At 46.6% G+C, this 255848-nt stretch overlaps 3 protein-coding genes across 6 annotated transcripts; 2 read left to right on the top strand and 1 right to left on the bottom strand.

The window, feature by feature from the left end:
- Positions 1 to 12639: 12639 nt before the first annotated feature.
- TAX1BP3 (Tax1 binding protein 3) lies at positions 12640 to 42686 on the top strand. The gene is made up of 4 exons (XM_063955829.1): positions 12640 to 12778; positions 23881 to 24000; positions 31836 to 31913; positions 36669 to 42686. Exons 1-4 carry the CDS (start codon positions 12740 to 12742, stop codon positions 36804 to 36806), a joined length of 375 nt encoding a protein of 124 aa, XP_063811899.1. The 5' UTR covers positions 12640 to 12739; the 3' UTR covers positions 36807 to 42686.
- A 3297-nt stretch (positions 42687 to 45983) lies between these two features.
- CTNS (cystinosin, lysosomal cystine transporter) lies at positions 45984 to 94232 on the bottom strand. 2 transcript variants are annotated; one of them, XM_063955827.1, is made up of 11 exons: positions 94085 to 94232; positions 82690 to 82780; positions 82485 to 82596; positions 81629 to 81713; positions 79923 to 80026; positions 78903 to 79034; positions 77902 to 78001; positions 77702 to 77821; positions 75809 to 75979; positions 64376 to 64493; positions 45984 to 46152 (listed from the first exon to the last, which is right to left on the bottom strand). In XM_063955827.1, exons 2-11 carry the CDS (start codon positions 82760 to 82762, stop codon positions 46019 to 46021), a joined length of 1149 nt encoding a protein of 382 aa, XP_063811897.1. In that variant the 5' UTR covers positions 82763 to 82780; positions 94085 to 94232; the 3' UTR covers positions 45984 to 46018. The 2 variants fall into 2 exon arrangements, with proteins under 2 accessions (XP_063811897.1, XP_063811898.1); XM_063955828.1 differs by lacking the exon at positions 94085 to 94232 and adding an exon at positions 93818 to 94035.
- On the top strand, positions 93819 to 191285 carry SHPK (sedoheptulokinase). Of its 3 annotated transcripts, none has more exons than XM_063955826.1 (7): positions 93819 to 93901; positions 112771 to 112912; positions 114914 to 115097; positions 129288 to 129440; positions 131542 to 131717; positions 157609 to 157809; positions 190575 to 191285. In XM_063955826.1, exons 2-7 carry the CDS (start codon positions 112879 to 112881, stop codon positions 190964 to 190966), a joined length of 1140 nt encoding a protein of 379 aa, XP_063811896.1. In that variant the 5' UTR covers positions 93819 to 93901; positions 112771 to 112878; the 3' UTR covers positions 190967 to 191285. The 3 variants fall into 3 exon arrangements, with proteins under 3 accessions (XP_063811896.1, XP_063811893.1, XP_063811895.1); XM_063955823.1 differs by lacking the exon at positions 93819 to 93901 and adding an exon at positions 94351 to 94606; XM_063955825.1 differs by lacking the exon at positions 93819 to 93901 and adding an exon at positions 94613 to 94787.
- Positions 191286 to 255848: the final 64563 nt, after the last annotated feature.

The following is a 255848-nucleotide window of genomic DNA, read 5'->3' as shown; positions in this document are numbered from 1 at the left end:
CAGCGAGTACAGGAGCTTCCCAACTGCCCCCCACTGCGGCCCGCGGGTGGGATAGTGGGACAGACCCGAAAAAATGGGACTGTCCCGCTAAAATCGGGACAGTTGGGAGGTATGGGGGTGTGTAAGGGGGTATGCCGTACAGACAGACGGGCACCGGCTCACTGTGTACTAGACCCCCCACATCAGCATACTCAGCAGGGGCTCTCTGGCGCAGAGGAGCGTCACTTTCTGGCACACTCCATCAGTTTTGTGGGGCCACCTGCTGCTGTGCAGGTTCCGTACTGCCTCTTATCTCCAGCCCCGGCAACCCCAACGCTAGCTGCAGCGCTGCCACCCGCAGTGAGGTGCGCCCAGCTCCTTCACACACTTTAGCCGGCGGGCAGCGCTGCAGAAGTCCGCGCTGCTTGCAGCCTCCGACCCCCTCCTCCCTCCAGCCACAGCGTCTCCTGGGGGCTAACCAGTCACTCCCAGTCTCCCCTTACCACAGTGCCCGGCAGCCGCGAGGTCCGCGGTGTGTGACTGAGGAGTGAGGGGGAGGGATGCGGACGGGCAGAGGAAGCAGGACTCCAGCCTGAGAGCGTCAGCCATGCCAAGTCTCCACCAGCAGCAGATCCCAACAGGTTGGAGTGAAACAGCAGCAGTGACTCCGGTAAGACACATCTGTCTGTCACCACTGTTCTGTCCCTAATACCAATCTCTCCCGTGCCCTGTGTTCTGTCATGTCCCTGTCACCCCTGGCCTTGCCCTGTCACCCCTGGCCCTGCCCTGTCACCCTTATCCTGGCCCTTTCACCCTTATCCTGGCCCTGTCACCCCTATCCTGGCCCTGTCACCCCTATCCTGGCCCTGTCAACCAAATCCTGGTCCTGCCGCCCCTATTCTGGCCCTGTCACCCCTATCCTGTCCCTGTCATTTCTGTCCTGGCCCCGTCACCCCTATCCTGTCCCTGTCATTTCTGTCCTGGCCCCGTCACCCCCGTCCTTGCCCTGTCACCCCTGTCCTGGCCCCGCCACCCCTGTTCTGACCCTGTCACCCTTGTCCTGGCCCTGTTACTGCATACCCTCCAACTACCTTTTTGGCAGGTACAGTACCCGCAGCGCCTCCAGACCCCTCCCCAATGCACCACACCTCCGCACCTTCCCCTCCACCACATGCGACACTCCACCCCTCCCCCACACGCTGTGCCTCCAGACCCCCTACACCACCAGTGCCTCCCACTCCTCCACCACCCACAGCACCTCCAGACCCCCTCCACCATCCACCCCCTATATATGTCTCCCCCCACACCTACCCCCCTCCACCCACAGCATCTGCAGACACCCTCCTCCATTCGCGGTTCCCCCCTCACCCACCCACGGCACCTCCGCACCTGCCCCTCCACCACCTGCAGCGCCTCCGGACCCCCTTCCCCGTCTGCCGCACCACCCGCACCTGCCTCTCCCCCACCGCGGTGCCTCCGGACCCCCTACCCCACCCACGGCACCCCCGCCCCTTCCCATCCCACAGCACCTCCGGAACTCTTCACCCATCCGCAACATCCCTGCACCTGCCCCTCCCCAGTGGCACCCCTGCCCCTCCCCCACCTGCAGTGCCTCCGGACCCCTCCCCCATCTACAGCCCCCACTCTTCTGTCTCTCCCCCACCCGCAGCACGTCCCAACCCTTCCCCATCCGCCCCCCCCCCCGCATCTGCCCCCCCTCCACCTGCAGCATCTACAGACACCCTTCCCCATCCGCAATCCCCCCCGCACCCGCTCATTCTGTACATCGTGCCCTGCAGGTGCTGTTCACGCCGTCGCAAGGGGCTGTGCCTCCTTCACCATCGCACGCCCTTTCATTGTGCAATATTTAACCACTAACAAAGGAATGCAGGTAATACTCCATATAATACAAATATTGAACCCCATATAGGCATGCAAGGGTTAAAGGGGCGTAGCCCCTTGCGACGGTGTGAAGAGCGCCCGTAGGGCGCGATGAAGCACCTAGTACAGAGTAACAGTGCAAGAATGCTGGGAACAGTAGTAGTTGTGGTAGCAGTATATCACAGGACTTTGGAGTTATGTGGCATTGTAACACAGTGACAAAATAGCACCACAAATATGTAGTAGTAGCCTTGGTGGCCTTCTTGGTACAGGGAACAAAGCCTCCCTGGATGAGCAACATAGAGTCTATGCAGTAGCCCTTTACATCTTCACATATACATCTATTTAATATAGCTGAAATAGACACATTTCCACTGAGTATTTTCCATGTGTGTGCGCGCATCTATAATATATATTTATACAATAAATTGCAACAAATAAAATATATAAATATATCTTGTACATTAAATGGAACTAATGATTTGGTCTTCTAATACATACAATTTAAACAGGGTTGGACTGGTCCACAGGGAAAACCACCTACCTGGGTCCCACTTCATCCTCTAGGGATCAGGTTCCAGACTGTGCACTTGAATTACACATTATATATATATATATATATATATATATCTATATATATTCTTTTGCTCCAGCACTCCTCGCTTCCTTATTCAAGGTAGCCCGGTGCCATCCACATCGATTGGAACATATATCTTGGTTGCATCGGCGGCATTCTAGTCAATCTTTACAAAGGGCGATGGAACGTGTTCTTTTAATGCCTACAATTCCAGAACCAAAAAAGAGCAATAATAGTCAGCAAGACACTGTAGTCTGGGTTAATGACTTTAGTACTTCTAGTAAAGGAATTTTTACTGAAGCAAAAAGATTTTGGTCCATGGTACAAAATGACCCTAAGTTACCCTCTTTGGTTGATAAAAAATGAATGCCTTGCTATCGCAGAGGTAGAAATATCAGAGACACTTTAGTGGTGACAGATATTGCTAAATTAAAAACCCAACAGACACACTTTTTGACCATAAAACCAGGAGTATATAAGTGCCTGGGATGTACCACATGTACATATCTAGAAGTGGGTAACTTTTTTCTACATCCATTTACACATAGAAACATATTGATAAAACATGTTCTCACGTGCTCGAGTAAATACATAGTGTACTATAGGGGTCATTCCGAGTTGTTCGCTCGTTGCCGATATTCGCAATGGAGCGATTAAGGCAAAAATGCGCATGCGCATGGTTCGCAGTGCGCATGCGGTTAGTATTTTAACACAAAACTTAGATTTACTCATGCCCGAACGAAGATTTTTCTTCGTTGAAGTGATCGTAGTGTGATTGACAGGAAGTGGGTGTTTCTGGGTGGAAACTGTCCGTTTTCTGGGAGTGTGCGGAAAAACGCAGGCGTGCCAGGGAAAAACGCGGGAGTGGCTGGGCGAACGCTGGACGTGTGTGTGACGTCAAACCAGGAACGAAACTGACTGAACTGATCGCTATTTGTGAGTAAGTCTCGAGCTACTCAGAAACTGCTAAGAAATTTATTTTCGCTATTCTGCGAATCTGTCGTTCCCAATTCTGCTAAGCTAAGATACACTCCCAGGGGGCGGCGGCTTAGCGTGTGCAATGCTGCTAAAAGCAGCTAGAGAGCGAACTCTGAATCACCCCCTATATTCGGTGTCCATGTGATAAACTATACATAGGCAAATCAATACGCACGTTTAAAGAGAGAATGGCACAGCATAGAAGTGTCATTCAACAGTGCCTTATGGGAAAAGTAATAGATCAGCCTGTTGCCCAACATTTTAAGAAAGCTGGTCATAGTTTAGCACAATTAAGATATAAAATAATAGACCACGTTCCGGAGAGTAGCAGGGGAGGAGATCGCGATCGGTTTCTATTACAAAAAAACAACTAAATGGATTTATATGCTAAACACATTACAACAGAATGGGTTAAATGAGTACCTTTTGTTCGGGTGCTTTTAATAAGGTTATTCATATGTATGATCATATCATATTGTGTTGATGTGACTTTATATTTTTTTTTTCTATGGATATTGTTTGCTAAAGATACAGCTCTGCAACATTGTTTCAGATGGTGATACTGTGAATGTAGCCAAGTTCTACTTCCGACTGTTTCCATGTTGATGTTTATACACTTGTTCTTTGGATTGACGCTGATGTTAATGTGATGGACGTTGTCTGCTACTGATGACGTCAGCGTTGGTTGAAATTGGCGCGCTCTAGCACCAATCCACTGGGTGTTTGAATACTACTTAAGGTAGGATTGAGGTGTACTGTTTTATTCCTGATGACTGTTTTCTTAATAAAACCGAAACGTAGAAACTATGGACTAGTTTGTTACATAATTTATGCCTCAGAGTGCCGCCGATGCAACCAAGTTTTATATTTATATCTCCATACAGTGGTGGCCAAAATTGTGGAAACTTTTTGAAATTTGAATGTTTGTCAACTTCGAATGCTTATAAAAACTGTTACACTTCATGCAGTGCAATGGTTCATATTTTAAATGAAAGGAAATGTAATGCTGAATTCAACACAATAGACAGAGGTCAAATATTTGCATTACAAGGGAAGTTATGCAGTGAAAACAACACATAGTCGCCGCCCACTGGGGAGTGTATTTTTGCTTTGCAGGAGTGCGAACGCCTGTGCAACAGTGCGCCTGCAAACACATTTTGTTCAAAACAAGACCAGCCCTGTAGTTACTCTTCATGTGCGTTGATTCTAACGACGGAGGGACGGCTTTTGATGCCACACACCCGCCCAGCCATGCCTGCATTTTTGCAGACACGCCTGCATTTTTCTAAGCACTCCCTGAAAACGGTCAGTTGACACCAAGAAACACCCACTTCATGTCAATCTTCCTGCGTTCGGCCGTGCGACTTGAATGTTCGTTAGACTCTGTGCAAACCCGCGATGCTCATTGTACCCGTATGACGCGCCTGCGCATTGCGGTGCATACGCAGAAATGCCGATGTTTAGCCTGATCAATGCGTTGCGAACGCCATTTAGCGATCAACGCGGAATGACCCCCATAGCCACTTGCATTGACATGCCCACTTAACTGCTTGCATTTCTAACCACTTCCCTGTCACTGCCCAACATGTATTATTCCATCTGTCTCCACTGCAATAGCACTTTGTGCATACATGCTGTGTATTGCATGCACCGTCCTTTTTAGAATTTTATGTGCATGTCCAGTTGTAAAAATAGGATTTGAATTACCTGCCGGTAAATCATTTTCTTGTAGTCCGTAGAGGATGCTGGGGTCCATATTAGTACCATGGGGTATAGACGGGTCCACCAGGAGCCATTGGCACCTTAAGAGTTTAAGAGTGTGGGCTGGCTCCTCCCTCTATGCCCCTCCTACCAGACTCAGTCTAGAAACTGTGCCCGAGGAGACGACATACTTCGAGAGAAGGAATTACACAGATAGTGGCGAGATTCATACCAGCTCACACAAACATGCAAATCCGGCCAACATGCCGGAACAACTCAGCAACAGCTGAAACATAAATAACGCAGAACTTACCTAGGAACCAGGTAACACTGAACCATAAAATCAATGCAGGAAAACGAAGCACTGGGCGGGCGCCCAGCATCCTCTACGGACTACGAGAAAAGGATTTACCGGCAGGTAATTAAAATCCTATTTTCTCTTACGTCCTAGAGCAGGCCTGGCCAACCTGTGGCTCTCCAGCTGTTGTAAAACTACAAGTCCCATCATGCTTTGCCACAGTTTTGCTATTAGGAAAGGCTAAAACTGTGGCAGGGCATGCTGGGATGTGTAGTTTCACAACATCTGGAGAGCCACAGGTTGGCCAGGCCTGTCCTAGAGGATGCTGGTGTCCATATTAGTACCATGGGGATGTACCAAAGCTCCCAGTACGGGAGGGAGAGCACGGAGGCTCCTGCAATACTGCCTTACCAAACTTGAGGTCATCAGAGGCCAGAGTATCGAACTTGGCAAACGTGTTCGAACCAGACCAAGTAGCAGCTCGGCACAGCTGTAAGGCCGAGACACCCCGGGCAGCCGCCAAGGAAGAACCCACTTTACGAGTAGAGTGGACCTTAACCGATTTTGGACACGGCAGTCCTGCCGTAGAATACGCATGCTGGATAGTGAACCTGATCCAGCGCGAAATCGACTGCTTAGAAGCAGGACACCCAGTTTTCTTGGGATCGTAGAGGACAAATAGAGAGTCAGATTTCCTATGACGCGCAGTCCTCTTCACAAAGATCTTCAAAGCCCGTACAACATCCAAGGCCTTCGAAGCAATTGAGGAGTCAGTAGCCACTGGCACCACAATAGGTTGGTTGATATGGAAAGCCGATACAACCTTAGGCAGGAACTGTAGACGAGTCCTAAGTTCCGCCCTGTCTTCATGGAAAATCAGATAAGGACTTTTGCAAGATAAAGCCCCCAATTCCGACACGCGTCGGGCAGAAGCCAAGGCCAACAGAGTGACCGCCTTCCACGTGAGAAACTTGATGTCAGCCTCCAGTAGAGGCTCAAACCATGCTGATTGTAGGAACTGCAACACCACATCTAGATCCCAGGGTGCCGTTGGCGCCACAAAGGGAGGCTGAAAGTGCAGAACCCCTTTCAAAAAGGTCTAAACCTCAGGGAGGACAGCCAATTGTTTTTAAAGAAGATGGACAAAGCAGAGATTTGGACCTTGATGGATCCCAATCTCAGACCCATATCCACTCCTGCCTGCAGGAAAAGGATAAAACATCCAAGTTGAAACTCCACCACAGGAAACTTCCTGACTTCACACCAAGAAACATATTTCTTCCTAATACGGTGGTAATGTTTAGACGTCACCCCCTTCCTAGCCTGAATCAGGGTAGGAATGACCTCACTCGGAATACCTTTCCGAGCTAAGATCTGGCATTCAACCGCCATGCCGTCAAACGTAGCCGCGGTAAGTCTTAATAGGCGAACGGCCCCTGCAAACAGGGGGTGAACATAATTCCATATCTGGAATTAGGACATCCCGGACCATTGCTTGAATCACCAACGCTTTCTCCACCGGGAGAAATACCCTCTGCACTTTCGTGTCGAGGATCATTTCCAGGAAAGACAGCCGCCTTGTCGGTTCCAGATGAGACTTTGGAAGGTTTAGGATCCAACTGTGCCTCCTGAGCAGTTGTGTCGTGAGCACAATGGACCGCAACAACCTCTCCCTGGACGACGCCTTGATCAGGAGATCGTCCAGATATGGAATTATGTTCACCCCCTGTTTGCGGAGGAGAACCATCATCTCCGAAGAGGTAAGGGCCATGGATCTTCCAGCAGAAGATCCAGTAGATCCGCATACCAAGCCCTCCTTGGCCAGTCCGGAGCAATGAGGATTGCCAGAACCTTTGTTCTTCTTACCAGCTGAAGGACATTTGGAATCAGAGGAAGTGGAGGGAACACATACACTGACGTGAACACCCACGGTGTTACCAGTGCGTCCGCCCGCCACTGCCTGCGGGTCCCTCGACCTGGAACAGTACTTCCCCAGCTTCTTGTTGAGGCGGGAGGCCATCATGTCTATGTGAGGAACCCCCCACCAACCGGTTACCTCCTCGAACACCTCCGGATGGAGGCCCCACTCCCCTGGATGGAGATCGTGTCTACCGAGGAAGTCTGCTTCCCAGTTGTCTACTCCCGGAATGAAGATTGCCAACATCGCTACAACATGCCTTTCTGCCCAGAGGAGGTTTCTTGACACCTCTGACATGGCAGCCCTGCTCTTCGTTCCGCCTTGTTGGTTTATGTAGGCCACTGTGGTCACATTGTCCGACTGCACCTGAACAGCCCGATCCTGTAGAAGGTCTGCTGCTTGCAGAAGGGCATTGTACACGGCCCTTAGCTCCAGGATGTTTATTGGGAGAAGAGACTCTTGATTCGACCACCTTCCTTGGAAGGTGTCCCCTAGAGTGACTGCTACCCAACCTCTTAGACTTGCATCTGTGGTTAAAAGGACGCAGTCCTGAATTCCGTAACCTTCGGCATTTCAGAAGGTGAGGAAGTTGTAGCCACCAGAGGAGTGAAATCCTGGCTTTCGGAGACAGGCGTATCCTCTTGTGCATGTGAGAGCCCGACCACTGGTCCAATAGGTCCAGCTGAAAAGGTCGAACATGAAACCTGCCGTACTGCAGAGCCTCGTAGACGGCAACCATCTTCCCCAGAAGGCGTATGCATTGATGAACCGATACCCGGGTAGGCTTCAGGACATCCCGGACCATTGCTTGAATCACCAACGCTTTCTCCACTGGGAGAAATACCCTCTGCACTTTCATGTCGAGGATCATTTCCAGGAAAGACAGCCGCCTTGTCGGTTCCAGATGAGACTTTGGAAGGTTTAGGATCCAACTGTGCCTCCTGAGCAGTTGTGTCATGAGCGCAATGGACCGCAACAACCTCTCCCTGGACGACGCCTTGATCAGGAGATCGTCTAGATATGGAATTATGTTCACCCCCTGTTTGCGGAGGAGAACCATCATCTCCGCCATCACCTTGGTGAAGATCCTCGGTGCTGTGGAGAAGCCAAACGGCAGCGCCTGGAACTGATAGTGATCGTCCATCAGTGCAAACCTGAGATATGCTTTATGCGGCGCCCAAATGGGAATGTGGAGGTAAGCATCCTTGATGTCCAGAGTAACCAGGAACTCCCCCTCCGTCAGTCCTGAGATGACAGCTCTCAGAGACTCCATCTTGAATTTGAACTCCCTGAGATAAGTGTTGAAAGACTTTAAGTTTAGAATAGGCCGTACCGAACCATCCGGTTTTGGTACCACAAAAAGGTTCTAATAAAAACCCTTGTTTCACTGCTGAAGTGGGACCGGAACAATGACCTCTGACACCACCAATTTTCGGATGGCCTCCAGAAGAATTGTCCTGTCTGCCAGCAGGGCTGGCAAGCCTGACTTGAAGAATCGGTGAGGCGGGGGATCTTGAAACTCCAGTCTGTACCCTCTGGACACTATATCCAGTACCCAGGGATCCAGACCCGACGACACCCAGACATGGCTGAACTGCCGGAGTCTTGCCCCCACCTGACCCTCCTCCAGGTCTAGCTGTCCACCGTCATGCGGAGGACTTAGGGGTATCAAAAGCGGGCTTCTGGGTCTGGGAACCTGCGGGAGCAGGCATTTTTCCTTTGGCACGACCACCTCTGAAGAAGGTGTTCGAAGGCTTATTCTTTCTAGGCCTCGCGGGCCGAAAGGACAGTGACGTGGTAGATGAAAAAGGCTTCTTCGTAGCCGGTGCAGATGAGGGGAGAAAAGGAGACTTACCCGCGGTAGCCGTGGCAATCCACGCATCCAGCGCCTCCCCAAAAAGAGCCTGACCCTTGTATGGTAGGCACTCCACACACTTCCTGGATTCCGCGTCCGCAGACCAATTGCGCAGCCAGAGACCCCTGCGAGCCGAGACGGACATGGAGGAGATCCCCGCCGCCATGGAACCCAGGTCTTTCATGGAATCCACCAGGAACCCTGCAGAGTCCTGAATATTACGTAAAAATAAATCAACGTCACCTTTGTCCAGCATAGTCGATTCCTCCTGCAGAGTGACTGACCACCTGGCAATAGCTTTAGCAATCCAAGCACAGGCTATAGTAGGCCGCAATATAGCCCCGGAAGCCGTGTAAATGGATTTCAGCGTAGCATCCACCTTGCGATCTGCCGGGTCCTTTAACGTGGTAGATCCCGGGACCGGTAATACCACCTGTTTGGACAGCCTGGAGACAGAGGCGTCGACTATCGGCGGGGACTCCCATCTCTTTCTATCTTCCTCTGGGAAGGGAAAAGCCACCAAGACTCTCTTAGGAATCTGGAATTTCTTTTCCGGAGTTTCCCATGCCTTTTCAAAGATAGCATTTGATTCTTTGGATGCCCTGAAGGTGAGGGGGGGGGGGCTTCTTATTATCTGTAAAGAAGGCCTCCTCCACCTGTTCCGGAGCTGTGTCCGAAATGTGTAAAACATCCCTAACAGCCTCAGTCGTAAACTGCACCCGCTTGGAAAGGGATGCCGTCCCCCTCAACACATCCCCGTCTCCGTCTGCAGCGTCAGAGTTGGTGTCCGTGTCATCCTGCATAATTGCAAGTGCACGTTTGTGAGAATGCACCGCACGGGACCCCGAGGAGGCAGTATCAGACCATACAACCATAGAGGACTGGAGGACCTGAGTGGCATGAACAGTCCTAGCAACCCTATCGGAAATCTGAGAAATAGTCCCCCTCAGAGAGACTAACCATTCTGGCTCTCTAGCTGGGATCTGTGCTAAAACAGTCCCAATTACATGGGACAATCCTGATTACATGGAATGGAGCAATCCTGATTACATGGAATGGAGTCTTCCTGGGAAGACAAATCCTCTGCAGCATATGAAACAGTGTCCCTAGACATGTTGTCACACCCCACAAACACACAGGGTACTGGGCAGACAATTTCCCTCCAAGAATGGCAGAGACACACAGAGATTGGAGCCAACCCACACACAACGCTGCTAGAGTATAGTACTAATGTGGACCCCAGCATCCTCTAGGACGTAAGAGAAACATGGCTTGTGGAGCGCATATGTGAGAGTAGATGGTGACAGAGAAGCTTTTTGGACACATAGCCAGACCTATTCCCCCAAACTGAATGCCTTCTCTCTTATATGCCCACCCCTTCCATTGTATGGTCCCATGAACGCTGGAACCCTGACCGATGGCATCCCAAGGATAAGAGTTGGGGTCAGGATTAGGGACCAATACGGGTTAGACACCAGAGGGGGGGTGTTAGCTGTAGCCACCACCCTGTGTCCTTAGAACTAGACGCCACCCCAGACGGGTTAGGGTAGGCAGCAGGGGAGGGGTAAATTAATTACCCCACCCCTGTCGACATTCTAGAAGTTAGGATTTCATGGCTGGTCATGTGACCGCCGGCATCCTGTCAAGTCTTTCACACCCCTGCTGACAACCAGCTTTTCTCTTAAAATGCTCCTCAGCTTCTGCCTCACACTCACCTGTCAGATCTCTCTCACATGCTCTCCATCTGTTCCCTGACATGCTTCCTTCACAGTAGCTTATTACCCACGTGTCCACAAGCTCCACCCTCACATGCCCCAAGCTTTGCTCTGATATGTCCCCTCTAGCTTTTCCCAGACATGCTTCCTCCATAGCAGTGTATTACCCATGTGCCCGTCTATGTTCCCAAATGGCCCCAAGGCAGCTCCTCCCTTATATGTATGTGTGCATTCCCCCACCTACTGCCTAATAATATGCCCCCTCCACAGCACATTAGTTCCTGCATCATAATGCCCACTTGTGTTCCCCACATGCCCCCAGCTTCTCCTTCATATGCCAGCTTGCCCTACCTCGGCTTCTCCTCCCCTTCACAGAAGGTTCTTTCCTACATGCCCTTAGCTACTCACTTATATGCAGGTCTGCCTTACCCCAACTTTTCACAGACATACCCTATCAAAAGCAGGTTCTTCCCTACATGCCTACCGTGCACTCCACATGCCCCCAGCTACATGCCTAGCTGTGTACTCCACATCACATGCCCCAGCCCAGCGTTTTCCCCTCCAGCTTCTCGCTGACATGCTCCTCCACAGCAGGTTATTCCCCACATTTTCCCCTACACAGCAGGTTATTCCCCACATTTTCCCCTCCACAGCCAGGGCCGGATCTAGGGAGGGGGGGGCGACCGCCCCCCCCTAACACAGTCATAGCCATGCCCACTTTTGAGCAGGAGAGAGCTCTCCAGAGAGAGCCTGAGACAGAACGATGTGCTGCAGCTTATACCACAGCAGCATAGAGGAGCCAGGAGAGCAAGGGTTACAGAGCATTTGCCCCTCACTTGCTGGTGTGTGGGTACTATGGCTAATAAATACAATTACCCCATATCACAGTCACATGTACATAGAACAATCACAAAGCTCTACCTCAGTCTCACTCAAAAAGTTCAGTCAGAATTGAGAGAGGAGTAGTTAGGATTGCAGATGGGAGGAGTTGGGACTGTAGAGGGAGGAGTCAAGATTAAACAGTAAATCGCCCCCCCCCCTAAAGAAAAGTCTAGATCCGTCCCTGTCCACAGCATGGTATTTGCCCACCTAATAGCGCACATGCCCTCAGGGTTGATTATATTTCGGAGTAGGAGAAGGGACCTAGAACGGTAGAATCAAGTGGGCTAAGGGACCTTTTCCGTCTGGGGGAGGAGCCACGACACAAGGGGGAGGAGCTAGGCCAGAGGAACTATCCCGCTGGCCTAGCTCCTGCCCCTTGTGTCGTAACTCCTCCCCCTTACGGAAAAGGACCCTTAGCCCACTTGATTCTAGCATCTACCATGCCCTCAGCGGCTCCCTGACATACCCTGGCTGCCAGCTCATCAGCTAAGTCAGAGGCCGGAAGCACTAGTATATATACTGCAGTACGAGCTGCCCTTACAGAAGGAACCGGGAACGGTGTGTGTAAAATGAAAAAAGTCACATGACCTGGCGTCGAGTCATAATGACGTCAGGGGGCTACTGTACCACATTCCTACATAGCTGAGTATGGGAAGGATGAACCTGGTGCTATATATTCATGAGCAGTGGATGTGGCCAAGCGGTGATTTGAATAAATAGGAGGAAACTGTTCGGCGTGTGTGTCATTTAGTACCGCATAATTCATAAGCAGGGGGCGTGGCACCGGACACACACAGGCTGTGTGGCCGGTGCCGTGGGAAGTGCCAGCGCGTTATGCAGATATCGGGTGGGTCACTAGATTAATATTCATGAGCTAGGTGTGAGTGTGAGGCCCGGGCTCGCTTTGTCCAGTGCGGGTGGTGGCGGAGACTAGAGTCGGGAAGAAAGCGCAGCGATGTCGTACATCCCGGGACAGCCAGTCACAGCCGTGGTGGTGAGTTATGTGCTGCTTGCTGGCTAAAGTGTGATGGCTGTTATCCATCCTCCCAGTGCTTCATCGTGAGGCTACAGAGATCCTTATACTAACCTGTACCCAGTAACTTGCACTCACTCCTCTACACCACATAACCCAGTATATACGCAGCATTACATCCTCTTCCTTATAGCTAATGCAGTGTGTCCATGCATACATCCCATGTGATATGACTACTGCACCTATGTGTCCTTTTTATTTCCTGCTGACCTGCTCTCCCGGCCCCTCCACCCCACCTCCTTAGTACAAATACAGCACTATTTACATTTGCACTTTTCTGCACACACAACACTTTGCTTCTGATTGCAACCTACAGCACAGAATTATGTGTGCTCCTTTCTGTTGTGTTTCAAGTTCCACTCCCTTTTGATCCCAGGGACATACCTTTACATACCTTTCTAACTGGGGCAATAATCAACTGAATTCCTTTCCAACCCCTACTTCCCAATTACATTACCGCCTGCTTAGATATTTCTTGGAAGTATATCGTTTGTAAAATCAAAAAGCAAGGTGCTCTGCAGAGCTGTGTGTCTAGGTTTCTGCCAGAGGGCATGTAGTTTGCAGAACAGGATGGCATATGCAGGGAAGCAGAGGTTTGCCCTGTAATATGTGAGGAGTTTAGGGCAAGGAGGTGTATCTTGTTAAGAGAGTGCAATACTCTAGTTAAATATCAATTAGGATGTCATGTGTAATAGATAGGTTTGGTGCCTCTTTTCAGATTTTTTCTGCCTCTCTCCCCAAACTTCTGGTTGGTGGAGGCACCTCCTGAGAAGTAGACATGAAGGTGCACTATTGCAAAATCAGAGTGTTTTGTGAGTGGGTTTCTATGGTAGCCCTAATTTCACCATGGCGTTTACAACACCGTATTACATCGTGGTCAGTTCTCATAATGGAATGCGTTTTTCCCAATGGTTGACTGCAATTACTTGTTAAGAAAGAAATGTCATGAAAAAATTTACAGTGAGGCTTTTACCAAATAACCAGGATTGTTGAAATGGGCACATTAGGAATTGGGAAAGATCACCTTTGTACATGGAATTGCCCATACTTTAAGCATTCAAACAATACTACACAATTAAAATAATGTGTATAGTAAACTCTGCAGCATTGCTCTGAATTATAAATTCTGGAGAGAAAAAAATAATTGTGACTGGCAATTTATCAGTGACCTTATTTTGAAAAATGTTATACCAACAGTTTATTTGTGTGACAGGTGCCTTATTTCTGTGTGTATGCAGTCCGCATGCCTACATTCACATTGTAGACAGTCATTACTGTTACCAAAGCGTTGAATTTTACCATGTCGGCATATGACATGCCTACATAGTCAGAATGTCAGCTGTTCAAGTCCTAGGGCTGGATTAGGTGTTGACATTCCAAACTGACAACTTCATGGCAGTGTCGACATGCTCCAAGTTGTCAATGAGACATTGGGGGTAATGCCAAGTTGATCGCAGCAGGATTTTTGATAGCAATTGGGCAAAACCATGTGCACTGCAGGGGAGACAGATATAACATGTGCAGAAAGAGTTAGATTTGGGTGGGTTATTTTATTTCTGTGCAGGGTAAATACTGGCTGCTTTATTTTTACACTGCAAATTAGATTGCAGATTGAACACACCCCACCCAAATCCAACTCTCTCTGCACATGTTATATCTGCCTCCCCTGCAGTGCACATGGTTTTGCCCAATTGCTATCAAAAATCCTGCTGCGATCAACTTGGAATTACCCCCATTATCGGCATGTCCTCTGTTGACATGGAGTACCTGTAGTGTAGATTATGGTTGGAGACACTATGGGGGTTATTCAATTGTTTGAAAAGCCAGTTGGGTGTCTGTTTCCCCCCCCCTATCTAATAGGGAAAAACAGACACCCAACCGACTTTTCAAACAATTGAATATCCCCCTATATATGTTGACAAAGCATATTGAAGCCATTTCTGTGGCTGATGCCAACATACTACACATAATACTGGTAGTAACCTGACTATATTCTGCTCTAGTTATGGGTGACTATTAAGGTGCGGAGAACTTACTGGTTTTTATTTGCACCTCAATATGAGCTGACCTGGCCAATATTTCTGGCTGTGCATTTCTGGAATCTCATTGCCAGTTAACTCCTCCCCAAAAGTGGGAATTTGGTTGGCAAACTTATTTATTACCTGTATACAATTGTGTTACATTGTTACGAGTGATTATCAATTCAGTTGCATTTAGCGTGGCTTACGTGCAGCAATCCTACACATTTTTGTTTTTTTTAAATCGCAAGTGAAGAACCTTTTTATGCATGTATTTGCTAGTTACTATTCTCATATATACTCCTACAAATTCTTACCTCTTAAAATCACACTGGAGGGAAAACATTTCTGACTCTGTGTCGGCATGTTATGTGAAAGTGTAGGAAGTCACAATGAAAACTGAGCTCAGAATAGTATTCTAAAGCCTCTCTGCTCACTACATCAGGTGCAGTGTTCCTGCCGTTGTCATGTACAACATTGTGAAATCTGGAGAATAATCAATTATGAATGGCAGCCTGAAGAAACAAACCAGATAGAAATTGTAAATCTCAAGTTCCTTGTTTTAGCCTACCGCAGTGATTTTTGTTAAAAAGAACACTAAGGATTTCTGTTTGTAAAGTGGTAACCTGCGCTTTAGTTTGTATGCTGCATGGTCAGTTACAGCAGTGTATAGCCTTTGTCATACATGTGATGATTGGGATGCATCTCGCCGTACAGGTCCATATGATGTTCTATTAAGCCATCAGCATCAAAGCGTGCGTTTAATGCTCAAAAGTAACTCTGATGTGCATGATGCCTTGAAGAAATGAGGAGTTGCAGGGACTTTAAGGTTGCTAGGGTAACCTTACTTTTCTCCAGACAATGTAGTTTAGTACTGGAAGACGGATGACTCATCAGTGGGAAATGGTGTGCGAGGGTCTGTGTACCACTCAATGGATGTGCATATAAAACCTTGCAGATGCTGTATGTGATGCAGACTGAGCTGCTGAATTCATAAAACAAATCACTAAATATAACACAAAGCTAGAAGGGCAGGCTGCTGCTGCTACTTTACCCTTTTCTCAGATAGTGGGGTCTTTGTTAGAAGACATTGAAATACTCCAGCTTTATCTGGAGGAAGAATCCCCAGAAGAATATTGAATTTAAGACTTGTTAGAGGATATAACATTCACATTCTTCAGCAGTTGTAAATCCAAAGGAATTTCTTTTGATTTGTTTCTTTGCCTCCTTTCCTTGGGCCACTTTTGTTTTATTGTCATAGAAGCGGAATTACAAGAAACTATGGGGGTGATTCAGATCTAAACATAGATGTGCTAAATTTAGCACATCTACGATCAGTTATTCGGACATGCGGGGTGACGCCCCGCATGTCATTCCCTCTCCCCCTCCACACGGGCGCAAATGCATCACACGGCGGCGATGCTTTTGCACCCGCCGAGTAGCTCCCTGCCTGCGCAGCGGCCCGCCCCTGCAGCGATCCATACACACCTGCTGCGGTCATGCAGCCGCCGCGGACGCCCCTGCAGCGGTCCAGACACACCTCCAGACCGCGCCCCACCAACGGCGTTCTGACATCGTTGGCACGCCCCCTCCCGCCCCGCGAATGCCTCTTCCTGTCAATTAGACAGAGGCGATCGCAGCCCTGAGATGCTTTTAGCATCTCACTGGCCCTCCCGGGGGGTGCGCGTGGACGCTGCAGCGATCCAGTCTGAATTAGGCCCTATGTTTTTTAATTTGAGACTGTGCTTAAGTCATTACAGTATATTTGTGTTGTACATGGACTATTGAATAGGCATGGTAGAGCTGCGTGATCACCCCTGCAGACTAGTGTGTGTCATCTAGTTGCAATTTTTTAAATGTATTTTAAAACTTGAAGGAATCCCTTACAGTAAACAACACGCAGCATATGACGGATGTCGGATGCGGTCAATATACTGGCTGTCGGGATTCCCAACGGATGAGCTAGTTTTGTGTTATGAAGCAAGGAAAAATAAAGTACCTCCGCTAAACCGCAGTGGACTGGTCTCATTTTATAAATACAGTTGCATTCACAATTATGTCAGTACTCCTTTGTTGGGGGGATAACGCTGACCGAAAAACATTTTCATTAATAAAGTGAATAATCCATTGTTGTGTTGAGGAGCCACTGCTTGTGTACATATTATCATTATACATTGCTATAGTCAGTATATCCCAGTACAAAATCCAGTTGTTCCCCACCAGTGTAAATACGTATAAGCCTTCCTTGCTGACACTGGGAATATGGTGAACCCATACAAAGAAATACAGAGTAGCACACAAGATAACTGCTCCTAAATGGAAAGTTGTGATAGGAGAGGTGTGTTTGACACTCCTATCACTTCTGCATTCCTGCTAGTCAGAGCCAGTTCCTGACTGAATCATACCAGACTTTGACAAGGAGTGCATGCATGGGCCATGACATGTTCTAACTTTTGTAATTCCGTTACCACCTTCTCCATAACCCAGCTGTCAAGTACGGTATCTCAGCTTGTAAATACAGGATGTGTCTTGCCTGGTAAGGAGAGGGTACTCCCATCTGTGACACTTATTGCTTGATCGCACCAAAGCGGACATTCCACAATTTTGTGATTACTTGGCTTGTGGCAGCTTTGGTCCAGTGGAGCGTATACATGGTCTTTATTTGACTTAGATCATAACACAACAGTTCCTATTTTATCAAGTGGTTGCTGCTGCATGGCTTATTCACATGCCCAACAGTTGTTGTACTCTGCCAGCCATGACACTGGCTTCTTTTCTTGTTTGGAACAAAATGTAACGTTGCTAATATATCAAACCAATTTGCACTCTGCCCTTTCCCACATAAACCTTTTTTCCAAATGGCCCTCTTGCACTCTGGTACCTGAGGGGTCATGGTTCGCTATTATACTGTATAGGGGTATGGGAGATTACCATGAGCATGCAATACACGCTAGATTGATGCTGACCACACATTCATAGGCGTGCGCACAGGCACCCCCTAATATCCGGCACCCCCTGCATGCCACGACTGCCATGATCGGCACTAGACACCACCGAGCCCCTCCTGCTGCACTGCCAGTACTGCTCATTGCAGTGTGTCACTGTGCCCTTCCCTTTGCCCGGTGTCACTGTTTATACTTTAATGCAGAGGTTCCCAAACTGTGTGCCGTGGCTCCCTGGGGTGCCTCGGGACACTTCCAGGGGTGCCCTGGGTTGGTGGTCCAGGACCAATTCAAATTATTCATGGTCAATATAATAGGCAAAACCAGTGCAGGTGGCTGCCAGTCATAAAATATGTAGCCAAACAGAAGCAAATCTTGTCCCTCACCACACAACTGACCCTAAGGATGGCATTTAAAAGTGATCTACTTAATGTAATATTTCCTTCTAAATTTCTCAATAAGTAATTTTTAGCCTAGGGGTGCCGTGAAAAAAATTCTGATATTCTAGGGCGCCGTGATTCAAAAAAGTTTGGAAACCACTGCTTTAATGTAATCCCAGCGTCCACACAGGGGAGACTGATGTTAAGCTCCGTCTTGTGATGTGACATGTCATACCCTCCAACTGTACCTTTTTGGCCGGTACAGTACCGTTTTTTTAAGGTCTGTACCGGCCAAAAAGGGCTTTGTACCGATTTTTGACTCACTGCATCTCCATTAAAAGAATAGGAAAGGGGGCGTGGCTACGCCCCCTTTCCTTATTTGTACCGGTTTTTACGTGTACAATGTTGGAGGGTATGACATGTTGATGTCACACCGCGCGGCACCCTCCTTCCTCTTTCACCCACGCTGAACTCCCGCCAGGACACAGCTGCCGCCAGCCACACCAGTGCCCCCGGGCCAGCCCAGCCAGCATTCCTCTAAGGAGGACTTGGAGCCGCCGCCAGAGGGGAGGACACAGCGCGCTGAGCGACCCTGAGATAGTTCAGCACTCAACAGATGGGGTGAGACAGACTCTCTCTGTTAATGTGTACCTGAGACAGCTCACTGAGCCTGCAGCTGCTCCTCCTGCAGTCGAAAGAGAGGGGGCCAGGCCAGCCATGGGGAATAAAATCATGTATGTACTGTAGTATAGATATTAGTTAGTTACCCAACCCCCAAAAAATTAGATCTGTGGGTGCAGTGTGCACTCTTGAGCGGAAAAAAAATAAATAAAAAGAAAAGAAGGGTTACCCTTCTTTTCTTTTTCTTTTTTTTTTTTTTACATATGTTTACTAGCTGAGCCAAGCATTCAGTAGTTTCCTGAGTGCACCTATAGTCTGAAGATGCACTCAGGAAACTACAAAATGCTTGGCTCAGCTAGTATTTATATGTAACCGTTATTTCTTTTACCATGAATGCACCCACAGACTAATTTTTTTTTTAGATTGCATACTTTTCTTTTTTGTAACTTACTGTATTTGGCCAGGCCTATATTGTTTAGCTTGCAATGAGTGCCAATATATGGTGCTAGACACGCCCAATAGGTGTTTTTAGACACGCCCAATAGACAGTGCTAGACACGCCCCTTCAATCGTACACCCCCTAATAAAATGTGCTGTGCACGCCTATGCACACATTTGTCCAGTTCCCTGTCTGACATTATTAGAAGGAAGCTCACTTCACCCCAGCAACAAACAAGGAGCAGAGCTGGGGCACAAAGCTATAAACCTTTGGAACACTAGGGCCCCAACAACCATTGTTTACACTGGTCTCCTACGCAGCTCCACAGGGTTTCATGTAGCTACTAAGAGGAAAGACACTATTTCAGCAACATATACAAACATATACAATACTATGGGCCTAATTCAGCATGGATCGCAAAAGCAAAATCTTTCTCTAATGGGCAAAACCATGTGTACTGCAGGGGGTGGGGCAGATGTAACGTGCAGAGAGAGTTAGATTTGGGTGGGATGTGTTCAAACTGAAATCTAAATTGCAGTGTATAAATAAAGCAGCCAGAATTTACCCTACACACTATAACCCACCCAAACTCTCTCTGCACATGTTGTATCTGCCCCACCTGCAGTGTACATGGTTTTGCCCATTAGAGAAAGATTTTGCCTTTGCGATCCATGCTGAATTAGGCCCTATAAATGGGTATGGGTTTTTGGGTCGACTCAACTTAGGTCGACAGTCATTAGGTCAACCATGAAAGGTCGACGTTCATTGGGTCGACAGGGACAATAGGTCGACATGGTCATTAGGTCATTAGGTTGACATATACTAGGTCGACAGGTCAAAAGGTCGGCATGGGTTTTTGGACTTTTTTTGGTGTCGTTTTCTTCGTAAAGTAACAGGGAACCCTTCGGGCAAGGTTACCATTCCCAATTGTAGTCCACGTGGATCGTCAAGTATGAAAAAGTCCAAAAAATTAGGAAAGAAAAATGTGAAAAACTCATGTCGACTGAGTACATGTTGACCTAATGCATGTCGACCTTCAGTGGTCGACCTAAGCTGTGTCGACCTAATGACCGTATCCCCTATAAATGTCAGTGACTTCTCCGTCCTTCCTTTTTTTTTTGAAGCTGTTGTGTTCAGGTTAGGGGGGGGCGCTCATTTCACCCAGCGGGTGAAGTGAGCGACCCGCTAGATTAGCCTGCATGCAGGCCAATCTAGCGATAGCGATGTACACACGGAGAGATCACTGCTTAAAATCTAAGCAATCTAGTCAGATTGCTTAGATTTTAAGCAGCGATCGCTCCGTGAGTGCCCCCTTACCCCTGCTCAGTTTTCTCTACCCGCAGGCAGAGAAAGCTGTGCAGGGAACCCGCCAGTGTGATCAGCTGTGTGTGTCCAGAGCCAGCCATAGGCATAGGCAAACTAGGCAATTGCCTAGGGCATTTGATATGCCTAGGGGCACCAGCAGCTTCTGCTGATTAAAATGATATGCAGCATGCCTATATTCTGTATGTAGCATTTCATATGCAGATACAGCCACAGTCTCACACAGTATATAGGCATGCTGCATATCGGTTTAATCAGCAGAAGCTGCTTGTGTATCCTAGCCACATAGCAATGCAAATAAGATGCATTTTCATAAAAAAAAGGTGCCCGAGGTTAGCATTGATGTAAGATTTATGAGGACACATCTGTATCCAAGCATAGGCAGAGGTCACAGTGTTAGTGGCAGTGTGAGTGGGTTGGTTGTGCAGTAGTGTTCGGAATATGTGTAAGGAGCATTATGTGTGTCATGTAAAAATGCATTAATAATGTGCAACATATGTGTAAAGGGGCACTATGTGTGGCATTATGTGTATAAGGGCATTAATAATGTGCGGCATATGTGTAAGGGACATTATGTGTAAAAGGGCATTAATAAAGGTTGTCATAATGTGTAAGGCGCATTATGTTTATAAGGACATTAATGTGTCTCATATGTATAAGGGGCATTACTGTGTGGAATTGTGTATAAATGCATTACTAATGTGTGGCATTATGTGTATAAGGTGCTCTACTATGTGGCGTTGCATATAGAAAGGGCACTACTGTGTTGTCTAATGTGAATAAAGAGCAATAGGGTGTGGTGTAATGTGAATAAGGAGTAATTCAGTGTGATGTAATGTGAATAAGGGGCTCTACTGTGAGGAGTAACGTTTATAAGGTAAAGTGATACTGTGGGATGTAATATGAATTATGGACACTATCGCATGATAAAATGTGAATAAAGTTGCAGTACTGTGTGGCGTAATTGGAATTGGGGTTACTATTGTGTGGCCATGCCCCTTGCCAGCAAAAACACACCCCTTTTTTGGCTGTGCGCCAAATGTGCGAACTGTTGCTATTTAAAATATAGGGGGTACAAACACCAAAACAAGACCTGCTATGGGTGAGGGGTGATGGTGCTGGGAAAGAGGTGCAAGGTCAGAGGCGGAATCATGCCTAGGGCATCATATTGGTCAGGGCCGGCTCTGTGTGTGTCTGATGGAGACACAGGCTGATCACTGTGCAAAATTAAATTAAAATAAAAAACAACATAAAAGGAAAAATAATAATAAAAATCATACTTACAGTACCAGACCCATGGAGTGGTGATCAGTGTGTCGGTTACTGCTGCCAGTTATCTGATCCTGCTGCTGCCGCTGTGGCCCCTAGTACAGTAATGGGATACTGTAAAATGGCAGCTCACCCTACAGCACTGGGGGAAGGGTGAGTCACAGCAGGGAGAGGATCCAAAGACCGGCAGCCCTCTCGGAGCACCGATCACAGGTCCTTATGTGCTGGTGGGGTCACAGGAGGGAGGGTGGACACCTGGTGTCGGCGATGGCCGCGCATGTGCAGCACATACTCTGGGTTATTTTTCACGAGAAATAACCCAAACAGGTTAGGGAGTGGCATCACAGGGACAGGGCTTTCTCTCAAGCTCTGTCCCTGCTTGCGATAATTGATACATCCGTGCAATATAATCAATTATCGCATTGCAGTTTGGGCCAATTTTATCACATCACATCTGCATCCTCAGATGCAGATTGTGATAAATCAGCCCCTAACTGTGGTTCACTCACCAGAGACCCAGGCTTTGTGAGTTATGTAAGCCATGCAACGGTTATTTGGCTGGGAGAGAGTACAGCATGCCAAAAGAGTACTATCTATGGGGGAAGTAGGTAGAAGAGAAGGGGAGGAGCATGCTTAGTAGGAGAGGGCCTGAGTTCTGCTGAAAACATCCTCAAGGGCCACCTTGTGACACTAGTACCAAGGGATGACTGCCACCACACTCAGCATGAGTAGGCTAATTTTGGTCAAAAACTCCTAATTAACCAAGTAAACAGACCCCCCCCCCCCCCAAAAATAAATAAATAAATAAAAATTATATTAAAATAAATGTGAATAATTTTGTGCAGTATTGTAATTCTAACTCCACTTTTCAATATTTTTGGCAAAATAAATTATTTCCATTTAAAAAATGACTTCTACTGTGTTGGCAGATGTATCTTATTTTGATACCGCAACAAATTTGTGCTTGGCACAGACCTTAGCTTATCTATTATTGTATTCATGGGCAATCCTTTTATGGGGCTGTGTTTGGTGTAATCACATAAACAATAGAAAATGTAAAAAAATGAATCCTTGTGCATCAATATTTAGTTCAGTGTTGCTCACAGCCTATTTTATCTTTACCATGCCTGATCAGACTCCGTCCCCCCAACCTTAAAATCTTCAAATGCTTACTAAAAAGTTGCTCCACCCTATGCCACTTACTCCGGCCCACCATCACAGTCTACCCTCTGAGCCATACTCTTGCCTTATTTCAGCCGTGTTGTCCTCCAACTAGTATGTAAGCTCTCTCATGAACAGGGCCCTCCTTATTACCCTGTTTCTATTTGGTCTACTTTGTATGTCCAGGGTTTATGTATGTGTTTTTCTCCTCTGTTTTAAAAATCATTGACTATGATTGTCTAATTTTTATGTGGATGTGTTAGTGGGAAATTCAATTGTTTTTATCACGGCTTTAATTTAAGTGCCCCCAGCGGAGCAATTTAGAGTGCTGTGGGCACCTACATTCTACTCGCAACCTCCTGAGCTGGCAAGCAGAAATGTGCAAAAACATCTGGCTTTTGGGCACCCAAATGGCACTTCTTGAGTGGTGCCAATTAATTTAGACGGGTTTAACAGCTTTGCGTGTCTAAACCCAGTGCTTTTGGGCATGACCAGCGCAATAATTAATGGGTGCCCAAAACATTTTAAATGCTGCATCAGGCGCCCATTAATCATTGCCGTACACAAAAAAACTATTGAATTGCCCCCTCTAAGTGGACTGCCTTTCTCTCTGTTTCGCCCTATGCATATCCAAACTCACTCCTGTCACTTTTATTCATGTGAGATAATTCAGTGTATGTAATATCAGTACAATATCTTAGTGGCTTGGCCTGGTTCTTGAACTCTGAAAATATGATTGAGGGCAGGTTATGAAGTGGCAAACGCTTAAGTTTACTCATGGCATGCAATGAGTGACCGCGTAAAACTCTGTCTAAATCTGCTGTTCTGTGTAAAGAACAATTTGAAGTTAGTGTTTTTTAAGTAACTATGCTTACAATATATCTAATCTCAGTGTCTTATCCTTCTATAGCAAAGAGTTGAAATCCATAAACTGTGTCAAGGAGATAGCCTGATCCTTGGATTCAGTATTGGAGGCGGCATTGACCAAGACCCTGCGCAAAATCCTTTCTCAGAGGACAAGACTGATAAGGTGGGGCTTTCAGTTTGAACTTCTAAACCTTTTTTGTGGGAGTGATGGGGGCCAATTCAGGTGCCACCTGTTGGCTGTCTAAAGGAATGGGCGTCTATCGGAGCTATTCAATTGTTTCTCCAATAGACACCCATTAGTAGCCTCAGGAGGTACGAGAACAAATGTGTTAAAGTCCGTAGTTTGGGCGTCCAAACCCGGAGTCTGGACACCCATTCAAGCGCTTTAGATGGGTTTAGCCGCTTTGTGCTGCTAAACCTGGAGCTGTTGGGCATCTTAACTGGTAATGGCCGTCTGATCGTAGCAACCATTAAATAGCCCATTGCTAAAGACGCCCAGCCGGGGCCACAGGAAAAAAATTGAATCATCCCTATGGGGTGGCAGTTTGCTTCTGCAGTGAATTTCTAAAATAAATGGTTACGAGTCTATTCTTTAATAATTACCCATAAAATCTGATTTTCAATTACAATTTTTGTAAACTGGGAAACTCCCTCCAACCAACCACATACCTGCTGTACTTTATGGTGAAATGTCATTTTATAGGATCTAGGTAACCGTTCCTGTGCAGAGTGTTGTTCTTAGAGAGACAATGGTAGCAGGTGTGTTTTTTATGTTTGTTTTTGTCTTGTTTTTTTTTAATACTATTTGTGGTTAAGACTGTAAAATTGGCTTTTCTTTGGCAGGGTCCACAGGTTATCCACATGATAACAATGGGATATGATGAAGTGACAGCGGATTTGCACCAATCAGTCAAAGCTTTTCCGGCCTCCCAGCATGAAACGGGCCCGTCCATATATTCCCGCCTCCTTGCTCAGGCAAATCAGTTTTTTGTTTGGTGCGGCAGGAGACGGACCATGGTCAGGTTTTTAGCAGCCCTAAGCTTTCTTATTTTATTTTTATAATCTTACTATTTTTTTCTTGAGTGATCTTTCTAAACAGCATCTTATACGTACCTTAGAAAGAGTCGCTCCAACAACTCTCCGCCGGGTCGCGACAACGTTTACACAAGAATACAGTGCTGTTTCGGCGGGCGTCTGTGTCGGACATACTAGCAGGTCCAGCAGTCGTTACCAGGCTGTGGCCGGAGCACGGGGAGAGGGTAAGGCATCGGTTCTGCTTAGTAGTGGAATACGGACACAGCCGCACTGTTTTGGGAGGAGACTACCAAACAGTCGCTGATGCGGCTGCCACCACGGGTGCACCAGCGCTAGGCCTTAAGGATTAGAGGCTCCAGGAATAGTATGAGGCCGCGATCCCTAGGGTTGATGTCAGCAGTGGGGAGTCAGACGCTCTCCTGGTCGCCCCTCCCCCCCCCTTCCTGAGTCATGACCAGTTTCCTCCAAGTCTCCCGCCATGAACGGTTTCCCACTTCCGTCTCAGACGCTGTACACGAAGAGGACCCAGTCGCAGCATAGGCGGCTGTGTGACTGGTGCGTCAGTGTTCACTGAGCGTCTGTGTTCACTATAGGTTCATGGAGCGTCAGTTTACACTAGTAGCGTCTGGATCCACTAAGCGTTCGCTAATGTATTGATCGGTCCTGGAAGCGGGGTGAGTCTCCCTGTATCCCACTCTACTGAGTACGGGTAATACAGCACTAAGTCTCTAGCTACCCTTTTGAGTACGAATAGTTAGATAAGTGCCTATTGCATATGAGTCTGTATACATTTACTGTTGTTTCTTTCACAGTTGCGTCTGAGTACATTAGATCTGTTTAAATATGATGCAGTAATATGTTCTCCTATATACTTAAATTGTAGTAGTAGTTGATGATACACTCATATTGCTTATTATACTAATGTATAACATGTGACTGACTGCTAGTTTGATTGTTGACTTTACTGTCAGTTTGTTTATTCCGATCCTCAATGCTGGTGCATGGGTAGGGTTGGATTGTATGTCACATTAAGAAGTTTAAAGTGATTACAGTCACAAATTGTGTAGTACACTGTGGAAGTGTTGATTATTTATCATGTCTAAGAGCGGCAAAGGTGAGGATGGTACATTCACAGCAACACCAACACTCATGTTTGTCTTGCAAAGCTGTGTTATTCTCTCAGGATCTGGTTCAGGATGGTTTGTGTGCAAATTGTTTTAGCTTTCACCAGGGGTTAAAAAATACAAGGCAGATTTAGGTGGAGATGGATCCACCTTGGGCTATATTTGCACAGACTTTATCCAGTATAGCTGAATGGATAATTCCTCCAACTCCTGTACTAGGGATAGGTTACACTATTAACCCTTACATGCAGCTCCCCACCTATGGTGTATCACTTCCAGCAGCAGCGTCTCAAAAGAAACAAGCTGATAAGACGATGGTAAGTAAATCTTCACCCTCACAGGCTACACATGATTCAGATGAGGATTCATCGGAAGATGAAAGCTCAATAAATTCTACTTCGGCATACGAAGAGGAGGAGGAAGGTCTCAGCTTAGTGGATATAGCTGAGTTAATTAAAGCAATGAAAGCCATGCTATCCTTAGAGGACTCGGCAGAGCCTGTGTTAAAAACCAAGGCACCTGTGTTTAAACGTCCCAAAATAGTTACGAAATTATGGAAGAGGCTTGGGCTACTCCCAATAAGAAGTTTAGAATTCCTAAGAAATGGAATTCCAATTATCCTCTTCCAGCTGGGGATTGTTTAAAAAGGGAGGTGGCTCCTAAAGAAGATACGTAGTGTTCACTCTAGGCTGTTTTAGCAGGGCGCCGAGCCCTGCCCGATTTTTATTTATTTATTTTTTTAAAGGGCAAAAACCCGCCCTGCCCTTTCTGCGGCGCCCTACTAAAACAGCCGCCCACTTTCTGCCCTCTCAGCGTGTAAAGATGTCGCGTGCATGCGCGCAGCATCCATTCACGCTGTCGGAGAGCGCTTGGGGGAAGCCCAGCACCTCCGTAGGTGCTGGGCACGCCCCCAACAGTGACGGCGCCGCCCGCGCCCCCGTCTGTGGACTGAACCGCCCACTTGCATTACGTGCAAGTGGCCACGCCCGCACACGTGCGCTTGTGCCCCTCACGGACCCGCGCCCTGCCCGTCCCCTAGAATGAACACTAGATACGCATGTAATTCGATTAGTGCAAAAATCTACATTACCTTTGCCTTCAACATCATTAAATGATGTCACGGATAGGAGAGTGGATGGTTTTCTAAAAACTATTTTTTCCCTGTCTGGGGCAGTCATAAGGCCAGCCATGGCTTCAGCTTGGATGGCAAAGGCAGTGGCTGCCTGGGCTGATGCATTGGAGGGGGATTTTTCAATAGCTTCTAGAGAGCAAAAATCGCATATAGCTCATATAAAACAGGCTGCAATGTTCTTGGAAGAAGCAGCATTGAATATGGGGGGTTCACTACGGCTGGCCGGCGGTCGGGCTCCCGGCGACCAGCATCCCGGCGCCGGGAGCCCGACCGCCGGCTTACCGACAGCTTGGCGAGCGCAAATGAGCCCCTTGCGGGCTCGCTGCGCTCGCCACGCTACGGGCACGGTGGCGCGCTACGCGCGCCACACTATTTTATTCTCCCTCTATGGGGGTCGTGGACCCCCACGAGGGAAAATAATTGTCGGTATTCCGGCTGTCGGGCTCCCGGCGCCGGTATACTGAGCGCCGGGAGCCCGACCGCCGGCAAACAGAAGACCACCCGAATATGGGTACTATTGCCTCCAGGGCATCAGCTTCAACAATAGCTGCTCGCAGAGCAGTTTGGCTACGTACGTGGAAAGCTGATTCAGAATCTAAGAAGTTTTTGGAATCTTTGCCCTTTTCTGGGGATATTCTTTTTGGTAAAGAATTGACAGATATTCGGGAGTCAGAAGCAGACTCCAAGAAGGTCAAGTTTCCTTCCACATACAATTTCATACCTAAAGTTACGGCTTTTCGTCCCTTTCAGTCTCAAGGAAAAGCTAAAGGAAAAAGTGATGGCAAGCAGACCCAATACAACAAGTCTGGTAAGACTAAAAAGCATTGGGCTACCAGAGGACCGGTTGGGAAAACAGATAATAAGCCATCAGCCTGATGGTGCGGGCCTCCATCTGGGGGACCCCAGGGTGGGGGGCTGACTTCTTCAGTTTGCACAGATCTGGCGGCAGTCTACAACAGATGCCTGGGTGCAGGAAGCGGTATCTCTAGGTTATGTTTTTGCCTTCAAGAAGCACCCTCCTTGAAGGTTTTTTTTTTTTTTTTGTACCAGCCCGTCTTGGGTAGAGATGAAGGCCAGGGCTTTGTTAGAGGCAGTTCAGAAATTGCTTCACTCAGGAGTAGTCATTCCAGTTCCTCCTGCACAATGAGGATAGGGTTACTCCAACCTGTGTTTAGTTTAGAAGCCGAATGGGTCATTTCGGCCCATTCTCAATCTCAAAGTACTGAACAAATACATTTGGGTACCTCGGTTTCACATGGAGACGTTATGTTCCATCATTTTGGCCATGGAGTCAGGGGATTATATGGTATCCCTGGATATACAGGATGCTTGCCTACATGTTCCTATAGCACTGTCCCATCAGTGCTATGTCAGGTTCGCTATCCTCCAACAGCATTTTCAGTTCAGGGCCCTACCTTTTGGGTTAGCCACAGCTCCCAGAGTATTTACCAAGATTATGGTGGTGATTGCAGCTAATCTCCACCAGCAGGGGATAAGAATATTTCAATACCTCGACAATCTTTTAATCCTGGCACAGACGCAGGAATTGCTCTTATGTCATCTGCAACAGACAATAACGTGTCTGCAGAACCACGGGTGGCTCATAAATTGGGCAAAATCGTATCTGGTTCCGTCGCAGCGGATGACTCTCTTGGGGTTTGTACTGGATTCAAGTCTTCAGAGAGTAATTTTACCTCTGAACAAGATATCCAAGGTTCAGTCAAGGATTCAGGATACACAGTCAAAAAGGTATCCATTCACGCAGCAATGCGCATGATGGGTTTGATGGTGTCAACATTCGACATGGTGAAGTATGCACAATTCCACTTGAGACCTCTGCAGCATCTGATTCTTGCCAAATGGAATGGGTAGCATCAGACGATAAAAACACAGACTATAGTTCTTACAATAGAAGTAAGAAGGTCATTATCCTTGTGGCTACAGCCATCCCATCTGGACAAGGGGAGACCCTTTTGGGTATCAGATTGGGAAATTCTGACGACAGATGCCAGTCTCCAGGGCTGGGGAGCAGTGTCAGGAAGGTTGTGTTTTCAGGGGCAATGGACCAAGGAAGAAAGTTGCCTGCCAATAAATATATTGGAACTTCGGGCCATATACATGGCACTGATTCAGGCAAAGGACATTCTTAGGGGAAAACCAGTTCAGATCCGCTCGAACAATGCGAAGGCAGTAGCGTACCTCAACCATCAGGGAGGAACTCGCAGACGAAAAGCGATGAAGGAGGTAAGTCGCATACTAAAGTGGGCAGAACTTCATCATCCAGCCTTGTCCGCAGTGTTCATTCCAGGAGTCCTGAACTGGGAAGCGGACTTTCTCAGTCGACACGCCATTCAGGCAAGCGAATGGGCTCTACACCTGGAGGTCTTCCAGAATCTAGTAGACAAGTGGGGGTTGCCAGAGATAGATCTCATGGCATCCCGGCTGAATAACAAAGTGCTTGCATATGGGTCAAGAATAAAGGATCCCAGAGTGATCTTTGTGGATGCCCTTTCGGTGAGATGGGATTTTTATCTGGCTTATGTGTTTCCTCCAATCACCCTATTACCCAGGGTGGTGAGAAAGATAAAGCAAGGAAAAGGTACCGTGATACTAATAGCTCCGGCTTGGCCCAGAAGACATTGGTACACAGATCTGCAGAGGATGTTGATGGATGTTCCACTTCTGCTCCCTCAACATTCAGATCTACTGATGCAGGGTCCTTGTTATCACAGACATCTGGATCGACTGTATTTGACGGCGTGGCTCTTGAAACCACTTTCCTGAAGTCCAGAGAATTCTCACAACAGGTAATTCGAACTATGCTCAGAGCAAGGAAACCTTCCTCAGCTCTCATTTATCACAGAATATGGCAAACCTATATCCGTTGGTGCAGTGAACGGAAAATGGACCCTAAGTCTTTCAGAATTTCCAGGGTTTTAGCATTCCTTCAGGCAGGAATGGATAAAGGTTTGAAGGTGGCTTCCTTGAAAGTGCAAGTGTTGGCATTGACTGTATGGTTCCAAAAGAAAATTGCCAATTTACAGGATGTGCGTTCCTCCTACAGTGCTTTGGGACTTAAGTCTAGTCCTGAAAGCCCTTCAAGTTGCCCAGTTTGAACCACTTAATAAAGTGAATCTTAAATGGTTGACAGCTAAAGTTATCTTTTAACTGGCTATGGCGTCAGCTAGAAGAGTATCATATTTAGGGGCATTATCATGTCATGCCCCATTTCAGATTTTTTTTTATCCAGATAAAGCAGTTCTCAGAACTAGATCTGGGTATCTTCCGAAGGTGGTGTCTAAATTCCACCTTAATGAGAAAATTGTAGTTTCGGCTTTCCAGGTACCGGACCTTTCTGCGGGAGATGCATTGCTGGACGTAGTCCGTGCATTAAGGATCTACGTGAATCGTACCAGTGCCATCAGAAAGACAGATTCTCTCTTCATTATCTACGGATTTCACAAGAGAGGATGGCCTGCTGATAAGCAGACACTGGCAAGATGGCTTCGGATGACAATTTCAGAAGCATATTCTCAGGCTGATCTTCCTGTTTTGGCTAATGTCTCTGCTCACTCTACTCGTAAGGTAGGTCCATCATGGCCAGCACAACGTGGTGCTTCAGCAAAACAGATATGTAAGGCAGCCACATGGTCTCCCATTAACACATTCATTAGACATTATGCCTTGGATACCTTTGCCTCTCATGACGCTGAATTCGGGCGAAGGATTCTCCTGTCCAATCAGGAGCGTCCCCACCACTAAATTTGCTTTGGGAAATCCCATTGTTATCCTGTGGATAACCTGTGGACCCTGCCGGAGAAATATACGTTATGGTAAGAACTTACAGTTGATAATGGTATTTCTCCTAAGTCCACAGGATCCACAGGGATCCTAACCTGACGCACCTGATTTGAGAATCCTTTTACTCACTAACCTCTTCCTTCTTGTATGGAAGGGTGTGCATGTGTGTGCTTATCGCCTGATTAGGGCTATCTATGATGCTCCTGCCTTGAGCTTTGGAATACAACTGATTTGCCTGAGCAAGGAGGTGAGGTTATATGGACGGGCCAGTTGCATGCTGGGAGACCGGAAAAGCTTTGACCGATTGGTGCAAATCCGCTGTCGCTTCATCATATCCCATTGTTATCCTGTGGACTTAGGAGAAATATTTTTATAAACGGTAAGGTCTTCGTTATATATTCAATTGTTTATCATACCAGATGTCCCGACTTAAGTGACGAGGGTGGGGTGGTTATCAATTTTTTTTTATTTTTTATATTGCGCTGATTGTGCCCAGACAGGCCGGGTTAAGCCATGCAAAATGGCTAAACCTGACTGCTGGGCACGACGTGAAAAGTGCTGTTATTGTGCCCAAATGGGTCAATTTTCACACATTTCAGCTTGTTAGCACGAGGTGTTGTGAGCATGAAATATGTGTCCCCAAAACTCATAGCGCCTGAACAGAGCAACAATTTAATTGCTCCACTGGGCGTCATCTAGTGCCAGCCACAGGTAGAATCCATTGAATTCCCCAGTGTGTGCTACCAACTTATGCTAATTTAACATAAAATGCTTAGTTAAATCAAAACTGAAATGTGAACCCTTTGTCTCCCAGGCTATATACACTGAGGCTTTGGGTTGGACAGATGAATCACTTTTAAAATATATTGCTTTGTTTTTCTGTATCCTAACTGCTTGCAATTGCAGGGTATATATGTTACAAGGGTAACGGAGGGAGGACCTGCTGAAGTGGCTGGACTTCAAATGGGAGACAAAATAATGCAGGTAATTAATCACGCTCCTCTCATTTCCCATGTCTGCCTCTTTTCCAGCAATGGCTTTATTAAAGCCTGTCCTAAAGGTACAAGGGAACACTAGCTGCATTGTAGTTTTAATTCTGACCACTTCAACGGAGAGTGCTGTAAAGCTCTTACATGTAGAGAATTTCATCAAAAACATTAGTTACATTTTGATTTTTGTCTGATTAGAGACATTTTCTCCCTTTAACTTATTTCTGGGATCCAGGTTCCTATGCTAACTATAGTCTGCCACATAGTACTCTTATGTGAGAAGATAGGGTCATAATGCCAGGATAATAGCTTTGATCTTTATTTAGTCTGGCAGGGTGAGTGTATGTTTATATGGTGCTGACTTGTGTTTTATTTGTGAAACCTTCAGGACAAAATTACAGTAGTGTGCAGTAAAAGTGCCTATAAAATTGTGATTCCAGTTAGGTCAGTGGTTGCCAAACACGATCCTCAAGGCATCCAAACAGTCCAGGTTTACAGATATCCCTGCTTGTGCACAGATGGTATAATCAAACTGACTGAGGTACTAATGAAGTCACCTGTGCCTAAGCTTGGATATCCTTAAAACCTGGAGTGTTGGGGTGCCTTGAGGGCCACGTTTGGGAACCACTGAGTCAGGTAGTTTCAGATCACACCGAGTATGGTCCTTGTATGAGCGGCACTCCTGACCAACACCTGTTTAGAATCTATTAAGACTGGCAGAAGATTTAGTGAACAGTGACAGAAATCTGGTAGTGATACAGTGACTTTCTGTCTGCTCTAGTTGTTCATAGATTCCAGCCCCCTGCAGCTGTGTTATAAAGTAGCTTTACCTGTCCTGCTCTCTGCTAAAGACAGCAGAAGCTCTTCAGACACATTAGAACACTGTCCCAAATAGGTACTAGGATAAGTAAAAAAGATGAGAGCACATATTACTGTGATATCCCTGCCCCCGTGTGTGCATGACTCCACTAATCTACTCAGTGCATTTTTTTTTACAAAGCAATTTTGCCCAGCTGTCAGCACTCATTTTACAATTGGCATTGTACTGAAGTCAGCTGCATTACGTGCTCGGAAATAAATGTGGATCTTCGCCTGTGTTTAGAGCATCTGTGCTACCGCATTTTCTCAATTCATCCACTAGTGAAAGTACTGGTCATAGCTATTGTCACACATTTATATATCTATACCTGGTGCAAGAGATCCATCAGAGCCATCGCCTGATCTCTGTGTACACACAACACTGAATAACCTGCAGTTCCCTCTAAGCATCCTCTTGGAACACTTAACCTACGTGCTAATGCCCAGTTACACACATTCAGCTACAAGTGGAGGTGTGGGTGAGATGCCCAAGACTCCAAATTACCTCTAATTACATATGCTCAGCTCAGACGTATGCACAATGTGAAAAAAATGCAAGTTTCCATCAGAAAAGGGACTGCTTGCAAGTGTCCTCATACTGTACATCTAGCCTCAACATGCCTCACAGTGAGAGATGCCTGGCACAATTGAACTGAACGGTCCCAAACAGCTTTGCTAGCATTGGGCGGTTATTTTATTTTTTATAATTGCCATAAATGCAACTTAGTCACAACACAATGTGCCTAGGATGCACCAGGAGATTGTGCTCTTTAGGTTGCTATGCAACACTTCCATGTGTGACTGTCTGTATACGGGACACATAAAATATATACTGCACTCTAATATTTCAATGTGTTAGCAGCTCCAGTAATATATAGATATTTTGGGTAGATGATAATAGAGCGCTTATGTTATATGTAGAATGCCGATACCTGTGAAAAATAAAAGGTTAATAAAATGTTTACAGCTCCTTTAATTGAAGTTGTGCTGGAGTTTGTTTTCAGGAGTAACTGCTATGAGGGTTCCGATTCATTATCTGGTTAATATACTATCTGTGAGCTAATGAGTGGCTGTCCCTACTAGCCCTACCTCTTAAACACTTCAGTCACCGTGATGCTGTCCAGCTTGGTTCCCTTCTCGGCTCAGCTTGCGGCAACAGTCAGTGTTGGACGCTGATATCACCTCCGCTTCTTGTACTCCTTATACTCAACAGTACGCTCTATGCAGAGTAACCAGATATTGAATCGGAAACCTCATCGCAGTTACTCCTGAAAACATAAACTCAAACACAACTTCAATTAAAGGAGCTGTAAACATTTTTATTAACCTTTTATTTTTCTCAGGTATGGGAGTTCTACATCTAACATAAGCGCTCTATTATCACCTGTATACGGAGCATAACAGAACCTGTATTGGAAAAAAGCTGCAGCAGATTCAGAGATTCAGTCTCAAATAGATAGTGTCGTATATCAAATTAATCAGCACAGTCTCCTGGTGCATATCAGCCACATTGCTTTACGACCAAGATGCATTTTCGGTAAAAATTACGCCTGGCGCCAGCTGTCTTTTATGTGGCCTGGCAAGCCGAGAGGGGCTGTGCAATATTAAAGATCTAAATTGCGCAGACTTGTTGGATGCAGCCTGTGGTGCAGAAATACAGAGCCTTCACCAAAACCCCAAAATGACCGAAGTGTAGATACAAGACCTGCCACACAATGGCGCCACCAACAATTATTAGGGATTTAATAAAATTTTCTTACACATAAAACGGGTTGTTCCAATTCAGCAGGTGTTTGGAAGTTCTTAGTACTGAAACTCAAGAAAAATCAAACCTAGTGCAATAATGTTTAAAAAGGCACTTTATTGAAGGAGCCGAACTCGCATTTTAAGTGAATCAGGTAGACATATCAAACCGTATAGGTGTAGTAATGATCTCGGACTCCACACAGGTTTTGTTCCCTCCTTTTTAGTATGGTAGCCATACATCAGGACGATTATCAACCGTTTGCTCCCACACTCTAAAAAACGTCCAGAAACGGTCTGTCCAACTAGTTGGGAATATCAAACCTGTTTGATTTTCCCAACTAATCGTTCAGGTGTAGGGGGAACTGAACGATAAGTAGGCTGACACTGACCAGCAGTGTCCACCTACTTCTTCCCCATCACTGCCAGCTGGGCTGCCCCTGTCAGCCCAGGATCCCCAGCAGCGGCAGTACTGTGGAGCGGGAGCCGGTTCAGGGGCAGCCGCGGCAGTGTATTACTGCTGCTGGGCTGCCCCTCTCACCCCGGCAGCGGCGGTAAAGAATTGGGAGGTTCAGGGGCAGCTGCGGCAGTCTATCACTACTGCCTAGCTTCCCCTGTCAACCTGGCATCCGGAGGCAGATAGTCTGATAGGATGTCAGCGGGGAGTGAGAGCTTAGAGCTGCCCCCCCCCCCCCGAGCTACAGGTGCCCCTGACTTACTAACAGGAGACTGGAGCGGGAGCTGCTCCCGGACTGCTGCAGCAGTTCAGTACTTTAAGTCTGCCCATCAGCCAAGCATTATCAGCAGCGGAGCGGGTAGAGGACCGCACCGTTCTGCTGAGGGGTGACGGAGAGTATGGGAGACAGATACGGGATTCCGCTGTAAGGATTGTGTAACCCATATTTTAATGTCCCTGAATTAATTTCCCCATCACCATTATTGTAATTAATACAGTAAATATAAAACCACTTATATACAGAGCACCTACTGTATGTGCCAGATATGCTATACAACAATTACAGTGCTGGTTATGTGCGCAGATTACCCGTCTGCCTATCCCGTCTTCCCCCATCAGACGGGACCTCTACTTGGCGTAATGCGTGTAAGGGGCTCTACTTTTTGTAAATGTGTGTAAGGGGGGCTCTACCTGGTGTGATGTGCGTAAAGGGCTGTAAACGGCGTAAAGAGTGTAAGGGTTGTACCTGGTGTAATGTGACAGAAATGTCAGTAACTGTATCACTTTATGTATGTGCTTATGGTAGTTGCAACTTGCGTATATAAAGAAACAAAAGTATCTATTTGTTACCTTCAACAAAGGTAAATTATTTCAGTAGTAATGCAGTAGTTCAACAGTTCAGTCCTGTTCCCTAGATAACAGGAAACCTGTAAATAGCATAAAAAAGCATATTGAAATATATTTCTAAAAAATGTTTTATTCAAAACATGCAAAGTAGGCACACACTATCCGCCTACTACTGTGACATCATGAGTTGGAGAAAAGTTGGCTGGTTTGATGAAAAAGTTGGCTGGGTTACTGGATGGATGAAAAAGTTGGTTAGGTGTGTGGGGCAGCGTTTTAGTTGGACAGACATGTTGGATGGTTGGTCTGATGTATGGATAGCATAAACTACTAAAACTTGAAGAGAAGTGGAATAATAGTACAAGATTGTATGGATAAGATAGAGCAATTTAATACAATCACACTCACATAGACAATTAAAAAACAGCATATATCACCAATGGGACTAAACCCAGGATCATCATCAGCAGGAAGATGAATTTTCTGCGTCCCGATCAACGAGGTCTGATGTCCGGTGTGATGGTGTCCCTTGTTACACCTGTTTTATGTGTAAGAAAATTTTGATAAATCCCTATTAATTGTTGGTGGAGCCATTCTACAGGTCTTGTATCTACACTTAAGCCGAGAGGGGCCGTTTGGCACAACTGCAACAATGATGCATTAGAACACATCTGTATAACAAATCGTGTCAATGTATTTGAGCATTAATGTGTGTGTGAATGTTACAAAATGCCTTTGGATATTGCTACAACTTGTATTTTAGACTTTGGAACTCTTTAATTCTAGTCAGCAGAATTTACGGTCCAGCAGTGTTCTTATCCTATATTAACTGCCCCATCTTCCCCTCAGGTGAATGGATGGGACATGACTATGGTCACACACGACCAGGCCAGAAAGCGTCTGACCAAGAAGAATGAGGAAGTTGTCCGACTCTTAGTGACCAGGAAATCCTTGCAAGAGGCTGTCAGACATTCAATGAGACAATAGAGATTTGATTACTGTGTCCATCCCTTCATAAAATGTCCGTGCCCTAGTTAATGTACAGGCACATGTGTAAGGCAATACGTGAGTTGGTGACGTTTATGGGAATTCTAGTTCAGCACCAGCTCATTTGTTGATATTTGCCAGTGGCCACGTGATATTTTACCTTTCAGATGTGAGGTAAATAATAAATAGTGTAAATTGTTCCACCATATTATCACCAGAGTTTGATTTTCATAAACTGTCAGATTTGTTAGCATATCTTGAAGTCTTTTTTTTTTTATCACTGATCATCATTGTTCATTCCTTAGGATTAATATTTGAATAATAAGAAATAACACAAATTTCAGCAATTACTGGGAAAGGCTAAAATAGTTTTACACAAAACTGTTCAGAACGTTTTATTTGTATTATATGTAAAGCCACTGAATTTAACATTCTAGTTAATCTGTCGGCTGTATCCATATTCTTATTAAGTAATTAAATGCAGACACAGAATGTGTTACCCCCTCCGTCTCTGTACATAGAATTTAAGGAGCTGCTGCTATCTGGACTGGTGAGCTAGCCATCAATGGCTCCAAGCTACCACCACTCTACGCTTATTTAAGCAAAGCTATATCTTTAATTACGTACATTATGTCACTGTAGGTAATATTTGTTAATGTAAGTGCAAGGTGTTTTTTTTTTTTATTTATCAGTTATCTGAAAGGTGGCCATTAAGAAGCTACACACATGAAAGATTTGAGTAGGATTATTTCCCCATGAAAAAAACCCTACAGTATCTTCTTCATCTTTTACTTTGCCTATGCAACTCTCAACTATCTCACTTTAGAGAGTTGCTCTCGTTTAGTTAACAAGAGCACCTTAGCCTGGTTAGGCCTTTGTAGAAGCTCCTTAAAGGCTACTTAACCCCAAAATTACTCTGGTGTAGCCTAAAAGTAAAATATTACCCAGACATTCCAGCACGGATCTCTTTCATAGGAAAGTTTTTTTACCTCTCCAATCCTGATAGCTGAAGCTCGACCCACATCCGTGTCTTGATGCATCCAAAACTGGTAAAACAGCTGAGACTATACCATCATTGCCCCACCCCTGTGTATGAAGTAACCAATCTACACAGTGCATACCTGCAGTGCAAGTCTGTCAGTCACCTATACAGCAGCTCCCTCCTAACATGGCTGCCTACTTTAAAGGAGTGCCAGTGAGCATGGTGGGCATATTTAGTTACGTATGAACTGTCCAGTTATTTCATGTATCTATGCAGCAGAGTAATACACAGCTTTTCAGGTGTGTCTGTGCATTCAGTGGAAGATTTTCTTCCCCTTTAAGTTCAGTGGCTTTAAGTACTAATATTTTGTATTTTAATTCCTAGTTTTATTACAATTTTAAATGGGACTAAATAATTGTAGAATACATGATATATATAGTCTGAGTTTTCTGGTTTCCACTCTTATTAAAGTAAACTTGTAAAGTTAATAGCACATAGCTGAAGTAAAGTCCTACTCTGTACTACAACTTCTCAGCAAATTATAATTTATTTATACAACTCATCCAGCGTTAAAAGTAACTTTTTCTTTTTCATTATTTAATCTGTATTTTTTGCAACACACGTTAAAATACACATTGTGAAGATGAGACCTATACAGATATGCACAATACAACAGACCATAAGACTAGATTTATGTAACCACTGGCCATCCATTTTGTATTGTGTATGTTGTATCTGGGGACACAACCCAAGCTTTGTCATAAGGACCAATCATTTTAGAAAACTGGTGATTACTAAATGTACTATGGGGAGCTTTCTGTGAAGAAGTGGCCATAGGTTCTGCAAAATATTAACCACTATTCAGTTTGTCTGGCGTTACAAGGACTATCTGGCGTTACAAGGACTATCAGTAATGATGCATGTACCAAAGACCTATACTAATCATATTGTTCCTAATGTGGTTTTGCTAATTACAATTTTTTTTCCTTTCACTAACAAAATATTAAAGGGGGTGTTTGTAACGTTCACTAATATGACAGCATTTCAGGAACTTTGTGTGGCAGACAGTATGTGACCTATAGCTGGGTTAATTGTTGTATAACACACACCAAAGGGCCGGATGTACTAAGCCTTAAAAGTGATACATTTCACAGTGATAAAGTACCAGTCAAGTCATTTTTCAAACGTTTCAAACGCAGCCTGTAACATGGCAGTTAGGAACTGATTGGCTGGTACTTTATCACCGTGAAATGTATCACTTCTCAAGGCTTAGTACATCTCTTTATGTATTCTGAATGGTCAATAATGTTAAGACTTGCTTAATGCCACTATATACAATATTGAAAGTTTAGTTATGATATGGGGACCTTTACATACGTATATATAGGTGGGTACACACTAGGCGATGTGCTCTATGAGTGACGTCGCCTAGTGTGTTCCGGGGTGGTCGGCGGCAGTGCTGGGGAGGTTGGCGGCAGTGTGTACACACCGAGCGATATGCAAATGATATTGCTGAGTGACGTCACACCTTGGCCGGGCCGTGCATGCAGTTATTGGACGACAGTACAAATTGAGCTGCATGCACGGCCGGCAGCAAGGGTTGCCTGTTGGCGGTGGCATACACACTTAACGATAAAGTAAACAACGCCGGTCAGGAAGGGTCAAAATAAACGTTTAATTTATCGCTAAGTGTGTACCCACCTTATGTGTGAGTGTCTCAAAGTGCCTTCTACATTGGATTAATTCTTGAGCCTTAAACACGAAGTGATACATTGTGCTTTCTTTTGTAGTGCCTTCTAGTACAGAGTTAGGTCTGTGTGCTGCAGGTGAGTTGCAGGCAACTGTGCCAGACAGTGGTATTGCCTTTGGGAAACAAATATTCAGAGCTTTACATATATAACCTTAAATGACACAAGTGTAGCTGTTTGTAGCAAGGTTATTACATAAATATATGTAAGTCTACTTGCCACCATAAGACTTGGATGCCAGTTTTTAAAATGCTATTACTTTAATCTGCATGTACGTGTGATGCAGCTGTCTGACCACAGATACTCAAGAAATAAGGCCACCCCGTTATATTGGATGGGAGTATGAGGGCTGCTCAGCGATGATTGATGCTTTTCCAGTATACCAAATATGCACTATCCTCTATTGTTGATACCTGTAGGTCTAAGACATTTGGAATTGTAGTTAAACATTTACAAAGAAGCAACTTGTATCATTTCTATAGCATCCATCCCTTCTGTTTCTTTAGAATGACCGACTCCGTCATTTGTCTGGTATAGGAAACATACATTTTGGAAATTTTGAGAAAATGTTATGTTTTACTTGACTGGTGCATACTGCCATAGGGTGATGGTTTAGGTTAATGCTAATCAACTACACATTAAATGCTTAGCAGGGCAGTAACTATGGGTGTGCGGGCAGTGCTGTCTGACAGAACACAGGGCTTGGAGGGGCATCATTGCTGCCCCATGTCCCTTGCTTCTGGAACAGCACGCAGCAGTCAGTATGGCTGATGCAACACAACCCAGAATGTCCTTTGGGCACTCCAAACAGGCACCCTGCAGTCTGTACAGCTGTCCTCAGAACATTGCTGGCGGCCCCACCTCCTCTGCGCAACGATGTTATGCGCTTAGGAAGCGGGAGTGGCACATGGTGCTCTGGAGCCCTATTACGCTGCTGCTTAGACGTATCTGTACTATCTGAGAATTGCACAGCCTGAAACTGTCATGCATTCTAAAAAGAGTTCTTTGAAGTTGCATGATTAGAGTGTACCCAGTAGCTGCACACTAAGGAGGCAGCCATTGCATGGGCTGAACCAATACTCGTGAGAATATGGCCTGTCAAATTTACTAGAACTTGGTGACCTCATCACTGAGGCATAAGCCACATTTTGCATCATGCTTTAGTGATGTCGCTAGTTCCTAGTGAATTGATAGGTTGCTTTCTCAATAGCTACTGACTGGTTTAGCCAACAAAATGTCTGTATGGACTACCACGCTTCATTCTTACAAAGTTTTTAAATTTTTAGTATCTGTCATGAAAATTTTCTATAGGTTCTGTAAACCAGGTCTTAACGTCTGCCAGACTAAGCATTGACCTGTTGGGTGTTCTATAGTTGGACAGCTGCATCAGTCTGTTTTACCCGTTTGCATACATTTCACTTGTTCTTTTTGTTTTGTCTGTTACTGTCCTGTGGTGTTAAGGTGGTTTAGAAAATGATCTGATGTCAGAGGCAATTCCTGTGAATACTACTCCCTCTAAATGCTAATTTTATACACTAACTCTTTGCTTCATTCCACTAATGCAGTGATGGGGAACCTTTTGGCTCTCCAGCTCTTGCTGAACTACACATCCCAGCATGCCCTGCTAGTTTTGCTATTTGGTCATGCTAAAACTGGGCATGCTGGGATGTGTAGTTCAACAACAGCTGGAGTGCCAAAGGTTCCTCATCACTGCACTAATGCATATAGGGGGTAATTCAAACCTGACCGTAGATGTGCACATCTACGATCAGCTTCCCTGACATGTGGGGGGACGCCCAGCACAGGCTAGGCCGGCCCGCATGTCAGGCCCCCTTCCACCCCCCCCTTCCCCGCAGAAGTACAAAAGCTGTGCGCTGGCTGGGAGATACCCGTCGCTGCTCGGGTCGCAGCGGCTGCGTGTGATGTCACGCAGCCGCCTGCGGCCTGCCCCCCCCCCAACAGTCCGGGCACGCCTGCGTTGCCCGGACCACGCCCCCTAAATGGCGGCCAAACTCCGCCGGCCGGCCCCCTCCCGCCCAGCGTCCGCCTCTGTCTGTCAATCAGCCAGAGGTAATCACTAGACAGCTGTCCGCTGTTTGGCATGCGTCGGCGCATGCGCAGTTCAAACCCGATCAGTGTCTTGCATTCACTGTCGTGATTTGCCCCAGAATGTTGATGGCAATTACTGCTCATAGGGCCTGATCCGTAGATGGTCACTAAAGGCACCTCCACTGTGTCTTTGAACCCAGCGACTGTGCTAAACTATGCAGAAACTGTAGGTAGCATCTAGTTTCAAAAGATGCCCACTGCAAGCTGCTGTGATCATCTGCTGCATCTGAAGATGAAGCATTGGATTCACTGCATGAACATCGGGCGGCCATTGTACGTCTGAGTAATCCTCAGGGTGTTCGGGAAAATCATGCTACCGGGGCCAGTGGATCTGTATCCAAGGACGGAGTCGCTGGCTTTGGCATGCCCATAAAATGGGGCCGGTATTCCTAATAGCAGACTGTAAACTCCAGTATTTATCCAAAACGTTTGATATATTAGATTGAGGGCAGTCTCTTATATAACTTCAAGGGGCCAAATGTGAATTTTGGGGGAACAGTGGGTAATGCGCGTAAGGGGCTTTTATGAAAACTACATTTTATAGTACTGTTTATCAAAATGGAAAAGGGGTGGTGTTACCCAAAGCTGTCAGATTTTGGTTTTATTACTAGACTCTATTCTAAAATGTAACTGTAGCATTTAAGGTTGCTATTAGATTTAAATAATATTACACTACAGTGTAGTTTCATCGGTTCTTTCTTTCTGTATTTCCATGTTTGCCAAATTCCACACTTTGTATATTTCCATAAAACTTATTTGTCCTTTTGTGTCTTCTACTGAATAATCACAACTTCCTGTAGATCTTCTGTCCTCTTTGTTTTGTTTGTAATATGTATAATTACTGTACAGTTTATAAGACCACTTGTGCATTAATGGACATCCATAAAGGAAAGATGTACTATTCAATACACTCAGACAATACTAATTTTGCACTGCTGACCAATCTGTGCCAGACTGACCATGTATTAAGGCATACGTTATTTGTGGTTTTTATACTGTTTGTACACAAAAATGGAATAAAACACAAACTGGATTGTAAAAGTTGTCCTATATTTGTCTGTCTTGTTTTTCATCATGTTTTAATTTTCTTTTCTTTGTCTACTGTGATCATTGTCTGTAACATTTCTCAGTATAAGGCAGAGGTTCCCAAACACGGTCCTCAAGGCACCCCAACAGTCCAGGATTTAGAGCCAGAAAAAGTGGAACGGCTCCCAAGCGCTGCTTTATATGTATACACGAGTAACTTCTCTTAGAATTCCAAAGACAAATCCTCAAAAGAAAGAAAGAAAGAAACATATTCATGCAATGTCAATATGTGTATTATTCATTCGTATAGATGATCCTCAACTGACCTCTGGGCTATGTTTTGTACATTATCCTCTTGTTTAGTCCAGGATTTAGGTTTATCCATGGCTCAGAACATATGGTTAAATCAAGTCACCTGTGGCCAAGCATGGATACATTTAAAACCTGTACCGTTGGGGTGCCTTGAAGACCGTGTTTGGGAACCTCTGGTATAAGGGTTACCAACATTTCCTATATATAGTTTAGGAAATCTATTATGTTCTACATACAGTATGCAGTTCACCAAATGCCCAGTAATGCACTTCTATTAATACTTATATGCAATGCTTTTTTTCTGACAATATGCAGTGGCAGTACTTACTGTATTTGTAGAATGTTTAAGTCTTGAAACCGGAAGTTCCAAGTTGTCAGGTACTTGTTCTTCTATCCATGGGAAGGGAGATCTTTCCTCATCATTTCTTTGACTGCCAGCACTTCTCTCTACTAATCTGTTTGTCAGACTCAAATCATTGGGCCGGATTCAGTTAACTGCAGAAACCGGATTCTGCCGCAGCCTATGGAGGTGCAGCTTGCGTCTAATTGAATCCGATCCGTTGCGTGAAGCTGTGTCTGGCAAGTCCCTGCAGTGCCTCTCGCCATCTTTCATTCCAGTTACATTATGGGGCAGATGTATTAACCTGGAGACAGCATAAGGAAGTGATAAACCAGTGATAAGTGCAAGGTGATAAACGCATCAGCCAATCAGCTCCAATATGTAAATTAACAGCTGATTGGATGGTGCACTTATCACTGGTTTGTCACTTCCTTATGCCGTCTCCAGGCTTAATCGATCTGCCCCTATATACTGTACCTATCCACAGAACCTCCAACAAGGGAAGCGGTTAGTTTTCCGGCAGTCAGGATTCCAACGCCGAAATCCTGACAGCCAAGGGAAACCCGTTGGTTAGAATCCCGACCGGGGCCCGGAATCCACACTCGAGGTGGTCCACGCCACCCCCCCCCCATGGGGGAATAAATTAGTGTTGATCGCCACCAGGGTCCGAAGCGTGGAGAGCCCGCGAGGGGACACGCTGTGCTTGCCGTCAGGATCCCGCCTGTCGGAATTCCGGCGTCTGTCTTATGACAGCCAGGATCCCAACCGTTGGGATCCCATACTGAATCTTTCAACAAGCCCACACTTCCTGACATTTAATACTATAAGCAGGTGCATGTGTGAAGATATCTGTGTACCTTTTTTATTATTACATCTAACATTAATGCCCAATAGTTTTAATTTCAAAATGTCAGGCATACGGGCCAGCAGTAAGTCTCTGCTCATTCACACATAAATAGAATTGTTTGATAATATAAACAAGTTTTGAGTTTGTTTTCACGGCAATTTTTGAGAAGTAAAACTCCAGGGTAAAATAATGCAGACTCCATCCAAACTTGAGCAATGTGCACTTGGGGTTAAAAAAAAAACAACCCAAAAAACATTGTAAGACTACCTTATGGTGCACATTCAACAACCTGTGAGCTGTACCTTTATTAAGCAATGATTTTAAGCATTTAAAATGCAAATTATTTTTTTTAGGAGTTTGCTCTGAATTGGTGGGTTACATAGAAACACAGAAACATAGAAATTGACGGCAGATAAGAACCACTTGGCCCATCTAGTCTGCCCCTTTTCTATCCTTTAGGTAATCTCAACCCTTTTTGAACTTTAATTCTTTGTAAGGATATTCATAGAATTAAGGTTCAAAAAGGGTTGAGATTACCTAAAGGATAAAAAAGGGGCAGACTAGATGGGCCAAGTGGTTCTTCTCTGCCGTCAAATTCTATGTAACCCACCAATTCAGAGCAAACTCCTACTACACTTCCTAACGCTCCCCAAAGTGTCAGGGAGCATTGGGTCTGACTGTCATGACAAATTGTGTGTGTGTGTGTGTGTGTGTGTGTGTGGGACAATGATTACTGAAGAGCAGTGGCAACAAGTATGTATGCAAATCATAGGATTCTTACCAACACTGAAGCTTTATATGATATACAGTACTATCTTTCATGTAGTGTGAGTTCTCAACCTCTCTTAAGAACCACTGATAGGTCATGTTTGTTTGTGGATTTCTGCCTGTGGAAACAGCAAAGATAATTACTGACCCAGCAAAGTAGATTAACTTTCATGTGCACAATTAAAGAAATCCTCAAAGCATGACCTTTTGGTGGTACAAATTCCCATATCCACAATGCTTAGGACCAGAAGTATATTGGATTTTTCCATATCTTGTAATATTTGCATACCATGAGATTTCTATTGGATGGGACCCAAGTCTAAACACAGAATGCATTTATATTCTATATAAACGTAGCCCGGAGTTAATTTTATACAATATTCTTAATAGTTCAATGTACACAAACTTGCATAAAATTATCAGAAAGCAAAGGTGCCAATCCGTACTTGTGGATTAGGGTTGAGGATCCCTGATGTAGAGCACATACTGTAATTCTGAATTTAAACAAGTAAACAGAACTGAAATATTGCTATGATATAAGCTTGTACTTGCCTATATTTCCTACCTCATTGCGGGGTGATACAGAGGTATTGTGGTAGGTGGAATGGGCTTTTTGAGCAGGCTATTATACATAAGATAGATGTGTGGTCATGTGACAAAATAATACAACCAAATACAATATTTCATTAGGCATGTAAATTTATTCAGAATGAGTTTGTTCAAATCACACAAAATAATTTTATTGGTTTAACATGTAATATTGCAAAGTCTTAATGGAGCTAAGCAAAGTTATTTTCAGAAAAAGAAAGTTTTATTTTTGTAACAGTGAATACATTTTTTTCTCTCTCTCTCCCCCAATCCCCAGCAAAAAGTGCATAGTGTTCCACTAACGAACTCAAGTTTCTAGATTCCACACAGCCCATCCAAAAGGCTAATGAGAAACTAAAGTTTCCTTTTGTCTGATACAAAAAAGTTAAGGCACAACAGCGGAGCATCAAAAAAAATCCCCAGTTTATAAAAATAAAATCAAAATTTGATATCTTACTTTAAAAAAAAAAAAAAAAAAAAGTGTGGTCCTCTTTAGTAAACGTTTTCATAGCCCCTTCTTTTCCTGTATAAACAATAGTGCTGTGTTATAAATATAATGTCAAAAATGATCGAGAATAAACCCAAACCAAACTTTGTGGGGTCGCCGAATATTAACTTCCATTCATCTGTGAAAAGAAATAGGATTGTGTCATTATTCCAACCATTCCATGTTATACATGTGACGCTGCAGAAAACCAAATGGTAGATAATAACATTTACTTTAAAGTACAGATCTAGCCATCTTTTTTAAACTGTAATCTCAAAACGGATGTTTTCTCATGTAGAGAAGAGGGGAGGGGCTATGCCAGAGGGTTATCAAGGCACCAATGGTTCAGTTTTTAGGTAAAGCCATGGCTCGTCACAGATAGTTAAATCATAATGACCGAGGTGCTAATGAAGTCACTTGTGGCCAAGCATGGATAAACTTAAAACCTGGATTGTTGGGGTACCTTGAGGACCGCGTTCGAGAACCTCTGGGCTATGCTGTAAAAGAGCATGAAGTGGGCAGAGCTGGTTTAGGGGCCTGTTGTGAAAAGTGGATGAGCTGCTGCATGTGAACATGTTCACTCCCTGCACTATCAGCCCTAATGCCTCCATAAATTTGTGGAAGTATAGAAACTGCATAATTTTATGAGGAAAATTTAAATTGTTTTAATAACTATTTATTTCCAACCATGTGGCCAGCTGTGCATCATCATGATTATGGGCCTATATTTATGTGAAGGACTAGGGTTGTTGTCCAATCAGGGCCTGAGAGAAGGGTGTTACAATGTCTCTGATTGCTACCAGTCACATACTGTAACAATGTATGGTGTTAATTCAACTGCGGGCGATGCCAGAGCAATGTGCTGTTGGAACACCACATCATCCTGAAACTGCATTTTTTTTTTTTTTGTAACCCCACAGGGGTGCATATTAAAATGTGCAATCTCATGGCTACCGTAACTATGGCTATGCACACCCTAGACTGTGGACATAGGGACTGATACTGAGATGGCAGCTAAGAAAAAAAAAAAAAAAGTAAGTATCTTGGTATTAGGAAAAAGCTATGTAGCAATGCAAGGGGTGCAAATACTTTTCTCTAACGTCCTAGTGGATGCTGGGGACTCCGTCAGGACCATGGGGAATAGCGGGCTCCGCAGGAGACAGGGCACATCTAAAAAAGCTTTTAGGTCACATGGTGCGTACTGGCTCCTCCCCCTATGACCCTCCTCCAAGCCTCAGTTAGGTTTTTGTGCCCGTCCGAGAGGGTGCAATCTAGGTGGCTCTCCTAAAGAGCTGTTTAGAAAAGTTTTTTTTTTAGGTTTCATTTCAGTGATTCCTGCTGGCAACAGGATCACTGCATCGAGGGACTTAGGGGAGAGATTTCCAACTCACCTGCGTGCAGGATGGATTGGAATCTTAGGCTACTGGACACTTAGCTCCAGAGGGAGTCGGAACACAGGTCAGCCTGGGGTTCGTCCCGGAGCCGCGCCGCCGATCCCCCTTACAGACGCTGAAGAAGACGGCAGAACGGAGGTCCGGAAAACAGGCGGCAGAAGACTTCACAGTCTTCATGAAGGTAGCGCACAGCACTGCAGCTGTGCGCCATTGTTGTCACACGGCTCACTGACTCGGTCACGGAGGGTGCAGGGCGCTGCTGGGGGCGCCCTGGGCAGCAATATAAGTACCTTATTGGCAAAATAAATACATCACATATAGCCATTAAGGCTATATGTATGTATTTTAACCCAGGCCAGTTCTTAAAAACCGTGAGAAAAAGCCCGCCGAAAAGGGGGCGGAGCTTATTCTCCTCAGCACTCAGCGCCATTTTCCTGCTCAGCTCCGCTGGTGAGGAAGGCTCCCAGGACTCTCCCCTGCACTGCACTACAGAAACAGGGTAACAAAGAGAAGGGGGGCATAAATTGGCCATATATATATATATTAAAAGCGCATATATAGTAAACAACACCTTCTAGGGTTGTTTATATACATTTATAGCGCTTTTTGGTGTGTGCTGGCAAACTCTCCCTCTGTCTCCCCAAAGGGCTAGGGGGTCCTGTCTTCGTTTAGAGCATTCCCTGTGTGGCTGCTGTGTGTCGGTACGTGTGTGTCGACATGTATGAGGACGATGTTGGTGTGGAGGCAGAGCAATTGCCGATGATGGTAATGTCACCCCCTAGGGAGTCGACACCTGAATGGATGGCGTTAGTTATGGAATTACGTGATAATGTCAGCACATTACAAAAGTCAGTTGACGAAATAAGACGCCCGGCAAACCAGTTAGTACCGGTTCAGGCGTCTCAGACACCGTCAGGGGCTGTAAAACGTCCTTTACCTCAGTCTGTCGACACGGGTACCGACACAGATGAATCTAGTGTCGACGGTGAAGAAACAAACGTATTTTCCAATAGGGCCACACGTTATATGATCACGACAATGAAGGAGGCTTTGCAGATCTCTGATGCTGCTGGTACCTCAAAAAGGGGTATTATGTGGGGTGTGAAAAAACTACCTGTATTTTTCCCAGAATCAGAGGAATTGAATGATGTGTGTGATGAAGCGTGGGTTACACCCGATAGAAAATTGATAATTTCAAAGAAGTTATTGGCTTTATACCCTTTCCCACCAGAGGTTAGGGCGCGCTGGGAAACACCCCCTAGGGTGGATAAGGCGCTCACACGTTTATCAAAGCAAGTGGCGTTGCCGTCTCCTGATACGGCCGCCCTCAAGGATCCAGCAGATAGGAGACTGGAAACTACTCTGAAAAGTATATACACACATACTGGTGTTATACTGCGACCGGCAATAGCCTCAGCCTGGATGTGCAGTGCTGGGGTAGTGTGGTTGGATTCTCTGACTGAAAATATTGATACCCTGGATAGGGACAGTATTTTATTGACTCTAGAGCAATTAAAGGATGCTTTTCTTTATATGCGAGATGCTCAGAGGGATGTTTGTACTCTAGCATCAAGAGTAAGCGCGATGTCCATATCTGCCAGAAGAAGTTTATGGACGCGACAGTGGTCAGGTGATGCGGATTCCAAGAGGCATATGGAAGTATTGCCATACAAAGGGGAGGAATTGTTTGGGGTCGGTCTTTCGGACCTGGTGGCCACGGCAACTGCCGGCAAATCCACTTTTTTACCTCAGACCCCCTCCCAACAGAAAAAGACACCGTCTTTTCAGCCGCAGTCCTTTCGCTCCTATAAAAAGCGACCAAAAGGACAGTCTTATCTGCCGCGAGGCAGAGGAAAGGGTAAGAAAGGGCAGCAAGCAGCCCCTGCCCAGGAACAGAAGCCCGCCCCGGCTTCTACAAAGCCATCAGCATGACGCTGGGGCTTTACAAGCAGACTTAGGAACGGTGGGGGGTCGGCTCAAGATTTTCAGCAATCAATGGGCTCACTCACAAGTGGACCCGTGGGTCCTGCAGATAATATCTCAGGGTTACATGCTGGAGTTCGAAAGGTCTCCTCCTCGCCGGTTCCTAAAGTCTGCTTTACCAACGTCTCCCTCAGAAAGGACGTTGGTTCTGGAAGCCATTCACAAGCTGTATTTTCAGCAGGTGATAGTCAAGGTACCCCTCCTACAACAGGGAAAGGGGTATTATTCCACACTATTTGTGGTACCGAAACCGGACGGTTCGGTAAGGCCTATTCTAAATCTGAAATCCTTGAACCTGTACATACAGAAATTCAAGTTCAAGATGGAGTCACTCAGAGCAGTGATAGCGAATCTGGAAGAAGGAGACTTCATGGTGTCCTTAGACATAAAAGATGCTTATCTACATGTCCCGATTTACCCCTCACATCAAGGGTATCTCAGGTTCGTGATACAAGACTGTCATTATCAGTTTCAAACGCTGCCGTTTGGTTTGTCCACGGCACCTCGGGTCTTTACCAAGGTAATGACCGAAATGATGGTTCTTCTACGAAGAAAAGGCGTATTAATTATCCCTTACTTGGACGATCTCCTGATAAGGGCAAGGTCCAGAGAACAGCTGGAAGTCGGAGTAGCACTAACCCAAGTAGTGCTTCAACAACACGGGTGGATTCTGAATCTTCCAAAATCTCAATTGACCCCGACGACACGTCTGCTGTTCCTGGGAATGATTCTGGACACTGTTCAGAAAAAGGTGTTTCTCCCGGAGGAGAAAGCAAGGGAGTTATCCGAACTTGTCAGGAACCTCCTAAAACCAGGAACTGTGTCAGTACATCAATGCACAAGAGTCCTGGGAAAGATGGTGGCTTCGTACGAAGCGATTCCATTTGGCAGATTTCATGCACGGACATTTCAATGGGATCTGCTGGACAAATGGTCCGGATCGCATCTGCACATGCATCAGCGGATAACACTGTCACCGAGAACAAGGTTGTCTCTCCTGTGGTGGTTGCAGACTGCCCATCTGTTAGTGGGCCGCAGATTCGGCATACAGGACTGGGTCCTGGTGACTACGGATGCCAGCCTACGAGGTTGGGGAGCAGTCACAAAGGGAAGAAACTTCCAGGGCGTGTGGTCAAACCTGGAGAAGGCTCTTCACATAAATATACTAGAGCTAAGAGCGATATACAATGCCCTAAGCCAAGCAAGACCTCTGCTTCAGTGTCAGCCGGTGTTGATCCAGTCCGACATCATCACGGCAGTCGCCCACGTAAACCGACAAGGCGGCACGAGAAGCAGGAGTGCAATGGCAGAAGCTGCAAGGATTCTGCGCTGGGCGGAGAATCATGTCATAGCACTGTCAGCAGTGTTCATCCCGGGAGTGGACAACTGGGAAGCAGATTTCCTCAGCAGACACGACCTTCACCCGGGAGAGTGGGGACTTCATCCAGAAGTCTTCCACATGATTGTGAACCGTTGGGAAAAACCAAAGGTGGACATGATGGCGTCTCGCCTCAACAAAAAATTGGACAGATATTGCGCCAGGTCAAGAGACCCTCAGGCAATAGCTGTGGACGCTCTGGTAACACCGTGGGTGTACCAGTCAGTGTATGTGTTCCCTCCTCTGCCTCTCATACCAAAGGTACTGAGAATTATACGGAAAAGAGGAGTAAGAACAATACTAGTGGCTCCGGACTGGCCGAGAAGAACTTGGTATCCGGAACTTCAAGAGATGCTCACGGAGGATCCGTGGCCTCTACCTCTAAGAAGGGATCTGCTTCAGCAGGGACCTTGTATGTTCCAAGACTTACCGCGTCTGCGTTTGACGGCATGGCGGTTGAACGCCGGATTCTAAAAGAAAAGGGCATTCCAGAGGAAGTTATTCCTACCTTGATTAAGGCTAGAAAGGAAGTGACCGTACAACATTATCACCGTATTTGGCGAAAATATGTTGAGTGGTGTGAGGCCAAGAAGGCTCCAACGGAAGAATTTCAATTGGGTCGATTCTTACATTTCCTGCAAGCAGGATTGTCTATGGGCCTCAAATTGGGGTCCATTAAAGTTCAAATTTCGGCCTTATCAATTTTCTTCCAGAAAGAATTGGCGTCAGTGCCTGAAGTACAAACTTTTGTAAAAGGTGTACTACATATACAACCCCCAATAGTGCCTCCAGTGGCACCGTGGGATTTGAATGTGGTTTTAAATTTTCTCAAATCTCATTGGTTTGAGCCTTTAAAATCGGTAGATTTAAAATACCTTACATGGAAGGTAACCATGCTATTGGCCCTGGCTTCAGCCAGGAGAGTTTCAGAGTTGGCGGCTTTATCGTACAAAAGCCCATATCTGATTTTCCATTCGGACAGGGCAGAATTGCGGACACGTCCTCAATTTCTCCCTAAGGTGGTTTCGGCTTTTCACTTGAACCAGCCTATTGTGGTGCCTGCGGCTACTAGCGACTTGGAGGACTCCAAGTTACTGGACGTTGTCAGAGCATTGAAAATATATATTTCAAGGACAGCTGGAGTCAGAAAATCTGACTCGTTGTTTATTTTGTATGCACCCAACAAGATGGGTGCTCCTGCGTCTAAACAGACGATTGCACGTTGGATCTGTAGCACAATCCAACTTGCACATTCTGTGGCAGGCGTGCCACAGCCTAAATCTGTAAAGGCCCATTCCACTAGGAAAGTGGGCGCATCTTGGGCGGCTGCCCGAGGGGTCTCGGCATTACAACTTTGCCGAGCAGCTACGTGGTCAGGGGAGAACACGTTTGTAAAATTTTACAAATTTGATACTCTGGCTAAGGAGGACCTGGAGTTCTCTCATTCGGTGCTGCAGAGTCATCCGCACTCTCCCGCCCGTTTGGGAGCTTTGGTATAATCCCCATGGTCCTGACGGAGTCCCCAGCATCCACTAGGACGTTAGAGAAAATAAGAATTTACTTACCGATAATTCTATTTCTCATAGTCCGTAGTGGATGCTGGGCGCCCATCCCAAGTGCGGATTGTCTGCAATACTTGTACATAGTTATTGTTACAAAAATCGGGTTATTATTGTTGTGAGCCATCTTTTTAGAGGCTACTTCGTTTTGTTATCATACTGTTAACTGGGTTCAGATCACAAGTTGTATGGTGTGATTGGTGTGGCTGGTATGAGTCTTACCCGGGATTCAAGATCCTTCCTTATTGTGTACGCTCGTCCGGGCACAGTACCTAACTGAGGCTTGGAGGAGGGTCATAGGGGGAGGAGCCAGTACGCACCATGTGACCTAAAAGCTTTTTTAGATGTGCCCTGTCTCCTGCGGAGCCCGCTATTCCCCATGGTCCTGACGGAGTCCCCAGCATCCACTACGGACTATGAGAAATAGAATTATCGGTAAGTAAATTCTTATTTTTTTTGTATGCAGGGTAAATACTGGCTGCTTGTGCATGTAGCTCACAACTGATGAACAGCTTTATTGTTACACTGTGATTTATATCAGAGTTTCAAATCTAAATCTCTGCCCATTTTAAATCTGCCCGACCTGCAGTGCAGCATGGTTTTACCCAGGTGCACTTGCTCTTTTTTATGCTTTACTCACACACAGCTCATAATCAGCCCCAGTCAGAAAAATTGACCCTCATAAGTTATTAATAAGTGGAAAACAAAACACATCAATGTGACATGTCTTTGGTGACTTTGCCACACAATTTAAAGTGCCAAGTTATTTTTAAGCAAAGCCAGGTTTGATGGCAAACGTGCAGAAAATCCACCAAATTGGAACCTGTGCCTCTATGTGTCTGCCAAGTGTCATGTGTTACACATTACATACCAGTTTTTTCATCGTAGTGGAACTTTAAACAGTTTTGTTAAATATTAGTTTTGCTGTCATTCATTAAGTCCCTCAATGTCTGTAACAGTCCAGCAAAGCTCTCCTTGCTGCTTCTGTTTGTCCATTTCATGTGAATGGAAAACTAATGAAGAAATATTGACAACACTGTTTGTTTGAAATTAGGGCAACCCACATTGAAAGATACATTGGCCAATCAATTGATCGACCTATATGTGTTTTTTGCCGATCTGCAGGTGTGTCCAAGTAATATGTCTGTGAAAGACGTCTTTCACAGATATATTGCATCTGCTGTGCAACACAGCAGATGGACAATATATCTGCAGATATATTGGTGCATCTTTCTGTATGTATGAACAACCCCCATCTGCATGTATAGCTGCAGATCGACTGCACTGCAGATATATCTGCCACTATGTACCCAGGAGAATCTGCCAGATTGGGAAGAAATCTGGGACCCAGATAATATGATTCATTATTAGTGTTTAAAAGTATACTTCTGTTTATCCCGAGTATTTCTTACCGCTCAACATCTTACAATGTTGGTAATTCAGAATTGATCGCAACAGCAAATTTGTTAGCAGTTGGGCAAAACCATGTGCACTGCAGGTGTGGCAGATATAACGTGCAGAGAGAGTTAGATTTGGGTGTGTTATATTGTTTCTGTGCAGGGTAAATACTAGCTGCTTTATTTTTACACTGCAATTTAGATTTCAGTTTGAACACACCACACCCAAATCTAACTCTCTCTGCACATGTTATATCTGTGAAAGTGCTGATTATTTATCATGTCTAAGAGCGGCAAAAGTGACAAAGGTACACTTACAGTAACCACATAATCCCAAACCTAAGGGTCCAGTTTTTCGGCCTTTTCGGTCGCAAGGAAAAGCGAAGGGAAAAAGTGATCGTAAGCAGCCCCAATACAATAAGTTGGGTAAATCTAAGAAGCATTGGGCTACCAGAGGACCAACTTCCAGACCAGAAGATAATCCATCACCCTGATGGTGCAGGCCTCCTCCTGGGGGACCCCAGGGTAGGGGGCCGGCTTCTTCAGTTTGCACAGATCTGGCAGAAGTCTACAACAGATGCCTGGGTGCAAGAAGCGGTATCTCTAGGTTATGTTTTCCCCTTCAAGAATCATCCTCCTCGAAGGTTCTTCTGCACCAGCCCGTCTTGGTTGGAGGCGAAGGCAAGGGCCTTGCAAGAAGCAGTTCAGAAATTGCTTCAGTCAGGAGTAATAATTCCAGCACCCGCTGCACAACGGGGACAGGGTTTTTACTCCAACCTGTTTTTGGTTCAGAAGCCAAATGGGTCTTTTCGACCCATTCTCAATCTCAAAATGCTAAACAAATACATTTGGGTTCCATGGTTTCACATGGAGACATTACGCTCCATAGTTTTGGCCTTGGAACCAGGGGATTATATGGTATCTCTGGATATTCAGAATGCATACCTACATGTTCCTGTCGAAGTCGAAAATATTACACGCACACCACATGTAAACCCCAAACAGAGTGGCCTCTATTCATGCGTGTTGCCGCCGTGCTTACTTATACGCTACGTACACTGGTTCACGAGCCTTGTATATTGGCGCGTGGTATGAGTATATACGGTAGCATACGCATTCGCACAGAAAAGCCACAAAGACATATTCAATATTCTATTTATATAGTGCAAAATTTACACAGTCTCCACACACTTTTCCAGCAAGTTGTACTCAAAAGATAGAACAACAGAGTTATTCAGCTTTACAGGATGTGAGGGGACAGAGCAAGGTTAGGACTTAGTGTTTGGTATCCAGATGTACAGTATTTTGTGATATACATTCCGGTTGCTATTTGCAGTTGATCGCATGTCTCTGCGTGCAGAAATATAATATTCACTAACTGTTATGATACTGTACTCAGGATATTCGGCGGGAACCCAGTTGCGAACGCCTGCAAGTACACCTGGACCAAGCATCACCCATTCATTCCAACCAACCTATGACCCCTCATGTACTATAAATGACCTGCCCCTTGACCTATGGAAGAAGAGCTTACATTTTCCATTGTATTGTATTTGGACTCATTGTATAAAAGAGAGGCCTCCTGATCCAGGGTTCAGTCCCTATTTCTCTGAGGTCATCTTGCCAAGACTGACTGAGACCTGGATCCGGGAGCGCTCGCGAACAAACATATGTACTATTGGTTGTAGCTCTTCTCTGTAATAATGTTGTATCTTTAATCTGTATCTTGTGAGTAAATACTGTTGATGCGTTGGACCATAACATTTAACTACTGGTGTCGCATTCCATTCTTGTTTGGGATAAGGTGTATCTAGCCACATGTGTGGCTGCATTGTGCGCATAGCTTGCATACATATCTTAGCGGTTATTTGCTTACATTTAAACGGCTGCAGCGGCCCGAGCCACAGTGTGATACGGTATTGCTTTTCCTTGTAAATTAATCAAATTTCACATCCTATAGCAATGTCCCATCAGTGTTATCTCAGGTTCGCTATCCTCCAGCAGCATTTTCAGTTCCAGGCCTTACCCTTTGGGTTAGCCACAGCCCCCAGAGTATTTACCAAGATTATGGTGGTTATGGCAGCTTATCTCCGCAAACGGGATAAGAATTTTTCCATACCTCGACGACCTTTTAATCCTGGCACAATCACAGGAATTGCTCCTGTGCCATCTCCAACAGATAATAACATGTCTGCAGAGGCAAGGGTGGCTCATAAATTGGGCAAAGTCATCTCTGGTTCCGTCACAACGTATGACTCACTTGGGGGCTGTACTGGATTCAAGTCTGCAGAAAGTATTTTTACCTCAGAACAAAATATCCAAGGTACAGTCAAGGACTCAGGAGTTGATACACAGTCAAACAGTATCAATTCACGCAGCAATGCGAGTGATGGGTTTGATGGTGTCAACATTCGACATGGTGTAATATGCACAATGCCACTCGAGGCCTCTGCAGCATCTGATTCTGGCCAGATGGAATGGAGTACATCAGACAATAAAGAAACAGACTATGGTACATTCAGAAAAGGTAAGAAAGTCATTAGCCTGGTGGCTACAGACATCCCATCTAGACAAGGGGAGACCCTTTTGGATATCAACGTAAACAATCCTTGTACACACACAGATAGTCCGGACAGCCAAAGTACTGCCACTCCTAGGTCGTCTGTGAGTGAACAATAATTCAGGCGCACCAGTAATTATAAATCCATAATATTTTTTTATATATATATATATATATATATATATATATATATATATATATATATATATATATATATATAGTAGAAGGTAGAAAGAAGGCAGCGGCACTCCGTCAAAATCAATGGTCAAACGTGTATTAAATCACAAAAACAATGGTCACATAACAGCCAACGTTTCGGGACCCTAAGATCCCTTTGTCAAGGCGTGAACAGTGTTGAAAAAGAAAACCCCTTACCTTTATAACACCCGGTGCAAACCCGCACGTGGAGGAGAGCGGGGCCTGAAGCAGTCAATCGCGGGGACACTTTGTGTTTTCTCAATCACATTTGTTGTCATTGCAGGGCCGGCGCGGGTGTCACGGGAAAGCGCCGCTGGTTGCCACGGCAACCGCGTCATGAACCCGGCACCACGTCACTTCCTGGAGACGCCGGAGGACTTCCGGTGGTCCCCGCGATTGACGGCGTCAGGCCCCGCTCTCCTCCACGTGCGGGTTTGCACCGGGTGTTATAAAGGTAAGGGGTTTTCTTTTTCAACACTGTTCACGCCTTGACAAAGGGATCTTAGGGTCCCGAAACGTTGGCTGTTATGTGACCATTGTTTTTGTGATTTAATACACGTTTGACCATTGATTTTGACGGAGTGCCGCTGCCTTCCTTCTACCGTATCATCTGTTGCGGAGGGCACCCGAACTTATGGCGTTTTAGTGGGAGTGCCGGGCATTTCTGTGCTATATATATATATATCAAAGAATATCCCAAGTAAAAGAAAAAAGTACAGTCACACTGTTTGATATTGAACAGATAGAGAGAAGGGGGTTTAGAAAACAATCAGAATTTTATCCAATGCAGTATAAAAGTGGAATGATAGAGACATTCTACACTTTAACTTTGGATGGTCTGAGAGAGATTTGTGAAAAGAAAAGGAAATATAAAGATAATTTACATAAAAACGAGAGGAAAGCTCTAAAAAACCTTATGAAGGATGATACTACTATTATCATCAAAAATGCAGACAAGGGAGGGGGTGACAGTTGTGCAGAATAAAGAGGATTATGAAAAAGAGGCATATAGGCAGCTTGAAAAAAAAAATTCTATTAAAAATGATAATTTAACCCAACCTCCAGGTTCATCTGTGAATATAGGATATTTCTGGATGAAGCGTTGGATAATGGAGCGGTGTCCAGACAGGAATTTCACTATTTATTTGAAGCACACCCTATAATACCCACTTATTATCATTTGCCCAAAATACACAAGTCCCTCACTTCACCTCCCGGCCGTCCCATTATTTCTGGTATTGGGTCCCTCACCACAAATTTATCATCATTTATAGATTCTTTTTTACAGCCACATGTGGTCTCACTCAGATCATATATTAGAGATTCTATGCACTTTTTGGAATTAGTGTCCACTGTGACATGGCAGAAAAATGATGTTTTCATCACGTGACGTAGAGTCGCTCTATACAAATATTCCGCACAAGGAAGGAGTGGAAGCCGTAGAAAGCTTGCTTCTTTCCGATGATCTGAGTGAGGCCAGACGTAAATTTGTTTTAGATGCTATGACTAACAATTATTTTACTTTTAATGCACAATTTTATTTACAGACACATGGTACTGCCATGGGCACAAAGTTCGCCCCCAGTTTTGCCAATTTATATATGGGCAAAATTTGAGAACACACTTATCTGGCCAAGTGGCGCTGGGGCGGGCTTGGTGATCTATGGCAGATACATAGATGACATGTTTTTTATTTGGGAAGGGAACACAAGTTCAGCAAAGGAATCTAGAATGTCTGAATCAAAATCAATTTGGGTTAAAACTCACTAGCACTATTCACAACACTAGAGTTTCCTTTCTGGACATCGCCCTAGAAGTAAAGAATGGTAGTATAACCACATCCACGTTTAAGAAGGAAGTGGATTGTAATAAGTTCTTACATTATTCAAGCTGCCATTATTTGCCATGGCTTAGAAATATACCAAGGAGCCAGTATATGAGACATAGACGGAACTGCACAGATATTGTGGAATATGATCGACAAGCTTGTGATCTCACCCTTGCACTCCTAGAGCAAGATTACCCTGAGGAAATCTTGAAGGAAGCAAGGGAACATGCTAGAAAGATCGAAAGACACTACTCACCACCAAGAAAACTAGTCCCATCCTCTCCAAGGAAAATACTCAACTTAGATTTGTAACCAAATATAACTCTAGTTCAAGTGAAATTAAGCATTTGTTAAAGAAGAATATGTTAGTTCTGAAGGCAGACAAACTGTTGGCACCTTTATTAGAGGTAGAACCACAGATTGTCTTTAAAAAGGCTAGAAATTTACAAAGTTATCTAACCCCTAGTCACTATGTGAGTTCTTCCCTGGCTACAAAAACTGATAAGACATGGCTTGATGAGTTTCCCTTGAAAAAGGGTTGTTTTAGGTGTGGTCGTCCAAAGTGCATGACATGTAAACATGTAATACATAATAGCACGCATTTTTGTTCTACTACCTATAATACCTAATTTGAGATGAAGGGTCATTAAGTGTAACTTTATTTATTTAATTACCTGTAGATGCGGGGTTCAATATGTGGGACGAACCACAGGAAAACTTAATATCAGGTTCTTAGAACATAGGCGAAACATAATGAAGGGGTTAAGAACACATAGCCTGTCAGCACACATTAAGAACAAGCATGATGGTAGTCTAGATGGTATAGTGTTACAGGGGATTGAACACATACCCATTACAGCTAGGGAAGGTGACAGATACAATAGAATAAGCAAAAGAGAAGCGTTTTGGATCTTTTCGTTGGGGTCTCTCTCTCCCCTGGGTCTTAATGATAATATAGACATGAACAATATATGAACTAAATAATAAGAAAACATATTAGTTCATTTTGCTGTAGTACAATTATCTAGCGGTCCTTTTAGTACTGCTGTCTTTGGGTTAGATAGAGCTCACTGGTTTCTGTATGGTATTGTAAACTGATAGGGTGGGTGATTATGCAGTGAAGAGACATGTGCATTGCATTAGTTAGAATGGGGTTGTTTATACCATAATTGGCGATTGCTAATAGTGGTGTGTATATACATACTTATAATGATGTTGGAGATATATATAGCTAAGAGCATAAGTACTGCTGGAAACTGCTAGGCAGCGGCTCTAACCACTTGGCTATAATAGCCACAAATGACAAGCAATGTCCCACTTCCATTTGTCTCTCATGTTACCCTTTTTTTGCTCTCTCCAAACCTACGTGTTGTCAGCTTTTTTAATGTTTATTATGTATAGCCATTTGATTTTTAAGTTATATTAAAATTATAATATGTGGAGATATTTATAAGGGACATGGTTCCCACAATGTATTGTTATACTGAAAATTACCTTAGATCTAAGATTTGCTATAATGAGTGCTAGCACATGATTGGAGGAGATTGTGTTTAAATATCAGGATGTGATCAACTGGTGTATACCTTCTGATGAAACCGTTCTAATGCCATAACGGAGAAACGTGTTAAGTACATTTCTACATCCTACTTGGGAACACCTGTATGCTTGGGATCGCTGTATCCACTACCCTGCCAGAGCATCTCTAATATCAACTTCGGTGAGGAGTTTTCTAAACAGCACCGACGAGATGAAGTTGAGCGGCGTGCAGCCGTCTAAAGAGAAGAAGTGAGGCTAGGCCTATCAACTCCGGGAAATAAGCGACCCCAGCAGGGGAACATCCAGCGGTGTGCTGCCGCAGCCGGGCACTGCTTTTTTCCGGAGCACAACATCCTTATCTCTGGTGACGGGGAGGTGAGCTATACAACTGCACCGATTCTTTTACTGGCAGGAATACATTTCTAAACTGTGACATAAGAATACAGCACCAGCTGCTGCTGATTATTTTCAAGTTTCTAGATATAAAGTAACACTCCTTCCATTTAAGTGGTCTACTCAATATCCAAAATAACGGTATTGGACATCATCAAATACAGCCACAGTAGTGGAAATATAAAGAGTGGAAACATATATATTTCAGTGGAGCGGGATATTAAGGACTGCCTTAATAGCTACTTTTACTAATAGATTAATACTTTATAAAGTATTGCATTTTGTAGCTCTTTGGGTGTTTCCATGTATGTGAATAATTAACCAACAAATTAAGTTTGTTAAAGTAATAAAATATTTAACTCTTTTTATGTGCAATAAACTGTTTTTATAAAATTTTATGCACTCTTCTGTATATATACACATGTTGACATAAGAGACTATCTGGAGCCATATGAATAATAGATATTACAGGTATCTAGCGCTCTCTCTAAATATACTTTTGGATATCAGACTGGGAGATCCTGACAACAGATGCCAGACTTCAGGGCTGGGGAGCAGTGTCCGGAAAATTATGGTTCCAGGGACATTGGACTACAGAAGAAAGTTGCCTGCCAATAAACCTGTTAGAACTTTGGGCCATATACATGGCACTGATTCAGGCAAAGGACACTCTTCAAGGAAAACCAGTCCAGATCCACTCGGATAATGCAACGGCAGTAGCGTACCTCAACCATATGAGAGGAACCCGCAGCCGAACAGCAATGAAGGAGGTAAGTCACATTCTAAAGTGGGCAGAACTCCATCTCTCAGCCTTGTCCGCAGTATTCGTTCCGGGAGTCCTAAACTGGGAAGCGGACTTTCTCAGTCGACACGCCATTCAGGCAAGCGAATGGGCTCTACACAGGGAGGTCTTTCAGACTCTAGTAGACAAGTGGGGATTGCCAGAGATAGATCTCATGGCGTCCCATTTGAACAACAAAGTGCCCGCATACTGGTCAAGAACAAAAGATCCCAAAGCGATCTTTGTGGACACCTTGTCAGTGAAATGGGACTTTCATCTGGCGTATCTGTTTCCTCCAATCATCCTGTTACCCAGGGTGGTGAGGAAAATAAAGCAAGCAAAGGGTGCCGTGATTCTAAATAGCTCCGGCTTGGCCCATAAGGCATTGGTACACAGAACTGCAGAGAATGTAGATGGATGCTCCACTTCTGCTCCCTCAACGTCCAGATCTACTAATGCAGGGTCCTTGTTATCACAGACATCTGGATCGACTGTCTTTGACAACGTGGCTCTTGAAACCTCTATCCTGAATTCAAGAGGATTCTCACAACAGGTAATTCAAACAATGCTCAGAGCAAGGAAACCCTCCTCAGCTCGTATTTATCACCGAATATGGCAGACCTATATTCATTGGTGCAGTGAAAGAAGTTTGGACCCGAAATCTTTCAGAGTTTGCAGGGTCTTAGCTTTTCTTCAAGCAGGAATGGATAAAGGTGGCTTCCTTGAGAGTACAAGTATCAGCATTGACTGTATGATTCCAAAAGAAAATTGCAAATTTACAGGATGTGCGTACTTTTTTCCACGGAATGCTGCACATTCAACCTCCTTTTGTTCCTCCTGCAGCATCTTGGGACTTAAGTCTAGTTCTGAAAGCTCTTCAAGATGCTCCGTTTGAACCACTTAATAAAGTGGATCTTAAATGGTTGACAGCTAAAGTTCTCTTTCTACTGACTATGGCATCAGCTAGAAGAGAGTCAGATTTAGGAGCGCTGTCATGTCGTTCCCCTTTTCTGATTTTTTATCCAGATAAAGCAGTTCATAGAAATAGGTCTGGGTAGCTTCCTAAGGTAGTGTCGAAATTCCACCTTAATGAAGAAATTGTAGTCCCGGCTTTTCAGGTATCGGGACTTTCTGCGGGAGATGCGTCACTGGACGTGGTCCGGGCATTAAGGATCTACGTGGATCGTACCAGTGCCATCAGAAAGACAGATTCTCTCTTTATTCTCTACGGATTTCACAAGAGAGGATGGCCTGATACTAAACAGACGCTGGCAAGATGGCTTTGAATGACGATTTCAGAAGCATACTCTCAAGCTGATCTCCCTGTGCCGGCTAATGTCTCTGCTCACTCTACTCGTAAGGTAGGTTCTTCATGGGCAGCACAACATGGTGCTTCAGCAGAACAGATATGTAAGGCAGCCACATGGTCTTCCATTAAAACATTCATTAGACATTATGCCTTGGATACTTTTGCCTCTCATGATGCTGAATTCGGACGTAAGGTTCTCCTGTCCCATCAGAAGCGTCCCCACCATTAAATTGCTTTGGGAAATCCCACTGTTATCCTGTGGATAATCTGTGGACCCTGCCGGAGAAATATACTTTATGGTAAGAACTTACCGTTATTAACGGTATTTCTCCTAAGTCCACAGGATCCACAGGGATCCTACCCTGACGCACCTGATTTGAGGATCCTTCTACTCACTAACCTCTTCCTTCTTGTACGGAAGGGTGTGCATGTGTGTTCTTCTCGCCTGATTAGGGCTCTACATGATGCTCCTGCCTAGTGCTTTGGAATACAACTGATTTGCCTGAGCCAGTGGGCGGGGATATATGGACGGGCCCATTGCATCCTGGGAGGCCTGAAAGCTTTTGATCGTTTGATGCCAATCCGCTGTCGCTCCATCATATCCCATTGTTATCCTATGGAACCTGTGGACTTAGGAGAAATACCGTTATCAACGGTAAGTTCTTACCATAACGTATATATCATATTTGGCGGCGGACAATATCCCGACAGCAGCATACTGCTGTCAGAATGCCAGCACTGGTGCAAGCGCGGAGAGTCCCCTTGTGGGCTCGCCACAGGATCTATTCCCACTTTATGGGTGTCGTGGACAACCACAAGTGGGACTAGCCTTGTAGCACCGGGATTCCGGCATCGGTATCCTGAACACCGGGATCCTGACAGCCGGCATTTTAACTTCAACCCCTAAATATAACACATCATGCTTTGCAAGAGATTTTGATAAATACAGTGGAGGCAGCTATAACAAACACAATACATTCTATATACCAGAGAGATCATTAAAGCTCTGGATTACCTATATTTATTCATGAAAACGTGACCCCCAGTTAATTTGCAAGAGATATAGGTCGACACAACTTAGATCGACAGTCATTAGGTCGACCACTGAAGGTCGACATGCATAAGGTTGACAGGGGCAATAGGTCGACATGAGTTTTTCAAAAATGTTTTCATTTTTTGGACTTTTTCATACTTTACGATCCACGTGGACTACAATTGGGAACGGTAACCTGTGCCGAGCGCAGCGGTAGCTGAGCGAGGCACCTTGCCCAAAGCATGAAGCACTAATTGGGGTTCCCGGTAACTTTACGAAGAAAACGACACAAAAAAAGTCCAAAAACCCATGTCGACCTTTTGACCTAGTACATGTCGACCTAATGATCACGTCGACCTATTGCCCCTGTCGACCTAATGCATGTCGACCTTCAGTGGTCGACCTATTGACTGTTGACCTAAGTTGAGCCGACCCAACGACCCATACCCATATAAAGGGTGTGATAGACAGGAAACCCCTTGTACATGGCATTCATTATAAAGTAATGTATGCCCCTGTCAGGAATGTATGTAACAGATCAAAAAAGTCCATCTACAGCACCTGAAAAAAAAAAAAAGATGCCGTCCTGGAAATCTTTATCCACTACTGACGCAGAAACAATTATCCAATACCGTTTTCCAGATTATGCCATGTTCTTATCCATGCAACCATTTGCTGAGCTATATCCATGGTGTTAGACTGAGTTGCTTCTACGTTAATATTGAGTTTTATTATTTTTGCCTGCGGTAGGAAGTACACTTTGTGCTTCCATGATGATATGTTACTTACTTGTCTCATGACCCAATGTGAATATCATCCATCATAGAGCAGTTAATTATGGCACAATCTACCTAGATGTCAGAATCACCTCAAAGAGGGAACTGGTTTTGATGGGAACCAGTCAATGAATATGTTTTACAGTACAATTGTATCCTTCACACCCCATATGTCCTTCTCAGGCTTCTTCAGGGAAATGGAAATGTCGCATCTGATCTGCTATCTCACATACTTACCATTATTATAAGACTGCAAGAACATTTGTATAATACTGAAACTGCCGCCTGTGAAGTCAAGCAGCACGTTTCCAATACTCCATCCCTGTGTGCTTTTCCGATGGAAATTCATGTAGACCTGAAATGCAAAACAGAACATTTGCTCACATCAGCAACCCATATCGTTAATGCCGTAAAATACAGGTGTTATTTCTACAGTTGATTCCAAAAGCACCTTAACCACTTAATTGACTATTTTTCCCCAAAAAAACCGCTCCGAAATTGTCGTTTTTTTTTTGTATGAGTGAATTAGGTGAAGAATATGAATTTAACCCTATCCAAAATGATTTTAGTTAAAAAAAATAAAATAAAATTTTATTTAAAAAAAAGAAATAAAATAATATATCTTTTTCAAACATCGATCGAGAATATCGCGACCATCGGAAACATTGCGACTTTCATTTTGACAGCTGTGACAGCCTCCAGGTATACAGGGGGAGTCTGGGGGTGGCTTGTGGGAATTAATTTACACTTCCCCAGCGGCTGCTTTTGTCTGCAGCTGCTGGAGAGGGGGGGGATCCTGCCGTGCTGACCAATTAGCAGTGATCGGCAGCACGGCAATCAGTCGGGGAGAGTGCAAGGACCTTCCGGTCCCTCTGACAGCAGCAGCAGAGGGAGGTTTCTCTTCCCTGCCGCTGCTAACACACTTTATCTGACTGGTCGCATCCTGTGCAACCAGGTCAGATAAAGCACTTGCAGGCATGGTCGCATCTGATGCGCCCATGCCAAGCAAGTGGTTAATAGCACTCGTCATCACTCAACTTGGAAAACCAAATTCAAATACCGGTATTGAATCTCCTATCAGGGAGAAAAAAAACCTCTCTCCACCAAGGTCACAAATTTTTTAAAGGCAAAATAATAAGATTAATTCTCCTAAATAGAGCTTTGCTAAACAATGTAGTAGTGCAGGGGAAGTTCCAGGTGCAACGTGGGAAAGAATGTGTAAACATGTTGTAGTAGACTTTACAAATGGTGCTCCAGATTAGGGGGAAAAATATCTTGCTCAAGCACCTGTTTATACACGTAAGTGATTCTTTCCGTATCTATCCTCCTCTTGTCCATTTTAAAATCTAATAACATTTTAATTAGAAAATACTAAAAGCTAGCAGATTAGTAAAATCAGTTTGTGTCTGACAACCAAAAAACATTTTAAAGAAAGATTTGTAATCAAAATGTGTGTTCAGTCCCCAATTGTACCATCTTTACATTTACAGGAAATAACGTACAATGCAGCTTCTGCCTTACCTGAAACAAGGTATACACACATTTTGAAATATAAAAGAAATACAGTAACTAAAATGCATCCATTTTGTTCAGAAGAATAAATAGCCCAAAACTGCTGACACCGGAGCCCCAAGCACTCAAAATGCCAGCAGTCAGAAAGCCTACCCACAGGGTTTATTCCCACTCGTGGGTATCCACAACACCCACAGAGTGGGAATAGAATCTGTGGCAAGCGCAGCGAGCCCGCAAGGGGCTTTGTTGCACTCGCTCGCCCCCCCCCCCCCCCCCCCAGCGGCATTCTGTTGACTGGATCCCCATGTCGGTATGCTGCCGGCAGCTGGCAAAGTGTGCCCAAACTAGTCAAGTTACAGTGATGGAATGAATATGGTTTTATAGTGCAGATTAGCAGCTTTAATTTAAGGGTATTCACACCCAAATTGGAGGAAAGGTTTAGGAATTACAGATGTTTATAATGTAGCCCCCTCTTTTCAAGGGACCAAAAGTAATTGACAATTGACTTAAAAGCTGTTTCATGGACAGGTCTGGACTATGCCTTCGTTATTTTTTTTATCAATTAAGCAGGCAAAAGGTCAGGAATTGATTCCAAGGGGTATATGCAATTGCGGTCGAATTCCCGAAATTGTCGAATTTCGGGAATTTTTCGTCAAAAAAAAATAAAAAAATAAATAAAAAAAAAATCGACAATGCAATTCAGTACTTTCCGACAAAAAAAACGGACTTTCAAAATTCGACTTTTTGAAATTCGACTTTTGACAAATTCGACTTTTTTGCAATGATACACATGCTGCAATTCGACCAAAGTCTATTCAATGGAAGTTTGGAAATTCGACAACAGTGCTTTTAGACAGTAAATTCGTCATTTTCAATCCGCCACACTTTGGTGGGTGAAACTAATAAAAAAATTTTAAAACATGTTTTTTTTGCGTTTTTTTTTCTTGGTAATATCATATCTATTTATATTAGAAGGGATTAGGCACTTGGTTTGTCTTTTTTGGAGGCACAAGTATTATTTATATAGTTTTAAAAAATAATATATATTATTATTTTTTTTGGATGGAATGGTAAAATCCCTGAAAAAAATGGCGTGGGGTCCCCCCTCCAAAGCATAACCAGCCTCGGGCTCTTCGAGCTGGTCCTGGTTCTAAAAATGCGGGAAAAAAATTGACAGGGGTTCCCCGTATTTTTAAAACCAGCACTGGGCTCTGCGCCTGGTGCTGGTGCAAAAAATACGGGGGACAAAAAGAGTAGGGGTCCCCCGTATTATTTACACCAGCATCGGGCTCCACTAGCTGGACAGATAATGCCACAGCCGGGGGTCACTTTTATACAGTGCCTTGCGGCCGTGGCATTCAATATCCAACTAGTCACCCCTGGCCGGGGTACCCTGGGGGAGTGGGGACCCCTTCAATCAAGGGGTCCCCCCCCCCAGCCACCCAAGGGCCAGGGGTGAAGCCCTTGGCTGTCCCCCTCATCCAAGGGCTGCGGATGGGAGGCTGATAGCCTTGTGAAAAATGACAGAATATTGTTTTTTCCAGTAGTACTACAAGTCCCAGCAAGCCTCCCCCGCAAGCTGGTACTTGGAGAACCACAAGTACCAGCATGCGGGAGAAAAACGGGCCCGCTGGTACCTGTAGTTCTACTGGAAAAAAAATACCCAAATAAAAACAGGAGACCGACACCGTGAAAGTAAAACTTTATTTCATACGTCGACACACACATACTTACCTATGTTCACACGCCGACATCGGTCCTCTTCTCCAAGTAGAATCCAGGGGTACCTGAAAAGAAAAGATAAATACACTCACCTCATCCATGGTCCAGAGGTAAATCCACGAACTTGTCAAAAAAACAAACCGGACACCCGTACCACACGGACTGAAAGGGGTCCCATGTTGACACATGGGACCCCTTTCCACGAATGCAGAGAGACCCCCCCCCCCCCCGTGACAGCTGTCACTGAAAGGTCTCGTAAGCCAATCAGCGAGCGCAACGTCCTTGCACTCTGCTGATTGGCTCTGTGCGCGTCTGAGCTGACAGCGCATCGCAAAGCCTCTCCATTATATTCAATGGTGGGAATTTTGCGGCTAGCGGTGGGGTCACCCGCCGGTCAGCGGCTGACCGTGGGTAACCCCACCGCTGACGGCAAAGTTCCCACCATTGAAAGTAATGGAGAGGCTTTGCGATGCGCTGTCTGAGGTCACACGCGCACAGCCAATCAGGTGAGCGCCACGGAAGTAGCGCTTCCTGATTGGCTGAAGGGACCTCAGTGACAGGAGTCACGTGGTGTCCCGGCATTCGGGGAAAGGGGTCTGATGTGTAAACATGGACCCCTTTCAGTCCGGCATGGTACGGGTGTTCGTGTTTTTTTTTTTAACAAGTACGTGGATTATCTCCCGGACACTGGATTGAGGTGAGTCTAATTTTTTTCACAGGTACCCCGGATCGTCGGAGACTGTGGCAGTCGGCGTGTCAACATAGGTAAGTATGTGTGTGTCGGCAGTGTGTAATAAAGTTGTACTTGTCAAGGTGTGTGTCTCCTGTTTTTATTTGGGTATTTTTTTCCCAGTAGAACTACAGGTACCAGCGGGCCCGTTTTTCTCCCGCATGCTGGTACTTGTGGTTCTCCAAGTACCAGCTTGCGGGGGAGGCTTGCTGGGACTTGTAGTACTACTGGAAAAAACAATATTCTGTCATTTTACTCAAGGCTATCAGCCTCCCATCCGCAGCCCTTGGATGGGGGGGGACAGCCTCGGGCTTCACCCCTGGCCCTTGGGTGGCTGGGGGGGGGGACCCCTTGATTGAAGGGGTCCCCACTCCCCCAGGGTACCCCGGCCAGGGGTGACTAGTTGGATATTTAATGCCACGGCCGCAGGGCGCTGTATAAAAGTGACCCCCGGCTGTGGCATTATCTGTCCAGCTAGTGGAGCCTGATGCTGGTGTATAAAATACGGGGGACCCCTACTCTTTTTGTCCCCCGTATTTTTTGCACCAGCATCAGGCGCAGAGCCCAGTGCTGGTTTTAAAAATACGGGGGATCCCATGTCAATTTTTGTCCCCGCATTTTTAGAACCAGGACCAGCTCGAAGAGCCCGAGGCTGGTTATGCTTTGGAGGGGGGACCCCACGCCATTTTTTTCCGGGTTTTTCCCCGTTTTTTTAATTTGCGGCAAAATCCGGCAAAAAGTCCGTTTTTCGCCCGCGGGAATGTCGAATCCGTTTTTCATTGAATATGGTGAATTCCGGCAGCCACCTGCCGGAATTCACCTGTCGAATTGTGTCGAATTAAAAAACGGCGATAATTTGCCGCGATTCGCCGTGAATTGCATATACCCCCAAGTGTGGCATTTGCATTTGGAAGCTATTACTGTAAACCCACAACATGCAGTCAAAGGAGCTCTCAATGTAAGTGAAACAGGCCATCCTTAGGCTGCAAAAGCAAAACAAAATCCATCAGAGAGAGATAGCAGAAATCTAAGTTGTGACCAAATTAACAATTAAGTATATTCTGAGAAAAAAAAAAAAATAGAACGCACTGGGGAACTAGGCAACACAAAAATGTCTGGAGATCCACAGAAGACAACAGTGGTGGATGAGCGTGGGATCCTTTCCATAGTAAAGAAAACCCTTCACAACATCCAGCCAAGTGAAGAACACTTATCCAAGTCTACCACAAAGAAAATACTTTTACAAAGGCAAATACACAGCAAGATGCAAACCATTAATAAGCCTCAAAAATAGAAAGGACAGATTAGACTTTGCCCAAAAAAATCTAAAAATGCCAGACCAGTTCTGGAACAGCATTCTTTGGATAGATTAAATCAAGATCAACCTGTACCAGAATGATGGCAAGAAAAAAAGTATGAAGGAGGCTCGGAATGGTTCAAAACATACCACATCATCTATAAAACATTGTGGAGGTAGTGTGATGGCATGTGCATGCATGGCTTCCAATGGCACTGGGTGATGTCACTTTAGCAAACATACTGTCAAAGCAACCCAGGAAGTTTTTTTTTTTTTTAAGGCAAAGAAGTGGAATATTCTGCGATGGCTGAGTCAGTCACCTGATCTCAACCCGATCGAGCATACATTTCACTTGTTGAAGACAAAACTAAAAGACAGAAAGACCCATGAATAAATAAGATTTTACTCACCGGTAAATCTATTTCTCGTAGTCCGTAGTGGATGCTGGGGACTCCGTAAGGACCATGGGGAATAGACGGGCTCCGCAGGAGACTGGGCACTCTAAGAAAGATTTAGTACTACTGGTGTGCACTGGCTCCTCCCTCTATGCCCCTCCTCCAGACCTCAGTTAAGGAAACTGTGCCCGGAAGAGCTGACATTACAAGGAAAGGATTTTGGAACCCAGGGTAAGACTCATACCAGCCACACCAATCACACCGTATAACTTGTGATAAACTTACCCAGTTAACAGTATGAACAAACAACAGAGCATCAACCAATGGATGCCAACATAACATAACCCTTTAATAAGCAATAACTATATACACGTATTGCAGAAAGTCCGCACTTGGGACGGGCGCCCAGCATCCACTACGGACTACGAGAAATAGATTTACCGGTGAGTAAAATCTTATTTTCTCTAACGTCCTAGTGGATGCTGGGGACTCCGTAAGGACCATGGGGATTATACAAAAGCTCCCAAACGGGCGGGAGAGTGCGGATGACTCTGCAGCACCGAATGGGCAAACACAAGGTCCTCCTCAGCCAGGGTATCAAACTTGTAGAATTTTGCAAAGGTGTTTGAACCCGACCAAGTAGCAGCTCGGCAAAGCTGTAATGCTGAGACCTCTCGGGCAGCCGCCCAAGAAGAGCCCACCTTCCTTGTGGAATGGGCTTTCACCGATTTTGGATGCGGCAATCCAGCCGCAGAATGAGCCTGCTGAATCGTGTTACAGATCCAGCGAGCAATAGTTTGCTTTGAAGCAGGAGCACCCAGCTTGTTGGATGCATACAGGATAAACAGCGAGTCAGTCTTCCTGACTCCAGCCGTTCTGGTTACCTAAATCTTCAAAGCCCAGACTACGTCAAACCGCTTGGAATCCTCCAAGTCACAAGTAGCCGCAGGCACCACAATAGGTTGGTTCAAATGAAAAGATGACACCACCATTGGCAGAAATTGCGGACGAGTCCGCAATTCTGCCCTGTCCATATGGAAAACCAGATAGGGGCTTTTACATGACAAAGCCGCCAATTCTGACACACGCCTAGCCGAAGCTAAGGCCAACAGCATGACCACTTTCCACGTGAGATACTTTAGCTCCACAGTCTTAAGTGGCTCAAACCAGTGGGATTTCAGGAAACCCAACACCACGTTAAGATCCCAAGGTGCCACAAAAGGGGGCTGAATATGCAGCACTCCCTTAACAAACGTCTGAACCTCAGGCAGTGAAGCCAGTTCTTTTTGAAAGAAAATGGATAGGGCCGAAATCTGGACCTTTATGGACCCTAATTTTAGGCCCCATAGTCACACCTGACTGTAGGAAGTGCAGGAATCGACCCAGCTGGAATTCCTCTGTAGGGGCCTTCCTGGCCTCACACCAAGCAACATATTTTCGCCATATACGGTGATAATGCTTTGCTGTCACGTCCTTCCTAGCCTTTATCAGCGTAGGAATAACTTCATCCGGAATGCCTTTTTCCGCTAGAATCCGGCGTTCAACCGCCATGCCGTCAAACGCAGCCGCGATAAGTCTTGAAACAGACAGGGCCCTTGTTGCAACAGGTCCTGTCTGAGAGGCAGAGGCCATGGGTCCTCTGTGAGCATTTCTTGCAGTTCCAGGTACCAAGTCCTTCTTGGCCAATCCGGAACAATGAGTATTGTTCTCACTCCTCTTTTTCTTACAATTCTCAGCACCTTTGGTATGAGAGGAAGAGGAGAAAACACATAGACCGACTGGAACACCCACTGTGTTACTAGTGCGTCCACAGCTATCGCCTGAGGGTCCCTTGACCTGGCGCAATACCTTTTTAGCTTTTTATTGAGGCGGGACGCCATCATGTCCACCTGTGGCAGTTCCCATCGATTTGCAATCTGCGTGAAGACTTCCTGATGAAGTCCCCACTCTCCCGGGTAGAGGTCGTGCCTGCTGAGGAAGTCTGCTTTCCAGTTGTCGACTCCCGGAATGAACACTGCTGACAGTGCGCTTACGTGATTCTCCGCCCAGCGAAGAATTCTGGTGGCTTCTACCATCGCCACCCTGCTCCTTGTGCCGCCTTGGCGGTTTACATGAGCCACTGCGGTCTGACTGGATCAGAACCGGTTGGCCGCGAAGCAGGGTCTCCGCTTGACTTAGGGCGTTGTATATGGCCCTTAGTTCCAGGATATTGATGTGAAGGCAAGTCTCCTGCCTTGACCACAGCCCTTGGAAATTTCTTCCCTGTGTGACTGCCCCCCACCCTCGGAGGCTTGCATCCGTGGTCACCAGGACCCAGTCCTGAATGCCGAATCTGCGACCTTCGAGAAGGTGAGCACTCTGCAGTCACCACAGGAGAGACACCCTGGCTCGGGGGGATAGGGTGATTAACCGATGCATCCGAAGATGTGATCCGGACCACTTGTCCAGTAAGTCCCATTGGAAGGTCCTCCTATGGAACCTGCCGAAGGGAATGGCCTCGAATGATGCCACCCTCCTTTCCAGGACTCGAGTGCAGTGATGCACTGACACCTGTTTTGGTTTTAATAGATTCCTGACCAGTGTCACGAGCTTCTGAGCTCTCTCTATCGGGAGATAAACCCTTTTCTGGTCTGTGTCTAGGATCATGCCTAGGAGAAGCAGATGAGCTGTAAGAACCAACTGCGACTTTGGAATATATAGAATCCAGCCGTGTTGCCGTTTCACTCCCAGAGAAAGTGATACGCTGTTCAGCAACTGCTCTCTTGATCTCGCTTTTATGAGGAGATCGTCCAAGTACGTGATAATAGTGACACCTTGCTTCCGCAGGAGCACCATCATTTCCGCCATTACCTTGGTGAATATTCTCAAGGCCGTGGAGAGACCAAACGGCAACGTCTGAAATTGGTAATGACCATCCCGTACCGCAATTCTGAGGTACGCCTGATGAGGTGGATAAATGGGGACATGAAGGTATGCATCCTTTATGTCCCGAGTCACCATAAAATCTCCCCCTTTCAGGCTTGCAATAACAGCTCTTAGCGATTCCATCTTGAACTTGAACCCTTTCAGGTATATGTTCAGGGATTTTAAATTCAATCTGGGTCCGACCGAACCGTCTGGTTTCGGGACTACAACATGGTCGAATAATAACCCCCTCCTTGTTGAAGGAGGGGAACCTTGACCACCACCTGTTGAAGATACAATTTCTGAATTGCAGTTAACACTGTTTCCCTTTCGTGGGGGAAAGCCACCAGGGCCGTCGGTGAGGGGGCGTCTTCTCAAAGTCCAGCTTGTATGCCTGAGACACAATATCTATTGCCCAGGGATCTAACAGGGAGTGAACCCACTTGTGGCTGAACTGATGAAGGCGTGCCCCCACCGGGCCTAGCTCCACCTTGCGGTGGATTTTTGTAGAGGCCGGGGAGGACTTCTGTTCCTGGGAACTAGCTGTGTTGTGCAGCTTCTTTCCTGTGCCCCCGCCTCTGGCAAGAAAGGACGCACCTCGGACTTTCTTGTTTCTTTATTCGAAAGGCTGCATTTGATAATGTCGTGCTTTCCTAGGCTGTGCAGGAATATAAGGCAAAATATCAGAATTACCAGCTATAGCTGTGTAGACCAGGTCCGAGAACCCTTCTCCACACAATCCTCAGCCTTCCACATGCCTCTTAAGTCGGCATCATCTGTCCATTGCATATTCTACAGGACACGTCAAGCAGAAATCGACATAGCTTTGACTCTAGGACCCAGTATACTCATGTCTCTTTGGGCATGTTTTATATATATTTATCTATCACTTAAGACAGCATCTTTAATATATATATATATATATATATATATATCTATATATATCTATATGCATACTAGGGTCTCAATCTCTGCTGATAAGGTACCTGTCCACGCTGCCACAGCGCTATAAACCCATGCCGACACAATCGCCGGTCTGAGTAGTATACTAGAATGTGCACGCTATCTGCAGGATCCCTGAGAATAGCTAGTGCTACCTTCTGTGCAAACAGGACACCCTAGGGGAAGATTCCCAACACATCCTGGCCCTAGCGGGGAAAGGATACTGCCTGAGAATTTTTTGTGGGAAGCTGCAGTCTCTTGTCTGGAGATTCCCGCTCTTTTTCCTCATGAGAGGAGGGAAATTTACCTCAGCTTTCTTCCCCTTAACATGTGTACCCTTGTGTCAGGGACAAATGAGTCATCAGTGATATGCAAATCATCTTTTATTACAATAATCATATATTGAATACCTTTCAGCTATCTTGGCTGTAACTTTGCATTATCGCAGTCGATACTGGAGTCAAACTCCGTGTCGATATCAGTGTTTATTATTTTGGATAGTGAGCATTGCGAGACTCTGAAGGTCTCTGTGACACAGGGACAGACATGGGTAGATTTCCTGTCTGTTCTCTAATCTTTTGTGCAATAAATTCACCTCAGCACTTACACATATCCAAACAGGTGTCGGCGTTGTCGACGGAGACACCCTCTCACACACATATTTGCTCTCTCTCCTCCTTAGGGGAGCCTTTTACCTCAGACATGTCGACACACACATACCGACACACCACACACACAGGGGATGCTCTATTTGAAGACAGTTCCCCCACAAGGCCCTTTGGAGAGACAGAGAGAGAGTATGCCAGCACACACCCCAGCGCTATATGACCCAGGAATCACACAGTAACTTAGTGTTAACCCAGTAGCTGCTGTATATATTGTTTTTACGCCAAATTTATGTGCCCCCCCTCTTTTTTACACCCTCTCTATCGTGCAGGGGAGCTTCCTCTCAGCGGAGCTGTGGAGAGAAAATGGCGCTGGTGAGTGCTGAGGAAGAAGGCCCCCTCAGCGGCGGGCTTCTCCCGCGATTTTGTGTAAAATTAATGGCGGGGGCTCATGCATATAACAGTGTCCAACTGTATATATGCTGCTTTTGCCAGGAGGTACTTAATTGCTGCCCAGGGCGCCCCCCCCTGCGCCCTGCACCCTACAGTGACCGGAGTGTGTGGGTTAGTGTGGGAGCAATGGCGCACAGCTGCAGTGCTGTGCGCTACCTCATGTGAAGACAGGAGTCTTCTGCCGCCGATTTCAATGTCTTCTTGCTTCTGCCGGCTTCTGTCTTCTGGCTCTGCGAGGGGGACGGCGGCGCGGCTCCGGGAACGGACGACCAAGGTTAAGATCCTGTGTTCGAACCCTCTGGAGCTAATGGTGTCCAGTAGCCTAAGAAGCGCAACCTAGCCGCAGTTAGTAGGTTTGCTTCTCTCCCCTCAGTCCCTCGTAGCAGAGAGTCTGTTGCCAGCAGAAGCTCTCTGAAAATAAAAAACCTAACTAAAATACTTTCTTATTAGCAAGCTCAGGAGAGCCCACTAAAAGCACCCAGCTCTGGCCGGGCACAGATTCTAACTGAGGTCTGGAGGAGGGGCATAGAGGGAGGAGCCAGTGCACACCAGTAGTACTAAATCTTTCTTAGAGTGCCCAGTCTCCTGCGGAGCCCGTCTATTCCCCATGGTCCTTACGAAGTCCCCAGCATCCACTAGGACGTTAGAGAAAACAACTAAAAACAGTTGCAGTAAAGACCTAGCAAAGCATAACAAAGAAGGAACCCAACACTTGGTGATGTCCATGGGTTCCAGACTTCAGGTAGTCATTGCTCGGCAAAGTATTATAAACATTTTATTTATGATTATGTTCATTTGTCCAATTACATTTGAGCCCCTGAAAATAAGGGTACTGTGTACAAAAATGGTTACAATTCCTAAACGTTTCATACAATATTTTTGCTCAACTCCTTGAATCAAAGGTGAAAGTCTGCACTCACTTCAGTTGCATTTACATTTACATTGTTTCATTTCAAATCCATTGTGGTGGTGTACAAAGTCAGAATTGTGAAAATTGTGTCAGTGTTCAAATATATATGGACCTAACGAGATGTAATATATATATATATATATATATATATATATATATATATATATATATATATGGTCCCATCTGTTACTGTTTGTTACCTGTGGAAAGTATTTCATTAGGGTAATTGCCAGCTTTATATAGGAAAAGCAGAATAAGAATTGAAGCCAGGTGACTTTTCCTGCCACTGCTACAAACAACATGGAGAACGCAAATAACCAGGCAATGACCAGAAGTCCAACCGCCACCTTAGAAACCGTCTGGGTCCCTCGCTGTGTGAAAATATTAGAACACATTAGAAAAATATACTATGTGTAGTGCCACTTTTTACTAAAAACAAGGATATGACATGACAAAAATCTTAGTTTTAGCTCAGCAACTTACTATAAAAATATTATAAAAATATTACTCTGTATACTGTAAGGCAATTTAGTTATACTGTATATTGTATTTATTAACATTCTTGTTAAACATTTGCTTAGGGTTGAAAAGTATAAAGGGCTACAGATGTGTCCTCATATCTTTGCTCTGTGCGCTACAAGTCGCGTTACACATAACGCGTGAATGCCGTGTGACTGTAGCGCAGAGCGTTTTTTTTGCATTTTTTCGCGCAAAGTAATGTAATAGGATGCACACGCAGCTTCTGCCGATTAAAATGATATGCAGCATGCCTATATTCTGTGTGTGATGTATTTGCAAACAAAATGCTATGCTACAGTGTTTTCCTGGAAATCACTGTTACGTGGCATTTCAGATGCAGATACAGCCGCAATTACACAGAATATAGGCATGCTGCATATCATTTTAATCAGCAGAAGCTGCTTGTTCGTTACATTACTTTGCGTCTAATACGCATTTTCGCGGAAAAAACGCAAAAAAGACGCTGGAAGCTACAGAGTCTTCAAGGGCTGTTTAGCGTGACTTCAGCAAGGATGTAAGAGGACACATCTGTACTTCTTCTTGGTAGTTCTATTTATTGTACAACAATATAGTAACAGAGAATAAATTGTAAGAGAGACTACTAAAATCTAAAAGTGACATTAGGTTATCTGCTATGGAGAGTGATCTAACGGGATGCAGCACAGGTCAAAAAGCACCTGATGCAGTCATATGAGCTGCTGTGACATCACTAAGCTTTCCCTGTGTATGAAACCACAAATCCACATTGTACATTCATGAAAATGAATCAAATAGAAAGCTATCAGTCACTAGCTGCCTGTTTAAATAAGAGAAGCTCATTATTATAAAGTCAACCTGCTGTAGATGGGAAAGAGAGCATGGTGGACCTGACGAATGATGTATTTATATAACGTTTATATATTACCTACAGATTGTGACATTACTTGCTCTTTTATACCTATGTTTGCCCTGCCTTTAAGAATCTCTGTTTCATAAGCAGTTCATCAGGCATGCATACTGCTCTTCAAATGTCCATACAGATATGCGGCGGGATGCCCCAAACCGGCGCCCATGCAGGATGGCGGCCAAACTCTGACTTTTTTTAAAAGGGGCAATCACTTACAAGGCAAAACCATTCCTTGTGATTGTCCCTTTAAAAAACGTCCGAGTCCGGCCGGCTTACCCCCATGGCCGCCGGACTCGGGCGGTATTACATCCCGCCTATGATTTTGACAGTTGTCAATCTAGATGAATATCTGATAGTGCAATGTCACACAGGCAAAGAATGTAGTATGATGATGACCATGACTTCATTATGTCTGAGGTCATTACCGTATTGCACCCACAAGTGGCCAATGGGGTTTTGTAAAACCCAAAGAGAGCAAGCGGAGGTGTTGCTTATAGCAACAATCAGATTCCAGCTATCATTTTAAAGGCTTTACTACATAAATGATGGCTAGAATCTCATTGTTTGCAATGGGCAACAACTCCATATAACCTACTCCCACTGCCCAGGTATGGGTGGCCACTACTTACCAATGAAACTCCATAGTAACAAACAAAGGAGGACACCAAAAGCGGTGGCACTCACTCACCTCATAAATACAGCACTGAATTATTGTGACAAGTGTTAGCGCCACCGCATGGAGGCTAAAAAAGACATCATTGGCATCCACTGGTATCACTCCATTAGGGTAGACCTGAATAAATTGTTCCTATAACAGAAATGAATGCAGATTTGTTATACAGCCTATAATCGTATGTAGGAAATTATAATCCAAAATTGAAAGTTTACCCTAATATAGGGGATCCAGAAAAGTCCAACATTGAAAACACTGTATACTATGAAGCCAGTAAGATTTAATGCCAGGAAGTCAAAACTCAGGCCGACAACACTAAAATAGCAAGAAGAAAGAAGATGTGAATCCAATGTCTTGTAGAACTGCAGCGGATACTTGGAGATAATGCTGAATGGAGGTGGCACTCAGGGTTGACAAAAGACAGGATTGCAATGAAGGAGTATTTTCAGCAGGACATTCAGCATTGCTATTTCCAGAAACACACGGAGGCCAATGGTGAGCAGATAGCTAACAGTGAGTGCCAGAGAACACTTCTTTCTTTTGCTGACATTACACATGTCTAATATGTACATATGAGTAGTGACGGTTCCAGACGTGGGAAGCAGCGCTGTCCAACATTCAAATAGGGGAGCCAAACCATTGTCAGTGATTCACGACCGGCAATGTTTGGCAGCGCTTGAGGGGGGGGGGGGGGGGGGGGGGAGGGGGGGGGAGGGGCAGTTGGTTGGCTCCCCCCCACATCTGGAGCCACCACTGCATATGAGCATTAGGGTTAGGCTGCGGGTTAGGGTATTATAGTACTTTTGACATTCTCACCGGTGACATGCATAATTTTAGAATGTTCAACACGCAGAATATAATGCACCAGACAATCAGCTCCTGTTAATTTACATATGGGAGCTGATTGGCTGGTGTGTTTATCACCTTGCATTTATCACTGGTTTATCACTTCCTTATGCCTTCTACAGGTTAATACATCTGCCCCTGAAAGTGGAGAATGACAACTACATACATTTTCGTTTCGACACGTGTGTCACACACATCATATACAAGATTAGGACCACTTTCCAGAACACTGCAATTACCAGGCACTGCCCTTCTCTGTCCTCCGCATAAGCATATGTTTAATATAATACTGACAGCACATTTTAACAAAGTTCCGGCGTGACTGTGTTTGGCTGCTGTATGTCATCTGTATTGCTCACAAGGGCATCACCTTTTCCTTCGCCAGTTCTCAAACACTTGTGGATAGAAGGACACAGACCAGGCCAAAAAATAAATCCAGCCAATGATCTGCTCTAACACCTCCACAACACGGCTGTGGATCACCAGGAACCGAATTCTTGGCCTAAAATTAGAGGTAAGTTAGCAAGTTAGGATGCAATTAGCAGTAGAGTCACTAGCAGCACTTTGTCACATGGCTTAGCAGCACATATATATAAATCACTCATTAAAATCAACAATGAAATGTATGTCTTGTCCATGCTTTATATCAGCGGATATGGGAACGCAATGTTTCATGTTTATTTATACATTGGGGGGCATATGTAATAGGGTCCCAGTTTGCCGGAGGTATGGGGCACGGGCCGATCTCTGACAATAATTTTTTTTAAAGCAGCAATTATTTACAAGACCTGGTTTTACCTTGTAAGTGATTGCCCCTTTAAAAAAAGTCCGAGATCGGCCGCCCTCCCGCACCTCCGGCAAACTCGCACCCTATTACATATGTCCCTAGATCCCTGCATATCCTGCATTTCTACGTGTATTTCTAGATTTACCTGCTAAATTAGGTTTTTCACTTCTGGGGTATATTTTATGTAAATAATCTTCTTCCTACAGACAAAATACAACAATGGTGTTCCCCTCACCTGTACAATGGTGCAATCCAGTTTTTCAGAGATCACAAATGGCATTGTCTACCAGGCAAGTTATCGGACTCTATTGAATTGGGGGGTAATTTGGAATATTGAAACTAGGCTTATATTTCCTGATTTCACAGTCAGGAATGTCGAGAGGTGCACTGTGCAACAGACATTATTACACCGGTAACATGTTTTAACAACTCTGAAAACATTAGTTACTTACTGATTTATGTATGTTTGTTTCTTGTGTTTACAGTTATCTAATGAAAAGCAGAAGTGAAATAGATGCACGCTCTCTGCAGATAAAAAAGCGTCCACATTGACTACACAAACAAGCAGCACGAATGTGAAAAGCATTCCTGTTGTGGACTAACCCAGTCTTGTGAGAATCATTGCTGTGCAGATAGGCAGTGAGCTGCCCCACATCCTCCGCAGTGACAGTAAACACAGAACTAACAGTTTTGGCTAATAGGACAACCTGGGAGAAAAGAAGAGAGAATTAAATATTACAGAATATGTCAATTTCCTATCAGATCACTTAACCGGAAATGGAAGGGCACATATGGTATCTGAGGGATCTGAGAGAAGTCGCAGCGGTTGTTGGGTTTATTAGGAAGGGATTACAGAAATACAGATGTACACACATTTCTAATACAGCAACGTGACGATTAGGTTATACCCTGGAGATCATGAGATGGGACAAATCTAATCAATATGGATCAATTAACAAACTGGATTAAGTAAACTCAGAACTGCACTTTAATAGACATGTGTAATACTTTAAATATGTCATTCCATTAGATACAACAACAGTATACACCTGCAGTGTTATGATTCTGATACTCAGGTCAGGGGTGATCTTATACGGTAGGATCTGAATACCAGAACGTAATGCTGGGAAAGGGGAATGGAAAGGGAATAGCCCCTGGCACCCTATCTCCGTTGTCTCGCCCGTGCTGTCAGTACACTCTTGCGAGACTATAGTTGCTTGGGCCCATGGCAGCCGCGTTTGAAGGGCGGATTACGTCTGCCCAACTCCGATGCCCCCTCAGGTCTTAATGCGAGACAAAGAGTGAACCGAGACAGGGTGATAACAAGGGGCCCTCTAAATGAACAACAAAGCCAGGGGCTACAAACAAAGCTGAAACTAAAGTATGCGCGGATTTCCGCCAGGGAAAAGAACAACAAAGGAAATGCTGTCCACACGCCGATACAATACTTTTGTGTATCGGCGGTGACTGCATAAGCAGAACCCTCTGCAAAACACCAGTGACAGATATAACCAAGGAATACAGCGGCCTAGGCCGACGGACGCGGCAGAGCCGCTACTCACGGTACCGGTACAAATACTGGCAAACGGACAGGAACCCCCAACGCTGCCGACACAGACTCTCAGAATTGGAGGACAGGCAGAATCCCAAACGACAGACCGGTGGACACCAAGAAGCCAGAAACTCGACCAGGCATAGGCACAGGAATCGACACAGGGACTGACACAGGAATCGACACAGGAAGCAGCTAGACAGACACTGCTAGACTGGAGCTCAGGAACTGGCAGGAACAAGCTCAGAACTCAAGCAGACTGGAAACCTAGAAATATCACCAGCGTCTGTGAATTGCACTCAGCCAGCATATAACAGAGAGGCCTAATTAATAATGTCATGCAGCTGCCCTGTTGCATGACTCCAAACTGACAAGATGCAATTAGCAGCCAGGTGAGGCTGAACACATGGGAACAAGCTGCAATTACACAGACTCACCACCGGCAGCAAACAAGAGTATTCTTAAACAGAGCAACGGGAAATCCTGGCCTGCAAGACAACTTATAAACATAAAATAGGAATGAACCACTACCTGTGGTTCATAACAGTATCCTCTCCTTAAAGGTGAGATCCGAGCACCCCATGACACCCACGGGGAACATAAACAGAAGTATAACATAAAATACATAACCAAAATGCAAAATGGAAATGAGCTACAGCAGTGGCTCATAACATGCAGTGCAACACAACCCATATTTGTCCACACACCCAATGAAGACGTGCTACAACACGCAGGAGCGCAGATATATATTACTTACTTCTTCTGGAAGACGGACAATGGTTTTGTTCTTTGAAGAATAGGTAATATTGAAAGCAAACACAGCAGTGTCATTCAATGGAGCACTAAAGAAATAACAATTATGCAGATGTGTTAATGGATAATGAAATTCCTGGCCACAAGAACTATTAGCAATAATTAGGGGTTCAATAATATATCCACCACTGAAAACAGTGTTTTTTCTTCTCTATATTAAACAGGTGTCCTGCTGGAGAAAAGTGCTATATAACTAAACATAATAATAATAATAATAATAATAATAATAATTTATTTATATAACATCTGCATATTTCATTGCAAGTCACAATTAGAAACACAGTAATACAACAAAACATGGAGATATATTTACAAAAAGCAACTGCTTCATGGTGGGATTGACATTGAAAAATTAAAGCAGCACTAAGCCAGGGTTGTTTTAATATGAGCGCCACTTTAAGTTTTGAGGTCAAACCCACTGAGAAGCACTTTGCAAAAATACCCCAGGGTATTAACAGATAGACTGAGATGGTGCCTTTAGCTACAGATGCGTCCTCTGTTGTTCCTGCGGGAGGCAGCGACGCATCGTGGCAGAGCGCTGCAGCCTCCAACTATTTCTTCTACTCCTCACAACTTTGGGGCCCAGTAACAAGCCTTTGTCTAGATAAGTGGAGGCCGGTCTCCAAGAAACTTTCTGATATGTGATTTGTATTTAGATCACCCATCTACTCCATAATAGACTAAGATGCATATCAATAATGTAAGCCATAATACAGACATCATTACTGAAAATCACTAAAACCCAAGTACTGTAATATAAACATAATTCTGTCAGAAAACAATAAAATAGAACTACTTACTTTACAGTAATGTTTATGTCTTTGGAGCTGCCGTTTACTAGGGTGACTACATCGGGGATAGAGACTCTGAGTGCTGCATCATACCACACAACTGGTGGCAGAGTCTGAGCACCTGCAATTCAAAAGGATTTGATGAGTGGTCAGATTCTGTCTCAAAGACATGCAAACTAGCTATTGGCTGTGATGAAGTTTAAGTTCCACTTACCACCAAACCCTACTAAGGTGAAAAGACAGAAAGTAAATATACTGCATTTCCGTTTCAGTATCGTTTCCATCATTCTTTAACATCCACTGGCCTGAAGATCAATGACAAAGGCAAAGATCAAGGTCTGCTTTTGTGACAGAGAAGACTAAACAGTACAAGAAGGGCTCTAATAACTACTGTAGCATTTTATAATTTCTACCAGTTTCGGTGATAAATGAAGTGCTTCCTTTGAGAGGGAGAGATCTACGTTCCATTGAGCACCCGGATATGGATTTCCTGTAAGCGAACTGACTTTAATGCCGGTAATATTGCATTTTCGTAGTATATGACAGCATATCTATGATATCAGGTAAGTCTGGGATTTCAGATCTCCAAGCAGCGGAGATCGTTGACCATGAAGAAGCAGTACACTTTTTTAGGAATTCTGCGTATAGAGATCGTATACTAAAAATATGAGTGCGACTAAAAGTAAGGACTTTCTTTAAAATAAGAATTTACTTACCGATAATTCTATTTCTCATAGTCTGTAGTGGATGCTGGGAACTCCGTAAGGACCATGGGGAATAGCGGCTCCGCAGGAGACTGGGCACAAAAAGTAAAAGCTTTAGACTAGCTGGTGTGCACTGGCTCCTCCCCCTATGACCCCCCTCCAAGCCTCAGTTAAGATACTGTGCCCGGACGAGCGTACATAATAAGGAAGGATCTTGAATCCCGGGTAAGACTCATACCAGCCACACCAATCACACCGTACAACTCGTGATCTGAACCCAGTTAACAGTATGATAACCGTAGGAGCCTCTGAAAAGATGGCTTCCAACAATAAACAACCCGATTTGTTTGTAACAATAACTATTTACAAGTATTGCAGACAATCCGCACTTGGGATGGGCGCCCAGCATCCACTACGGACTATGAGAAATAGAATTATCGGTAAGTAAATTCTTATTTTCTCTGACGTCCTAGTGGATGCTGGGAACTCCGTAAGGACCATGGGGATTATACCAAAGCTCCCAAACGGGCGGGAGAGTGCGGATGACTCTGCAGCACCGAATGAGAGAACTCCAGGTCCTCCTCAGCCAGGGTATCAAATTTGTAGAATTTAGCAAACGTGTTTGCCCCTGACCAAGTAGCTGCTCGGCAAAGTTGTAAAGCCGAGACCCCTCGGGCAGCCGCCCAAGATGAGCCCACCTTCCTTGTGGAATGGGCTTTAACAGATTTTGGCTGTGGCAGGCCTGCCACAGAATGTGCAAGTTGAATTGTACTACAAATCCAACGAGCAATCGTCTGCTTAGAAGCAGGAGCACCCAGTTTGTTGGGTGCATACAGTATAAACAGCGAGTCAGATTTTCTGACTCCAGCCGTCCTGGAAACATATATTTTCAGGGCCCTGACTACGTCCAGCAACTTGGAGTCCTCCAAGTCCCTAGTAGCCACAGGTACCACAATAGGTTGATTCATGTGAAACGCTGAAACCACCTTAGGGAGAAATTGAGGACGAGTCCTCAATTCCGCCCTATCCGAATGAAATATCAGGTAAGGGCTTTTATAGGATAAAGCCGCCAATTCTGATACGCGCCTGGCTGAAGCCAGGGCCAACAGCATTACCACTTTCCATGTGAGATATTTCAAATCCACTGTGGCAAGTGGTTCAAACCAATGTGATTTTAGGAACCCTAAAACTACATTGAGATCCCAAGGTGCCACTGGGGGCACAAAAGGAGGCTGTATATGCAGTACCCCTTTGACAAACGTCTGAACTTCAGGCAGTGAAGCCAGTTCTTTCTGGAAGAAGATCGACAGGGCCGAAATTTGAACCTTAATGGATCCTAATTTTAGGCCCATAGACAATCCTGCTTGCAGGAAATGTAGGAAACGACCCAGTTGAAATTCCTCCGTAGGGGCCTTCTTGGCCTCACACCACGCAACATATTTTCGCCAAATGCGATGATAATGTTTTGCAGTTACATCCTTCCTGGCCTTGATCAGGGTAGGGATGACTTCATCTGGAAAGCCTTTTTCCTTCAGGATCCGGCGTTTAACCGCCATGCCGTCAAACGCAGCCGCGGTAAGTCTTGGAACAGACAAGGTCCCTGCTGGAGCAGGTCCTTCCTTAGAGGTAGAGGCCACGGGTCCTCCGTGAGCATCTCTTGCAGTTCCGGGTACCAAGTTCTTCTTGGCCAATCCGGAGCCACGAGTATCGTTCTTACTCCTCTCCTTCTTATGATTCTCAGTACTTTTGGTATGAGAGGAAGAGGAGGGAACACATATACCGACTGGAAAACCCACGGAGTTACCAGAGCGTCCACCGCTATTGCCTGAGGGTCCCTTGACCTGGCGCAATATCTAGTCCAGTTTCTTGTTGAGACGGGACGCCATCATGTCCACCTTTGGTTTTTCCCAATGGTTTACAATCACTTGGAAGACTTCTGGATGAAGTCCCCACTCCCCCGGGTGGAGGTCGTGTCTGCTGAGGAAGTCTGCTTCCCAGTTCTGTTTACGTGGGCGACAGCCGTTTATGTGAAGAGACGTTTCCATGCTTGACCACAAGCCCTGGAAATTTCTTCCCTGTGTGACTGCTCCCCAGCCTCTCAGGCTGGCATCCGTGGTTACCAGCATCCAATCCTGAATGCCGAATCTGCGGCCCTCGAGAAGATGAGCCTTCTGTAACCACCACAGGAGAGATACCCTTGTCCTTGGAGATAGGGTTATCCGCTGATGCATCTGAAGATGCGATCCGGACCATTTGTCCAGCAGATCCCACTGAAAAGTTCTTGCATGGAATCTTCCGAATGGAATCGCTTCGTAAGAAGCCACCATTTTTCCCAGGACTCTCGTGCACTGATGCGCTGACACTTGTCCTGGTTTAAGGAGGTTCCTGACTAGCTCCGATAACTCCCTGGCCTTCTCCTCCGGGAGAAACACCTTTTTCTGGACTGTGTCCAGAATCATCCCTAGGAACAGTAGACGTGTTGTTGGAATCAGCTGTGATTTTGGGATATTTAGAATCCACCCGTGCTGACGTAGCACTACCTGAGATAGTGCTACTCCGACCTCTAACTGTTCCCTGGACCTTGCCCTTATCAGGAGATCGTCCAAGTAAGGGATAATTAATACGCCTTTTCTTCGAAGAAGAATCATCATTTCGGCCATTACCTTGGTAAAGACCCGTGGTGCCGTGGACAATCCAAACGGCAGCGTCTGAAACTGATAATGACAGTTTTGTATCACAAACCTGAGGTACCCTTGGTGAGAAGGGTAGATTGGGACATGGAGATAAGCATCCTTGATGTCTAGAGATACCATATAGTCCCCTTCTTCCAGGTTCGCTATCACTGCTCTGAGTGACTCCATCTTGAATTTGAACCTTTTTATGTAAGTGTTCAAAGATTTTAGATTTAAAATTGGTCTCACCGAGCCGTCCGGCTTCGGTACCACAAACAGCGTGGAATAATACCCCTTTCCCTGTTGTAGGAGGGGTACCTTGATTATCACCTGCTGGGAATACAGCTTGTGAATAGCTTCCAATACTGCCTCCCTGTCGGAGGGAGACGTTGGTAGAGCAGACTTCAGGAACCGGCGAGGGGGAAGACGTCTCGAATTCCAATTTGTACCCCTGTGATACTACCTGCAGGATCCAGGGGTCCACTTGCGAGTGAGCCCACTGCGCGCTGAAATTCTTGAGACGGCCCCCCACCGTGCCCGAGTCTGCTTGCAGAGCCCCAGCGTCATGCTGAGGACTTGGCAGAAGCGGGGGAGGGCTTCTGCTCTTGGGAAGAGGCTGCATGGTGCAGTCTTTTTCCCCTTCCTCTGCCCCGTGGCAGGAATGAGCGGCCTTTTTCCCTCTTGCCCTTATAGGGACGAAAGGACTGGGTTTGAAAAGGCGGTGTCTTTTTCTGCTGAGAGGTGACCTGGGGTAAAAAGGTGGATTTTCCAGCCGTTGCCGTGGCCACCAGGTCCGATAGACCGACCCCAAATAACTCCTCCCCTTTATACGGCAATACTTCCATATGTCGTTTGGAATCCGCATCACCTGACCACTGTCGCGTCCATAACGTTCTTCTGGCAGAAATGGACATCGCACTTACTCTAGATGCCAGGGTGCAAATATCCCTCTGTGCATCTCGCATATATAGTAATGCATCCTTTAAATGCTCTATAGTTAATAATATACTGTCCCTATCCAGGGTATCAATATTTTCAGTCAGGGAATCCGACCAAGCCACTCCAGCGCTGCACATCCAGGCTGAGGCGATCGCTGGTCGCAGTATAACACCGGTATGTGTGTATATACCTTTTAAGATATTTTCCAGCCTTCTATCAGCTGGTTCCTTGAGAGCGGCCGTATCAGGAGACGGTAACGCCACTTGTTTTGATAAGCGTGTGAGCGCCTTATCTACCCTAGGGGGTGTTTCCCAACGTGCCCTAACCTCTGGCGGGAAAGGGTATAGTGCCAATAATTTATTAGAAATCAGCAGTTTTTTATCGGGGGAAACCCACGCTTTATCACACACCTCATTTAATTCATCTGACTCAGGAAAAACCACTGGTAGTTTTTTCACACCCCACATAATACCCTTTTTTGTGGTACTTGTAGTGTCAGAAATGTGCAATGCCTCCTTCATTGCCGTGATCATGTAACGTGTGGCCCTACTGGACATTACGTTTGTCTCGTCACTGTCGACACTGGATTCAGTATCCGTGTCAGGGTCTGTGTCGACCATCTGAGGTAACGGGCGTTTTAGCGCCCCTGACGGTGTCTGAGACGCCTGAACAGGCACTAATTGATTTGTCGGCTGTCTCATGTCGTCAACAGTTTTTTGCAAAGTGCTGACATTGTCACGTAATTCTTTAATTACTACCATCCAGTCAGGTGTCGACTCCCTAGGGGGTGACATCACTAACACAGGAAATTGCTCTGCTTCCACATCATTTTCCTCCTCATACATGTCGACACAATCGTACCGACACCCAGCACACACACAGGGAATGCTCTGATAGAGGACAGGACCCCACTAGCCCTTTGGGGAGACAGAGGGAGAGTTTGCCAGCACACACCAGAGCGCTATATATATATATATATATATACAGGGATAACCTTATATAAGTGTTACTCCCTGTTATAGCTGCTGTATTTATATATTAGCTGCCAATAGTGCCCCCCTCTCTGTTTTACCCTGTTTCTGTAGTGCAGGACTGCAGGGGAGAGTCAGGGAGCCGTCCTTCCAGCGGAGCTGTGAAAGAAAATGGCGCTTGTGTGCTGAGGAGAAAGGCTCCGCCCCCTTCACGGCGGCCTTTTCTCCCGCTTTTTTCAGGAAACTGGCAGGGGATAAATGCATCCATATAGCCCAGGAGCTATATGTGATGCATTTTTTTTAGCCATATAAGGTTTTTATATCGTTTTTATTGCGTCTCAGGGCGCTCCCCCCCAGCGCCCTGCACCCTCAGTGACCGGAGTGTGAAGTGTGCTGAGAGCAATGGCGCACAGCTGCAGTGCTGTGCGCTACCTTATTTGAAGACAGGAACGTCTTCTGCCGCCGCTTTCTCCGGACCTCTTCGCTCTTCTGGCTCTGTAAGGGGGCCGGCGGCGCGGCTCCGGGACCCATCCAGGCTGAACCTGTGATCGTCCCTCTGGAGCTAATGTCCAGTAGCCAAGAAGCCCAATCCACTCTGCAGTCAGGTGAGTTCGCTTCTTCTCCCCTTAGTCCCACGATGCAGTGAGCCTGTTGCCAGCAGGACTCACTGAAAATAAAAAACCTATTTAAACTTTTACTTCTAAGCAGCTCAGGAGAGCCACCTAGCTTGCACCCTTCTCGTTCGGGCACAAAAATCTAACTGAGGCTTGGAGGGGGGTCATAGGGGGAGGAGCCAGTGCACACCAGCTAGTCTAAAGCTTTTACTTTTTGTCCCCAGTCTCCTGCGGAGCCGCTATTCCCCATGGTCCTTACGGAGTTCCCAGCATCCACTAGGACGTCAGAGAAAATAGGGTTAGGTTGCATGGGGCCTAGGGGATCGTTCAGAGATACAGGGTAGATGTATTAACATACATGGTCCGGTTGTTAAGTGTAAGGACTCGCTTCACCTCCTGATTGCAGTGAAGCGGGTCCACATAACGCCAGCATGTATTAAAACATGTTTGCTGAAGAGGGAACGTGTTAAAGTACCTGTGTGTCTCCTTGTTTCTGCTCCCACTGATCAGTGCTGCATACTGTCTGTGCATGAACCGGTCAGAAATCCCTGCCACAACCGCGGCGCAGTAAGAAAAAAAAACACAACTACTTTATAGTCCATTTTATGCACACTCCCTCGCTGTCAGAGCCGACAGCCAGGAACAGTGCTGTTTTTAAGTGCTGTCTTTAAGATAGCGTGCACATTGGGTTTAAGAGCAGCAATGGCGCTAGTGACTTCTGAAAGAGTGATCGAGGTAGTAAGGGTATCTGCCTTCTCAGTGGAAATAAATCTGCTGCCAAAAAGCCTGTTTATTCTCCAAATTTATAGGCTTAGGGTCATCTTAACATATGGGTTCACTGAGCAACTGCCCAGGGCCCCACAATTCTAGTGGCCTTTGAGCAGAGGCGGACTTGGCCAGAGCATTTGCTACCTGGGCCAGTGCTTCCGGAGCATCTTGGGAGGCAGTTAGAGAATGCTGCCCGGCTGCTCTGATTGTAAATTACATAGAGTGGCCAATTAGCATTCTCTACCTGCCTCCCAGCCTACAGCCAGAGAGTGAATGGATGTCAGCATACTTAATTGGTGGATGGCTGTAGTTATCCACCAATCAGAGTGCTTACAGACATTGTATTGAAGCATTTGGGGAGACGGTGTAGGACTGCAGGAGGGGTAAGTTATTATTATTTTAATTTATTCATGTAAATGGGTGGGTAGGGGCCCTCACCACCAGCCCAGAGCCTGCATCCTCACCCCCAGCCCAGAGCCTGCATCCTCACCACCAGCCCAGAGCCTGCATCCTCACCACCAGCCCAGAGCATGCATCCTCACCACCACCCCAGAGCCTGCACCCCTCACCACCACCACCCCAGAGCATGCACCCCTCACCACCACCCCAGAGCATGCACCCCTCACCACCACCCCAGAGCCTGCACCCCTCACCACCACCCCAGAGCCTGCACCCCTCACCACCACCACCCCAGAGCCTGCACCCCTCACCACCCCAGAGCCTGCACCCCTCACCACCACCACCCCAGAGCCTGCACCCCTCACCACCACCACCCCAGAGCCTGCACCCCTCACCACCACCACCCCAGAGCCTGCACCCCTCACCACCACCACCCCAGAGCCTGCACCCCTCACCACCACCACCCCAGAGCCTGCACCCCTCACCACCACCACCCCAGAGCCTGCACCCCTCACCACCACCACCCCAGAGCCTGCACCCCTCACCACCACCACCCCAGAGCCTGCACCCCTCACCACCACCCCAGAGCCTGCACCCCTCACCACCACCCCAGAGCCTGCACCCCTCACCTCCACCCCAGAGTCTGCACCCCTCACCACCACCCCAGAGCCTGCACCCCTCACCACCACCGAGCCTGCACCCCTCACCACCACCCAAGCCTGCATCCCCACCACCACCACGAGCCTGCATCCCCACCACCACCCCAGAGCCTGCACCCCTCACCACCCCAGAGTCTGCACTCCTCACCACCACCCCAGAGCCTGCACCCCTCACCACCACCCGAGCCTGCACCCCTCACCACCACCCGAGCCTGCATCCCCACCACCACCACGAGCCTGCATCCCCATCACCACCCCAGAGCCTGCACCCCTCACCACCACCCCAGAGCCTGCACCCCTCACCACCACCCCAGAGTCTGCACCCCTCACCACCACCCCAGAGCCTGCACCCCTCACCACCACCCCAGAGCCTGCACCCCTTACCACCACCCGAGCCTGCACCCCTCACCACCACCCGAGCCTGCATCCCCACCACCACCACGAGCCTGCACCCCTCACCACCACCCCAGAGCCTGCATCCCCACCACCACCCCAGAGCCTGCATCCTCACCACCACCCCAGCGCATGCACCCCTCACCACCACCCCAGAGCCTGCACCCCCACCACCACCCCCAGAGCCTGCACCCCTCACCACCACCCCAGAGCCTGCACCCCTCACCACCACCCCAGAGCCTGCATCCCCACCACCACCCCCAGAGCCTGCACCCCTCACCACCACCCCAGAGCCTGCACCACTCACCACCACCCCAGAGCCTGCACCCCTCACCACCACCCCAGAGCCTGCACACCTCACCACCACCACGAGCCTGCACACCTCACCACCACCCCAGTGCCTGCACCCCTCACCACCACCCCCCAGAGCCTCCATCCCCACAACCACACCAGAGCCTCCATCCTCACCACCACCACAGGGCCAAACTCTTGTCCTAAAAACATATATTGGTTGGCAATTTGAAATGTTGCCACTACTGACATACAGTTAAAGTATTGGAAGCACTGTGTCTGATGGACTAACAACACCTATACAGAAATCACTTCTTAAAATCAGCGAAAAATGGACATAAAAACTAAACTCGCAAAACTAAATACCAATAATAGATCACACTCCTCAAAATGTATTAAGCTGAAAAAAATCTTTTTGTCACATACTTAAGCTGCATCAACTAGACCGCCAAATAATTTATAGGTCAGAAAAAGCCAGCAGACTGTGGTCCCGAGAATTCAGAGGTGAAAAAGACAAACAGAATAATGGGGTGCATACATCTGTGAGTAATTGCTGCAATTCCGTATACTGCCGAAGGCTGATTTGGGGGATCAAAGATATCCAAACATGCCTTGCTGATTCCGACCAAAAAATGGTTTGTATCGGTGAGTCAGGGAATTGTAACATGTTGAATTTCCCAGACAACTCGCCAGTAATTAATGCTGACGATTGGCAGATTGGATGGGCAGACTGGGGAATCAGGGCCGTAGATGTATGGCCCGCATTTGACATATTATAAATCAAGAGGGTTCAACAAATTGCAACACTTTGGCTATAGCTAAAGTGTTTGCTAAATATTATACTGACCCGTACTGTACGTACAATTTAAAGGATAATAATGACAAGCTGCAGTCTTAGGGGAAAGATAATCACACATTCCAATACAAACTATACATTCCTATATGTCACAATAACAATCACTTGCACCCTGGACACAATCATAAATATAGGGAGAAATTAAAAGCATCAGTCCCAGACAGTTATATAAATTATTTCTACACAACTTTAGAAGCAAAACTGATCCCAATCCTCACAATAATGTATACCACTGGCACTGAACGGAAGCGATTTCCAAAAGAAATGTTGGAGGCCCAAATAATCACCCTACTCCAAATGGTAGATGCTAGATCTAAGTGGGCCAAAGGACCTCTGATGTCAGGGGGAGGAGCTAACGCCAACAACTACTACCTTTAGTAATTTGTTGGCAAGTAGAGAGGAGCGAGCCACCAAGCCCGAAGCGTGGTGAGCAAAGCAAGTCCACGAGGGTACATATCGAGGGGAAGCGGTCACCGTACTGCTAGCCGGGATCCCGGACGTCACAATGCCGACATTGGAATCCCGACTAGCCACAGGCTTTAAATCCTGTGGCGAGCGCAGCGAGCCTGCAAGGGGCTTGCCAGTGCTCACCCCACTGCCGGAATACCCGTGGTCAGGATCCCACTGTCGGTATACTGAGAGCCGAGATACCGACCGTCGAGTTTACATACTGATCCCGTTTCGAGTACTATGTTCTGGCCTTGCTCCTCCCCCTGGTGACGTCAGTAGTACTTTACCCAACTTTGTTTTAGCCATAACCATACCCAAACCAGGAAAACACACTGTTTATTATAATAATTACTAGCTTACAGAAATAGCCCCATTATCCGAAATTAAATACATCCCAATCAAGTAAGATTTGCAACAGGATACCAAGTGTAAGATAATACAAATATAGTTAGAAACATAATAGCTTGGATGACTCAAGACTGGGGGAACCTGGATAGAGAGAAAACATTCAACACGTTGCACTGCTGCTACAAGCATGACACACAAACTAGATTTGGCTTTCAAGGCAAAATTCTAATCGCATTATTAACACTGTATAGACTTATATGCCAGAATATTCAGCAATGGCATCATGTCAGACTAATTTAAAACAAGTAGGTGCACCAGACAAGGGATACCCCTTTCCCCTCTAAAATGTATGCTGAGAATAATCAGACACACAGGAAGTTTCAAGGAAATAGACCTAAAAGGAACAGACATATATTGTGTCTCTCCCTACAATGATCTCCTTTTCGTAACCTGGATAGAGACTTCACTATAATCTATTTTACATACAATAACAGATTAATACCGCCGCACTTTTAAAGTATTTGTAGAAGTAGGCTACTTAAAATTAGACACTGGATAACTTAGTTCATCGACAATGTACCCACTGTTGGGATGCGGTCAATTTACCTACAATCAAAATCCCGATGGTCAAAATCCCGACAGCCATTGCCCGATGGTCAAAATCCCGACATTTAAAATGTCGACATGAATTTTCCATGATTTTTTTATTGAAACTGACTTGTTCATACTTTACCATTCCAGTGGACATGGAGGGGGAATATAAAAGAGTGCAGAGAGACACTGTGCCCAAAGCGCGCGAGCCATGCGAGGGGATGCGGTACACTTATACGGTGTCCCAAAAACAATGAAAACCGTGTGTCGACTTTTTGACCTGCAATATTGGAGATTTTCTTGGACCGAGCGCTATGTGTACTAATGAGTAGTGTTCTGTACAAATGTGTAGAAAATGTGGAAAAAATGAATAATAAAATGTCTGTATTTTGGCCTTGTCTGTATTTTGACCTTGTCGGGATTTTGATTGTAGGTATTTCATACTGATCCCCTGCTGTTAGCCCTATTACTAATGCTAACAAAACTCACAACAGAAGATGGTAAAGGGGTAGTCAGTTGTTAGCACAAGCATGTAACACGGTTACATAGTTTTTTAAAATATTCAGCGGCCCAAATAAAGTGGGAAGATTTAAACAAAACAGTCTAAACAGAACAATTAAAATAAATAAACAAATACATATGAGTCACTGCCTAAATTCAGTCTACCTTTGAAATTAAGGCAATTACCTGCAGCTTCCTCCCAGATCATAAAAAGCTACAAATGACAGGAGTGCGTATGAGAGGGAGAAGACTCTCCAATGAAAAGTAAAGGTATTTGTGTTAACGTTTATATAATGGTCCCTTTTTCTTATCCACCAATCTTCAATTATATGCTGCATTTCTTCATATGTCTTTATTTTCTGGTTGATAATAGCCCTGCATTGTCGCTGCTGTCTCCCCCCTACTCCTGAGTCCTGAATAGCCATTAACCTTTCTATTTGTATACACACTGACCTGGAAATGCCGGGCGGCCTGTGTGTCCCCACCACTGTCTCTCCTAGCAGCAGCAGGCGGCTGGCACAGTCACAGGGCAGACACTCCATAGAACGCAGGCAGACACTCCATAGAACTCACGAGTGCCTGATGTGTCAGTGTCCTCGCAAAGCTGCACCCTCTTCAATATTTACTTCCTGGAACAAATTGTCTTTATTACTGGTAGAGGTTTTGGCTTAGGCGCCATTTTTTTGAGGACCAAATTTATTTTGTTGTCAAACACATAGGACTTCATAGCAATGGCTCCTCTGATGGAGACAAGAAGATACAGCCTGGTGAGGTCAGGTGACAGTGTGACAGTGTGACAGTGTGAGAGATTGACTGAAGTTACAGATGGAGGAGGACGAGTGCTCCCTGGTTCTGGGCATTGATGTGGGTACAAGCTCTGTGAAAGCCGTGTTGCTTGAGCCTAGATCAAGGGATGTGGTGCACAGTGAGAACCGTGACACCAAGGCAGGACTAGATGGTGACTTCGGATACCAGGTGAGACACGCCATCGCTCCTTTATTGCACCGAGGCAGGGCGTGCTGGAGCTTGTAGTTCTACAAAATTGGGTGCGCTGCAGACTGCCCTTGTGTGCCCCAGATGTAATAAAGGAGAAAAATGAACACTAAAGTCTTGTCATTCTTATAGAAGGGTTGTCTCTGATCCACCATACTATAATGTGAGTGTTTACAAATTCTTATAGCATGTGCACACTGCTGTAAGTTATACAAGTTTATTATTGTTTCTAAGTACTTTGTACAGATATTGCTTGAAAGTTTATTTTCATCACTTGTCTTTTATCATCCCAGGTGCCTTCCTGATATGGAGCAAAGCAGTACAATGGAGGCAGCACTCCTGTTAGGAGGAAAGGGTGAGATTATCAAAGCTTGGTGAGATATAAAGGGGGCAATTCAGTTAGGAGTGAGTTTGAATTCCCGCCAAAGTTCCAACCAATTGGCTCCTGTCATTTTTCAAACGCAGCCTGTAAAATAGAGTGCAAGACAAAAAAATGACAAAAGCTGATTGGTTAGTACTTTATCTCTCTCCAAGTTTTGATAAATCTACCCCTAAATGTCTACATGCCCCGACGAGGCGAGGCTGAAGTTATCTAACAGCTTCTTATTCGTTTTCCATCTTCTTATCCACTTTTTATTCATGCTCCAGCTTATGTGTAAGTGAAACAATTTTTGTGTATACAATATTAACTTAGTGATCTAACTTGATTTTATTGATTTTGTATAAAATGTTCATAATACAAGAATAGAAAAACAATAGTGACCGGTGCAGCCTATGAGAAAAAAAAACTTTCTTCACAAAAACCTTCAATAAACATAAACCATTAAAAAAATTCTTCAAATGGCACGTTCACATGTATAAAACAACAGGTAAAAAATCCCTACTCTAAATAATTCTTTGTATAATAGGTGAAAGTCCAGTTCCTTTATCAAAGGCTTCTATTTGTATAACAATATTGTCATCAAACAGTAGGCATATCCACAATCACCTTTCCAGAAATGAGGCTCATAGGGCGGTATTCAATTCTTTTCATCCCCTTCCACACCTGTTCTGTTTCTGATGACGGGTGTGGTATCATCATTTCAGCTTGCTACCCCTGGGGTAGCGAGGGCGCTCAACCCTCCACGCAGCTAAACCTGATTACTATGGGTGTGATATACGCGATAACTGGGATCACTGTAGAAAGGAGATTGGGTGTGATATATAATTTGAATTCCGCCCAATATCTCAAAAATAGAAAAGAAGGGAACATAGTATAGTTTTGCCAGGAAAAAAAGAACAGAATTTATTTTGTCATCACACTTATAATGTAAACATTGTTAAAAGCATATAACCACAAATAAATGTGAGCAGGGGTTCACAAGCGCTCTGTCGCCACTCAGTTACCCTCCCAGATGGAATATGGATAGGGGTTCCAGAGGCCTGGGACTCTTTCTCCTCGTCTGGGTAACATGGTTACTTACATCAGTCCTTCCTCAGAAGCATAGTGACTTAATGAACAATACCAGGATTTATATCTACACAGATTAAAAACAGTCCCCAGGTGTGTTCTCTCTAATGCCAATGGTGGAAATGATGCCTGGAGATCGGAACTTTAAACCTTCTATGCGTTTCAAATTGCTTTCCACCACCTGCCGTAACCAGAATTCGATGATAGCCGGAACTGGAAATCCTTTATGCGTTCCATTATACGTTCCATCCTGCTTTCAAAGCCGAAAAAGAACTTTAAATCATTTTTCCAACTGTTTTTGTTAACGCTCTCACTTGATATATTCCAGGTTGTATTTGCAGTCATAAAGACAATAAGTTGTCCATAACAAGACTGCAACAAATAATAATATTTTAAACCTACCGGTAAATCTTTTTCTCCTAGTCCGTAGAGGATGCTGGGGACTCCGTAAGGACCATGGGGATAGACGGGCTCCGCAGGAGGCATGGGCACTAAGAAAGAACTTTAGGTATGGGTGTGCACTGGCTCCTCCCTCTATGCCCCTCCTCCAGACCTCAGTTAGAGAAACTGTGCCCAGAGGAGACGGACAGTACGAGGAAAGGATTTTTGTTAATCAAAGGGCAAGATTCATACCAGCCCACACCATTCACACCGTATAACTTGGGATATACGAACCAGTTAACAGTATGAAGCAACACAGCATCAGTCCGAGACTGATGAAAAACTGTAACATAACCCTTATGTAAGTAAAAATATATACAAGTCTTGCAGAAGTAGTCCGCACTTGGGACGGGCGCCCAGCATCCTCTACGGACTAGGAGAAAAAGATTTACTGGTAGGTTTAAAATCTTATTTTCTCTTACGTCCTAGAGGATGCTGGGGACTCCGTAAGGACCATGGGGATTATACCAAAGCTCCCAAACGGGCGGGAGAGTGCGGATGACTCTGCAGCACCGACTGAGCAAACAGGAGGTCCTCCTCAGCCAGGGTATCAAACTTGTAGAACTTTGCAAATGTGTTTGAACCCGACCAAGTAGCAGCTCGGCACAATTGTAATGCCGAGACCCCTCGGGCAGCCGCCCAAGAAGAGCCCACCTTCCTAGCGGAATGGGCCTTAACTGATTTTGGTAACGGCAATCCAGCCGTTGAATGAGCCTGCTGAATCGTGTTACAGATCCAGCAAGCAATAGTCTGCTTTGAAGCAGGAGCGCCAACCTTGTTGGCTGCATACAAGACAAACCGTGCTTCTGTTTTTCTAACTCTAGCCGTTCTGGCTACGTAAATTTTCAAAGCCCTGACCACATCAAGGGACTCGGAATCCTCCAAGTCACGTGTAGCCACAGGCACCACAATAGGTTGGTTCATATGAAAAGATGAAACCACCTTAGGCAAGAATTGAGGACGGGTCCGCAATTCCGCTCTATCCATATGGAAAACCAGATAGGGGCTTTTATGAGACAAAGCCGCCAATTCCGACACTCGCCTAGCCGAAGCCAAGGCTAACAACATGACCACTTTCCAAGTGAGATATTTTAATTCCACTGTTTTAAGTGGTTCAAACCAGTGCGACTTAAGGAAATTCAACATCACGTTAAGGTCCCAAGGCGCCACCGGAGGTACAAAAGGAGGCTGAATATGCAGCACTCCCTTCACAAAAGTCTGTACTTCTTGGAGAGAAGCTAATTCCTTCTGAAAAAAAATGGATAGGGCCGAAATCTGAACCTTAATGGAGCCTAATTTTAGGCCCAAATTCACTCCAGTTTGTAGGAAGTGAAGGAAACGGCCCAGATGGAATTCTTCCGTAGGAGCATTCCTGGCCTCACACCAAGAAACATACTTCCGCCATATACGGTGATAATGTTTAGCTGTCACATCCTTCCTAGCCTTTATCAGAGTAGGAATGACCTCATCCGGAATGCCCTTTTCTGCTAGGATCCGGTGTTCAACCGCCATGCCGTCAAACGCAGCCGCGGTAAGTCTTGGAACAGACAGGGCCCCTGTTGTAACAGGTTCTGTCTTAGAGGAAGTGGCCACGGATCTTCTGTGAGCATCTCCTGCAGATCCGTATACCAGGCCCTTCGCGGCCAATCTGGAACAATGAGAATTGTCTGTACTCCTCTTTTCCTTATTATTCTCAACACCATAGGGATGAGAGGAAGAGGAGGAAACACATAGACCGACTGGAACACCCACGGTGTTACTAGGGCGTCCACTGCCACCGCCTGAGGGTCTCTTGACCTGGCGCAATACCTCTGTAGTTTTTTGTTTAGGCGGGACGCCATCATGTCTATCTGGGGCAGGCCCCACTGACTTGCAATCTGTGCGAAGACTTCCTGATGAAGTCCCCACTCTCCTGGATGTAGATCGTGTCTGCTGAGGAAGTCTGCTTCCCAGTTGTCCACTACTGGAATGAACACTGCTGACAGTGCGCCCACATGATTTTCCGCCCAGCAAAGAATCCTGGTGGCTTCCGCCATTGCCATTCTGCTCCTTGTGCCGCCTTGGCGGTTTACATGAGCTACTGCGGTGATGTTGTCTGACTGGATCAGAACCGGTAGGTCGCGAAGCAAAGTCTCCGCTTGACGAAGGGCGTTGTATATGGCCCTCAGTTCCAGGACGTTGATGTGAAGACAAGTTTCTTGACTTGACCAAAGACCTTGGAAGCTTCTTCCTTGCGTGACTGCTCCCCAACCTCGGAGGCTCGCGTCCGTGGTCACCAGAACCCAGTCCTGAATGCCAAATCTGCGACCCTCCAGAAGGTGAGCACTCTGCAGCCACCACAGGAGAGATACCCTGGCCCTGGGGGACAGTGTGATCAACCGATGAATCTGTAGATGTGACCCGGACCACTTGTCCAGTAGGTCCCATTGGAAGGTCCTCGCATGGAACCTGTCGAAAGGAATGGCCTCGTAAGATGCCACCATCCTTCCCAGGACTCGAGTGCAGTGATGCACCGACACCTGTTTTGGCTTCAATAGGTCCCTGACCAGAGTCATGAGTTCCTGGGCCTTTTCTATCGGAAGATAAACCCTTTTCTGGTCCGTATCCAGAATCATGCCTAAGAAGGTCAAACGAGTCGTAGGAACTAACTGTGACTTCGGGATATTAAGAATCCAACCGTATTGCTGTAACACCTTCAGTGAAAGTGACACGCTGTTCAACAACTGCTCTCGTGATCTCGCTTTTATCAGGAGATCGTCCAAATATGGAATAATTGTGACACCCTGCTTGCGCAGGAGCACCATTGTTTCCGCCATTACCTTGGTGAAAATCCTCGGGGCCGTGGAAAGCCCAAACGGCAACGTCTGAAATTGGTAATGACAATCCTCTACCGCAAATCTCAGGTACGCCTGATGAGGTGGATATATGGGAACATGAAGGTATGCATTATGCATCCTTTATGTCCAGGGATACCATAAAATCCCCCCCTTCTAGGCTGGCGATGACCTCTCTGAGCGATTCCATCTTGAACTTGAACCTTTTCAAGTATAGGTTCAAGGATTTTAAATTTAAAATGGGTCTGACCGAACCGTCCGGTTTCGGGACTACAAATAGGGTTGAGTAATACCCCCTCCCTTGTTGAAGCAGGGGAACTTTAACTACCACCTGTTGAAGACACAATTTCTGAATTGCATTTAAAACTATCTCCCTCTCTGGGGGAGAAGCTGGTAGGGCCGATTTGAAAAACCGGTGAGGGGGCACCTCTTCGAATTCCAGCTTGTAACCCTGGGAGACCATTTCTATTGCCCAGGGATCCACCTGTGAGTGAACCCAGATGTGGCTGAAAAGTCGAAGACGTGCCCCCACTGGGGCGGACTCCCTCAGCGGAGCCCCAGCCCCCAGTGTCATGCTGTGGATTTTGTAGAGGCCGGGGAGGACTTCTGCTCCTGGGAACTAGCTGTGGTTGGCAGCTTTTTCCCTCTGCCCTTACCTCTGGCAAGAAAGGACGATCCTCGTGCTCTTTTGTTTTTATTTGACCGAAAGGACTGCATTTGATAATGTGGCGCTTTCTTAGGCTGTGAGGGAATATAAGGCAAATAAATTTGATTTACCTGCCGTAGCTCTGGAGACCAGGTCCGAGAGACCGTCCCCAAACAATTCCTCACCCCTGTAAGGTAAAACCTCCATATGCCTCTTTGAGTTGGCATCACCTGTCCATTGCCGGGTCCATAGGACTCGTCTAGCAGAAATGGACATAGCGTTGACTCTAGATCCCAGTAGGCCAATGTGTCTTTGAGCATCCCTCATATATAAGACAGCATCTTTAATATGACCCAGGGTTAACAAAATGGTATCCCTATCCAGGGTATCCAATTCTGCCGGTAAGGTATCCTTCCACGCTGCTACAGCGCTATAACCCCAAGCCGGCGCTATCGCCGGTCTGAGTAAGGTACCAGAGTGCGTGTAAATGGACTTTAATGTAGTCGCCTGCTTGCGATCAGCAGGATCCCTGAGGGTAGCCGTCTCTTGGGATGGTAGTGCTACCTTTTTGGATAAGCGTGTCAACGCTTTGTCTACCCTTGGGGAGGATTACCACCGTATCCTGTCCTTGATCGGGAAAGGATACGCCATAAGAATCCTTTTGGGAATCTGCAGTTTCTTGTCTGGAGATTCCCAAGCCTTTTCAAATAACTCGTTCAGCTCATGAGAAGGGGTAAAGGTTACCTCAGGTTTCTTTTCCTTATACATGTGTGCCCTTGTGTCAGGGACCGGGGGTTCCTCAGGTGTCGGTGTTGCCGACGGAGACACCACATTTATTTGCTCCACCTCCTCACTAGGAAAGCCTTCTACCTCAGACATGCCGACACACGCGTACCGACACACCACACACTCAGGGAATCCTCTTATCTGAAGACAGTTCCCCCACAAGGCCCTTTGGAGAGACAGAGAGAGAGTATGCCAGCACACACCCAGCGCCAATGACCCAGGAAAAAACACAGTATGTTTACCCAGATAGCGCTGTATTCATCTATTTGCGCCAAATTATGTGCCCCCCTTCTTTAAAACCCTTTTTCACCGTGGTAAGCAGGGGAGAGTCCGGGGAGCTTCTTCTCAGCGGTGTGCTGTGGAGAAAATGGCGCTGGTGAGTGCTGAGGAACAAGCTCCGCCCCCTCAGCGGCGGGCTTCGGTCCCGCTGAAATATTCAAAAACTGGTGGGGGATCTCTTTTATATACAGTGCCCAGCCTGTATATATACTTATTGCCAGAGTTGGAGGTCCTTATTGCTGCCCAGGGCGCCCCCCCTGCGCCCTGCACCCTTACAGTGACTGTCGTGTGTGTGCTGTGTGGGAGCAATGGCGCACAGCGCTACAGCTGTGCCTTACCTCAGTGAAGATCTGAAGTTTTCTGCCGCCTTTTGAAGTCTTCTTTCCTTTCATACTCACCCGGCTTCTATCTTCCGGCTCTGCGAGGAGGACGGCGGCGCGGCTCTGGCACGAACGGCGAGGTGAGACCTGCGTTCCGTTCCCTCTGGAGCTAATGGTGTCCAGTAGCCTAAGAAACAGAGCCTGACATTAAAGTAGGTCTGTTTCTCTCCCCTCAGTCCCTCGTTGCAGGGAGTCTGTTGCCAGCAGGCTCCCTGAAAATAAAAAACCTAACAAAATACTTTCTTTTCAGGAAAACTCAGGAGGGCTCCCTGTAATGCACCCAGTCTGGGCACAGTAATAAACTGAGGTCTGGAGGAGGGGCATAGAGGGAGGAGCCAGTGCACACCCATACCTAAAGTTCTTTCTTAGTGCCCATGTCTCCTGCGGAGCCCGTCTATCCCCATGGTCCTTACGAAGTCCCCAGCATCCTCTAGGACGTAAGAGAAATACTAGATGTAGCCCTGCGCTGCAATGAAAAGCTGCTGGTTTAAAGTCAATGGAATTTACCCTTCAAAAATTCCCAAATATGGACTCATGCAAACAAACAAACGATAAAAAACTAGCGCTGCTGATGTTTTATAAATTATTAAAACAGTAGAACTTTCACAATGAAACATCTGATGGGGGAGTTTTAGAAACTAAATGCTTCATCCACAATCTGCACTCGCATCAATATTCAGCCTCGCGTTCCTATTAGGGTATCTTTATGGCTATAGGAAATAGCTGGTGCTCTTTTCAATCACAGTGAAGCATAAGAATGACACTTACATTGATGTTCAGTCTCGAGTGCATTGAATGCTGTGACGACCATCCATCAGCTGCGGGACGTGTGTTGCAGTATTCGTGTGTTTTTATGCTTCATGAATAAATTTGTGTACATTTTTAAGCACTGCCTGTCTCCTGTCTGCAGTGAGTGGAGAAATAAAAAGAAACCTTACAGTGCACTCGAGACTGAACTTCAATGTAAGTGTCATTCTTATGCTTCACTGTGATTGAAAAGAGCACCAGCTATTTCCTATAGCCATAAAGATACCCTTATAGGAACGCGAGGCTGAATATTGATGTGAGTGTATTTCTAAATACCTGGAGCCATTTGAGGGCAGATTGTGGATGAAGCATTTTGTTTATTAAAACTCCCCCATCAGATGTTTCATTGTGAAAGTTCTAATGTTTTAATAATTTATAAAACATCAGCAGCGCTAGTTTTTTATCGTTTATTTGTTTGCATGTGGCCATAACAAGAGTCCATGGCGAAACATCTAAAAATAAAAAAATAGACACAATTAACCCATTTAAAATTATATGTGAAACATTATATTAAAATATATATTTTTTAATATTTTAAGAAGAGGACATAGAAATAATCTTTGGAGGGTAAATGCAGACTGGTCTATTGTATGTGGGGAAGACCAGTAGAAACTTAAAAATATGTTTAGCAGAGCATACTGCACTTAGGGCCTAATTCAGACCTGATCGCTGCTGAGCATTTTCGTACAGCGAGCGATCGGGTCTGTACTGCGCATGCATATGCACCGCAGTGCGCCGGCGCGTCGGACGACTGTACCGTGTATCGATGCATACTGATGGGATGGGCGTAAAAAGTGATAGCACGGGCGATCGCAAGGTGACTGACAGGAAGAGGCCATTTGTGGGTGGCAACTGACCATTTTCAGGGAGAGTCCAGAGAAACGCAGGAGGGACCAGGCGTTTGAAGGGAGTGTTTCTGATGTCAGCTCCGGCCCGATCATCGCACTGGAAGAGTAAGTCCTGGTCTGTGCAGAGAAGTTTGTGCAGCTCTCCTGCACATGCGATCGCACCCCTGCACACCGAAATCCCCCTCCCCCTGTAAGCGGCGACTATCTGATCACAGGGATGCAAAAAACGCACCCTAGCGATCAGGTCTCAATTAGGCCCTTAGAACATTAAGAAGGGCCTTGAAACCCACACTGTCTATTTGCACTCTAAGAATAACCATAGCTGGAATCCTTGTTGTATAAAATCGTTTTGGGGAATTAAAACCATTGATCCAACGTGGAGAAGTAGAGATCTTGAGGTCAGATAATCCAAAGCAGAAATTAGATGGATATTTAAATTAAAGGCGGTGATTCGGACCTGATCGCTGCTGTGTGTTTTTGCACAATGGGTGATCAGGTCATAACTGCGTAGGACAACAAGAACGGGCATCGCCGGTCAGCGATTGGATAGTGCGAAAATTCCATTCGCATGGGCGTTCGCAAGGTAATTGGCAGGAAGAGGCCGTTTCTGGATGGTACATGACCGTTTACTGGGAGTGTTCGGAAAAACGCAGGCGTGTCCAACCGTTTTCAGGGAAGGGTGTCTGACGTCAGCTCTGGCCCGATCAGCCTGTTGTGATCACACTGAAGGAGTAAGTCCTGGGCTGCATAGAGACTGCACAAAGTGGATTTTAGCAGCTCGGCGTACACATAGGATTGCACACTTACACGGCGTATATACACTCCCCCTGGAGGCGGCCACTATCTGAACGCAGGACAGCAAAATCAGCAGCCCAGCGATTAGGTCTGAATCACCCCCAAAAACCTTAGCCCTGGACAGTCTTAATGGGGAATTTAAAAGCAAATGGTTTTTATAATATATTCTAATATCCTTTATAACTTTTTAGCTGCATCTCTATTTTTACATCCATTTTATGCCTATATCTATGACCTCTAGTTGATTTATTATAATGTGTTGCACATATATTTTATATGGGTTAATTGTGTCTATTTTTTATTTTTATATGGTTCTCCATGGACTGTTTTGGACTCTTGTTATGGACAGATTATTGTCTTTAGGACTACAAATACAACCGGGAATATATCAAGTGAGAGACGCATATAAAATCAGTTGGAAAAAGGTTCTTTTTTGGCTTTGGAAACAGGATGGAACGTATCATGGAATGCATAAAGGATTTCCGGTTTTGGCAATTGCTGACATCCGGATCGCGGTAGATGGTGGAATGCATAACGGATTTCCAGTTCCAGTCTCCCACTAATATATAATTTCTGCTTGCAGCATTAGCCGCAAACGGTGGGAATTAGAGAGAACACACCTGGAGACTGTTTTTAATCTGTGTGAGTGTGATGTCAATACAAAACGAAAAAGGAACAAGCCTTTGATAAAGGAACTGGACTTTCACCTATTATACAAAGAATTATTCTTTAGAGTAAGGTCTTTTCTCTAACGTCCTAGTGGATGCTGGGGACTCCGTCAGGACCATGGGGATTAGCGGCTCCGCAGGAGACAGGGCACAAAAATAAAGCTTTAGGATCAGGTGGTGTGCACTGGCTCCTCCCCCTATGACCCTCCTCCAAGCCTCAGTTAGGTTTTTGTGCCCGTCCGAGCAGGGTGCAATCTAGGTGGCTCTCCTAAAGAGCTGCTTAGAAAAAGTTTTTTAGGTTTTTTATTTTCAGTGAGTCCTGCTGGCAACAGGCTCACTGCATCGAGGGACTTAGGGGAGAGAAGTGAACTCACCTGCGTGCAGGATGGATTGGCTTCTTAGGCTACTGGACACCATTAGCTCCAGAGGGAGTCGGAACACAGGTCTCACCCTGGGGTTCGTCCCGGAGCCGCGCCGCCGACCCCCCTTGCAGATGCCGAAGTTGGAAGAGGTCCAGAAGCAGGCGGCAGAAGACTTGTCAGTCTTCCTGAGGTAGCGCACAGCACTGCAGCTGTGCGCCATTGTTGTCAGCACACTTCACACAGCGGTCACGGAGGGTGCAGGGCGTTGGGGGGGCGCCCTGGGCAGCAATGTATAATACCTTTTTTATGGCTAAAAATACATCACATATAGCCCTTGAGGCTATATGGATGTATTTAACCCCTGCCAGATCTCACAGTCTCCGGAGAAGAGCCCGCCGAAATAGGGGGCGGGGCTTATTCTCCTCAGCACACAGCGCCATTTTCCTGCTCAGCTCCGCTGTGAGGAAGGCTCCCAGGACTCTCCCCTGCACTGCACTACAGAAACAGGGTAAAACAGAGAGGGGGGGGCACTTTTTTGGCGATATTACTATATTTAAGCTGCTATAAGGATACAACACTTATATAGGGTGTTCCCATATATATTATAGCGCTTGGGTGTGTGCTGGCAAACTCTCCCTCTGTCTCCCCAAAGGGCTAGTGGGGTCCTGTCTTCAATAGAGCATTCCCTGTGTGTCTGCTGTGTGTCGGTACGTGTGTGTCGACATGTATGAGGACGATGTTGGTGTGGAGGCAGAGCAATTGCCGGTAATGGTGATGTCACCCCCTAGGGAGTCGACACCGGAATGGATGGCTTTGTTTATGGAATTACGTGATAATGTCAGCACATTACAAAAATCAGTTGACGACATGAGACGGCCGTCAAACCAATTGGTACCTGCCCAGGCGTCTCAGACACCGTCAGGGGCTGTAAAACGCCCTTTACCTCAGTCGGTCGACACAGACCCAGACACGGACACTGAATCTAGTGTCGACGGTGAAGAAACAAACGTATTTTCCAGTAGGGCCACACGTTATATGATCACGGCAATGAAGGAGGCTTTGCATATCTCTGATACTACAAGTACCACAAAAAGGGGTATTATGTGGGGGGTGAAAAAACTACCTGTAGTTTTTCCTGAATCAGAGGAATTGAATGATGTATGTGATGAAGCGTGGGTTAACCCAGATAGAAAAGGGCTAATTTCAAAAAAGTTATTGGCATTATACCCTTTCCCGCCAGAGGTTAGGGCGCGCTGGGAAACACCCCCTAAGGTGGATAAGGCGCTCACACGCTTATCAAAACAAGTGGCGTTACCGTCTCCTGATACGGCCGCCCTCAAGGATCCAGCTGATAGGAGGCTGGAAACTACTCTAAAAAGTATATACACACATACTGGTGTTATACTGCGACCAGCCATCGCCTCAGCCTGGATGTGCAGTGCTGGAGTGGTCTGGTCGGATTCCCTGACTGAAAATATTGATACCCTGGATAGGGACAGTATTTTACAGACTTTAGAGCAATTAAAGGATGCTTTTCTTTATATGCGAGATGCTCAGAGGGATATTTGCACTCTGGCATCGAGAGTAAGTGCGATGTCCATATCTGCCAGAAGAAGTTTATGGACACGACAGTGGTCAGGTGATGCGGATTCCAAACGGCATATGGAAGTATTGCCGTATAAAGGGAAGGAATTATTTGGCGTCGGTCTATCGGATTTGGTGGCCACGGCAACTGCCGGGAAATCCACCTTTTTACCTCAGACCCCCTCCCAACAGAAAAAGACACCGTCTTTTCAGCCGCAGTCCTTTCGGTCCTATAAGAACAAGCGGGCAAAAGGACAGTCATATCTGCCCTGAGGCAGAGGAAAGGGTAAGAGAGGGCAGCAAGCAGCTCCTTTCCAGGAACAGAAGCCCTCCGCGGGTTCTGCAAAGCCCTCAGCATGACGCTGGGGCTTTACAAGCGGACTCAGGAACGGTGGGGGGTCGACTCAAGAATTTCAGCGCGCAGTGGGCTTGCTCACAGGTGGACCCCTGGATCCTGCAGGTAGTATCTCAGGGTTACAGGTTGGAATTCGAGAAGTCTCCCCCTCGCCGGTTCCTAAAGTCGGCTTTGCCAACGTCTCCCTCAGACAGGGCGACGGTATTGGAAGCCATTCACAAGCTGTTTTCTCAGCAGGTGATAGTCAAGGTACCCCTCCTACAACAGGGAAAGGGGTATTACTCCACGCTATTTGTGGTACCGAAGCCGGACGGCTCGGTAAGACCTATTCTAAATCTGAAATCTTTGAACCTGTACATACAGAAATTCAAGTTCAAGATGGAATCACTTAGAGCAGTGATAGCGAATCTGGAAGAAGGGGACTTTATGGTGTCCCTGGACATAAAAGATGCTTACCTGCATGTCCCAATTTGCCCTTCACATCAAGGGTACCTCAGGTTCGTGGTGCAAAACTGTCATTATCAGTTTCAGATGCTGCCGTTTGGATTGTCCACGGCACCTCGGGTCTTTACCAAGGTAATGGCCGAAATGATGATTCTTCTGCGAAGAAGAGGCGTATTAATTATCCCTTACTTGGACGATCTCCTGATAAGGGCAAGGTCCAGAGAACAGCTGGAGGACGGAGTAGCACTAACCCAAGTAGTGCTGCAACAACACGGGTGGATTCTGAATTTTCCAAAATCTCAGTTGACCCCGACAACACGTCTGCTGTTCCTGGGAATGATTCTGGACACGGTTCAGAAAAAGGTGTTTCTTCCGGAGGAGAAAGCCAAGGAGTTATCCGAACTTGTCAGGAACCTCCTAAAACCAGGAAAAGTGTCTGTGCATCAATGCACAAGAGTCCTGGGAAAGATGGTGGCTTCTTACGAAGCAATCCCATTCGGCAGATTCCACGCACGAACTTTTCAGTGGGATCTGCTGGACAAATGGTCCGGGTCGCATCTGCAGATGCATCAGCGGATAACCTTATCGCCACGGACAAGGGTGTCTCTTCTGTGGTGGTTGCAGAGTGCTCATCTGTTAGAAGGCCGCAGATTCGGCATACAGGACTGGGTCCTGGTGACCACGGATGCCAGTCTGAGAGGCTGGGGAGCGGTCACACAGGGAAGAAACTTCCAGGGAGTATGGTCAAGCCTGGAGATGTCTCTTCACATAAATATACTGGAGCTAAGAGCGATTTACAATGCTCTAAGCCTGGCAAAACCCCTGCTTCAGGGTCAGCCGGTGTTGATCCAGTCGGACAACATCACGGCAGTCGCCCACGTAAACAGACAGGGCGGCACAAGAAGCAGGAGAGCAATGGCAGAAGCTGCAAGGATTCTTCGCTGGGCGGAAGATCATGTGATAGCACTGTCAGCAGTGTTAATTCCGGGAGTGGACAACTGGGAAGCAGACTTCCTCAGCAGACACGATCTACACCCGGGAGAGTGGGGACTTCATCCAGAAGTCTTCCACATGATTGTGAACCGTTGGGAAAAACCAAAGGTGGATATGATGGCGTCTCGCCTCAACAAAAAACTGGACAGGTATTGCGCCAGGTCAAGAGACCCTCAGGCAATAGCTGTGGACGCTCTGGTAACACCGTGGGTGTTCCAGTCAGTGTATGTGTTTCCTCCTCTGCCTCTCATACCCAAAGTACTGAGAATTATACGGCAAAGGGGAGTAAGAACGATACTCGTGGCTCCGGATTGGCCAAGAAGAACTTGGTACCCGGAACTTCAGGAGATGCTCACGGAAAATCCGTGGCCTCTACCTCTAAGACGGGACCTGATTCAGCAGGGACCGTGTCTATTCCAAGACTTACCGCGGCTGCGTTTGACGGCGTGGCGGTTGAACGCCGAATTCTAAGGGAAAAAGGCATTCCGGAAGAGGTCATTCCTACACTGGTTAAAGCCAGGAAGGAAGTGACTGCACAACATTATCACCGCATTTGGAGAAAATATGTTGCGTGGTGCGAGGCCAGGAAGGCTCCCACGGAGGAATTTCAATTGGGTCGATTCCTACATTTCCTGCAAGCAGGATTGTCTATGGGCCTCAAGTTGGGGTCCATTAAGGTTCAAATTTCGGCCCTGTCGATTTTCTTCCAGAAAGAATTGGCTTCAGTTCCTGAAGTCCAGACTTTTGTAAAAGGAGTACTACATATACAGCCCCCGGTTGTGCCCCCAGTGGCTCCGTGGGACCTTAATGTAGTTTTGGATTTTCTCAAATCCCATTGGTTTGAGCCACTCAAATCGGCGGATTTGAAATATCTTACATGGAAGGTAACCATGCTACTGGCCCTGGCTTCAGCCAGGAGAGTGTCAGAATTGGCGGCTTTATCGTATAAAAGCCCATATCTGACTTTCCATTCGGACAGGGCAGAACTGCGGACGCGTCCTCATTTTCTGCCTAAGGTGGTGTCAGCGTTTCACCTGAACCAGCCTATTGTGGTGCCTGCGGCTACTAGCGATTTGGAGGATTCCAAGTTGCTGGACGTTGTCAGGGCATTGAAAATATATATTTCAAGGACGGCTGGAGTCAGAAAATCTGACTCGCTGTTTATACTGTATGCACCCAACAAGCTGGGTGCTCCTGCTTCTAAGCAGACGATTGCTCGTTGGATTTGTAGCACAATTCAACTTGCACATTCTGTGGCAGGCCTGCCACAGCCTAAATCTGTCAAGGCCCATTCCACAAGGAAGGTGGGCTCATCCTGGGCGGCTGCCCGAGGGGTCTCGGCATTACAACTCTGCCGAGCAGCTACGTGGTCGGGGGAGAACACGTTTGTAAAATTCTACAAATTTGATACCCTGGCTAAAGAGGACCTGGAGTTCTCTCATTCGGTGCTGCAGAGTCATCCGCACTCTCCCGCCCGTTTGGGAGCTTTGGTATAATCCCCATGGTCCTGACGGAGTCCCCAGCATCCACTAGGACGTTAGAGAAAATAAGATTTTACTTACCGATAAATCTATTTCTCGTAGTCCGTAGTAGATGCTGGGCGCCCATCCCAAGTGCGGATTGTCTGCAATACTTGTACATAGTTATTGTTACAAAAAAATCGGGTTGTTCTTGTTGTGAGCCGTCTGTTCAGAGGTTCCTACGTTGTCATACTGTTAACTGGGTTCAGATCACAAGTTGTACGGTGTGATTGGTGTGGCTGGTATGAGTCTTACCCGGGATTCAAAATCCTTCCTTATTGTGTACGCTCGTCCGGGCACAGTATCCTAACTGAGGCTTGGAGGAGGGTCATAGGGGGAGGAGCCAGTGCACACCACCTGATCCTAAAGCTTTATTTTTGTGCCCTGTCTCCTGCGGAGCCGCTAATCCCCATGGTCCTGACGGAGTCCCCAGCATCCACTACGGACTACGAGAAATAGATTTATCGGTAAGTAAAATCTTATTTTTACCTATTGTTTTATACAGGTGATTGCGCCAGGAAATTTTGTTTATGGTTTATGTTCTGAATATGAAACTGGAGCACAAACAAGAAGTGAATAAGAAGGTAGCCGAAAAAGAAACAAACTTCAGCCTTGTCCTGAGGAAAGTATTGTAATAATCCAGAAATGTTGGTAACTGCGGCGTTGTGATGATTATATACTGTTTAACCAGAGTGCCACCTCCATTGTACTGTGTATGTGTGAGTGTTCTTCATGCTTCTCTAGCACCCTGGCATTAATCATTCCATTTTACCTGAATACTATTTTTTGGTACTCATTTATTTACCAGTTTAGTTAATTTTTATCCATAGACTTACAAAAACAAACAAACTGTACAATCAGGTACATGTATATGTCTCTGAGCCAATAATTATTATCCAATGGTCTAATGGGCCCCAGGTTACCTACATTGTACCTTAGGTTGGGCCATCCTCTGTACCAGTATACAAATATAGGGGTATATTCAATTAATCTCGGATCCATTCCGACATGCATTTGTCGGAATGGATCCGACAGGACCTATTCAATGAACGGGTCGGATTTGGCCTTTCTAGACAATCTCAATCCAACTTTAAAAAATGTTGGATTGAGGCGATGAGGGAGCTGAGAGGAGGAGACGGGGGAGAGCAGAGGGGAGATCAGGAACCCAGTGGCTTCAGCAGCATAGTCGGATTATGGAGCACCGCCGCCAGACCTCACGGCAGCGTCCACACAGCTCCAGCAAGCAGGACCTTGCTTGCTGGAGCCGGGTGCACGCTGCCGTGAGCGGCGGTGGTGCCCCATCCTCCTGCTACGCTGCTGCAGCCGGTGGGCTCTCCCCACTGCTCTCCCCCGTCTCCCCACTGCTCTCCCCCGTCTCCCAGCTGCTCTCCCCCGTCTCTCCGCTGCTCTCTCCCGTCTCCTCCTCTCAGATCCCTCATCTACTCAATACAACTTTTTTTAAAGTTGGATTGAGATTGTCGGAAACGGGACCAAAACCTGTCGGATTTGGCCCCATTTCCGGCAGAAGCACGTGGATCGTCAGCTATTCCGCCGATCCACGTGCTTTCCGACGAGTCGGAATTCCCAACTTGTCGGAAAATTCTGAGGTCTATTGAATAGGAGGAAAACTACCGTCTTTCCGACAGATGGCAGCTTTCGACTGCAATTGAATATACCCCATAATAGCTGTTAATTTGGGAATAGAGGAGGCTAACTATTTAAATGTGGCAGGTCTAATGGTACGCAAATAATCATAATACATACATACATACATACATACATACATACAGTAGTTCAGTGGTTCTAGAACCGTGTGCCGTGCTACCCTGGGGTGCCTCAGGTCACTTGTAGTGGTGCCTTGGATTGGTGGTACAGGACCAATTCAAATTATTTATGTTAAATGTAATAGGCAAAACCAGTGCTGGTGGCTGCCAATCATACAATATGTGGGCAAACAGAAGCAAAACTTGTCCCTTAATACACAGTTGAATCTAAGGATGACATATAAACACACTTTACTTCATTGAATATTTCTTTCTAAATTTCTTATTAAGAAACTTTTTTGCCTATGTGTGCCGTGAAAATAATTCTGATGCTCTAGGGTACCGTAATTCAAAAAAGTTTGGGAACTACTGCAGTAGGTTCCTGAAAAACCACAGTGGTGTCCTTTTTATATGGCCCCAGCATATTCTGAGGCACTTTACAATAGGCCTATAAGTGTGCTTTTCCATATAAAGTGTGCCTGGACAGTACCACACTTAGGTCGACCACTGTTGGTCGACATGCATCATGTCGACGTGGTTACTAGGTCGACATATTCTAGGTCGACATGACAAAAGGTTGACATGAGTTTTTTTATATTTTTTTTACTTTTTCATACTTTACGATCCACGTGAACTACAATTGGGAACGGTAACCTGTGCCGAGCACAGCGGTAGCGGAGCGAGGCACCTTGCCATGTGAGGGGACACGGTGCACTAAATGGTGTTCCCGCTTCCTCTACGAAGAAAACGACACCAATTTTAAACAAAAAACTTATGTCAACCTTTTGTCGTGTCGACCTCATGTGTGTCAACATATTTTAGGTGTCGACTTAGTTACTGTCGACCAGTAGTGGTCGACCTAGACACTGTCGACCCTATGAACCACACCCGTACAGTAGAGTATAAACAAATATGCCCTCTTTCCAGGAATTAACATGGAATGACCTCACAAACAAAGAAAAAATATTGTAATCCCCTAATTAGGTGTATAAAACTACTTCTTGATGTTAGTAATTGTCGTTCAACAAACACTATGACCAACTCTAAAGAAAAAAATATTATTAAAGCTTTGTAAGAAAGTGGTATTTATGAAAGAAAACAGCATAAAATGTAATTACAATAACTTAGATCGTTTAATGGTTGAACATCAGACCTAAAATTACTATTTGAGTTTTCTTAATCTGTTTTCAGGGAAAAGAACAAGATGTTGGTAAAGTAATAAGTGCTCTAAATGATTGCTTGACCGCCCTACCCAGAGAGAGACTTAAAAAAGTTACACGGATTGGGTTGTCTGGACAAATGCATGGGATTGTTTACTGGCAAACAAACCAAGGTATAATATCCATGTAATATAGAAGTCAAGGATAGATAGATCTGTATAATGATTCTTTCAGGTCTGTCCCATCTCCAACATGCATGTGCAGTGGGAGCCGAGGTGCGTTTCATCTCTCCAACATAGCCCACTGCGAGGGAGACAAGACAGACCCTACTAGGAGAGAAAGTGGACCCTCAGGGAGGTAAGTAACTATTCATTGGAGGAAGAGTCAGAGACTGTAACAGCAGGCAGAACAGGGTAGAGAAGAAGGCAGAGAAGGAGCAGGTGGTACAGAACTGGGGGCATAACTGAAAGGAGTAATGGACAGTGAAGGGTGGAACAAAGGGGGTCAACCATGGTGACCCAGCCAATGCTGGATCCCTTTACTAGTAGGTAGATAGATATTAAGGGGTGAATTCAATGCATTTTCATGGCAAAAAACGCAAATGGCGAAAGGCGCCGCCTATTCAATTGTCTGCGAACCCCGTTTTGCCATTTTTTACCACAAGTTTCAATTCACCATCTCTGAGCAGTTGATAAACTTGAGGAAGATCCCTACTTTAAGATGACTAATTAGGCACTTATATGGTTTTAGTTATTTTTAATTGGCCAGTAATGACCTGTCATTTTTTAGGTAAAAAGTGCAAAATTATGGATATTGAGGTACAAGGTATGGGACAGGTATATTGGGGTGCTTTATAAGTGTAACAAGTGTTTTTGGACTTGCAGGTGGGATTAATTGTTCTGTTTCCACTTTTTGTTTTAAAGTCCCATAAAATTACCCAAATATATACTTATAGACCCATTTTTATGTTCCATTTTTATGTACCAAAAATTTAATGAGTACTTATTCTGCTGAAAAAATAGCTTTGTATTATTTTTTTGCATTTAAGAAAAAATGCATATATCAGCCATTTGACCCAATTTAAGTACCAGATATGCTGTTATTATAACCAATAATAAACGTCTATACTTTTATCTGATGTTAGTATGGCTTTTTTGGGGGGTACAGGCAAATATACCCATTTTTTACTTATGACTTTCGGCACCAATTTTCGCAAAACAATCCTGTTTTTGCTATTTTTTTTATTATTGAATACGCAAATTGTGGGAGTACGCATATGGTATTTTTTGCGGCCAAAAAGACGCAAATTATGCAAAAACAGCAATCGTGGTAAATTACAGCGATTTTGCTGCTAATTGAATTCGCCCCTAAATCTCTTAAATGATTGTAGATGACGCACTTAAAAGTATGTTCACTCCTTTTTGGGAAACTATCATCATGTACAGCTAGAAGCCAATCTTGCTAAAGGGTTCAAATATGCACGTGGAAAACCATATTGTGATGCAAGGGCGGCAAACACATTTTTTTATTGCATGCAAGGAAAATGCTGTCTGCTTTTGCATGTAGCACTTAAATATTGGGTAGCTTTATTTTAAAACTGGCATTTAGATATGAGCCCGTCTCACATCTCAAATTATGTCCAAATATTTTATCTCCAAACCCCCTACTCCAGGTTTCATCAGTGTGCAAAATATCCTCTTCTACCTGGATTTACTTGTACTGTAGCTCTAAATGAGTTCCGCAGTGTTTATGTCTCTAAAGGACTTTAATTGTGCTTCATTATGCATCATCCAGGGGCACTCCTGCCAAGATGCACATTTTCTGGGTACACTTCAATGTAATATAGTTATTTATACATGAACAAGTGACACGTAATAAAGATTGTCTTGATGTCTATTGATTCATTTAAATCCTGAATTGACTGGACAGTATTATAGGAGGGAAAGTATATACTGTATATTGAAGTGCATGGTACTAAATTGGTGTCTGGTTGTATTTTAATACAGTATATGATTCACCCTTTCTGTCTAAGAAAGTGGAAAATTTAATAGGGTCCAAGTTTGCCAAGGTCCTCTGCAAACTTGGACCCTATTACATTTTCACCCATATCTTTATCTCTGGAATGTTTTTTTTTTTTTCATTGTTTTTTTTTCTTCCTTTTTCCCCCCCATAAGGATGCCATTGGATTAACAGCGGGAACCAGCGTGTCTTTGAGCCCAAAGTAGTCAGTCATCTCATTACCTGGGAAGATGGACGATGTAGCACAGACTTTTTATCCTGCTTACCACAGCCACTCTCCCACCTCAATATCGCATCAGGCTTCGGTTGTGCTACTATATTCTGGCATTTAAAGTACCGGTAAAATATACAGTTATGGTATTGTCCGGGCTTTTGTGCACCTGTAAATGATATTCAGCTGGCCCCTCTGCTTCCTGCTTCCCTCCCCCAGATCGGGCAGCATGGTGGCTTGCAGCTATAGTCTAGCAGCTGGGGAAAGGTAAAAAAGCAGCTCTCCACTTTCTGTATACACCCGATGGCTGCAGAGAGGAGCAGCCATCTGGAAAATGTTGCAATGGTTGCAGTGTTCCATTCATTTGTGGGCAGATGTATCACCCATCGATGTTTAAACAGATGTTTAGTTTTCATTTTTAGTAAAATTGTGTTTGATATGTTTTGAATAAATGTTCTTAACCTAATTCGATCATAAAAAAAATCCGGTCAATTTCTGAACGGTTTTTGGAAAAAATATTAGTCCGTTAAATAGTTAATAACGGAAGATCAGCTAGTGCTACATATAAAGTGATTACTGTAGCCCTCGATGGAACACACATAGTTTTGTTGTATAATTTGGGGCCATGCGCATCAGGAGGATGTAGATTTGAATCGGGTGTATTCAGAGGCGTCGGAACTGGGGGGGGGGGAGCAAGGGGGCAGCTCGCCCTCCCCCCAAACATAGAGAGGCGCCGATCAAGGTACGGGAGGAGCGATGTGCGGTCAGGTGAAAGACCGCACATTACATCCTCCGCTCCATGCAGTGAACATCCCAGGCCTGGTGCGGCCCCTCCCCCATCATTTTCAGGCTTTTTTAAATTGTTATTGCTGCTGCTGCACTCCTATTCATGCAGCAGCAGCATGCCTGCAGTCTGACGAGCTCCGCCTTCCTGAGCTCTGCTCTACGAGGTTCCCGGCCGTCAGCATGAGGGACATCTCTCCCCGCGCGATGGATGCAGACGGCGGGCGGACCTACTGAGCTCGGAGGCGGACAGGTGAGCTGGTCTCTGCGGCTGGCTGTGGACTGTGCGGCTGCGCTGGAGGCTGGGACACCTCTTGTGACCGGGGGGGGAATAAAGGGGACAGGAGGCTGGCCATGCTGCTGGGAGGCATCCCCTGCCCCTGTCATCGTGCAGGGGTGGGGGGGGGGGGGGGAGGCTGTCTGTGCTGCTGGGACACCTCCTGTGACCGGGATCGGGGGGGGGGGGGAAGGGATAAAGGGGAGAGGGGGCTGGCTATGCTGCTGGGAGGCATCCCCTGCCTCTGTCATCGTGCAGTGTGTGTGTGTGTGTGTGGGGGGGGGGGGTTAGGAGGCTGGCTGTGCCCTATCATCCACTATCCACCTGACCGGTCACCCTCACCATGTCACCCGCTATCCCCCCCGTCACGCTCACCATGTCACCCACTATCCACCTGTCACCCTCACTATGTCATTCACTATCCCCCCATCACACTCACCATGTCACCCACTATCCACTCGTCACCCTCACCATGTCACCCGCTATCCACCTGTCACCCTCACCATGTCACCCGCTATCCCCCCCGTCACCCTCACCATGTCACCTGCTATCCCCCGTCACCCTCACCGTGTCGCCCACTATCCACCCGTCACCCTCACCATGTCACCCACTATCCCCCCCCCGTCACCCTCACCATGTCACCCGCTATCCCCCTGTCACCATCACCATGTCACCCGCTATCCCCTCTGTCACTCTCACCATGTCACCCGCTATCCCCCGTCACTCTCACCATGTCACCCGCTATCCCCCGTCACCCTCACCATTTCACCCGCTATCCACCTGTAACCCTCACCATGTCACCCTGTATCCCCGTCACCCTCACCATGTCACCCTGTATCCCCGTCACCCTCACCATGTCACCCGCTATCCCCTTGTCATCCTCACCATGTCACCCGCTATGCCCCTGTCACCCTCACCATGTCACCCGCTGTGCCCCCGTCACGCTCACCATGTCACCCACTATCCACCTGTCACCCTCACCATGTCACCCACTATCCCCCCATCACACTCACCATGTCACCCACTATCCACCCGTCACCCTCACCATGTCACCCGCTATCCACCTGTCACCCTCACCATGTCACCCGCTATCCCCCCTGTCACCATCACCATGTCACCCGCTATGCCCCTGTCACCCTCACCATGTCACCCGCTATGCCCCTGTCACCCGCACCATGTCACCTATCTCCTCTGTTACCCTCACCATGTCACTTGCTATCCCCATGTCACCCTCACTATGTCACCCGCTATCCCCCTGTCACCCTCACCATGTCACTTGCTATCCCCCCTGTCACCCTCACCATGTTATCCTCACCATGTCACCCACTATCCCCCTGTCACCCTCACCATGTCGCCCACTATCCCCGTCACCCTCACCATTTCGCCCACTATCCACCTGACACCCTCACCATGTCACCCACTATCTCCCTGTCACTCTCTCTCCCTGTAACCCACTATATCTTATCACCTAGTATCTCCCTATCTCCCTCACCATGTCACCCACTATTTTTCTGTCACCCAATGTCTTTCTGTCACCCACTATTTCCCTGACACTTTCTGTCTCCCTGTCACACCTCCTTGCTGAGAAGTGCTGCTGTTGCTGCCGGCTGCCAGCGCTTGTCACTGAGACAGGCAGCAGCTGCACCTGCAGCATGAAAAGCAGCTCCCCCCTCTCTGCCTCCTTACTGAGGGAGCCGCACTGTCCTGCCTGTTGCTGCCAGAGCCTGTCTCACTTACCACAGGCAGCGCAGCAGTGGCGCCGGCGGCATACAGAGATGTCCCGCCCAGGAAGACCACACTACCACACTATCTCAGGCAGCTCTGAGTACTCTCCGAGTCCCGAGCTCCGCCTCCCCAGTGGGTTGCTCTAAATCAAAGGGATTGCCGCAGCACACAGACTGAATCCCACGTGCGACAGGCTGCTGCCTTTTCCTAAAGAAGAGAGGAGGCATTACTTACACTCCTAATATATGGTAATTGACAGTCGGGGGGGTGGCTCTCCGTATCTTATAATCTGTATATGAATGTTTAATCCACACTTTGATTTAGAGTATTTTATTTAGAAAGCTATTTTTATCGGCCCCTTCCCTCACTTTCCTTGTAAGTCCACCCTCAGTGCCCCTGCCCTCACCCTCCCTTTAACTCCCCCTCCGCATCCCTGCCCTCACCCTCCCTGTAACTCCCCCTCAGCATCCCTTCCCTCACCCTCCCTGTAACTCCCCCCTCAGCATCCCTGCCCTCACCCTCCCTGTAACTTCCCCCTCAGCATCCCTGCCCTCACCCTCCCTGTAACTCCCTCCTCAGTGTCCCTGCCCTCACCCTCCCTGTAACTCCCCCTCAGCATCCCTGCCCTCACCCTCCCTGTAACTCCCCACTCAGTGTCCCTGCCCTCACCCTCCCTGTAACTCCCCCTCCGCATCCCTGCCCTCACCTTCCCTGTAACTCCCCCCTCAGCATCCCTGCCCTCACCCTCCCTGTAACTCGCCCTCACCTTCCCTGTAACTCCCCCCTCAGTGTCCCTGCCCTCACCCTCCGCATCCCTGCCCTCACCCTCCCTGTAACTCCCCCTCAGCATCCATGCCCTCACCCTCCCTGTAACTCCCCCCTCAGTGTCCCTGCCCTCACCCTCCCTGTAACTCCCCCTCAGCATCCCTGCCCTCACCCTCTCTGTAACTCCCCACTCAGTGTCCCTGCCCTCACCCTCCCTGTAACTCCCCCTCCGCATCCCTGCCCTCCCCCTCCCTGTAACTGCCCCTCAGCATCCCTTCCCTCACCCTCCCTGTAACTCCCCCTCAGCATCCCTGCCCTCCCTGTAACTGCCCCTCAGCATCCCTTCCCTCACCCTCCCTGTAACTCCCCCCTCAGCATCCCTTCCCTCACCCTCCCTGTAACTCCCTGTCAGCATCCCTGCCCTCACCTTCCCTGTAACTCTCCCTCCGCATCCCTGCCCTCACCTTCCCTGTAACTCCCCCCTCAGCATCCCTGCCCTCACCCTCCCTGTAACTCGCCCTCACCTTCCCTGTAACTCCCCCCTCAGTGTCCCTGCCCTCACCCTCCGCATCCCTGCCCTCACCCTCCCTGTAACTCCCCCTCAGCATCCCTGCCCTCACCCTCCCTGTAACTCCCCCCTCTGTGTCCCTGCCCTCACCCTCCCTGTAACTCCCCCTCAGCATCCCTGCCCTCACCCTCCCTGTAACTCCCCACTCAGTGTCCCTGCCCTCACCCTCCCTGTAACTCCCCCTCCGCATCCCTGCCCTCACCTTCCCTGTAACTCCCCCCTCAGCATCCCTGCCCTCACCCTCCCTGTAACTCGCCCTCACCTTCCCTGTAACTCCCCCCTCAGTGTCCCTGCCCTCACCCTCCCTGTAACTCCCCCTCCGCATCCCTGCCTTCACCCTCCCTGTAACTCCCCCTCAGCATCCCTGCCCTCACCCTTCCTGTAACTCCCCCCTCAGTGTCCCTGCCCTCACCCTCCCTGTAACTCCCCCTCAGCATCCCTGTAACTCCCCACTCAGTGTCCCTGCCCTCACCCTCCCTGTAACTCCCCCTCCGCATCCCTGCCCTCACCTTCCCTGTAACTCCCCCCTCAGCATCCCTGCCCTCACCCTCCCTGTAACTCGCCCTCACCTTCCCTGTAACTCCCCCCTCAGTGTCCCTGCCCTCCCCCTCCCTGTAACTGCCCCTCAGCATCCCTTCCCTCACCCTCCCTGTAACTCCCCCCTCAGCATCCCTTCCCTCACCCTCCCTGTAACTCCCCCTCCGCATCCCTGCCCTCACCTTCCCTGTAACTCCCCCCTCAGTGTCCCTGCCCTCACCCTCCGCATCCCTGCCCTCACCCTCCCTGTAACTCCCCCTCAGCATCCCTGCCCTCACCCTCCCTGTAACTCCCCCCTCTGTGTCCCTGCCCTCACCCTCCCTGTAACTCCCCCTCAGCATCCCTGCCCTCACCCTCCCTGTAACTCCCCACTCAGTGTCCCTGCCCTCACCCTCCCTGTAACTCCCCCTCCGCATCCCTGCCCTCACCTTCCCTGTAACTCCCCCCTCAGCATCCCTGCCCTCACCCTCCCTGTAACTCGCCCTCACCTTCCCTGTAACTCCCCCCTCAGTGTCCCTGCCCTCACCCTCCCTGTAACTCCCCCTCCGCATCCCTGCCTTCACCCTCCCTGTAACTCCCCCTCAGCATCCCTGCCCTCACCCTTCCTGTAACTCCCCCCTCAGTGTCCCTGCCCTCACCCTCCCTGTAACTCCCCCTCAGCATCCCTGTAACTCCCCACTCAGTGTCCCTGCCCTCACCCTCCCTGTAACTCCCCCTCCGCATCCCTGCCCTCACCTTCCCTGTAACTCCCCCCTCAGCATCCCTGCCCTCACCCTCCCTGTAACTCGCCCTCACCTTCCCTGTAACTCCCCCCTCAGTGTCCCTGCCCTCCCCCTCCCTGTAACTGCCCCTCAGCATCCCTTCCCTCACCCTCCCTGTAACTCCCCCCTCAGCATCCCTTCCCTCACCCTCCCTGTAACTCCCCCTCCGCATCCCTGCCCTCACCTTCCCTGTAACTCCCCCCTCAGTGTCCCTGCCCTCACCCTCCGCATCCCTGCCCTCACCCTCCCTGTAACTCCCCCTCAGCATCCCTGCCCTCACCCTCCCTGTAACTCCCCCCTCTGTGTCCCTGCCCTCACCCTCCCTGTAACTCCCCCTCAGCATCCCTGCCCTCACCCTCCCTGTAACTCCCCACTCAGTGTCCCTGCCCTCACCCTCCCTGTAACTCCCCCTCCGCATCCCTGCCCTCCCCCTCCCTGTAACTGCCCCTCAGCATCCCTTCCCTCACCCTCCCTGTAACTCCCCCCTCAGCATCCCTTCCCTCACCCTCCCTGTAACTCCCTGTCAGCATCCCTGCCCTCGCCTTCCCTGTAACACCCCCTCAGCATCCCTGCCCTCACCCTCCCTGTAACTCCCCCCTCAGCATCCCTGCCCTCACCTTCCCTGTAACTCCCCCTCAGCATCCCTGCCCTCACCTTCCCTGTAACTCCCCCTCAGCATCCCTGCCCTCACCTTCCCTGTAACTCCCCCTCAGCATCCCTGCCCTCACCTTCCCTGTAACTCCCCCCTCAGCATCCCTGCCCTCACCTTCCCTGTAACTCCCCCCTCAGCATCCCTGCCCTCACCTTCCCTGTAACTCCCCCCTCAGCATCCCTGCCCTCACCCTCCCTGTAACTCCCCCCTCAGCATCCCTGCCCTCACCTTCCCTGTAACTCCCCCCTCAGCATCCCTGCCCTCACCCTCCCTGTAACTCCCCCCTCAGCATCCCTGCCCTCCCCCTCCCTGTAACTCCCCCTCCGCATCCCTGCCCTCCCCCTCCCTGTAACTCCCCCTCAGCATCCCTGCCCTCACCCTCCCTGTAACTCCCCACTCAGTGTCCCTGCCCTCACCCTCCCTGTAACTCCCCCTCCGCATCCCTGCCCTCCCCCTCCCTGTAACTGCCCCTCAGCATCCCTTCCCTCACCCTCCCTGTAACTCCCCCCTCAGCATCCCTGCCCTCACCTTCCCTGTAACACCCCCTCAGCATCCCTGCCCTCACCCTCCCTGTAACTCCCCCCTCAGCATCCCTGCCCTCACCTTCCCTGTAACTCCCCCTCAGCATCCCTGCCCTCACCTTCCCTGTAACTCCCCCTCAGCATCCCTGCCCTCACCTTCCCTGTAACTCCCCCTCAGCATCCCTGCCCTCACCTTCCCTGTAACTCCCCCCTCAGCATCCCTGCCCTCACCTTCCCTGTAACTCCCCCCTCAGCATCCCTGCCCTCACCTTCCCTGTAACTCCCCCCTCAGCATCCCTGCCCTCACCCTCCCTGTAACTCCCCCCTCAGCATCCCTGCCCTCACCTTCCCTGTAACTCCCCCCTCAGCATCCCTGCCCTCACCCTCCCTGTAACTCCCCCCTCAGCATCCCTGCCCTCACCCTCCCTGTAACTCCCACGGCCACTACTATCAGTCACCTTTGACGCCAGCACTGCACTGGTCACCGCTAGTGCTTGACCTACTTTCTCCCTGCTACATGGGGCACGTGGTGGGAAACTAGAGTGGCATGGGAGAGCTGAGCTGCTAATTTTACTGTTCTGTGTTCAAATAGTCGCCACCTCCAGCGGTAGTGTATATTTGCCGTGCAAGTGTGTGATCCTATGTGTACGCTGAGCTGCTAAAATCAACTTTGTGCAGTCTCTGCGCATCCCAGGACTTACTCCTACAGTGCGATCACATCAGGCTGATCAGGGCCGGAGCTGACGTCAGACACCCTCCCTAAAAACGCTTGGGGACACCTGCGATTTTCTGGACACTCCCAGTAAATGGTCAGTTGCCACCCACAAACGGCCTCTTCCTGTCAATCACCTTGCAAACGCCCATGCCAACGGATTTTTCGCATCATTCCCTCGCTGACCAGAGATGCCCTTTGTTGCTGTCCAATGCGCGTGCACAGTTAATACCTGATTGCCCACTGTGCGAAAACATACAGCAGTGATCAGATCTGAATGACCCCCTTAGTGTGGATCTGGCCTTCTCAATGTATTTCAGGTGGATCTGGCCTACAGCGATTCAGCAATTTAGGGGCGCCAAAATGAGATTATATCTTGCCCCCCCCCCCCCCCCCCCAACCTAAAAACGTTCTGTCGCCCCTGGGTGTATTATAGTTGCCACGCTACTATAATACTGATCGTGCAAGTGTGGCTTGCCTAAACCTAGTACATATATGTTGCTTATAACACTAGTATAATATTGACAGTTGTTTGCATTAGTCTTTATTCCCTTGGTCCTAATCAGCTTCACTTTACAAAGGCCCAGCAGTGGAGCAAGCAAGGGGGGTAATTCCAAGTTGATCGCAGCAGGAAATTTTTTAGCAGTTGGGCAAAACCATGTGCACTGCAGGGGAGGCAGATATAACATTTGCAGAGAGAGTTAGATTTGGGTGGGTTATTGTGTTTCTGTGCAGGGTAAATACTGGCTGCTTTATTTTTACACTGCAATTTAGATTGCAGATTGAACTCACCACACCCAAATCTATCTCTCTCTGCAAATGTTATATCTGTCCACCCTGCAGTGCACATGGATTTGGCCAACTGCTAAAAAATTTCCTGCTGCGATCAACTTGGAATTACCCCCAAGGTCTGTACATGTGCTATCTTTGCGCGACTCTATGGAAAGGACTCTGTACAGAATGGGTTTCATTGGAGAGCATTTGAAATGCATTGGAGCTGGCATATGCTTCAGCCTCCCTGTCTGTCATTTTACCAGTGTGACTGGGGATTCAGACTGCCAGCATGGATAGTTAATTGTGCAAGGTATTTGAATGCTGTGTGATATTTACACATACTGTACACTTACTGTCACTTGTTGACCTGTGGCATAAACTGGTAAAGATCCTTTAACTGCTAAAGTCATTACTGTATGTGCACGATACAGGAAGCAACAGGTTTTATTTTCGAGGTTGAGCAACTGTTATGTTGAATATATTTTCAATATAGTATAATTACCATATGTATAAAATAACTTAAAAAAATTTCTCTATCGTCCTAGTGGATGCTGGGGTTCCTGAAAGGACCATGGGGAATAGCGGCTCCGCAGGAGACAGGGCACAAAAAGTAAAGCTTTTCCGATCAGGTGGTGTGCACTGGCTCCTCCCCCTATGACCCTCCTCCAGACTCCAGTTAGATTTTTGTGCCCGGCCGAGAAGGGTGCAATCTAGGTGGCTCTCCTAAAGAGCTGCTTAGAGAAAGTTTAGCTAGGTTTTTTATGTTACAGTGATTCCTGCTGGCAACAGGATCACTGCAGCGAGGGACTGAGGGGAGAAGGAGTCAACTCACCTGCGTGCAGGATGGATTGGCTTCTTGGCTACTGGACATCAAGCTCCAGAGGGACGATCACAGGTACAGCCTGGATGGTCACCGGAGCCGCGCCGCCGGCCCCCTTGCAGATGCTGAAGACAGAAGAGGTCCAGAATCGGCGGCTGAAGACTCCTGCAGTCTTCTAAAGGTAGCGCACAGCACTGCAGCTGTGCGCCATTTTCCTCTCAGCACACTTCACACGGCAGTCACTGAGGGTGCAGGGCGCTGGGAGGGGGGCGCCCTGGGAGGCAAAATGAGTACCTATAAAGGCTAAAAATACCTCACATATAGCCCTAGAGGCTATATGGAGATATTTAACCCCTGCCTGATTTCTCAAAATAGCGGGAGACGAGCCCGCCGGAAAAGGGGCGGGGCCTATCTCCTCAGCACACGGCGCCATTTCCTCTCACAGCTCCGCTGGTCAGGACGGCTCCCAGGTCTCTCCCCTGCACTGCACTACAGAAACAGGGTAAAACAGAGAGGGGGGGCAAATTTATGGCGATATTTTTATATAACAAAGCAGCTATAGGGGAGCACTTATTATAAGGCTATCCCTGATATATATATAGCGCTTTTGGTGTGTGCTGGCAAACTCTCCCTCTGTCTCCCCAAAGGGCTAGTGGGTCCTGTCTTCATTAGGAGCATTCCCTGTGTGTCTGCTGTGTGTCGGTACGTGTGTGTCGACATGTATGAGGACGATATTGGTGTGGAGGCGGAGCAATTGCCAAATATGGGGATGTCACCTCCTAGGGGGTCGACACCAGAATGGATGCCTTTATTTATGGAACTACGGGATAGTGTCAACACGCTAAAGCAGTCGTTTGACGACATGAGACGGCCGGACAATCAATTAGTGCCTGTCCAGGCGACTCAAACACCGTCAGGGGCTGTGAAACGCCCTTTGCCTCAGTCGGTCGACACAGACCCAGACACAGGCGATGACTCCAGTGGTGACGGTGACGAATCAACCGTATTTTCCAGTAGGGCCACACGTTATATGATTTTGGCAATGAAGGAGGCGTTACATTTAGCTGATACTACAGGTACCACTAAACAGGGTATTATGTGGGGTATGAAAAAACTACCTATAGTTTTTCCTGAATCAGAAGAACTAAATGACGTGTGTAATGAAGCGTGGGTTGCCCCTGATAAAAAGCTGATAATTTCAAAGAAATTATTGGCATTATACCCTTTCCCGCCAGAGGTTAGGGAGCGCTGGGAAACACCTCCTAGGGTGGACAAGGCGCTAACACGCTTATCTAAACAAGTGGCGTTACCCTCTCCTGAGACGGCCGCACTTAAAGATCCATCAGATAGGAGGATGGAAAATATCCAAAAAAGTATATACACACATGCAGGTGTTATACTACGACCAGCTGTAGCAACTGCCTGGATGGGCAGTGCGGGGGTAGTTTGGTCAGAATCCCTGATTGAAAATATTGATACCCTGGACAGGGACAATATTCTACTGTCGTTAGAACAAATAAAGGATGCATTTCTTTATATGCGTGATGCACAGAGGGATATATGCACACTGGCATCACGGGTAAGTGCTATGTCCATTTCGGCCAGAAGAGCTTTATGGACGCGACAGTGGACAGGCGATGCGGATTCAAAACGGCATATGGAAGTTTTGCCGTATAAGGGGGAGGAGTTATTTGGAGTCGGTCTATCAGATTTGGTGGCCACGGCTACAGCCGGGAAATCCACCTTTCTACCTCAAGTCACTCCCCAACAGAAAAAGGCACCGACTTTTCAACCGCAGCCCTTTCGTTCCTTTAAAAATAAGAGAGCAAAGGGCTATTCATATTTGCCACGAGGCAAAGGTCGAGGGAAGAGACAGCAACACGCAGCTCCTTCCCAGGATCAGAAGCCCTCCCCGGCTTCTACAAAAGCCTCAGCATGACGCTGGGGCTTCTCAAGCGGACTCGGGGACGGTGGGCGGTCGTCTCAAAAATTACAGCGCGCAGTGGGCTCACTCGCAAGTAGATCCCTGGATCCTGCAGATAATATCTCAGGGATACAGGTTGGAATTAGAGACAGATCCACCTCGCCGTTTCCTGAGGTCTGCTTTACCAACGTCCCCCTCCGAAAGGGAGACGGTGTTGGAAGCCATTCACAAGCTGTACTCTCAGCAGGTGATAGTCAAGGTACCTCTTCTGCAACAAGGGAAGGGGTATTATTCCACTCTTTTTGTGGTACCGAAGCCGGATGGCTCGGTAAGGCCTATTCTAAATCTGAAGTCCTTGAACCTGTACATAAAGAAGTTCAAGTTCAAAATGGAGTCACTCAGAGCAGTGATAGCGAACCTGGAAGAGGGGAACTTTATGGTATCCTTGGACATCAAGGATGCGTATCTCCACGTTCCAATTTACCCCTCACACCAGGGGTACCTCAGGTTCGTTGTACAAAACTGTCACTATCAGTTTCAGACGCTGCCGTTCGGATTGTCCACGGCACCTCGGATCTTTACAAAGGTAATGGCCGAGATGATGATTCTTCTTCGAAGAAAAGGCGTATTAATTATCCCATACTTGGACGATCTCCTAATAAGGGCGAGGTCCAGAGAACAGCTAGAGATGGGATTAGCACTGTCTCAAGAAGTGCTAAAACAGCACGGGTGGATTCTGAATATTCCAAAATCCCAGTTAATGCCGACAACTCGTCTGCTGTTCCTAGGGATGATTCTGGACACGGTTCAGAAAAAGGTTTTTCTCCCGGAGGAAAAAGCCAAGGAGTTATCCGAGCTTGTCAGGAACCTCCTAAAACCAGGAAAGGTGTCTGTACATCAATGCACAAGAGTCCTGGGAAAAATGGTGGCTTCTTACGAAGCGATTCCATTCGGCAGATTCCACGCAAGAATTTTCCAAAGGGATCTGTTGGACAAATGGTCAGGGTCGCATCTTCAGATGCACCTACGGATAACCCTGTCTCCAAGGACAAGGGTGTCTCTTCTGTGGTGGTTGCAGAGTGCTCATCTATTGGAGGGCCGCAGATTCGGCATACAGGATTGGATCCTGGTGACCACGGACGCCAGCCTGAGAGGCTGGGGAGCAGTCACACAAGGAAGAAACTTCCAGGGAGTATGGACGAGCCTGGAAACGTCTCTTCACATAAACATTCTGGAACTAAGAGCAATATACAATGCTCTAAACCAGGCAGAACCTCTGCTTCAGGGAAAACCGGTATTGATCCAGTCGGACAACATCACGGCAGTCGCCCATGTGAACAGACAGGGCGGCACAAGAAGCAGGAGGGCAATGGCAGAAGCTGCAAGGATTCTTCGCTGGGCAGAGAATCATGTGATAGCACTGTCAGCAGTGTTCATCCCGGGAGTGGACAACTGGGAAGCAGACTTCCTCAGCAGACACGATCTTCACCCGGGAGAGTGGGGACTTCATCCAGAAGTCTTCCACATGCTGGTAACCCGTTGGGAAAGACCAATGGTGGACATGATGGCGTCTCGCCTCAACAAAAAACTGGACAGGTATTGCGCCAGGTCAAGAGATCCGCAGGCAATAGCTGTGGACGCGCTGGTAACGCCTTGGGTGTACCAGTCGGTGTATGTGTTTCCTCCTCTGCCTCTCATACCAAAAGTATTGAGAATTATACGGCAAAGAGGCGTAAGAACGATACTAGTGGTTCCGGATTGGCCAAGGAGGACTTGGTACCCGGAACTTCAAGAGATGATCACGGAAGATCCGTGGCCTCTACCTCTAAGGAGGGACTTGCTTCAGCAGGGTCCCTGTCTGTTTCAAGACTTACCGCGGCTGCGTTTGACGGCATGGCGGTTGAACGCCGGATCCTAAAGGAAAGAGGCATGCCGGAAGAAGTCATTCCTACTTTGATTAAAGCAAGGAAGGAAGTAACCGTGCAACATTATCACCGAATTTGGCGAAAATATGTTGCGTGGTGCGAAGATCGGAGTGCTCCGACGGAGGAATTTCAACTGGGTCGATTCCTACATTTCCTGCAATCAGGATTGTCAATGGGTCTCAAATTGGGATCTATTAAGGTTCAAATTTCGGCCCTGTCGATTTTCTTTCAAAAAGAATTGGCTTCAGTCCCTGAAGTCCAGACCTTTGTTAAGGGGGTGCTGCATATACAGCCTCCTGTGGTGCCTCCAGTGGCACCGTGGGATCTAAATGTGGTTTTGGACTTCCTAAAATCTCATTGGTTTGAACCACTAAAAAAGGTGGATTTGAAATATCTCACATGGAAAGTGACCATGCTTCTAGCCCTGGCTTCTGCCAGGAGAGTGTCAGAATTGGCAGCTTTATCTTACAAAAGCCCATATCTGATTTTCCATTCGGACAGGGCAGAACTGCGAACTCGTCCGCATTTTCTCCCTAAGGTGGTGTCAGCATTTCATCTGAACCAGCCTATTGTAGTGCCTGCGGCTACAAGTGACTTGGAGGACTCCAAGTTACTGGACGTTGTCAGAGCATTAAAAATATATATTGCAAGGACAGCTGGAGTCAGAAAATCTGACTCGTTGTTTATATTGTATGCACCCAACAAGATGGGTGCTCCTGCGTCTAAGCAGACGATTGCTCGTTGGATCTGTAGCACAATCCAACTTGCACATTCTGTGGCAGGCTTGCCACAGCCTAAATCTGTAAAGGCCCACTCCACAAGGAAGGTGGGCTCATCTTGGGCGGCTGCCCGAGGGGTCTCGGCATTACAACTTTGCCGAGCAGCTACGTGGTCAGGGGAGAACACGTTTGTAAAATTTTACAAATTTGATACTCTGGCTAAGGAGGACCTGGAGTTCTCTCATTCGGTGCTGCAGAGTCATCCGCACTCTCCCGCCCGTTTGGGAGCTTTGGTATAATCCCCATGGTCCTTTCAGGAACCCCAGCATCCACTAGGACGATAGAGAAAATAAGATTTTACTTACCGATAAATCTATTTCTCGGAGTCCGTAGTGGATGCTGGGCGCCCATCCCAAGTGCGGATTATCTGCATAAGTTGTACATAGTTATTGTTAACTAATTCGGGTTATTGTTAAAGGAAGCCATCTTTCAGAGGCTCCGCTGTTATCATACTGTTAACTGGGTTTAGATCACAAGTTGTACGGTGTGATTGGTGTGGCTGGTATGAGTCTTACCCGGGATTCAAAATCCTCCCTTATTGTGTACGCTCGTCCGGGCACAGTACCTAACTGGAGTCTGGAGGAGGGTCATAGGGGGAGGAGCCAGTGCACACCACCTGATCGGAAAAGCTTTACTTTTTGTGCCCTGTCTCCTGCGGAGCCGCTATTCCCCATGGTCCTTTCAGGAACCCCAGCATCCACTACGGACTCCGAGAAATAGATTTATCGGTAAGTAAAATCTTATTATTTTTTTCAATAAACGTGTTATATAGGTACGTTTTTATTTTTTGAGCAGACCAGAATTCCTAGAGCAGTATGATGCTGCTGGTACAATCCAGGACTATGTTGTCTCCATGCTTTGTGGCCTACAAAGACCTCTGATGTCTGTCCAGAATGCTGCTAGTTGGGGATATTTTAACACCAAATTCAAAACCTGGAATACTGACTTGTAAGTAGATTGTTATGTGGCTTTGTATATGCAGTGGTGCAGCATAGAGCCATAGTGCCTGAAAAGATCACTAATACCCCTTTTCCACGAGCTCAAAAAACACGGGTAAATGCACGGGGGCGCACATTTACCCGTGTTTTTTGCTAGTGAAAACGGATCCCTCAGGAAAAACCTGGATCAAGTGACCCGGGAATCCTACCCGGGTAGCTTCCTCGGTAGGACACGGGAATGATCCAGGTAAGGTGTAGTGCAAACGGAAGCCGTGTCGATGCGACACGGCTCCCGTTTACACTGTATGGAAGGGCGGCGCTGTGAGATCATGTGATCTCCCAGCGCCGCCCCTGCCGCGTCACCAGCAGCGTCACCAACCCGGCAATATGCCGGGATGGTGAGTGCTGGTGGGAAAGGGGCCGATGCGGGTCGCAGCTGGGTAGCACCCGTGTCAGGCTCCTGGCTGCGACCCACATCGTAGATGGAAAAGGGGTATTACCCTCCTATTGCCTTCATTACAAAAATTATGTAAATTGAGGGTTGGGACCAGCTCGCAGAAGAGGGGTAGCCAGTGTTCTGGGAACTAGTTTAACTGATGGATCTATGGGTGAACAACTATCATAGGTGGATTTCCAGAGATCATCCTATAACAAGTAATAAATACAGCTATCCCTTCAAAAATTTATATATATATATTTTTTTTTTTTTAAAGCATTTTCTGAGTGAGGAACATGATAAAATCCATTATTTGTACAATCAGTAGAATAATGACCCATTCTGTATCCATGACCTTCAAAAAGAAATGAGAGGTCCTATGAGGACTTGGGGCACTTTGCCATGGAAAGTTCACAGCTATGGGGCTAAGTCTGAGTCACATGGATCTCTCTATATGTACGCAAACGGAGACTTTGTGCATACAGCACACGCGCAGAAGCAAGTATAGGAATATTTACTTATGCTATCTTATCCTATTCTGAGTCTGACGTAATTTAGCCCGATTCGGGTTGGGAACTCAGTGACAACAATATGATTGTACTGAACCACCCTGACTTGTGGAAGTGAGGTGGGAGGCATCTAAAGCGCTGTGTGATTCTGAGACTTGCGTACAGGGAAGGGAAGCCTGTTTCTGACGGATCTCGTGCATCTATCATGGGGCTGGTGCAAGTGCTGTTGAAGCAGCTGGCGTAAAATCAGTGGTCGCAGAGGCGTGGACTTGAACATTAGTTGAACGGACTCTTGAGGACAGTGGTTGAGAACCACTGGACTAAACCATTTAGTCTAAATGTATTTACTAAATCCATGTTCATAGTGTCAATGATGTTAAAATGGCAATATCATCAATGACACCTGGAAAATGTTGACATGGATAAAATGTTGACATATGAAATGCTGACATAATGAAAGTGGCAACTATAAGGTTAGACTTGCTTTAAACAGACATTGTTGACATTTTGGCCATGTTAACATTTTATCAGTGTCAACATGCTGACTGTCGGCAATGTAGGCAATACCCTATAAAACTTTATTGCTAGTTAGATTTACAGCAGGTTGGTCTGACATTATTGTAATAAGCTGTAAGAGAAGCATAACTCACACAAGGCTAGTGGTAGGAATATGGTGAGTGCTCCAGTAAATTTGTCAGTGTCCTATAGAGAAATAAGGCAACATACATTACTAAAAGATAATACGGGTGGTATTCAGTATGCCGACTGTCGGGATCCCGGTGCTCAGTATACCGGCGCCGGAATCCCGACACCTGGCATATCGACAACTATTCCCTCTTGGAGGGAGAATAAATAGCGTGGCGCCACCGTGCCCGCAGCGTGGCGAGCGCAGCGAGCCCACAAGGGGCTCATTTGCGCTCGCCCAGCTATTGGTATACCGGCGGTCGGGATCCCGGCGCCGGTATGCTGGCCGCCGGGAGCCCGGCCGCCGGCATACCATACTACACCCGATAATACAGTAAAGCGTGTATTGCTGTTTAGTGAATAATTAGCTACCACCATATAAATGCGTTTCATGGAGCTCTGTTTTTAACATTGATGGTTTACTTTTTGTTTCATTAGTTCCATATGCTGAGGTAGGTCACCAAATATTGCTTGTGTTTTAGATTACAAGAGTGCGGGTTTCCAGTGTATCTGCTCCCTCAGATTCTGGATGCTGGGTGTATAGCTGGGAAGACCTCCTATGAGTGGTGTGGAATTCCACAAGGAACAGAGGTTGGAGTAGCCTTGGGAGATTTTCAGTGTGCAGTGTATTCTTCTGCAGCTGAGCGCACAGACGCAGGTACTGGCAAACTGTAGTACTGTATATTCAACTGAATACTTTGCATTGTACTAATATTCTACATGTAATATAGTATTCTTGGTACATTCTATTTCTCACCACTGGGCGCACTAGCACTGATATGCGTACGTACGTTATCTCTAGATTATAAAGTCTCACAAATAGGACTCTTGTCTGCACATGCTCTGTCAACCTCCTATGTCCTTTATTTCTGTCTGTTTGATTTTTTTTTGTTTATTTTGTTATGCCAACACCAATGGAGTTTTGTTAATGCCTTATAAAATAAATGATGATGATGATGATGATGGACATACTGTTCTTGCTGAGCTCTTTAGCACCCATGTGCATGTTCCTGCCGGGCTCTCTATCACAGATATTAATTTTTTTTTTCACAGGGTTCTCTAGCACCAATATGTCTGTTCCCGCCATCTGAGTTGTCTATTTGTTTATTTTGTTATGCCAACTGTCCAGCATTGTGGTGTTTTGTTAGTGCCTTATAAATAAACGATGATGGACATACTGTTACTGCCGGGCTATCTAGCACCCATGTGCATGTTACTGCCGAGCTCTCTAGCACCCATGTGCGTGGTACTGCCAAGCTCTCTAGCACTCATGCGCATGTTACTGCCGAGCTCTTTAGCACTCATGCATATGTTCCTTTTGGGCTTTCTAGCATCCATGTGCATGTTCCTGCCAGGCTCTCTAGCACCCATGTGCATGTTCCTGCCGGGCTCTCTAGCACCCATGCGCATGTTCCTGCCGGGCTCTCTAGCACCAATGCGCGTGTTCCTGCCGGGCTCTCTAGCACCCATGCGCGTGTTCCTGCCGGGCTTTCTAGCACCCATGCGCATGTTACTACCAAGCTCTTTAGCACTTATGCATATGTTCCTGTTGGGCTCTCTAGCACCCACACGCATATTCCTGCCGGGCTCTCTAGCACCCACACGCATGTTCCTGCCGGGCTCTCTAGCACCCATGCGCATGTTCCTGCCGGGCTCTCTAGCACCCATGCGCATGTTCCTGCCGGGCTCTCTAGCACCCATGCGCATGTTCCTGCCGGGCTCTCTAGCAACCATGCCCAGGTTCCTACTGGGCTCTCTAGCACTCATGCCCATGCTCCTGTCTGGCTCTCTAGCACCTGTGCTCATGTTCCTACTGGGCTCTGTAGCACCCATGTGCATGTTCCTGCCGGGCTCTCTAGCACCCATGAACATGTTCCTTCCAAGCTCTCTAGCACCCATGGGCATATTCCTGCCAGGCTTTCTAGCACCCATGCACATGTTCCTCCAAGCTCTCTAGTACCCATGTACATATTTCTGCCGGGCTCTATAGCACCCATGTGCATATTTCTGCCTGGCTATCTAGGACCGATGCGCATGCTTCTGCCGGGCTCTCTAGCACCCATGTGCATGTTCCTGCTGGGCTCTCTAGCTCCCATGTGCATGTTCCTGCCGGGCTCTCTAGCTCCCATGTGCATGTTCCTGCCGGGCTCTCTAGCACCCATGTGCATGTTCCTGCCGGGCTCTCTAGCACCCATGTGCATGTTCCTGCCGGGCTCTCTAGCACCCATGTGCATGTTCCTGCCGGGCTCTCTAGGACCCATGTGCATGTTCCTGCTGAACTTTCTAGCATCGATAATATTTTTTTCACAGAGTTCTCTAGCACCAATATGTCTGTTCTGGCCATTCACTCTGGCATCAATGTACGTGTTCACAACAGATGCTGCCATGCCCTCCGTCATGGTCGTGCGTGTTCCCAATGACTCAGTTGCGAATATAGTGATATAATTATGGATGTCATAACACAGTATTTGTTTCTGTTATTTTTTTCATTTAATTTACAAAAGGAATTCTGTAATATCAAAAGTAATTATAAGAGACAGAACACAGACATTTGTCTCTATGCCATAATTAAGTGTTTATATTCTCTGTAAGTGTGGCTACATGCCAGAGTGCCACTTTACCAACCACATGTAGTCTCCAGTGTCCACAACTAATAATTTATTAAAGTGCCTAAAAAAAGGATTGTTTAGTTACATCAATATATGGATATGTATCTTGGGACCTATGTCTGTACAGTTTATATTGTTCTAGCACCTGTTACAGGTCTGACTTTACAATACCATATTTTATATTCTCTAATTATGCTTTGTATACATGTTTAACGGAAGGTTTTATTTCTATTTTTTGTTTTTAACAGTACATTCTTAGTAACTGTGATAAATAAAACGATCATATTCTACTGTTCATGACCGTTGTTAGCGGCAGTGCCTTATGATTGAGCAAGAAGCCAAGAAATCTAGGTCACTGGGCAGCAAGCACAGGATGTGGCAAAAGAGTATCAAACCTATATATTGTCCGATCTGGGTTAGTTTATGTTCCCAAATTCGGATATAGAGTTGGAGTAGGAGAGACTGAGTGCAAGAAGCTAGGTGGTTTTATGACGTTTCTGCGCATGGATTGTCACAACTGAGGGCCTGAGCTGACGGGAGGCAGCCTCAGTTGTAGGGGCTGAGATGTAACGGAACCTGGGAGGTTGTATTAGACCCCTAGACATGTAAGTAACATGTAGAAGAAATGCCCGAAGGCGTGAACACGACAACCAGGGTAAAAGTCAATGATGTTTATTTATGACAAACTCCGTAACACAGCAGCAGTAAAAGAAAACATAAAAATCAGCAGAGGATAAATACAGTTCCTGGGTTCTACAGGGTGGCAAGGGCCACAGGGCTCTGGTAGTGTGAGATAGTTCTTATAATCTTCTAGTTGGAAAGTCCTTACCAGGCCCGACTGTAGCAATGGAGATAGCCCAGGATCGTACCAGCTGGTGTTCCAGGAAAAGCTGGGCTGCTGTGGATAAAACGGCTGCTGTGGGTACTGGCTGGAACCAGACTGATGTTGGCACGGAGTGGATACTGGCTGGAACCAGTTAAATGATAAATGTAGCTTGAGAGCGAGGAAATATGAAGTGATGTTTGGAGCTTGAGAGCTGTGAAATAATAATGCCGGTGATAAATGATAATCTGCAGAAAAGGGTACCGGCACTTTAAGAAGAGCTGACCTCTGCTGGAAGCTGGATGCTGAAAGCAGGTGGATCTGTAGCTGGAAGCAGATGAATCCAAATGGATAGGAGAGTCAGGCTACACCGCAGGTGGAATGCTGGTGCGGGTCTCTTTAGTGGAAGTGTGGAGATAGGAACTGGAACCTGGAAAACAACCACAGGAGAGAGACAAACTGGAACTAGGTTTGACAACCAAAGCACTGACGCCTTCCTTGCTCAGGCACAGAATATTTATACCTGCAGCAAGGAAGGGATTGGCTAGGCAATTATGCAGATTAACAATGCAGACAGCAGATTGGTGGAAATGAACAGATGACAGAATCCAAGATGGCTGCGCCCATGCAGACACTTGGAGGGAAGTTTGGTTTGTAATCCATGTGGGAATTAAAACAGCAATGGCGGCGCCGGCCACAGGAGACAGGAGACGCCAGACTGATAAGTGCACATCTAAACCACGCGGGCACAGCGGAGGCCGCGGCTGACATAATCGCCACTCTGACACTCTGCATGCAGAAACTCAGGGACAGCGGCGGAGGCCGCGGGAGACGCCATTCCGGATGTAACATGGCGCCGCGGTGACCGCGTCTCAGAGTGACAGGAGAGGAGGCAGGAATGTGGATATCAGTATAACAGATGGGATCCGGTCCTGGAACGCTGAGCCAGCCTTAGGAGGCATCTGAAGGGTAAGGAATGGCGTCCAGATACCCGGATCGTGACAGCACCCCCCCCCCTTTAGGAGTGGCCCCAGGACACTTCTTTGGCTTTTGAGGAAACTTGGAATGGAATCTCCGGACCAAGGCAGGAGCATGGACATCAGAAGCATTGGTCCATGAGCGTTCCTCAGGGCCGTAACCCTTCCAGTCAATAAGATACTGTAGTTGACCGTAACGGTGACGTGAGTCCTGGATCTTGGCCACTTCATACTCAACACCTCGTTGAGTTTGGACTTTCGGAGTTGGATGAAGTGAGGAATGAAACCGATTCAGGATCAGCGGTTTCAACAGGGAAACATGGAATGTCCTGGGTATTTTTAAGAAGGGAGGTAACTGAAGTCTGTAAGCAACAGGATTGATGACTTGCTCAATTTTGAAAGGACCAATGTAGCGAGGTACAAACTTCATACTGGGGACTCTTAACCTCAAATTCTTCGTGGATAACCATACCCGATCACCCACCTTGAGAGCAGGAACCGCTCTACGCTTCTTGTCCGCAAACTTCTTATACCTGAACGATGCCTTGAGCAGAGCTGCTCGTACACTCTTCCAGTTGTTTGCAAACTGATGCAAGGTGATATCCACTGCTTGAACAGAAGTTGCTGGGAGCGGTTGGAATTCAGGGACTTTAGAGTGGAATCCAAAGTTGGTGAAGAATGGTGTTGAAGAAGATGAGGAATGATACTGATTGTTATGACAGAACTCGGCCCAGGGAAGTAACTGAACCCAGTCATCTTGAGAGGAAGACACATAGATGCGGAGGAAGGCCTCCAAGTCCTGATTCACCCTCTCAGTTTGACCATTGGTCTGAGGATGGTAAGCCGTGGAAAACTTTAGTTTGACTTGGAGGACTTGACATAAACTTCGCCAGAATTTGGCTGTGAATTGAACTCCTCGGTCTGAGATAATTTCTTCAGGCAGACCGTGGAGTCGGAAGATCTCTTGTATGAACACTTGAGCCAACTTGGAAGCTGACAGAAGACCGGTGAGAGGAATGAAGTGTGCCATCTTGGTGAACCGGTCAACTACCACCCAGATGGTATTGAACTTGTTGCACATGGGTAAGTCTGTAATGAAATCCATCGACAAATGGGTCCATGGTCGACGGGGAACGGATAGTGGAACCAGTTGCCCCGCAGGCGACTGGCGGGAGACTTTATGTAGGGCACACTTTGGGCAAGATGCAATAAACTCCATGACGTCCTTTCTCAGAGTTGGCCACCAATAGGACCTAGAGATAAACTCCAGGGTTTTTTGGATACCTGTATGTCCGGCAAAACGGGAAGCATGGGCCCAATGCATGAGCTTCTTCCTCAGTACCGGCTTCACAAAACTTTTCCCTAGTGGGGGCGTAGAGTCCATCCCTACCGTGGAGAATGCCAACGGATTGATAATAGGATGCTTGTCTGAAGACTCTGACTCATTTTCTTGCTCCCATGAGCGGGAAAGGGCATCGGCCTTGCGATTCTGAGAGCCCGGACAGAACTGGAGTTTAAAGTCGAACCTGGAAAAGAAAAGTGCCCATCTGGCCTGACGAGGGTTGAGACATTGTGCGCCTTTCAGATATAAAAGGTTCTTGTGGTCTGTAAGTATGGTGATTGAATGAGAAGCTCCCTCCAACAGATATCTCCACTCCTCTAGAGCGAGCTTGATGGCTAGCAACTCCTGGTCGCCAATGGCATAGTTGCGCTCCGCTGGGGAGAACTTCCGAGAGAAGAAACTGCAAGGATGTAAATGGCCATCTTTAGCCCTCTGAGATAACACCGCTCCTACTCCAACGGAGGAGGCATCCACCTCTAAGATGAAAGGAGAGTCGATGTCGGGCTGTTTCAGAACTGGTGCAGAGATGAACCGTTGTTTTAAGAGATGAAAAGCTTGCGTAGCTTCTTCAGACCACTTGGACGGGTTAGCACCCTTCTTAGTTAAAGCAGTAATAGGCGCCACAATGGTGGAAAAGTCTCGTATAAACTTTCTGTAATAATTGGCGAACCCTAAGAACCTCTGGATCCCGTTGAGTGTTAAGGGTATCGGCCAATTCTGGATTGCTTGTAGTTTCTCAGGATCCATCTCTAGTCCGGAACCGGACACAATGTAACCTAGAAACGGAATGGACTTGACTTCAAAGACGCATTTCTCTAATTTGCAATAGAGATGATTGACACGGAGACGGGACAGAACCTCTTTTACCCAAAAACGATGTTCCTCTAAATTGTTGGCAAAAATGAGGATATCATCTAGATAGACCACGACATGACGGTATAAAATGTCTCTGAACATCTCATTGACAAAATGCTGGAAGACAGCTGGAGCATTTCTCAATCCGAAGGGCATGACGAGGTACTCATAATGTCCGTCACGGGTGTTAAAGGCGGTCTTCCACTCGTCACCCTCACGGATCCGGATGAGATTGTATGCACCTCTCAAGTCCAGCTTTGTAAAGATGGTAGCTCCGCTGACTCTATCAAAGAGCTCAGTAATCAGGGGTAGTGGATAGCGGTTCTTGATGGTAATGTCGTTCAGACCTCTGTAGTCAATGCACGGCCGCAGACCACCATCTTTTTTCTTTACGAAAAAGAAGCCTGCACCGGCTGGAGAAGAGGAAGGTCGAATGAACCCCTTTGCTAGGTTCTCTTTAATGTATTCCTCCATGGAATGCGTCTCAGGCAGAGACAACGGGTAAGTTCGGCCTCGAGGTGGAACCTTCCCTGGAACGAGATCAATCGGGCAGTCCCATTCTCTATGAGGAGGAAGGATATCAGCAGAGGCTTTACTGAACACATCCGTGAAATCTTGATATGGAGGAGGTGGAACATCAGACGACCTGGGGGAGGAAGAACAGACAGGCAATACTTTAAACAAACATGTCTCAGCACAGGAGGGACCCCATGCCAGAATCTGCGTAGTCGTCCAATCAATAGATGGATTGTGAAGACGGAGCCATGGAAGGCCCAGGACCACAGGATGTGTGGCTCTTGGAATCACTAAAAAAGAAATAAATTCAGAATGAAAAACTCCCACTCTCAGACGAACTGGTAGAGTCCTTAGAGAAATAACTGCATCAAAAATCTTGCTGCCATCCACGGCAGTTAAGGAAATGGACGAAGGAAGTCTCTCGGTGGGTAGGGACCACCGTTTAACATAGGCTTCGGTAATAAAGTTCCCAGCTGCTCCGGAATCAAGGAGGGCAATGACGTTCCGGTAACGTTGAGCAATTTGGAGCGACACTGGGAGATTACAATCATGAGGAGATGGAGAGGAGATCATTACTCCTAGCCGGCCCTCTCCTGGGCGAGCTAGGGTTTGGAGTTTTCCCGGACGTTCGGGACAGGCATTGATGGTGTGAGACGGAGCTGCACAGTAAAGACAAAGAGACTCAGAGAGACGTCTTCGGCGCTCAGCAGGAGTTAAACGGGAACGGCCAATTTGCATGGGCTCGTCTTTAGATGGTGACAGTTGGCGAGGAGGAGGAGCAGAAGATTTTGGAGCAGATGATCTTCCACGCTCAGTTGCTCTCTCTCTGAAACGTAAATCAACTTTCGTGCAGAGTGAGATTAGCTCATCTAACTTGGAAGGTAAGTCTCTGGTAGCTAACTCATCTTTAATACGCTCAGATAAGCCATGCCAGAATGCAGCATACAGGGCCTCGTCGTTCCATGCCAGTTCGGATGCCAGGATCTGAAACTGTATAAGATATTGTCCTACAGTACGTGATCCCTGGCGTAAACGGAGAATCTCAGATGAAGCTGAAGTTACCCGGCCTGGCTCGTCGAAAATACGCCTGAATGTTGACACGAATGCAGTGTAGGAGGATAGCAGGGTGTCGGACCTCTCCCATAACGGTGATGCCCAATCAAGGGCTGAGCCACTGAGAAGAGAGATAATGTAGGCAATTTTTGTACGGTCACTGGGAAAATTGCCAGGTTGTAGCTCAAACTGAATCTCACACTGGTTGAGAAATCCCCTGCAGAATCTTGGAGATCCGTCAAATTTTGCTGGCGTTGGAAGATGAAGACGTGGAGCAGAAATGGGTAAGGTGGGTGGGGTTATAGCTGGAGTCACTGTGGTTGACGCACCGGACGCGTCTGATCCACAGAGGGTTGTCTGAATCCCATCCAGCCGAGTAGAGAGATCCTGGAGACAGCGGATGATGTGGCCCTGTGCAGCCTCCTGATGTTCAAGTCGGGCTGCCAGTTCTTGCATCGGCCTGGCCGCTTGATCCTGGTTTCCGGCTGGATTCATATGGTCAGTGCTTACTGTCACAACTGAGGGCCTGAGCTGACGGGAGGCAGCCTCAGTTGTAGGGGCTGAGATGTAACGGAACCTGGGAGGTTGTATCAGACCCCTAGACATGTAAGTAACATGTAGAAGAAATGCCCGAAGGCGTGAACACGACAACCAGGGTAAAAGTCAATGATGTTTATTTATGACAAACTCCGTAACACAGCAGCAGTAAAAGAAAACATAAAAATCAGCAGAGGATAAATACAGTTCCTGGGTTCTACAGGGTGGCAAGGGCCACAGGGCTCTGGTAGTGTGAGATAGTTCTTATAATCTTCTAGTTGGAAAGTCCTTACCAGGCCCGACTGTAGCAATGGAGATAGCCCAGGATCGTACCAGCTGGTGTTCCAGGAAAAGCTGGGCTGCTGTGGATAAAACGGCTGCTGTGGGTACTGGCTGGAACCAGACTGATGTTGGCACGGAGTGGATACTGGCTGGAACCAGTTAAATGATAAATGTAGCTTGAGAGCGAGGAAATATGAAGTGATGTTTGGAGCTTGAGAGCTGTGAAATAATAATGCCGGTGATAAATGATAATCTGCAGAAAAGGGTACCGGCACTTTAAGAAGAGCTGACCTCTGCTGGAAGCTGGATGCTGAAAGCAGGTGGATCTGTAGCTGGAAGCAGATGAATCCAAATGGATAGGAGAGTCAGGCTACACCGCAGGTGGAATGCTGGTGCGGGTCTCTTTAGTGGAAGTGTGGAGATAGGAACTGGAACCTGGAAAACAACCACAGGAGAGAGACAAACTGGAACTAGGTTTGACAACCAAAGCACTGACGCCTTCCTTGCTCAGGCACAGAATATTTATACCTGCAGCAAGGAAGGGATTGGCTAGGCAATTATGCAGATTAACAATGCAGACAGCAGATTGGTGGAAATGAACAGATGACAGAATCCAAGATGGCTGCGCCCATGCAGACACTTGGAGGGAAGTTTGGTTTGTAATCCATGTGGGAATTAAAACAGCAATGGCGGCGCCGGCCACAGGAGACAGGAGACGCCAGACTGATAAGTGCACATCTAAACCACGCGGGCACAGCGGAGGCCACGGCTGACGTAATCGCCACTCTGACACTCTGCATGCAGAAACTCAGGGACAGCGGCGGAGGCCGCGGGAGACGCCATTCCGGATGTAACATGGCGCCGCGGTGACCGCGTCTCAGAGTGACAGGAGAGGAGGCAGGAATGTGGATATCAGTATAACAGATGGGATCCGGTCCTGGAACGCTGAGCCAGCCTTAGGAGGCATCTGAAGGGTAAGTAATGGCGTCTAGATACCCGGATCGTGACATGGATGGGTACATGGGTGGTACTAAAGAAGCACTAAGAGATGCTGTTACCTGTGAATGCTGGAGATCTGTGGTTCTTTGAACGAGAGAACCAGCTAGGACGGCAAAGTTCAGCATAGGATTGGATAAGACCGGTGGTGTTTGACTCGGAAGACTGACTTAAGCCAATAGAATGTAAGGCTTCGGTACACACAACTCTTGGTACTTGAAGGATCTGTGGCTTCAGAAACCATACTATGGTTAACAGAACTAGGCACAGAGCAAGGTCCGAAGGTGTCACGATCCGGGTACTGAGACACCATTTTCCCTTCTGGATGCACGTCCTCCATGTGCCTCTGCTGCCGCTCCTGTCTCTCTGGCCGCCGCACGCCGCTGGGCGCTTGTGTTTCTGCTACTGCAGCCTTCATCGCTATTGTTACACATTCTCAAGTAGTACATTCTCCTTCTGTTCCTGTTCATTGGCGCAGCCATGTTGGACTTCAGTCACATGACATTGTTTCTCCTATCTGCGGTGCTGACAAGTGCTGGAGCCTAATTGCCCACCAATCCCTGCTAACCTGTGGGTTTAAATAGCCTGTCCCAGCACTGAAGGGTTGTCAGTGCTTCAATTGTCTTCAGTGATTCCAGTGTGCAGTTCTCCCATGGACTTTCTCTGCAATACAGCCTGACTCCCTGGTGATTACACTCTGCAGTGTAACCCGACTCTCCAGTGATTAACCCTCTACAGTCTACCCTGATTCACCTGTGTCTGAACTCCGGCTTTCCAGCAGCCATTCTGCAGCTTCTTCTACAGCTCTCCAGCGATCCCCAGCATCACTTCATGCTTCACCTGTGCTTCTAAGTACAGTAGTGCATTTCTATCTGCGAACCCCAGCTTCACTCAAAGCTTACCAACGATCCCCAGCATCACTTCATGCTTCACCCGTGCTTCTAAGTACAATAGTGCATACCACTTATACTTCAGATTACTGGTCACAACCAGTAATATTTCAGAGACTCACTTGTTACTGTTTTGTTTGGTTGCACATTATCTGACTTTTTGTTTAATAAAAGCACTTAAAGATATTCCTGTTGTCGTGGTCACGCCTTCGGGCATTTGGTATACAGCTTCTACGTATGTCCAGAAGTCCTCTCGCACCTCCTACATTCCGGTACCCGTCAGCCCCTGCAACTGAGGCTCCCAGTCACGGTCATCAGCCCTCAGTTGTGACAGTAAGCACTGACCTAATGGATCCGGACGGAGACCAGGCCCAAGCGTTTAACCCAATGCAACAACTTGCAGCACGCTTAGAACTTCTGGAGGCTGCACAGGGTCAAGTTATTCGCTGTCTCCAGGACCTTTCCACCCGGCTGGATGGAATCAAAGTAACCCTCCGTGGTTCAGGGGCGTCCAGTGTTCTGACTCTCAGTCAACTGTTGGATCAGTTACAAGACCTTCTCTCTAGCATTGTTCCGGTTATTTCAAAGTGTCTCAGTGATGCTCCTAACATCTCTGCTCCCATCTCCACGAAAACCTTCCCACAGTCTGCTGTGAACAAAGATGCGACAGCTGCCAATCTCTCTATGTGCAAGTCGTTTCCCCTTGCTCCAAGTAAAGATAAGTTCCGGAGTAAGCCACGGTCTAGACTTTCTGAAGAGGAACGCAAGCGTCGCATGCAGTTTCAACTCTGCTTCTACTGTGGGGGTTCTGATCACTTTATTAAAGACTGTTCTCTCCGTAAGCCAAGGAAGTGTGATAGATCTCCACATCACAGCATTCATAGTTACAAACCTTCCTTTGTAGACTCTTTAGCTCCTTCTGAACCGGTCAAGAACAATATAAAAGTTGATCAAAGAAAAATTCAATTCTACAATTGGGGTCCTGTGACCAAGAGCCCCATTTTCCAATTCTGGGAAACAAGAGGAGGGTTCACCGAAATTTCAGCCCAAAGGGAAGTATCCAGAGCCAAGTTCCCAGATGGAAATTTTTGTGCTACAGATGCAGTTATGAACTCCTGTTTGCCGTTTTCAGAGAGCACCACCCTGTTGTCATCCATCATGGACCAGGTTCAGGGTGGTCTAACTGAACACTCAGATACCACTCATTCCGGTTCTAACCGGATTCTGACTCCTTCAGTTCCAGCTGATTCAACTGTCTCCGGACTCAATCCGGTTCCATCCGTCTGTCTGAAGATTCCTTCGGCTCCAGCCGATTCCTGATATCTCTGCACCCAATCTGGTTCCATCCGTAGGTCCAAAGACTCCTTCAGTTCCAGCTGATTCAACTGTCTCCAGACCCAATCCGGTTCCATCGTGGGTCCAAAAACTCCGCTGGTCTCAGCCGGTTCAAGTTTGTCTGGACTCAATTTGGTCTCGTCCATAAGTCTGGTACAGTCTCTTCTGGTTCCAGCCAGTTCAAGTTCATCAGGATTCAATCCAGATCCTTCCGTTTTTTCAGGTAAAGAACTTATGTCAATTAGTCCCAGTAAAGGACCTCAGACTAATATTGCTGAGAAGGATACTGACGTTGCTTCCTTAGTCCAGTCCTCAGAGTCATTTACCTCAGTCGCAGACGCAAATGTTGCAGCTTCAGGGAGAAGTACTTGCGTCTCCATCCAGGAGGACATTTCAAGTGATTTCCCAGTTGAGGATTTAAGCCAGACAACTTCAGAAAGGATATTTCTTCATCAGTCTGATGTTCCTCAAACTGTCTCCAATCCAGCTACTGAGAGTGCGTCATCCGTTTCAGACTCTTAAGTTTTCGTCCACTGCCTTAGCACCCATTTACTTTGATGGAGATTTACTGCAATATGTTACTCTAGTCGATCGTTTTCTTAATTTGATGGAGTCGGATCCTTCAGGTGCAGTAACTCCTTCCAACGTTACTCGATATCTGTTTCTGGCATTCAGAGGAAGAGCTTTGGAGTGGGCCAACACACTTTGCGAGAGTAATGTTCCTGTGTTTCATGACTTGCAGTCTTTTAGTAAAGCAGTGTTTAAAGAATTTAGTCCTAAATCCTCAGACTCTGAATTTGATCCAGTTCATGATGCTACTCCTTTCCTGGGAGGTCCTATGTTTTCTAAGGAAGTTTTTTCTTTACAAGAGATTCCGCTCTCCCTGGTCAAAACCAAATGTTCCCGTAAGAAGAAGAGGCATCGACGAAAGTCCTAAGTTCTTCTGTATGAATTTCTCAAGTTCCTCTAGGTTTCAAGTTGGGTGTTTGGAGTCCACCTTTGAAAAGGGGGGTACTGTCACGATCCGGGTACTGAGACACCATTTTCCCTTCTGGATGCACGTCCTCCATGTGCCTCTGCTGCCGCTCCTGTCTCGCTGGGCGATTGTGTTTCTGCTACTGTGGCCTTCATCGCCATTGTTACACATTCTCAAGCAGTTAATTCCCCTTCTTTTCCTGTTCATGGGCGCAGCCATGTTGGACTTCAGTCACATGACATTGTTTCTCCTATCTGCGGTGCTGACAAGTGCTGGAGCCTAATTGCCCACCAATCCCTGCTAACCTGTGGGTTTAAATAGCCTGTCCTAGCACTGAAGGGTTGTCAGTGCTTCAATTGTCTTCAGTGATTCCAGTGTGCAGTTCTCCCATGGACTTTCTCTGCAGTACAGCCTGACTCCCTGGTGATTACACTCTGCAGTGTAACCCAACTCTCCAGTGATTAACCCTCTACAGTCTACCCTGATTCACCTGTAGTACAGCCTCACTCTCTGGTGATTACACTCTGCAGTGTAACCCAACTCTCCAGTGATTAACCCTCTACAGTCTACCCTGATTCACCTGTGTCTGAACTCCGGCTTTCCAGCAGCCATTCTCCAGCTTCTTGTACAGCTCTCCAGCGATCCCCAGCATCACTTCATGCTTCACTTGTGCTTCTAAGTACAATAGTGCATTTCTATCTGCGAACCCCAGCTTCACTCAAAGCTTACCAACGATCCCCAGCATCACTTTATGCTTCACCTGTGCTTCTAAGTACAATAGTGCATATCATTTATACTTCAGATTACTGGTCACAACCAGTAATATTTCAGAGACTCACTTGTTACTGTTTTGTTTGGTTGCATATTATCTGACTTTTTGTTTAATAAAAGCACTTAAAGATATTCCTGTTGTCGTGGTCACGCCTTCGGGCATTTGGTATACAGCTTCTACGTATGTCCAGAAGTCCTCTCGCACCTCCTACATTCCGGTACCCTTCAGCCCCTGCAACTGAGGCTCCCAGCCACGGTCATCAGCCCTCAGTTGTGACAGAAGGTACTGAATATCAGATTGGGACTCGTGGAAGTGGACACTGGACAGGAAACAATAGTACTTGGACTAAACACTGGGCTGTTACCTGTGGTGATGGACTCTGTGCGACCCTTAGATGGAGCCTTCACTGTTATCAAGTCAATGGGACAGTCCCATTCTCGGTGAGATGGAAGGATATCCGCTTCTTGCTTGCTGAAGACATCTGTGAATTGCTGGTAAAGCAGAGGTAGTTTTCTGGTTTGGAGACCCCTTTAGAGCGAAGTGGCACAACACGTTGGAGGCAGGACTCAAAGCAAAATGGACTCTAGGAAGTAATCTGAGGGCTATGTTTCTGTAGCCAAGGGAGACCATGCAAAGGTTTTGGTATCAACAAGAAGGGTACCACTTCTGAATGTACAATAAGGCTCCTACTTGGAGTTCAGTGGCAAAGTCTGGTGGGTAACGATTGCGTCTGGTATTTGACTGGCATCAACTGCCATAAGGGTGATTGAACTTTACAAAACTTCGGTAGGTAATTGATACTACCAGACATAGTTGAACGAGATAAAATTACCTGTCGCACTGGAATCCAGGTAGTGCTTGGAGAGATTTAAGACTGTGCGGATGTTTCAATGACATGGGTATGGTCGAATCAGGTTTTTGTGAGGAATTGGTAGCTACTAACTTAACTTCCCCCACCGTTAGGTAACAGCGGGGGTTTCCCAGATGAAGAGGACAAGAACTGACCTTATGTCCAGAGACTCCACAATAAAAATAAAGGTTCTCTAGTTGACGTTTGTGTTGCTTCTCTGAAAAGCACAGAATCGGTTGATTTGCATTGATTCTTCGGTGGATGTGGTGTCTTGAATCAATCACTCTTGGTTTTTCCAAAGCACGCTCACTATAGCGCAAGTCATCTATATTGCAGAGGGAGATTAGATTGTCAAACTTGGAAGGAATATTGCGGGTAGCCAAGTTATCTTTGAGCCTGTCAGAGAGACCATTAAGAAAGGCTGCGATTTGAGCATCTTCATTCCAATGTAACTCAGAAGCCAGGGTTTGAAATTGAACAACATATTGAACTACGGTTCTACTGCCTTGGTGCAACTGCAATATGTCCCTGGAAGCGGAAGTTGTTTTCCCAGGCTCATTGTAAATCTTTCAGAACGTAGAGATAAACTCTGAGTAGTTTGAAAGTAATGAGTTTGACCTTTCCCAGAGCGGAGAAGCCCAATTACGAGCTTGTCCAGACATCAAAGAGATGATATACACCAGGGAAATTGGTGGCTTGTAACTCAAAATGGGTCTTGCGCTGATTTAAGAACCCACAACCGAACTTAAGATTTCTGTCAATTTTTTAGGCGAATATAACTGAAGATGTGATATTGGCATGGGTGTGGGAGCAGGTGCCAAAGGAACTGGATCTGGACTAGTAGATGTCCCTGCACCCAAGACGGTTGCTTGTATATTGTCCAAGCCTACAGTCCATTCTTGCAGGGACTGTACCAACTGCCTCGGCCAACTGTCTCTGCGAGGCCTCTTGACTCTCCAGACGACTCACTTCATTATGCATGGAGAACCAACTAGGCTCGTGAAGTTAAGACCGGCGGGGTTTAACTAGGAAGGTGGACTGGGTTTGATGGAATTTAATGCTTGGCTGCACACTAGTCTTGGTACTTGAAAGATCTGTAGCTGTGGAAACCAGACTATGGTTAAAAGAGTGAGGTCCGAAGGTACTGAATACCAGATTGGACTGGCAGAACTGGACCCTGGGCTGAACTCTCTGGTACTTAGACTGAACACCGGGCTGGTACCAGTTTTACCAGACTTTGGGCTGGATCCAGTAATAGTTGGGCTGAATACTGGGTTCGTACCAGAGGTGCTGGACTCTGGGCTGTATGCAGTGGTTTCTCTATCGTCCTAGTGGATGCTGGGGTTCCTGAAAGGACCATGGGGAATAGCGGCTCCGCAGGAGACAGGGCACAAAAGTAAAGCTTTCCGATCAGGTGGTGTGCACTGGCTCCTCCCCCTATGACCCTCCTCCAAGCCAGTTAGATTTTTGTGCCCGGCCGAGAAGGGTGCAATCTAGGTGGCTCTCCTAAAGAGCTGCTTAGAAAAGTTTAGCTTAGGTTTTTTATTTTACAGTGAGTCCTGCTGGCAACAGGATCACTGCAACGAGGGACTTAGGGGAGAAGAAGTGAACTCACCTGCGTGCAGGATGGATTGGCTTCTTGGCTACTGGACATCAGCTCCAGAGGGACGATCACAGGTACAGCCTGGATGGTCACCGGAGCCTTGCCGCCGGCCCCCTTGCAGATGCTGAAGTAAGAAGAGGTCCAGAATCGGCGGCAGAAGACTCCTCAGTCTTCTAAAGGTAGCGCACAGCACTGCAGCTGTGCGCCATTTTCCTCTCAGCACACTTCACACGGCAGTCACTGAGGGTGCAGGGCGCTGGGAGGGGGGCGCCCTGGGAGGCAAATGAATACCTATTTTGGCTAAAAATACCTCACATATAGCCTCCGGAGGCTATATGGAGATATTTAACCCCTGCCAGAATCCGTTAAGAGCGGGAGACGAGGCCGCCGAAAAAGGGGCGGGGCCTATCTCCTCAGCACACAGCGCCATTTTCCCTCACAGAAAGGCTGGAGGGAAGGCTCCCAGGCTCTCCCCTGCACTGCACTACAGAAACAGGGTTAAAACAGAGAGGGGGGGCACTAAATTGGTGTTAGAAATATATAAAAAAGATGCTATAAGGGAAAACACTTATATAAGGTTGTCCCTATATAATTATAGCGTTTTTGGTGTGTGCTGGTAAACTCTCCCTCTGTCTCTCCAAAGGGCTAGTGGGTCCTGTCCTCTATCAGAGCATTCCCTGTGTGTGTGCTGTGTGTCGGTACGTGTGTGTCGACATGTATGAGGACGATGTTGGTGAGGAGGCGGAGCAATTGCCTGTAATGGTGATGTCACTCTCTAGGGAGTCGACACCGGAATGGATGGCTTATTTAGGGAATTACGTGATAATGTCAACACGCTGCAAGGTCGGTTGACGACATGAGACGGCCGACAAACAATTAGTACCGGTCCAGACGTCTCAAAAACACCGTCAGGGGTTTTAAAACGCCCGTTTACTTTAGTCGGTCGACACAGACACAGACAGGGACACTGAATCCAGTGTCGACGGTGAATAAACAAATGTATTCCTTATTAGGGCCACACGTTAAAGGCAATGAAGGAGGTGTTTCATATTTCTGATACTACAAGTACCACAAAAGAGGGTATTATGTGGGATGTGAAAAAACTACCGTAGTTTTTCCTGAATCAGATAAATTAAATAAAGTGTGTGATGATGCGTGGGTTCCCCCCGATAGAAAATTATGGGCGGTATACCCTTTCCCGCCAGAAGTTAGGGCGCGTTGGGAAACACCCCTTAGGGTGGATAAGGCGCTCACACGCTTATCAAAACAAGTGGCGGTACCGTCTATAGATAGGGCCGTCCTCAAGGACCAGCTGACAGGAGGCTGGAAAATATCATAAAAAGTATATACACACATACTGGTGTTATACTGCGACCAGCGATCGCCTCAGCCTGGATGTGCAGAGCTGGGGTGGCTTGGTCGGATTCCCTGACTAAAAATATTGATACCCTTGACAGGGACAGTATTTTATTGACTATAGAGCATTTAAAGGATGCATTTCTATATATGCGAGATGCACAGAGGGATATTTGCACTCTGGCATCAAGAGTAAATGCGATGTCCATATCTGCCAGAAGATGTTATGGACACGACAGTGGTCAAGTGATGCAGATTCCAAACGGCACAAAGGTGTATTGCCGTATAAAGGAAGAGGAGTTATTTGGGGTCGGTCCATCGGACCTGGTGGCCACGGCAACTGCTGGAAAATCCGCCGTTTTTACCCTAAGTCACATCTCTGCAGAAAAAGACACCGTCTTTTCAGCCTCAGTCCTTTCGTCCCTATAAGATCATATCTGCCCAGGGATAGAGGAAAGGGAAGAAGACTGCAGCAGGCAGCCCATTCCCAGGAACAGAAGCGTTCCACCGCTTCTGACAAGTTCTCAGCATGGCGCTGAGACCGTACAGGACCCCTGGATCCTACAAGTAGTATCCCAGGGGTACAGATTGGAATGTCGAGACGTTTCCCCTTCGCAGGCTCCTGAAGTCTGCTTTACCAAGGTCTCCCTCCGACAAGGAGGCAGTATGGGAAAAAATTCACAAGCTGTATTCCCAGCAGGTGATAATTAAATTACCCCTCCTACTACAAGAAAAGGGGTATTATTCCACACTATATTGTGGTACTGAAGCCAGAAGGCTAGGTGAGACTTATTCTAAAAAAATTTTTTGAACACTTACAAAGGTTCAAATCAAGATGGAGTCACTCAGAGCAGTGATAACGAACCAGGAAGAAGGGGACTATATAGTGTCCCGGGACATCAGGGATGCTTACCTCTATGTCCCAAATTTGCCCTTCTCACTAAGGGTACCTCAGGTTCGTGGTGCAGAACTGTCACTATCAGTTTCAGACGCTGCCGTTTGGATTGTCCACGGCACCCCGGGTCTTTACCAAGGTAATGGCCGAAATGATGATTCTTCTTCGAAGAAAAGGCGTCTTAATTATCCCTTACTTGGACGATCTCCTGATAAGGGCATAGTCCAGGGAACAGTTGGAGGTCGGAGTAGCACTATCTCGGATACTGCTACAACAGCACGGGTGGATTCTAAATATTCCAAAATCGCAGCTGATCCCGACGACACGTCTGCTGTGCCTAGGGATGATTCTGGACACAGTCCAGAAAAAGGTGTTTCTCCCGGAAGAGAAAGCCAGGGAGTTATCCGAGCTAGTCAGGAACCTCCTAAAAACAGTGCATCATTGCACAAGGGTCCTGGTAAAAATGGTGGCTTCCTACGAAGCAATTCCATTCGGCAGATTTCACGCAAGAACTTTTCAGTGGGATCTGCTGGACAAATGGTCCGGATCGCATCTTCAGATGCATCAGCGGATAACCCTATATCCAAGGACAAGGGTGTCTCTCCTGTGGTGGTTATAGAGTGCTCATCTTCTAGAGGGCCGCAGATTCGGCATTCAGGTTTGGATGCTGGTGACCACGGAGCCCAGCCCGAGAGGCTGGGGAGCAGTCACACAAGAAAAAAAAAAAAAAATTTCCAGGGAGTGTGATCAAGTCTGGAGACTTTTCTCCACATAAATATACTGGAGCTAAGGGTAAATTTATAATGCTCTAAGCTTAGCAAGACCTCTGCTTCAAGGTCAGCCGGTATTGATCCAGTGGGAAAAACATCACGGCAGTCGCCCACGTAAACAGACAGGGCGACACAAGAAGCAGGAGGGCAATGGCAAAAACTGCAAGGACTTTTCGCTGGGCGGAAAATCATGTGATAGCACTGTCAGCAGTGTTTCATCCCGGGAATGGAAACTGGGAAGCAGACTTCCTCAGCAGGCACGACCTCCACCCGGGAGAGTGGAAACTTCATCGGGAAGTTTTTTCCACATGATTGTAAACCGTTGGGAAATACCAAAGGTGGACATGATGGCGTCCCGTCTGAACAAAAAACGGGACAGGTATTGCGCCAGGTCAAGAGACCCTCAGGCAATAGCTGTGGACGTTCTGGTAACACCGTGGGTGTACCAGTCGGTGTATGTGTTCCCTCCTCTGCTTCTCATACCTAAGGTGCTGAGAATTATAAGACGTAGAGGAGTAAGAACTATACTCATGGCTCCGGATTGGCCAAGAAGGACTTGGTACCCGGAACTTCAAGAGATGCTTACAGAGGTCTTATGGCCTCTGCCGCTAAGAAGGGACTTGCTTCAGCAAGTACCATGTCTGTTCCAAGACTTACCGCAGCTGCGTTTGTCGGCATGGCGGTGGAAAGCCGGATCCTAAGGGAAAAAGGCATTCCGGAAGAGGTCATTCCTACCCTGGTCAAAGCCAGAAAGGAGGTGACCGCACAACATTATCACCACATGTGGCGAAAATATGTTGCGTGGTGTGAGGCCAGGAAGGCCCCACAAAGAAATTTCAACTTGGTCGTTTCCTGCATTTCCTGCAAACAGGAGTGTCTATGGGCCTCAAATTGGGGTCCATTAAGGTTCAAATTTCGGCCCTGTCGATTTTCTTCCAGAAAGAATTGGCTTCAGTTCCTGAAGTCCAGAAGTTTGTCAAGGGAGTATTGCATATACAACCCCCTTTTGTGCCTCCAGTGGCACTGTGGGATCTCAACGTAGTTCTGGGATTCCTCAAATCACATTGGTTTAAAACCAGTCAAATCTGTGGATTTGAAGCATCTCACATGAAAAGTGACCATGCTCTTGGCCCTGGCCTGGACCAGGCGAGTGTCAAATTGGTGGTTTTTTCTCAAAAAAAGCCCATATCTGTTTGTCCATTCGGACAGGGCAGAGCTGCGGACTCGTCCCCAGTTCTCTCCCTAAGGTGGTGTCAGTGTTTCACCTGAACCAGCTTATTGTGGTGCCTTGCACCTACTAGGGACTTGGAGGACTCCAAGTTGCTAGATGTTGTCAGGGCCCTGAAAATATGTTCCAGGACGGCTGGAGTCAGGAAAACTGACTTGCTGTTATCCTGTATGCACCCAACAAACTGGGTGCTCTTGCTTCTAAGCAGACTATTGCTAGTTGGATGTGTAATACAATTCAGCTTGCACATTCTGTGGCAGGCCTGCCACAGCCAAAATATGTAAATGCCCATTCCACAAGGAAGGTGGGCTCATCTTGGGCGGCTGCCCGAGGGGTCTCGGCTTTACAACTTTGCCGAGCAGCTACTTGGTCAGGGGCAAACACGTTTGCTAAATTCTACAAATTTGATACCCTGGCTAAGGAGGACCTGGAGTTCTCTCATTCGGTGCTGCAGAGTCATCCGCACTCTCCCGCCCGTTTGGGAGCTTTGGTATAATCCCCATGGTCCTTTCAGGAACCCCAGCATCCACTAGGACGATAGAGAAAATAAGAATTTACTTACCGATAATTCTATTTCTCGGAGTCCGTAGTGGATGCTGGGCGCCCATCCCAAGTGCGGATTATCTGCAATACTTGTACATAGTTACAAAAATCGGGTTATTATTGTTGTGAGCCATCTTTTCAGAGGCTCCGCTGTTATCATACTGTTAACTGGGTTTAGATCACAAGTTGTACGGTGTGATTGGTGTGGCTGGTATGAGTCTTACCCGGGATTCAAAATTCCTCCCTTATTGTGTACGCTCGTCCGGGCACAGTACCTAACTGGCTTGGAGGAGGGTCATAGGGGGAGGAGCCAGTGCACACCACCTGATCGGAAAGCTTTACTTTTGTGCCCTGTCTCCTGCGGAGCCGCTATTCCCCATGGTCCTTTCAGGAACCCCAGCATCCACTACGGACTCCGAGAAATAGAATTATCGGTAAGTAAATTCTTATTTTTTGGCACAAGGCTAGAACAAGGATTTGCTACAATAGATTCAGAAAATGAATGATAAGGAGCACAGAGGGTCTGCTCACGCTGCTGGCTGTGAGAGACCTTGCACTGGCAGTTAGCCAGCACTTTAGAAAGTCTGTTTACTTGGCCTTGAGTGTCAGACCAAATATTCAGCCCCCATTGGTGGTGCAACAGTCATCTGACCCCGGAAAACGTAGTTGCGCGCATACACCTGAGCTGGCGGAAACCTTTGCACAGGAGACGCTGGAGCCATCTGCATCACCAGTTTGCAGGCACCGTCAAAGAGACAGGGAGCCAGCAACAGTGGCTGTGAGTGAGCGGTGGATCCATGGCACACCACGTAGAAGTCCTGACAACGCCCCTGAAAGGTAACTGTTGGCGTCTCCAGAAGGCGCCGCGACATATATATTGCAGCAGTACCCAACAATATTTTGATCCTGGATAGGATCATTATCAAGGATCATGTAAATAACCAATGAAAAGTCTGCTATTTAAACCCTAAAGCAAAACCAAAATCAGTAATCCATATGGGTCAGCTGTGCTGTACTTTCCCAATCATTAAGTGATCATCCACAGTAACTGAAGAATCTTGTATTAGTTATATTAAATGCTTAGTTATATTAATTGCAGTGTGCAATCTCGATAGTAGAGTTATAGGCCCTACACACATGCCGATTTATTTGAAAGATATGAACGATCTCGTTCATAAATGAACGAGAACTCGTTCATATCTTTCAGTGTGGAGGCTCCAGCGATGAACGATGCGCGGTCCCGCGCTCGTTCATCGCTGGTCCCCCGTCGGCTGTGCATGCAGGCCAATATGGACGATCTCGTCCATATTTGCCTGCACTTCAATGGAGCCGCGTGACTGGGGGAGTGAAGAAACTTCACTCCCCCCGTCACTGCCCCCCCGCCGCCGGGTCGCTCGTCGGCCGTATCCGCCGTCGGGCAGCTCGGCGGCGGATCGGCATGTCTGTAGGGCCCTTTACTGTACATTAAAATAAAACAAAAACCTTAAAAATAAACACAATTTAAAGTTTACAGCTGGTAAAGGGTAAATTATAACAGTTATCTTGCAATTAAATATATCAAAGCTGTGGAAACAACTCTGTGACCAATCAAAACTTAAACCAATAGCAAATGTGAAATAATAGTATAATCATGGTTAGCACTATACTTTATTGTACAGTGATTACAGGATAATAAAATAATCAGAATAATGCATCATTAATGACCATAAATCACAAACCAGGCCCAAAAGCACAGCTACAAATCCCATGAGATTAATTTTAAAAGCAGATTCATTACAGCCAACAGACAGAATATTTCAACAGCAGTATGTAACATGGCTAATACTAATACTAGAAGGTCCAATAATATAGACATGTACTGTACATAAAATACAATCTCCAACAGCACACTCCTGCTCAGCAGCTCTCCTCACACATTCCCCCCTACTCTGCAGCTTTCCTCACACATCCCCCCTGCTCAGCAGCTCTTCTCACACATCCCCTCCTGCTCTGCAGCTTTCCTCACACATTCCCCCCTGCTCAGCAGCTCTCCTCACACATTCCCTCCTGCTCTGCAGCTTTCCTCACACATTCCCCCCTGCTCAGCAGCTCTCCTCACACATTCCCTCCTGCTCTGCAGCTTTCCTCACACATTCCCTCCTGCTCAGCAGCTCTCCTCACACATTCCCTCCTGCTCTGCAGCTCTCCTCACACATTCCCTCCTGCTCTGCAGCTTTCCTCACACATTCCCTCCTGCTCTGCAGCTTTCCTCACACATTCCCTCCTGCTTAGCAGCTCTCCTCACACATTCCCTCCTGCTTAGCAGCTCTCCTCACACATTCCCTCCTGCTTAGCAGCTCTCCTCACACATTCCCTCCTGCTCTGCAGCTTTCCTCACACATTCCCCCCTGCTCTGCAGCTCTCCTCACACATTCCCTCCTGCTCTGCAGCTTTCCTCACACATTCCCCCCTGCTCAGCAGCTCTCCTCACACATTCCCTCCTGCTCTGCAGCTTTCCTCACACATTCCCTCCTGCTCAGCAGCTCTCCTCACACATTCCCTCCTGCTCAGCAGCTCTCCTCACACATTCCCTCCTGCTCTGCAGCTCTCCTCACACATTCCCTCCTGCTCTGCAGCTTTCCTCACACATTCCCTCCTGCTCTGCAGCTTTCCTCACACATTCCCTCCTGCTTAGCAGCTCTCCTCACACATTCCCTCCTGCTTAGCAGCTCTCCTCACACATTCCCTCCTGCTTAGCAGCTCTCCTCACACATTCCCTCCTGCTCTGCAGCTTTCCTCACACATTCCCCCCTGCTCTGCAGCTCTCCTCACACATTCCCTCCTGCTCTGCAGATTTCCTCACACATTCCCCCCTGCTCAGCAGCTCTCCTCACACATTCTCTCCTGCTCTGCAGCTTTCCTCACACATTCCCTCCTGCTCAGCAGCTTTCCTCACACATTCCCCCCTGCTCAGCAGCTTTCCTCACACATTCCCCCCTGCTCAGCAGCTTTCCTCACACATTCCCCCCTGCTCAGCAGCTTTCCTCACACATTCCCCCTGCTCAGCAGCTTTCCTCACACATTCCCCCTGCTCAGCAGCTCTCCTCACACATTCCCTCCTGCTCTGCAGCTTTCCTCACACATTCCCTCCTGCTCTGCAGCTTTCCTCACACATTCCCTCCTGCTTAGCAGCTCTCCACACACATTCCCTCCTGCTTAGCAGCTCTCCTCACACATTCCCTCCTGCTTAGCAGCTCTCCTCACACATTCCCTCCTGCTCTGCAGCTTTCCTCACACATTCCCCCCTGCTCTGCAGCTCTCCTCACACATTCCCTCCTGCTCTGCAGATTTCCTCACACATTCCCCCCTGCTCAGCAGCTCTCCTCACACATTCTCTCCTGCTCTGCAGCTTTCCTCACACATTCCCTCCTGCTCAGCAGCTTTCCTCACACATTCCCCCCTGCTCAGCAGCTTTCCTCACACATTCCCCCCTGCTCAGCAGCTTTCCTCACACATTCCCCCCTGCTCAGCAGCTTTCCTCACACATTCCCCCTGCTCAGCAGCTTTCCTCACACATTCCCCCTGCTCAGCAGCTTTCCTCACACATTACCCCTGCTCAGCAGCTTTCCTTACACCCCCCCCCCCTGCTCAGCAGCTTTCCTCACATATTCCCCCTGCTCAGCAGCTTTCCTGCTTACATGCTATTTTCACCATTAACATTCTGCTAACCAGCTTTTCTGTTCACCCCCACCGCTGCCGCCGTCCAGCAGCATTTCTCTCTAATACCCTAGTGCCCACCAGCTTTTGTCAACATGTCCACTTTATCATCATCTTTTGTCAAACATGTCCCTCTGCTAACAGCTTTTCTCAGATCTGCCCCCATGCCAATGCCAACTAGTTTTTCACACTTGCCACCATGCCAACCCTATTTTCACACAGCCCCCCATGCTCATCATCTTTTCTCACACATGTTCCCCTGCCCAGCACCTTTTCTCACACATTATCCTGTACACCAGTTTAGTCCCCACATTACAGATTTTTCATATCTGATTTTCCTTCTGTGCTGTCTGCTACACAGGACTAGAGACATACTAGCCTGCCCTGAGGGGTTGGGTATGCGTGACCAGCGGTCAGGAGATGGCTGGCAGGAAGGGCGAGCACAACGAAGCCCCTTGCGGGCTCGGTGGCGAGCTGCGCTTGCCACAGGTTATATTCCCACTCTATGGGTGTTGTGGACACCCACGAGTGGGAATAGTCCCTGTTAGTCGGCATGCCGACTGTCGGGGCTGTAATGGTGTGGGACTCCGGCGTCGGTATTGTGACCGGCGGTCTCCTGACCGCCGGTCACGTAACTACCTCCCACCCTGAGCTATATGTATAGCGTATGACAGATGAAGCTTACTTCAGAAGAACATTTTACTGACTGGGGAAATACCATGTGGAGCAGGTAGTATGGACAGCAAGTCTGTTCACACTGCCCCAGTTACACCCTGGACCCACACACATAGCCTGAGTAAACCAAAGGGGTATGGGTCATAAGGTCAACCACACTTAGGTCGACAGTCATTAGGTCGATCACTATTGGTCAACATGGTCACTAGGTCGACATGAGTGTTTTTTTTAACCTTTTTTTGGTGTTGTTTGCTTCGTAAAATGACGGGGAACCCCAGTTAGTGCACCGTGTCCCCTCGCATGGCGAGCGCACTTTGGGCAAGTTGTCTCGCTCCGCTGCTGCTGCGCTCGGCACAGGTTACTAATCCCAATCGTAGTCCACGTGGATCGTAAAGTATGAAAAAGTAAAAAAATTTAAGTGAATAACTCATGTCGACCTTTTTCCATGTTGACCCAGTGACGATGTCGACTTAATGCATGTCGACCAATAGTGGTTGACCTAATGACTGTCAACCTAAGGACCTATCTCAACCAAACTGACAAAGAAGAGGTGTTCTACCTACACATGCACCTCACAACATGTGCACAGTGACAGGGAGTTGTTACAAGTCCTTTTTTTCTTGCCATAATTACTGAAGAGATGGGTATTTGATATTTTATTATGTTGCTGATGGACTGTGAAATGTTTACATGTGTTCAGCCATTTTTTCCACAGTGTCTAAAATTTACTAAAGTACTTATCCTGAAGTCCTTATGTCCTAAACATCCCGTATAATAGTGTATACTGTATTCATAAGTGTATACTGCATTTCTACCTATACGGTGTAAATAATAATTAATGATGCTGCCATATCTGACGTGAGCAGTAGAAAACAATATTTTACAAAGCTGTGTCTGCATGGGCATGTAATCAGTATGTAATCTTTATGCACTCCTTACATAACTCTCTTTTTTTCTTCTAATTTGTAAGTCCTGAATGTAAGCACTTCTGCTCAGCTGACCTTCTCAATGCCAGAAGGATTTCAGCCTGAAGACCACCCCAGTCCCGCAGAAGCTGTCACTTATTTTCCTTACTTCGAGGGTCAGTACTTGGCGGTCGCTGCTTCCCTGAATGGAGGAAATGTGTTTGCATCCTTTGTCGCAATGTTGGCTCAGTGGATGGCTGTGTTAGGTAAATACTAATCGTAATAACATTGAAAATGGTTCTTACGTACAGTCACTTTAAGGATACACACGAACAGAAGGGTGTGGCAACCCCATTCCGTGTTTTCATACATCTGCGTCCTATTGGGCGCTGATTTACCCTAGCCACATACTCTGTTTTGCCACTGCAATCGGTCTGGTGTGACGGGAACAGTGTTCTCCATTCAGTTTAATTTTAGACTTTCAATCAAGGTTTACTGTTCAAAAAATTGCAGCACTGTTTATTGTCCTGTAACAGGAAAATGCTAATTATCCTGTGCTTATTCCGCTATTTAAATACTGCTCAGCTTTAGCTGTATTTCCTGGGTAAGAGAATCACAGAAAACTGCTGTTAAATTAAAATAAAATAATACAATTAGATAAGTGCAGTCTTGTCTCAAGACATCTCTCATTTCCTGATCTCATTAGCTGATGTGTTGTGAAGACAATAACTCCATTCTCATTTTTTTGTCTAAATAAAAAGCATTCCTGTGGGTTCCGTCATTGCACTAACAGGTTTTAAATGTAATATTCTGTATTTTTTGTAAACTAATATTTGGATTTCTAAGAATTGTATTTTTTTGCTCATGTTGTTAATATTATATTTAATAATAAATAGGATTAGCCAGATTGCAAACTTTTCATCCTTGGAATATTATTGTGTTGCATTCACAAATATACAGGTTACCAAAAAATAAATAAATAAAACAGAGAAATAGTGGTTACCATAAAACATGTTGGGTTTGATAAATCTGCAGGTAGGGGTCAAAGGGCGCCGTATGGTACCTGGTATGCGGTGTGAGGATCTGGATACTGGGGAGTGCAGTGCAGCTGTGGCTTGGTGAGGGGATACAGGGCTTTAGGATTTCAGAGAGACAGGCTTTGGGGTGTGTGGGAGATAGGAGAGAGGGAGACAGACTGTGGTGTGTGTATGGGGGAGGAAGCAGAGATATACATATTTATACCTGTACATGTGTATAAATAAATATATATTTATTTTTCTCTTACATCTTAGAGGATGCTGGGGGACTCCAAAAGGACCATGGGGTATAGACGGGATCCGCAGGAGCTTGGGCACACTGAAAAGACTTTAACTGGGTGTGAACTTGCTCCTCCCTCTATGCCCCTCCTCCAGACCTCAGTTAGACTTTGTGCCCAGGACTGACTGGACACTCACTAGGGGAGCTCTCCTGAGTTTCTCTGGAAAAGACTTTGTTAGGTTTTTTATTTTCAGGGAGACCTGCTGGCTACAGGCTCCCTGCATCTTGGGACTGAGGGGAGAGAAGTCAGACCTATTTCTTCTTCTTAGTTTAAGGGCTCTGCTTCTCGGCTACTGGACACCATTAGCTCCAGAGGGTTCGATCACTTGGTGCGCCTAGCTGCTTGTTCCCGGAGCCACGCCGTCACCCCCCTCACAGAAGCCAGAAGAAAGAAGTCGGGTGAGTATGCAGAAGACTTCAGTGACGGCAGAAGACTCCAGTAACGAGGTACAGCGCAGCGGTAGCGCTGCGCTCCATGCTCCCACACACTTCACCAACGAGCACTCACAGGGTGCAGGGCGCTGGGGGGGGAAGCGCCCTGGGCAGCATGTTACTGGGTCTGGGAGCTGGCAGAAGGCAGTTCGGTGCCTCTGCACCGTTTTTCAACCCCCGCCAGCATTTTCTTAATTTCAAATTTAGCGGGCTGAAGCGCGCCGGGAAGGGGCGCGGCTTAGCCGCACAGCTCGTCAGCTCCATTTTCTCTCCTTCACACCGCTGCAGAGAACACTGGCCCGCAACCTCCAAGCTCCTCTAAAAGTAACAGGGAGCTGATCGGGGGGGCACAGTTATTGGTGCATAATCCATAGCAGCGCTGTCAACATATATTTTGTTTTGGGATATATGGGCGCTGGGGTGTGAGCTGGCATACTCCCTCTGTGTTTCTCTATCTGGGCTTCCTTGTGGATCTGTCCCCTAGCTGAGGCGGTGTGTGTGTGTTGGTGTGTCGACATTCCGTGTCGGCATGTCTGAGGCTGAGTGTTATTCCCCGGAAGAGGTTGCTGGGGGAGCAGATGTGGGTCTGGAGTTGGCCCTGTCGGCGCAGCCGCCACCTGATTTACTTACAATGTTAAGTACGCTTAATACAAATGTGGCCTCTTTGTCTAAAAGGTTGGCTAAATCGGAGTCTCAGACTCCGGTATGGAGGAAATCCATGGAGGAGACTTTGTCTCAGGTGCAGACCCCATCAGGGTCGCAAAAGCGGCCTTTTACTCAGTCGGTAGATACGGATACCGACACGGATTCTGATTCCGATGTACATTTCACTGAGGCTGCTTTACATCCATGGTTAGTTAAGAGTATTCAGTACATGATTGTGGCTATAAAGGATGTTTTACATATTTCTGACGAAGCTGAAACAAGGATTTGCTTGTTCAAAGGGAAAAAACCTGAGGTGAAGTTTCCCCCCTCTCATGATATGAATACTCTTTGCGAAAAGGCTTGGGAGTCGCCAGATAAGAGGTGGCAGATTCCCAAGAGAATTTACATGGCGTATCCTTTCCCCTCTGATGACAGGGAAAATGGGAGTCGTCTCCGAATGTCGACAAGGCTCTATCCCGGTTGTCTAAGAAGGTGGCGCTTCCATCCCCTGACACGGCAGCTCTCAAGGATCCGGTGGATCGCAAGCTGGAGACGTCTCTGAAGTTCATTTTCGCTAATACGGGTGCGTTGCTCAGACCTGCTGTGGCGTCAGTATGGGTGAGTAGTGCTATTGCTAAATGGGCTGAGAATTTAGCGGCTGATATGGATACCCTTGATAAATATAATGTTCTTTTAACTCTTGGTTATATCAAGGACGCTGCAGATTACCTGAAGGATGTGGCGAGGGATGTAGGTCTCTTGGGATCAAGAGCCAATGCCATAGCGATCTCGGCCAGGAGAGCGCTGTGGATTCATCAATGGATTGCTGATGCCGACTCCAAGAGAGCTATGGAAGCTCTCCCCTTCAAAGGTAATGTCTTGTTTGGTGACGGCTTGGCTGATCTGGTGTCTACCGCGACGGCGGGTTAGTCATCTTTTCTTCCTTATGTTCCCACACAACAGAAAAAGACACCACATCAGCAGATACAGTCCTTTCGTCTCAATAAATACAAGCGTGGAAAAGGTTCGTCCTTCCTCACTTCAAAGAGTAGAGCAAGAGGAAGAAAGTCGCCTGCAGTATCAGGCGCCCAGGACCAAAAGTCCTCCCTGCCTCTACCAAGTCCACCGCATGACTCTGGGGCTTCCCTGGGGGAGTCCGGACCGGTGGGGGGGCCGTCTGCGGATCTTCAGTCAGGTCTGGGTTCATTCGGGCCTGGATCCTTGGGTCCTAGATATAGTATTTCAGGGATACAAGCTGGAGTTTCAGGAGGTGCCCCCTCACCGGTTCTTCATTTCGGCCTTACCAGTGTCTCTTCTGGACAGGGAGGTGGTGAAGGCAGCAATACAAAAGTTGTGTCAACAGAGGGTCATTGTTCCCGTTCCCCCGTCCCAACGGGGGGAGGGGTTCTACTCGAGCCTCTTTGTGGTACCGAAACCGGACGGTTCGGTCAGACCGATTCTGAACCTAAAGTCCCTCAATCTATACTTGAAGGTTTTCAAGTTCAAGATGGAATCTCTTCGAGCTGTGATTGCCAGCCTAGAAGGGGGGGACTTTATGGCGTCAGTCGACATAGAGGATGCCTACTTACACGTCCCGATATATCCTCCGCATCAAGCTTTCCTAAGGTTTGCGGTACAGGATTCTCATGACCAATTTCAGACGTTGCCGTTTGGGCTTTCCACAGCCCCAAGGATTTTCACCAAAGTCATGGCAGAAATGATGGTTCTTCTGCGCAAGCAAGGGGTTACCATTATCCCGTACTTGGACGATCTCCAAAACTTTCCAAACAGACAGCCAGTGGTACTCCAGTGTCCTTGCCGCTACCACTGGCTGTCTGTTTGGAAAGTTTTTTCCTGTGTGAATCTGTATGGACAGCTTACCCGTATCTGTATTTCACGTTTGTGTTTGACACATGAGGTCCATTTTTGGCAGGATCTTGCTGTTTTCACCTTCCTTTTGAAAGTTAGAAACATAGGAAATAGCTGAATTCTGATCAATCGAATATATGAGACTGGCTTGAAGCTTCGGCAGTCTCCTTTTTGATGTTTTGAAGTTATTCTTTGAAAATCCTGAGTGTCCATTCTGATTGATCACATTTTGATAAATGTTAATACCAAAAGACATACCCCTGATGAAGTCTAGTTACTAGACGAAATGCGTTGGGTTGTTATATTTGATGTTATCTCTGAATAGCATATGAGGAAGATTAAAGCTATTGCACTAAGTTGCCGATATTCCGCTATCAACTTCAAAGATGGAGTATTCGAAGAGAAATTACATCATTTTGTCTGTGTAATATGATGGACTTGCTTCTGTACATTTTAATAATTTTTTTATGAATGAACAGTTCATATTTATGTTTTAAAATCAATGTTAGTTGTGAAACCCACTGGGTTTCCTGTATTTATAGGTTAAAATAACCTTTGGGTGCCAATTTCCTTTCTTTTTTATATTTTCTGTATCCAGTCCCTCCTAACAAGGGACTTAGTGAAATAGGCAGCCCCTCCCAAGGAGTACTGTATCTTATTGTATCTAATTAGCCTTAGAACAGTGCAGAAGGAGAGTATTTGGTTGATATATATGTATATATATGTGTCCTGACGAAAATGCTGCTGAATTGAAACGGCTGAAAGTGGCTGTCATTGTGTATTTTATTCCTGAGTGCCGCAGATGAAACTTGTTTATATATATATATATATATATATATATATATAGTGTATATATAAAATCTAAAGGGGCTCCAGATATATCACTGTACCTGGCCGCAAGATTTCTGTTGCTGGCGATGGTTGCAATTACCTCTCTATCTGTCCCCACGTCCCTGTTGCCTCTCTATACCATGTCCCCATGTCCCTGCTGCCTCTCTCTCTGTCCCTGATGCCTCTCTCTCTGTCCCTACATCCCTGCTGCCTCTCTCTCTGTTTCTATGCCCCTGCTTCCTCTGTTTGCCCATAAGTCCTTGCTGCTTATCTCTGTCCCTATGTCTTTGCTGGCACTCTCTATCTGTGACCCTGCTGCCACTCTCTCTGTGTGTTCCTGCTGCCACTCTCTCTGTCTCTATGTCCTGCTGCCTCTATTTGTTCCTACATCCCTACTGCCTCTCTCTGTCCCTATGTCTTTGCCGGCACACACTCTCTGTGTCCCTGCTGCCACTCTGTCTCTATGTGCCTGCTGCCTCTATTTGTTCCTACTGTACATCCCTGCTGCCTCTCTTTATCCCAACTGCATCTCCCTCTCTGTTTCGATGTCCCTGCTGCCTCTCTGTTTCTATGTCCCTGCTGCCTCTCTTTGTCCGTAAGTCCCCGCTGCTTATCTCTGTCCCTATGTCTTTGCCGGCACACTCTCTCTCTCTCTCTCTCTCTCTCTCTCTCTCTCTCTCTCTCTCTCTCTGTGTCCTTGCCCCACTCTCTCTGTCTCTATGTTCCTGCTGCCATTCTCTCTCCGGAGAGAGAGTTGGGGAGCCCCTTAAAATTTTTTGCTATGGGACCCATAAAGTTCTAATTACTATATAAATATGGGGCTGATTCAGAGGTGGACGCCAATGGCACTTCTGCACTTGTGCAGAATTATGCAAAAGCTACATGAGGTGTATTAAGTAAAAAAGTAGTCCTGGATTCTGTGATGCGCTGCTGCATCTGAAGGGGCAGCATGGGATCATCTGCGTGCACATAGGACATCTAGTAACCCTGAGGTTATTCAGGATGTTGCGGGAGCAGATCTGCGTGTGTGCAGTGCGGTGCCTTCTCATGTGCAGATCATTAAACATCAGAGATTTATGTAAATCTCAGAATCAGGATCTATATGTGTAACTAAATATCTCCCCTTATTAGCTAATAACACTTTTATAAGACTTTTATCTTTGGCCTAATCTGAGCCATGTCAGTTCAGGAACTCCAACGGCACATCGTGTCCTACAGCATTACAAAATGGAGGTGCGAGAGACAACCTGAGGTTTGGGCACTACCATAAGTGCCCAATATGTGGTTTGTTGTCCGTAGCAACCAATGAGCTTCTAGCTATCATTTATCAAATATATTCTATAAAATGATAACTATAACCTGGTTGGTTGCTATGGGGTATATGCAATTGTGGTCGAATTCCCCAAAATGTCGAAAAACGGGACATTTTCGACAAAAATAAAAAATCGACAATGCAATTCAGTACTTTCCGTCAAAAAAACTGACTTTCCAAATTCGACTTTTTGAAATTCGACATTTGTCAAATTCGACATTTCTGCAATGGTACAAATGCGGCAATTCGCCAAAAGTATATTCAATTGAAGTTTGGAAATTCGACAACAGTGCTTTTAGACAGTAAATTCGTCATTTTCAATCCGCTACACTTTGGTGGCGGAATCTAATAAAAAAAATTTAAAACATGTTTTTTTTTGTGGGTTTTTTTTTTTTGGTAATAGAATATCTATTTATATTAGAAGGGATTAGGTACTTGGTTTGTCTATTTTGGAGGCACAAGTATTATTTATATATTTTTTAAAATATTTTTTTTTATTTTTTTTTTAAATGGAATGGAAAAAATCAGAAAAAAAATTGCGTGGGGTCCCCCCTCCTAAGCATAACCAGCCTTGGGCTCTTCGAGCCGGTCCTGGTTCTAAGAATCCGGGGGGGAAAATGACAGGGGATCCCCCGTATTTTTAAAACCAGCACCGGGCTCTGGTGCTGGTGCAAAAAATACGGGGGACAAAAAGAGTAGGGGTCCCCCGTATTTTTTACACCAGGATCGGGCTCCACTAGCTGGACAGATAATGCCACAGCCGGGGGTCACTTTTATACAGCGCCCTGCGGCCGTGGCATTAAATATCCAACTAGTCACCCCTGGCCGGGGTACCCTGGGGGAGTGGGGACCCCTTCAATCAAGGGGTCCCCCCCCCCCCAGCCACCCAAGGGCCAGTGGTGAAGGCCGAGGCTGTTCCCCCCCCCCCCCCCATCCAAGGGCTGCGGATGGGGGGCTGATAGCCTTGAGAAAATTAAAAGAATATTGTTTTTTCCAGTAGTACTACTACAAGTCCCAGCAAGCCTCCCCCGCAAGCTGGTACTTGGAGAACCACAAGTACCAGCATGCCGGAGAAAAACGGGCCCGCTGGTACCTGTACTTCTACTGGGAAAAAAATACCCAAATAAAAACAGGACACGCACACCTTGAAAGTACAACTTTATTTCACACATGTCGACACACACATACTTACCTATGTTCACACGCCGACCTCTGTCCACTTGTCCAAGTAGAATCCACGTGTACCTGTGAATAAAATTATACTCACCTGATCCAGTGTCCAGATTATAATCCACGTACTTGGCAAAAAAAAAAAAACGACCAAACGGACTGAAAGGGGTCCCATGTTTACACATGGGACCCTTTTCCACGAATGCAGAGACCCCCCCGTGACTGCTGTCACAGAAAGGTCTCTTCAGCCAATCAGCGAGCGCAACGTCCTGGCACTCTGCTGATTGGCTATGCGCGTCTGAGCTGTCAGACAGCGCATCGCAAAGCCTCTCCATTATATTCAATGGTGGGAACTTTGCGGACAGCGGTGGGGTCACCCGCGGTCAGCGGCTGACCGCGGGTAACCCCACAGCTGAACGCAAAGTTCCCACCATTGAAACTAATGGAGGGAACTGTGCGATGCGCTGTCTGCCAGCAGACGCGCATACAGCCAATCAGGAGAGTGCCACGAAGTAGCGCTTCCTGATTGGCTGAAGGGACCTTCTGTGACAGCAGTCACGGGGGTCTCTGCATTCGTGGAAAGGGGTCCCATGTGTAAACATGGGACCCCTTTCAGTCCGTTTGGTCCGGGTGTTCGTTGTTTTTTTTTTGCCAAGTACGTGGATTATAATCTGGACACTGGATCAGGTGAGTATAATTTTATTCACAGGTACACGTGGATTCTACTTGGACAAGTGGACAGAGGTCGGCGTGTGAACATAGGTAAGTATGTGTGTGTCGACATGTGTGAAATAAAGTTTTACTTTCAAGGTGTGCGTGTCCTGTTTTTATTTGGGTATTTTTTTTCCAGTAGAACCACAGGTACCAGCGGGCCCGTTTTTCTCCGGCATGCTGGTACTTGTGGTTCTTCAAGTACCAGCTTGCGGGGGAGGCTTGCTGGGACTTGTAGTACTACTGGAAAAAAACAATATTCTTTCAATTTTCTCAAGGCTATCAGCCCCCCATCCGCAGCCCTTGGATTGGGGGGACAGCCTCGGGCTTCACCCCTGGCCCTTGGGTGGCTGGGGGGGGGGACCCCTTGATTGAAGGGGTCCCCACTCTCCCAGGGTACCCCGGCCAAGGGTGACTAGTTGGATATTTAATGCCACAGCCGCTGTATAAAAGTGACCCCCGGCTGTGGCATTATCTGTCCAGCTAGTGGAGCCCGGTGCTGGTTTTAAAAATACGGGGGATCCCCTGTCAGTTTTTTCCCCGGATTTTTAGAACCAGGACCGGCTCGAAGAGCCCGAGGCTGGTTATGCTTTGGAGGGGGGACCCCACGCAATTTTTTTCGGGTTTTTTACCGTTTTTTCCCCGTTTTTTAAAAATCGGATCAAAATCCGTCAAATCGGCCGTTTTTCGACAGCGGGACTGTCGAATACGTTTTTTATTGAATATGTTGAATTTCGGCACCCACTTGCCGTAATTTGACGGTCGAATTAAAAAACGGCCGAAAAATTGCCGCGATTCGCCGCTAATTGCATATACCCTAGGTGCGTTGTATGGTAGTAACTGGGATGCTCCTTGCATTGAACATCTCTCACTGGAATGGTAGACAGAGGCATTGTAATTTATTTTATCTTTTACACCGCAAGGAAAAATGTGAGACTGGTGGGTGTTTAACAATGGATAAGACCCAGTAAGAATGATCTATTTTATAGTGACCTTTTACCATGTCTGTGCTAATCTTTGGAATTCCCTGCTGTTGGATTAAGTAGTAATAATCATTTAATGTGTCTGCTTGTCACCCTGGTGTGCTGACTCTGCCTACCAGTACAATGCCTCACCTACTGGTATGATCACCTACTGTGACACAATCTCTCTGCTGAGGCCACTACATGAGGCCACTCTAAGTTCCCAATCCGCCCCTGTCTGGCATAGAAGAAACGTGAATAATAAATCAAAGTAAATGTACCAGGAGGGTATTGACAAGCCATTAAAAAGTTATCGGAAGATGGAAACCCTTTTTAACATTATCTTATACTGTGAATTTCTTACCCTGTTTCCAAGACAAATACATTGTCAATTATTAAGTTAACTTGTTAATTGAGTGAAAGGGAGACATGATATTTTCCGGGAGATGTATCAAGCAACGGAGAGAGATAAAGTTGGGTATTTGCCCAAAGCAAATGATGCTTCTAACTACAGGTATAATTTCATGTACTGTGCTGGATAAGCGACAGAAGATGATTGGGTGCTTTGGACAGTTCCACTTTCTCTCTCTCCAAGGCTTGATACATCTCCCCAAGAGTGCTGTATATAAAATATATGTCTAGCTGCTATACAGCAGGTCAGGAGCACCAGCAGGACAGAGTTTTGTGGACCTTGTGAAATTAGCATGCAATAAAGAACGGAGACTCAGTCAATGAATACATAAAACATTTTTAGTTTATGCTAAAATATAAAAAATGTATTGTGAAGAATATTTAACAAATAATATTTGTGAGATATCTCAGAAAACAGTCGTTTTTGGAGGCTTCCCACAAATATTAAACAGCCCCTGAATGTAGGTATTGGGGACTGCAATAGATATTGAAGATATCTACTGCATTCCTCCTATTGTGATCACAAAAGCAGCCACCAAAAGTTTCTACTGCAGTTGGTAAACTGCGAAGCTCACCAAGCTCCAGAATGCAAAGCATTTCTGACCTTGGCCCGGCAGCTATTGCCATTTCTAAATGGCGTTTGTAGCTCGTGGGCTACATTATGCAAATGCTACATTATTGGAATCCCTTTGCATTACTGTCTGCTCTCACATACGCAGTCTGACGAATGCACATGTGAAGTAGCGCAGCCAGGGTCTAAACCCAGAAGTAAAGTGATCGCATTAGCGATTATTTTACTTCTTATACTGTACATTGCAGGGATGGTAATGAGATTGGTACTCATTATGTCATAAAAGCTACACCTCTGGACTCACAAAGAGTCATCCTTCAGCACTCAGGAGAAGAAAAACCCACTTGGGGGGAAACCTCTGGGGAACCATGGCCTCAGGATCGCCCTTCCCTCTGGGCATTGAGAGGTGTACTAATAGGGGGATCAGTATGATATCCCGGCACATGGGATCCTATTGGTCGTAATACCGACGCCGGGATCCCGGTGCAAAAAAGGCCGACAGGGGTGAGTAAGGGGTGTATTCCCCTCTCCCCACCCCCTTAACCCTCCCTGTCCACAGCCTAACGCTGACCTTCCCGTTTGTGCCTTATGGGCCCTACACACAGCGCAATGTGCCGCCGAGGTGCCTGACGGCCGATATGGCCGGTGGCCTACCCGGCGGCTGGGGGAGTGAAGTTTCTTAACTCCCCCGTCACCCGGCCCCATAGCCCTGCATGCTAATATGGACGAGATTGTCCATATTGGCTTGCATGCATAAATGAGTCGGCACCAACGATGAACGAGTGTGAGGCCGCGCATCTTTCATTGTTGGTGCCTATACACTGAAAGATATGAACGATATCTTGTTCATTAATGAACAAGATTGTTCATATCTTTCAGGGTTATCGCTTAGTGTGTAGGGCCCATAACTCTAACCCTCCTGCGGAGGTGCCTAATCCTAACCTCTGTCCCCACTGCCTAAACCTTACCCTCCAATCCCCCGCAGGCTAACCACCCCCGGGGGTGCCTAACCCTAACCTTTCTCCACCCGCAGCCTAAATCTAACCCCCCGGGAGCTATGGGTAATGGGAGGGGTACAATACTTACCTATACCTGCCAAAGGTCAACTACTCTGTAGTCTAAGAGGAAAAGAGGAAAAAACATTGTTAGTCGATGAACAAGCAGAGAGGCAAGCTGCAAACAGTGTTGTGGTTGGGTAGAGAGAAAAATCTCTCTATGTAAATATGTTACTCTAACTATTGAGGACAAGGAAAATGCCTAAAATAAGGACAATAGTACACACATTGGGGGGATAAGTTCTTTCTTATAGTAATAAGTGTGTACCTTCAGGAAAGAAATTTGACCAGTAAATAATAAAAGCTATAAATTGCTAACATTTAGTGGTCAATCCAATTAGGTACGAGTTGCTATTGCTGCAATGTTTCTACATCGGCAATGGCCCACAAACTCGCACTCTTCTTGGCCAGATAGGGCTGCGGGCACTTTTGAGCGAGTTTAGGCTGCCGGAAAGTACGGCTGTTGTAAGACAAACTCGCTCCTAATTAAATTGACCCCTTCGGGGTATATTCAATTAATGTCAGATCCTTTCCGACATGCATTTGTCGGAAAGGATCTGACGGGTTATTCAATAGAAATTTTACAAAGTCGGATTGATATTGTCGGAAACGGGGCCAAAAACCTGTCGGATTCGGCCCCATTTCCGACAGCAGCACGCGGACGGCTCTATTCCGCCGATCCGCTTGCTTTCCGACAGCATTCCGACAAGTCGGATTTCCCGACTTGTTGGAAAAACTGAGCCCGGATTGAATAGGTCGGAACCCCAAATGCCAACTTCTTGTCAGTCACTTTGCGATGGGATCCTCTATCTGAGCTTGATCGCATCTTGGTGGTCATTCCGAGTTGTTCGCTCGCTGCCGATTTTCGCAGTGCAGCGATTAAGTGAAAAAAACTGCAAAAATGCGCATGGTACGCAGCGCGCATGCACTATACTTTCACACAAAACTTTGTAGATTTACACATGCTCGAGCTACGTTTTTTCCTCGCTCGAGTGATCGTAGTGTGATTGACAGGAAGTGGGTGTTTCTGGGCAGAAACTGCCCGTTTTCAAGGAGTGTGCTAAAAAAACGCAGGCGTGCCTGGTAAAAACGCAGGAGTGGCTGGGGAAACGGGAGTGGCTGGCCGAACGCAGGGCGTGTTTGTGACGTCAAACCAGGAACTAAACGGACTGAGGTGATCGCAGTCTCGGAGTAGGTCTGGAGCTACTCAGAAACTGCAGGGAATTTTTTAGTAGCAGTTCTGCTAATCTTTCGTTCGCTATTCTGCTAAGCTAGGATACACTCCCAGAGGGCGGCGGCCTAGCGTTTGCAATGATGGTTCTCCTCCGCAGACAGGGGGTGAACATAATTCCATATCTGGACGATCTGCTGATAAAAGCATCGTCCAAGGAGAAGCTGTTACAGTCCATTGTTCTCATGACCCACCTACTCAGGGAACACAGTTGGATCCTGAATCCTCCAAAATCACATTTGGAGCCAACCAGGAGGTTGTCCTTTCTGGGAATGATCCTCGACACGGAAGTGCAGCGGTTGTTTCTGCCAGAGGACAAAGCGTTGGTGATACAAGCGATGGTCCGGGATGTCCTGAAGCCAACCCGGGTGTCAGTTCATCAGTGCATTTGACTTCTGGGGAAGTTGGTGGCCTCTTACGAGACTCTGCAGTACGGGAGGTTTCATGCTCGACCCTTCCAACTGGATCTCCTGGACAAATGGTTGGGATCTCATCTACACATGCACCAGAGAATTCGTCTGTCGCCGAAGGCCAGGATTTCACTCCTCTGCTGGCTACAATTGCCTCACCTTCTGGAGGGCCGCAAGTTTGGGATTCAGGACTGGATCCTTCTAACCACGGATGCAAGTCTCCGGGGTTGGGGCGCAGTCACTCAAGGGGAGACCTTCCAAGGAAGGTGGTCAAGTCTGGAAGCCAGCCTACCTATAAACATTCTGGAACTAAGAGCCGCCTACAACGGTCTTCTCTAAGCGGCTCATCTTCTGCGAGATCGAGCCATTCAAGTGCAGTCGGACAATGTAACGACAGTGGCTTACATAAACCGACAGGGCGGAACGAAGAGCAGAGCTGCAATGTCAGAGGTAACAAGAATCATCCTCTGGGAGGAAAAACACGCGTTGGCGCTGTCAGCAATCTTCATTCCGGGAGTAGACAACTGGGAAGCGGACTTCCTCAGCAGACACGATCTCCATCCAGGGGAGTGGGGACTCCATCCGGAGGTGTTCACGGAGGTAACAGATCTTTGGGGTGTACCTCAAATAGACATGATGGCCTCTCGTCTCAACAAGAAGCTTCGGCAGTATTGTTCCAGGTCGAGGGACCCACAAGTCGTGGCGGTGGACGCCCTAGTGACTCCGTGGGTGTTCCAGTCGGTGTACGTGTTTCCTCCACTTCCACTCATTCCAAGAGTTCTAAAACTCATAAGGAGAACAAAAGTATAGGCAATCCTCATTGCTCCAGACTGGCCAAGAAGGGCTTGGTATGCGGATCTTCTGGATCTACTGCTAGAAGAGCCGAGGCCTCTTCCTCCTCGGGAGGGCCTGCTGCAGCAGAGGCCGTTCGCTTATCAAGACTTACCACGGCTACGTTTGATGGCATGGATATTGAACGCCAGATATTAGCTCAGCCGGGCATTCCGAACAAGGTTATTTCTACCCTGATACAGGCTAGGAAAGGAGTAACGTCTAAACATTACCATCGTATTTGGAAAAAATATGTATCTTGGTGTGAGTCCATGAAATTTCCTACGGTGGAGTTTCAACTGGGATGGTTTCTCCTCTTCCTGCAAGCAGGTGTGGATTTGGGCCTCAGGTTGGGATGCATAAAGGTCCAGATTTCGGTCCTATCCATTTTCTTCCAGAAACAGTTGGCTTCCCTCCCTGAGGTTCAGACTTTTCTGAAAGGGGTTCTGCACATCCAGCCTCCCTTTGTGCCGCCTACGGCGCCCTGGGATCTTAAAGTGGTGTTACAGTTCCTCCAATCGGATTGGTTCGAGCCTCTACCGGAGGTTGAGGTCAAGTTTCTCATGTGGAAGGCGGTCACTTTGTTGGCCTTAGCTTCTGCTAGACGTGTGTCGGAGCTGGGGGCTTCGTCTTGTAAGAACCCCTACTTGATCTTCCATGAAGATAGAGCTGAGCTCCGGACACATCCGCAGTTCCTGCCGAAGGTTGTGTTGGCATTTCATATCAACCAACCTATTGTGGTGCCAGTTGCTACTGACTCCTCAATTTCATCAAAGTCCTTGGATGTTGTAAGGACTCTGAAAATCTATGTGAAGAGGACTACTCGTCACTGAAAATCGGACTCTGTTTGTCCTGTATGATCCCAAGAAACTTGGGTGTCCTGCGTCTAAGCAGACAATCTCTCGCTGGATCAGGTTAACTATCCAGCATGCGTATTCTACGGCAGGCTTGCCGTGTCCTACGTCTGTTAAGCCCCGCTCTACTCGTAACGTGGTTTCTTCCTGGGCGGCTGTGGACCCCAGCATCCTCTGGGACGTAAGAGAGAATAGGATTTTAATTACCTACCGGTAAATCCTTTTCTCGTAGTCCGTAGAGGATGCTGGGCGCCCGCCCAGCGCTTCATGATCCTGCGTGGTTACTTGGTTCAGTACTGCTTAGTTCTTGGTTAAGTACTGTTTTGTTACTTTGTAAGTAATGTTGTTCAGCCATTGCTGATGTTTCAAGCTAGTTAGCTTGGTTTGCCTTGTGTGTGAGCTGGTGTGAATCTCGCCACTATCTGTGTATAATCCTTCTCTCGAAGATGTCCGTCTCCTCGGGCACCGTTTCTAGACTGGGTCTGGTAGGAGGAGCATAGAGGGAGGAGCCAGCCCACACTCTCAAACTCTTAAAGTCCCAGTGGCTCCTAGTGGACCCGTTTATACTCCATGGTACTAATGTGGACCCCAGCATCCTCTACGGACTACGAGAAAAGGATTTACCGGTAGGTAATTAAAATCCTATTTTTTTAGGCAGCTTGCTGTTACTTTACAAAGTATGGGAGGGCTCAAATTAATAGTTTGCAAGGGGGCGGTGAACACCCTAGCACCACCCCTTCCCCCACACCATCTGTATGTCCAATACTGAGCTGCTTCCATCTACCTGTTTTGTATTGTCCGCTCTGCCCCACCATAGTCTCTGTTTTGTACTGTGCTCCCAATACCCCCCACCACACACGCAATTACACAAGTATGGTAACTTACCTCCTGCATGTTATCCTCCAGTCCTTGCTGCCTCTGCGACCCCTCCCGTCTTCTGCAACTGACACTTTGCAGATCTCTTTGCCGGTCACCCGACACTGCAAATCTCTTTGCCAGAATGATGATCTTCTTAAAAACACAAAAGACTAACATTAAGCATAGTACTAGTTTAAGTACAATAAAATATCCATGAGTCACCCACTTTTCCAATTTTCCTTAAACCAAACAACATACTTTCAAATTGATCAATTTGCTGTTTATCTATTTTATTTGCTTTTTCATTCCAAAGCAAGATTCTGCCTCATAGAGGCTTATCTTCATCCACTGCCCTCTTTATTTCTGTAACACTACATTTATATTCCTAAATATGTCATTCCTTCCTGCGCTTCTCCTAATGTGTGCTTGTACCTATATTCCCCGTTCTGTCTATCTTGCCGTTCAGCTGACTATACTGCACTTTGTCTTTCTTACCTCTTCCCCCCCCGTCATACCCTGCCATGTAGGACTCACCTCTTCCTACCTGTCTTCCTGCATGGTAACTGGAAACTTCTGCAGCTGTAGATAGAATGTTACAGGAAGAAGCATTGTGATGTCACAGGCTAGGTGTGATGTCACAGTAACCAGCAGCAAAGGTACTAAGTTACAGCTTTCCTACATATACATTTTATACATCAATTATAACTGGATTTACATGAATTTGTAGGTTAAAAAAAAAAAAAAAATGAGACTAGTGTAGAAAATTAACTATAGACAATGTTGTACTGAGTGCCTCAATATATAGGTAAAGAACACAGAAGTGAAAGAAATTTATAGACTAAATCACTACTAATATTTTATAAGTAAACAACGCTCTTTATCTAGCAGGCTGAATTAATCATTTTTCATGGAAGGAAAGAAGAATATTATATATATATATATATATATATATATATATATATATATATATATAGTATGTATTGTCCTGCACTCATATCAGAAAATAAACAACAGTGAGGTGCTCCCTAGTGGAAATCTCCCTCAACAGGTAGATCCACAATATTTAAACAGGTATCCAACAATGTGGAGGTGCACTCGTCAAGTTCAACCAGTCATCAACTTCAGTTTGTTCACAACAGCTTTATTTCAGTCGATATTCGGCTCTTTAGGTCGACGTTTCGATCCCCATTCAAGGATCTTTCTCAAGACAAGCTTCAATTTACATACATTATTTCGAAAGCATCATATATTGATTACTACAAAAAAACAGAATAAAAACAAAATAACCACACATTTAAAGGAACAAACACAAACAAAAAACATGAATGGACTACCACACTCAGATAGCATTTACATGCAAAAAAAAACCATGTGTTGAGTTACAACCACTTTAAATACAAGGATTCATACTTTCTCCAGGTATCAGGTACAGCCATGGGTTCCAACCTGGCGCCTGCGTACGCAAACCTGTATATGGCCAAGTTTGAGGAGACGTACATTTTACCTGTATATGGTTCTAAAATTTCTTTTTACAAACGATTCATTGATGATGTCTTCCTAATTTGGGAGGACACACAGGAATCCTTTGCTGAGATGGTTAAAAATATTAACACCCTCCAGAGCCCTGTAAAATTTACATGTGAAAGTTCCCATCATTCGATTCACTTTCTAGATGTCCAGGTATCCATTGTCGAGCAATCATTTGTGACATCGGTATATAGAAAGCCTACTGATAGGAACACCACTCTGTTGACCAGCAGCTTCCATCCCCCTTCGCTGAAAGCAAATTTGCCCATCTCACAGTTTTTGCGAGTAATGCGTATCAACAATGATGGCACAATTAGGGAGAAACAGCTGGCAGAGATGAAGCAGCGGTTCAGTGAAAGAGGGTACTCGGGTAAAGTGATCAGTAATAGTCTTCGCAAGGCTAGGAAGATCTTTGGTAGGACAGAGCGAGGGGTTGCTACTAAAGAGAACCGGATGGTTTTCACTACAAGGTTTGACAACTATGCGAACTTCACACGTAAAACATTGCGCAAACATTGGCCAATACTAAAAACAGATCAGAAGTTACCTTTTACACACATGGAACCACCTATGATGGCCTACAAGAGAGGATCCAACCTTAAACAAATGCTGATGAGGCCTACAATGGTACCTGAAATTAAACGTGACTTTCTCCAGATAATGAGCAGTAAACCTGGCTGCTTCTCATGCGGGAAGTGTACGACATGTAGATCCCTCCTTACCGGTTCTACCTTTCCCCACCCGCATTCTGGTAGAAAAATCAAGATAAGGTATCACTTACATTGTAGACTGGATTTTGTAGTCTATACACTCACATGTCCTTGCGGACTATGTTATGTAGGGCTTACAACCCGGTGTTTTAGGGAAAGGATGGCAAATCACCGACTATCCATAAGAACGGCAATCCAAACGGGCATCACAGATAAGCCGGTAGCCCGACATTACCTTCAGAGAGGTCATCAGGTGGCAAACTTGAAATGCAGGTTGATAGATTGGGTCCCACCACTACCAAATGGGGGTGATCGTACTTTAGCCTTACGCAAAAGAGAATGTTTTTGGATTTCACACCTTAATACTGTCTCACCTAAAGGCCTTAACGAACACTCTGCTATGAATGTTTTTCTATAAATGGCCCTCCTACGAGCTAGTAACTCAGAGATTCCCAAGCCTGGATAGGGCTTGGTGTTCTGTGACTACAGTGAATTAGATTTATCATGAAATAAGTTGTGGGCGACACAGCATGTATTTCTATTGCTAACATAGCGATTGTAAACTATATGTGACAGTTATGATACAATAATATGACTTATTGAAGTATTGAATTTATATAACGTTGTATCATTATCCTCTAATTATGTTGTGCAGAGGTTGAGATTTTCCATTCTGTGTCGCTATAACTTTTTCTTTTTCTTTCCTTATATATATGTTTTATGATAAGTATTCTGTGAATTTTTTTCTGTATACTATGATTCCACACTCCTTTTATAGCATTTATATTACCATTATTTGTGTCTCTTGACATGCTTGCGAGGTGTGATGATACCGGCACGAATCGGCTGATAAGTGGATTGGTTCTTATGAATTAAACAGTATTCATCCCCATTAGTAGATACGGAACTACCCGATTTTGTATCCTTTAGATAAGTCCCTGGAATATAATAATTCCGTGATAACTGAGGTACTATCCAGAGATTTATGCTCTGTACATTGGGCTATATTGGAGATTCTTCTTTATTTTGTGCACTGTTGTGTACTGGAGGTGGGACATTGTGGCATTTAAGTGGCAACATAGAGCTCCTGAGTAATGGAGCTGAGTATGACCGTGTATGGAATATGAGACCTTTTTGTCCTATAGTGGTTTCCGTAGTTCGTGATACCACTGAACATGGCACTTCCGGGCGCCGGGCTGTGGAACGCATTGCGTTTCACGCGCGGCGCGATCAGGGGTATGACCTTTCCGAGCTGTGTTGAACAGCGCGGTAGGTCTCTGCTGTTGCCCAGTAAAGTATTCTTGGCTGTGGATAAATGTGCGTTAGCGGGACTTGCACACTGAAGTTGGAAAGTATGAAGGGGTGTTTATTGCGGTCCGCTCCGGTACTTCCGGTTTATGGGTATATAAGACCGGTCTTTTAGTCAGTTAGTTGTGTGGCTGTAGAGGGTGTCAGCATCTCTTGCACTTTGGGTGAGTACTGAATTACATATGGAGGAGCAGTTAGGAGATTTACATACATTGGTGGACATTAAAGGATGTATGAATTGTTGATATTACTTTTACAGTGATTTCCAATGTTGTCTATGTCGCTCCATGACTGTGAGTTTAAGTAACCAAACTAGTAAGTATTACAGTCTATGTTGTCTCACTGGTGGCACTTGGTTTTTGTGGACTATCTAGTCTAACAGCATATGTGGTTTTGCACATGTGGTTGTTTGTATACATGTGTAGATATATGTTTGTATATATATATATGTATGCTTAAATCATTTTTGTAGAATCCCGTTTGAAGTAAGACTGACAAACCGTACAGCATATTGACTGTCTGAACATGGCATATTGATTTCTAAGTAAGTGTATGTTGTTACTGACACCCTCATATATAACAGCTGCTGCACATTCTTGAAAATCCTATACCCCACACTGGTGGTAAATGATTAGTAATTGGTGCTGGTGTCCACACCTGGCAGGTATGAACAGAGGCATGGTATTTGAAACACCGTGGATGTTAAGAGTTTTTTTTGCATGTAAATGCTATCTGAGTGTGGTAGTCCATTCATGTTTTTTGTTTGTGTTTGTTCCTTTAAATGTGTGGTTATTTTGTTTTTATTCTGTTTTTTTGTAGTAATCAATATATGATGCTTTCGAAATAATGTATGTAAATTGAAGCTTGTCTTGAGAAAGATCCTTGAATGGGGATCGAAACGTCGACCTAAAGAGCCGAATATCGACTGAAATAAAGCTGTTGTGAACAAACTGAAGTTGATGACTGGTTGAACTTGACGAGTGCACCTCCACATTGTTGGATACCTGTTTATATATATATATATATATATATATATATATATAAACAGAAAAATACCCTATTAATTGCGCTCAAAATAAATGGGCTGCAACCTAATAGAGATCTCCTGCTAGTGGAGATCAAACAATATCAATCACAATAAATTCCTTAGGTGCGCTAATATAATCAGGATATATTTTATAACTATCCTCTATGAACCTAATGTCCTTTTATATCACAAATGTCAATATATTTTTTTTTATTTTTTTTTTTATTCCAATGTACATACACATGTAAAAACATTTACATAAAACCAAAACATCAGAATACAATGAATAATATCATTAGGACCTGTTTAACATTTCAGAGGCTAGATGTTCATACACTTCACCCTTATGTGAGTGAGCTCACAAGTGGAGGGCCTCTGTATATTTTCAGGTCGGTTAGATAACCCAACGCGTTTCGTCCCTATATATCTTTTAAAAAAACAATATTACAACATATTTAGGATAAATTACCTAAAAAAACATAATAAGACATATCTCAGACATTTGGTATTTAGACATACTCAGTTTGAGTGTTCAATAATAGTCATACAATATTGACAATATACATTAGGAGGGTTATAAAAAGTCATTATTATAACTAGTTATTATATCAGAAGTCAAAGGGGATATTGACTAAAAAAATCTTTATTTTATTCATGATTAGCAGAATTTGTATTATTTCAGGTATACATACCAATATGATGTATTGAGAGTAGATCTGATTTTACACAATAGTGTTCATGATAATCGTGGATTCTGATAGGAATGTCTCTAAGATCCTATTTTATAAATAATTTGAAATCATTTTATTAATATTATTTGCTACATACATATATGTATATAAACGTAAATCCAAAAGAGCCTACCGTTTAAGTTCTTATCAGTAAAAGTATAGTATAGATTGATTACTCCATAACCGGAAATCACTGTAGACTCGGTCTCTAAGGAATTTATTTGTTGATACCTGTTATTCCCATATATGTTTAATTAGAGGATGGTATTATCATTATAAAGGACAACTACTAATACAATTAGTGTTGTATAAGTAGTACATACCTAATCAGAAGTCATAATTATAAGAAATGGTCGATTCCCATCCTAATTAGAGCATATAAACATTTGGGATATATTAATCTAAATCATATGTAATATGCATGAATAATTTTCATTTTTATAAATATTTTCATATATATCTACCACATATGACCACCAATGTAACAGTGCATGGTGTATAGTCGAAAACGATCCCACTACTTAAAATAGGATTTTGGTACCTACCGGTAAATCCTTTTCTCTTAGTCCGTAGAGGATGCTGGGGATTCCAAAAGGACCATGGGGTATAGACGGATCCGCAGGAGCTTGGGCACACTACAAAGACTTAAACTGGGTGTGAACTGGCTCCTCCCTCTATGCTCCTCCTCCAGACCTCAGTTAGAAAACTGTGCCCAGGAGAGATGGACAATTTCGAGGAAAGAATTTATTGTTATAAACACGGTGAGTGTCATACCAGCTCACACCACCAACACACCGTAGAACGTGGCATTCAGTAGAATACCAGCCAACGGCATGAACAAAACACAGCCACATGCTGAGAGAATATGTAACACAACCCTTGTGTCCACAGAAGCAAAAATACGACCCCGCATGCTATATCATGACCAACAGTAGCAACCGCCAGACAGAGAAGACACACCACCAGGGTGTAACCAAAAGCAATAACTTCAGACACCGTACGCACTGGGACGGGCGCCCAGCATCCTGTACGGACTAAGAGAAAAGGATTTACCGGTAGGTACCAAAATCCTATTTTCTCATACGTCCTAGAGGATGCAGGGGATTCCAAAAGGACCATGGGGTTTATACCAAAGCTCCAAAACAGGCGGGAGAGTGCGGACGACTCTGCAGCACCGAATGAGCAAACACAAGGTCCCCAAAAATCAGGGCATCAAACTTGTAGAGCATCGCAAAAGCGTTTGACCCCGACCAAGAATCCGCTCGGCAAAGTTGAACTGCCGAGACTCCTCGGGCATTCGCCCCAGAAAAGCCCATCTTCCCAAAAGAAGGAACCTCCACCGACTTCGGTGACAGCAAAGCAGCCTTAGAACGAACATGCCAAACCGCATCACAGATCCAACATGTAACAAACTGCATAACGCAGTCTCCCAAAGTAAGCTGGGAACATACCAGACAAACAGGGCCTCTGTTTCTCCCAACTGAGCCAAATTGATGACCTACATACTCAAATCCCTGGCTAGATCAAGGGAATTTGAACCAGCTAATGCCTAAGTAACCCCCGGCATCAAAATAGGCCGATTTCTGCGAAACCCAGAAACCACTCTTGGTAGAACTACCAACCGAGTACCCAATTCCTCTCTATCCACCTGAAAGAACAAACAAGGCTCTTGTGAGACAAAAACACCACTTCCGACACCCGCCTTGCGGACGTCAAAGCCAATAGCCTGACCACTTTCCCCAAGAGAAATTTCGTAATGAAAATTATTAGGCTTGCCTCCACATCGGCTTGTAAAGTATGGATAAGCACGACCTAGCTGAAAGTTCTCCATAGGAGCCTTCCTGGATACACACCGAGACACATAATTACTCCAACAACGGTGGTAACGCTGTGCCTTCAGTTCTTTCCTAGCCTGAAGAATTGAAGAAACGACCTCACTGGGAACACCCATTCGGCTTAGGATACGACATTCAACCGCCCTGCCGTTAGACGCAGCCGCTGTAAGTCCTGATACACGCCCCGATCTTGTTGTAACATTACCTCACGTAAAGGAAGAGGGCAGTCATTTTCTATGAGTAAACCATGAAAAACTGGATAGCCAACCCTCGCTGGTTAGACCGGATTTCAGAGGATCATCGGAACCTTCAATCATCTTACTCTTACCACTGTCAGAAAGGTGAAAGCGGAGAAGCCACCTAGACCGACTAAAAACACCCACGGTGTCACGAGGATGTCCGCTGCTATATCCTGAGTGTCCCTTAACCGGGAACAATCTCCCCGAGTCCTCTCGTTGAGGCGAGACGCCAACATATCCAATTGCGACGCTCCACAAAGACTTGTCACGTCTGGGAAAGCTTCTCGATGATGACAGTATTTTTCCCGGCTGGATATAGTGTCCGCAAAGGAAATCTATTTCTCCGCCGCTTACCTCCGGAACGAAGACTGCTAACATAGCGTTTACCAGACTTCCCACTCAACTGCAAACTGTGCATCTTCTGCCATTTCCGCTTTTTCCTTGTTGCGCCCTAGCAGCTTACTTACGCCATTGCTGACAAGTCTTCTGGCAGAATTAACACGGGCAGAACATGAAGAATACGTTCGTCTAAAATAGCTCTTAATTCAAGAAAGCTTACAGCAGACAAGTTTCCCAACTTGACCTCATCCTCTGGAAATACATCCCTTGCAAAGGACTGCTCCCCAGCTTCGGAGATCTGTATGCACGGACACCTGGATCCCTAAACCTCATTCCTCTAGAAGGAAAGAACCGAGCAGACACCACAGGAGCGATGTCCTGGCCGTTTTGATTATATTCCGGTGCATGCGCAGGTGAGACCCGGACCACATTTCCAACTGGTCCCCTGAAAACCACTCTGGTATTAGACCTGCCCACCGAAAAAGGCCTCTTATGCCGCATCCATCTGTCTTATTAATGGAACCTATTGATGAGGTGTCACCTCAAAGCCGATCCAACTCTGGATCCTCAGACCTCTTTTCACAGGAAAAACACTGAACCTTAACCGGTCAGTATCTACTCTGAAACCCACTTCTGACATCTGCGTCGTTGGGAACAACAGGCCAATTCCTGCGCCGAAGAACAGTCAGAGATAAACCACGATATGCACCTTTTTACAGGGACAACCAGACAATGACCTGAACGTGACGCACCTCTGTATGACGTCGCGTGTTTCCTCCCCTTCCATAGGGGAGAGGCAAGATCTATTAGAAAAAACAGTAAGGGGAAACAACCGTAACTCAGAGTGTTCCCCTTCGGCATCTATAAATAACTCACAGGTCCTAGACTATTCTCGGACTAACTGAAAATTAGTAGACCAGTGGTCACCGGAGTGGAGACCAGCCAGATAGACTCGGCTACAGTAATGGATATAGTGGAAACCGAAAACGACATCCACTTCTGCTAACCTAACAAGGCTGCAGAACTCTTACCTTTTCACCTTCCATTGTCTACGCAGAAAAGGAAAAAAGAGCAGCATCGAACCAGTGAAAAACGACTGCATCCCACAAAAGAATGCATCACCAACCGTTTCAAAGGAGGCTAACTCACGAAGTTAGACTTACCATTGGTATCCGCCGAGATTGACTGACCATAGGCCACACCAAACAGCTGTATACCTGCCACCGGCCTCTCCTGGAGACATCCTCCGCATTTTTCCGGTCACACCTCCTGCTGTCACGTGGCAGCCTGCTGTAATGTTATACAGTAGAATAAACATAGGCAAGCCTACCCAGTCTGGGTAGGGTAATTCTATCGGATGTCTACCCGAACACCACACTCCCTCAAGTGTAAACAATGCCAAAAAAGGTCAAAGTATAGAAATAAAATTTCACTTAGCTGCCTGTGTATGATCCCTTGCGACCGAGCTCTGCGTCGACCAGGAGTTGACTGTCATGATTTTCTCTCCGCGTTGTGAAGAGAATAATATTCGGACTCCTTGAGAGGGTCCAACCCAACTCGTCACGGCCAATCTAGAGCTTAATCAACAGCGCGACCAGCACATGATAAGAATATCATTATTTCAGCATTCCTGGATATACATCATATAATACACAATAAAACACATGTATCCTAACCCTGCATATATAAACCTATATCTACATATATATACATATAGATATAACGTATATGCAAGTGGATTGTCCCGACCTATCAGGTCCCTATAGACAGTAATGTGTTGTGAATGTGTACGACCATGTACTGACATGCGCCCTAAGTGGATCTACCAGGAACGGTATAGTCGACAGAAACTAAGTAAATGTCGACAGCCAGGAACAGTAAACGGGTAAAAATAATAGTAACCTTGGAAACCCCGAAGGGTCTGAGGGAAGCAACGAATACAATTTCAATAACACTCCCCCCACATATATCTAGAATTATAAGGGCATAACAGCCTATTAACGTTTTTACCCCTGAGGTTACCGTTGATGCTGGCCGGGCATCCACCAACAACTGTTTCTCCCTTAGCGTGTTTACTGTTTTAAGTACACAAACGCCAATTAACTAATACTTAATTACCCGAATCAAGTACCATGCGCCGGCGAAGCCGACAGTTATTCCCACAGCAGCTTGTGACAAAGCCCTCACACCTGTCGACTAACCGATAGTGGGAAACAAACCGCAAAACAGTGCATTTATGCATTACAAGGATTCTGCGTCCATTATCAGTCCTAATGCTATATGACACCCATATAGCATTAAAACACTGTGCCCCCCTTCCTTCTTAGTACACAGCAAGTTCCGGTGGGGGACTTAGGAAAATGGCGCTGGCCCCTCCGTGAGGGCTAAGCTCCGCCCCTTCCCGGCGCGCTTAAGCCTGCCCGAATATAAATATATATATATATATATATATATATATATATAGTACTCCAAGAAGAAAACGGCACTGGACGCAATGTATATGAAAATAAGGTGTATTGCAAAAACGACAGCTGTTTCAGGGCAGCAGCCCTTTCCTCAAGTAGACAGCAACACCACCAACAAATGGACAAGACACACATACAACACTTACCCCACCTAAATACCCGCTACAGTGCTCCCCGCCGCCGTCTCTCCCCGCGTCCTGGCTTCCGGAAGTGAAGCCGCCGGGTCACTTCCGGTCTGCGCGTCACTGGTTACCATGGCGAGCCGATGTTTGCGGCTCACCTAGTCACCGCTGCGCTTCACAGGGTGCCGGCTCAGCTTCCTCCATGGCCAGGAAGCTTGTGATCGGAGGGGGGAGGCAGGTAATCTGATGCACATACAGTCTAACATAATAGACAACAAAAAACAAATATTGTACATAGAAAACAAGCAATTGTATACAAACAGGTCACTGATACAGGAACATTAAAGTCCCTGCTGTGTAGCCCAGGGGAATACCCAAAAGTGGAAACCGGACTCCTAATAACTGGAAACAAAGGGTTCAATAGTAATAAGCAATAAGCCTTAAACTATTGAGACTATATAAATAAGTGTAGAAGCTACATGGGTTCTCCCTCCCCAATACTTTTATGGAAACGCATATTCAATAATGGGCACGTAATGCCTAACCAAGTGTGTTCCAATTAATCTTGTCGTTCAGGCCGCGAGGCCAAAACGTGTCTAATTTTAAAATCCAACGAGTCTCCTTCTCCAGTAGGATCCTAGCTCTGTCCCCTCCCCTCATGGATAATGGAACATGTTCAATACCAAAGTATTTTAAGGAACTAAGAGGGTGGCCTGCGTTTTTAAAATGCCGGGCCACCGGCTGGTCAACAGGTTTACCCTCCAGAGTCAATTTGATGGCAGAACGGTGTGCCGCCATGCGTTCGCTAAATTTGCGTGTGGTTTGCCCAATGTAGAATAAACCACATGGGCAAACAATAGCATACACCACAAATGAGGTGCTACAGGTAATTACCTGTCTGATAGAGAATTTAACACTCCTATGTGGATGCTGAAATTCTTTACAAGGCACCATATAGCTACACGTTGTGCACTTAGGGCAACGGTAGCAACCCGGAGCTTTTTTTTGGGTATTAATAACCGGTAAGCTACCCATCCCAGTGATGTCTGTTTTTACAATTCTATCACGCAAATTAGCGCCACGCCTGAATGCAGCAATGGGTTTAATATTTTTGAATGATATTGAACATGTTCCATTATCCATGAGGGGAGGGGACAGAGCTAGGATCCTACTGGAGAAGGAGACTCGTTGGATTTTCCATAAAAGTATTGGGGAGGGAGAACCCATGTAGCTTCTACACTTATTTATATAGTCTCAATAGTTTAAGGCTTATTGCTTATTACTATTGAACCCTTTGTTTCCAGTTATTAGGAGTCCGGTTTCCACTTTTGGGTATTCCCCTGGGCTACACAGCAGGGACTTTAATGTTCCTGTATCAGTGACCTGTTTGTATACAATTGCTTGTTTTCTATGTACAATATTTGTTTTTTGTTGTCTATTATGTTAGACTGTATGTGCATCAGATTACCTGCCTCCCCCCTCCGATCACAAGCTTCCTGGCCATGGAGGAAGCTGAGCCGGCACCCTGTGAAGCGCAGCGGTGACGAGGTGAGCCGCAAACATCGGCTCGCCATGGTAACCAGTGACGCGCTGACCGGAAGTGACCCGGCGGCTTCACTTCCGGAAGCCAGGACGCGGGGAGAGACAGCGGCGGGGAGCACTGTAGCGGGTATTTAGGTGGGGTAAGTGTTGTATGTGTGTCTTGTCCATTTGTTGGTGGTGTTGCTGTCTACTTGAGGAAAGGGCTGCTGCCCTGAAACAGCTGTCGTTTTTGCAATACACCTTATTTTCATATACATTGCGTCCAGTGCCGTTTTCTTCTTGGAGTACTGCATCTGACATGTCTAACGCTGCACGGAGGCTAGTTGTGATTTCTTAATCCATAGAGTGCCGACTGAATTGCAAGTGTATATATATATATATATATATATATATATATATATATATATATATATATATATATAACCCTATATTGAGCCGGGGACCCTAAACACAGGGATTTTTTACATCTGAGAGGGGCAACATATCATCCAAACACTATGTCCCCCACTTTGTTTGCTTGGCGGGGACAGCAGGGAAAATGGCGCTGACTCCGTGTGTGAGGCTAAGCTCCGCCCCTCTCGGCGCGCTATAGCCCCCCTGCAATTTTAAAACACAATCAGGTCGAGCCTCAATATATGTTAAAACACTATATTTACCCAGATCCATGCTGCTCAGGGCGCCCCCCTGCGCGCCCTGCACCCCAGGCAACCGATCGGCATGTTGGAGCCCCGGCGCGTCGCGCACCCGCCGCTCTCATGGCGGGTCATTGTGTGCGGCGCCCGGGAGCTCTAAGCTCCACATATCTATGCTGCCCAGGGCGCCACCCACTCCCCGGCACCCTGCACCCCTGGCGGCCGACGGGGACGAATGGCGCGTGGTGCGCTATAACACGCCTGCGGGGGTCTGTAGACGGAGCCCCCGGCAGCGCGAGTAGTATAACTGAACATAAACTGACTCGCTGCCCAGGGCGCCCCCCCCCCCAGCGCCCTGCACCCTGTGAGGGCGTTGGTGTGTGGGAGCATGGAGCGCAGCACTACCACTGTACCTCCGTTACTGAAGTCTTCTGCCGTCTGAAGTCTTCTTTTCTTCCAATACTCACCCGACTTCTTTCTTCTGGCTTCTGTGAGGGGGTGACGGCGTGGCTCCGGGAACAAGCAGCTAGGCGCACCAAGTAATCGAACCCTCTGGAGCTAATGGTGTCCAGTAGCCGAGAAGCAGAGCCTTGAAACTCACAGAAGTAGGTCTGCTTCTCTCCCCTGACTCCCACGCTGCAGGGAGCCTGTAGCCAGCAGGTCTACCTGAAAATAAAAAACCTAACATAAAGTCTTTCAGAGAAACTCAGGAGAGCTCCCCTAGTGTGTGACCCATCACTCCTGGGCACAAAGTCTAACTGAGGTCTGGAGGAGGGGCATAGAGGGAGGAGCCAGTTCACATCCAGTTTAAGTCTTTGTAGTGTGCCCAAGCTCCTGCGGATCCGTCTATACCCCATGGTCCTTTTGGAATCCCCAGCATCCTCTAGGACGTATGAGAAAGAATGATGTGTCTCCTCAAATACTTTTATACATTAAACATCCACATCTTTCATATAACATTCCCAAGGATTATTCCATACCACACTTTTCAGTACCATTTTCCAAATGTTAACACAGTTCTCTTTACCATAAACATTCTTTTTATTACAATTAGTTCAAATATTTGACCAAAAGTATCCACAAATAACTGTTGTACTCACTTGTAGTCACTGCGTTAGTATCAATCCTTCTAGCCAAAAGCTGCATGTCAGGTGTGGTTACTTTCTAGGTTTTTATAGAGACACACTATTACATCCCTTCCTTAATTGGATGATAAAGCCACAATATGGTTTTTAGGATTAATAAAATGATATAATCCTTGGGATAAATTCCATTCACTGTCACAATGATATACTTGCTTCATAAAATAGTTTTTAAATCCATATGATTAATTTATATGTAGATAATAGAGTTAATTAATTATCAGCTATGGAACGCACTCTGTGCGTGTCATTTATTAATGAGCGCAGCTGGAGCTCACAGCCTTGACTGGCTGGGCTCCAATGCGCTCACTCTATCACGGCGGCTTACATCCTCTGTGTGGAGCGCATGCTTCCTGTCTCTGCGGCCCACGTCCGCCGCGTGGAACGCATGGCGCTTCCTGTTCGCCGCGTGGAACGCATTACATTTCCTGTCCGCGCTCCACGCGGCACCTAGCAACCAATGTGACCGGTATTTTTAACGTCACACCTCCGTAGCTATGGAAACCGCTCAGAGCCGCTACACGGACCCCAAAACGATCTGTTCCAATATGAATAGTGCTTCTATCCCACTTGTTTAAATTATTTAAAAAATTTAAAAAATAGTATATTATGTACTACATATATACATGGGAGGGGTCCTGGGGTGCACACCAGTAATGAGAGGTGCGACCCTGCGGAGACCTTTCAGTAGAACTGCATACAAAGAAAAAGGTTGCAAGGTGCACAATTGAATTGTGCACCTGCAACCTTTTTCTTTGTATGCAGTTCTACATATATACATTTAAGAATGTATAATTACACACACCAATGGAATTAGGTTAATATTATAGAACTTATGTAGCGAGTATCTAATATGTATTGAAATAAAAGATAAGATAAAAGAAGAGTCTATCTATCTATCTAATGGGGCTGCCACACAAAAATTGGGACAGTTGGGCGGTATGTGTATATATATAACTGAGGGTTGTAAGGAGTATATTTTTTAAAGTGTGGTTTTTGGGGGTACCTGCAATTATAAATAGGGTGTTTGTGCACAAGATCATTCTGTACATTCAGTGAGTGCAATGATTGGACTTCCGAGTTTATGACCCAGGAGTCCTTCTGCTCATGAATGATGCTGGGTACACTGGGAGACATCCATTCAGATCCCTCTCAGGAATCAATAAGAAGCCCATAGGCTTCTATTAGGCAAGGCTACGTACAGATGGCATTGCCTACTGGATCCAAGCTCTGGAAAGTATCTCTTTCCAGAGCTTGGAACATATGGGAATCACTTTAGTACATCCCGTCCAAAGTCCATTATGGGTTTTAACGGGAGGCAGAGTATTATTTGTATTGTAGCAATTATACATTATAATATATTTATTATATTGTCCTAATTCAGATAAGTACATACGGCCTGTTTCAGAGTGGGGCACTAAAGAGGCAGGCGATGGCTTGTCTACTGAGACTCCCACCAGCTGCGGCTGTAACCCACTGCGCTGTGCAAACAGTTGCACCATCGGACTTCGAGAAACCCCATAGGGTCAAACCACTTCCCCTCTGAGGCGAGAATGGGAAAAAGTCCATCACTCCACTCTTCCAATTACTGTACTTGCCCTGGTGCCGTCCGAGATGTCCAAGCATCAGTAATTACACAATATGCAACAGCACTACTCATGGTCACATGCAGAGTAGATAACTCTGTCCTTTATGTAGCCCACAGGAGATAGAAGGGTATATGGGGAGAAGCATACGGCTGATTATTTGATCCTGCTCCAGTTGACCTGTCATTAGAAGATGGCTGACATGAATGACCTACTGTATATGTACCTTACAGAGCTTATGTTCAGGGCCGGTTCTGGGGCTCGGTGCGCCCCGGGCGGCAATAGGGGGTGTGGCTTCATACAGGGGGCGTGGTCATTTACGCCCCCTGTACAGATTACTGTAGCGCTCTGAAATGTACGGTGCGCGATGACGTCATCGCGCACCGCACAGTAAAGGACCTCTCCACGAAGGGAAACGACGCGTAGCATCTAGTTTCCCGTCACAGCGGCAGCGGGGGGCACAGCAGCAGTGGATCTTGCCCTGGTGCGGCGCCCTCCGGATGGCACCCCGGGCAAAAGTCCTGCTTGCCCGTGGCAAGATCCGCTACTGCTTATGTTGTATCTTACGGAGCACATGATGTACACATAATCTAAACTAGTTCTCATTTTTACAGGAATAATTGGTTATTTTAAGGTTGTTGTTAAATGTCACTTACCATTAATAAATTCAATTAACCTTTTCCCCTCATGGTAATCACTTGTGTAACATGCGCTAACCCATTCACGTAGAATGCTGTATCAATGGGTTTCCCTGCAAGTAAAATTCCAGAATCTGCGTTTTATGAAAACACAAATAGGAAAAATTTTACCTCTTCCTTTGAATTTATACATTTAGAACTTAGGGGGTTGTAAAGGTTTGTTAGCAAACCAAAAAAGGTTAGCAATTGGGCAAAACCATGTTGCACTGCAGGTGGGGCAGATGTAACGTGTGCAGAGAGAGTTAGATGTGTGTGGGTTATATTGTTTAAGTTATGGTAAATACTGGCTGCCTAATTTCTACACTGCAATTTAGATTTCAGTTTGAACACACCCCACCCAAATCTAACTCTCTCTGCACATGTTACATCTGCCCCACCTGCAGTGCAACATGGTTTTGCCCAGTTGCTTAATTTTTTTGGTTTGCTAACAAACCTGAATAAGGCCCTAAATTCACAAACAAGGTGCTAGATTTTTTTCTATTTCACTTTTGTGTATTTTGTGTGCATATGTTCCAAATAAGGGAGTTAAAGTGCAAAATGTAAAAGTCTGTTTTGTTAACTATTTGCATTCTAATAACTAGCAGGATTACTGTAGCATTTCATGTAAAAGATGTCAGTGCTGAGCTGCACAAAGTGGTATTCACGCTACAAGATCCAAACACAGCGATGTCAGGTTTGTGAGAAAACAGGTGGGGTCTTGCTATTGGTATAAAGCTGTGTAATAAAAGATGAAGATGTCAAAGCAAATGCTACATACACTCTATTAGTGAGTGTATCTATAAAGCAGTAATATAGGGCCTAATTCAGCATGGATCGCCATGTGCACTGTAGGTGAGGCAGATATAATTATGTGCAGAGAGAATTAGATTTGGGTGTGGTGTGTTCAAACTGAAATCTAAATTGCAGTGTAAAAATAAAGCAGCCAGTATTTACCCTGCACAGAAACAAAATAACCCACCCAAATCTAACTCTCTCTGCACAAGTTATATCTGCCTCCCTGACCCCTGCAGTGCACATGGTTTTGCCCATTTGAGAAAGATTTAGCTTTTGCGATCAGGTCTGAATTAGACCCATAGCCCAGTGGTTCTCAACTACAGTCCTCGAGTACTCCTAACAGGCCATGTTTTCTGGATTTCTGTTTGTGGAAACAGGTGGCATAATTACTGACCTAGCAATATAGATCAACTCACCTTTGCTCATCTTTGCAGTATTAAAGAAATTAGAAAACATAACCTGTTGCAGCTAATTGGGGAATGGAATTGAGAACCACTGTAATAAGGGATATAGTTGAAAAATACTTTTTGGGTTTGTGCATTTTAGCCCTTAGTTTAGAAAATAAAATACTTACATTCCCTACGCCAGTCTTCAGCAGTAAGTACCACTCTTCTGGCCTGCGACCATCTAGGCAAGAGCACCTAATAATAGCATAAGAGACCGCTAACTCACCTGCAGCATGCCTGATATTCTATTTGCTGTTGACCTTATTTAAAAAAGCTGCCTGCAAGTATAATTATAAGTGAAAAAAAAAAAGATCTCTCCAATTGAAAGTTACAATAATAGCACAGTCTGACTCCACTTTTGTTAATTTGGACTCAAATTACAGTTTGAATCTATTACTTTACATTATACTCTCTTATTTATTTATTTATTTATTTTAGGTCTTGAAACTTCTGATTCCAACATCTACACGAGAGTGATCAATGCAGCCTTACTTGTAAATGAGACCCATTTCACAATCCGCCCCACTCTCTTTGGTGAAAGACATGCACCTGAGTCTTTTGCTTCTGTGTCAAACGTGACATCCACGGAGCTGTCATTGGGTCACGTGACCAGAGCCATGTGCCGCGGGATCATTGAGAACCTTCATTCCATGCTGCCAGCCCATCGACTGAAAGAATCTGGGATTAAGCGGATCATTGGAACAGGCAGTGCTTTGGCCAGGAATGCTGTGTTAAAGCAGGAGTTGGAGAGAATCTTCCCTTTTCCTGTGGTCTACAGAAAGGATATTGATTCTGCTCTAGGTGCTGCTATGATTATGGTGAAACAATAAATGGGTATTAATCCTATGATCTTTCATCATGGGCTTTAAGTGTAACTACTACTATACAAAGCCAGTCTGTTCATAGTTTCTACAGAGGTATCTGGTGGAAAGCCAGATCATTGTTTTCTTGGCATCTACAGTATGTATCTTCTGATTTTTGCCTAACACAAATGTACAGTACCTGCCTTATAAGCAATCTGTTTCCAAGACTATGGGTACAGTCTTGTTACGGATACAGATATCAAGGTGTTTTGCAATATGAACTTCAGATTGTCTTATATCCAATACCTGTACCACACAATCACAATAAACTAAGTTTGGAACTGTTTTACGGGTAGTCATTATTTAGTTCCAAGCCATAAATATTTCCAGATCACAGCAGAAGCTAGGGGTGGATTGTGTGACTATGGAGCTAGTACAACATAATTAACCACTTAACTAACAATTTTTTCCCCCTAAAAAACTGTTCCGAAATTGTTGGGGTTTTTTATGAGTGAATTAGGTGAAGAAAATGAATTTAACCCTATCCAAAATGATTTTAGTAAAAAATGTCTTTCCTCAAACGTCGAAACATCGACCGGGAACATCGCAACCATCTGAACATTTTGAAAGTCGGGACAGCGTCTAGGTACACAGGGGGGGTGTTTGGGGGGGTTAATTTACACTAGCCAGCGGCTGCTATTGTCTGCAGCTGCTGGAGGGGGAGGGTCCTGCCGTGCTGACCGATCAGCAGTGATCATCAGCACGGCAATCAGTAGGGGAGAGTGCAGGGAGGCAGAGGGACCTTCCGGCCACTCTGACAGCAGCAGCGGAGGAAAGTTTTCCTTCCCTGCCGCTGCTAACACTGTTCATCTGACATATGTAATTTTTGATACCACTCCAGAAACACCAATGAACTTTATTTTTCTTATGTGACTTGTATTTAAACTAGTATCTTAACATTTAATGGTTTTCACTTGATATTGTTTATTGCAGAGCAAGATTCTATAGTGTTACTCAGGAACAGGTGATTGAACAATTTTGATTTGTATCTCTCATGGATTGTGTTATACACTTATGTGTCTATGCAGGAATGCCTCTGTCGCGTCCCCCTCCTCTCCGGCAGCAGTAGACTCTGGCCCCAGCGTGGCCCAGACGGCACTCGTTCCCTGACCTACAGAGCTCTTGAATCATCCATTTTAAGAGCAAAAGGATTTTCAACCTCTGTAATTCAAACGACGTTGAAGGAATGCAAGCCTGCTTCAGCACATATATATTATAAAGAATGGCATACATATTTCACATGAGGCGCTTCTAAGCGCTACGATGCAACTATGTTTAAAGTGTCAAGAATACTTTTCGTAAAAGAGATTTGAATCTAGGATTACATCTTGCTTCTCTGAAAGTGCATACAGTATTTTTGCTTTATCAGTATGGTTTCAGCAAACATTGTTACACTAGCAGATATACATACCTTTTTTTCAAGGTGTCATACATGTACAACTTCCATATGTTCCCCTGGTAGCTACATAGGATCTCTCTGTGGTATTGGATGCACATCAAGAGACCCCTTTTGAACCTTTATAATCAGTGGACCTCAATGGCTAAGACATTACTTTTGTTAGCTATTGCCTCTACCAGGTGGGTGTCGGACTTAGGAGCTCTCTCCTGTCGTCCACTTTTCCAGATTTTTCATCATGACAGGGCAGTTCTACGGACTAGGCCTGGGCACCTTCCTAAAGTGGTCTCCAGGTTCCACCTAAATCAAGAAATTGTAGTCCCTGCTTTTGTCTCACCACATCTTTCATCAAAAGAACTGTCGTTGGATGTAGTACCCGCCTTACATATATACGTAGACCAGACCAGTTCTATCAGAAGATCTGACTCTCTAGTCATACCCTATGGATTTCACAAGTGTGGCTAGCCAGCTAACAAACAGATGCTGGCCAGTTAGATTAGAATGGTTGTTGCACAAGCATACAGTCAAGTTGATTTGCCTGTCGCAATGTCAGTTTCTGCCCATTTTACTAGCTCTGTAGGACCCTCATGGGCGGTACGCTGTGGGATGTCTCCTGAGCAAATATGTAAGGCCGCTACATGATCTTCCATTCACACGTTTCTAAAATTCTACACATTTGATACCTTTGCTTCCCAGGATGCTTCCTTTGGACGCAGGATTCTGTTATTCCCCTCCCTTAAAAATACTGCTTTAGGACATCCCTACTGTTCTCACTGTGGAACCTTATGAAACCCGAAGAAGAAAACAAGAGTTATGGTAGACTTACCTTTGTTAACTCTCTGTCTTTGAGGTTCATAGGGTCACTGGTTCTTTTCTCCTGTCTGCGAGAAATGTGTTCTTATGTGTACAATATCTTTCTTCTCTCCTATCCACTTCCTGCTTTGGGCTTGTTAAGAAAACTGACCTGCCTGAGCATGGAGGCGGGGTTAAAGGGGAGCGGAGCTGAGCATTCTGGGAAGCCTGAAAGCTTAACTGTTTGGTGCCCAGACTCTCATCCACCACCTACAACCCCGATGTTCTCCCTGTGGACCCTATGAACCTCAATGAAAAAAGTTAACAACGGTAAGTCTACCATAACTCTCGTTTTTTCATTTTGTGCAAAATCATAAGCTATTACCAAGTTCATAAGAAAAAAATGCCCTAATTTCATGTTGGTTTTGTATAATTCCTCAAAATACATTTTTGAAAGTAAGATTTTTTTTCTCCATTGTGTAACTAACCATGATGCTGCTGCATTGGTGAGTACAAATCAGGAAAGTTAATAACTCCATCTACTTCAGGATGATTTGGACTTGCTCCTTATATTAAGGAGGGGACTCCTCAAGGGGACTCATTATTTCGAATTTCTCTGACGTCCTAAGTGGATGCTGGGACTCCGTAAGGACCATGGGGAATAGCGGCTCCGCAGGAGACTGGGCACAACTAAAGAAAGCTTTAGGACTACCTGGTGTGCACTGTCTCCTCCCACTATGACCCTCCTCCAGACCTCAGTTAGAATCTTGTGCCCGGCTGAGCTGGATGCACACTAGGGGCTCTCCTGAGCTCCTAGAAAAGAAAGTATATTTTAGGTACGAAGGTTCAAGTTCAAAATGGAATCGCTCAGGGCGGTTATTGCAAGCCTGGACGAAGGGGATTACATGGTATCACTGGACATCAAGGATGCTTACCTGCATGTCCCCATTTACCCTCCTCACCAGGAGTACCTCAAAATTGTGGTACAGGACTGTCATTACCAATTCCAGACGTTGCCGTTGGTCTGTCCCCGGCACCGAGGGTATTTACCAAGGTAATGGCCGAAATGATGATACTCCTTCGAAAAAAGGGAGTTATAATTATCCCGTACTTGGACGATCTCCTTATAAAGGCGAGGTCCAGGGAGCAGTTGTTCGTCGGAGTAGCACTATCTCGGGAAGTGCTACAACAGCATGGCTGGATTCTGAATAGTCCAAAGTCGCAGCTGGTTCCTACGACGCGTCTACTGTTCCTAGGTATGGTTCTGGACACAGAACAGGAAAAAGGGTTTCTCCCGGAGGAGGAGGACAAGGAGTTGTCATCTCTAGTCAGAGACCTCCTAATACAAATACAGGTGTCGGTGCATCAATGCACGCGAGTCCTGGGAAAGATGGTAGCTTCTTACGAAGAAATTCCATTCGGCAGGTTCCATGCAAGGATCTTCCAGTGGGATCTGTTGGACAAGTGGTCCGGGTCGCATCTTCAGATGCATCGGCTGATAACCCTGTCTCCAAGGGCCAGGGTGTCGCTGTTGTGGTGGCTGCAGAGTGCTCATCTTCTAGAGGGCCGCAGATTCGGCATACTGGACTGGGTCCTGGTGACCACGGATGCCAGCCTTCGAGGCTGGGGGGCAGTCACACAGGGAAGTAACGTCCAGGGACTGTGGTCAAGTCAGGAGACTTCCCTACACATAGATATTCTGGGACTAAGGGCCGTTCACAATGCCCTAAGTCAGGCTAGACCCCTGCTTCAACACCAGCCGGTGCTGATCCAGTCAGACATCATCACGGCGGTCGCCCATGTGAACCAGCAGGGCGGCACAAGAAGCAGAATGGTGATGGCAGAAGCCACAAGGATTTTCCGATGGGCGGAAAATCATGTGTTAGCACTGTCAGCAGTGTTCATTCCCGGAGTGGACAACTGGGAAGCAGACTTTCTCAGCAGGCACGACCTCCACCCGGGAGAGTGGGGACTTCATCCAGAAGTCTTCAAAATTATTGTACACCATTGGGAAAGGCCACAGGGGGACAGGACGGCGTCCCGCCTCAACAAAAAGCTAAAAAGATATTGCGCCAGGTCAAGGGACCCTCAGGCGATAGCTGTGGACGCTCTGGTAACACCGTGGGTGTACCAGTCGGTGTATGTGTTCCTTCCTATGCCTCTCATACCCAAGGTACTGAGAATACTACGAAGGAGTGGAGTAAGAACTATACTCGTGGTTCCGGATTGGCCAAGAAGAGCTTGGTACCCAGAACTCCAAGAAATGATCTCAGAGGACCCATGGCCTCTGCCGCTCAGACAGGACCTGCTGCAGCAGGGGCCCTGCCTGTTCCAAGGCTTACCATGGCTGTGTTTGACGGCATGGCGGTTGAACACCGAATCCTAAAGGAAAAAGGCATTTCGGAGGAAGTCATTCCTACGCTGATTAAGGCTAGGAAAGATGTGATCGCAAAATATTATCACAGAATATGGCAAAAATATGTTGCTTAGTGTGAGGCCAGGAAGGCCCAACGGAGGAATTTCAACTGGGTCGATTTCTGCACTTCCTACAGTCAGGAGTGACTACGGGCCTAAAATTGGGTTCCATTAAGGTCCAGATTTCGGCTCTGTACATTTTCTTCCAAAAAGAACTGGCTTCACTGTCTGAAGTTCAGACTTTTGTTAAGGGAGTGCTGCATATTCAGCCCCGTTTGTGCCTCTAGTGGCACCGTGGGATCTCAACGTGGTGTTGGATTTCCTGAAGTCGCATTGGGTTGAGCCACTTAAATCCGTAGAGCTAAAATACCTCACGTGGAAAGTGGTCATGCTGTTGGCCTTGGCGTCGGCCAGGCGTGTATCAGAATTGGCGGCTTTGTCATGCAAAAGCCCTTATCTGATTTTCATATGGATAGGGCGGAATTGAGGACTCGTTCCCAATTCCTTCCTAAGGTGGTATCAGCTTTTCATGTGAACCAACCTATTGTGGTGCCTGCGGCTACGTGGGACTTGGAGGACTCCAAGTTACTAAACGTAGTCAGGGCCCTGAAAATATATGTTTCCAGGACGGCTGGAGTCAGGAAAACTGACTCGCTATTTATCCTGTATGCACCCGACAAGCTGGGTGCTCCTGCTTCAAAGCAGACTATTGCTCGCTGGATCTGTAGTACGATTCAGCTTGCACATTCTGCGGCTGGACTGCCGCATCCTAAATCAGTGAAAGCCCATTCCACGAGGAAGGTGGGCTCTTCTTGGGCGGCTGCCCGAGGGGTCTCGGCTTTACAACTTTGCCGAGCAGCTACTTGGTCGGGGTCAAACACATTTGCTAAATTCTACAAGTTTGACACCCTGGCTGAGGAGGACCTAGAGTTTGCCCATTCGGTGCTGCAGAGTCATCCGCACTCTCCCGCCCGTTTGGGAGCTTTGGTATAATCCCCATGGTCCTTACGGAGTCCCAGCATCCACTTAGGAGGACGTCAGAGAAAATAACATTTTACTCACCGGTAAATCTATTTCTCGTAGTCCGTAGTGGATGCTGGGCGCCCATCCCAAGTGCGGATTGTCTGCAATACTTGTATATAGTTATTGCCTAACTAAAGGGTTATTGTTATGAGCCATCTGTAGTGAGGCTCAGTTATATTTCATACTGTTAACTGGGTATAATATCACGAGTTATACGGTGTGATTGGTGTGGCTGGTATGAGTCTTACCCGGGATTCAAAATCCTTTTCCTATTGTGTCAGCTCTTCCGGGCACAGTATCCTAACTGAGGTCTGGAGGAGGGTCATAGTGGGAGGAGCCAGTGCACACCAGGTAGTCCTAAAGCTTTCTTTAGTTGTGCCCAGTCTCCTGCGGAGCCGCTATTCCCCATGGTCCTTACGGAGTCCCAGCATCCACTACGGACTACGAGAAATAGATTTACCGGTGAGTAAAATCTTATTTTTTTTAAATATGTAGTCTACGTGAAAAAAAATATAATGATGCATAATGTATATAGGAAGAGATATTAGCTATATTGAATACAGCTTGTCTTATACTCCAATATGGCAGCATGGCTAATGTGCTTTGTGTCTCAGGCTTGACATATTGACACATTGTCTGCACAACATGCCATTACACTTGGAAAATTGAATCAATTATAGATACTAAGGAAAAAGAGCAATGTTTGCAACTTTCAACTCTCAGTCTTGATGGTTTAGAAAATACCACTTGCACATTAAGATATTTGAGATTTGATGAATCATTTTCTGTTCTTTTCATGTCTTGGTTGAAAAGAATCCATTCTAATTTCCAGAGGTTTAAATAGACGCATAATTTTTTTATATTTTGCAAATTTTACCCTGGTTTGGGCATCTTTTATGAGACTTTGGAGTCTTTTTCCTTATAGATATTGTTAAATTACAAGTCAAATATATATTTAGTATTAAGAGGATAACACCCTTGTAAATATTGTCAGTTATGATGTCCATAGTGACCATGTTGATGCCATAATGCAAGTGCCAGCATGTCAAGCTGGTTAACATGCTACTTACAGCATGTTAACAAGATTGGCATTACAGCTTTATAAATGCTCCGTTGTCATGTCTCCTCTCATCCAATAGCCAAGTTCACCTGCACTATTTGGGATCAATGTTCACTTAGGTTTTAACGTCTTTTCACCTCTTCACATCTTATTCCTCTCTGGGGCAACCTGTTTTTTTACTCCTGGTCTCTCTGTGTCTATCGCTGCACCTTGAATTGTTATAGGTATGCAGGGTTGGACTGGCCCACAGGGGTACAGGAGAAACCACCGGTGGGCCCCACTGGGGGCCCACCTCCTCCTTTAGAAATCAGGTCCCAGACTGTGCAATTAAATGATACATATGTACCTTATACTGCACATAACTATGGTGTATTTTCTACAGTGCATTGCTGTTTTTAATCTGGTACGTTATCATGCATGCAGTAGCAGTGTTTACTATATATGTTTATCAAGGGGCCCAGACTATTCGCTCTCTAATGCTTAGGCAAACCAATGTGGTGGCTGACCACACCCCCTCTGGAGACTGACCAAACCCCTAAACATGGGCCCCTACCACTGCATTTCCCCTGTGGGCCCTTTATGCCCCAGTCCGACACTGGAGGTATGTATCAGGTTTATGGCGGAAGTTGTGAAAGGCGGCACCTGTATGTGTCTGGGTGACTTACAGAAAAAGTTTTCTTTCCCTGATGTAAATGTTTTTACTTATCTCCAGCTGAACACTTGTTACATCTCTACGCTATTCAGCGAATCCTCACCTTATGACCTTGTTAGAATGGCTATGTCTGAATAACTCTTTGATTTTGTCTCTCTATGTCCTGCTACTGCATTCTATGGAACCCCCCACTCCAAAATACGAGTTACAATGGCAAATTAATCTTGGGGCTACCACAGAGGAGGACTTCTGGCCTATAATTCAGGAAAGGGTCTCCAAATCATCTAACTCTACGTAAATCAAGAAAAATGCCTATAAGGGTTATTTCTCTGACGTCCTAGTGGATGCTGGGAACTCCGTAAGGACCATGGGAATAGCGGCTCCGCAGGAGACTGGGCACATCTAAAGAAAGCTTTAGGACTATCTGGTGTGCACTGGCTCCTCCCCCTATGACCCTCCTCCAAGCCTCAGTTAGATTTTTGTGCCCGACCGAGCAGGGTGCAATCTAGGAGCTCTCCTGAGCTTCTTAGAAAAAGTTAGTTTTAGGTTTTTTATTTTCAGTGAGACCTGCTGGCAACAGGCTCACTGCATCGAGGGACTAAGGGGAGAAGAAGCGAACCTGCCTGCTTGCAGCCAGCTTGGGCTTCTTAGGCTACTGGACACCATTAGCTCCAGAGGGACCGAACACAGGCCCAGCCTCGGAGTCCGGTCCCAGAGCCGCGCCGCCGGCCCCCTTACAGAGCCAGAAGCAAGAAGAGGTCCGGAAAATCGGCGGCAGAAGACATCAGTCTTTACCAAGGTAGCGCACAGCACTGCAGCTGTGCGCCATTGCTCCTCATGCACACCACACACTCCGCTCACTGAGGGTGCAGGGCGCTGGGGGGGGGGGGGGGGGGGGCGCTCTGAGCAGCAATATAAACACCTTGGCTGGCAAAAATACATCACATATAACCCCCAGGGCTATATGGATGTATATTAACCCCTGCCAGATTCCATAAAAATGCGGGAGAAAAGTCAGCGAAAAAGGGGCGGAGCCTATCTCCTCAGCACACTGGCGCCATTTTTCCCTCGCAGCTCCGTTGGAGGGAAGCTCCCTGGCTCTCCCCTGCAGTTAATACACTACAGAAAGGGTTAAAAAGAGAGGGGGGGGGGCACAATTTAGGCGCAGTATACAACATATAGGCAGCTATAAGGGAAAACACTTTTTTATAGGTGCTATCCCTGTGATATATAGCGCCCTGGTGTGTGCTGGCATACTCTCCCTCTGTCTCCCCAAAGGGCTTTGTGGGGTCCTGTCCTCTATCAGAGCATTCCCTGTGTGTGTGCTGTGTGTCGGTGCGGCTGTGTCGACAGGTATGTGGAGGATAATGAGGTGGAGGCGGAGCGAATGCCTGTAAATATGTTGTCACCCCCTGCGGGGTCGACACCGGTGTGGTTGAACTTATGGAAGGATTACGTGAAAGTGTCAACTCCTTACATAAAAGGCCGACGACACGGAACAGCTGGCTACTCAGCTTGTGCCTGTTCCAGCGTCTCAAATGTCATGGGGGGCTCTAAAATCGCCCGCAACCTCAGATAACAGACACAGATGTCGACACGGATACTGACTCCAGTGTCGACATCGATGAGACTGGTGTACCCTCCAAATAGGTCCACCCATTACAGGATTGAGACAATGAAAAATGTATTACACATTTATGATTATACCCCAGGTACCACATAAAAGGGTATTGTGTTTGGTGAGAGAAAACTATTAGTAGTTTCTCTGACGTCCTAGTGGATGCTGGGAACTCCGTAAGGACCATGGGGAATAGCGGCTCCGCAGGAGACTGGGCACAAAAGTAAAGCTTTAGGACTACCTGGTGTGCACTGGCTCCTCCCCCTATTACCCTCCTCCAAGCCTCAGTTAGATTTTTGTGCCCGACCGAGAAGGGTGCACACTAGGGGCTCTCCTGAGCTCTTAGTGAAAGTTTAGTTTTAGGTTTTTTATTTTCAGTGAGACCTGCTGGCAACAGGCTCACTGCATCGAGGGACTAAGGGGAGAAGAAGCGAACTCACCTGCGTGCAGAGTGGATTGGGCTTCTTAGGCTACTGGACACCATTAGCTCCAGAGGGACCGAACACAGGCCCAGCCTCGGAGTCCGGTCCCAGAGCCGCGCCGCCGGCCCCCTTACAGAGCCAGAAGCAAGAAGAGGTCCGGAAAATCGGCGGCAGAAGACATCCTGTCTTCACCAAGGTAGCGCACAGCACTGCAGCTGTGCGCCATTGCTCCTCAGCACACTTCACACTCCGGTCACTGAGGGTGCAGGGCGCTAGGGGGGGGGCGCCCTGAGCAGCAATAGAAACACCTTGGCTGGCGAAAATACATCACATATAGCCCCCAGGGCTATATGGATGAATTTTAACCCCTGCCAGATTCCACATAAAAGCGGGAGAAAAGGCCGCCGAGAAGGGGGCGGAGCCTATCTCCTCAGCACACAGGCGCCATTTTCCCTCACAGCTCCGCTGAAAGGACGTCTCCCTGACTCTCCCCTGCAGTCCTGCACTACAGAAACAGGGTAAAAAAGAGAGGGGGGCACTAATTGGCGTAATAATTACAAATAGCAGCTATAAGGGGGAAAAACACTTATTTAAGGTTATCCCTGTATATATATAGCGCTCTGGTGTGTGCTGGCATACTCTCCCTCTGTCTCCACAAAGGGCTAGTGGGGTCCTGTCCTCTGTCAGAGCATTCCCTGTGTGTGTGCTGTGTGTCGGTACGTTGTGTCGACATGTATGAGGAGGAAAATGATGTGGAGGCGGGGCAATTGCCTATAATAGAGATGTCACCCCCTAGGGAGTCGACACCTGAGTGGATGATCTTATGGAAGGAATTACGTGACAGTGTCAGCTCTTTGCAAAAAACAGTTGACGACATAAGACAGCCGGCTACTCAGCTTGTGCCTGTCCAGGCGTCTCAAAAGCCATCAGGGGCTCTAAAACGCCCGTTACCTCAGATGGTAGATACAGACGTCGACACGGATACTGACTCCAGTGTCGACGGGGAAGAGACAAACGTGACTTCCAGTAGGGCCACACGTTACATGATTGAGGCAATGAAAAATGTTTTACATATTTCTGATAATACTAATACCACTAAAAAGGGTATTATGTTCGGTGAGAAAAAACTACCTGTAGTTTTTCCTGAATCTGAGGAATTAAATGAGGTGTGTGATGAAGCGTGGGTTTCCCCCGATAAAAAACTGATAATTCCTAAAAAATTATTGGCATTATATCCTTTCCCGCCAGAGATTAGGGCGCGTTGGGAAACACCCCCTAGGGTGGATAAAGCACTCACACGCTTATCAAAACAGGTGGCTCTACCCTCTCCTGAGACGGCCGCCCTTAAGGATCCTGCTGATAGAAAGCAGGAAGGTATCCTAAAATGTATTTACACACATACTGGTGTTATACTGCGACCGGCAATCGCCTCAGCCTGGATGTGCAGTGCTGGGTTGGCGTGGTCGGATTCCCTGACTGAAAATATTGATACCCTAGACAGGGACAGTATATTACTGACTATAGAGCATTTAAAAGATGCATTTCTATATATGCGTGATGCACAGCGGGATATTTGCCGACTGGCATCAAGAGTAAGTGCGCTGTCCATTTCTGCCAGAAGAGGGTTATGGACGCGACAGTGGTCAGGTGATGCGGATTCCAAACGGCATATGGAAGTATTGCCTTATAAAGGGGAGGAGTTATTTGGGGTAGGTCTGTCAGATCTGGTGGCCACGGCAACAGCTGGGAAATCCACATTTTTACCCCAGGTCGCCTCTCAACATAAGAAGACGCCGTATTATCAGGCGCAGTCCTTTCGTCCCCATAAGGGCAAGCGAGCGAAAGGCTCCTCATTTCTGCCCCGGGGCAGAGGAAGGGGAAAAAGGCTGCAACAGACAGCAAATCCCCAAGAACAGAAGCCCTCTCCCGCTTCTGCCAAGTCCTCAGCATGACGCTGGGGCTTTACAAGCGGACTTAGTCACGGTGGGGGCACGTCTCAAGAATTTCAGCGCGCAGTGGGCTCACTCGCAGGTAGACCCCTGGGTTCTTCAGGTGGTATCTCAGGGGTACAAATTGGAATTCGAGACACCTCCCCCTCGCCGGTTCCTAAAGTCTGCTTTACCGACGTCTCCCTCCGACAGGGAGGCGGTATTGGAGGCCATTCACAAGCTGTATTCTCAGCAGGTGATAATCAAGGTACCCCTCCTGCAACAGGGCAAGGGGTATTATTCAACGCTGTTTGTGGTACCTAAGCCGGACGGCTCGGTGAGACCTATTTTAAATCTGAAATCTTTGAACACTTACATACAAAGGTTCAAGTTCAAGATGGAGTCACTCAGAGCAGTGATCGCGAACCTGGAAGAAGGGGACTATATGGTGTCTCTGGACATCAAGGATGCTTACCTCCATGTCCCAATTTACCCTTCTCACCAAGGGTACCTCAGGTTTGTGGTACAGAACTGTCACTATCAGTTTCAGACGCTGCCGTTTGGATTGTCCACGGCACCCCGGGTCTTTACCAAGGTAATGGCCGAAATGATGATACTTCTTCAAAGAGAAGGCGTCTTAATTATCCCTTACTTGGACGATCTCCTGATAAGGGCAAGATCCAAGGAACGGTTAGTAGTCGGAGTAGCACTATCTCAAGTAGTGTTACGACAGCACGGGTGGATTCTAAATATCCCAAAATCACAGCTGATTCCGACGACACGTCTGCTGTTCCTAGGGATGATTCTGGACACAGTCCAGAAAAAGGTGTTTCTTCCGGAAGAAAAAGCCAGGGAGTTATCCGAGTTAGTCAGAAACCTCCTGAAACCAGACCGGGTCTCAGTGCATCAATGCACAAGGGTCCTGGGAAAAATGGTGGCTTCCTACGAAGCGATTCCATTCGGCAGATTCCACGCAAGAACATTTCAGTGGGATCTGCTGGACAAATGGTCCGGATCGCATCTTCACATGCATCAGCGGATAACCCTGTCCCCAAGGACAAGAGTGTCTCTCCTGTGGTGGTTGCAGAGTGCTCATCTTCTAGAGGGCCGCAGATTCGGCATTCAGGACTGGATCCTGGTGACCACGGATGCCAGCCTGAGAGGCTGGGGAGCAGTCACACAGGGATGAAATTTCCAGGGCTTGTGGTCAAGCCTGGAAACGTCACTTCACATAAATATCCTGGAACTAAGGGCCATTTACAATGCTCTAAGCCAAGCAAGACCTCTGCTTCAGGGTCAGCCGGTGTTGATCCAGTCGGACAACATCACGGCAGTCGCCCACGTAAACAGACAGGGCGGCACGAGAAGCAGGAGGGCAATGGCAGAAGCTGCAAGGATTCTTCGCTGGGCGGAAAATCATGTGATAGCACTGTCAGCAGTGTTCATTCCGGGAGTGGACAACTGGGAAGCAGACTTCCTCAGCAGACACGACCTCCACCCGGGAGAGTGGGGACTTCATCCAGAAGTCTTCCACATGATTGTAAACCGTTGGGAAAAACCAAAGGTGGACATGATGGCGTCCCGCCTCAACAAAAAACTAGACAGGTATTGCGCCAGGTCAAGGGACCCTCAGGCAATAGCTGTGGACGCTCTGGTAACACCGTGGGTGTACCAGTCAGTGTATGTGTTCCCTCCTCTGCCTCTCATACCCAAGGTACTGAGAATCATAAGAAGGAGAGGAGTAAGGACTATACTCGTGGCTCCGGATTGGCCAAGAAGGACTTGGTACCCGGAACTTCAAGAGATGCTCACAGAGGAACCGTGGCCTCTACCTCTAAGAAGGGATCTGCTCCAGCAGGGACCCTGTCTGTTCCAAGACTTACCGCGGCTGCGTTTGACGGCATGGCGGTTGAACGCCGGATCCTGAAGGAAAAAGGCATTCCGGATGAAGTCATCCCTACCCTGATCAAAGCCAGGAAGGATGTAACCGCACAACATTATCACCGTATTTGGCGTAAATATGTTGCGTGGTGCGAGGCCAGGAAGGCCCCTACAGAGGAATTTCAACTGGGTCGTTTCCTGCATTTCCTGCAAACAGGACTGTCTATGGGCCTAAAATTAGGGTCCATTAAGGTTCAAATTTCGGCCCTGTCGATTTTCTTCCAGAAAGAACTGGCTTCAGTTCCTGAAGTTCAGACGTTTGTCAAGGGGGTACTGCATATACAACCTCCTTTTGTGCCTCCAGTGGCACCTTGGGATCTCAATGTAGTTTTGGGGTTCCTAAAATCACATTGGTTTGAACCACTCACCACTGTGGACTTAAAATATCTCACATGGAAAGTGGTAATGCTGTTGGCCCTGGCTTCAGCCAGGCGTGTCTCAGAATTGGCGGCTTTATCCTATAAAAGCCCTTACCTAATTTTTCATTCGGACAGGGCAGAATTGAGGACTCGTCCTCAATTTCTCCCTAAGGTGGTTTCAGCGTTTCACCTGAACCAGCCAATTGTGGTACCTGCGGCTACTAGGGACTTGGAGGACTCCAAGTTGCTGGACGTAGTCAGGGCCCTGAAAATATATGTTTCCAGGACGGCTGGAGTCAGGAAATCTGACTCGCTGTTTATCCTGTATGCACCCAACAAGCTGGGTGCTCCTGCTTCTAAGCAGACTATTGCTTGCTGGATTTGTAGTACAATTCAGCTTGCACATTCTGTGGCAGGCCTGCCACAGCCAAAATCTGTGAAAGCCCATTCCACAAGGAAGGTGGGCTCATCGTGGGCGGCTGCCCGAGGGGTCTCGGCGTTACAACTTTGCCGAGCAGCTACTTGGTCAGGGGCAAACACGTTTGCTAAATTCTACAAATTTGATACCCTGGCTGAGGAGGACCTGGAGTTCTCTCATTCGGTGCTGCAGAGTCATCCGCACTCTCCCGCCCGTTTGGGAGCTTTGGTATAATCCCCATGGTCCTTACGGAGTTCCCAGCATCCACTAGGACGTCAGAGAAAATAAGAATTTACTTACCGATAATTCTATTTCTCGTAGTCCGTAGTGGATGCTGGGCGCCCATCCCAAGTGCGGATTGTCTGCAATACTTGTACATAGTTATTGTTACAAAAATCGGGTTATTATTGTTGTGAGCCATCTTTCCAGAGGCTCCTCTGTTATCATGCTGTTAACTGGGTTCAGATCACAGGTTATACGGTGTGATTGGTGTGGCTGGTATGAGTCTTACCCGGGATTCAAAATCCTTCCTTATTGTGTACGCTCGTCCGGGCACAGTATCCTAACTGAGGCTTGGAGGAGGGTCATAGGGGGAGGAGCCAGTGCACACCAGGTAGTCCTAAAGCTTTACTTTTGTGCCCAGTCTCCTGCGGAGCCGCTATTCCCCATGGTCCTTACGGAGTTCCCAGCATCCACTACGGACTACGAGAAATAGAATTATCGGTAAGTAAATTCTTATTTTTTCCTGCATCTGAGAAACTAAATGAGGTGTGTGAGGAAGAGTGGTCTTCCCCCGGTAAGAAATTGATAATTTCTACAACGGTTATTGGCAGCGTACCCTTTCCCGCCAGAGGATAGGTCACGCGGGGAAACACCCCATAGGGTAGATACAGCGCTTACACGCTTATCAGAAAAGGTGGCACTACCGTCTTCGGGTACGGCCGCCCTGAAGGAACCTGCTGATAGAAAGCAGGAGGTTACCCTATAAGATATGGTCACACACTAGGGCATTATATTGCGACCAGCCGTTGCTTCGGCATGGATGGGCAGTGCTCCCGCTGCGTGGTCAGATTCCCTGTCGGAAAATAACTATGGATAGGGACAATATTTTGCTGAAAATAGAGCATATAAAAGACGTGGTCTTATACATGCGTGATGCACAGAGGGATATTTGCCGGCTGGCATCAAAAATAAGCGCTAGGTCCATTGCCGCCAGACGGGGGTTATGGACTTGGCAATGGTCAGGCGATGCCGACTCGAATCGGCACATGGAAGTTGCCCTATAAGGGGGTAAAACTGTTTGGGGATAGTTTTTCAGACCTCGTTTCCACAGCTACTGCTGGGAAATTAATTTTTTTGCCACAGACTACCCCACAACAAAAGAAAGCACCGTATCATCAAGTACAGTCCTTTCGGCCCCAGAAAAACAAGTGGGCTAGAGGCTCATCCTTTCTGCCGAGAGGCAAAGGTAGAGGAAAAAAGCTGCAACACACAGCTAGTTCCCAAGAGCAGAAGTCCTCCCTGCGTCCGGTAGGTCCACAGCATGGTGCTGGGGCTGCTCAGGCGGACCCGGGTACGGTGGGGGCCCGTCTCAGATATTTCAGCGGACAGTGGGCTCTCTCACATAGATCCCTGGGTCCTTCAAGTAGTATCTCAGGGGTACAGGCTGGAGTTCGAGACGTTCTTCCCCCCGCCGTTTCCTAAAATCTGCCTTACCGGCATCTCCCTCTGCCAGGGAGACGGTGTTGGTGGATATTCAACACTATAATCACAACAAGTGATTGTCAAGGTGCCCCTCCTTCAGCAAGGAAGGGGTTACTATTCCACAGTGGTTGTGGTACCACAACGGTTCGGTGAGACCCATCTTGAAATTAAAATACTTGAACTTTTATATCAGAAGATTCAAGTTCAAGATGGAATCGCTCAGGGCGCTTATTACGAGCCTGGACGAGGGGGATTACAGGGTCTCCCTGGACATCAAGGATGCGTACCTGCAGGTCCCCATTCCCCCCCCCCCCGCCCCCTCACCAGGAGTACCTCAGATATGTGGTACAGGACTGTCACTATCAGTTCCAGACGCGGCCGTTGGAGTTGTCCACGGCACCGAAGGTCTTTACCTAGGTAATGGCCGAAGTGATGATACTCCTTCACAAGAAGGAAGTTTTTATTATCCCGTACTTGGACGATCTCCTGATAAAGGCGAGGTCCAAAGAACAGTTGGTAGTGGGGGTAGCACTCTCTCGGGAAGTGCTACAACAGCACGACTGGATTCTCAATATTCCAAAGTCACAGCTGGTCCCGACGACACGTCTTCTGTTCCTGGGAATGTTTCTGAACGCAGACCAGAAAAGAGTGTTTCTTCCAGTGGAAAAAGCCGAGGAGTTGTCATCTCTAGTCAGAGACATCCTAAAACCAGGACAGGTGTCGGTACATCAATGCACACGAGTCCTGGGAAAAATGGTAGCTTCGTATGAAGCATAATTCCATTCGGAAGACTCCACGCAAGGACGTTCCAGTGGGACCTGTGGGACTAATGGTCCGGGTCCCATGTACAGATACAACAGCGGATAACCCTGTCAGCAAGAAACAGGGTGTCGCTGCTGTGGTGGCTGCAGAGGGCTCATCTACTAGTGGGCCGCAGATTCGGAATACAGGACTGGGTCCTGGTGACCACGGATGCCAGCCTTCGGGGCTGGGGTGCAGTCACACAGGGAAGAAATTTCCAAGGAGATTTCGCTTCACATAAATATTCTGCAGCTAAGGGCCATTTACAATGCCCTAAGACAAGCAAGGCCCCTGATTCAGAACCAGCCGGTACTGATCCAATCAGACGACATCACGGCGGTCGCCCATGTACACAGACAGGGCGGCACAAGAAGCAGGATGGCGATGGCAGAAGCCACAAGGATTCTCCGATGGGCGACCTACACCCAGGAGAATGGGGACTTCATCCAGAAGTTTTCCAAATGCGGGTAAACCGTTGGGAATGACCACGGGTGGACATGATGGCGTCCCGCCTCAACAAGAAGTTGAAAAGATATTGCGCCAGGTCAAGGGACCCTCAGGCGATCGCTGGGGACGCTCTAGTGACACCGTGGGTGTACCAGTCGGTTTATGTGTCTCCTCCTCTATCTCTCATACCCAAGGTACTGAGAATAATAAGAAGGCGAGGAGTGAAAATCATACTCGGGGTTCCGGATTGGCCATGAAGAGCTTGGTACCCGGAACTTCAAGAGATGCTGGCAGAGGACCCTTGGCCTCTGCCGCTCAGACAAGACTTGCTGCAGCAGGGACCCTGTCTGTTCCAAGACTTACCGCGGCTGCGTTTGACGGCAAGGCGGTAGAACACCGGATCCTAAAGGAAAAGGGTATTCCGAAGGAAGTCATCCCTACCCTGATCATAGCCAGGAAGGATGTCACCGCAAGACATTATCGCCGCGTTTGGCGAAAATTTGTTGCTTGGTGGGAGGCCATGAAGGCCCCGATGGAGGAATTTCAACTATGTCGATTCCTGCACTTCCTGCAAGCAGGGGTGACGTTTGGGCCTCAAATTGGGGTCCATCAAGGTCCAGATTTCGGCTCTGTCGATTTTCTTCCAGAAAAAACTGGCTTCACTGCCTGAAGTTCAGACTTTGGTTAAAGGAGTACTACATATTCAGCCTCCTTTTGTGCCTCCTGTGGCACTTTTTGGATCTCAACGTGGTGTTGGATTTCCTAATGTCGCATTGGTTGAGCCACTTAAAACCATGGAGCTAAAGTATCTCGCGTGGAAAGTGGTCATGCTGTTGGCCTTGGCCTTGGCCAGGCGTGTGTCAGAATTGGCGGCTTTGTCATGTAAAAGGCCTTATCTGATTTTCTGTATGGATAGGGCAGAGTTGAGGACTCGTCCTCAGTTTCTCCCGAAGGTGGTCTCAGGTTTTCACTTGAACCAACCTATTGTGGTGCCTGCGGCTACTGGGGACTTGGAGGATTCCAAGTTGCTGGACATAGTCAGAGCCCTGTAAATTTTATTTTTCCAGGACGGCTGGAGTCAGGAAAACTGACTCGCTGTTTATCCTGATGGCACCCAACAAGCTGGGTGCTCCTGCTTCTAGGCAGTCTATTGCACGCTGGTTTTGTAGCACTATTCAGCTGGCGCATTCTGCGGTAGGATTACCGCAGCCTAAATCAATAAAAGCCCATTCCACAAGGACGGTGGGCTCATCTTGGGCGGCTGCCCGAGGGGTCTCGGCTTTACAACTTTGCCGAGCAGCTACTTGGTCAGGGGCAAACACGTTTGCAAAATTCTACGAATTGATACCCTGGCTGAGGAGGACCTGGAGTTCTCTCATTCGGTGCTGCAGAGTCATCCGCACTCTCCCGCCCGTTTGGGAGCTTTGGTATAATCCCCATGGTCCTTACGGAGTTCCCAGCATCCACTAGGACGTCAGAGAAAATAAGAATTTACTTACCGATAATTCTATTTCTCGTAGTCCGTAGTGGATGCTGGGCGCCCATCCCAAGTGCGGATTGTCTGCAATACTTGTACATAGTTATTGTTAACTAATCGGGTTCTTGTTGTGAGCAATCTATTCAGAGGCTCCTCTGTTATCATGCTGTTAACTGGGTTTCATATCACAAGTTGTACGGTGTGATTGGTGTGGCTGGTATGAGTCTTACCCGGGATTCAAAATCCTTCCTTATTGTGTACGCTCGTCCGGGCACAGTATCCTAACTGAGGCTTGGAGGAGGGTCATAGGGGGAGGAGCCAGTGCACACCAGATAGTCCTAAAGCTTTCTTTAGATGTGCCCAGTCTCCTGCGGAGCCGCTATTCCCCATGGTCCTGACGGAGTTCCCAGCATCCACTACGGACTACGAGAAATAGAATTATCGGTAAGTAAATTCTTATTTTTTGTTGGTATATGGTACCCGCCAGATTGAATAAGATATTCTGGTGTACCTCTCCACCATGTTGGAGAGACGAGCACTTTTATCCATATGTAGTGGTCATGCCCAAAGAGTGTAGTTTTCTGGGATGAGGCGGCGATTGTTAGTTATCTATGGTCCTTCCTTCTTGGGCTTCCTATAGCATCTTTGGATAAACTATCAGATGAACTAGTATCCCAGATCCTTAATGCAGTCCATTGCCTTATAGCTTCTCATTAGAAGCATCTTGACCCTTGTCATTGACAAGATTTGGTATATAGCTGCTATGGAAAAGATAACAGTCTATCCTCATAATAAATCACCCAGATATATTCCAGTATGTCCTTGGTTTGCCTTTAGTTAGCCTCTCTCCATCGGTACTGCCCCTAGGAATATTGAGGATCTTTTGTTCTAATTACAGTTATCCTTTATAAACTTCTTTTTCTGTACACCTTTGCGAATGGTTTGAGCTCTCCCAACTTTCGTCCTTCTACACTGTGCTTTATGTCTTAGTTTTCTTTTTGACCCCAGGCAAATTTCCATCCCTTCCCTTACCACATGGGCCACTGCACATGCACGGCCAGTAAAACCAAGCTGTGTTACCTGCATGCTGCAGCAGCGATAAACTAGGTGATCTATGTTTGTTACACAAGAAAGGGATTTACCTTTACAGTGTCACAGAAAGCAGCAATGCATCTACAGTGCAAAAAGCCTGAAACATTTGCACAATCATTAATTTGTACCATCACTGCTAAATATACCATATATACAATATGTAGTTACTGGACACCGCTTCCCCCCCACCCTCCATCCCAGCCATACAATCAAAATAGTGTGCTCCTGCAGCAGCCATGTGTTTGTGAAGGTATAAAATGGCTAGAGGGCCACTGATTAGATCATATGCTAATGAAATGGATAGCTGGAAGGAGCTAACCAAGTTTGAAAAGGGGATCATTGTAGGCTGCGCAATGTCATGTTTCCAGGGACGACGCTGGACTGGTATACAGAGCCCACATCTTAACCCCAATGAGATCCTCTGGGGCGAATTTGAGCAACCGGTGCTTTCTAGACCCACTCAACCTTCTTCAGTGTGGCAGTTGGTCACTGTACTTAAGGCAGAATGGCAAAACATACACCTGCTGTTGTCCAGGAACTTGTGGACAGTTTGCCAAGAAGGGTGTCTACAGTAATCACTGTACGTGGTGGACCTACAAAGTACTGACGTCAATAAAATCTTGTTGATCTATTTGCTGTTAGTGTCCAATCACTTTTGCATACATAGTGTACCACCACCGCTTAGGTGCCCAAGCACCCTACTGCCCTCACAGTTAGTTTAGAGCCTGATGGAGCGTTCTGCATCATACACACTACAATGCCCAGCAAATCCTGTAAGCTCCAGGCTGCCACTGTATTTACTACTGTTGAACCCCTGCATCAGGTAGGTGGTGTGGCCTGTTACTGCAACTACCCCTGAGGGGGCGACCTTCAATGATTTAGGGGCACCAAATTGTTACTTGCCCCCCCAACCTAAAAACGTTCTGAAGCCCCTCACAGGGGTATAAAGCAAATCAAATGTACATGTTCTAAATGAAAAAATAAAAAAATTCAAGTTAAAAGTTGAAACACGTTTTGAGCAAAATAAATGATAATTTAAAATTTAAATCTTAGAGCAGTGGTTCTCAAACTCGGTCCTCAGGACCCCACAAAGTGCATGTTTTGCAGGTAACCCAGCAAGTGCACAGGTGTATTACTTACTGACACATTTTAAAAGGTCCACAGGTGGAGCTAATTATGTCACTTGTGATTCTGTGAGGAGACATGCAAAACATGCACCGTGTGGGGTCCTGAGGACTGAGTTTGAGAACCTGTGTACTAGATAATAGAAGGGGAGGAGAGATCTCTACTACAGCAGCAACAGCTGACTTTGGGGGTCATTCCGAGTTGTTCGCTCGTTGCCAATTTTTGCTATGCTGCGATTTGTTTCTAAATGCGCATGAGCATGGTACGCAGCGCGCATGCGCAAAGTTATTTAACAAAAAACTTAGCAGTTTTGCTGTTGTTCGTGCGGCGCTTTTCAGTCGCACTGCTCAGCGGTAAATGATTGACAGGAAAGGGGCGTTTCTGGGTGGTAACTGAGCGTTTTCCGGGAGTGTGCTAAAAAACACAGGTGTGTCAGGGAAAAATGCGGGAGTGTCTGGAAAAACTGGGGAGTGGCTGGCCGAACGCAGGGCGTGTTTGTGACGTCAAACCAGGAACTAAACGGACTGAGCTGATCGCAATCTAGGAGTAGGTCTGGAGCTACTCAGAAACTGCAAGAAAATATTTAGTAGCAATTCTGCTAATCTTTCGTTCGCTATTCTAAGATACACTCCCAGAGGGCGTCGGCCTAGCGTGTGCAGTGCTGCTAAAAGCAGCTAGCGAGCGAACAACTCGGAATGACCCCCTTTCTGCCGGAGAAGAGGACACAAAGGCGGAGAAATTCTGAAGATGCCAGTGGCAAGAGCAGATCAGGGGGAAGCAGTGGAGGGGTCATTGGCAGAGACAAGTGGGTGGGAGTGTAAGGTGAGCTGAGAAGGGATCTGTAGGGAGAAGAGTGGGTAAGGGCTTTGTAGGTGAGTATGAGGAGTTGCATTTTATTTTGTGGGGTACCTGGCACAGGTGAGCAGCAGAGGCAGAGCGACGAGAGGAAAATGAGGTGGGCAGCACAGGTAAGGGTAGACTGAGTGGGTGAGATGGTTATTGGGAACACCAGAGAGGAATAGATTACAGTAATCCAGGTGAGAGAGGAGGGGATGGTGAATGAGGGGTTATATTAGCTTCAGCTCCAGGTGAGAGAGAGGAGGGGATGGTGAATGAGGGGTTATATTAGCTTCAGCTGATACTGGAGATAATACGGAGGTGGAAGCAGCAGGATTGGGTGAGGGACTGAATGTGGGTAGATAAGAGGGTATACAGATTATAGATTGCACCAATGGGCACCCTAAATGGCAGCATGAATGTATTCTAATAGCATGACTAATGGTACAATGGGACTGGTGCCAGTCACTCACTGTGCCTTCCGCTCTCTGCTCAGCTGCTGCTGATACTGATACAGCCTCTTCCTTATCTCCCTGCTAAGCTCCTCCTCCTCTGACATGGGGCCACAGAGTAGTCCATGGTGCATACCACATAATGCACAGCCGTCAGGTGATGCATGCATAAGTAGGGGGTGAAGGAGAGGGATCCAGGGCATTAGCTACTGGAGACAAGATCTGGAATGCTTCACATGCTGGAACATGATAAATCTGACAGTATAGCAGCCTCTATAGAAACCTATTGGGGGTCCTTTGAGGTTAGAAATGAAGTGGCTGTGGCAGATATTGGTGAAATCTGCTGCGTTATATCCATGTTATATTCAAGGGATCCTTAATATTTGTGGGTAACAGCAGAAAATAGGTGTTTTTGTGGGGGGCATCCCACAAATAGTGTTTAATAAATATGCCCCATAGTGGTATCACACATGAGAGATCATTATAGTACAGAAAGAAATTTGGGCCCATTAGCGCTAGTAACACCGTCGCGTCACATGCACAGTGTGACTTAAATGAATGCGAAGCTGGATGATAATTGCTTAACAACAGAAAAATCGGCTTTGTGTACACCTCCAAATCAGGCCTTAGTACATATGTAACTATAGAGTAAAAAGCGGACGGACCCAAAACTGTCCCAGTGCTGTCACACTGATCCCCTGACCCATCCTGCAGCAGTACTGTTTCACTGATCCCCTGTCCCTTCCTGCCCCAGTACTGTCATACTGATCCCCTGCCCCGGTACTATCACAATGATCCCCTGCCCTGGTACTGTCACACTGATCCCCTGACCCTACCTGCCCCGGTACTGTCACACTGATCACCTGACTCTATCTGCCCCGGTACTGTCACACTGATCCCCTGACCCTACCTGCCCCGGTACTGTCACACTGATCACCTGACTCTATCTGCCCCGGTACTGTCACACTGATCCCCTGACCCTACCTGCCCCGGTACTGTCACACTGATCACCTGACTTAATCTGCCCCGGTACTGTCACACTGATCCCCTGACCCTACCTGCCCCGGTACTGTCACACTGATCACCTGACTCTATCTGCCCCGGTACTGTCACACTGATCCCCTGACCCTACCTGCCCCGGTACTGTCACACTGATCACCTGACTCTATCTGCCCCGGTACTGTCACACTGATCCCCATTCACCATTGAAACTAAAACAGACACACACTGTCCAGGGCACAGTAAAATGCTCCCATGTCATCTTAATTGCTGTGGATACCAAACTAGTGATGTGCACCGGACATTTTTCGGGTTCTGTGTTTTGGTTTTGGATTCGGTTCCGCGGCCGTGTTTTGGATTCGGACGCGTTTTGGCAAAACCTCACCGAAATTTTTTTTGTCGGATTCGGGTGTGTTTTGGATTCAGGTGTTTTTTTTTACAAAAAACCCTAAAATACAGCTTAAATCATAGAATTTGGGGGTCATTTTGATCCCATAGTATTATTAACCTCAATAACCATAATTTCCAGTCTATTCTGAACACCTCACACCTCACAATATTATTTTTAGTCCTATAATTTACACCGAGGTCGCTGGATGGCTAAGCTAAGCGACACAAGTGGCCGACACAAACACCTGGCCCATCTAGGAGTGGTACTGCAGTGTCAGGCAGGATGGCACTTCAAAAAAATTGTCCCCAAACAGCACATGATGCAAAGAAAAAAAGAGGTGCACCAAGGTCGCTGTGTGACTAAGCTAAGCGACACAAGTGGCCGACACAAACACCTGGCCCATCTAGGAGTGGCACTGCAGTGTCAGACAGGATGGCACTTAAAAAAAATAGTCCCCAAACAGCACATGATGCAAAGAAAAATGAAAGAAAAAAGAGGTGCAAGATGGAATTGTCCTTGGGCCCTCCCACCCACCCTTATGTTGTATAAACAGGACATGCACACTTTAACGAACCCATCATTTCAGCGACAGGGTCTGCCACACGACTGTGACTGAAATGACTGGTTGGTTTGGGCCCCCACCAAAAAAAGAAGCAATCAATCTCTCCTTGCACAAACTGGCTCTACATAGGCAAGATGTCCACCTCCTCATCATCCTCCGATTCCTCACCACTTTCACTGTGTACATCCCCCTCCTCACAGATTATTAATTCGTCCCCACTGGAATCCATCATCTCAGGTCCCTGTGTACTTTCTGGAGGCAATTGCTGCTGGTGAATGTCTCCACGGAGGAATTGATTATAATTCATTTTGATGAACATCATCTTCTTCACATTTTCTGGAAGTAACCTCATACGCCGATTGCTGACAAGGTGAGCGGCTGCACTAAACACTCTTTCGGAGTACACACTGGAGCGAGGGCAACTTAGGTAGAATAAAGCCAGTTTGTGCAAGGGCCTCCAAATTGCCTCTTTTTCCTGCCAGTATACGTACGGACTGTCTGACGTGCCTACTTGGATGCGGTCACTCATATAATCCTCCACCATTCTTTCAATGGTGAGAGAATCATATGAAGTGACAGTAGACGACATGTCAGTAATCGTTGGCAGGTCCTTCAGTCCGGACCAGATGTCAGCACTCGCTCCAGACTGCCCTGCATCACCGCCAGCGGGTGGGCTCGGAATTCTTAGCCTTTTCCTCGCACCCCCAGTTGCGGGAGAATGTGAAGGAGGAGATGTTGACGGGTCACGTTCCGCTTGACTTGACAATTTTCTCGCCAGCAGGTCTTTGAACCTCTGCAGACTTGTGTCTGCCGGAAAAAGAGATACAACGTAGGTTTTAAATCTAGGATCGAGCACGGTGGCCAAAATGTAGTGCTCTGATTTCAACAGATTGACCACCCGTGAATCCTGGTTAAGCGAATTAAGGGCTCCATCCACAAGTCCCACATGCCTAGCGGAATCGCTCTGTTTTAGCTCCTCCTTCAATGTCTCCAGCTTCTTCTGCAAAAGCCTGATGAGGGGAAGGACCTGACTCAGGCTGGCAGTGTCTGAACTGACTTCACGTGTGGCAAGTTAAAAGTGTTGCAGAACCTTGCACAACGTTGAAATCATTCTCCACTGCGCTTGAGTCAGGTGCATTCCCCCTCCTTTGCCTATATCGTAGGTAGATGTATAGGCTTGAATGGCCTTTTGCTGCTCCCCCATCCTCTGAAGCATATAGAGGGTTGAATTCCATCTCGTTACCACCTCTTGCTTCAGATGATGGCAGGGCAGGTTCAGGACTGTTTGGTGGTGCGCCAGTCTTCTGTACGCGGTGGCTGAATGCCGAAAGTGGCCCGCAATTCTTCGGGCCACCGACAGCATCTCTTGCACGCCCCTGTCGTTTTTTTAAATAATTCTGCACCACCAAATTCAATGTATGTGCAAAACATGGGACGTGCTGGAATTTGCCCAGATGTAATGCACGCACAATATTGCTGGCATTGTCCGATGTCACAAATCCCCAGGAGAGTCCAATTGGGGTAAGCCATTCTGCGATGATCTTCCTCAGTTTCCGTAAGAGGTTGTCAGCTGTGTGCCTCTTCTGGAAAGTGGTGATACAAAGCGTAGCCTGCCTAGGAACGAGTTGGCGTTTGCGAGATGCTGCTACTGGTGCCGCCACTGCTGTTCTTGCTGCGGGAGGCAATACATCTACCCAGTGGGCTGTCACAGTCATATAGTCCTGAGTCTGCCCTGCTCCACTTGTCCACATGTCCGTGGTTAAGTGGACATTGGGTACAACTGCATTTTTTAGGACACTGGTGAGTCTTTTTCTGAGGTCTGTGTACATTTTCGGTATCGCCTGCCTAGAGAAATGGAACCTAGATGGTATTTGGTACCAGGGACACAGTACCTCAATCAAGTCTCTAGTTGCCTCTGAATTAACGGTGGATACCGGAACCACGTTTCTCACCGCCCAGGCTGCCAAGGCCTGAGTTATCCGCTTTGCAGCAGGATGATTGCTGTGATATTTCATCTTCCTCGCAAAGGACTGTTGGACAGTCAATTGCTTACTGGAAGTAGTACAAGTGGTCTTCCGACTTCCCCTCTGGGATGACGATCGTCTCCCAGCAGCTACAACAGCAGCGCCAGCAGCAGTAGGCGTTACACTCAAGGATGCATCAGAGGAATCCCAGGCAGGAGAGGACTCGTCAGACTTGCCAGTGACATGGCCTGCAGGACTATTGGCTTTCCTGGGTAAGGAGGAAATTGACACTGAGGGAGTTGGTGGTGTGGTTTGTAGGAGCTTGGTTATAAGAGGAAGGGATTTAGTGGTCAGTGGACTGCTTCCGCTGTCACCCAAAGTTTTTGAACTTGTCACTGACTTATGATGAATGCGCTGCAGGTGACGTATAAGGGAGGATGTTCCGAGGTGGTTAACGTCCTTACCCCTACTTATTACAGCTTGACAAAGGCAACACACGGCTTGACACCTGTTGTCCGCATTTGTGTTGAAATAATTCCACACCGAAGAGCTGTTTTTTTTTGTATTTTGACCAGGCATGTCAATGGCCATATTCGTCCCACGGACAACAGGTGTCTCCCCGGGTGCCTGACTTAAACAAACCACCTCACCATCAGAATCCTTCTTGTCAATTTCCTCCCCAGTGCCAGCAACACCCATATCCTCATCCTGGTGTACTTCAACAGTGACATCTTCAATTTGACTATCAGGAACTGGACTGCGGGTGCTCCTTCCAGCACTTGCAGGGGGCGTGCAAATGGTGGAAGGCGCAAGCTCTTCCCGTCCAGTGTTGGGAAGGTCAGGCATCGCAACCGACACAATTGGACTCTCCTTGGGTATTTGTGATTTAGAAGAACGCACAGTTCTTTGCTGTGCTTTTGCCATCTTAAGTCTTTTCATTTTTCTAGTGAGAGGATGAGTGCTTCCATCCTCATGTGAAGCTGAACCACTAGCCATGAACATAGGCCAGGGCCTCAGCCATTCCTTGCCACTCCGTGTCGTAAATGGCATATTGGCAAGTTTACGCTTCTCATCAGACGCTTTTAATTTTGATTTTTGGGTCATTTTACTGAACTTTTGTTTTTTGGATTTTACATGCTCTCTACTATGACATTGGGCATCGGCCTTGGCAGAGGACGTTGATGGCATTTCATCGTCTCGGCCATGACTAGTGGCAGCAGCTTCAGCACGAGGTGGAAGTGGATCTTGATCTTTCCCTATTTTAACCTCCACATTTTTGTTCTCCATTTTTTAATGTGTGGAATTATATGCCAGTAACTATCAATAGCAAAGGCCTACTACTATATATACTGCGCACAACTGAAATGCACCACAGGTATGGATGGATAGTATACTTGATGACACAGAGGTAGGTAGAGCAGTGGCCTTCCGTACCGTGCTGCTGTATATACTGGTGGTCACTGTCAGCAAACTGCAAAACTAAAATGCACCACAGGTATAGAATGTAGATGGATAGTATACTTAATGACGACACAGAGGTAGGTACAGCAGTGGCCTTCCGTACCGTACTGCTATATATAGTATACTGGTGGTCACTGTGTCAGCAAACTGCAAAACTAAAATGCACCACAGGTATAGAATGTAGATGGATAGTATACTTAATGACGACACAGAGGTAGGTACAGCAGTGGCCTTCCGTACCGTACTGCTATAAATAGTATACTGGTGGTCACTGTGTCAGCAAACTGCAAAACTAAAATGCACCACAGGTATAGAATGTAGATGGATAGTATACTTAATGACGACACAGAGGTAGGTACAGCAGTAGCCTTCCGTACCGTACTGCTATATATAGTATACTGGTGTCACTGTGTCAGCAAACTGCAAAACTAAAATGCACCACAGGTATAGAATGTAGATGGATACTATACTTAATGACGACACAGAGGTAGGTACAGCAGTGGCCTTCCGTACCGTACTGCTATATATAGTATACTGGTGGTCACTGTGTCAGCAAACTGCAAAACTAAAATGCACCACAGGTATAGAATGTAGATGGATAGTATACTTAATGACGACACAGAGGTAGGTACAGCAGTGGCCTTCCGTACCGTACTGCTATATATAGTATACTGGTGTCACTGTGTCAGCAAACTGCAAAACTAAAATGCACCACAGGTATAGAATGTAGATGGATACTATACTTAATGACGACACAGAGGTAGGTACAGCAGTGGCCTTCCGTACCATACTGCTATATATAGTATACTGGTGGTCACTGTGTCAGCAAACTGCAAAACTAAAATGCACCACAGGTATAGAATGTAGATGGATAGTATACTTAATGACGACACAGAGGTAGGCACAGCAGTGGCCTTCTGTACCGTACTGCTATATATAGTATACTGGTGGTCACTGTGTCAGCAAACTGCAAAACTAAAATGCACCACAGGTATAGAATGTAGATGGATAGTATACTTAATGACGACACAGAGGTAGGTACAGCAGTGGCCTTCCGTACCGTACTGCTATATATAGTATACTGGTGGTCACTGTGTCAGCAAACTGCAAAACTAAAATGCACCACAGGTATAGAATGTAGATGGATACTATACTTAATGACGACACAGAGGTAGGTACAGCAGTGGCCTTCCGTACCGTACTGTATATAGTATACTGGTGGTCACTGTGTCAGCAAACTGCAAAACTAAAATGCACCACAGGTATAGAATGTAGATGGATAGTATACTTAATGACGACACAGAGGTAGGTACAGCAGTGGCCTTCCGTACCGTACTGCTATATATAGTATACTGGTGGTCACTGTGTCAGCAAACTGCAAAACTAAAATGCACCACAGGTATAGAATGTAGATGGATAGTATACTTAATGACGACACAGAGGTAGGTACAGCAGTGGCCTTCCGTACCGTACTGCTATATATACTGGTGGTCACTGTGTCAGCAAACTGCACAACTGAAATGCACCACAGGTATAGAATCTAGATGGATAGTTGTTAGGATCTCCTGCTCTGTGCTGCCACGTCGCCATGGCAACCGGGAGGCAAGTGTTAGCGAAGTAACCTGAGCGCAGCTGATACTCCGGTCCGGGTTTTTACTGTGTAGTGGTTACAGGCTCTGTGCACGGCAGGGAATCCGGCGCTGGTTTTGTGCTCACAGTCTGTGAGGTCTGAGTGGGGCGTGGACAGCACCTGCTATATAAACCATCCTCTCAGGCTAGGCAAATGCTGCTGAATCTTTGTTTGTTAATCAGTTCCAGAGAGTTAGCTAGTACTACTCTCAGACCTGCTTGCTTAATCCTCCCTCACTGTGCAGGGCATCCAGGTGTCAGTTTAGTGGCAGTAAGCTGAACCTGTGCCCTGCAAGTGGGGGTTAGGATTGTGGATACTCTGCTTGTGTCTATATTTCTATCTCTGACCAAGGAGTTTATTCCCACACCCGTTGGTAACCCTTTGGGGTTTTTTCTGTTGCTCTTAGCAACATCATTTCAGGTGCTCCACATGTTAAATCACTACACATCGCTTCATTGTCCGCTCTATTCCATCTGAGCATTCCTGACACTAGGGAGACACCCAATTCCTGAGCCTTTGGGCTTCTCCGTTCACTTTGTGTTTATTAGTTATTCCATCACCTCCTGTGTATGTTATGTTATACTGTCTGTGAGTTTGTTTGCTTCGCTTCCCTCTCTGTTCATACACCGGTATACTCCTGTTAGCACTGGTGTGCGTAACATATTCAGCAGCCTTACTCCTGTTGAAATTTTGTGGGAATATGGAGCATACCCCTCAAAATACTTTGCAACAGGTGGTCGATCAGGTGCAGGTCCTGACTCGACAATTTAATGAGATGTCCATTAAAATGAACACCCCGCAGGCCGCTAGCGGAGCTCCCGCAGCAGCAGCGGCAAGTTCAGGGGTTAAGGAGCCGAAAGTAAATCTCCCGGATCGTTTTTCTGGAGATCGCTCGCAGTTCTTTTGTTTCAAGGAGAGCTGTAAGCTATATTTCAGGCTTAGGCCCCAGTCTTCTGGGTCGGAGATTCAGCGGGTGGGCATGGTGATTTCCTTGCTACAAGGAGACCCACAGGTCTGGGCATATGGGTTACAGCCTGACTGTCCGTTGCTTAAAAGTGTTGATGCTTTTTTTACGGCACTGGGCATTTTGTATGATGACCCTGACAAGATGGCTTCAGCCGAGGCTCAGATTATGGTTCTTAAGCAAGGGCGACGGCCAGCTGAGGTTTATAGTACGGAGTTTCGGAGGTTGGCTCATGATACCCAGTGGAATGACCCAGCCCTCTGAAACCAGTACCGAAGGGGCCTTTCTGACCAGATAAAGGACCAACTGGTACAATATCCCTCGCCTGATAGCTTAGATCAGCTCATGCAGTTATCCATCCGGGTGGATAGACGGCTGAGAGAGCGTAGGCTTGAAAGGGAGACCGCAGTTTCCTTTTTTCCCAAGGGAACCTCAGACTCTGAGGAATATTCCGAGGAGCCTATGCAGATTGGGGCTACCCGCCTCTCCTCGCGTGAGAAGACGCGGAGGAGACAGCAGGGTTTGTGTTTGTACTGTGGGAATAAAGGTCATGTTGTAGTATCATGCCCAGAAAAACCGGAAAACTTCAGGGCCTGAGGGTGATGGGAAATATCCTGTCAGGCCAGAAGTCAGAATTTCCTAAAAAGACTTTTCTCATTCCGGTGACTTTGGAGATCCTCGGTCAAACTGTCAAGACTGAGGCCTTTGTTGACAGTGGGGCCGATGGGGTTTTCATGGACCGTCAATTCGCCCTGGAACACTCTGTTCCCTCAGTACCTTTGGCATCAGAGATTGAGATCTGTGGGTTAAACAGGGAACCACTGTCCCAGGGTAAAATTACCTCCTGCACCAGCCAAATTCCTTTGTTTATTGGAGCCACACACTCTGAAAAATTGTCTTTTTATGTGACTGTCTGTTCTTTTGCCCCATTGGTTTTGGGGTTACCCTGGTTAAGGGCCCATAACCCTCAATTTGACTGGGTCTCTGGGGAGATTCTTAGTTGGGGTAGTGATTGTTTCAGGAGTTGCTTGAGCCTTCCAGTCAGGCTCTCGCAGCTAAATTTGCCAGGATTGCCAGGATGTTATGCAGATTTTGCGGATGTGTTCTCCAAAAAAGTTGCGGAGGTACTACCTCCCCATCGCCCCTATGACTGTGCCATTGATTTGTTGCCGGATGCTAAGCTTCCCAAGAGCAGGTTGTACTCCCTGTCACGTCCTGAGACTCAGGCTATGGCAGAGTACATTCAGGAGAACTTGGCTAAGGGATTTATCAGACCCTCACAGTCCCCAGTTGGGTTGGGGTTCTTTTTCGTGGGTAAAAAGGACGGTTCGTTGCGACCCTGCATCGACTTCAGGGAGTTGAACCGTATCACGATTAAAAACTCGTACCCACTGCCTCTCATTTCGGTTTTGTTTGACCAGCTTCGTACTGCCACCATTTTTTCTAAGATTGACCTACGCGGTGCTTACAATCTAATCCGAATAAGAGAGGGGGATGAATGGAAGACTGCCTTTAATACCCACTCAGAGCATTATGAATATTTGGTGATGCCTTTTGGGCTCTCTAATGCCCCGGCAGTCTTCCAGGAATTCATGAACGATGTGCTCAGGGAATATTTGGATAGATTCTTAGTTGTTTATCTAGATGACATCCTAATCTTCTCTCATTCCCTGGAGGAACATCGGAAGCATGTACGCTTAGTCCTCCAGAAACTCAGAGACCACCAGCTTGGGGCGAAGCTGGAGAAGTGCGAGTTTGAAGTCCAGCAAATCGCATTTCTAGGGTATATTATCTCCTCAGAAGGTTTCCAAATGGAGGGTTCTAAGGTACAGGCAGTCCTGGATTGGGTGCAGCCCACTAGTTTGAAGGCGCTTCAGCGTTTTCTGGGCTTTGCAAATTTTTATAGACGGTTTATCGCTGGATTTTCGTCTATAGTGGCCCCCTTGGTGGCACTCACTAAGAAAGGGGCGGATGTTGCTCACTGGTCTTGTGAGGCCAAAGCGGCCTTTGCCCGTCTCAAAAGGGCATTTGTCTCGGCCAAGGTGCTGCGACACCCAGATCCAGAGCGTCCTTTTGTGGTAGAAGTGGATGCCTCTAAGATAGGTATTGGGGCAGTGCTCTCTCAGATGGGGGTGTCTGATAATCGCCTTCATCCCTGTGCTTACTTTTCCCGTAAATTTTCGTCTGCCGAGATGAATTATGATGTGGGTAACCGGGAATTGTTGGCTATAAAGGATGCACTCGGGGAGTGGAGACACTGGCTTGAGGGGGCTACGTTTGTGGTCTCAATTCTCACTGACCATAAGAATCTGGCATATTTAGAGTCAGCGAAGCGGCTCAATGCCAGGCAGGCACGATGGGCTTTGTTTTTTGCTCGCTTTAATTTTTTGATAACATATCGCCCTGGGTCAAAAAACATCAAGGCTGATGCGCTCTCGCGGAGTTTTGCTCCAGTTCAAGAGACCATCGAGGAGCCATTGCCCATTGTGTCCCCATCATGTATTAAAGTGGGCATTACCCAGGACCTCTTGTCATTAGTCCTTAGAGCACAGGAGCAGGCTCCTCCAGACCTTCCGGTAGGTCTCTTGTTTGTGCCTCCTAGGTTAAGACAGCGAGTGTTCCTGGAATTCCATGCCAAGAGGTCGGCAGGGCATCCGGGTATTGCCAGAACTCAGGAGTTGCTGTCTAGGGCGGTGTGGTGGCCCTCGGTGGCTAGGGATATGGATCAATGGGTTCGGGCATGTGACGTTTGTGCCCGAAATAAAACTCCTAGAGGGGTTCCTGTTGGCCCATTACATCCACTCTCTATTCCGTCTAAGCCATGGACCCACATTTCCATGGATTTTGTGGTGGACTTGCCCAAATCCTCGGGGATGACAGCCATTTGGGTTGTCGTTGACAGGTTTTCGAAGATGGCGCATTTCGTTCCACTGGTTGGGTTGCCATCGGCCAGACGCCTGTCTGAGTTATTTATGCAGCATGTTGTGCGCCTCCACGGGTTGCCACTTGATGTGGTCTCTGACCGTGGATCCCAGTTTGTGGCCAAATTCTGGAGGGCATTTTGTCTGTGAGCTTGTCGTCAGGCTACCATCCACAGTCTAATGGGTAGACTGAGAGGGTGAACCAGTCCTTGGAGCAGTTCCTCAGGTGTTATGTCTCCAAGTGTCATACTGACTGGGTTGCTCATCTGTCCATGGCGGAGTTTGCTTATAACAACGCGGCTCACTCTGCTACAGGGATCTCTCCCTTCCTTTGTGTGTATGGGCATCATCCTAAGGCCAATTCTTTTGACCCCCTGGATTCCACGTCTGGTGGTTCCTCTGTTGTTTCGGTCCTTAGGGGTATTTGGAGGAAAGTGAAGAAAGCCCTTGTGTCTGTGTCATTAGTGACCAAAAGGGTTTTTGATAAGCGGAGAAGACCCTGCAGCTTCAAATTAGGAGACTTCGTCTGGTTGTCCACCAAGAATTTGAAGTTGAGACAGCCATCTCATAAGTTTGGCCCCCGGTTCATCGGCCCTTATAAGATCACCAGGGTTATCAATCCGGTGGCATTTCAGTTAGATCTGCCCCATTCATTGGGTATCAATAAAACATTTCATTGTTCCCTTTTAAAACTGGCGGTTAGTAATCCTTCTTCCAGTGGAAGACCTTCTCCTCTTCTGATACGGGTCAGAGGGAGTTTGTGGTTGAAAGGGTTCTTGACTCCAAGATGGTTCGGGGTCGGCTGTCATTTTTGGTGCACTGGAAGGGGGATGGCCCGGAGGAGCGGTCGTGGGTGCGCAGTTGTGATCTTCATGCCCCCAGACTGATACGCTCTTTCTTCTCGCAGTTCCCCGATAAACCCGGTGGTAGGGGTTCTTTGACCCCTCGTCAGAGGGGGGTACTGTTAGGATCTCCTGCTCTGTGCTGCCACGTCGCCATGGCAACCGGGAGGCAAGTGTTAGCGAAGTAACCTGAGCGCAGCTGATACTCCGGTCCGGGTTTTTACTGTGTAGTGGTTACAGGCTCTGTGCACGGCAGGGAATCCGGCGCTGGTTTTGTGCTCACAGTCTGTGAGGTCTGAGTGGGGCGTGGACAGCACCTGCTATATAAACCATCCTCTCAGGCTAGGCAAATGCTGCTGAATCTTTGTTTGTTAGCCAGTTCTAGAGAGTTAGCTAGTACTGTGTGACTTTGTATTTACTTGTTGCTTACTGCGAATAGGCCTTGGGATTCGGTACTTCATTCTGCCAATCCGGACCTAGCAGTAAGACTGGAGTCAGTTGTTTGACCTGCTGGGGTTCTTTTGTTATTCTGTGAACCCAGCAGGTTTGCGGCTGTACTCTCAGACCTGCTTGCTTAATCCTCCCTCACTGTGCAGGGCGTCCAGGTGTCAGTTTAGTGGCAGTAAGCTGCAAGTGGGGGTTAGGATTGTGGATACTCTCCTTGTGTCTATATTTCTATCTCTGACCAAGGAGTTTATTCCCACACCCGTTGGTAACCCTTTGGGGTTTTTTCTGTTGCAACATCATTTCAGGTGCTCCACATGTTAAATCACTACACATCGCTTCATTGTCCGCTCTATTCCATCTGAGCATTCCTGACACTAGGGAGCCACCCAATTCCTGAGCCTTTGAGCTTCTCCGTTCACTTTGTGTTTATTAGTTATTCCATCACCTCCTGTGTATGTTATGTTATACTGTCTGTGAGTTCGTTTGCTTCGCTTCCCTCTCTGTTCATACATCGGTATACTCCTGTTAGCACTGGTGTGCGTAACAATAGTATACTTAATGACGACACAGAGGTAGGTACAGCAGTGGCCTACTGTACCGTAATGCTATATATTATATACTGGTGGTCACTGGTCAGCAAAACTCTGCACTGTACTCCTCCTATATAATATTATACTGGTGGTCCCCAGTCCCCACAATAAAGCAGCACACTGAGCACAGATATGGAGTGTTTTTCCGGCAGACAACGTATACTGGTGGTCACTGTCAACAAAACTCTGCACTGTACTCCTGCTATATAATACAGCTGCTCCCCAGTCCCCACAATTAAGCAGTGTGAGCATAGATATATGCAGCACACTGAGCACAGATATGGAGCATTTTTTTCAGGCAGAGAACGGATAACTGGTGGTCACTGATCAGCAAAAGTCTGCACTGTACTCCTCCTATAGTATACAGCTGCTCCCCAGCCCTCCCCACAATTAAGCAATAGTGCACAATCAAGTTCAACAATAACGGAGAGGACGCCAGCCACGTCCTCTCCCTAACATTTCCAATGCACGAGTGAAAATGGCGGCGACGCGCGGCTGCTTATATAGAATCCGAATCTCGCGAGAATCCGACAGCGGGATGATGACGTTCGGGCGCGCTCGGGTTACCCAAACCATACGGGAGAATCCGAGTATGGCTCGGACCCGTGTAAAAAGGGTGAAGTTCGGGGGGGTTCGGTTTCCGAGAAACCGAACCCGCTCATCACTATACCAAACACTGTGAAGAGTTGGTCTGTTGCTGTAATAGGAAAATCTGAATTTTCTTAAGTGGCCTAAACCAGGGCCGAAACTAGGATGTTCGTCACCCGGGGCAAGGCGGTAATTTGCCGCCTCAAACCCCGCCCCCCCCCCCCAAAAAAAAAACACACACAAAAACACATGCACACAAACACTGTCAGACTAAAATAATCATATTATCAAAAATTTTGAAAGAAAAGGGGACACTATTGGACAATATTCCCATATGTGCCCCAAATGCCCTAAGCGTCACATGCCCCAGCAGTGTGTTCCACTACATGCCATCCTGTATATCTCCATACATTGCACTATGGCCCTCATTCCGAGTTGTTCGCTCGCAAGCTGCTTTTAGCAGCATTGCACACGCTAAGCCGCCGCCTACTGGGAGTGAATCTTAGCTTAGCAGAATTGCGAACGAAAGATTCTCAAAATTGCGAATAGAAATTTCTTTGCAGTTTCTGAGTAGCTCGACACTTACTCTGCCACTGCGATCAGTTCAGTCAGTTTCGTTCCTGGTTTGACGTCACAAACAAACCCAGCGTTCGGCCAGACACTCCCCCGTTTCTCCAGCCACTACCGCGTTTTTCCCAGAAACGGCAGCGTTTTTTCACAAACACCCATAAAATCTGACCACTTGTCCTGGGGATCCAGTTGGAAGGCCCGAGCATGGAACCTCCCATACTGGAGAGCCTCGTAAGAGGCCACCATCTTTCCCAAAAGGCGAATGCATTGATGAACCGACACCAGGGCTGGCTTCAGGACATCCCGGACCATTGTTTGTATCACCAACGCCTTTTCCTGCGGAAGAAACACCCTCTGCACTTCTGTGTCGAGGATCATCCCCAGAAAAGACAACCTCTGGGTTGGTTCCAAATATGATTTTGGAAGGTTCAGAATCCAATCGTGGAGTCTGAGTAGGTGGGTTGTGAGAACAATGGACTGCAACAGCTTCTCCTTGGACGATGCCTTTATCAGCAGATCGTCCAGATATGGAATGATGTTCACCCCTTGTTTGCGGAGAATCATAATTTCTGCCATCACCTTGGTGAACACCCTCGGTGCTGTCGAGAGGCCGAATGGAAGGGCCCGTAACTGGAAATGACAGTCCAGTAACGCGAAACGGAGATAAGCCTGATGCAGCAGCCATATCGGAATGTGGAGGTACGCATCCTTGATATCCAGGGATACCAGGAAATCCCCCTCTTCCAAACCTGATATCACCGCCTGGAGAGACTCCATTTTGAACTTGAACTCCTTTAGAAAGGGGTTCAGTGATTTTAGGTTCAGAATGGGCCTGACCAAACCATCCGGTTTCGGAACCACGAAAAGGTTCGACTAGTAACCTGTGGTTTGCAAATGAGTCAGAACTGGCACAATGACCTGTGCCTCCACCAACGTCTGGACAGGCTCTTATAGGACAGTCCTGTCTGCCAGTAGAACTGGCAAGCCTGATTTGAAAAATCGGTGAGGAGGTACAGTCTGAAATTCCAGCCTGTATCCCTGGGATACAATATCTATCACAATATCGATCAGGGATCCAGGCCGGACGATACCCAGACGTGACTGAACTGTCTGAGTCTCGCTCCCACTGGCCCCACCTCCAGGCCGCGCAGTCCACCGTCATTCGGATGAACCAGGCTTTTGTTCCTGGGAACCTGCAGCAGCAGGTTTCTTGGATTTAACGCGACCTCCCCTAAAGAAGGTATTGGACGGTTTGGCCTTTCTAGGCTTGTTAGGCTGACAGAACTGTGATGCTAAAAAAGAGAAAGATTTCTTCGGAGCAGGTGCAGCTGAGGGAAGAAATGGAGACTTACCCGCTGTAGCATCCAAAGCTTCCCCAAAGAGAGCCTGACCTGTGTAGCCACAGTCCCCGACGAGCTGAAACAGACATGGAAGAGATTCCCGAAGCCATGGAACCCAGGTCTTTCATGGATTCTACCATAAAACCAGCTGAATCGTGAATGTTACGCAAAAACAATTCAACATCACCCTTATCCATCGTATCCAAATCCTCAAGTAAGGTGCCTGACCACTTTACTGCAGCTTTTGCAATCCATGCACTAGCAATAGTGGGAAGTAATATTGCTCCCGAAGCAGTATACATTGATTTAAATGTATTATCAATTTTACGATCAGCTGGCTCCTTTAAGGCGGTAGATCCCGGAACAGGTAAAACCACCTTTTTTGAGAGTCTGGACACAGATGCGTCAACAATTGGCGGGTTTTCCCATTTTTTTCTATCCTCCTCAGGGAAAGGAAATGCCACCTGGACCCTTTTAGGGATCTGGAATTTTTACTCAGGGTTTTCCCATGCTTTCTCAAATATAGCATTTAATTCCTTTGACGCAGGGAAGGTTAGCGAGGCTTTCTTATTTTCAGTGAAAAAAGCCTCCTCAACCTGCTCAGGTGTGGTATCATTAAAATTCAAAACATCCCTGATAGCCTCTATCATCCATTGCACCCCCTTTGCAAGAGAGGCAGACCCCCGCAACATCCCCATTACCGTCTGTGGTGTCAGAATCGGTATCCGTGTCATCTTGCATGACATGAACAAGCGCACGTTTGTAGGGGTTTGCAGCATATGACAGTGTCCCTGGACATAGCTAAAGGAGACCACCAAACACCCCACACACACACAGGGGAGGGCAGGCAGAGTTTCACCCCAAGAACGGCAAGCGAGACACAGAGATTGGAGCCAACTCACACACAGCGCTTTTACCAAAAGGAGACCCCTTGTCAGCGCTGACTGTGCACCTTGATAGGACACGCAGTCGTATTACAGCATCCCCCCCTTCTACAACCCCCTGGTACCGTTTACAGATAGCTGGAGTTGCTGTGGAGGGACCTGATTCTCCTTCTCAGCGCTGTGCAGGCAGGAAAATGGCGCTGGAACGCTGCTGGGTCCACTCTGAGGAGAGGCTCCGCCCCCTTAACGGCTCTGTCTTCCCGCTCTTCATGGATTATACTGGCCTGAGGAATTAGTGCTGGCTGAGATCCTGGGACCCCGACAGGCTTCTGGACCAGTGTAAGGTGTCGCGCTGGCTCAGGGCGCCCCTCACATCGCCGCACCATGTACCTCTGAGCCATCCCCGGAGCGCAGTTAGTACTGCGCTCCTACCCTGTGCCGCCATCTTCACACCGATCCCCCGCTTGCTAGGGGCGTCGGTGTCTCACTCGCCAGCGATTCTTCAGCTTTGCAAAGGGGCAGCGGCATGCTGCTGGGGCGAGCGGTCCCCTGTGGCGGAGAACGATCAGACCCCTCTGGAGCTCAGTGTCCAGTCAGCGGAGACAGTGGCTCAGACCCCGCAGGGCAGACATTGCTTTCCCCCCTCAGTCCCTCGCTGCAAGGAGGCTGTTGCCAGCAGCCTCCCTGGAAAATAATAAACTCTAAAAAATAACTTTTTCTTGGAAAACTCAGGAGAGCTCCCCTAGCTGTGACCGGCTCCTCCGGGCACATTTTCTAAACTGAGTCTGGTAGGAGGGCATAGAGGGAGGAGCCAGGCCACACTCTCAAACTCTTAAAGTGCCAATGGCTCCTGGTGGACCCGTCTATACCCCATGGTACTAATGTGGACCCCAGCATCCTCTAGGACGTACGAGAAATATATATATATATATATATATATATATATATATACACACACAGTATATTATCCACCTCCACATATATAGAGAATGAGATTGCTTGATATAGGCAGACAGATATAGATAGATTAGATAGATAGACAGATAGAAACTGTACAGAGATAGATAGATAGACAGACAGACAGACAGACAGACAGACAGACAGGGTAGGATAGATAATCACACAGAAAACAAACTCACCCAGTTGAAGTTCCTCACACACTCACAGGGTCTCGGACTGTCTCTCTATCTATTATTCCTTCAGGCAGGTGAGATGGCTCTATGGAGATGGGGGCATCTAGTGGCTACTGGCAGTTCTGCAGTCTGCAGTAACAAGCTCTGGGGTGTGGTCTAGCAGGCACAAGGCCACATTCCATTTTTGCATGTGCGCCATCGGCTCGATGTCGCCTCTTTGACAAACCTAACAAGGTTTTTTGGCTCTTTGTTACTGACTGGTTGGCCACCCCAGTATTATTCCTTCAGGCAGGTGAGATGGCTCTATGGAGATGGGGGCATCTAGTGGCTACTGGCAGTTCTGCAGTCTGCAGTAACAAGCTCTGTGCCCTCCGAGCCATCACTAGCCCATTATGTCCGACCCTTCCAGCTCTCCCTCTCCTCCTGCTAGCGCCACTGCACTGACACAGTGATCAGCGGCACGGGTGGATTAGAAGAGCCGCGCCTCATGCTGTCCTGGTTCTGCTGTCTGCCACAGTGTGACAGGCGCAGCCAACAGAACAACGCAAAGCACAGGGATGCAGAGCAGGGAGAGCGCCTCTCCTGCCTCGCGCCTCCCTGCTTTGCATCCCTTTGCTGAGCGGGTTCCGCCGGCACTGCTAGTGCTAAAAACTATTTGGCATGACATTGACTAATTTTCTTGTCAAAGCACACTGTCTGCCCCCCAGCCACGCCACCAACATCCAGTACCTGGGCACAAGCTGCACCCCGAGGTTTGCTACTGGTGTAAGGTTCCGCAGAACCTGTGGAGACAGGCATGCTTGGTGTGCATGTGCAGTAAGGAAATGAGTACTTCCTCTCCTGTACCTCCTGTAGTCCTGGTCCCAGACACCACACTCCTCACAACACCTACAAAATTGCTCTCTTATCGGGGTGTGACTTTGCGGGGAAGGGGCGTGGCCCGCAGAATAGTACCAATTCACATTACACACATAGTAGTGTACATTATTCACATTACACCACACAGCAGTCCCCTTATACAAGTTACACCAGACAGCAAAGCCCCTTATACACCTTGCTCAACAGTAGAGCTCCTTTTCATCCCTCCTCTTCATCATCATTTCTTCTCTTCATTGTCATTCCCCTTTGCACATTATATTTGGTACATATGTCCTGGCTCCAGCACCTCTGCAGTCTTCTGATCACCAGAGCAGCAGCATCGGTGGGCAGACAGATGGGGGCAAACCAGCGCCACAGACACCATCCCCTGCCACCTCACAGTTCTCCCCGACCACACTGAGAGACCCCCAGCGCCGAAGCCCACCTATTGCCGTACTGGAGTTGGAGGAAGGAAAACAGAGGTGCATTATTGTGTGATGCAGGAGACACTCACAACCCCCCAGCGGCAGGCAGAGGTCTCCACTTTCATGCAGCCGGATACGCCGGCATCGCAGGGACCAGACCATCGCCTCACAGCTGTTCCCCAATCATGCTGGGGGAGCCAATCCCAGAGAGCCAAGCATCAGAGCCTGCTGCCTGTTGGACTGCACCCCCCAAGTGCTCCAGGACAACCACCGCATCCCGACTGTCAATCAGGTATCAGGTGACACACAGGGTGAGGGACAGAGGAGAGGGAGCAGACAGAAATACAAGGAGGATCGCAGGTGGATGCGGTCAGTTGTGTCCACAGGACAAATGTGCTGTGGGCTAAGCACCGTCTGCACACCCCTAGTTACGGTCCTGGCCATATTGCATCTTCTAAGCTTGAGGATCAGAGGTAGATGTGCTGGTAAATGTTCATCTAACCTTAAGGATCACTGCTGGATGCCCCGGTAACCTCATTCTTTGTTCCATTGTTCCATGCAGAAGATTTCCTCACAAGACTTCAAAATAATCCATAGTAAATTGCAATTTCTCTTGGACCATACATAGCAGGCATTCCCAACCTCGGTCCTAAGGTACACTAACAATCCAGGTTTTACTGAAATCCATGTTTGAGCACAGGTGACTTAATTAGTACCTCAGTTATTTTGATTTAATCATCTGTGCTGACGCCTGGATATCCCTAAAATCTGCTCTGTTAAACTGACCATACACCTAAAGATTCATTGTTCAATCTGGCTGGTTCGAATGAAAATCTGGTAATATATGAGAGCAAATGACAATTGACCATTTCCTCCCAAAAGCTGGAAAATGGGCAAAAATGGTTGTTTGGATAAATTGGTATAGTGAAAAAAACGGAGAAGTGTTCCCTCAGGCGCCCACCACCATAATCATAGTCAGCATAAAATGTATATAATGCCAAATGAATTATACATCCCTTATTCTGAGATTAATAAGAAAAAAAAGAGTAAACAAGGTCCATTTAGGTGTCCGGACATTTAGAATGTCCGGACACCTCGGCGGAAAATGGACCTTGTTTACTCTTTTCATTATTAGAGTTTAAATATCAGAGAGACAGCCCCTTCCCCCTATCTTAGTTGAGCATATGTTGTATTGCCCCGTTGCGGTTGCTATGGAGATGGGATAGGGGAGAGATCAGAGGCTCTAAGCACGTCTAAGCGACACTTCCGGGTTTTGGTTGGCAAAAAACGATGAAAGAAGGGTTGGCAGAAGCCACCGATGTAATATGTCCATCTACCAGATATGACGATAGTGATTGGCAAACACGGAGGGAGGCGGATGTCGGAAGCTGCCCTGAGTGTAAAGACCGCACCCCCGGAAGTGACGCAACAGAGTGTGGACGGGCTTCTGTCTGGATTGGAGGGTGATATCTCCATGACAACCGGGGGGAATTTTGAATTTGGATCACCAGCTAAATCCAATTATGGATCAGAGTTCCTATTGGCTAAAGAACGGTATAAGGATATGGATCAGGAAAGTGTCCCTTACTTCACCTTGAAAAAGACCCGCTGCACTACGGATGGAAACGCGTCGGTTTATAAGGGACAAAAAACGGACCACACAGCTCCTGCCTATTAACATCTGGACTGCTGAATAAAACACCAGTAACCGGTTCCAGTGGACTTTTCCGGAGAGACGCTGGGTGACTGTAATTAGAACTGTTTTGAGAACTGTTAATTATCGGTTCTCATACTTGCTGGTAATTATTAGAGATGTGCAGCAGGCATTTTTCGTGTTTAGGGTTTTGGTTTTGGATTCGGGTCCGCGGTCGTGTTTTGGATTCGGACGCGTTTTGGCAAAACCACCCTATCGGGTTTTGTATTCGGATGTGTTTTGGATTCGGGTGATTTTTGAAAACCCCCCACAAACACAGCTAAAATCATAGAATTTGGCGGTAATTTTGATCCTATAGTATTATTAACCTCAATAACAATAATATCCACTCATTTCCAGTCTATTCTGAACACCTCACACTATTATTTTTAGTCCTAAATTTGCACCGAAGTCGCTGGATGACTAAGCTAAGCGACCCAAGTGGCCGGCACAAACACCTTGCCCATCTAGGAGTGGCACTGCAGTGTCAAACAGGATTGCACTTAAAAAAATAGTCCCCAAACAGCACATGATGCAAAGAAAAAAAGAGGTGCACCAAGGTCGCTGGATGGCTAAGCTAAGCGACACAAACACCTGGCCCATCTAGAATTAGACTCCAGTATCATGTGAATTATAAGGCAATATCACTGGAATTATTCGTTATAATCAATGGAATTATTAGTCCAAATCACTGGAAGAAAATGACAAAATCACTAGAATTAAAAGACAGTATCACAGGAATTATTCGTTCTAATCAATGGTATTATTGGTCCAAATCACTGGAAGAAAATGACAAAATAACTGGAATTAAATGGCAGTAATGTCGGGAATTATATCAAATGGCAGTACCACTGGACGTATACGGAAGTGTCAGACAGGATGGCACTTTTAAAAAAATAGTCCCCAAACAGCACATGCTGCAAAGAAAAGAGAAAAAGAGGTGCACTGACACTGAGCACTGACCAGTGATTCTGAGCACTGATGATACTACTGAGTAGTGATACTGAGCACTGATGATACTACTGAGCAGTGATACTGAGAACTGACACTGAGCAGCACGATGCAGCACAAGACACTGAGCACTGATGATACTACTGAGCAGTGATACTGAGTGTAGTATATATGAAGATAGTTTATGTGCATTCGCTAGATGAGGTAGTGTACCTTTAAGAATCTGGCTGCACAGATGAACATGTGATCAGGAAGTAGAAGGAAGAAGGAAGTAGAAGGAGAATAAGGAGAAGGTTGAAGCTAGATCCAAGTGGGCTAAGGGATCTTTTCCGTCAGGGGGAGGGGTCACGACACAAGGGGGAGGAGCTAGGCCAGCGGGATAGTTCCTCTACTATCCACTCCACCAACTATTACCTTTAGTAATCAGGTGGCGAGCGGAGCGGAGCGGAGCGAGCCACCGTGCCCGAAGCGTGGCGAGCGTACTTTTCGGGTACCCTGTTCGGCCGTAGCTCCTCCCCCTGGTGACGTGTCTCCTCCCCTAGGTACATCAGAAGTAGGGAGGCCAATCCCGGGATCGGGATCGGCGGGATCCCGGGATTTGGGCCCAAAAATGCCGGGATTTGAATCCCGGGATTGGAGCCTCCAATCCCGGGATTCAAGGGATTACAGTGCGCATGTGTGGGAGGGTTGGAAGCGGCGCGGGAGGGCGGGTGGGTGTAAGTAATAACACTTACTATCAGGCAGACCGCGGCAGCCATGGACACCCTGAACACAGCGGCAATTCAAATGAAGCGCCGGCCGCCAGCCAATCAGAGCTGGCGGACCGGCAGCCAATCAGGGAAGCTGCCGCAGCAGCGGCAGCCAATCAGGAGCGACTGCTGTGGCAGCTTCCCTGATTGGCTGCCGGTCTGCCAGCTCTGGTTGGCTGGCGGCCGGCGCTTCATTTGAAATGCCGCCACGTTCAGTATGTCCATGGCGGCCGCGGCCGCCCGCCTAATAGTAAGTGTTATTACTTACAGCCTCCCTCCCTCCCTCCAGCGCCGCTACCAACCCTCCCGCACCACTACCTACACCCACCCTCCTGCACCGCTACCTACCCCCATAGGTGTGCGCAGACACTGACAGGCGGGTGCCGCTCCGGACTCCCCCCCCCCCCTCCACGGCACGGCATTATAGTGTTCTATCACCTCCCCTGTCCTGGACATAGACTGCTTACCTGGGCCGCCCAGGTGAGCAGTCTATATCCAGGACAGGGGAGGTGAGAGAACACTATAATGCCGTGCCGTGGAGGGGGGGGGGGGGGGAGTCTGGAGTGGCACCCGCCTGTCAGTGTCTGCGCACACCTATGCCTAGTTGCCTACCCCCTCCCTACCTCCCGCACCGCTACCTACCCCCTCCTTACCTCCCGCACCGCTACCTACACCCTCCCTCCAGCGCTGCTCCCTACATCTTTCACTGGTCCCTACTGCAATCCCGGGATTGAAAAAACGGCCCGGGATTGGCCTCCCTAATCAGACAGTCCCTTCTCCCACTCCGATATAGAATCAACCGTAAGGAGACGGAGAGCAGCATGTGGAGTTGATTTCTATCTGTAACCATGCAAGTACTACTTACCAATAAGAAATAAAATACATAATCTTCATACTGCATGATTCATTGAAATAAAGAGATGTACATCAGGACATAACAACTGTCGATGAGGATAAACATTTAACTACTTACAGTCAGCTACTGTACATTCCTCTTAGTCACCATGGCTGACATGCTAGCATTAATCCCTCAGTTTCTGCATACTGATGCCCCTCATGCAGCAGAGTTATGGAGAAAATTAGAGATGAGCGCCTGAAATTTTTCGGGTTTTGTGTTTTGGTTTTGGGTTCGGTTCCGCGGCCGTGTTTTGGGTTCGAACGCGTTTTGGCAAAACCTCACCGAATTATTTTTGTCGGATTCGGGTGTGTTTTGGATTCGGGTGTTTTTTTCCAAAAACACTAAAAAACAGCTTAAATCATAGAATTTGGGGGTCATTTTGATCCCAAAGTATTATTAACCTCAAAAACCATAATTTACACTCATTTTCAGTCTATTCTGAATACCTCACACCTCACAATATTATTTTTAGTCCTAAAATTTGCACCGAGGTCGCTGTGTGAGTAAGATAAGCGACCCTAGTGGCCGACACAAACACCGGGCCCATCTAGGAGTGGCACTGCAGTGTCACGCAGGATGTCCCTTCCAAAAAACCCTCCCCAAACAGCACATGACGCAAAGAAAAAAAGAGGCGCAATGAGGTAGCTGTGTGAGTAAGATTAGCGACCCTAGTGGCCGACACAAACACCGGGCCCATCTAGGAGTGGCACTGCAGTGTCACGTAGGATGTCCCTTCCAAAAAACCCTCCCCAAACAGCACATGACGCAAAGAAAAAAAGAGGCGCAATGAGGTAGCTGTGTGAGTAAGATTAGCGACCGTAGTGGCCGACACAAACACCGGGCCCATTTAGGAGTGGCACTGCAGTGTCACGTAGGATGTCCCTTCCAAAAAACCCTCCCCAAACAGCACATGACGCAAAGAAAAAGAGATAGTATACTCGTAACTAGTATGTATGTATAAAGAAAGAAAAAAAAACCACGGTTAGGTGGTATATACAATTATGGACGGGCTGCCGAGTGCCGACACAGAGGTAGCCACAGCCGTGAACTACCGCACTGTACTGTGTCTGCTGCTAATATATAGACTGGTTGATAAAGAGATAGTATACTCGTAACTAGTATGTATGTATAAAGAAAGAAAAAAAAAACACGGTTAGGTCACTGGTATATACAATTATGGACGGGCTGCCGAGTGCCGACACAGAGGTAGCCACAGCCGTGAACTACCGCACTGTACTGTGTCTGCTGCTAATATATAGACTGGTTGATAAAGAGATAGTATACTCGTAACTAGTATGTATGTATAAAGAAAGAAAAAAAAACCACGGTTAGGTCACTGGTATATACAATTATGGACGGGCTGCCGAGTGCCGACACAGAGGTAGCCACAGCCGTGTACTACCGCACTGTACTGTGTCTGCTGCTAATATATAGACTGGTTGATAAAGAGATAGTATACTCGTAACTAGTATGTATGTATAAAGAAAGAAAAAAAAACCACGGTTAGGTCACTGGTATATACAATTATGGACGGGCTGCCGAGTGCCGACACAGAGGTAGCCACAGCTGTGAACTACCGCACTGTACTGTGTCTGCTGCTAATATATAGACTGGTTGATAAAGAGATAGTATACTCGTAACTAGTATGTATGTATAAAGAAAGAAAAAAAAACCACGGTTAGGTCACTGGTATATACAATTATGGACGGGCTGCCGAGTGCCGACACAGAGGTAGCCACAGCCGTGAACTACCGCACTGTACTGTGTCTGCTGCTAATATATAGACTGGTTGATAAAGAGATAGTATACTCGTAACTAGTATGTATGTATAAAGAAAGAAAAAAAACCACGGTTAGGTCACTGGTATATACAATTATGGACGGGCTGCCGAGTGCCGACACAGAGGTAGCCACAGCCGTGAACTACCGCACTGTACTGTGTCTGCTGCTAATATATAGACTGGTTGATAAAGAGATAGTATACTCGTAACTAGTATGTATGTATAAAGAAAGAAAAAAAAACCACGGTTAGGTCACTGGTATATACAATTATGGACGGGCTGCCGAGTGCCGACACAGAGGTAGCCACAGCCGTGAACTACCGCACTGTACTGTGTCTGCTGCTAATATAGACTGGTTGATAAAGAGATAGTATACTACTAATATTATATACTGGTGGTCAGGTCACTGGTCACTAGTCACACTGGCAGTGGCACTCCTGCAGCAAAAGTGTGCACTGTTTAATTTTAATATAATATTATGTACTCCTGGCTCCTGCTATAACCTATAACTGGCACTGCAGTAGTGCTCCCCAGTCTCCCCCACAATTATAAGCTGTGTGAGCTGAGCAGTCAGACAGATATATAATATATATAGATGATGCAGCACACTGGCCTGAGCCTGAGCAGTGCACACAGATATGGTATGTATGTGACTGAGTCACTGTGTGCTGTGTATCGCTTTTTTCAGGCAGAGAACGGATTATAAATAAAAGTGGTGGTCACTGGTCACTATCAGCAAAACTCTGCACTGTACACTACTGAGTACTCCTAATGCTCCCCAAAATTAGTAAATCAAGTGTCTAAACGGAGAGGACGCCAGCCACGTCCTCTCCCTATCAATCTCAATGCACGTGTGAAAATGGCGGCGACGCGCGGCTCCTTATATAGAATCCGAGTCTCGCGATAGAATCCGAGCCTCGCGAGAATCCGACAGCGTCATGATGACGTTCGGGCGCGCTCGGGTTAACCGAGCAAGGCGGGAAGATCCGAGTCGCTTGGACTCGTGAAAAAAAACATGAAGTTCTGGCGGGTTCGGATTCAGAGAAACCGAACCCGCTCATCTCTAGAGAAAATGGCTTGCCCAGTTTGATCACTATATTGAAGCTATGGGGGTTACTTCTGATAGCAAAAAGAAAAGCATGCTTCTTCTCAGTGCTGGCTCCAAGATTTATGAACTGTATAATACTTTGCCAGAGGCAGACACCAGGGATTATAACAAATGCAGGGACTCTCTGACTGCCTATTTTGCCCCAAAATGCAGCCTGTCACATTCAAAATCCCTATTCAGGACAGCTATGCAACTGCAAACTGAATCTGTTGATGCATACATTACTAGATTACGGATTCTTGCCAAAACTTGTCAGTTCCATGATGTAGAGGATGAAATTAAGCAGCAGCTGATCGCATTTGGCACATGTGGAAAGTTGCGCAGACGTGCTCTTAAATCTGAAACGACGCTGACTGAGCTGCAGCAATATGCTAGAAGTCTAGAACTTTCAGAGACACATGCTAAAGACATGGGCCAATATTTACTAAGAATTCGAGTTTGTCCGATTTGTGTTTTTTTTTCTAATTCCCAATCCGGGAATTTACTAAGCACCAATCTCGGCAGTGTTTGGACTATTCATAACGGTTTGATTGGCAAAGTTCCGAAATACGAATAAATAGACCATCGGTCAAACGCGGCTCATACAATACGGGAATTCACTATTCATTCGTATTTGGGTGTTAGTCTCTGAGTGCTCAATTGCGGTCGTATTTTTTTGCGAATCGGTAAAAAAAGCGGCAAAAAAATAGACCTGCTTTTTTCAGCCGTGTTTACATGTGTTGACACTTACAAATCATTCTAACCTGAATTAGGATGCCTATAAAAGGGACACAAACTTCTCTCATGCAAAATAATTTATTTCCTTATGTTTGCTGGCCAAAAATTGTAGATTTGTAAGGCAATACACATTTAACAACATATATCCATTATTACACACATTTGTGTTCAACTTTCAAATATTTCAAATGTTGTTGTTTCTGCATCATGTTTTTAAATCTGATTACTAATTTTTAACACACACAAACATGGCACAACAATAATGTCAGCATTTTCGGACTGAATTATCTAAATATTACTCCCAACATATTAGGACACTTTTAGCCAACTCAATTGTGTTTTTCTTGTCAATTCGTCTATAGAAGAAATGTAAAACTGTTACAATTCACATTGTAAATTGTATTGGTCAAGGATGAATCTGCCTGGCTGCCAATTAGTCTGTCTGCTGGCTCAAAGAATGATTAGAATCTAGAAAGAGTAATGATTAGAAAAAAATCAAGTGGTCTGCTTTCTGCTTGCTTAAGACAATCTGCCTGGCTGCCAATTAGTCTGTCTTCTGGCTCAAAGAATGATTAGAATCTAGAAAGAGTCATGATTAGAAAAAAAATCAAGTGGTCTGCTTTCTGCCTGCTTAAGACAATCTGCCTGGCTGCCAATTAGTCTGTCTGCTGACTCAAAGAATGATTAGAATCTAGAAAGAGTAATGATTAGAAAAAAAATCAAGTGGTCTGCTTTCTGCTTGCTTAAGACAATCTGCCTGGCTGCCAATTAGTCTGTCTTCTGGCTCAAAGAATGATTAGAATCTAGAAAGAGTAATGATTAGAAAAAAAAATCAAGTGGTCTGCTTTCTGCCTGCTTAAGACAATCTGCCTGGCTGCCAATTAGTCTGTCTACTGGCTCAAAGAATGATTAGAATCTAGATAGAGTAATGATTAGAAAAAAATTAAGTGGTCTGCTTTCTGCATGCTAACATCTATGTGCAGCTCAAACAACAGTTTCCTGCTAACAAAAAATACAAAGACGATAAAGAAGAAATGTGTGTACAAAATTCCTTTTGTTGTTTGTACCAGTTATAATTAATGATGTTGTACAAATTGTCAAGGAGCTAAGTGTTATATATATTCTGTTAATCATACACTTGGTAAGTGTTTTTTTTCTCTTCTCTTTTAAGAAATGGGTGTGGGGTTTTTATGTTTATTTGGGTGGTTGCTTGTCCTGGCCTTTGCCTTTACCACTGTCGTGTTGGCGTGCTCTGGTGGAGCGCCTTGGTGGTGATGACACTGGCGTTACATTTGGAGTAGTCGTACCAGAACTGCTGCTTGTTTGCTGTTGCTGCAGGGATCTGAGTGTTTCATTGAGGTTACTGAGGGTGGCATTGAGTTCACGTGTTGCAGTATTTTGATTGTCTACAATTCTGGACATGGATTAATTGATCATTTGATTGCTTTCTAAAATGTTTGTATAGCCTTGCTGTTGTCTGTGCTGTTCTTCCATTATGCGCTGTAAGTTGCCCATGACATGTGTAATTTCTGCACGTATGATTTCCATGGTATTTGCAATTCTTGTGTTTGTTTCATTTTGTCTACTCAGATTTCTGCTGATTCGTCTGAGGTGAGATGGTAGGTTTGCAAACATTTGGGTCTGCCTACGCAGGCAATCTTCATTAGTGGCCTGCTGTCTAGCCCAAATGGTCCAGAACACTTGATCAGGGCCTTGTGTTACTGGTGTTGTTGGGCTGTGTTGGGTTGGTGGTGTGCTTTGCAGTACTCACAGGTGCTGGGAGGCTGATTCCTTCGCTTACTGGATGCATTTCTAACATGATTGTGTCATCCATGTCACTGTGTTGCTGTGGTTGCGGAGGGATGCTGGTTCCAGGACTAGAAGCTGAAATTAAAAACATTTATCCGTTACTTATCCATATGTTTAATACATTGGTACAAAGCACTAAACATGGAACACATGTAATGGACTGGTGCTTTCAGATATCCGGCCTAGCAACATCATCACTCATTACTTAAATACATACATATGCCTGTTTGTGGCAAATGTGTCTGGTTTCTCATTCTGAAAGCAAACACATGAGTTGTATGGTACATCAGACATACTCCTGCCTAAAAACACATTGTAATCCATAATGTGTTGCCTTATAGTGTCTCCAACCAAAACATAGTAATGTTTTTGTATGCAGTTGGCAATGTTAGGACAAGCACACATGTGTAAATGATTCTAACAACCTTACTATTTGCAAAGCTTACACATTAGTTTCTGTTGCAGCATCTTCCACACAATGTGCTACTGTATGGCTGAAGTGGACATACATATCTTTACTGGATGTTGTGTAGGCCATTTTGTTTGGTTTCCATTTCATGTTTTACGGACTTGGGTAAGTATAGCACATTTTGATGGGTATTAATGAGTTTAAGTAAATGGTTTTTTAAAGATCTGACATTTTTAATTGTTATTACAGTTTGTTACTCACAATCAAGATGAGGGGAGTGTGGTTGTCGTCTTGGAGGTGTGTCCAAAATTTGGAGTGGGGGCACCGAACAAACAGTAGATAATCTTCGTGGCAGGGTAGCCTGCTGTGGTTGGCCCTGGACATCAGACCTTGCTTTCTTTGCTGGCAGATGTTTTTTGTGGTGTGCTCCAGAAGTGCGCCTTCTGCTGCTTAAGACTTCTTTGGATGGACCTAGTATTGAAAGTGACATTTTGTTATGGCCATTCATTTACAAACCTAACCTATACTACAATGGACACTTTACCTGCTTCCACAGCGTCATCATCATCAGATGTGATGGGAGTGACTGTAGGACGACCAGTACTGCTTTTTTTCAACACTGTAAATCCCCCCAAAAAAACAAAAAAAAAATTATTCATGCTATTGTTAATACATCCACCCATTATGCTTATAAACATTACATCTTTAAAAAAATGGATGTTTTATTATGAATCTAAAAATAAGGACATTAAACACAAAAAGCACAACAACAAACCCAAAACATTGTCCAATAGCCATATGCACTATGTAAAGTGCAACACAGGGAATCATATACAGGACACAGACATAGGACACAATTCCAAAAACATACACTAACAAGCCAAAACACACACAGCTTAATTTTCAAATAAAATGAAAAAAAATAAAATAAAAATACAGATGCAATATAGAAATAGGTCTGTGATGTGGCACTCCAAACACACATTAACACAATATGAGGCCAACAAAAATTAAAAAACAAAAAACAAAAAAAAAAAACAGTAAGGTAAATAAGCCTGCAGTTGTTGTGTTAGTGTACAAATACAGACTCAAAATGAACCAGCAAATAGTGGCCTTGACTTAAACAATATTACATTGAGTACTAATGAAATTACACATGTAACTGCCTTCAAAGACACTTTGCACTACTCCAGCCTCTAACATATCAACCACTGATTTGGAAACATTGGCCCTCATTCCGAGTTGTTCGCTCGGTATTTTTCATCGCATCGCAGTGAAAATCCGCTTAGTACGCATGCGCAATGTTCGCACTGCGACTGCGCCAAGTAACTTTACTATGAAGAAAGTATTTTTACTCACGGCTTTTTCTTCGCTCCGGCGATCGTAATGTGATTGACAGGAAATGGGTGTTACTGGGCGGATACACGGCGTTTCAGGGGCGTGTGGCTGAAAACGCTACCGTTTCCGGAAAAAACGCAGGAGTGGCCGGGGAAACGGTGGGAGTGCCTGGGCGAACGCTGGGTGTGTTTGTGACGTCAACCAGGAACGACAAGCACTGAAATGATCGCACAGGCAGAGTAAGTCTGGAGCTACTCTGAAACTGCTAACTCGTTTGTAATCGCAATATTGCGCGTACGTCGGTCGCAATTTTAAGAAGCTAAGATTCACTCCCAGTAGGCGGCGGCTTAGCGTGTGTAACTCTGCTACATTCGCCTTGCGAGCGAACAACTCGGAATGAGGGCCATTGCACATGGATAACAGAATAAAAAAACATAATCCAACTTTCAAAATGTACAATGTGCAAAAGTAAATCATTATTGCTGGACAATTCAATGACACACCAAGTCCAAACTACACATGGAAAATGTTCTGTCCAAAAACCACATGACATACAAGCAAGTAAGACGTTACATTGACTTTTGTATGAAACATGACCCAAAACAATGTATTTGATGATGCACACTTGAAGATGGGAGTAATATGCAACGTCACATGACACACATTTAAAACATACAGTAAGCCAGAAGTAATGTCATAGAATGTTAAGGCAAATACACATGCTCACCATCCTTCCTGGTGTCACAACTGAGGGCCTGAGCTGACGGGAGGCAGCCTCAGCTGTAGGGGCTGAGATGTACCGGAACCTGGGAGGTTGTATCAGACCCCTGGACATGTAAGTAACATGAATAATAACTGCCCGAAGGCGTGACCACGACAACTTAGATAAAAGTCAATGATGTTTATTATGACAACTCCGCATCACAGCAGCAATAAAGGAAAACGTAAAAGTCAGCAAAGAATAAATACAGTTCCTGAGTACTACAGCATGGCAGGAGCCACAGGGCACTGGTAGTGTGAGATAGTTCTTATGATCTTCTAGATGGAAAGTCCTTACCAGGCCCAGCTGTAGCAATGGAGATAACCCAGGATTGTACCAGCTGGTGTTCCAGGAAGAGCTGGGTTGCTGAAGGTAAAACAGCTGCTGTGGATACTGGCTGGAACCAGACTGTTGTTAGCACGGAGTGGATACTGGCTGGAACCAGTTAAATAATAAATGAACTTTGGGAGCGATGAAATGTGAACTGAAATGTAGAACTTGAGAGCGGAGAAATAATAATTCCGGTGGAGAGTGGTAAAGTGTAGAAAGGACACCGGCCCTTTAAGGGAAGCTGTATTCTGCTGGAAGCTGAGGCTGGAAGCAGGTAGTGTTGTAGCTGGAAACCGATGAATCCACAATGGATTGGAGAGTCAGGCTACACCGCAGGTGGAATGCTGGTGCGGGTCTCTATGGTGGAAGTCTTGAGACAGGAGCTGGAACCTGGAAGACAATCATAGAAGAGAGACAAACAGGAACTAGGTTTGACAACCAAAGCACTGACGTCTTCCTTGCTCAGGCACAGCTTACTTATACCTGCAGCAAGGAAGGGGTTGGCTAGGCAATTATGCAAATCAACAATACAAACAGCAGATTGGTGGAAATGATCAGATGACAGAATCCAAGATGGCTGCGCCCATGCAGACACTTGGAGGGAAGTTTGGTTTGTAATCCATGTGGTCTGGGAAACAGTAATGGCGGCGCCGGCCACCGGAGACAGGAGACGCCAGGCTGATAGATGCACATTTAACCACGCGGGCACAGCGGAGGCCGCGGCTGATGAAAACACCACTCTGACACTCTGCATGTGGAAACTCAGGAACAGCGGAATCTGGTCCTGGAACGCTGAGCCCGCCTTAGGAGGCATCTGAAGGGTAAGTAATGGCGTCCAGATACCCGGATCGTGACACCTGGGGCGATCGGAATCCCGGACATGGGTTGCAGACACTACTTCTGGAGGGATTATAGTCCACATGGGCTCCTCATAGTCCAGATATGTGGCAATAAAGGGCGGACCACCACCGGTTTTGCGAGCCGACTTCGCCTCCTTGGCCATTTTGGACTTGACACGTCGCTTTATGTCATAGTACCGTTTGCGGCACGTGTCCTCCGTCCGCTTCACCACCCCCTCACTATTTACAGCAGCAACTACTTTCGCCCACAACACCATCTTCTTCCGTGTTGGCACCTTGGCGGACTCAGGCCCAAATAGCTGCCGCTGATATTTCATCAGCTCCCGCACCAATGCCACATTTTCTGCATAACAAAACTTGACATTCTGCCCAGTCTTAGTAGTGGTGCGTGGCTGCGGAGCTGTCTGACTGTCACTATCACTGTCACTTGAGGCTGCTGCAGCAACCTCACCAACCTTCTCCACCTCACTAACCTCACTAACACTCACCTCCTCCACCTGACCGACCTCCTCCCCCTCACTAACACCCTCCACCTCACTCACCTCAGCCACCTCTGAGTCACACATAATTGTGTGACTAAACAATTAACACAGAAAAAAAAAGACAAAACAAAACACTCCTCCGCTACCACTACACTAATCACACACACACACACACACACACACACACACACACACACACACACACACACACACACACACCACTGACAAGGGACTATAAATAAAAAAAACTAGGACAAAAACTGAGACAAAACCACAAAATACAAGACAACAAGAATGACAAAACTACTTTCAAGCACAATACATCACTCAGAACTCGCAAAAAATACTCCTCCAAACAAACACTACTCACCAAACTCCACTGCACAACCTCCCTCCTCACCACTAACTAAACCCACGAGGTGCGAACGGTTTGGGGCGTATTTATATGGTTGCGCACAGACACTCCTACCATCTGAAACACAACCAATCACGAACGGGGATGAAAACGGAAACTAAAAGTGAAAATGCGGCCGCGGGAAAAAAAAAACCCTGCCGCGTTTAACTTAGAAAAAACCCCAGCAAAAACAACACAAACACGTACGCAAACAACGACGGCCGTAAATGTGCCAAAAAAAAAATGACTGGCATCGACATCGGAAAACACGAAAACAATAAACACGAATGCTTAGTAACTTGGCGTATATAGTTTCAAAAAGTTGCATGAAAATGCACCCGATACAAGACGAGTTTAAACACTACACAAACCGACACAAACACGAATATTAGTAAATTTTGCCCATGGAGAGGGGCATGACCCAGCTGCAAGTGTGCAATAAATTACACACTGACACAGGTACCATTTTGGAGACAGGTAAATCTAGATCATGTTACAGGTGTAACATGCTCTTATCCACATTCAGGAGACTGTCCTGCCACAGGTAAAATTTGCACTGCATGTGGCAAAATAAATCACTTTTCCTCTGTTTGTAAATCTAAGGAAATCAAGTCTACACCTAGACAATCTTCACAGCAGTTTAAATCCAGGCGAAAGACAGTGCGTTGTGTGGATCAACATTCTACAGTGGATCCACCTGCAGAATCATCTGACAGTGATGACAAGTCAGAAGGATTTATCTACATGATTCATCAAGTTGGAAAAAACAAGGTCAGTCCAAAAACTGCCATCACTCTAGAACACACTTCTGTAGACTTTCTCATAGATTCCGATGCTTCTGTAAATATAATGGATGCTACCAGTTTCGAGAAGCTGCATGGCAGAGTCATTTTGAATCCAACATCTGTGAAAATATTCACCTATGGTAATAAACGACCTCTTCCACTAAAGTTTTTTTTTTACATAATTGCACGCAAAAATTACAAAATGACAAAAGCTGTATTTTATGTCACTAAGTATGCAAGAGGTAATTTTTTTGGGATTGGATACTACACTGAGCACTGATGATACTACTGAGAACTGACACTGAGCAGCACGATGCAGCACAAGACACTGAGCACTGATCAGTGATACTGAGCACTGATTATACTACTGAGCAGTGATACTGAGCACTGATGATACTACTGAGCAGTGATACTGAGCACTGATGATAGTACTGAGAACTGACACTGAGCAGCACGATGCAGCACAAGACACTGAGCACTGACCAGTGATACTGAGCACTGATGATACTACTGAGCAGTGATACTGAGCACTGATGATACTACTGAGAACTGACACTGAGCAGCACGATGCAGCACAAGACACTGAACACTCATCAGTGATACTGAGCACTGATTATACTACTGAGCAGTGATACTGAGCACTGATGATACTACTGAGCAGTGATACTGAGCACTGATGATAGTACTGAGAACTGACACTGAGCAGCACGATGCAGCACAAGACACTGAGCACTGACCAGTGATACTGAGCACTGATTATACTACTGAGCAGTGATACTGAGCACTTATACTACTGAGAACTGACACTGAGCAGCACGATGCAGCACAAGACACTGAGCACTGACCAGTGATACTGAGCACTGATGATACTACTGAGCAGTGATACTGAGAACTGACACTGAGCAGCACAATGCAGCACAAGACACTGAGCACTGACTAGTGATACTGAGTACTGATAATAATACTGAGCAGTGATACTGAGCACTGATGATACTACTGAGAACTGACACTGAGCAGCACAAGACACTGTACTAGTATTAGTATTAGTGAGCAGCACAAAAGCACTCTGGAATTGTTACCCCCCAGATACCACTGTGACTGGAATGATGATGACCGATGCACAGTCACAGGACACTACTACCACTGATACTGAGCACTGATACTGAGAACCGACACTGAGAGAACGTAGCCACGTCCTCTCTGTACTCTCTACAATGCCCGAGTGAAAATGGCGGCGACGCGCAGCTCTTTATATGGAATCCGAATCTCGCGAGAATCCGACAGCGGGATGATGACATTTTGCCTCATTTGGGTTTTCCGAGTCAGGAATAACCGAGCCGTGCTCGGAACCGTGTTTGACACGTGGAGTTTGGTAGGGTTCGGTTCTCGGCGAACCGAACCCGCTCATCTCTAGTAATTATTCTGGCTCCCCGTTTCAGCAGGACTCTGGGTAGTCCTTCATGCATGTTTCATGTTTATTTCATGTGTGTTAGTGTGTACAAGTAAATTGTGATTTTACTACACATGCTATATATTCTTCTCTTTCATGCCAACCTGTGTTAATGGTAAAACATTTGACTGAAGACGGATCTACGTGGATATTAATCTCAGAATAAGGGATGTATAATTCATTTGGCATTATATAAATGTTATGCTGACTATGATTATGGTGGTGGGCGCCTGAAGGAACACTTCTCCGTTTTTTTCACTCTTCCATTATATTTTGGGGTGTTTTGGAGGGTCACCCTTTGGGGATTGTGTAAACCTATAGGCAGCCCTGTGATTTCTGCGCAATTCAGAGGTTTTCCAAAGGTATTTTTGTATTTTTCAGGATAAATTGGTATAATCCAATGGATTTAACCAATTTTTGTCTGTTTTCCAGTGTTTGGGAACAAATGACCAATTGTCATTTGTCCCCATACATTACCAGATTTTTGTTCCAACCAGAAAGATTGGACAGATAATCTTATATTGTGTATCCACCTTAATAAGTGTGTCTTGAGGACCGAGGTTAGGAATGTCTGATCTAGAGTGATTACCTTTGCATATCTTATAGGTAATAGGCCCTACATACTGGGCGATATGAGTGAAAGATATGAACAATCTCGTTCATTAATGAACGAGATACCGTTCATATCTTTCAGTGTGGAGGCACCAGCGAGAACGATGCACGGCCCCGCTCTCGTTTAGCGCTGGTGCTCTGTTGGTTGTGCATGCAGGCCAATATGGGCGCTCTCGTCCATATTTGCCTGCACTGCCATGGAGCCGGGTGATGGGGGGAGTGAAGAAACTTCACTCTCCAGTCACTGCCCCCCTGCCGCCAGGTCGCCCGTCGGCCGTATCTGCCGTTGGGCAGCTTGGCGGCGGATCGCGCAGTGTGTAGGGCCCTTAACTGAGAAATTGAGAGATCCACTGCACAGGAGGAGCTATCACTGTTCCATTTGGTCATAGGCGTGGATGGCTCAATTTGAGAAGATCTGGCCATTCAGTGCTTCCACCATGCCCAATAATTATGTGATTATTCAAAATCACATCTGTTTTAGGGCCAAACATGCCGCAATGTGGGCCCAATTTCCTGAGATCGCCAAAAACATCATCGCATGTGTGGCTAGTTATAAACATACCCAAAACTGCCATAGCTGCCATTCATGAGAAATAAAAGGTTAACAAAAGAAAACCATGAGCATGTATGTAAGATTACCGTGCCTCCAGTTCATATTATGTAATATTTATAGATGAGCGGGTTCGGTTCCCTGAGAACCGAACCCTACCGGACTTTACCATTCAGATCCAGTTCCGAGTCAGGCTTGGGTTTTCCCGCCTGACTCGGAAACCAGAACGAGGCAAAACGTCATCCTCCACCTGTCGGATTCTCGCGGGATTGGATTCCATATAAGGAGCCGCATGTCTTGGCCATTTTACTCAAGTCTCAGAGAGTGTAGTGAGAGGACGTGTCTCCATCCTCAGTGTCTGTGTGGGGGCGGGAAATTGAGGTGGCGATTCTAGTGCTGTCTTGTGCCGCTCAGTCCAGTGTAGTCAGTGTCTTATGCTGCATCAGTCCAGCCAGTCACAGTGTTGGTGTCCTCTGCTGCTATATGTCCCCAGTGCTGCTGGCTGCTGTATAAGTCCCTTGCAGTTTTGCTGTGTTGTCTTGTATCAGACCAGAGGTAGTGTCTCTCTTGTGCAGCATCAGTCCAGTGACCAGTCACAGTGGTGGAGTCCTCTGCTGCCATATATCCAGTGTTACTGGCGTATAATACCAGTGATATTGCCGTATAATTCCCATGATATTGCCGTATAATTCCTGTGATATTGTGGTATAATTCCCGTGATATTGCCATATGATTCCCGTGATACTGCCGTATAATTCCTGTGATATTGCTGTATAATTCTCGGAATACTGGCGTATAATTCCTGTGATATTGCCGTAAAATCCCTGTGATATTGCCGTATAATTCCCTTTGATATTGCCATATAATTCCCGTGATACTGCCGTATAATTCCAGTTATCCTGCCGTATAATTCCAGTTATCCTGCCGTATAATTCCATATAAATCCATATAACTCTGTATAAATCCAGTCCAGTGGTGCTGCCGGGTGGTCTTCAAGTTGCCGACTGTCGGGATCCCGGTGCACAGTATACCGACGCCGGAATCCCGACAGCCGGCATACGATAGGTATTCTCAATCGTGGGGGTCCACGACCCTCCTGGAGGGAGAATAAATAGCGTGGTGCGCAACCGTGCCCGCAGCGTGGCGAGCACAGCGAGCCCGCAAGGGGCTCATTTGTGTTCGCCGCACAGTCGGTATGCTGGCGGTCGGGCTCCCGGCGCCGGTATGCTGGTCGCCGGGAGCCCGGCCGCCGGCATACCATACTACACCCGTGCTGCCATATAAGTTCATTGGTGCTGTCCTGTGCTGTATTTTATTTACTCCAAATAAAGGGGTTATTAATATGTAATCCAAATAATTTTGACAGGGTTTGCCCTGTGAGGTGTAGGGGTACGCTCTCCTGTGCCGCATATTGTGTTATATAACTCCAGAAAAATAATGGAGAACAAAAATTTGGAGGATAAAAATAGGATTTTGATACCTACTGGTAAATCCTTTTCTCCTAGTCCGTAGAGGATGCTGGGGACTCCAAAAGGACCATGGGGTATAGACGGGATCCGCAGGAGACATGGGCACACTAAAAAGACTTTGACTGGGTGTGAACTGGCTCCTCCCTCTATGCCCCTCCTCCAGACCTCAGTATTTGGAACTGTGCCCAGGAGAGACGGACATTTCGAGGAAAGGATTTTTGTTAAACTAAGGGCGAGACACATACCAGCTCACACCACAAACACACCGTACAACTGGATTAGCAGGAATACCAGATAACAGTATGAACTAACAACAGCAACAAGCTGAATATAACTGATACACAACCTTCGTGTAACCGAAAACAACAAGTATCAATACAACTGCAAGTAACAGTCCGCACTGTGATGGGCGCCCAGCATCCTCTACGGACTAGGAGAAAAGGTAGGTATCAAAATCCTATTTTCTCTTATGTCCTAGAGGATGCTGGGGACTCCAAAAGGACCATGGGGTCTATACCAAAGCTCCAGACCGGGCGGGAGAGTGCGGACAACTCTGCAGCACCGATTGAGCAAACATGAGTTCCTCCTCAGCCAGGGTATCAAACTTATAGAACTTAGCAAAAGTGTTTGAACCCGACCAGGTAGCTGCTCGGCAAAGTTGAAGCGCCGAGACTCCTCGGGCCGCCGCCCAAGAAGAGCTCACCTTCCTGGTAGAATGGGGCTTTACTGATTTCGGCAATGGCAACCCAGCCGAAGAATGAGCGTGCTGAATCGTATTACAAATCCAGCATGCAATAGTCTGCTTGGAAGCAGGATTTCCAATCTTGTTGGAAGCATACAGGATAAATAGAGCTTCCGTTTTCCTAACAAGAGCCGTTCTGGCGACATAAATTTTCAAAGCTCTTACGACATCAAGAGATTTTGGGACTGCCACAGCATCCATAGCCAGAGGTACCACAATAGGTTGATTTATGTGAAACGAAGAAACCACCTTCAGCAGAAATTGTTGACGAGTCCTCAATTCCGCTCTATCTGCATGAAAAATCAAATAGGGGCTCTTGTGAGACAAAGCCGCCAACTCTGACACTCGTCTGGCAGACGCCAAAGCCAAAAGCATGACCACTTTCCAAGTGAGAAACTTCAACTCAACCTTTCGCAAAGGTTCAAACCAGTGAGACATAAGAAACTGTAACACCACTCCAAGATCCCACGGTGCCACGGGTGGCACAAATGGAGGATGGATATGCCGCACCCCTTCACGAAAGTCTGAACCTCAGGAAGGGCGGCCAATTCTTTTTGAAAGAAAATAGATAAAGCCGAAATCTGTACTTGATGGAACCCAATTTCAGGCCTGCATCCACGCCTGCCTGCAAAAAATGAAGGAAACGACCCAAATGAAATTCCTCCGCAGGAGCTGTTTTGGATTCACACCACGACACATATTTTTTCCAAATACGGTGATAATGTTTTGCTGTGACCTCCTTTCTAGCCTTAAGGAGAGTGGGGATGACTTCCCCGGGAATACCTTTACAAGCTAGGATTTGGCGTTCAACCTCCACGCCGTCAAACACAGCCGCGGTAAGTCTGGAAACACGCATGGCCCCTGCAGTAACAGATCCTCTCTTAGAGGAAGTGGCCAAGGATCTTCTGTGAGCAATTCCCGAAGATCCGGATACCAGGCCCTCCGTGGCCAATCTGGAATGACGAGTATTGCCTGAACCCTTGTTCGTCTTATGATCCTCAGCACTCTTGGAATGAGAGGAAGCGGGGGGGAACACATACACCGACTGAAACACCCACGGAGTTACCAGGGCGTCCACTGCACTGGCTTGGGGGTTCCTCAACCTGGAACAATACCTCGGAAGCTTCTTGTTGAGGCGAGATGCCATCATGTCTATTTGAGGAATTCCCCAACGCCTTGTCACTTTTGCAAACACCTCTGGATGAAGGGCCCACTCTCCTGGATGGAGATCGTGTCTGCTGAGAAAGTCTGCTACCCAGTTGTCCACGCCCGGAAGGAAAACTGCTGACAGAGCGCTCACGTGCTGTTCCGCCCAGCGGAGAACTCTTGTGGCCTCTGCCATTGCCGCCCTGCTCTTTGTTCTGCCCTGGCGGTTTACATACACCACCGGCGTTTTGTTGTCCGACTGGATCAGGACAGGTAGACCTTGAAGAAGATTCTTCGCTTGCAGAAGGCCATTGTAAATGGCTCTTAACTCGAGAACATTTATGTGGAGACAAGATTCCTGGCTTGACCATTTTCCCTGGAAACTTCTTCCTTGTGTGACTGCACCCCAGCCTCGGAGACTTGCATCTGTGGTCAGCAGGACCCAATCCTGGATTCAGAACCTGCGTCCCTCTAGAAGGTGAGAACTTTGCAGCCACCACAGGAGAGAAATTCTGGTCCTGGGAGATAGACTTTTTTTCCGGTGCATGTGCAGGTGAGACCCGGACCATTTGTTCAGCAGATCCCACTGAAACACCCGGGCATGAAACCTGCCAAACGGAATGGCTTCTGTCAAAGTCAGAAAAATATCTCTATGCACACTACCATATTTGCACCTCACACAGGTCCGTGCTGCGCATGCGTACGCTCTCCCGTACGTGCGCATACTCACAGTCGCGGGCACCCGCAGGCGCATGGTATGCGTATTTACGGTAGAGTTTATGCGATCGTAGCGTGCGACTCAATCATTACATATTTTCACTAATAATGTATTTTGTAGATCATGGTCCCTTTGATAGATTCTGAAAGTTTGGTTAATATAGAATGTTTACGAACAGAGGAATCCCTCTTTGTTTGATACGAAGGGTCAGACAGGAGTAATACAGTGGTGTTTAGTATCCATCGGAAGAATATTTAATTAGAAATATTCCGGTGTTGGTTTGAAGCAGATCAATCGCTCGTGCGAATAGTTATGGACATAAGAAGTTTATGAACATTTACTTTATTTGCACTTTATTACCCATGCGGCGGGAAACCCAGTTTCCCTCCCACCTGAGCAGTTGGAAATAGTCACAGCCCACCTGTATGAATCAACCTATGACCTTTTGTTATAATGCGAAGCCGAATTCCTGTGTCCAATGAACAATGAGATTGTAGGGACCATTGAATTGTATTGTGTGTGGGGCATAAATAGGCAGGCCGACCGTATCCAGTTCACTCTCTTCAATGGTTCTCATTGCTGATAATCGGGAGCTGGATATCGAGGCGCATGCGATCGTTTCCCCTTGTGCGTAAGTGTTTCTCCGCAATCATATTGTCTTGATGTTATTGTGAGCCATCTCTCTCTCTCCTTTCTCTTTCTCTCGTATTTTCCTTTAATTGTATTGTATGGTATTTCCTGTGTAGTTATCTGGTTAGTTGGTTTATGTTATATTGTAGTGTATGCTTTGTACTGTGATTCTTTTTGCAAGTATAATAGTTATAATACATATAATAGGTTTTGGACCCTAAGCCCAGGTATCTGTGTATTTCTTATAGTGTTAAGTATTCCCTGAGCGTCGGAGACGCTCAAGCAGCTTTGTAGTTAATCAGGTTACACCAGGTTGCACTTACACTCTATCACCACACTAAGGTTTACTGTGTATTTCATAGTTAAAGGTATAGATATAAAGGTTTAACGTTATAAGCGTCTGCACCGCTGGTGATCTCCTCGTGGTCCCGAGCGTCCGCTACGCTATAGCGAATCATTACGTTAGTCGGCAGCCAATAGCGTGCCTGCCTGTGATCACTGGGCCGTAAGCGAACGTGACGCTTGAGCGTCTCGACTACGGCTGAACGATCGCTACGCAACTTGCGTACCCTTACGGTACTTCTTACGTTGATAGCGTACAGTGTTCTTAGACCTCCTAAAGGGTAATATATAAGATAAATATTCAGCTTTATCAATTGGGGGCCGTCCAGTCCTTCACATATCTGCACTAGGTAGATCAGCAGACATTATCCATCAGCAAAGGGCGGGAGGTTGTATCCCTCGTAGTGCTGACGGGATAAGCGTCTGCTTCGCTTAGGTAAAGAGTGCTGAAGGAATCCGGGAACCGGAGGTAAGAGCAAAACGCTAGTGTCTTTTAAAACTGTTTATTTTTCTGTCTTGCGGACACGCACATATATATATCTGCATTTCTTTTTCATCTGTGTATTTTCGTATATCACTCTCCTGTCTGCTAGTTTTATAGTTGATAAAAGTGCTGAGAGAAATTTGCCGCTATTTCAATAGTTTGAGTAAAGGTAATATAGTTAAAGTATAGACAAACACACAGTTTTTGCCTGGGAGATAAGGCGAAGTCAGTGTGGTGTGTGGTAGATGATCAAGGATCAATCTACATTGATAAAAGTATAAATTGTGTTACGGTGGATCTTTGCTTTGCGTACACGTGTCTCTAACAAAGACTTGCGTACGCAATCCAAAGGCCGACGCACGCAGCGTATATTACGCAACGGAGCGTCTGGGTACGCCCACGTAACTCAAACAACAGGCGATAAATAGCGCAACGCGATAAATAACGCAAGGCGATAAATAGCGCAACGCGGTAAATAGCGCAAGGCGATAAATAGCACAAATTGATTTCAGCTTTCCAAAACTTAGTTTAAATACCTTACTTTACTGTAATACCTCTGGGGAGAGCTATCAGACTACGGGAAATGATTTTTCTGATCAGAAAACTATAAGAATGATAGTGGGTTGAAAACGGTATGAGTGTATTGAATCCCGCTTTGTGGACTTTGTGATCTGTGTGATAATCCAGCTTTGTGAACTTTGTGATCTGTGTGGAACATGATGAGCACGATCTGAGTGAAAACGTGCAACAGAGTGTGATAAAATTACGCTCTGGCTGTTTTGGAGCACAGTAGAGAGACTCCAATGATCCTACCATTTATGGGCAACAAGTGTCTATAAGTGGTACGATTGGACCGCACGGTTGTATGTGTGACCAATAATGCAACGTGATATGAGGTCGTATATCCATGCGTAAATCTTGCCCTCATACGTGTTGTAGGGAGCACATGCAAGCGTGATTTGTGTAAAGAAAAAGGAAGGGAATTTTCTCAGGAAAATCTCTAGAGATAGGGCCTGCAACGGCTACACGTGTCTGCTAGAAGGCGGAACGGAGATACCCGGAGCAGAAGAAGTTCAGTGGAAGAGCTTTAAGGATTTCCAACGAAGTTCTGTGTT

This window comes from Pseudophryne corroboree, chromosome 2 (assembly GCF_028390025.1).
Source record: "Pseudophryne corroboree isolate aPseCor3 chromosome 2, aPseCor3.hap2, whole genome shotgun sequence".
NCBI lineage: Eukaryota > Metazoa > Chordata > Amphibia > Anura > Myobatrachidae > Pseudophryne > Pseudophryne corroboree.
Note: the sequence above shows the minus strand (reverse complement) of the source record. Positions and strands in the feature narration are given on the sequence as shown.

What these genes read in the sequence shown, in the direction of transcription:
- TAX1BP3 (XM_063955829.1), top strand. Translation starts at nt 12,740, where the DNA reads ATGTCGTACATCCCGGGACAGCCAGTCACAGCCGTGGTG. An exon ending in AGCCAGTCACAGCCGTGGTG is followed by an intron (nt 12,779 to 23,880) that starts GTGAGTTATGTG and finishes ATCCTTCTATAG; the next exon opens with CAAAGAGTTGAAATCCATAA. An exon ending in CAGAGGACAAGACTGATAAG is followed by an intron (nt 24,001 to 31,835) that starts GTGGGGCTTTCA and finishes TTGCAATTGCAG; the next exon opens with GGTATATATGTTACAAGGGT.
- CTNS (XM_063955827.1), bottom strand. Translation starts at nt 82,762, where the DNA reads ATGATGGAAACGATACTGAAACGGAAATGCAGTATATTTACTTTCTGT. An exon ending in GAGAACTGGCGAAGGAAAAG is followed by an intron (nt 78,002 to 78,902) that starts GTGATGCCCTTG and finishes TTGCTATTTTAG; the next exon opens with TGTTGTCGGCCTGAGTTTTG. An exon ending in TAATGAAATACTTTCCACAG is followed by an intron (nt 64,494 to 75,808) that starts GTAACAAACAGT and finishes TTTGCATTTCAG; the next exon opens with GTCTACATGAATTTCCATCG.
- SHPK (XM_063955823.1), top strand. Translation starts at nt 94,457, where the DNA reads ATGGAGGAGGACGAGTGCTCCCTGGTTCTGGGCATTGATGTGGGTACA. An exon ending in TTACTGGCAAACAAACCAAG is followed by an intron (nt 112,913 to 114,913) that starts GTATAATATCCA and finishes CCCCCCCATAAG; the next exon opens with GATGCCATTGGATTAACAGC. An exon ending in TTCTGGCATTTAAAGTACCG is followed by an intron (nt 115,098 to 129,287) that starts GTAAAATATACA and finishes TTTTTTGAGCAG; the next exon opens with ACCAGAATTCCTAGAGCAGT.